General features: G+C 35.4%; 25 protein-coding genes, 1 long non-coding RNA gene and 3 other non-coding genes across 41 annotated transcripts; 16 read left to right on the top strand and 13 right to left on the bottom strand.

Moving 5' to 3' along the window:
- Nucleotides 1–1,128: 1,128 nt before the first annotated feature.
- On the bottom strand, nt 1,129–12,303 carry Rich (Guanine nucleotide exchange factor subunit Rich). 2 transcript variants are annotated; one of them, XM_066393491.1, is made up of 23 exons: nt 12,034–12,303; nt 11,251–11,358; nt 11,042–11,194; nt 10,802–10,985; nt 10,617–10,750; nt 10,469–10,560; nt 10,251–10,411; nt 10,087–10,199; nt 9,848–10,027; nt 9,378–9,587; nt 8,800–9,160; nt 8,405–8,688; nt 8,169–8,316; nt 7,986–8,095; nt 7,552–7,683; nt 7,259–7,498; nt 7,088–7,202; nt 6,661–6,934; nt 5,803–6,068; nt 5,425–5,745; nt 5,171–5,372; nt 4,896–5,084; nt 1,129–2,382 (listed from the first exon to the last, which is right to left on the bottom strand). In XM_066393491.1, the coding sequence occupies exons 1-23, from the start codon at nt 12,172–12,174 to the stop codon at nt 2,025–2,027; spliced, it is 4,476 nt and encodes a 1,491-aa protein (XP_066249588.1). In that variant the 5' UTR covers nt 12,175–12,303; the 3' UTR covers nt 1,129–2,024. The 2 variants fall into 2 exon arrangements, with proteins under 2 accessions (XP_066249588.1, XP_066249587.1); XM_066393490.1 differs by having other exon boundaries at nt 5,425–6,068.
- A 1,439-nt stretch (nt 12,304–13,742) lies between these two features.
- Dis3 (exosome complex exonuclease RRP44-like protein Dis3) lies at nt 13,743–16,831 on the top strand. Its single transcript, XM_066393018.1, has one exon. It carries the CDS (start codon nt 13,810–13,812, stop codon nt 16,696–16,698), a length of 2,889 nt encoding a protein of 962 aa, XP_066249115.1. The 5' UTR covers nt 13,743–13,809; the 3' UTR covers nt 16,699–16,831.
- On the bottom strand, nt 16,711–28,681 carry LOC136410725 (uncharacterized). Its single transcript, XM_066393019.1, has 2 exons — nt 28,324–28,681; nt 16,711–17,096 (listed from the first exon to the last, which is right to left on the bottom strand). The coding sequence occupies exons 1-2, from the start codon at nt 28,345–28,347 to the stop codon at nt 16,791–16,793; spliced, it is 330 nt and encodes a 109-aa protein (XP_066249116.1). The 5' UTR covers nt 28,348–28,681; the 3' UTR covers nt 16,711–16,790.
- Nucleotides 20,576–27,056, top strand: LOC136410847 (uncharacterized). Its single transcript, XM_066393202.1, has 2 exons — nt 20,576–20,615; nt 21,550–27,056. Exons 1-2 carry the CDS (start codon nt 20,613–20,615, stop codon nt 26,740–26,742), a joined length of 5,196 nt encoding a protein of 1,731 aa, XP_066249299.1. The 5' UTR covers nt 20,576–20,612; the 3' UTR covers nt 26,743–27,056.
- A 1,827-nt stretch (nt 28,682–30,508) lies between the features above and the next one.
- On the top strand, nt 30,509–31,631 carry LOC136411089 (uncharacterized). The gene is made up of 3 exons (XM_066393499.1): nt 30,509–30,717; nt 30,987–31,066; nt 31,363–31,631. Exons 1-3 carry the CDS (start codon nt 30,700–30,702, stop codon nt 31,478–31,480), a joined length of 216 nt encoding a protein of 71 aa, XP_066249596.1. The 5' UTR covers nt 30,509–30,699; the 3' UTR covers nt 31,481–31,631.
- A 636-nt stretch (nt 31,632–32,267) lies between these two features.
- Nucleotides 32,268–44,459, bottom strand: cert (ceramide transfer protein). Its single transcript, XM_066393006.1, has 10 exons — nt 44,258–44,459; nt 43,975–44,182; nt 42,603–42,719; nt 42,291–42,537; nt 41,992–42,224; nt 33,887–34,054; nt 33,382–33,613; nt 33,066–33,268; nt 32,652–32,784; nt 32,268–32,472 (listed from the first exon to the last, which is right to left on the bottom strand). The coding sequence occupies exons 2-10, from the start codon at nt 44,179–44,181 to the stop codon at nt 32,345–32,347; spliced, it is 1,668 nt and encodes a 555-aa protein (XP_066249103.1). The 5' UTR covers nt 44,182; nt 44,258–44,459; the 3' UTR covers nt 32,268–32,344.
- Nucleotides 34,295–36,456, bottom strand: LOC136410717 (myb/SANT-like DNA-binding domain-containing protein 4). 5 transcript variants are annotated; one of them, XM_066393010.1, is made up of 5 exons: nt 36,110–36,456; nt 36,013–36,055; nt 35,687–35,916; nt 34,713–35,011; nt 34,295–34,657 (listed from the first exon to the last, which is right to left on the bottom strand). In XM_066393010.1, exons 3-5 carry the CDS (start codon nt 35,893–35,895, stop codon nt 34,383–34,385), a joined length of 783 nt encoding a protein of 260 aa, XP_066249107.1. In that variant the 5' UTR covers nt 35,896–35,916; nt 36,013–36,055; nt 36,110–36,456; the 3' UTR covers nt 34,295–34,382. The 5 variants fall into 5 exon arrangements, with proteins under 5 accessions (XP_066249107.1, XP_066249108.1, XP_066249105.1 ...); XM_066393011.1 differs by having other exon boundaries at nt 36,013–36,456; XM_066393008.1 differs by having other exon boundaries at nt 35,687–36,055.
- A 12,698-nt stretch (nt 44,460–57,157) lies between the features above and the next one.
- LOC136411050 (carboxylesterase 4A-like) lies at nt 57,158–59,941 on the top strand. The gene is made up of 10 exons (XM_066393456.1): nt 57,158–57,268; nt 57,326–57,550; nt 57,603–57,728; nt 57,782–57,944; nt 57,993–58,375; nt 58,433–58,607; nt 59,144–59,316; nt 59,388–59,523; nt 59,579–59,705; nt 59,755–59,941. The coding sequence occupies exons 1-10, from the start codon at nt 57,158–57,160 to the stop codon at nt 59,939–59,941; spliced, it is 1,806 nt and encodes a 601-aa protein (XP_066249553.1).
- A 207-nt stretch (nt 59,942–60,148) lies between these two features.
- On the top strand, nt 60,149–113,071 carry lobo (lost boys). Its single transcript, XM_066393455.1, has 14 exons — nt 60,149–60,667; nt 60,732–60,857; nt 108,573–108,694; nt 108,897–109,128; nt 109,180–109,365; nt 109,420–109,639; nt 110,178–110,435; nt 110,493–110,634; nt 110,687–110,774; nt 110,825–111,012; nt 111,856–111,991; nt 112,044–112,349; nt 112,477–112,640; nt 112,907–113,071. Exons 1-14 carry the CDS (start codon nt 60,149–60,151, stop codon nt 112,989–112,991), a joined length of 2,772 nt encoding a protein of 923 aa, XP_066249552.1. The 3' UTR covers nt 112,992–113,071.
- LOC136410925 (protein distal antenna-like) lies at nt 73,738–76,451 on the top strand. The gene has a single exon (XM_066393295.1). It carries the CDS (start codon nt 73,880–73,882, stop codon nt 75,269–75,271), a length of 1,392 nt encoding a protein of 463 aa, XP_066249392.1. The 5' UTR covers nt 73,738–73,879; the 3' UTR covers nt 75,272–76,451.
- Bili (FERM domain-containing protein 8 Bili) lies at nt 113,051–123,318 on the bottom strand. Its single transcript, XM_066393568.1, has 10 exons — nt 122,864–123,318; nt 122,155–122,279; nt 121,817–121,987; nt 116,308–116,580; nt 116,095–116,260; nt 115,881–116,019; nt 114,490–114,701; nt 114,307–114,436; nt 113,908–114,175; nt 113,051–113,850 (listed from the first exon to the last, which is right to left on the bottom strand). Exons 1-10 carry the CDS (start codon nt 123,013–123,015, stop codon nt 113,705–113,707), a joined length of 1,782 nt encoding a protein of 593 aa, XP_066249665.1. The 5' UTR covers nt 123,016–123,318; the 3' UTR covers nt 113,051–113,704.
- On the top strand, nt 118,004–121,823 carry LOC136411127 (glucose-dependent insulinotropic receptor-like). Its single transcript, XM_066393577.1, has 4 exons — nt 118,004–118,317; nt 120,411–120,545; nt 120,708–120,857; nt 121,112–121,823. The coding sequence occupies exons 1-4, from the start codon at nt 118,122–118,124 to the stop codon at nt 121,720–121,722; spliced, it is 1,092 nt and encodes a 363-aa protein (XP_066249674.1). The 5' UTR covers nt 118,004–118,121; the 3' UTR covers nt 121,723–121,823.
- Nucleotides 123,319–123,420: 102 nt separating the features above from the next.
- Nucleotides 123,421–125,107, top strand: LOC136410904 (uncharacterized). Its single transcript, XR_010752292.1, has 2 exons — nt 123,421–123,770; nt 124,943–125,107. It is a non-coding gene; the product is annotated as an uncharacterized lncRNA (long non-coding RNA).
- Nucleotides 125,108–125,271: 164 nt separating this feature from the next.
- On the bottom strand, nt 125,272–129,220 carry LOC136411125 (cyclin-dependent kinase-like 1). 2 transcript variants are annotated; one of them, XM_066393575.1, is made up of 8 exons: nt 129,072–129,150; nt 127,853–127,869; nt 127,594–127,783; nt 127,248–127,533; nt 126,872–126,979; nt 126,361–126,590; nt 126,158–126,295; nt 125,272–126,098 (listed from the first exon to the last, which is right to left on the bottom strand). In XM_066393575.1, the coding sequence occupies exons 2-8, from the start codon at nt 127,864–127,866 to the stop codon at nt 125,973–125,975; spliced, it is 1,092 nt and encodes a 363-aa protein (XP_066249672.1). In that variant the 5' UTR covers nt 127,867–127,869; nt 129,072–129,150; the 3' UTR covers nt 125,272–125,972. The 2 variants fall into 2 exon arrangements, with proteins under 2 accessions (XP_066249672.1, XP_066249671.1); XM_066393574.1 differs by lacking the exon at nt 127,853–127,869 and having other exon boundaries at nt 129,072–129,220.
- yata (N-terminal kinase-like protein yata) lies at nt 128,154–189,351 on the top strand. Of its 2 annotated transcripts, XM_066393561.1 has the most exons (13): nt 128,154–128,161; nt 182,040–182,201; nt 182,270–182,533; nt 182,646–182,869; nt 182,928–183,018; nt 183,075–183,389; nt 183,594–183,815; nt 183,874–184,294; nt 185,861–186,025; nt 186,194–186,345; nt 186,572–186,718; nt 187,147–187,309; nt 187,705–189,351. In XM_066393561.1, exons 2-13 carry the CDS (start codon nt 182,088–182,090, stop codon nt 187,833–187,835), a joined length of 2,409 nt encoding a protein of 802 aa, XP_066249658.1. In that variant the 5' UTR covers nt 128,154–128,161; nt 182,040–182,087; the 3' UTR covers nt 187,836–189,351. The 2 variants fall into 2 exon arrangements, with proteins under 2 accessions (XP_066249658.1, XP_066249657.1); XM_066393560.1 differs by lacking the exon at nt 128,154–128,161 and having other exon boundaries at nt 181,976–182,201.
- On the top strand, nt 135,234–137,082 carry brn (beta-1,3-galactosyltransferase brn). The gene is made up of 2 exons (XM_066393354.1): nt 135,234–136,632; nt 136,688–137,082. The coding sequence occupies exons 1-2, from the start codon at nt 135,854–135,856 to the stop codon at nt 137,004–137,006; spliced, it is 1,098 nt and encodes a 365-aa protein (XP_066249451.1). The 5' UTR covers nt 135,234–135,853; the 3' UTR covers nt 137,007–137,082.
- On the bottom strand, nt 154,578–168,542 carry LOC136410940 (inversin). Of its 2 annotated transcripts, XM_066393315.1 has the most exons (12): nt 168,465–168,542; nt 163,564–163,798; nt 161,911–162,178; nt 160,546–160,658; nt 160,312–160,490; nt 159,945–160,084; nt 159,674–159,836; nt 159,467–159,623; nt 156,305–158,046; nt 155,940–156,254; nt 155,141–155,490; nt 154,578–155,004 (listed from the first exon to the last, which is right to left on the bottom strand). In XM_066393315.1, the coding sequence occupies exons 2-12, from the start codon at nt 163,708–163,710 to the stop codon at nt 154,715–154,717; spliced, it is 3,864 nt and encodes a 1,287-aa protein (XP_066249412.1). In that variant the 5' UTR covers nt 163,711–163,798; nt 168,465–168,542; the 3' UTR covers nt 154,578–154,714. The 2 variants fall into 2 exon arrangements, with proteins under 2 accessions (XP_066249412.1, XP_066249413.1); XM_066393316.1 differs by lacking the exon at nt 168,465–168,542 and having other exon boundaries at nt 163,448–163,685.
- LOC136411048 (peripherin-2-like) lies at nt 166,225–167,569 on the bottom strand. The gene is made up of 4 exons (XM_066393454.1): nt 167,006–167,569; nt 166,734–166,954; nt 166,449–166,674; nt 166,225–166,395 (listed from the first exon to the last, which is right to left on the bottom strand). Exons 1-4 carry the CDS (start codon nt 167,567–167,569, stop codon nt 166,225–166,227), a joined length of 1,182 nt encoding a protein of 393 aa, XP_066249551.1.
- Nucleotides 170,099–178,512, top strand: pic (DNA damage-binding protein pic). Its single transcript, XM_066393546.1, has 17 exons — nt 170,099–170,324; nt 171,573–171,721; nt 171,887–172,149; nt 172,207–172,495; nt 172,672–172,825; nt 172,921–173,253; nt 173,865–174,022; nt 174,259–174,437; nt 175,145–175,305; nt 175,359–175,674; nt 175,783–175,906; nt 176,115–176,220; nt 176,290–176,454; nt 176,595–176,936; nt 177,102–177,377; nt 177,811–178,037; nt 178,296–178,512. Exons 1-17 carry the CDS (start codon nt 170,264–170,266, stop codon nt 178,347–178,349), a joined length of 3,357 nt encoding a protein of 1,118 aa, XP_066249643.1. The 5' UTR covers nt 170,099–170,263; the 3' UTR covers nt 178,350–178,512.
- On the bottom strand, nt 178,824–181,339 carry CIA30 (complex I intermediate-associated protein 30). The gene is made up of 4 exons (XM_066393581.1): nt 180,950–181,339; nt 180,189–180,433; nt 179,865–180,050; nt 178,824–179,679 (listed from the first exon to the last, which is right to left on the bottom strand). The coding sequence occupies exons 1-4, from the start codon at nt 181,179–181,181 to the stop codon at nt 179,455–179,457; spliced, it is 888 nt and encodes a 295-aa protein (XP_066249678.1). The 5' UTR covers nt 181,182–181,339; the 3' UTR covers nt 178,824–179,454.
- A 41-nt stretch (nt 189,352–189,392) lies between the features above and the next one.
- On the bottom strand, nt 189,393–205,715 carry wrd (well-rounded). 5 transcript variants are annotated; one of them, XM_066393564.1, is made up of 11 exons: nt 200,837–200,963; nt 196,866–196,949; nt 196,071–196,257; nt 195,854–195,994; nt 195,476–195,675; nt 194,409–194,743; nt 193,979–194,315; nt 193,141–193,427; nt 192,763–192,955; nt 192,663–192,703; nt 192,472–192,609 (listed from the first exon to the last, which is right to left on the bottom strand). In XM_066393564.1, the coding sequence occupies exons 2-10, from the start codon at nt 196,890–196,892 to the stop codon at nt 192,695–192,697; spliced, it is 1,716 nt and encodes a 571-aa protein (XP_066249661.1). In that variant the 5' UTR covers nt 196,893–196,949; nt 200,837–200,963; the 3' UTR covers nt 192,472–192,609; nt 192,663–192,694. The 5 variants fall into 5 exon arrangements, with proteins under 5 accessions (XP_066249660.1, XP_066249662.1, XP_066249663.1 ...); XM_066393567.1 differs by having other exon boundaries at nt 192,772–192,955; XM_066393563.1 differs by lacking the exon at nt 192,663–192,703 and having other exon boundaries at nt 189,393–192,609; nt 192,772–192,955.
- A 363-nt stretch (nt 205,716–206,078) lies between these two features.
- On the top strand, nt 206,079–236,797 carry Nop10 (Nop10 ribonucleoprotein). Its single transcript, XM_066393594.1, has 4 exons — nt 206,079–206,209; nt 207,127–207,169; nt 207,393–207,496; nt 236,788–236,797. Exons 1-3 carry the CDS (start codon nt 206,156–206,158, stop codon nt 207,488–207,490), a joined length of 195 nt encoding a protein of 64 aa, XP_066249691.1. The 5' UTR covers nt 206,079–206,155; the 3' UTR covers nt 207,491–207,496; nt 236,788–236,797.
- Nucleotides 208,062–210,500, bottom strand: Zpr1 (zinc finger protein Zpr1). Its single transcript, XM_066393319.1, has 7 exons — nt 210,354–210,500; nt 210,041–210,293; nt 209,359–209,516; nt 208,994–209,279; nt 208,756–208,916; nt 208,430–208,699; nt 208,062–208,281 (listed from the first exon to the last, which is right to left on the bottom strand). Exons 1-7 carry the CDS (start codon nt 210,447–210,449, stop codon nt 208,141–208,143), a joined length of 1,365 nt encoding a protein of 454 aa, XP_066249416.1. The 5' UTR covers nt 210,450–210,500; the 3' UTR covers nt 208,062–208,140.
- On the bottom strand, nt 211,819–211,980 carry LOC136411219 (U1 spliceosomal RNA). Its single transcript, XR_010752315.1, has one exon. It is a non-coding gene; the product is annotated as a U1 spliceosomal RNA (small nuclear RNA).
- LOC136411211 (U2 spliceosomal RNA) lies at nt 213,115–213,305 on the top strand. The gene has a single exon (XR_010752308.1). It is a non-coding gene; the product is annotated as a U2 spliceosomal RNA (small nuclear RNA).
- Nucleotides 214,390–214,580, bottom strand: LOC136411208 (U2 spliceosomal RNA). Its single transcript, XR_010752305.1, has one exon. It is a non-coding gene; the product is annotated as a U2 spliceosomal RNA (small nuclear RNA).
- Nucleotides 220,720–224,924, top strand: LOC136410975 (P-granule-associated novel protein 1-like). Its single transcript, XM_066393367.1, has 3 exons — nt 220,720–220,866; nt 222,021–222,468; nt 223,742–224,924. The coding sequence occupies exons 1-3, from the start codon at nt 220,855–220,857 to the stop codon at nt 224,872–224,874; spliced, it is 1,593 nt and encodes a 530-aa protein (XP_066249464.1). The 5' UTR covers nt 220,720–220,854; the 3' UTR covers nt 224,875–224,924.
- Nucleotides 225,657–230,790, top strand: LOC136410712 (insulin-like growth factor-binding protein complex acid labile subunit). The gene is made up of 3 exons (XM_066393003.1): nt 225,657–225,867; nt 229,085–229,454; nt 229,505–230,790. Exons 1-3 carry the CDS (start codon nt 225,847–225,849, stop codon nt 230,632–230,634), a joined length of 1,521 nt encoding a protein of 506 aa, XP_066249100.1. The 5' UTR covers nt 225,657–225,846; the 3' UTR covers nt 230,635–230,790.
- LOC136411047 (insulin-like growth factor-binding protein complex acid labile subunit) lies at nt 231,571–233,556 on the top strand (the record flags this gene model as incomplete). Its single annotated transcript, XM_066393453.1, has 2 exons — nt 231,571–231,705; nt 232,083–233,556. Coding segments are annotated over 2 exons (1,548 nt in total), but the record flags the coding sequence as incomplete, so codon positions are not given.
- Nucleotides 236,798–237,086: the final 289 nt, after the last annotated feature.

Genomic DNA, 237,086 nt, shown 5'->3' with positions numbered 1-237,086 from the left:
TGTCAATATCGTAAGAGAAACTTGTGAGACGTAAACAAACGTGGATTTCTTGTGATAACATGTGGTATTGTATCGATATTCAGTTGTGCTCAAAATGGAAGAAACATGTTTGGTATGTAGAAATATATGTTACTAGCTATTTTGGGTAATTTTTAAAAACATTAAGAAGTTTAATAAAAATTACAAACACAATTCATACTATTAAAGACATACGACGGAAGTGGCCTCATTGAAATATAATTTTAATCTGTTGGCATACTATTGAATCTCCTTTTGAATTCTTCGCTGGCGGAGCTAGATGATGCCAATATTATACTTTTATTAACCATCAAACATGGAAGTAAAGGAAAAATGAGTTTTTTCTATATAAAAAAATAAAATAAAAAATAATTCTTCGACCGATGAATTTTCAGATATTTTCTGTAATGACTTTTTCCTACAAATCATTTTAATCTCGCTCAAATTTACCTTATTTTCAGATGGAAAACAAAGGTTTCAGGGAAACAGAAACCGGAACCGAACTCAACAAAGTCACCGTCACAGGAGAAATCAAATCCACCACCACTTGCACCCCTGAGGTATGCCGGAGGGCGCGACAAGAGTTCCAACCCCCCAATTTGGCTAACAACAGTCCTTGGAACCAAAAAAAGACTTATTTTTTTATTGGAATCATCTGTTTGCTAGTAATATGGATTATCGCGTACACTATAGTCAGTGAACTGAAACTTGTATGAGTTGACTATAGGGTGCAAAAAGACTTTTATGTGATTGATATGCTATTTTATATACGGGGAGAACAAAAATATACTTAAGTAAAACAGACAAAAAAGTGGGGGATATTTGTAATGCACGCGTGATATACATGTATCATATAAATGAGGTTGTGGTGTGTGTTAATAAAAATGGCTCGAACATTTTTGGATTTCATTATTTGTTGTTTAACTCACTTTCAATCAATTTAGAATAATTTAAATTGATTTAAACCTTGTTTGAATTTATTAATAAATATTGCCCCCCTTTTAGGCTAGTCTAGCTTGAAAAGAACGTCAAATAAGTTTACGAAGAGGTTTGTTTATACTCCATAATTTTAGTTTTTTGTGGAAATCCAATAACAGACTACTTTCTACTTTGTCAAATATTTTTTGTTTTCAATAGACTTAACATAATTTTATTTATATAAATTCTATACAAAATAACAAAACTATTGCACTTCTACAAAGAGTATTATGAAATAGTAATATTAACGTATTCTCGTCGGTATGTCTACATACTTCCAGTTCAATATAGTATAAAATTGCTTTACGACATAAGAAATAACAAAGGTTTGTTTTTTTTCCATTATTTTGTTTTAGGAATTACTTCTCACACATCAGTAGGAATTCTTGAAACGAAGAAATTGCTAAACTAAAGTTAAAATTAACTAAGAATAACATTCACTCTTCATTTTACTTTAAATATTTTGAACAAATCTAAATACAATAATACATTGATCACCAAAACGTCAAAAAGGGTTTTTCTTCCGAGACTTAAGAGGTACTATTAAACTGTCAACCCTTAGTAAAGGATTAATGTTATTCCTACTTAATTTTAACCCAAAATTATGTGCAATTCCACCTTTACTTGTGTGTTAGGAGTTATTCCCCCCAAAAAATAAAAGAAAAAATGACAATCCACCTCAAACGTAACGGTTTCCGTTACACTAACATATTTACCTCAAAGGGTTAGTAACTTATGGTATTTAGTATCACCTACACTATAACATTACCAGTGAGCGATTAAAGCATACAGATAATACCGCAAATTATAATCAAAACTAATGACAAATTAAGGGTAAAAAGTTGATTTGCTCTGACATTAGAAACTGTGAAATTGTGATAAAAATCAGGAGTTTTCGGGTTTTATTTTTAGATACAAGGATGGCTTCTACGTATATCATGAAAAACCCGTTTCGAAGACCGATAAAAGTCAACTTTTAACATTAAACAACATTAGTGCCCGGCTAAAATCAACACTTTATACACCAATTACGACACCACACACCCAGTACTTTCCGGTATAATTGAACTCTCGATATTTTGACCGCTCAACTGACCATCAGTCAATTTTAAAGTTCCCTCTTTGACACCTCCAGGGTCCGTTACACTCACACTGCTGCTATTAAGGTTCTTTTTGCTTTTAACATTAGTCACTGGTGGATTGTTGTCTTGGCTTTGACTAGATTTACGCGAGCGCGGTCTTTGCGAGGTTGACACCTTGTGGAGGGTAGCAGAAACCGCTTGCTGGTATTCAACAATTTGTTGGTGCTGAATTTTGGTTTCCAGGATCCTGGCAAGGACGGACATTTGGTTCTGGATGGCTAACATGAAGGCTTTGTAACCCAAGCTAGAAGAAATGTTTAAGACTAAAAATAGCTGAAGAAACATTGATAAAAGATGAGAACCTGGATCAGTTTGATTGTATTCAACCATTAGGGTTCGTTCGGGAATGTTTGTATATAATCGAGGGACTTAGCGCAAATTACAATCAAGGTTGAAGCAGTCTTATTTCACGAACCCTTGCAAACTCTTCCGGGTTTCTTCATTATTCAACCATACCTATCGTCCGATAACTTATTTATTAAGGATCATTTATTTACACTTGGCAACGCAGGGATTGTCTTTTATTTCCATACCAATCTATTACGTCCAATCTTCAAATGAAAGTGACGTTGCTGGACTTACCTAATTTCTTCAACGAAACTACAATCTTGGCCGAAAGTATTAGGCATCCTCGAAATTTATTTCAAACACTTACTCAAGTGAAATAAAAGTATGCCTGATTGTTTAGGGGGTAAATATATTTCAGAATAAAGATATAAAATTAATATTTAGCGAGTCTACTCTTTGCAGCTATAATCGCTCGAATTCTTCTCGACATAGACCCTACTAACTGTTCGCATATATCAACAGATATTATACTTCATTCTTCCTTGATATATTTTTGAAAATTTTTTTTTACGTAATTTGATGGCTTCGAACGGCATTCTTTTTTAAAATACCCCACAAATGCTCAATGAGGTTTAGGTCTGGGGACTGTGCAGGCCATTTTAGTAACTCAATCTGATTTTCTTGAAATCATTGCATTGAGCGTCTTGATTTGTGACATGGGGCATTGTTCTGTTGAAATGTCACACATTCCAAGTTAGTGTCGCCAAACAAAATAGAGAAGGACGAATGTGGTGATGATTCTAATACATTTATGTATTTTTCACTGTCTATTCACCCTTCGTAAACGACGATTTCTCCTAATCCACTGGCTGCCATACAACCCCAAACCATAATATTTCCATCCCCGTGTTTTACACTGGATACTATACACTCAGGGTTGTATGCCTTCCATATTCTCCGCCTCACAAATGTGACGCCGCTCGTTCCGTAGATCTTAAAAAATTAAAAACCAAACATTAAAAAGAGGGTTTCTATCAAAATAGCGTTAAAAAATTGCTTTCATTAAATGTTTGAAATTTTATCTACAGTATTAAAAAACAATGATTTAAACTTTACCTCAAAATTAGATTCGTCGGACCACATAACGTTAGACCAATCTTCTTCTGTAAACCTACGATGTTCTAAGGCCCATCTCAATCGGGCTTCTTTATTAGCTTAAGATAGCCAAGGCTTTTTTCTGACCTTAAAACCTTTCAAACCGGTTGTTGTCAGTCTTCTTCTCGCCGTTCGTGCCGAAATTTGTGTTCCAACTTCCTCTGAGAAGCTTGCCGCCTTTTTCTATTTTTTTAAAGAAGCGCATATCAACAAACGGTCTTCTCTAGTCGTGATCAAACGTTTCTGACCAGACCGTGGTAAATCCTGATTGCTATCACTTATTCGGTAACGATGGATTGCGTTTTGTACAGAGCATCTCGAACATTTAATAATTTTTGCAATTTCGGTTTGATTCCGACTCTGTTCTTATAAAAATATGATTTTTGAATGATTTTCGATGTTAAGTTGTCTTTTTTTCGCCACGTTTACTCACACGTAGTCTTCACTAAACTAACGCAAGAAGTCGGCATTCATTTAATGATTAAAAAAGACCGACTGTGAGATAAAAGGTACATGTGTCTTGGAAAAAATCAATTAAATTTTAACAGATATTTATGATGGGTCATAAAAAGATGATTTTAAAAGGGGTTTTGCCTAAAAAACATGGTAATGTTACAAATAATTAATAATTAGCAAAAAAATGGCTCCAGACAACACATATTTGTTTAAATGCAAAATAATAGGGATGCCTGATACTTTTGGCCAAAATTGTATAAAATATAAAAATTAACATAAGACAGCGTGAACAAACCAATTTACATTCTAACTAAGATTCATCCTAATCAAATTGGCATATTTTTTTATAATAGTTTAGAACAAAGTAATAATTGTAATGTAGTGGTTCTTTCTTGTTTCTATATAACCGTGACCTCTCAAGTGTCAAATTAAATGCGATGTTATGGAACTTACCAGTGATCTCTAAACAAAACCAAAAAAGAGATATCTAAGAGTTCAAACTATATAAAAAACCAAACAAAACGAGAACAAGCTTAAAAACTGCAATGGGACACTAGAAGAAGCTACGCGTTATGTGATTTTACACATAGATAATTTTTAGAAAAATATGTAACAATTGAAAAACTTCAATGGTACACATGACGTCAATTGCCACAATCCCCGAAAGGAAACAAATGAGATTGAAACGAGGATGAAATAAAACAATATTTGTTATTTGTTGTTACCACGGTTGTACAAACTCACAAGTAGCAATGCTGCGTTTTTCTTTGGATTTTGTATACTAGCGGCAAGTTCAATATCAAACTGAAGACACGCATAAGCTTGCACGAAATTTATCATTTATAATAGAGAACTTGCCATTCAGCGTTGGTCCAATAATTGAGAATAAGCAGCCCCTGGCGCAGTCTGGACACAGACTCGATAGACTGATCCTGCGATTTGGCAGCGTTAACCGTACGTAGCACCGCCATTGCATCACGAAGAAGCACCGAAATAAGTAGCGACCACTCTAAACAGCTTGCTTCCATGAACAACTGCAACAGGTACCTAGAAAAATAAGTTAAACCCTAAAAATTCTTTTCCTAAATATTTTGGGGGACTTGGGGAAGTATCAAATGAACTTCAGCTCATACCTCAACTGAATTTCAGACTTATGCGATCCTCTACTGTCCGTATTGGACAACTGCTCCAGAATCTGCGTGGACGGAACCTCCCAGTTCTCTGTAATGGGGCTGCCCAGTAAATCGCGATCGTCCCCCCACACCGAACTCACCGTGCTCATCATTGACTCATCAATGGCGTTGTTGTTGCTTTGCAGAGTTGTTGTTGGTAAACCTACAAAGTAAACCTCATTTTCTCTCCTATTAATATCAAGGACTGAGCGTACCTAAACTTAAATTTGTACTAAAAACATCCCCATTTTCCCCTGCAAAAAAAGACAATTTCTTCTCTCTAGGGCTAACGGGGTCTCTGATTGACTGGTCAGTCTTGACCTCTACTTCCAAGTCGATTTCATCGGCGATTTGACTGGACTGTTCCAGAGTATCAATAGGAGTAACGAGGCCGCGACAAGCCAATCCTTGTAAACTCATATACCCACTATCCCCTACCCTACTGGAGGTAATTGGTTGGAGAACTTCGACCTTAAGGGAACGTAACTGGTCTTCTAACACATTGGTGGGGAGAGAATCACCAGGAGATTGAGCCTCTATTAAAAACTCAGTCAAGTTTGAAAATACCACAAAAAAAATTGAGAAAATCATACTTGAAAAGCTTTCTCTAGGCGATAAAGTGGAGGGTGTGGGATAAGGCCAATGGAACTCTTCATGCAGCTGCTTCAAGGCGGTCACAAAGTCGTCAATTCTAGCAGCTCTATCCCTTTCCTTTCCCAACCACGCAACCAAATGGAAGTCTAGATGAGCGGCAAAGTATCCCAAATCAGTGAGGCGCTGGTTGGAGAGCAGCCGCCTTGCATGTTTTTGCAAGATCACGTCGATAAAAAACTCTTCAGCGGTGTTGCTTGGTGAATTCCTATAAGCAACATTATTTGGCTCAATTCAGGACTTTAAACTATTGGTTCTTGAATGAATGGCAGTGGGGTCAATCACATACAAAAACGGCGCGACACAAAGGCGACAAACACAAGAAGCACCTGAATAAAAAGTGTGTAGACACAAACAGTGTTTTGAACCGAAACCTCCCTTTTGTCTCCTGGCTGTCACCATAGGAAATTCGAAATTCTGGCTACTTACAACTTAAAAACGTTCCTCCATTGGGAAGAGAACGGCCTGAGACTACTAAAGCGCTTTCTAGATAAAATAATAGCCGTTAAAATAGCAATATGCGTGCCCTTATGCGAGTACTAACAAAAGCCAATAAAAAAGGCCGAAGCTTTATTTATTTATTTGAAATACTGAATATTCACTAATATTCACGAATAAGAAATAGCTGGATTTTAAGCTCAGCATGCCTCTGTCTAAACCAAAACTAACCAGGAATTAATACCAATAATTACCCGGTGAACATATGACAATTAAATTCTGCTTTTTAATACTATTGATACTCTGTATTTTTTAATCTGTAAGTTCGGAAAACCCATGAACTCTTGAATAAACAAACTCACCTAGAATCGCTTTTCAGCAATGAATTATTCGGCACAGACTTCTTCCGACTCGGATTAGGAGATTCTGGGAGAATGTTCATTTTTTCGACAGGACCGGACTTCTCCACCACTTTGGGGGATACAGTGGTACTGTATGATCTCACCCTGCTACCCTGCACATTACCCAAAATTAGAGATATTTCTTCTGCGTTCGGACTGACCGGGGGAGTTTGTTTACTGTTCAATTTACTGGGCAAGATGAAGGAATTGCGAGGAGATTCGACATCATTCGGATCTGAGGAGAATCAAGAAAAATAAAAATGATTATTTTAGAACAATAATCATTTAGTTTCTAGCAAATCGTGTTTATACCTCAATCAGATTTTTCAGAATTCGATTTTAACTTCTATTAATACGTTTTGCTTTTCAATATTGCTAAAATATTTACCAATTGCCCTAAGAAAGCGAACGAGATCCTTGGCCAATTCCCACTTAGATTGATCCAAGGCCGTATTTAAAAGCAGAGTGGCGTATTGGCGACTAACTGAAGAGGTTTCTAGATTCTGATAAAAACAAAAAAAATGAATATATCTTTTATTTGAAACAGGTCTTTTCTTGCCTGCAAAATAATGAGATACGAGGCGGCCGTATCCAGTTGACTTTTCGCCATGCATTCCTGAAATAAATCCTTGGGTTTCCCAGCTGCTGAAAATAGATAGGGCCAAAGGGCAATTTCTGTTTTGCGCGCGCACTGCACCACCGTTTGCAGATATACCGGAAACTCCATTATAAACTCAATTACGCTGGGCAACTGGGCGTCTGGAATTGGTTCTTTGCTAGTCGCTTCTTCTTCCAATACCTGTGGTCAAGAAACAGAATTTAAAAAAATTTTAAAAAGTACTAAATTTATACCTCATGGAGTAGTAGTTCCAAAGAGTGCGGAAAATATGGTAAACTCATACAACTCTTGGCAATTTCCCACGCATGATAGCCCAAGTTTCTCCTGATTAGTTGCCTTAATATTTGGTGTAGGTACACTTGGCTCTAAAATGAAGAAAATATTAATTTCAAGAACAAATAACTATAACAAAACACTTGTGTCCATATGGGTTTTGATTCTATAAAAACATGTAGGAGGAAATGAAATTTTTAGCAAAGTTGATTTCATTAAACAAGAGTTTAATTGTTACTGTCACAGGGCCATATAGCATTAGGACCATGGTCGATTATTCCATTAACAGTAACTGATAAGTGCAAAAAAGCTTGGCACCATTTTGAGACTAAAGCCTAAAGGGTCGCGAGTTACTATAGTCAAATTTTCCTTTCGAGGATTTTAGGACACTCACAGTTCTTTGTAGGACACTAAAAGGCAACGAAAAAGGCGAGTTTTGATCGGACGAGTATAAAACGGTGTCATTTTCTGCTCCCAGTATAATGGCGTCTTCAAATAGTATTGCTAAAACCAAAAAATTATGTAGTGAAAAGAATAAACACAATTTTATATAAAAATGAATTTAAGCCATTCTTACCTAAAGGGTATATTTTCAACTGGAAAGGTAACATGATCCTTTTGGACATGAAACTATGCTGCTTATCGCCGTCTCTGGGATACAGGGGCAGCCAGACTCTCATGCCGTGGGAACCGCAAAACAGCCACAAAGCCTCAGTTAAGTGGGCCTAAAATGTTAAATATTTTTAAGACCAATAGCATTTATGCATTACGAACGCTAGAACTAATGTCATTTAATAATGTCGAACGTCATACCTTATCCTGAGCTCTCCTAGCCGGCACCCACACATTCTCCACACAACTGGCCAACACTGTGGGCATCAAACATGTGAATTTGTGTCCATTCTTGGTCTCCCTTTGGATTAACAATAATCTGCCGCTCACGTTCAACACGATACTTTCGGCCGCCTTTTGAGGTGTATTCTTCGATGCCATTTCGGTTCTCAACGCTGTCAATGTGACAGATACAATGCAGGCAGGATGCACTGCGAGGGCTGATACGTCAATAGCTTGGATTTTGATGACATCAACATCACCGACTGAAAGATTTTATTTCATCAAATTATGTAGCATTTGCAATTAATAGTAGATACTTTCAAATGTCAAAACCAAATAAATCCTGGAGATTGATACCTTATGTAGAGACATACCAGAATCTTTTTGCTGCAAATGCCAAATGCTGATTTGCGCATCAGTACAGAACACAATCAGCTGATCTTCCAGGATGTTCATAAGCGAAATGGGCGCCCCCACCGGGACTATTTTGCAAAATTTATTATCCAGTCTAGACTCGCGGGAGTAGAACCTTATTTGGTCCGAATTGTCGACGATGCTGTAACAACCCAGAACGAGGTAGTCGCGCCACCACAACAGACCTCCGGCCACGAGAAAATCTTTTTCCTGACTTTCGTTGCCAAATAACTTCCACCTTCGGGTGTTTAAGGAGTAGTGGGCTATGCCAGTACGACCTGCTACTGCCACATTTTGACCATCAGTGTCTATTGCAGAATACTGAAAATATACACCAACAAATATACAATTAACCTTCCTCAAAAAATGATAAGTATTTAATTTAACCTAATAGCCACTTAGAATAATGTTACTATCTTTCTTAATTTTATTGTCATTACTGATGTTCAAAACTTGACATTGCTCTTTCCGGCGATCTTGAATATTTAACGTTATCTTGATAGCGCTATGAGCATCCAATTGAGATATAACTACTCACTCTAATAGGCCAGTTTGTAGCCGAATAAGTGGATGGCACTGGTATGACTAACCATTGTCGACCTTCAGCCAGGGTTGTGGTAGTGTTGGCGCTTTCACCGAAAACCATTTCCTCCCTGTTTGATCTTTCCGAAAAGGTTTTAATAAGATTTTCAGCCGAATTTACGTATAAGCGGTCTTCGCCTTGAAGATATAAATGACTCTGATGGCTCTAAAAATTGCAGTTTTATTTAATTCATAAGATCTCAATCGTGAGTAACAGAACTGACACCAAAGGAGGGTTAAAAAAAATACATAACAACTTCAAATTAAGTTACTAAACATGAGTAGCTTAGTAACTGTGCCCAATTGTTGCAATTTTGATAAGCAAACAGATTGCTGTTTAAATGCAATATTGCTGAAGTTCAACTTCAAGAACCTCACACTTTTAAAAAGCCTGGTTAGCACAAAATAAAATAAAAACAGATTTACCATACTGGGATTTATAGTCAGGGCACTTTTAACAAAATCGAGTTGAATCAAGTTGGTTCCACCCAGCGAGTGAAGGGCAACATTGCCATTCTCGCAAACGTCATTATCTAACTTCTCCAATGATTTGGAGCCACTGCCTTCCCTTATCATCCACAACTGATACCCTTCAGTAGAAAAATCCTAAGAAAAGTAAAGAAATTGGGAATCTAGCAATTATAACATGAACTGATAGTTTATACCATAGATAAAATCCTCAACGGATTACATTTCTGAATGTCAACATTCAATCCATAATCCCAACCTAGAGAACACATAAGGAGAGCTCCAAAAGTAGACCACATAGCTATACCCCCTAAAGGAAAATAAAACTCAAGTAAATTTTAAAATTAAAGACAGTTAATACCTTGAGACCATGAGGCTACCAAAGCTGACCCATCAGGTGTCCACAAAACATTACTCACAGCCCCTGGACAACCAGGGTAATCTTTGCTGCTTAAAAGGCAATTGTGAGACACCTCTAACCCCCCTGTTGAGTCGTCTACATAATAAACTACACACTCAGAACTGAAATAAGAGGTTACTTAGTATAATAAATGCAAGTCTTGGAACTTTAATTTCTACTTGGCACGTCCAACAGTAATCAGTCTGTACTTATGATTAATGGTAGTGCAAGTGGCGTCCTCAATGTTTTGAGCCCAAATCCCTTGTACTTGCTGCAAATAACAACTAACTCTTAAATATAAAGTCTAAAAGCATTGTTTTGACTTACATTAGGATCAAATTTCAGTGATGTGGCAGTTAGGAAAGCTGCTCTTCCGTCATTCAAAACAATGGAAAATCCCCCCACTAACGGGGAATATTCAATATCAGTTATATAAATATTGTCTTCCACTATAGGGATTGCTGTAATCACCAAGATAAATTAAAAAGAAGAATTAAATAAAACTCCTAAACCTTTAGAAACTTGCTGATTAATACAAAAAGGGATTCTCCTTAAATCTAAAGTATAATCTCTATTTTGACTTCCATCCCACTTATACCGTAACACATGGTTCTCTGTAGTAGAAAGCATGATTTCTGTCATAGTAATGCATACTATGCCAGTTATTTTCCCATCCCAAACTAATGCTTCATCACTCTTAAAAGGAAATTAGACTTAGCAAAAAATTAGTACAGATTTTATGAGCCTCTTACAATTTCTAAAGATAAGGGCGGAATTGTTTCCTTAATAAATAACTCAGCACTGTCTCTCCTTAAATTAGCATGAGGGGAATCAGTCTGGACGTAAAGTCCCTTTTGATTTGATATTACATTGAGCTTGTAGTAAAGTAAATGTCCTTCTGAGGTCTGAAATAAATCAGCTGAGTTGATTACTTTGCCCAGTTTGATGGTGTGGAGCTTACAGCTATGACAATTTTGCTGGAATCCGGTTTCCATTCTGCTGTAACATTCATTCCAAATTTTTCCAGCGATTTTGTATCTCTGCGGTGGAATACAATGGGGACACAAGGCTGTAAAAGTGGACAATTATTTAAAATACCTAACAGTTGAATAGATATTTGGAATTCAAAGGATTTTATTAGGAAGGATTTTTTTATTATACTGCAGGTAATTGTGAAGGAAATGTACATTCAATAATATATACAAAATATACACAAGAAATGTATATTCCTTTACAATTTAAGCAAAAAAAAAACAATAATTTTGAAATATTGGAGAAGTATGGCTCTAATACTATAATGGTCCATGTTGAGAGTAGGACCTCTGAGTCTTGGTCTAAATTTTGGATACCTTGTACTGACCCTGGTACACAAGTATTTTTATAGGTAAGTATTCAGGAAGGATCTCAATTATAGTTGATTTAGGTAAGTATGCTTAACCTCAGTCAAGACTTTATGATTTTATATAAGGTGTTCTTAAATAGAGTCTTAAATCTCTCCCTTTCATTTTGTTTTGCTGTCTGTTTATATTTAAAGTTTGTAAGCAAGCCCTACACCTTCCAGCATCAACATTAAAGTAATGTTATCAAAAACACAATTTTGCTGTTTATAATGGCCCTAGTCAGGGTTATATTACAAGAAGCCCTCAAATGATAAGTATAAGAAAAATCTTTTCTCAAATCTTTTCCTCTTAGAGGCCACTCAAAAGGACTTGAAGCACGAAACTAATTAAATAGTAGTAGGTACCTTGCAGAACCATATTGCCAGAGAATCATCGGTTAAAATAGCCACTAGTATTCTGTCCCTGTTGCATTTTATCTGTTTGAGGGAACCCTGACCCAAATCGGGCACTTGTACTACTTTGGGCCATCCAGTGGGAAAATACATCTTCTGTAACGCTTCAGCACTTCATTACCGGATCTTCAATGTTCCTAGACTACTTATGTTAATTGTTTATAATATTCTTTCAAAGGAAAAGCAACTTTCACGAACTTGTTTGAATTTTAACTAATTCCTAAAAAATGCATTAATACATAATTAAATTTAATTTTGACACTAGATTTGACAGACGCAGTAAGTTAGATGACGTCACTAATTTTGCGAATTAATTATTTAAAACAGCAAAATCTTTTTGCATCTGTTCTTCCTCATTTTCTGCCCGTCAAGTGACACGTTAACGCATTCTTTATGCACTATCTGCGCTAAATTAGGAGTGAGAAAACGAAAGCCTCTTTCAATGAAACTTAACCTCATTATTCCTACCTAACAAAAGTGGAAAGCAGGAGTTCTTTAACAACATTTTGTAGTTATTATTGAGTTAATTAAATACACAAGCAAGTCATAGTCATTATTAAAGAGCGTTAATTAATATGTTTAAATTTGAAGTTTACCGTTGCATTTAACTGAATCTCTTAATCTGCTAATTTGCAGTTATTGTTAGTGCTGATGGTAAGTTTCAATCTATTTACCGGTATATATTCGTTTCTAAACAGCTGTACCAGTGCTCAAGTTGTTCTGTATAATTCCCTACTTAGTTCTTCAGATTCCCAATGAGTTTTAATTCCATATTGGCAAGGACCAGGTTGCTGAGGAATTCAGTATACACTCAAGGAATTTCTAAAGTACATCTCTCAAGGGATTTTGAGGGGCTTTGATATATGTTTCAAAGATAATTTGAGGCATTTTCAAAGTATTTGCAAGATATTTTAATTCATAATAATTCGTCAGCAATCTAACACTTGAATATTCGTCACATATTTTCATTCTGATTATCCACAAAACTAGTACAATCCAGATAATTTATGCCATGAGTTCATCTCTCATATAGAGTTGAAGTATTTCACGTATTATGGTGTTGATGAGAGACATTGATACTAACCTAAGCCCATAGCTCTCATTCTTATAGATGTTAAAATATTGCCATTATTGAGCACTAATTGGCAGGTTTATCTTTTTTTACAATTATAACTCTCAAATCACCGTTTGTACTCATTGCTTTTCTTATTTTCTTTGATATTGTATATTTGTTCAAATTATGTTATTTAAGTATGTCACAATAAATTGGAAAAATATATATGTGCACTAATTGCAGACTGCTGTTGCATGTTTCTCCCTGATATAGTGACCAAGCCATCACTAATATTAATACAGGTATATGCATATAGTATATACAAGGTCTTTAAACAATGATTCTGGGGAAACTTGGGACTTTATTTTGATAGTGAAATGAAGTTTGTTATGTTATATGTTGAAAAAAGACAACTTTTGTGAGAAATATAATTCTAGTGCAATATAAGTAAAATTGGTTGGTTCATAATTACTGTAGTGTAGTGTGTCATTCATTATTATTACTTGACAGGTATAAAAAAATAAACTAACTTTTGTAAAGTAAAAACTTTCACTTTCCTTTATAGAACCTCTAAACATAGTTTAAATACAATTATTTCTACTTTCAGCTCTAAATCAACACATTAACTACCAATCAAACTTGTACTAAGTCCCAAATTTCTTTAAACTTCAACCATGTTCACCACCAGATCGTTTATAAAAAAGAACAAGATTGGCAACTTCCTTAAAAACGTTAGGGAACACTACATCAGAGATGACATTTCATGTGGAATTTCTAGCTGTACCAAATGCCAAACTGAATCATTCAGCCATTTATCAAAGAATCACTTTAACAAATGCTCCCTCTATGACTTCAACCATTTCATCATTTTGGACACAAACATAATCCTTCATCAGATTGATGTATTGGAAGAACCAATTCTTTGCAATGTAATTATTTTGCACACTGTGTATAAAGAGGTGAAGCATAGGAGTTTGCCCATATACAAGCGATTAAATACCATAATTGATAATCCTAATAGACATTTCTATGTATTTGTTAATGACCACCACAAAGATACTTATATCCCTGAGGAGCAAGGGGAGTTGATTAATGACCACAATGACAAATGCATTAGGAAGGCCGCAACGTGGTATATAAGTCACCTACCAAAAAAGCATTTTGTGCTTATTACGGACGATGCCAGGAACAGAGAATTGGCTCTCGCAGAAAACATTCCTGCATGTACTATTACTCAATATGTGAAAAATCTGGAAAACAATGCTTTGTTAGCGGATAAGTTATCAAGAAATGACAGTTTTTCAGAGGCGGAAGAAAAGGATATTTTCCCACCTCATCTTTCTACTTCAGAGCTGCTAAAAGGCGTCAAAGAGGGGATTTTGCATCAAGGCATCTTTAGGGCTTCAAAAGACAATTTCCTGGAAGGATTTGTCAACGTGGACAGTTTTAAGGATCCGATTTTGGTTCAAGGAAGGAGTGGTCTTAATAGAGCTGTAGACGGTGATATTGTAGCAGTTGAAGTTTTTAAAAAAGAAAACTGGATTAGTCCTAGTGAAATTATACTAGAAGACGAAGGAGCTTCAGATGAAACTATTGAAGATGTCGAGGAAAAGGAGCGAGTTTTGAAGAATATTAAAGTGCATAAATCAGAAATAAAACCTACGGGGAGAGTTGTGGGAATAGTGCGAAGAAAATGGAAACAGTACTGCGGCATTCTTCAAGGAAATTCCGAGGGTTTATACCAGATCTTCGTGCCTGCTAACAAATCTGTTCCCAAAGTGAGAATTGAGACTCGCCAGGCGGAATTTTTGAGAACTCAAAAGCTTATAGTCACGATAGACTCATGGCCCAGATATTCGCGATATCCTCATGGCCATTTCGTCAGAGCTTTAGGCCGAATTGGCAGCCAGGATACTGAAAACGAAGTAGTTTTACTTGAGCATGATGTACCTCACAGTCAATTCTCAGAGGAAGTCCTTAACTGCTTGCCAAAGTTGCCCTGGATTATCACTGAAGAGGACGAGAAGAGGAGGAAGGACCTTCGGGAGATAGATATATGCTCAGTAGATCCTCCAGGATGTACTGATATTGATGATGCTCTTCATTGCCGCCTTATTGAAGGAGGGAAGTTTGAGGTTGGAGTCCATATTGCAGATGTGTCTCATTTTATCCGACCTGGAACAGCCATAGATTTGGAAGCAGCCTCCAGGGCCACCACCGTGTATCTAGTGGGCAAACGCATTAATATGGTTCCTGAATTGTTGAGCTGCAACTTGTGCTCTCTTCGAGGAGGTGAAGAAAGATTTGCGTTTTCTTGCGTCTGGGAAATGGATATTGAGGCCAATATTCTGAACACTAAATTCTATAAGAGCATAATTAAATCTAAGAAAGCAATGACATATGAGGAGGCACAACTAACAATTGATGACAAGACGAAAACTGACTCTATAGCAGTGTCTCTGAGGAACCTTAATAAGTTGGCCAAAATTTTGAAGAAAAGAAGACTGGAGAATGGGGCTTTAGTTTTGGCCTCAACGGAAGTTAAAATTATGATGGATTCCGAAACGATGGAGCCTTTGGATGTTGAAGTGAAGAAATTGTATGAAACTAACTCTATGGTTGAAGAATTTATGCTTCTAGCTAATATTAGTGTGGCGCAGAAAATTTTGGAGGACTTCCCCGATTGTGCCATGCTGAGGAGACATCCAACGCCTCCAGCAATCAACTTTGACCCTCTGGTGAAGGCGGGCAAGCACCTTGGCTTTGATATTAAAATCGATTCAGGCAAGAACTTGGCAGAGTCTTTAGACAAAGCAACTAAGTCCGATAATCCCTATCTTAATACCATGCTTAGAATGTTAGCCACTCGCTGCATGCTTCAAGCTGTGTATTTCCCCAGTGGGACGTTGCCAAAAAACGATTTTTACCATTACGGCCTAGCTGTACCTCTCTACACTCACTTCACGTCTCCAATAAGAAGATACGCAGACGTTATTGTCCATCGTTTACTGGCAATATCTTGCGGAGTTGACAGCACCTATCCAGACCTTCTGGACAAGCAGAAATCAAGCGAGTTGTGTCAGAACTTAAATTACAGGAACCGCATGGCGCAGTACGCAGGTCGAGCTTCAGTGGCCTTCAACACCCACCTCTTCTTTAAAGGTAAACTCAACGATGAGGAAGGTTATATTTTGTACGTGCGCAAAAACGCTCTGCAAATCCTTATCCCTAGATACGGTTTAGAATGCACTTTATATTTGTCGAATAAAGGAGAAAGTACGATGTTTGAGTACGACGAAGAGCACCAAACACAGAGAGCTGCTGATGTGGTGTTCCACACTTTTGACCCGGTTACGATTCGATTGAAGTTGGACTCTAGTAATATTCAACATGAAAAATTTGCAGTGCAACTGGTGAAACCATCAGTGGCAGGATTTAGTGTTCCCTCGCTGGAAGAATTGGAGAAAGAGGGCTTAAAACCGAAGGCGGAGGAGACTGGTGGTGGGCGCAAGAGGAAGAGTGAGGGGACAAGGAAAGGCAAGAAGAGTAGGTTTTCCCATTAATTAAACGTCCTTCATTAAATTGTTATATGTATTTTTTTATCTCGTTGACTTATTAAAACTTATTTATAAATAATTGTATCTTTGGATGTAGTCTAAGGGGTTAAATAATCAAGCCCGTTCAAATGCCCTTGATCTCGAGCCACCTGCTTTGTCAACCTCTCTTGGTCATATCCGTCAATCCCTAATCCCAGTCTCTGGATGGCTTTCTCCCCTAATCGTCCATTCACTTCCTGGTATTGTCTGGATCTCCTAATCCCAACTTCAGGATCGAAGGGCCATTCCACCGATTTGTGCAAAACAGGATGTCCGACTAAGTTGAATTGGATCAACTCCTTTACTAGTCCTAAAGGGTCGGCTTTCAAGGTGCTAGGCGCTGTAGTGAGGACTAGAAGACATAACTGAGAAAATAATAAAAGATTATAAAAATATAGGTATATATAGGTTATCCTGTGTCGTTAAGGCGCTTGGAAATTGTTGAAGGAATTATTTCCATTGTTGGAATGGTATATTGCGCAACTAGTGCCGAATACGGTATTTTCCACATGAGTAAGATTCATTGATGCGCATATTTTAGCGATATGCAGCAGCCATCTAAACTGCATATGCTAAGGTCGTTTTGCTACGTGACGGAACTTTGCATTTACATGAAATCCCAATAGAATATTCGTTTTCCTATGTCCTCCACAACGTGGCTTGGGGCGACAAATCGCATATCCATATAGGATTTTCTATAGAGAGATATCCATAGCAAGTCTTTAACTGAATATATATACAGGGTGTTCCACTCCAGCTAGAACATTCGATGGCTCCCAAACCAATGGAGATATAAAAAAAATTATTTTATAAATTGTGTTTCGATTTAAGTGCTGCACATTCTAAAATTATTTTCAAATATGGCGGACTTCCGTTTATACCGGAAGTTGACACTTACTTATTTTAAATGGAACACCCTGTATATTATTACATTTTTGGATTCCTTATTCAAAATGAATATCAGTTCATTAAGCATATGGAAGCATTAATTCGTACCATTCACAAGTTATTAGACAATTTATAATAAAATTGACGTATGCATAACTGAAGAAAAAGTCCAAAATCAAGGAAAGTAAAAGAGATAAAATTTTGGGGTTTCTTTCATTTTAAAGAGCAGAAAATAGTCTACTACAGCAGCTACGATTTTTTTATTTATTGCCTAAAATATCAATTTTCTAATACTTGTCAAATGGAAATATTCTACCACCAACAACTTAAAAAAATTTAAATTAATTAAAATTAACAAACAGTTTAATGACAGGGTCCAGTTGTGCGTTGAAAATAACGGTCAACAATTTGAACATGTACTTTGAAATCCCATTGACATTCTTTAGATAACCGTTTATTTTTTGCATCATTTTTGCTGCCCCTTAAAAATATTCTTGTTGCGGATTGATTTAAGAATACTTATTGATAATAGTATATCAAATGAGAGATATTTTTTTTCTGCGTCGGATAGACAAAAAATAATTATATCATTCCATTTGAAAAACTGAAATTGTTGGTGGTTGAATATTTCCATTTGACAAGTATCAGAAAATTGATATTTTAGACAATAAATAAAAAAATCGTAGCCGCTGTAGTAGTCTATTTTCTGCTCTTTGAAATGAAAGAAACCCCAAAATTTTATCTCTTTTACTTTCCTTGATTTTGGACTTTTTCTTCAGTTATGCATACGTCAATTTTATTATAAATTGTCTAATAACTTGTGAATGGTACGAATTAATGCTTCCATATGCTTAATGAACTGATATTCATTTTGAATAAGGAATTCAAAAATGTAATAATATACAGGGTGTTCCATTTAAAATAAGTAAGTTAGTGTCAACTTCCGGTATAATCGGAAGTCCGCCATATTTGAAAATAATTCTAGAATATGCAGCAATTAAATCGAAACACATGTTATGAAATAATTTTTTTGGTATCTCCATTGGTTTGGGAGCTATCGAATGTTCTAGCTGGGGTGGAACACCCTGTATATATATGTACAGCGGTGGCCAATAAAATAAGAGTGGTAGCCAACAAATTCTAAGAACAAAATTTTCGTTTCTGATTTATTTAACGTAATAAATAATATAATACACAAATATCAATTAACTAAATATATACTATAGTATATATAGTACGAAACCTTGATTCTTAGAATTTGTTAGCTATAATTATTATTTTATTGGCCACCACTATACAGGGTATTTCAAATTCGACCCTCACCATTGGGATCTCGGAAACTAGAGGAGATACGAAAAAGTTTAAATGAGGGCAAAGTTGCGCAATCTAGTGCTTGATCGATTCAAAATTTTAACTTTTCGAGTACTTCCGAAGATATCCGAGAAAAACTAAAAATTGGAGAATCCATTTTTATTTTTTTTAGCGTTATTTGACAAGAAAGGTTAAATCCGTAAGCACATTTTCATTGCCACTTTTTCTCAGCTACACAATGACATATTCAAATTTGCGATCCGACGTTTCGTCTTTCGGCTACCATCATCAACTTTATTTTTTCTTATGGATCTTTTTAATATCTTCTTCCATTCTGCTTCCATACTTCATCCTAGGTTTTTCAAAAGCACCAAACTCAGTTAAATGTTCGTCCAAAGTTTTAAATAATGTTCTATGCGCCTGTTGTCTTTCCGGATATAACTCAAAATACATTTGAGCTGTTTTCGTACTGTTCCTATCAAATGTGTAATAAAGTCTTAACATATCTCGTTTTTCTTCACTTCGGAAACTCGTTTTCATTGGAAATCTTCACACGCTCCAAATTAGTTTGAGAAGTTCTGTCATATAGCGCGAACAAAAGAAAGTCTTTCGATGGCCAACTATGTAATATTTCTTTTTATTTAAATATTTCGGCTTTTAAAAAAGTAAATTATAAGAAGTTCTATATCAATGAATTCAGAATGAAACGCACTATTTTTTTGTCGAAAAATCCAATATGGCGCCCATAAGAAAAAATAAAGTTGATGATGGTAGCCGAAAGACGAAACGTCGGATCGCAAATTTGAATATGTCATTGTGTAGCTGAGAAAAAGTGGCAATGAAAATGTGCTTACGGATTTAACCTTTCTTGTCAAATAACGCTAAAAAAAATAAAAATGGATTCTCCAATTTTTAGTTTTTCTCGGATATCTTCGGAAGTACTCGGAAAGTTAAAATTTTGAATCGATCAAGCACTAGATTGCGCAACTTTGGCCCCATTTAAACTTTTTCGTATCTCCTCTAGTTTCGGAGATCCCAATGGAGAGGATCGAATTTGAAATACCCTGTATATTCTTTTAAGGATATCCCATGACCTACTGAATAAAAATGATTTTTGTACTTTAGCGAGTACTTATATGTTATGGAATAAATATGTTTTATCTAAACATATGGTGATCCAGGGAGCGAACTAGTGGGTATGTATATGGTGGGATAATTTCGATATTTATATGGTGTCCCAAAAACAATGGTACAAATAAGTTCTGCATACTAGAGGGTAAAAAATAGAGCGATTTATCTAAACTTGGCTTATACAAAAGTTGCTTGTTTTCATTCAACGAATACTCGGCAAATTTGAGAGAAAAATGAATAGAGCACTAGTTATTACTCAATTACGTACATTTTCAAAAAAGACAAAATCGGACAATATATTTTCTACTTTTAATTTTTGTTTATATTCCTACAACTGCCACTACTTTTGGATTATCAACCAAAATGTATTATTTCATGAAATCATTTTAACAAACCTCAACAAAATGAGAAGTGGAATAATATACGACTAAATACAGATTAGATATAATTTTTCTTTATCTCCTACAAGGAGCCTTATAATGCTAAACGCTAATTTACTCTACTACTTTCTACCTGTAACTTTGCACGTTGTCTAGTGAATTTTACAGAGAATGGTAAGCAAGCAAAAATGCTCTTTATCAAATATTCAAATCGTTTTACCTGAAGGAAAATGGAATTATAATTACACAAGTAGCCTCTCCTGAAATTAGTAATGTATTATCACTTGGCGTAATGTGATGTTGCATTAGAGTGAAATTTTTTGCTCATATTTGATTATTAATTGATTATAAATTCCCTTCAGATTTAATTATTTAATAATTACATTTCACAGCCCCGCCCTTGTTATTATTATAATATATAATATTAGTTATAGCGTGTGTAGAAAAATTAGTAGATGGTGTACACATAATCTTTAAATCCCTTTATGAGGATAATCAATTTCGTGGAAAAATTTTGTTTTCAAAATTATTTTTTTAATATCCCTATTGCATAGCAAAATTAGATAAGAAACATGTATGAAACTCATTAGGAAATGCAATTTTATATAACTCGTGTCATATTAAACTTTTGTTTGACGACAATGGCTACCGCAGTTCTACAATTACAGGAGGCAGTTTTACTAGATTCAAATTGACGCCATTGTCTTGTGATTTCTTCATCGTACTGCAAAGTTAAAAATCAACTCATTACGAAATTTTATTTAAGATAACTTGTGTTATGTTGTGGGGTTAACTTCCCTGGTCTCAATTGTTACATAAAATTATGCGTTTCCTAATTTTTACACCAATTTTATATTTTTTAAATGTCTTATATTTTTATTTTTTAAGTTTTTATGTTTTTTAAATGTCTACAAACAGTAGCAACTCTGTCAATGCTGCCGTAACGGCAGCATTACACTCGTTGGAACGTGTTACACTATGTTATCAGGGCACAATTTTTAGTTGAATTAGAGCGCGTATTCTGTGACTACAAGTAATAGTAATAACGAGGAGGAGGCTGGTATGAAATGCAATGTATTCTTTATCACTTCCAATACTTTGATTTTAGGATTCTAAAGAACTACCAACTTCCAGTCATCATGCTGCTCTTGATGAAATGTTGTATAATGCCATTAAATCTAATAATATCCAAGCCATTACAAACTCGTTTAATAATTTATCCTGTACTGCCGACGTTGCTGTAAATGTGATATCGCAGACGTATGAAAATGTTCAGTTGAAAAATATTCCTTTAAGCACAGACACTCAGTATCTAGTGGAATCAAAATTGCTGGACTTGCTATTCATTTCTCAATATAACAACAAAGTCAAGAATTCGTATTTGGATGTGAGAAACCACCTCAACTTCACCTGCGAACTAATAAGCTCCTTTGTCTCAAAATACTACCATCAGAATGATTTTGAGGTAGATATGGAGTTTATTTTTCACTCCAGACATATAGCTCAACATCTCTCAGTTTTGAAACGAAACATGAATTATTCTTATGAAATACTCCCATGGGAGGAAATGCAGTTCTATACGGTCATGTATTTAAAAACTCTTACCAGTAGCGACAAAGTGTATGTTACCTTCAAACTTTTGATACACAAACAAGGTTTTGTTCAATATTTATACCATTTTAAGAAGACTCTCCTGAAGGTACAGGAAAAATTCAAAGAAGGAGATTTGATGGTAGAGAGATCTAATAGAGGAAACTTTAAGAAATCGGTACTGAGGCGAACACCAGAATTTGAGGAGCTTTACAACGATTTCTTCATTCTAAGAGACATTTATTCCTTGGAAAAAATCGTCAGAAGCATTGATAATGCTCTGATCGTAGATATTGAAAAAGACATAATAGTGGCTCGTTTAACAATCGAGAGGTCGCTTCAAGTTATTGGTGAGTACATCAAAGACTCCCCAGATTCTCCAAATCTCTCAGAGGACCTCTACAAAAGCCTGTCTAGAGCAGCCCCAAGACACCTAAAGCCAATTCTCATAAGACTTAGAAATATGCTCTCTCATGCCTCAACACTCAATAGAAAACTAGCCCTGGAGGACAGCAAGAACTATAATTTTTTTAAGAATATTCAAGAAGATCTGCGCAAGATTAAATCCAATATTTTATACATGAGTTACAAGTTAAAAATTGAGGCAGTGAAAAAATTTCTTAAAAGACTCCTGGAAATGACCAGCATAGAAGCCATTAAGCGTACATATGTTGGAATTGACTTAGAAGTTGTTCGGCCAATTAAAGACAATCTGCAAGAGTTCGCCATACTCAAGAATTCGATCGTCCTACTTTGCCTGAGAATTTTAGATCAAACTGACCAAGACAAAGATTTAATTGCAGATATTTTAACGCTAATCAATAATTACGAGACAAAAATAAAGCTCATAGCACATCAATATGTAGAAGGTATAAACAGGGTCTTCAAAGTACTTAGAACTCATAATAATTTACACAGTATTAAAAATATAATACGGACATATTTGAAGACTTTAAGTGTATCAGAACCTAAAAGCTCGTTAATTGAATTAGGCCACAAACTGAGCAAGCTAATCCAGAAATTTGAGATGTGGACAAATCAGAACCGTCTAGAGTCTGCCATATTAAATCTCAGTCAGTATCAAACGCATCTAATTAGGGAGGAGAATTTGGGAGCAGACAGAATAGAATTGATATACATGGATATATTTATGTATATCAGTCTGAGAATTCCTAATATACAGTGGATAGGAGAAATGGATGAATTGCTAACGCCCATTGGAAAAGTTATGGAAACAGAAAAGGAAGTTAAAGAAATATTTCTGAGAATCGAAAGGAAGTTGAGTGATGAAGATGCCAGTTATCTAAGAAGCAAAATTGAAACAGCCCAACAGCAACATTTTATAAAAGAAGAATTAGTGGAAGCTTTGCAGGATCCTGAAGACTTTATGCTCAAGTTGAAAGCTTTAAATCTAAGCTCTGATAAACTAAAGCAAATTGTGAAGAATTACAAAGCTCCTAAATTTGATAAAGTAAAGATGATTGAGTTGATTAAGAACATACACAATGTTTACGGAGGGTTGCTCAAAAATCTTCCAGACATTCTTCCACCGGCACCATTCATCAACTATTTGAAAACATTCTACGAAAATCTAAAAGTTAAAAAATCAGTACTGAACCAGCTCCCCCACGCCATTGAAGAAAGCACCTATAACCATATAAAGCTGTGCTATTCCAAGAGATTGTTAACCCTAAAAGTGGTCCTGGACAGATTTGATCTTGAAACAAATTCTGAGTATTTAGTATCATCTCTGGAAATGATCGTCCTCGATTTACTAGAACTATTGGATGATGTTGATATGTTGGGCAACGACAGTACCTTGCTAGTGAGAAAGTGTCCAATTCTTAGGGGAAAACAGCTGCGCAATTACTTGGCCCATGGAGATGCTTTAATGGACATTCTACCCTGCAACCCTCTAATAGCTGTGCAGTTCTGCGCCAGAAAATTATGGGAGTGTGGAGAATCTATCCTGGACCAAAGAAGGGTAATTTTAATTGGCAGTAGAAGCCTCAAAGAAAACTTTAGTGAGAACTTCAATAAATGTGTTGAGATTATTGGCAAACAACAACAGCTCTTTCAGTGCGCCCGTAAAGGCAGCATTAGGCTCTTTGAAAACCTCGTAGAGGCAGGAAAAGATAGTTTGCGGTGCAGTAACTATACTGGTTGGAACGTGTTACACTATGCCTTATCAGGGCGCAATTTCTTGTTGTTTCAACATTTAAGCAAAAACTTGGAAGAACAGACGGGGTATGAATTGCTTCACATGGCGACAGCAATGGGAAATATTGAAATAATGGATTTCCTCATAAATAATAAACAATTAGATATAAACAAAAAACTTGAAGACACATTACTGAACGTGGCCCTGATACATAAATATCCAGATGCAGCTTTCTATCTCCTGAACCAGGGCATCTCCCTTGAGATTAAGGGCGCCCAAGGTAAAACTCCTTTACACTGGGCAGCAGAGAAGGGCTATAGCGAAATAGCGGAGCGCATTATTTATCTTCATCCAGATATCATCAATTTAAGAACTGATGAAGGGTTAACAGCCTTAAATCTAGCATGCAGATTTGGTCATATTCCAATCGTGAAACAACTCTTAAAAACTGATACAATAGGGGAATGTTTTCAAGAAGCTGCAGCATACGGTCACGATGCTTTATTAATCTACTTCCTCAAGGAACACATTATAAAGGAAGAGGACTTTGGGAAGGCTGTAAAGTTGGCCTCAGAAAACGGCTACTGGCCTGCTACTAAAGCTCTATTCCGAGAAGTTTTGGACGAGGATGTAAAGCATAGATACATAACAGAAGCATGTCTGGCAGCAGTCACATATGGCCATGCCATTATTCTCACAAATCTTCTTCAGTACGACATAGATCTTAGAGGGGAAAACTTCCTCCACGTAGCGTCGCAAAATGGTCATTTAGATGTCATTGACACATTGCTCCAAGCTGGATCCCCCCTAAACACTCCAATGGGCCATGAACAACGGGCACCCTTGCACTGGGCCTGCTGCAGCGATAATATTCTTGTGGTTGAACTATTGCTCTCTCATCCAGAGATTGAGATTAATATTCGGGATAAAGAGCAAAAAACTCCTCTCCAATTGGCGGTTCAAAATGGGCATCATAACATAGTCTCAACCCTCATCGACAACAGAGCTGACCCTCACTTGACCTCAAATAACGGGTTTACAGCCCTGCATTTGGCAACACTTGAAGGTAATCTCGAGACGGTTGATTTATTAGTCAATATTTGCTCGGTAGACATAAATTCAGTAGACAATATCAATAATGAGACAGCTCTGATTATTGCAGCCTTGAATGGTTTTAAAGACATTGTTGAATTACTGCTTAAAGCAGGCGCAGATCTTACTTGCAAGACTAAAAAAAATGGTCTGACTGCTTTTATAGCTGCTGTTTCTCGAGGACACGCAGATGTTGTGATTGCATTTTTGAAATACAAGGCCAACCTCATTGACGATTCTGATGATAATGGATTGACCGCCTTGCATTATGCTGCCCACAAAAATTATAATGACATCGCAGATATTCTGATTAAACATAAGGCCAACGTCAACCTGACAAATAAAACGGAAAGAATAGCTTTGCATTTGGCCGTTCAGTCAGGGAACATTACCATGGTCAAGAGGTTAATAAATGCGGGTTCTGACCTACACACAGCTGCTGAAGGAAAGTTTTCTCCATTATTTTTAGCAACCATTCATGGACATTTTGGTATTGTACAAGTTCTGCTTCAGAATGGAGTTGAGATAGAGGCGGAAAGTCTGAATTGTGTAGCAGCCATTCAAAAGATGGTGGAGTTATCAAGGAGCAAACCCTTTACTGGGATTATGCCTTATCTGAAAATCTTCCGTCTCTTCGAGGAGCGGGGTGCTCGTTGGGAAGAAAAAAAAACTGACGAAATGTGGCCAGCTATACATCTGGTGGCTAAAACGGGCAACATTCCGGCAATGCAAGTCTTTTTGAAAAATCCTGCTGACTTGTACGCTCAAAACGGCATTGGGGCTAACGTTTTTCATGTGGCATGTGAAGCCGGCCAGGAGAGTATAATAAAAATGCTAATTGAAGAGTGGCACATGCACGCGAACATCAAAAGCGGAGTTGGTGCTACTGGTTTGCACTTTGCAGCTGCACATGATCATTTAAAAGTAGTAGAAACACTGATTGATCATTATCGAGTCGACGTTAATACTAAAGCAGATGATGGATCCACAGCTCTTCATTGGGCTTCGCAGTCTGGGAATCTCTCAGTAATACGAATGTTGATTGAGAAAGGGGCTGACGTGAACGCAACTGATAAGAGACAAGTGACTCCCTTGCACTTAATATCTTTCAGAGGAGATAAAGAAATCGCAAAAGAGCTGGTGCTACAAGGGGCAAATGTCAATGCTGATGGGCATGTTTCAATGCCGTTACATGTTGCAGTGATAAATGGGCATCTGGATGTGGCGCAGATACTTTTGCAAGCTGGAGCAGATGTGAATAGAGTTACATTGCATAAAAAATCATGTCTTCATTTGGCTGTACAGAATAACCATAAGGATTTAGTAAGATTATTATTGGAAGGTAGAATAGATGCAAGTCTTACAGATGATCTTAATTTTACTGCGTTGAAGTTGGCTTCTACCAAAGGACTTCGTGAGATCATCCACATATTTAATGAATTCCATGTTTTAAATTGATTTTGTTTGAGCAATATGGAATGAAATATACTAGGAATATACATATATAATATATACCATATATATAGGAAGTATGAAATCCTGCATGCTATGGAGAAAAAATTTGCTGCCTCAGTGAAGAACTTACTGCTTTCATGTGGTTTCTCTGATGATGTTCATCCCTGAAAAATTTTGTAATTTACACTTCCTTTCCATTGAGACGTCGACTTCTGGAAGAGTCCAGGTGGTGGCTACCGAACTGTTTGAAAACCTTTTCCATTAAGCTGAGGAATTTGACACAGAAACAATTTTGATATTTAATATACATATGTGTTTCAGATAGTTCTAAGTTGTATTCCGATACTGTGTTATGTAAGGTAATATTGTATTTGGTTAAAATAAATTATTTCTTTATTCGTTTTTCACTAAGGGGAGGTGGGGTAAACCAAAAAAAAAAAAAACTACCAATTTTAATGAAATTCTTTGTTAAAGATCTTTCAAGGTTTGTAAAGTGTACCAATGACATAGAAGAATTAGATCTATTGCCGGCGTTCGACTAAAAGCAAGTTAATTTTTGACCTAAAAATCACTACGTATTACTGTTCCTCGATTATGATTTTTTACAGTTTTTCCCGAAATTTAGTATACATATAGAGAATAAATCATTAGTCAAAAATGAGTTACAATTTACTCTATGTTCCTCTGTATAACTAATGGTGTTGAGCATATACTCATCCTTGTCTGATAAATATAAATAATCATCAGTCGAATTTCTGGGGCATCGAAACTGAAAGTGAGAGTATGCCTGCTCCTGTTTAATTCAAACAAATGCATTTTAGCGTAAATTTATATCGGTTTATAGTTCAGGGGAAGATCGGGCAAGACCTATTTAAATTTAAGTTTTTTAGTTGTGATTCAAGGGAATGTGGGGCAAATAATTTTCTCTTTCCCTCTCCCAGGATAAACATTTCGTTCATTGAAAATGTTAGAAAGAAGAGACAAGAAAACATTTCCAAATGTAAACCAAAATGTTCGTTTTCTGAAGCAATTAACAGACCTAGGACGGAGAGTAACGAGCGATTTTGAAATTCCTAGCAGACTTAAAATTTTTCTCAACGGCTTTTATCGACGCGTTTATTTTAATTTGCAAAGAACTTGAAATTTGAAAGAAATTTCTGGAACCTTTTCTCTGAGCTCCTCTATGAGCATTTAATTATCACTTTCCATTGATATCGAATATGTATTTTTACTTTCAACATTTCTTTCGCCGGACCCGATTAAGATGAATTTAAGTAGGCATCTAAATTATTTAAAAAATTATGGTCATTTACAAGTAAAATAACTGGTCAAGCAACTAAAGCTGATTTCTCCAACCTCCCAAATTCAAGATCGATTACGTTAAAAGGTTAATGTCAAGGCCATTTTAAGTATAAGATGCGCAAGCTGGCACCTAACGAGTAATTAATCAAATGCCATTCAAAATTTTGAAAATCGATTTTACTCTATTTTAACTGGCACTACCACCGCATGATGTAGATCCATTCAAGTTACCATTTCTCATAATTTCAAATTAATTAAAAAAATAATGCACTTCAGACTTACCATTGGCGATACCAAATTCTTCATGGTTTCGATAAATGGGCAATAGAACAAAGAAGCTGAATTTATGGCAAAAACTTAATCTACTATTAATAGTACCGCACCGGCGTCTTTACAGAAAGCGAAAGTAGTTGTAAAGCGTATATAAAACGTGAGCGACCATGAATTTTACCGTTCTGAAATGGGTGACTTGACCAATTGAGAAATATATGGAAAATGGTGTTTCACAAAGGATAATCGGTTTTAAATGATGACGGGACGTGACAAAATTCATATGTCCATTCGAAACTAGTTTAGTAAGTAATAATTTTTAAGAATCGCAAATTTATTATGTAACGATTATTAATATGATGAATACATGTGCATGCGTACGTGCGAAATGTGTAGACATACTTAAAACTAAGTAATGATTGCATTAATATTTAAATGCATAGGACTAATGAGTAGGTATGGTTGTTGTTTCATAAGATTGTGGATTTTTTCAATTATCAAATCATTAAAAAAATTGTAGTAGTAGTTGCATAGTCTAACATACCGATTAAAAACATTACCTAGCAACGACCCTTTCATTTAAGCAAATATTCCAGTCAAGCTAGTTCAGGTTTGTCATTACAAAATTTGTTGGTCAATATCTGCTGACAGTGACTTGAGACCTCAACATTCAACATTTTCGTTAGATTGACAAATCTCAGAGCGATAAAGAGTTTTGTCCAATAACTACCGATTTCAATTAAATTTTTCGCTAGAAACCTTGAAGGATCCATAGTTTTTTACATCTTATAATCTACAAGAACTGGATGTAGCAAAATATTGCCATAATTCTACTGAAAATGAGCAAATTTTTGTTCCGAAAGCCGCCATGTATTAGTGTCTCCATGACATCATTTTGTCGTCAGAGATGCGTCACGCGTCGGTGCGATCGCCGCATACAAGTCTTGATGACGTGACTTCTTTCGATTTCGTCGCCATAGATTAGAGTCCATTTTGCAAAAAAGATAAAAAATGTAAAATTATATGCTGCCTTCAGTTCTTCTCGATCGTTGTTTAAATCGAAGGAATTCGCAACATCATGATTGGTATTTGTTGTGCCAAATGGAAAAAAAGTGCGCTTTGTGAATGTTGTAGTCTAGTAGTTTTTTTCTACGCCTGTGACATTTATTCGAATCTCGGTTCGGATAATTGAATTTTTCAGCATTTTAAGGCGATCATTACCTATAGATTTAGTGAAGTATCTGTTTCGGGAGTACCTATTTATTTTGTAACTGTTCTAGAGATACCCCTTTTTACTGGTCCTTTAACAATTCCATTTACATCTCTGATTATTGCTGGAGCCTTGGAAATGAAAAACTTTAAGATATTGAGAATTTTTAGAGAAATTTTAAGACAATCCAATGATGTACATTGTCAGTTTTGTAGGCAGACGCCTATTTAACAACCGGTCTAGGCGACAATCTCTTCATATTATGTCGTTATAACGTTTGTGCTACACCCCAGTTTTCTTAAATTAAAATCTCGGAAATGAAGAACCTCCACATTTTCAAAATTAAGGAAAATTTTCCTCCTACTTCTCCTTTTCACTAAATTCTCGGAAACTCAACTCTGACAGAAATCCAGTACTGTTAGATTAAGAAATCGTAAACTGAAGGTTATACTGATTTCAAAATTAGTGAATAAAAAATCTTCAATTTTCGCAGATTTGATATTAAATCAAGAATGCAACAGCGCCATTCTAAACAATGGTTTCCAAAGGCAGAAAATGCAGAATGGAATATAAAAATAATGTAACTAGAAGGAATAAAATTCCAAAACAGCTCAACAATCGTCGTCCACAAATGCCATAAGCAGGGTAGCTGCGCATGCGTCTAATTTGATTCATTGACGTCAGAAAATAAGCCATTTTTAAAATAAGATTTGATGCGCAGGATAAATGCGCTACAAGACTTTTTCGACCTTTTATGATATTTGCATTGCCAACTGCGACACTTCACTTTCAACCTATTGCGAGGGATTGACATCATTATGTATACATTGACGAAAGTAATGTTGCCAGATTGTCCCACAAATCTATGCAATGGAAGGGATTTTTTTAATTAAACACATCACAAAATCTTTAAAAATTTTCTATTTCCGAGCAAGGAAAATTAAATTTTATGCACTAATGCACATTCACTTGTTTATTAGGCACCTACTTAAATATTATTTCTTAAGTCGGTTAAAGGCTAAAAGGAACCAATCGAAATACACCTGTATCTAAAGGTTACTTTCACTTTTCTCTTGAAGCATGAAACTGCTTGTTTCATTACTTACTTGATAGCGATAGAACGGTTCTTGTTTCAAGGTTCGAGTTCTTGCATAGTTTGGCTGTGTACAGTTTAAAATATGAAGGCCCAAATTTTGGTGAGTACCAACATTTAATTCATTATACCTACTGGAAATATCTGCAGAACGTGTATAGTTTGATTCGCAATAAATTGTTGTAAAACAATGATTATTACATCATTAAGAACGCGTATAACTTTCCTTTTTTTGAAGATACGTGTAAAACTACAACGTTCTCGATTACCTCATGTAAAAAAGAATATTTTTTAGAAAAGAAGAGAAATGCTCTCTCAAAACCACCAAAATATCTTTTCCTTTCAAAAAATCTTAAATATTTACTATTTTAGGTTTGCGTTTTAATAATATTTTGTTTGGCCCTTACTACTGCTCTTCAGCCAAAAGCACCTAACTTCCAGTACTTTGAAAGGTATGTATATATGAGTATATGTTATGTAATTATGGGGATTTTTTATTACAAAACATTTTATTGTGGCCGTTTACACCATGTAATGTTTAAGTATACTTAAGGAGACACGTTACAAATATCACGAGATTTTTTCTTTTAAGAGTAAATGCCTTTATTGTATGCCTAAATGTTAATTTTTTTTTACCATCACTAAAATTTTTTTTGCTATGACTATAATTTTTTTTTACCATGACCGTGAATTGTTTATTAAACATATACTTTCTGAAAGGTCTTGGCATGTATATTCATTGTTTCAGACCGAAATATCGCTATCCCTACTACGATGAGAATGGGGTTGGTCGACTTCTCTATGGGTATGGAGACGACAAATTATATCAGTACAAAGTTTTTACCCCTCTGGAAGGGATCCATTAAGCGTTGATGGTCCAGCAAGTTTTGCTACTGTTTTATAAACTATCTTTTACTAGTCAATTGTTTGTACTCTATGTAGGAGGGAAACCTGATATTAGGTAACGATACTAAAGTTAATTTTGTTAATAAAGCTTTGACAACGTTCATTGTCTAAGTTTGTTTTCTTTCTTTCCTTAGACAATAAAAGACCATTTATTGTCTACTTCGTCATTGTGGCTACATGGCGATAGTACTTTGCTACTGAAAACTGTTTAACGGTATTATGACAGTAACAAAAGAATTTTCAGCGTTACCACTTCCGAACTTTGAACATTAAAAAGGAAGAACAACCCTGACAACTGAGTCATTATAGTTGTCACCTATTTGACACCTTGCGTTGGATGAAGCATGAAGCCGCCATTTATTTGATAACTTTGAACTTGTTTTTGGCAGCTCTATCAACGGAACAGAATAATTACGCAGTGATGCCATTTTCTCTAGTTTTATAACTTATTTGAAATTTCCTTTATAGATCCCTTAATTGAAAACTTTTTCATTGCTGTATACGCAAGATTTGTTTTAACATTATATTTCTCTATGTTTTTTAAAGAGAAACGATGATCATGTTGTCGTACGCTGGTGGTTGTCCTCTAAAGAAAACAGGTCGCTTTTTAAATGACCTTGGTCTCACACGGTCATTTCTTTGACAGATATATTAATCCAACAAAAGATCATCGCAGCGTTGCTGCTTCCACTGAGATTAACATAGTCACTTTAAGCGCCTTCTTAAAAGGAAAAAAAATAGTCAAAATAACATAAAATAACATTTAATAATCATCATTGTATAAATTATAAAGATAAAACAAAAATATTTCTAGACCTTTAGAGTTAAAACATAAGAGGTTTGTTTTTTGTTTGATTTGTGACGTACGCAGTGAACCGTTTCAGAAATTTCGGGTATTCCCGTTTGTAAACTGCCCTCAAGACAGAGGCAGGTGCCCAACCACCTGGATTCACTGAAAATTAAATTATTGTCATTATATGTGTCATGTCAAATGGTAATATTACGTGTCCATAATTTTTTGTTTCATCAGTTGTTTGACAATTACATGCAATTAGAGCGTAACACAAATGACAGTGACACTTTGCTACGTAAAAAATTTCGACTGAATTATCTATTCCACCGATTACTTACCTACTGAACAATAAGTTATTTTACAAGACACGTTGTCTCTGGTAATAGGGGCGCCATCTTTTGGCGGATTTACCCTCGTTTGACATAACAGGCAAACTTGTAAATATATCCTAACGGTCTTTCCTACGTTAGCCTGGAAATTAAAGAGAAACTTATAAAGTTAGAAGCAAATATAATATTAAAAGGTAAAACTGTCCATTCTAGTTGCTGTGACGCTCAAAACATCCAAGAAAGCTCTCCGAAGACTTTTAAAAGTAAGAAAAAAAATTGAAAACTTTTATTTGATTCAGCAACCAAAAAATATTTCGGTGTTTCGTTAAAGAAAAAATTTTGAAGAATTTTGTATGATTTTTCCGGCATTCTCACATGTATACAAATTTTTTTATAATTTTCGACGAAAATTGTCGGATTTACCGGATAATCCGGGCTTTCAGTCGAATAATTCACTACAGTCCAAACGTCAGGTCCGTCCCTATCCTGGTCATTGGGCAGATTACGCAGATGCGACCAAAACACCACGTCTCTTTGACTCGCCGGCCATATTCTTTTGTGGGTTTGGAAGAATATCAGCGTGTCGTCCGATATCGTTTCCAGGACATTCATGTGTTCAAGTGTAGCTGAAACAAAAACCAAAATTAAAATTGCTTTTAATCAGATTCTGTATTAGAATGAGGTTTATGATTTCTAAGCAACTCGAAATCACCATAAATGTGAGAATTAGGCCACTTACTTTCCCAGTCGTATCGGTATTTGGGATTAAAGAAATAATGGCAGACTTCACGTCCAGTAATTCCCTTCACCACATGAACCGCCTTAAGGGGATCCATCACCATTCCGTCCACTTCTTCTTCCCTTCTGTACATTTTCATTTCTCCATCTTCGGCAAAAAGTTGCCATCCAGTTCCGCACTCTCCAATGCCCATTTTTGCCATTGTTACTTGCTGCATCACCACTCGGTCAATCTAAGAGTCATATAATCATGAGTAATATGAACATAATAAAATTAGTAGAAATCAAGCCTAACAGCTGACTAAAAAATCAGTAATTTTTCAAATAGCACGTGGTACTCAGTAGATATATGCGCCACAAAACTCTTTAGAAGTTATCATCTCCAATCCAGGAGTTTCATTGTCGACCTATTGAGAAGGATTGATGTTTTATGGATATTTCTCGTCAATACAATCTAATAGGAGGATGGAAGAAAGGAAAAAGTTTTTGCTACGCTAGCAACTTACTTCCGGCCATAATCGGTGCTGTAGTGCAGGTGACGTTGGAGGAGGCGTAACCGGTATCTGGCCAGTTTTCAGTTTTTCCCTCAGTTCTTGTTCTTCCTCCATTTTGTCCAGGCCAGATTCCACGGCGTCGTAAAACTCATCGTCAGCGAGGACGCTATGTGGTCCCTCCTTTAGAAAAGAAGGATTAAATCACCGTCTGCTGTTGTCAAACTAAATATACAATATATTTTCTCCAAATATACAATTTTGTTAATGAAAATGGTGAGAGTTTTGCATGGATTCTCTCTTTTTTGGTTCGAAATAAAATTTACTTTCAACTCATTTCTCTTGTTTCATGAAAACTATACCCTATTAGGGTTATCAGTACTTCAATAATTTGACCCTTGGAAAAAAAGGCGAAAAAAAACACAAATTTATATGAACAAACTTATATTACACCAAAGAAAATCATCAGGAACTAAACAAAAACAACATATTAAAGAAACACATAAACACTTTAGATTTTGTTAATAATGCCAACGGTCTTTTCTAACTCCAAAAATTCCATTTTGCTCTCGTGCTCCTGCCTCATCATCCTCACAATTTCCTTGTGTTTTTGCTTTATCAAATCCATCTCCAAGGCATGTTTATCCTTCATTTGTTGCACTTTTAGCTTGTGTTCCTCTAAGAAACACTTCTTTTGCAAATCTTCCAAAGGATTAAAAGGACTACTTTGCCAGATGGTTGCGTCACCCTGTTCAATTTCGACTTTAGGCTGAGTTGGTAAATCCACTGAAATGAAAGAACAAAAATGCAAGAGGAAAAGAATAAAGGTATTAAAAATTACTAAGTCTCTCCTCGTCCATCCCGCTCCCATCATCTATATCCGCTTCATCCTCAGTCATCATTTTGATGCGGATATATTCTTTCAGATCTGTTCCATTACCCCTTTCACCATTTTCCTCGTTTTCGTCATAGCTGTTATGGCCTTCATTGTCCTCGTCATTGGTATGTGTGGTAATTTCTCCCATGCTTAAGTCGCCCACATTGCGACTACCATTCACGGAATTATTTTTTTTAAGCTTCAAAGTTCGACGGGCTTCTTTTTTAATATTTTCATAACGATGCTTGAGGACTGCTGCGCTTCTAAAAAGGAAGGGGTGGCTCTTAGGAGGGTGAAGAAGTAGACTTATTAGTTCATGCTATATTACCATATATATAGTATCAACTTAATTATAGTTGAATCTGACGAAAATGACTCGTGAAAGGATGAAAGGATTACAGGGAAGAAAGAAACATCAGGAGTATACAAAATAGATATAAGATAAAGAGGGAAAGAATAGCGAAACAAAAAGCTTAAAAGATAAAGATATGGAAAAATCTTTGTAGGAAAACTGCCATGCGACGTATCACGCTTTTTTTCTTTCTTAAACATTTTGAAGCTTCCAAAATGCCGAATAAAGTAAGGTAAAGGAGAGAGGACCCCTTAGCGAGTAACGGAATTATAATTTCGCAAGTTCATTACTCACTAAATCGTGCAATTTTTTGCTTAATTTGCGAGATCCTCCATGCTAGACATCTTTATTTCGGATACGCTTCATTTTAATAGCAACAATGTTGCAATTTTCACTTCGCAAATTGATCTAATTAACTAGCCAAACGCCGCCACTGTCACAAGCAACACCGTCCTTGGCTTTGATGACTCGCATTATTTACCAAATTAAATCTCAACTGAGGATTAAAATAATAAAGCGGGTTACTTTCGCTTTCCACCGTTACTTGGGCAAGCCCAACTTAAGTTTCACTGTTACTTTAACGTACCTGTGAGGACTTCCTCCTAACCGCGCATTAAAGTCCTTGGCCAGCTCTTGCCAGGCCCGGCTTTTCTTAACATTGGACGCATGATCGGTCTTTTTAATCTCGATCTGTAGCTCGTATTTCTGGATCAAGTCCACCAAGGTCTTGTTCTCTTTTTTCGTAAAATTCGGGGACCTTTTGCGGGTGCTTTCGAAGCTTTTGTCATCAGACATTTCCGCTTAAACCGTCACTACCTAAAAAAGTCAAATTTGATTGTTGCAAGTTTCCATAGCAACGTGTTTGTTTGCTCGTTAAACAACTTCGGGTGGAATCATTCTGGTCCGGTTTACCTGGAAGATAACCGGCCAAACTTCAATATCTATCGTGCTCTTCCTGGTAAACGCTAAACGCTGATAAAATGGCCCTTGAAGCAAATATTTCTCTTACCTAAAAACGTTCTAGTCTGCTGTTTAGTCACCGAAGCACTGAAAGCAGTAAAGCCGGATTATTTTTGACCGAGGCTCGGGCAAACTCCGTTTATTCTAACCAAGCGCTGTTTATCGATCCTTACGTTTAAGATACCGGTTTACTACGCCAGTGGCGTAGCCCGTAACGTTAATCCTATCCAAACACTCGTCCTAAACATCTGCAAACTTTGCCTACAATTCGCACGCTAGGAATGCGCGGTAAACGTAGCAAATATAAACACTGATTGAATTAACGAAACACCGACAATGAGATATACGAACTTTATCGAATCTTTAACTAATTCGCAGTTAAATTGATAAATGTAAAATTTACTTACTTCTGTTTGTTAAAGCAAAATTATGTTTCTTGACAAAATGGCAACTTGATACTGTGCAAATTTTCTAGCTAACAGCACCGGACTCGTAAAAATGAGCTGGAAAAATTCGTAATTACCTCTAAGGGCAATTGGCTTTTATGGGAATATTAGGTATGTGTTGACTTATGGTAAACCATTTAATACAACAAACAGAAAGCCCAAATATTTATGCAATATTGCCGTGGAAAATACCGGTGGAAATTTCATTGCCGAAATTTGCCTCGGCCTTGTTTTATAAAGGAGTGTTACCATGTTAATCTTTGGGATTAACTCGGAGCAATTAACTCGGAAAAACGATTAAAAATTTAAATTTATTTTTTAAAAATTAATTGGCTTATTAAAACATTTGGTGAGATTTGCGTTTTTTCACAACAAAAGCAGGTTCAGGGATACCCTTTATCTGGCGATAAAAAACTATTTCAACACTCGCGTATCTCCAGTTAACACATACGGGGCAAGGTTAACGTGTGTTTATAAACCTGGGCCTTAACAAAGCCTGGCCAGAAAGAAAATATTAGCATAAGACGGTAAATTAAATAAAAACTTTTTTCTTGAGTCTTTTCATAAATAGTAACAGCGCACAGTTTATTTGTTTCAAAACAAGCACAGGATTAAATGGCGTGGCGTAACTGGAAAAACGCACCGAGTTGCCAAGTCTTGAGCGTTATACTAAATAGTCACTGATATTAAATCGCTTTTAAAGTTAATGTGAACTGGAACTGGAACTGGAACATTTTTGTCGTTTTAAGCTTTCAAAATGTGGTTAGTACGACCCGGATTTATAACATGCGCAGTTTGAAGCCAGTAAAAGTTTCAAATTGCCAGTTGCCAGTTGCCAGTAGCAATTATTACGTTTTATATATTATTGAAGAAACAAAACCTTAATCTGCCTAAAAGCAATAATATTGATAAGGCGGTCCGCCAAATGTATATGCGAGGTCAGCGTTTTCAGTGTTCCTTTTCGTATGTGTTCTTTTTCCTTTTCAATACGTAGTCTGTAATATATCGTGTTGTAATCAGGTGCTCCCTTTTCTTGTACTCACCCACTGAAGTAACCCTCAACATATATTTTTAGTTCGTCCTGAACGATATCCGAAATTTTTCCCAAAACTTCCGACAGCTAAAAAGTTAGAAATTTCAAATATTCATAACTTGAGACGAATAAACAAAAGCTCGATAAGGTAACTTGATGCCAACATAGATAATCAAATAAAATAAAAATGACACCAACTGTCAGATGTCAGTTTCAGCGTAGTATACCTGGTGACCCAGATTAAATGTACAGGGTGACTAAAATTCCGTCCTTTTATCGGGTATCTCGGTTATGATTGAAATTAGAGACAGGCAGTTTTTTTTTAATACAAAATGTTGCCCGACACAGATTTTCCATGAATTGAAGTTTCGGGTTTTGGAGTTGAAAATTGGATTAAAATCAGTGGCGTGGTCAGATATTGTGAGGTTTCATCTATCCTCCCTGACTTTCAAGAAATTAACTTGGAAATATCGGAATTTTTGTTAAATCGAAATTGGTTTAAACTTAATAATTTGATACTAAGATGCAGTATATTAGGATTTTTCTAAATACTAAATGCAGCGATGCAACTCCTGAAAAAAACTCCTATGACACTGACTTTTGTGGAATTCATTTCAATAAATCCGATTTTTCAATTATATTTTAGAGTTGAGAACTAGATTAAACTTAGTGACGTAGTAATATGCTGCGAGATTTTAAGATTTTGCGAAATAGATACTAAATGTCTTAGTAACTCTCTTAATAAAGCACTCACAACCCTAAGTTTCAAGGAATTGTCCTAAAAATTCCAGTTTCTCTAATCAATCACATGTTGTAGCATAAAATTGTATTGAATGCAATGGCGCATGATACGCTGAAGTATCTTCTACTTAATGACGCCATTTAAACCCTTCAAAAAATCCCCTATGACGACGACTTTTAAGGAATGTTAACAAGTGGACTAAACTTAATGGTGTAACCGCAAGATCTTACGTTTTTTTTTTATCAGATACTGAACGTGACGTACTCACCCTTAAAAAATCCTCAATGACCATGACCCTCGCCAAATTGGCTTGAGAAATGCGGGTTTTCTAACAATAATAGTTTTGAGTTAAAAATTACAATGTCATGATTTGATTTTGTAAGGTTTAATACTTTTCCCAAACACTGAATGTTACTTAATCACCCATTTAAAAAATCCTCTGCGATCCTGACTTTTAAAATATTTAGCTGATAAATTCGGTATGCCTAATAAGCGTGAATTTTATCATTTTTTAAATACTGATATGTGACGTGGACCTTTAAAAATTACCCTTCAACTACTGAATTTGAAGGGATTGGCCGAGGGACTGGCTAGAAAATTAATTACATATATCTGGTAATTAAAATCAGAATAAAATTTAATGACATAATAAGATTCCCTCGGTATATTCCTTGTTTTTTAATTTTATGAATAGTCAATCGTCAATGACATTTCGATGTTTAAAACTGGGCTGAACTCAGTGACGTAGTAAGGTACAGTGCGGTTATATGATTTTTTAGAAAACCTACACAACGCATTGAAAGCAATTTTTAAAAAATCCCTTATTTAAGTTAATTTTCTAGTCTTAAATCTTTTCTAAATTCCAGTACCATGCATTTTTTTAATATCGTTTTTCCAATAATAGAAAAAATCGAACAGCAGTCAGTCATTTTTGTTTGGGGCGAGATTTTGAGAGAAGTTGAAATTTAAGATTTAATCTCAATTTTTTGTTTTTCCTTTTAGTTTTATAGTTAAATCGCCGTACATATTTTAAATGGTTTCTATCACATTTGGGTCCATTTTTACAGAATTTAACATTCATACCGATCCCAGTACTAGAAAATCATTAAAAACAGCAGCCAGCATCGACGATCCACCACCAGATTCGGACATATGCGGCTGATATAGAAAAATAAAATAACGCGTCCATTTAAAAATAGAAATGATTTATTAATCTCGACAACAACAAAGAATTCCATTAGGTCAAAAATTCTATTAGCAATTATTATCGTAAATTCATCGTAAAATGGGAGTGACTCACTTTACTACACAGAAAAGAATGTTATTAATAACATTTCTTCGATTTATAATTGAATGATAAATGTTAATTAGCTGAAGATACAGGTTAAGGACTAGAATGAATCCGAAAAGAGATACAAAAAAATCATGCAATTAGTCATAGAAATATAGCATTAGTTGCCAAAAATAAGCGCGCGTCTTTGCTGAAATATCTGTATGCAAATATTTCAGTAAAATTAAAGGAAAAACTAACAAATTATTATGCAAATCAACGACAGACATATCTTAGGACAGATTAGAATTAGAAGAAATAAACATTTATGAATTTTTAAAAGAAACTTCAGAGTTTTTTGTCGACTTGACGGCGAACAAACCCTAAAAACCCACCCCTATAGCTCGTTGAAACTTCATGACCAATTTACACCTCGCCCACACTAACAATTAAAATATCACAACAAACACCGAGGCAACACACCGTAAACCGCCACAAGTGAGGACTGTTCTATACCGCGTCCCACTAAGTACTAACTGAATCGAATTACTTATTCAAGTACATTGTCGGCGTTAATTTTTTATTCATGCCAGACATCAATCTATTATACGCCCATCTAACTACTAACTGATGCTCATGTCAACGGGCAAATTTGGCAAAATTATTGCCATAGGACTTAGTCCGGCACCGAGGGGCGAAATCCCACTTTCCGGGACAAAGCGTTGAGGATAACGACCGGGGAAGTCATTAAAGATTAGATAAAAAGAAATATGCGCTTCAATTGTAAAAGGTTATTAACTCATGGCGGGTGATGATCAATTAAAATGCGGGGTCTCACATGAACCCGGACTATTATAAAAAAAAATCCGGGTGCGTGTGGCTTAAACGAAACATAGAAGTAGTCAGTGACATTGAGCGTAGTTTGATATAATTGGCTCACTAAGGAAATTTAATTAGAAGTTGTGTAAGCTGTCAGTTAAATTAAAATATAAAACTCTTGATTGCCAAAAAATGTTGGATGTATCGGTGTTCTCTGCACGCAATACTTTTAATAGACATGTTTACATATTCACTCAAGGCACATGTACAGTTTATAACCAGTAAAAATTAAGAAATGGCTATAAAAATGATCAATTAATTCGTATTACGTTAACCGAAATTTATATTACATAAATTAAGAATTCATTTACAATATATTACAGAACTTTCTCTTTAAGGAAAGCAAGAAAAATCTTCCAGAGCCTCTTTAAAGATGTTAATCCTAAAGTGGCCTGGCAAAAATCATCAAAAATCAGGCTCCTTTGATCCTCTTAAGGAGGACTCGCTAAAAATGTTTTGTAACTTCTACATAAAAAAGGCCAGTGCCCCTGAAAATTCTCTCTAGTGGAGCCAGTCAAAAATTCACAAAACTTTCTGTCTAAGGAGGATCTAAAAAAAACTTCTCTTTTTCAGTACCATACGCAGTGTTACTATGAAAGTATCGTAAAGATCGAAATCCTAATATAATTAATTCCAATCCTCTGAAACTCCCTACAAATTCCGCTCTATTTCAACCTCTAAAATCATCTATCCAAATAGAGTCAAAACATTTAGTAAAGATTTAGTAACTGCTCCCGAATGTAGGTTCAAGACTTAGCCATAAAGCTCTCTCCTGCTAAATAAGGAGGAATATTTTCTATTCTCCTAAAGAGAGTAGAAAAAAAACAAGAAATATTAAAGACAACAATAGAAATTCTCCATGAATCACTCCTCAAAAAGGGACGAAAATGACCAGGACCTCCTCTCTGACGGAAACAATTAAAAATCCTAAAAAACTCCTCTCCGATCAAAAACAGGCTAAAGATGATCAAAATCTCTTTTTTAAGAGGATGAACGACGCTGGTTTTAAGAATTATAAGACTCAAATTATATTCTTCTATAGGAAAATCTTATGGTTAAATTATATGTCTAGTGGCGTCATTGAAGAAAATGCAAACCATTATTAAAGCAAATTTAGAGCAAGAGTTGTTTTAATTTTTATGCCTAGGGGTGAATTTCGTTTTTTCATAATTACTATCTCTGATAGTGTAAAGACACTATCAGTCAGTGCCGTATGCAGTTCACGGAGGATATAGCCAATAAAGAATTGATTTTTTTTAATTTCAACTTTATGACTTTGTTTTCACTATTTTCTATTGAATACCAAATGTAAATTAAACACGAAACTTACCCACTTACTTCCAATAATTTTAAATTGAGGACGTGAGACGTCCTTCCCAATTTCTGTTTCAAGCGTTCTATTTTACGTAGAACAAACATTCAACACAAAATTAAAAATGTTTTTTTCATTATTTTTGTTGGCAAAATTTGAGTTTCTGACCGAAAAAAAATACATAAAAAATGACAAAAAACGAGAAATTGACACTAAACCCAAACCACAAAACAAAAATACAAAACTTACCTCTAAATCCGGCCCCGGATGCACGTTCCTAGACTTCTGCAACTGCTCGAAGTACTTCTGCGCCAAAATCTCAATATGTTTCCTCCTCTCCTTCTCTCGTTCCAGTCTTTTCCTCCATGATTCTTCCCTCTGTACCACCAATTCTGCGCAATGCCCCAAAGTATCTATGACTGCAGCTGTGGTCGTTTTGAAGGTGATGGCTTCGCCTTTGAAGTCCACCACAGGCAAGTTTTCTGTTCAGAAATAAAGAAAATGTTATGCAAAAATCTTTAGGATATTGGAGCAAAATCTTCACTTGCCTTTGTTCGGAGATTCTTTCTTTGAATCGCCATCGACGCAAGAATCGAAATATTTCTGCAAAGTGTCAATTTGTTGGCTAAGAATGTCCTTGTAAGTGCCAATTTCGGCAAGTTTTTCGTGCAAAGCACGGGAACCGCGTTTAAAGCTGCTTCCAGATGCTGTGCTATAGTTGTTGGATTGTAGACTGACTGATGAATCGTGCCGTTTCAAGCTTGTTTCTGACCCAGTTGCGTAGCCAGATTCAACCTAATTTCAATATTTGTCATATTCAGAAAATAGTTTCAGGACCAACACATGAATGTGTAACTTACCTTGCATGATTCCAATGCTTCGGCCCAACTTTGCTTGATTTCCACTGTATCGGCTCGAAGGTACCAAACACAGTCATTTACAGCTACGTCAAATCGGCATTCATCAAAGTCGTGAGGCTGAAAAGAAATATAATTGCAAGAGTCGAAATAAATCACTATGTGCACCAATATGTATCTCTTTATTGGGATTTGCATTGGGATCGTGATTGTTATATATATGTGTCTTTGGTTAACATTCACTACATATTAATATTCATTGTGTTAAGATTTTTTCATATATTTTTCCTCAAGAAATAGATAAATAATAGATAAAAGAAATAGGATACAATTTCAGTGACGTAAGAATGATGCTTTTGATTATTTGCTAAAAATTGATACTGAATCAGACAGCTCATCTTAGTGCTATGATTAAATGAGAATAAAAAATAATACCAAAAATCCAAATACTCTACTTCCTTATAAATAAGTATAACCAAGTAATTTTGACACAGATTTATTCAAATACAAACATTATATGACGATTACACAATGACAGTAACAATTCCATTTGAATCTGTAAATTTCCCTGCTATAAATCTTAACAAGTCAATCAAGACACTTTAATACATTCTGTAAGAATCATTTATAGTTCTGTAAAACCCATGTAAACCTTGCAACTTAAAATTCTCATGAAACATGGATCTGTGCTATCTGCAGTATGGCCTTTAAAAATGATCTTACAGAAGATTACAAAACAGAATTAACTTGGCAATTGCTTAATCTAGATAAAGTGTCATCTGAAGAAAAGAAAATAGTTTATTATGCTATGTGTAAATTAAAGTAAGTCTCTTAATTCTATGATGAAGTTTGCTGAAGTAAATCACTAGAAAATTAAAACACACTTTCTTATTATTTTCATCTAAAATGATATAGAGTAATTAGTGCTACCCTGTATATTGCCATTCTGAAGTAGCTGCCAGGCATATTGTAAACTGCCTTACAACAGTAGGTATAAAAAGAAATATCAATAATAAATATCAAACAGACATCATTATTCTGATTAAATAAGTGCTGAATATTGTCCATAAATTTCACCATTATAAAGCTGTTACTTTAGTCTGAAGCACAAAAAGGTCTTTTATAGGTCTGTTGCAAAGCTGGTTGAAAGAGTAACACTAAGGGTACTACTGAGATTTAAGAGTTAAACTAAGAAAAAAAACAAGATACCTATTTACTTATTCACATTAAGAACAGAAATACTGGCAAAAACATAAATTTCTCCAAACAAAATCGACGTAATATTTCTAATTAGTCAACACTGATTGAGATAAGAAAATGGATATTTTTGAAAAATACAGCGTATGCAAAATAAATATTTGCAAACATTTATTACCTTGATGATGGCTTTAGCAAGTGACAAGGCTCCTCTGCAGCCATAGCCCCTTTCATGTTCACTTTTGTAGTAGGAAAGAGTCCCGCTCTTGAGAACAATATATCGGTCCTGCCACCCATGAATGTAGTTGGTCCATTTGCTCAGAACTCCAGCAAATTCCGTTTGGTTCTCAACGTCTGAATCTTCGCTACTATGATCGTCGGCCATTCTACAAGTTTAAAGACTAGAGTGCCCTTTAAAATTTATCATTTTTATGACTGGAAAGTTAGAAATTCCTGCTTACCTTGTTGTGGAAACTGAGGTTTTATTTCACAGGAAAAGTTGACATGGGGACATTTTATGTGGTTGACTAACGTGAGTAGTACCTCTGGCAAGCTAATTCGTTAGCACATTAAACAAAATAATCATTAGAATTTGCTAAATTACAACTAACACAAAACCAAAACAATTCCAGGTTTGGCTGTTCTGAAAAATGTCATACAATGACGTCACACGATTATCATCATCAACGTCATCAACGTCATCGGTGAACAGTTCTTGCACCGGTTTACATGATGCGATTATCTCTCTGTCTCCATCTAACTGAATAGTTTCATAATAGGCGACATAACTGAAATGTGAATCTGCCAATAATAAAGTGACTATAAAAAGAGCGTTCGAAAATATGTTCATTGGGATGCTCGAATAAAAGGGAAAGAGAGTAGAATAATCAAAAAGTTGCTTATTTGAACGAATTGGTTATTTATTTATATAAATCAACCAATTCATACATAAGGTTAGGAAGTTCTGTCATAACCAAATCCAATATTTGGAAAACTTCCACATTTGAAAATCAAACATAACCAATTTCTAGAAACGTTTTCAATTTTGAAGCAAAAAGAAGTTAAAATATCAATGGTAAAAGTGCAAACGTTAAACGTTGACGTCTGACAAATAAGCAGCCTCTATGTTTAATAGTTCACACATAAGAAATACACTCAATTCACAGAATACGACATCCAACATGAATCGCCACTAATAGAGGGCGCTCAAAGCATTGCTTCAACGTTACTGGATTGTTTCTTCAAATGAGCCCATTAATTTTAGCAGCGTTGTCTTTAAGGGAGTTATAATTGATAAAATGTGAAATTAACTCAAAAAACCATGCGATTTTTAAATCATAACGCGTTTTAATCTGAAATTACAAAATTTAATAAAACTACTCCTACCTATAAAACACATCTCTTAGACTCACCTGCTTTATCTCTTCGGAAGACCTGGTTCACTAATTACGAGAGGCTTTCCAATCCTTATTATGACTATAGTCTATAGGACTATATTCGAAAGGACACCTAGGAAAGTCAGAAACAACTTTTGAAGAGAATTTCTTCTGTAAGGTACATCAAAGCGCTATGGAGGAAACCAAGAAAGGCATCGTTCAGGTAATTATTAATTTTCAATGTTCTTTTGAGACCTCAGTAAAGAATGAATATTATGCTCAGTTGGTTTTAATTGAGAATAACCCTTGTCCTTTAGTTATTTTTAACTGAAAATAGTGTGTAATTTCACCCCTAATGGCGTCTGAGACCTTATACCCAAATATAAAAAAAGCAGATCGTTGTATGATAATGTTTAATATTAATAACATTTGTCCTACACCATCGTCTTAAAACTTAATTGTTGTCTGCATCAGTAACCTGGATTCGAGCTATTATAATTTCCATGTTCAGTACTGAAATTGCACTGGATCATTATTTTTAACTTGGTCCAGAGATGTTTGATGTGATTCCCAATTGTTTTACGGCGCTATCGGGTGCGTCATCATCCCGTTGAAGAGCCAACTTCGCCAAAAATTTAGAGACAATACACAAAACAGCATTTATAGATGTAATATGGTCGTTCAGGTATAACATCTTGATATACCTTTTTAAAGGAAATTAAAATGTCCTTCAGCCCATTTGCCAATATACAGAGCATGTTGTTAAAAAACCCATTTTGAAAACTTTTATTGCCTGATTGTAAAAACATTAATTTTGAGTCATCTTACACAATGATGTAGCTTCACTTTCTTTACAAAGAAAAGGAAATAGCGTTTGACTAAAATTACTGGTTGAAACCTTCTTTGATATTTACGTTGACGATGTGACTGTTTACTGAAAAAGGGCATTTTTCTATGGGCAAGGTAAAAACAAATTGAAGGTCACAGGCATTGTGTCTAATAAAGCAAAATCAGCTAATCTTAAAATGGTAGCCACTGCATCACGGTACATACAAACTTGTTTTTGACTTTAAAAACTATAAGAAAACACTTTAAAGATAATGTAATAAAATTAAGAAAATCGAACAATCGAAAAAAAATTGTTTATTTATTATTCAAATAAAAACTTATTTTGCTGACATTGTAGGACGTCGCTACGACATATATTGAGTGACATCATAACCAGTAAGTGGTCACCTCGCAAAAAATTCACCTGCTTGAAAAAGCCATTTTCTGGTTTATTTGCGAATTCGGTGTTCACGATTAGTTCTGTTGGTGGTTTCTTAGGAAATTTTAATGTATTATACTTACATATGTATCAATTATAATTTTTTTAAAAGTCAATATTTTCACAAAAAAAATGAAATTTTAGTTTACAGTTATATTAGAGGTTTTTATCAGGGCTTTACTTGAACAAAAAATAAGACTATTACTTAATATTCTGAAAACCGCTAAAGATAGATGAAGCTAACCTAAAAATGAAATAATATACACAGTGTTCCATTCAATTTATCGGAATTACTAGCCCTTTTTATATACATATGCATGTATTTATATATAATAATAAGCGTAAGCAGGTAGCGAGGTTAAATCGGCTCACTGGCAAATTCGCATATCCAAGGACTCCACCTAGTCCCCTCATCGTTATCCTTTGGTACATTTTTACCTGTTTCTTAAAGTGTTTGGTACAAAATTACTGCGTTTCCAAGTAAAAGAAAGTTTTGTGGAAGAAAACTTTGACATGTCTTTTCAAATGATTATAAATGCAAAAACAAATGTTATCTACTTATTGATTTATTTTGCTTTTTGGGTTATTATCTACTATCCTACGAGAAGAAAAGACTATTTAGATAATTTTCCTGTTAACTTTGAGGACAATATCACAATCCAAATATCGGAATCTGGTATATCTCATCATAAAGTCATATTTTTGAAAATAACTTTAACAGAAAAGATCAAAAAGTCATTAAATTTTGGATCTATACTGAGAGGGGAACATATAAGTTTCATTAAATTTAGACATTGATTTTGTTAACACTGAATCAATTGATTCAAGTGACAAGTAATGTCAATTAATAATTAAGCTAAGAAAAGGCATTAAAGTTGTTTTTCCTAGGAGAATCTCAGTTGGAACTAGTAATAAGTCTATTTTCTGATTAGGTGATGAACTGCATACGTAGGTCTGATAATCCGTTACTGAGGGATTATAGAAATAGAGTTAGAAGGTTCTATTAGGGTAAGCTTGTCCAAGTAAAACCATGGAAGTATGACGATTCTGCACAATGGAAGGAATCTTGAAGTTTACTGAGATATCGCGAACAGCGATTCTCCTAAAAAAACATCCTGCTACAGTTTCTACATCTTAACGATCCAAATAATTTTTTGCCAAAATTGCTAATAAAATTGTCAATAACCCTCGTTAGGTTAAAATTAATTTTGAACATTCCTCGATATACAGAAATTCGAGTTAATAACTCGAAAATTAATTTTGGGTTGATTGTTATCATGGGGTCGATCTATATCTATAGATCTATATATTTATTGTTGAATCTGATATCACTGATGTCACCAATAAAATTAAGAAACAAATTAATTGAAACGAGCGTTTTTCCGAATTTTCTAAAAATACTTTTAATTTAAAGGGTGCTGATAGGAATGATAGGAAGATTTATAGACTTACATACATACATATCAATAAGGAATTCGGAGCGTAAGTATTTGAAGGGAAGTAATGCTACTTCTATATGCAGTAAGATCATTGAAGGATTCGAAAAAGGGCCTGGAAGTCACCTTATGCGATTTAAAGGAAACTCTTGATTATGTGTCCTATGTGTGTTTTATTGTAATTTGCATTCGTATTTATGGATTAGTGGAATCGTTTCAACGATCAGAGTTATGTGACAGAAGAGGAGTTCTGTATATTCCGGTGCTCGGACCTCTTTTGTTTTTTTAATTAATGGTTTTTATTAATGGTATTGAAAAAGTTGGAGGTTTCCACACTGTGTTGATTACTGATGATATGGCTTTCACAGCATCTAAGGAACAGTTGGAGGACCCGCTTCTTCGGGTATCAAATAGTCTTAGTCAAACTGTGTCAGGCGTCTGGTTTGTATCAAACAATTGGTCTCTAGATGAAAAAAAAACAAGAATATATGTATTGTTTAGTAAGCGCAAAATCGCTGTTTTGTAAAAGTGACATGTTGAGGTTCTCATGTTTATACCCAGTGTTTTATGATGAGAAGATCATATTTTTAGCAGTTGATTATACTAGTCATTTCCAACCAAAAAAGTCATATGAATAAGGGGTCGATTTTCAACAGCTTAAGAAAAATTGATTTTTAATTCTTATTGATAATGTTACATGTTCACTGAAATTGCGAGTATCCAATTCTACATAGTAAAAATCTAGATATGTACATCAGGTAAAAGAGCGTAAAATTTACAATCAAACAGTACTTCCGCCATACCAAAGGGATAATGGGTTTACATAGCAGAAGATCCGGATGCTGATTTGAAAAATAATGATACGAATATACGAAAATATGTGTTAGGGCCGTAGGTCTTTCATACCGTTTCTGCCCTTTACTCTGTTTTTGCGTTTCAATGATTCATAAGCAGGTATCTCTCGCAACAAAGGTTCAACCGCCATAAAACTCAATAGATTTACGATTTGTTAATGATTTTTAAATGGTTTAAAAGATCAAAATCATAGAGGTTTCATGGAATGGATGATTTCACTTATTTGCAACAATACAGAAAAAACCGCAAAATCCAAGATCAATTGATAAGTACTATCAGTATTCAATTTTGCTATCACATAAACTGTTCAAAATGTTCCTCTTCTTCTCGATAACAGAGCCTACTTAGACGACATTCACACTTTACAGCAAGTGAAATTTATTGTACTTTTTTATGTGGATTGGCACGCTTGTTAAATTTTCATTATTAACTCCTCTCTAGAGTTGATAGATTGAAAATACACTCCAGCTTTTAGGAAACCCCACAAGTAAAATTCCAAAGGTGTTAGGTCTGAGCTGCACGGAGGCTATTTTATAAAACCATAGTGACCAATCCATTTTTCCGGAAAATTTTCGTTCAGTCACGTAGGAATTTGTCTAATGCTATGATCTGGATATTCATCAAATTGAAAACAAGCCTGCTGTCTTACTAATAGAGAAATATTTTTCAGCCGAGGGTTAGTCAGAATTTTAAGAACTATCTGCCCTTAATGTGTTTTGAACAAAGTAGATCTCAAATAAACAATTTTGTATTCATTCTACCCAAACACCAACTGAGAACTGATGTTAGTACATAAATATGCAAGAATGACTCCTCAAATTATTCTAGAAAGGATGAATTTTTATCCAAAATGTTTTGAAATTTTTGTCTTCTGATAATACTATGAGCGCATATGTGTTGTAACTTTATAGTCTTCAGTAAATTGAGTTAAATATTATCGTGTGGTAATATCTTTAGATGAACTCATGCGGTGAAAAGCTTACCTCACTCAATTTCGTTAAAAAAGGGTGAGCTTGTTTCTCGTTTCATGTCGGAATTGTAGGGGCGTTGATGTTTGTGCCTCTTTGTGAAGATGAGTTAAAGGTATAATAGTACAGGTAGAAGGTCTAAACTCACAGTGATTGGTCTTGTGTTCTGTCACTAGTTCAAAATCTATTGGTCTACCTGCGCCCCATACCTTCGATCTCGAAAGGGATGGTATAATAGGCACAATTAGTGGGACTTGTGGCGTAGGGCTCACTTATCTGTCGAAAGTGTTATTGAGAAGTTGCTACTGTTTTTTGCAACAAGTGTGATAAATTTTTGTTGTGTGTGAAATTGAATTTATTTAGTTCAGCCCACCTGTTTTCCCAGTGTTGCACGGTTGGTAACAAATTCAGTGTTGAAGTGATAGACATAAAATGCCTAAGCTACAAAAACCATTTTCACTAAAATACACGGAAAAGAAACGCCTTCAAAAACGCAGCCTTCAAGAAAAGCTTACTGCCGTTTTCAGAGTAACTCAAGGTGCCACTAAGGCGTCGGTGTCCAGGGATCTTGGGGTACCTGAATCGACTCTGCGCGGGTGGTGTAAGAACCAAAAAAAAATTGAAAACCAGCTGGAGGAACTGAAGAGGCAGTGTTCAATTCTTGAGGAACAGGTGAGAGGAGAGAGGGTGCCAGAAATAGAGGAAAACGAACATTTCGCGCCTAGCAGTACCAATGCTGCTATCTGTACATCATCGGTGACGCCATCAAACTATTTTATAAATCCGTATAATTTTTCGCCATATATCCACCCACTATATTTCTGGTACATGTACTATACAGCAGCGTTGCTCCAGTCGCATATAAATCAACAACAGCAACAGTTGACTGAAGAGGCGAACAACGAACTCAACAATAGTGAGTAACATCCTGATCGACTGCAACTCCACCTAATGACCACCCTCACCAACCTTACCGAGAAAGAGGATATGAATTCAAATTTTTTATACTTATTATGTAATACATATATTGCCGCCTTTATCGGTTTGTGACATATGTACATAGTAAAAAAATTAACTGGAGGACTTAACTTCTATTTGTTTTGTTCTGCAATCTAACAACATTTTTTATTTGAAATTTCCAAATAGTTCTTCCTATAACTTAAGAATGAGTCACTGTAGTACTTTTGTGTAAAAATAAATAGGTATTTAGAATGTATTGCATTTTATTTTATTATAAGCGAAAATTTTTTTTTTAATTAAAAAAATTTCAGTTACACTCACAGTCATTAAAATGAGCACTTAAGTATCTGTTAGTCAAGATTTCAATGTAACCCCCAAAAATGTAGGTAAATAACAGGCAAAGCGTAAATAAATATGAGGCAGAATATATGTTTAAATAAATGTGTTTAAAATTACTATTGTTTCAGTTGTCCACTAAATATCTTCATTATAAGTTTAAAACTTACTAAACGCCGCAAAATGTCTGTTACAACTCAATTTAATTTTATTTAAAAATTCAAGAGTGCTTCTATTAAGGGGTGATAATTTTCAAGGTTTTAAAATTATTAAGAAGGGACTATTTCTGGTTCTTTAAGTTAATGATATACTTCAAATTTCTTGGTACGTTACTGAAGACCTTCAATTTGAGACGAAAAATTCTAAGATTATTGAAAGTCTACATTAGAACCGAATCGAATTTATATATCAAAATTCAGAAGCGGTGCTAAAACGGTGTTTAAAATTTAAACATTGTTCTTTCCGAAATTGAATACTATTAACAAATTAACTTATTGATAGGTCCGTGAAAACTAAAATCTCTCTTTGAGCTGGAAATTTAGGAAACCCTTTAAAATTGCTTTTATTAAATTTTGTTTGAATTCAAAAACTAGAGGCGGCTCTTTTTAGCAGTAACAAAGTCAAATAGGTCACTTTATTTGTTATATTAAAAAAAATAGTTCTCGTCCTTTTAATACGCCACTGAAGACCTCCAATTAGAGTTGTAAAAACTACTAAACAGCTGAAATTTGCAGAATTCTTGAATATGTCTAAAATTAATTGCATTAAATATTTAAATCAACTCCGTCGACAGAGATGTCATAGTTTTTTAAAATAATTTGCAACTTGAAGTTCTTGGAAAAATTATTCCCTACCTCGGGAACCACTATATTCGTTTAAACAAATTGTTAATACGTCCGTCAGAATATTTAAAAGTGAATTTGATTTAGCTTATCAGCCGGCCGCTATTACCCACTACTTCGTTATGATGGGGGGTCACAAAAAGTACTTTGTATATACACATTGATCAAAACAATTAACGGATATTTAAAAATTGAACCCTAAAAGTTTTTCATACCATTTAATAAACATTTTAATGTATTTCATACATTAAATAGAGATATTTCTGCATAAGAGGCTTCAACTTCTTGCTTTAAACCTTATTTGTGCGAGTTTAAGCCTGTTTGTGCTTTGAAGATATATAGGGCATTCGGAAAGGTCATGTCATAAATTCTAGGGGTTATATAAAAGGCTAAAATAATATTAGTACTTTTAAGTAGTAAGTAATGTGCTCTCAGAGTAAGAAATGAAAAAAAAAATTACTGTAATTTTCAAAAAACTATTATGGTAACAATAAAAGTTAGGTGGTTTAAATAACTCATAGTCCTGCTTATTTTCAGATGTAAACAAATATTTCATATGTTTTCCTTATACAGGGGAAGTCAAAATTTCTCATTTAAATTCACTGATTTTTTTAGTGAGATGACGAAATCTGTATTTTTTTCATAGCTTGATTTTTTCATAATTTTCCTAAAATAAAGGTATACCTTACTTTAATCGAAATCTTGTACAGTTTTAGAAAAAATCACATTTTATTATCAACATGCACCATACATGCCAACGATTTGAAATCAGTTAAAATAGCAGATTATTATAAAAAAAATGGCATGTATTGCAACTAAAGTTATTAAGAATGTTCCATATATGTAAGTACTTTGGTTTACAACACAACAGCTTTGACAGTATTACCTTGTGCAAGTCTAAACATTAGATGCATATCTGCATACTACTCGTTGCTAAACTCCGTGATATTAAAATAACTAATATTTATGACATTAAATGTAGGCAAGAACATTTTTGATAACTTTAGTTTTTATACATACCATTTTTTTATAACAAACTGCTATTTTATTTGATTTCAAATTGTTGGCATGTTTGGTGCATATTGATAATAAAATGCAGTTTTTTAAAAACAGTACACAAGTATATATCGATTAAAGCAAGCTATACCTTTCTTGGAGGAAAATTATGAAAAAATCAACCTATGGAAAAAAATTCTAATTTCAACTCACTAAGAAAATGAATGAGTTTAAATGAGATATTTTGACTTCTCCTGTATAAGGGAGACATTTAAAACATCTGTTTACATATGAAAATAAGGACGATTATGAGTTATTTAAATGGTCCAACTTTCATTATTACCAAGAAAATTGTTTGAAATTTGCAGCAAAAATACGTTTTTTAACTTCTTACTTTGAAAACAATTAATTGGGTAACGAAGACTGCTAGAAATTTTTTTATATGAAATACTTGCATTATTTTATACTTTTCTATAACTCCAAGAAATTGTGACATAACCTTTCCGGACATTCTATAAACACGCACTGTAGGTCTTCGCTTTGCAGTTAAAATGTTATTTACGTTGTTAATGTCCTAATTGTATCTAACACAAAATCATCAAAAAATGGAACACCATCATTGATTTACTGGAATCTGAGGCTCGGCGCCAGCCAGCGTTCGGTGCACCCAGCAGGCAGTTGCCCAAGTGTTTGGGGTAAGTTAAAATGTCATTTCACGACTTTGGAATTGCTTCTTGTAAACTAGAAATATTTGTCGGAGGCAAGGTCAAAGCAGATCATAGTCGACACCGCTCAGAGATGACCGTTATCTTTCACAATTTATGTGAAGAAATAGATTGTTAAATTCAGAAAATCTGCGAAGCGAATTTGCTACTGCTTTTAGAAGTCTACCTTCAACACAAACAATAAGAAATCGTCCTTACAACGTCAGGTTATATATTAGGAACCCTTTGGGTTAGTTACATTTAGGTATTTGCGTATTATTGACCACAGCCCATAAAACAGTGAAACGAATGTGGGCAAATAAAAAAGGTTTTTATTTCGGCAGGTATATGATTGCTCTCGCTTTTCTATCAGTGCCTTTTCTCTAACTAAGCAATAAAATTTTGAAATTATGTTTAACTAACTCACCTTTCAGAGCTATAAAAGGCAGCACAGCAAAAAGGTTAGAAAAGATAATACAGAAAGGAACAGATATTATTTTCTGTCTTGTCTTTTATTACAATTAGTAGAATGACCTCAAAGCAGAGTGACTTGCGAATTTATATTTTATGACTTTTACCTATTTCGTGTTTCTGTCTCTGTCTCTTCCTCCTTTTCTGACCTTTCTTCTACGACGTCTTTTATAATCTCAAAAGTGAGAAAGTAGGGGCAAATACGCTTCACGGGAAGTACTCCAAAAATTAATATTTTTTTATCTACTTATTTCATATGTCTACTCTGGCATATTTAAAAATGTATTCAATTAACTGCTTTGTTTTATGGCCATTTATGCCTAGTTTCGATTACTTTTTTTCTGGAATAATAAATCATTGAATTAACCGCGATTTCATAATTACTGAATCTATTTCTAAACGGTAAAAATTCTAAACTTAAACTACTTCTGGCACAAAACAAATCTGCGATTTAACTAAAATTATGAAGAAAATCTCGATATAACTTTTCCAGAAGGTATTCCTTTAAAAATATTAGTACATCGGATGTACTTGAACATACATATTACTGATTATTAAATACACAGACAAAACTACATTTACAAGTAAGTTGACAAAAGTAATAGTATCTATTGCGCTTCCCGTAATTAATTGTTGATGATAAGCTGATATTAAGTCAAAGATGATATAAACACCCAAAAATGCAAATGAGAAAGTTCTGTAAGAGATCTAATAAGGGTTAAGGTGACTTTGGATAAATGTGTTTAGAAATGTAATATAAATACTGTAATTTTCCAGAAAGTTGCAGCTAAACCAAAAAACTTAAACAAGTCATTCAGATTTTCATTGACAATATAACTCCGACAGAATACAGCGTTTGTTTTCTTTGAAAACTTTCCACTCCTATTATCTCGAAATGGGATCAATTTTTAAAAAATAGCTGGAACACGTTGATTTTGTTAACGAGGGAAAACAATTTTTATGTAGAATTCACTGCGCTTTTTTCAACGTTCTGCCCCCCCAGAGTCACCCTCTCAAATATCTTAAGTTGTAAAGGGGGTTAAATGGTACATCATTTTAAAGAACTTTTCATTCTCTACATTTTGGTATCTCATTTGTTCCATTTGATTGTTACGTTGTCAAGGTAGGCGTTTTTGATCATTTTAAATTCATTTTTCTTATTAGTGGTTTGACAGCATCGAAACTAAAACTTTTTTATTACTCATAATAACACACGAATTATCGCAATAAATTTTAACTAATTTGAATACCTAGTAACATCGACCAATACCACAGGTAAGTAAATAGTATTTTTCATGCAAGATATAAAAATTTATCGAAACAGCATTCCATTGCAAAGAAAAATAAACAATAAAAAAATTCATATTTTACGTAGATGTTTCTTTTTGAGGACCGAGAAAATTTATTCAATTAATAAACATTGGTTTCAGTGATTAATGCATTTTTTATTTTGATGGTCGTCTCGACAAACAATAAGTCATTAGATTAGTAAATAGATTTATTGCAACAATTTCTTAATCGTAATACATATTTGAATAAAAAAAAGTCTTAGTTTCAATGCTATCGAAACACTAATAGGAAAAATTCATTTAGAATGATCAAAGACGCCTATCTTGATAACGCAGCAGTCAAATATAACAAATGAGGCACCAAAATTTAGAGAATGAAAAACCCTTTAAAATGATATACCATTTAACCCCCTTTACAATTTAAGATATTTGAGAGGGTGGCTCTGGAGGGTAGAAAGTTGAAAAAAGCTCAGTGAATTCTACGTTAAAATTATACTTCCTCAATAACAAAATCAACGTATTTTAGCGGTTTTTTAAAAACCTATCCCGTTTCGAAATAATAGGGGTGGAAAGTTTTCAAATTGACACCCTGTATACATAGACATATAATATATTATATCTATTTAATACCTATAATTACCTTATTATCCCTAATAAGGTAAAATGAGCTTTTTTGAATACTGATTAGACCTATCAACTTGAACTTGAACAACTTGAATTCTGTGTTTTTTCCTGTATTTTGCTGAGTTGCTGACTTGAAACTTATTAACGTACAGCCAAAAGAAGAATAAGCAACAAACTATAAAAAAGAACCATTTATGTTTTTAAACACTTCTAATTTAGCTGTTAGGCAATATCATGGCACAATGTAAATGATGTTTGATACTAAATTTTATGCTTTTTCGTATGGTGTATAAATCAACATGTGTATTTGTGCTATGCAGGAGTGGAGAGTTGCAATTTTACTGATTATGTAATACTATCATCAAAATAAAAAAATATTTCTGAACCTTTGAAAATTGCACTTTTATGCATACGACTTTTTTTGTCGGAAATGAGCCATATAAACATCTCTTAAATCATTTTCCTTCAGGTGGAAGACATCCCCTACAATTCAGTGTGGTAGGTATGTCCCAATAGATACCACACCTCAAAAGAAGTAGACCTGCCCATTAAAAAAATGGCTCCTGACTTTTCAAATGCAGAAGGTTGAAGATTAAATGTTCTCATATTAGTTTTACCTCTCAGAACCTTTATTGTATTCGAAATAGTCGTTTTATAACTGCCTTACAAACCAAGGAAGTTAAAAGAGGGTCCTTCCTCGAACACAAATGTTATGCCGACTAATGAATCGTTGAAAATAGGGGGCGGAGTAAATCTAAAAACCCAATAAAAACTACCTGAATATGTCCTAATTGAAAGATTAGGAGCAATAGGAATGAATCCTGCTAGGTGTTGAAAAACTCTTTTGGTGTTTGATAGGTGCCAAACTTGAATATGGTTACTTGAATATGTAGGGCATCTTTTAACCCTTCTAATAAAGCCTTAATAAAACCAACCCAAAAACAAACAGAATTTAGTGCGTTACGGGACTGGCTTCAATGTTACTAAAAACGAACCCTATCTTCGACCCTGCAGCACTTCACATCTTTAGATAATACTACAAATTACAGTTAAATTGTTTGTAATGTGAAATAGGAATTTTCATATAACTTAAATCACCGGTATCTCAGTCAATTAAGATTTAGTGTAATAATCTAAGCGCCAAAACGCATTAGAGAACGTGACCTTATTTGATAACTAATAACGAGAATTCTATAAGAATAAAAGAGGAGCCATCACAGTTGTTCTTAATGTGAAAATGAACTTCTCACTCTCATTATCAGTCGTAACTATATTAAGTTTATTGTCTCTATATGCTGTGCAAGTCACCTCAATTACGCTAACCAGTTCGCATGATTTGAAACCTACGGTAAGTGCTCTCTTGTGAATTAGAGAGTAATTCTTTGAAAAAATATCAAACTCTTAGGAGGATAACAATATTCAAAATTCTTCGATTTCCAATTCAACTACAACTGAGAGGCCTTTAGAAGAAAAGGATGAAGGCGGAAATGCCACAAATCATCTAATTCTACAAATTTCTTCAGGGCAAATAAAAGGAAGAGAATTGCTGCTCGGGGGCTCGAATCAGATTTATTATGCTTTTCAAGGAATTCCGTACGCAAAACCTCCAGTAAATGATCTGCGGTTTCGGGTAGGAAACAACAAATTCAGGTAAAAAAATGGTGATAAGAAACTTTTAATAGGAACCTCTTCCAATTGAGAAATGGAATGGTACTTTAAAAGCCGCTCAAGAAGCTCCTAGATGCGTCTATTCTTCTTCTGTAGCTGGATCTGAGGATTGCCTCTATTTGAACGTGTTTTCTCCTGAGGTACTCCTAAGGGAAATCAAAGAAATATTCTCCACATCTATTCTCTATTTCAGATAAGAAAAGAATGTAATCAAACCTTGCTCCCAGTAATGGTATGGATCCACGAGGATATATTCTCCACAGAAAATTCTCCAAAACTCGAGTCATTCTATCCAGACTATTTTATTTCTGAGGGCGTAGTAATAGTTACTCTAAGCTACAGAGTGGGCATTTTTGGTAAATCATTACCATTTCAACTTACTCTCTCAAACTCGATATTATTAGGATTTTTGAGCACCGAAGACTATTCAGCTCCCGGCAATTGGGGGTTGAAAGACCAAATTCTCGCCCTGAAATGGGTGCAAGAAAACATCCAGAACTTCGGAGGTGACCACAACAACGTCACTTTATTTGGTCAAGGGGCCGGTTCCTCTTACATTTCAATTCTGATCCAAAGCCCTTTGGCCAAAGGACTGTTCCATAGGGCGATACTCCAGAGTGGTACCAGTTTGAATCAATGGGCATACTCTCAAAATCCCAGAAAGGCAGCTTTCGGAGTTGCCAGGCTTTTGGACATTCACACCGACCAATCTAGGGAATTAGTCGATCATCTCAGGAAAGTGGATTATCGCACTTTGTATGTCGTGTCAGTATCTACGGATTTTAGGGTAAGTTTAAAGTATTTTTTTTTTAGTTGAAACTTGACTTCTTTGAGGGAATTTTAGGAGACGATTTTCCATAATCCTCTGGATGGCCTAGCTTTCGCGCCTAATACCGAAGTCCCCCATCCAGGGGCTGTAATTAGTAATCACAGTCACAGTATATTAAAAGATGGAGAGTTTAATGGAGTGCCTGTAATTGTGGGGTTTAATTCCCAGGAAGCTTTGGGCAGTATCAATGGTATGTGTCTTATAATTGATTTGTGGTATGAAAAAATCTGAACTTTTCCTTTTGAAATGGAATTTTTTTTTAAGTCTACTATTTTCCTTAGTGAGCCTAAGGAATATCCAGATTTCGCAACATACTGTGCAATACCTTCTTTCCAAGTTCTTTGATGGGAAGGCCTGAGAGAAACTTCTAAACTTTTTAAGAAAAAAAAAACTTTCCACCCCAAACTTTTTAAGACAACATGAATTAACCCTCAAAATTCTTTTAAAGACCTGAACTCGTCTTAATATTTCTTTAAAAAACCTACAAAAACCTAAGATGTAATATAAAATATCCTTCAGATTTCTAGAGGCCTGAAAAACTTTTAATAAACCTTGTACTTTTCTTCCTCTTAAAAAAATCTTCTCCTCCTCCTTCTCCTAAAAAACTTTTGAATTTTAAATTCCTCAAAGGTTTTAATTTTCTCAGGCTTTCAGATTGAACATAAGTTAGAGCTAGGCAAAAGATCATCCCAAGTTAACCTAATTAACCAGAATCTCTGCTTTTAGTGATAAACTACCTCATACCATACCTGGCAAAATATGACTTATTTTCCACCAAATTAGTACCAAAAAGCTTGAACATCAAAAGGTACCTGATCAAGATCATCGTTGCCCAATTGATCAGGATCAAGTATTTTGGATGGAAACCGATGATTCTATCAAATAATCAACTTGTGCAGGTAAAAAAACATCTAAGATTTTTTGTATAACATGGAAAAGAGAATAGAGGAGAATTATTTCCATATTATAGTTTGTGACAGATGACCAGTTTGCCAGACCAATATATGAATTTGCAAGGCAATATTCAAAATACTCTCCAATCTATTTCTACATCTTCTCTCACGAGGGCCCTCTGGGTGTTGACGGCAAACATCGTTTAAGTTCCGGTTAGTTTCAACCAGAAGTTAAATAAATTCATCCAAATAGAGGTTGAAATTTTAGGGGTAGCTCATGGGGAGGAAATCAATTATCTCTGGAAAAGGGAGAGCAACATTAACAATGCTCCTAATGAGGATATTTTAACCCGGAAAAGACTGCTACGTTTGTGGAGCAATTTTGCTAAAACTGGGTAAGTTTTTGGTTCTGAGTAACCAGATATCTAGAGTTGGCTGTTGCAGGAATCCTACACCAATCCAGGAGGAATTGTTGCAAAATATCACATGGCCTTTGGCGAATGTTAAGTCTATGACCTTTTTGAACATAAGCACGAAACTAGAAATTGATTCTAATGTGGAACGTTACAGCATCCAGTTTTGGGATGAAATTTTCTCCAGGAATGGAAATCCCCCTTACGACACTTATTGAGAATAATTTCCTACATTTCGTTCATGCTTAAAATAACAATAAACAATAAAATTGATAACCAAAATAATGAGGAAACGTATTTTTAACCCTCTTAAAAGATATTGATTAAACATTGAATAGTTGCAAGCAACGCTCAGTGTTACCAGCGATGTTCATGGCAACCTAAACGTTCAAAACAAAGATTGATCGATATCCAACATAAGAAAAATGACTGAAAAAACTATTCAAATTCCTCAATTCAGCGATGTAGTTAATTCTTCTCCTGGGTCAGAAAAAACTGCAGCTAAACTTGCAAAAGACCAAGAGGTGTCAAATATTAAAGAAGGAGAAGAACGTGCTGAAGGTCAAGAATGCGCCAAAGGTGAAAACCTTATCGAAAATAAAGAACATGCAGAAGGCAAGGCTGCAGTGGAACAAGAAGAAAAACCATTTTCTTACATTGAAATGCTGGATACTCCCATTAAGGAGTTTCAAGGGCCCATGGATATAACTCGACACCATTTGAAGATAATAGCAGAGGAATTGGGGCTTATCAAATTGTGTTGGCCTGATTTATCTGATGTCACCTTCGAAGATCGCTCAAATTTTCCTGAAACTTACTTAAGAAACTCGGATAAAGAAAAGTTATTGCTACTCTACACTGAAAACTTCCGAAGACAGATTTGTTTTAAGTATCCAGATAGAAAACCGTTATTTTTGGCTTGCGATAATGAGTGTGGAATACAGGTAAGTTCCATTGAGGAGTTTCGGCTTGAGAGTTTATTTTTATTTTGAATACTTTTTGGTTTAGAAAATGGTGTGTACGACAATTCGCCCTACAACTCTGCCGTATTCTCAAATTTCCTCTTGGGCGGAGAGCTCCAAGTTTGTAGCTGATCACGTGAAGTTTGAACCTCTGGAGGAGCCGGTTTTAATTGTAAGTACAAATGTTATTGATTTAAATTAGTGTCTTGAATATTTTTGAGCTCTGCAATGCCAAACAAAGTAGATATTTAAAATTAAATCGTAGAAAACTTTTCTCCGTTATAAAAAAATATAAGGTACGACGCTATACCTACCTAAAGTAGTTGTTCTGACTGAGAGTACACTGCTGAGAATTTAATAATAAAAATTTAAAGGCATAGAAACAGCGATTTTAAAGTAGCGGAACTTATAATGGATTCTTTATAGCCCTAAGATATCAAATTTTCTATTTTTGAAATCTGACAGGGTTAAAGTAACTAAGATATGCCACTATTTTTTGGATAACGCGACTATGCATATAAACGTTTATCTATAAAATATCAAGTTTACATGCTTACCAATAAACACTCAGAGGCGTAAGAGATGTTTCCAAATTTAATGTCAGTTTCCAAATTAAATATTCAGAGGTCAAAGTTTCATTTAGAGGTTCAGTGATTCAGGTCGAATATTCAAGGGATGTTGAAATCGACAGAATACATAAAACAACGTCTCGAACTTCGTCTTGAAACGAAAAAAGTTTTAAAATTTTTTGAGATGACAAATTGAATTGACATGTTTGACGATTAAATTACTCATGATGCGTCACTGTGCTTTATATAGTTCAAGGTTTTGAACATCTTACTTTAAAATCTGAATCAACATAATATGATGCGTCAAAGGGCTATTGGAGCGGTGGTATCATGAATATGTTCCTAAAAAATCTAAAACTTACTATTACTTACCTAGAAAAATGATAAAAAAGGTAGTGCTGTGGAAAATATTTTTATCAAATTTTAAACTACATATTTACCTGTGAAAATAATACAGTGGCGTGTGAATGGGGATTTCTAATAACAATAATCATCTGATAACAGAAAAAAAGTTAAACATTTTTAAAGATAATCCAAAAGCGTGTTAAGTCATAAAACTCTGATATTGACTGAAAAAATGAAAAATTTCGATGAACAAAGCAGACGATAGTTCTCACACCCTTCAAAACCATGCATTATCCTCGTGAGGCATAGGACCAATTTAATATTTTCAGATTCCTAGTAGTCGTCGGTATGGTACGAATAAATAATTTTGCCAAATTTTCCGCTCGAGATCTAACCTAAAGCTGCATAGAGAACGCGAGCGTCTGATAAAGCTCGACCCTCTTATAAGCTCTTTATTAAAAGCCAGCAGTGGGTATGAATGGGAGTATAAATTCATGAGAGTAGTATTTATGAATGAATGAAAGAGAAAAAGATATATGTTCCTTCACCATTTAATAGAGAGCCACTACAATTCTCATACGTAGAACCTTAAAGCTCTAACGTTGCGCCAACAAATACTTTACTTATTCCCTTCATTCTTAGTCCTAGCTTGAACTTCTTACTCCTAAGGAAAACCAGCGAGAAAATGAGAGAGTTCTGATTAAGTTAATATACTATGTGCAGATTTCCTCATTAAGCGCGGATATGTGAAAACTCTCTAATGTATGTAAAGTTACTCTATTACGATAAACCTCGGCAACTTTATTCCGTGTAAATAAAGTATTTCAACAGGTTGTGGGTGAGTTTATCATCATGTCTACAGTCTTTTATTGCGCTTATTACTGATCTGAGAGTTGAGACTCCGATATGATTAGAAAAGACTAAGAAACGTATCGATTTATATTTTTCGACGATCATTTGGGTGATTTACAGTGTCGTGAGAAGAATGAATTTGGCGGTAGTAATTGAACCGTAATTCGATAGAAGTAATCGACAACTAATTAATCTATTCACGCAAGAATTTATTGTTCCGCAAGGGAACATTGTTATTAAAGCGTGAATTGCTGACAAATATGTGATATACATACAGAGTGTCCCAACTAAAATTTTCAGCCTTTGAAATCTCCGATTTTGTCCAAATGTGAGAAAAATGCTAAAATATGTCAATTTTAATTTGACGGGGGACTAAAGTTTACCTTGATTTCGAAGTAATTTTTTCATCCCTCTGGCACTCAGAGCCACCCCTTCAAAAACTTTAAATGGCCGAGTCACACATCATTTTGAAGCTGCTTCCATTCCCTATGTAACCATGTTTTTTTTTCAAGTTTGAACAGTTGGTTTTTCAGAATCACGAAACTGTTGCAGGTGCATTGAAATTTTCAATATTGTTAATTCGGCACATTCTTGTTCGAATTATAAACATTTTTTTTGCTAGGAACGGACTATTAAATGTTATTTTATCTGTCCTAATGTTTAAAATTTTTAATCCCCCTAAAAATTTTTTTTTGGGGCCATTTAAAGTGTAGGGTTTATGCTACATCACTTGCAGCTCTACAAATGCTTCGAAAACGAATCGTCCTAAAGTGGCCGTTTGATCACGCCAGAAATGTTGCCAATTTTAGAGAAGTTTTCAAAATCGTTTGTACTATTATATAGAATTTGGTGGTGGACATTTTGAGCAATACCTTCGATAAATTGAATTGTTTTTCATAACCACTTTTGTTTGCTTTCACAGTCATCTAGGCAGCGTTCTGAAATTAGAGAATAAATAGAGAATGGAAGCAGCTTCAAAATAATGTGTCACTAGGTCATTTAAAGTGTTTGAAGGGGTGGTTCTGGCCGCTAGAGGGATGTAGAAATTACTTCGAAACAAAGAAAAAATTTGATCTCTCAAGTTGAAATTGATATATTTTAAAATTTTCTCCCATTTGGACGAAATCGGAGATTTCATGGGGTATAAACTTTAATTGAGACATCCTGTATATAAATTTCTTCATGTTATTTTAGACACGTTTCAAGTGCAATATATGCAAATGCAATATGGCAAATATTGTTACTTCTATTTCCTATAAACACCATAATTTCATTAAGTGTATTTTTGTCTTCTAATACTTCAAGCCCAGATTTATAATCTCTCGATTAGTGATATGTTCTTAAACTCAAAAAAAGCCAGTTTAGATTCTAAACGAAATCGTATTCCCGCTTAATCTCCAGGTCTTATTTGTTATTTTTACTTTGATAAATGACATACTTACATATCGATCTTTCAAGATCCTTCTTACATAATTTGGAGATTCCTCTAGCCATCACGATGAGTTTCACAGAGAAACCCTGCAGAAATCGTGTCATTTATAGCTTGGTGTTGTGCATTTCGTGTTCGATGTGTGCTTCCATCAACAATTAGCTACTTAATATTTAACACGATGCTCGAAGTTAAACCAACCGTAAATGGGACTATTCGACATTGAAGTATGAGAATAACAAATTAATTATATAAATGCGGTAAGCTGTAATCCTCTTGTCACATTGACACAGAGGTGAAAATTATAATTTCTACATTAACTAAGAGAAAAAATACAATATAATTCGAAATGTTAAAACTGCATTTCTTCAAGGAAATTTGAAGACAATGAAAAGTGGAACAAACAAACAGCAAACTTTGTTACTGGCGCATCTGCACAAATCGAACAAAAAAAGTTTCATGATGTATATATCATAATGTACAGGGTGTTTCATAATAATATGTCAAAAATTCAAGGAGTCAATCTGTAGATGATTTCAAGAAAAAAATTTATATGAATATGAGTCCATTTTCGCTTCCTGTCTGAAATAGAGGAAGATAAATTTTATTTTGCTCTTTCGTATATCTCAGCTATGAGAAAAAGGACCAAGGCATGCATTCTTCCAGGTGGGGGGCATTTTCAACACTTTATTTAATTGTTCTTTTATAAGTAACTCAATGTAACTAATTTCATCTTGTAGTTTTAATATTAGTTAGAAAATAATGTTTTTAAAAATTTTTCCCTATGAAAATGGTTAACGTTATGAAAAATATTCAAGAGACCTTTTTTCACAGAAATATCTAGCATTCAGAAAATTATTTTTATAAAAAAAGACAGGGGCGTATTATATTTTTTGTTTAAAATATTTCGTGTCACATCAATAGGGACACCACTGGTGAAATTAACCCCGTGAAAGATATGAGTCGAATTTGGAGCATAATTCATTTCTAGTGAAGTCAAATGATTTACAGATACAAAACCAGAAAACGAAAATACACATCACAATATCGGTGAAGATGGAAAGTTTTGAATTGGTAAGATTTCTAGAAACTTTAAAAAAGAAAATAAAAGAACGCAAAAACTACATTAAAAATTGAGACTTTAACGGCACAAATAACATGCCTTTGATAATGGTCATAGAAGTCAATTCAACGAAGTTTGTATCATTACCAAGGAAACATGCTCTTCATCTTAATCATTCCTCAGGAATGAAAGTGAAGAATTTCAAAGTGGCTCATACGTTTTTGATTTTCAAATTCTATGCATTCTATTTAACAGTTAATTTTGCGTTCCCTTACTTATTTTTATTAGGTTCTTCGTTTCGTCCGAGCCTTTAATAAAGATTGGTTTCTCAGTACTTTTTAACTGAGAATAGTGTAAACCTCTCCTCCTTCCTTTTCTGATATGTGCGGCGTAATTCTCAAATAGAATAAAAGAAAAAAATTAAAAATAGAAAAATAAAAATATTAAGATCCATGTCAATTAAACTTCTGTAATTAAGTTCTAATTATGTTTATTTATTAAATGGTTATACTGAAAGTTTAAGCATTGACGAAGCATTGATTTAAGAGTTGAGAGATGTTTATATTTGAATCATCTCACTAAGGCATCTTTTTTGGTACTTACTTTATCCGCCCAGAATCGTTATATTTTTAAAATCAAAATAGTGGTCTGTTAAGAAATGATAATTAGCGAGAGGTGTTTCCTGGTTTTTATGGCGATTACTCTCAGTTAGTTGTGATTGAGAATAGTGTGTGATTCTTCTATTACTTGTGTGTAATGAATTTTTTTCGAATATAATTAAAAAAAGTAACATAAGTAAAAAACAAAGTAAGTAAAGTTAAATTTGAATGTTTTTTAGAAGAACTGAGTGTGTATTGAGGCCTTTTTGTATTCAGTTCAGGCTGACCATCGTAGAGGGTTTCCTTCTCATATATCAACCTATGTCCATTTTAAGGCGTAGATCTTCCGCACCAAGAGAAAATCATAATCATTTTCCTAAGATAAAATATAATTTCGCAACAAAGTTTCAAATAACAACATTTTTTCACTTCATAGTAACAAGGAACCTTCATCTTTGTACTCCTTCCATAACGTTTCCAGATTACATTACGTTCCAATTTCCACCTCACTAAAGATTAATTCTAAGGTTAAAAAGCCACAAAACAATGGCTTTTGGTGTAAGCTACAAACACCCAGAGGCTCCAAATGCCGGACGGTTTACCCCCGAGGGGTCCCGGGCGGCGGCGAGGGGTGGCGTAGGTAGTTCGCGACCGTCTCCAACATTCATCCCCCGATCCCCCAACTGCTAGAGGGACCGCGGACCGCGAAGGGGCCTCCCACTAAATCCCCCGATTTGCCACCCCTGGATGGCCGTTTCGGAGACCCGGTTCACACTGCAGCATTGTGTTGGTGCAGGAGGAAGGGGGAAACAAAGGGGAGACTGTGGGGATTATTGCTCCCAGGTGACGTAATCGGGGTATCTCTATATTATCTGCCATTAAGCGATTAGGATCCATGTAATCTGTTTCTTGTTTACTTCTCCTTCGTGCTCTTTAGGTACTTAGTCAAAATTGGAGGAATCTGAGTATGTTTTATCAGTTGTAATTTATAAATCTTCGGTTTAAATATTAATTGAAGAGATCTCTTTTTCTCCTTTAATTCTTCTTTAGTTTCCGCTGTATTCTCGGTAGTGAGGGATAAAATAGTTGAAATGTTTATATAATTTCTTTTTGTGCTCTTAGTGTTTAAAATTGAAGCAGTCTGAGTTACGTATGTCTATTTTTTTCACATAATTTTTTTCTTTTCTTTGATTTTTGTTCTGAAACCTTAAAATCAATGCAAAATATAAATAAATTGACTAAATTGTTCAAATCAATTTTTAAAATACAGTAATGTTCGCTTATAACGAATCCGCTTATAACGAACTTTCGGTTATAACGAACTAATCTATGAAGTACGAACTCAAGTACATTTAAACGTATGTTATTTTTGTCATTTATAACGAACCCGCTTTCAACGAACTTTCGCTTATAACGAACCTTAAATTTTTAGAAGAATAGAAAAACTTTACGGTTATAACGAACTTAACGCGGGATTTTACCGAAATCCCAAAGAAGAAAAGTAAACAATTCTCGGGGAAAGTCCAAAATCGTTTGAAGCAAATTGCTGACACAAACGACACAGTTGTTCCAGTATATTGATAGCGTTCAAAGAATTCGTTCGTTAAAAAAATCATGAGTTATATCATTAAAAAAAAAAAACGTAAAGCTTTAACTTTAAATTGTAAATATGACATTGTTAAACGGTTGCAGAGACATGCCAAACAGAGTGAAATTTGTTCAGAAATGGGATTAAGTAAATCAACGGTAAGAACAATAAAATATGCAATGTTCACAGATATTTTTTTTTGTTATTCCAGTAATTTTCCGGCTTTGTAATAAATTATGTAATTTGAAATAGTATTAATACGAATTAAAATTTGACTATACATATGTAATTTTAGGTTGCAACAATTTGGAAAAATAAAGAAACAATCCTAAAAACCTTCGAAAGTGGACAACATTCAAATGTAAAAAAAATCAAAAAGCCCAATAATTATGAAGTTGACCAAAGACTCTTAAAATGGTTTTCTCAACAAAGAAATAATAACGCAATTGTTAGCGGTGCTATATTACAATCAAAAGCTGAAGATTTTGCAAGTAAGGTGTCCGGAAACCAGGAACCGAAATTTAATAGAAGCTGGATCGAAAGGTTCAAAAGAAGGCATAATATTACGAGTGGAAGAATTGCTGGAGAATCGACTTCAGTTGATATGAACATTGTAGATGACTGGCTGCAAAACAAATGGCCAATAATTAGGTCAAACTTTAAGGATGAGGACATCTTCAATGGAGATGAAACCGGTTTATTCTTCAAGCTTACACCTGATAGAACACTAAAGTTTAAAGAGCAAACCTGTGAAGGTGGAAAGCTTTCCAAAGAAAGAATCACTATATTTGTTGTAGCGAATTTGACAGGATCCGAAAAAAGAAAGTTATTGGTAATTGGAAAATCTAAAAACCCTAGATGTTTTAAGAATATTGTACAATTGCCAGTAACTTATAAGTCCAATAAAAGGGCATGGATGAATTCAGAGATTTTTATAAATGCATTACGTGAATGGGATGAAGAATTACGCCGTAAAAAAAGAAAAATCATATTGTTAGTGGATAATTGTCCGGCTCATCCCGATGTTAAAAATTTGATGTGGATTACGTTAGTGTTTATGCCATCAAACACTAGTTCTAAATTACAACCCATGGATCAGGGTGTTATCCATAGTCTAAAGAGTCATTATCGACGACTCCTCCTCTCGGAAATGATATCTTGTATGGATAGTGGTAAGGAAAAATTTATTATTACTCTTTTGGATGCAATACGCTTTATTCATATGGCATGGCAAAAGGTGTCAAAGCAAACGATTAGAAATTGTTTTCGACATGCCGGTTTTCTCGAAAATGAGAATTTTGATTCAGATGATGACTTACCATTAGTCGAATGGCTTAAAAAAAATCAATGCAAAAATAAATCCGATATTCAAGAGGATTTTCTTCAAACCAACAACGATTTTCATGAATTTGTTCATGTGGATGACAATCTTGTGAGCGTTGAGTTTTTAGACGATAATGCCATTATTGCGTCTGTGTCTTCTGCATCTGACACTTATGATGATGATGAGGAAGACGAAGATGCAGCATATGAGAATAATGAAATAATATCCGTTCCTACAACCACAGAAGCACTTCGATATGTTTCTAGTATTCGTCAATTTCTTCAATCGCGAAATACTCCACAAAATGTTCTCGATGGAATAGCCCATGTGGAATTACATATAAATGAAATTCATTTCACCACAATAAAACAAACCAAAATTAGCGATTTTTTTCTTTCTAATTCCTAAAAAGTGTTGTTAAATTTAACAAATATGTATTATTTAAATTGGTTACTAGTTGAAGAATGTTACTTGTTGACTTTTTTAAAATATATATGTATGTAAATAAAGTGAGTTATGTATTAATTAAAAAAACAATCATAACACCATTTATCGCTTATAGCGAACTTCGGTTATAACGAACTATTTACTACGGTCCCTTGGGGTTCGTTATAAGCGAACATTACTGTAGTTAAATAAAAATTTCAATAGCGGAAATTCTATTTAAGTGATCTAAAACTACTTGATGTCGAAGATTCGCCAAAAATCATGGAAAAAAATGCGAAATTCAACCAATTCCGTCAAATCTATTAAACTTTTTTGGAGGTACTTTCCTACAATCGATAGTTGAGCGCTTAGGTACGTGACAGCCTAGGAAAAAGTCGCAGCTGTGATCTCCTCCAAAAAAAAATCAGCGCCATCAGCACCTGACAGTTGTTAAAAATTTTTTGCGGAAAGCGGAGTTAGGAAATCTCGCTGAGATGAATTGCGCAACTGAACACTCAACTAATAGATGCGCAAGAACAAGTTACTTAAAAAAAACAAAAACAATTCTATTAAAAACAGCGCTAAGAACCAATCCATGTTAAACAATTTAGTTCTGAACAATAACCCGACAATCATCACCTATCGGGATACGTTGAGAACACTGAGCTTCTTTTGTGAAGTCAGCGACCGCAAGGGCTGACTATAGACTCTTCCTAGCAATCTAGACCTTCTACTTCCCGATAAACATACATCTATGTGAATGCATTGAGTTGTTACCAACACTTTACGTAGCTCTAGGAAAACCTGTAGATGACTGGTGATGAAATGTCCTTCGCATAGCAACCTGTCCAGGTCAAAAACTTTTAATCTACGGAAAAATTGGCCGAGCTTATTTCCAGAAGTAGCTACTTCACATACAAATTTCATAGCAAATAATTGAGGTGATATTTTATTTGTCGACCTGCAAGGGCAAGTGATTCTTGGGAAAAACCTCGATGATAAATGAATGCGAGACAGGGCTCTCGAAGAAACCTTACACAAACGATACCCAAATTGCCTTTGAAAATAATGTTCATTAAAAAAACTCTAAAAATACGTACATAAAAAAAGTGGTTAGAAACGATACAAACAACATAGTTTAAGTAACTAGAATTGGTAAAATTGAAAATAAAATAGGCATGGGCAAGGACGCTGTTTCGTTTCATCAACTTTTTCGGAGACGCTCCTGGTATTAAGTCACTCGTTTGAAGTAACTGAATTTAAGGAATCTGCATTCCTTTGGAAAGCGGACAATTTCATTATCCAAAAGTCAAGAATACACTATGCACGGGATTTTAGAGCATCTTTATGGTCTCACGATTATTTAATTCTCATTTAGCTTTTAGTCTTAGTAGTCTGTTAGAAAATGAACAATAATTCCTTTGCTCAAAAATAAAATTTTGAGGTGTTATTTACTCAACTCTTTTTTAGAAAATATTCGCCACTTATTTACTTGAAAACCAGTGGCGTAATGCTTCACTTCTGTAGTTTTAGGTTCCTCACGTCAAGTGCATTGCGTAATGAGACGTCATTACGAGCAGTAAGCCGTCCCATTACGTAAGTCGTGAGTCTATTATATTCATTATCTTTCTTTTGCGATTTTTTACTAAGCTTGCTGAATATTTATTGCTATAGACTTTTAATGTAAGAAAAATTTATGGAGCCAGCCCCAATAAAAAAAATTCCTAGCGGATTTAAGCAAGCCCTTTAGAAAATTATAGCGATGATATGAGTCTCATGGTAGATTGAAGCTGGCCGTAGCACGTAGCATCCCTCTGGCGACCATCAATTCAAGCTTAGTTGAAGTTCAGAATAGTTACCGCTAGGTCACAACACAGGCCTGGTAACATTCTCAGTTTCATAATTACTATGATGGATTTTTAATATAAACTAAATTTATGAGCTCAAAAGGCCCAGTATAAAAAATTTTCTAGTTGACTTGAACAAGTTCTCTAGAAAGTTATGAAAATGTCATAAGCAACGTGCAGACCCAGGCCAGGCCTTAGCAAGCTGCGTTCTTCTTCCGACATGAAGAAAAGCGTAGTTAGAGCTTGAATTGATTACCGCTAGGTGGCAACACTAATGAGATGACATGCTCAGTCCAATAATTGCAATGATGCATTTTCAAAATAAGCGAACCTTATGGAGTCAGAAGAACTTACGCATAAAATTTCTAGTTAACTTGGGCAAATACTCTAGAAGGGAATAGAGAAGATGATACAAACAACAAGGAAGATCGGGACTGGCTATAGCGCGCTGTACCCCACTTACTATTCCAAAGTCACGCTTAGTCAGCTAGAATCGGTTATCGCTAGATGGTAACACAGGTCTAATGAAGAGTTGAAAATAATCTGAAAAATTCGTTTTAACTTAATTTCTAATGAATTTAATTATTTTCTGAAATAATTTAAAATATGAATTACGAAATTCAAATAATTAAATTAAGGTTTATTTAAATATACAAAATCCTTTAAAATTGCTACCTCCAGTTAAGATGCATGAATCCAATCCCTACCTACATACCTGTCGAACTCTTTCGAAAATACCAGAATTATTTCTTATTGAATTACAGCCATCAATTATCTAGTTTTTCAAGATTTCTTGATTCTTTTCTGAAGTAGCATGAACTAATGGCTTTAGAAGGCTTGGAAAAAAATCTAATGGATTTAAGTCTGCAGATCTAGCAAGCCATAATTGAGGACCGCCTCGGCCAATTCAATGATTTTGATAAGTTTCTGTTAAATATTGATAAGCTAAAATACGCTGGTACCCCATATTGAGTAAACCATCTATAATTTTTTATTGCCAATGGGACATGCTTTTGAAAAATATTTTCAGCCACAACCAACAACCACAGGCGGATTATGACTTTTTTCCCCTGGGCAATCAAAAGCAACCTACTGGTTACTCTCATTGATTTTAATTTTAATTTCCATGTGGCGAATTTTAAAGATAACATAAGTCTCATATATATTCATAATTATTATTGTTTATTCTTTCTGAAAAGAAAAGTAATAGCTTTTTTCCTATTTCTAGGACATTTTCTGTTATTATTTTGCTCTCTTTAACTTTTCGCCCCTGGCGATCGTTCATTTCGACTGTACGCTAAGCCGTCCCTGGCAACAACAACTAGGAACGGAGAAATAGCACGCGTGTTGTAATATGGGCCAACCAGGGGCGTACTAAAGAGAGTTTTTAAATATTTACTCCATTTTTTAATAATTGAGAAAATTTGGTTTTCTTAAAAAATATTCTTTAAATACTTAAACTTTACACGACTTAGTTTGAAGAAGTATTTCAGTTTTAGAGTCTTACAAATTTTAAAAAATGGACTATTCCATTATCGAAAAATCAAGGACGTATGACAGGGAATCTAGCACTCCTTTTGTATCATTTTATCAGGGACGCCCTCTATTAATAAATAGTAGTAACTCCCATACATTAATTTGAACACCCTATCTATTCTTTCGATTTAAAGTTCGTTATTTCTTTTTGATAATTTCTGCTTAATAATTTCTGTATCTATCTTTAGTCGTTTTCCAGATATTCATTAAAGTTCATATTTTTTTGTTCAAAATACGACTCTAAAAAAAACTGTGTTTCAATGCGATATAAATTTACAATAAGTCGAAATTTTGGATGTTGTTTTTGAAAGATCCACGAATTTGCCCCATGTAAGAAAAATGGATTTACCTTGTACGGTTTAAAGAGTTTAACGTTCGATACTAAACTTGTTTAAAATGCACTTTATTTAATAGACCATCATGTATATTAAGAAATGCGCTGAAATATTTATGTTTTCGTTGAAACAATAAATCATGTTCCTATATGTAAACCATCATATTTCACAAATTAATACTGGTACAAGCTAAAAACCATGATTGAGCTGTAATTTGTGTACTGAATATGAAAAGTACAGAGGCGCAAATCCAGATTAATGATGCAGATAACAGATTAAAATATTGAATTTAAAGAAATCTTTAATAACGAATTAAAAAAAATCTTTCGACACCCTGTAGAGTGAAAAAAAACTAAGTTTTGTATAAAGCAAGTTTAGTTGAATCGCTCTATTTTTTAATATTTAGCGTTCAGTACTAATTTATACTCGTATTTGGGACACTAAAAATTTCTTAGGAATCGCAAATCCCCAAAAAGTGAATAATTACCAGATATCTCCTCCAAAATCGCCCCATTTTTTAAAGTAGTAGTTTTGATGGAAGCCCTTTTCTCAATTTTCAATATTCAAAATTCAATTCGACACAGACGTATCGTCAACAGCCAACTTCCTCAATTCACCCCCGGAAAGAAACTCATTTCGTCGAAAAAGAGACAACTTGTTGCTCGTTTATGAAACCGGAAAAAATACCTATTTATTTCCATTACGTATTGAGATTTGTGGGCATTAAAAGACGCCGCCACTGGCACCGGACTGAGTGACGTGGAATTTGCGGTGCTGGTGGGAGGTGCGAGGGGGCGCTCCATCAGCTGTTGCAGCACGTGGACGGTGGACCCACGGCGGTGTTTTCGGCTGCGTAAACGCGTCTTCCGCGCAAAGGGCCTTTTTCTCCCTTGGGTGGGGAGGGTGGTATCCGGGTGGTAGGGCGGTTGTCACGTCAAGCCGCGACACGCAAACCTATACCCTGGCCTTGTGTGTCCTGCGCTCAGTATAGCTCCAGTCGTGTCCGGTCTCGCGAGTATTGATCTGCCGGACAAAGGAAGTGACCAGCGAGTTTACTCTCAAGAAACTATTCGCCCTTACCGGTCGACACGCGGAATATCGGTTCAGTCATTCGCCGACTGTGTCGATGAGAAGTCGCGACTTCACCGAACAAGATACCGCGAAGTTTTCTGTGTACGAGAAGTTTTGGACAGTGCGCCGGGACGCGGACATTTCATTGGCCGTGGCCCACGTGTCTTCCCAGTGTTGTGTAAACTGTTGTTAACAACTTCATTCATAAAAATGTCCGCTGCGAAAGCAGGAAAGCGGCCGTTGCGGTCGCTGACTCCGCAAGAGAAATTGAGCGCTATCAAGCGCGTGAGCGTTGGGGGTGAGAGCAAGGCTTCAGTGGCCCGAGACATCGGTGTGCCCGAGTCCACGCTTCGTGGTTGGTGTAAAAACCAAGAAAAAATCAGCTATCAAGTACGTACCAGCCCCCAGTCAGCTCTTGAAGAATCTCCAGAAACTGCTAGTAATATTCTTCCTGTCAACAAACGTATTAAACTGGAAGAACCCCTGGAAGAACCGTTTAATCTAAGCTTAAAAGGTGAGATTAACAGTAGCTCTGATCCAGGGAGCAGCTCTGGTCAAGGAAGTAGCTCAGTGTCTCCTAATTCTGACGGCAGCTTCAACGGATATGCTCCGGTAAAAGCTGAGCCTGCTGAGCCCCCAAATTCGCGCTCCAAATGCGAGACAGTCTCTCCCGCTACAAGCACCAAAGCCACCAATCATGTTCCTACATCGGAGAATTTGGACAAAAACCGAGTTGAACTGGCTAAACTCAGAGTTGAGTTAGGGCTGAATCGCCCTGAAGTTCCCGATCTATTCGGAGCTGCTTTCGACCAGTACAGGCTCATTTGCCAAAACTTGGTATATGCGCAGCAAAGATCCGCAAACGCCAACGGCAAACTTCCCATGGAGAATGGCACCAATCGCCTCAACTCCAACGGACTGTTGACTACTGCGGATAAAAGAGAAACTTCCATGCATAATAACATTGATCAAGTTCCCTCACCTTACGACAGCGTGAGCTATTGGTTGAAGCAGCAATGTATGATGAATGCAAACTCGAAGCTGCATTCACCATATGTTGCTAACATGAGTTTACCGAGTACTTCATCCATGACCTCAGCCACCAACACCGCCACGGCGGCTCCTGCTAATGCCATGCTGGCCGATGCAGCAAATAATCAGCAGTTGCGCATCTGGAACTGGTACCACAACTCTAGTTTGCAGGCACAGCTGCAGGCTCAGATGGGATCTCAGCAGCAACAGCAGCAAATTCTCTACCAGCAGCTTACCAAGGATGGGGACAAGACCAATAGCGAAAATGCAAATACCAAAGAAGAGAAACCAAAAAGTAGCGCAAAGACCCGTTCAGTTCTGGATAATCTTTTACTGAACAACAACACCACTGTCACCACCGCCATCCCTGCCAAGAAAGATGATGCCGATTTGGATGCACATCAGGCTTTGAATCACGGAGAGAAATTCTTGCAGTGGTTGGAGCATTGCAGTGATCCCTCAGTAACCACCATGCAGTTGCATACCGTGCAGAGCCTCATTAAAAATCTAAAGCGAGGATCTGATAGACGCAACGATTCCCAGAACCGAAACAAACTCAGAAGGAAGTAAGACTTTGTTTCGGTGGAAGGCTTGTACAGGGTGGCCCGCTTTCAATAAGTCTAAAATGATTTTTTTAAATCGTATATTTGGATTAAAAATAACCATTTTTGCCTTTTTTATGGACTTTGAAGCCATTTGAGATAGAACAAAGTTATATTTACATTCGCATCTTAACGCCGCGGTCAATCTACATAAAATATTTCCTGCATTGAAAGTGAGCCATCCCGTATACTTAAACAAGTACACGAAATTACTTTGCAATAATTCCTGATTTTCTGAGTTGTTACGATCTAGAGCGGATTTTCTTTGTCCTTAATATTATATCAAGTCATTAACATTTTGTTTAAAAAAGGCTAGTTCCCCAAAAATTACTTTTTAATCACACCAAAGCGATAACGGCTGTTGCTACGTAAAGAAATTATTTAATTTTGGGTACAGCCTTTTCAACCTCCTGCTATTTGGTATGCATTTATTTTTTAAATGTATGAGTTCTAATTACGTAATGATCAAAGAGTGTTTAGCAAGTTTTTTGTTAATTTGGGGGGGTCTTCTCCCCGAAAGGGAAAATCCATTGTTATTGGGCGCATGCGGCAGGTTTCTTATACTCCAGAGAATGTAATTTATCCCATAAAAGCGCCTTCTTTCTGTATTTTTGTATATAGAAATGTGAGATGAGTCTATATCTTGTTATTGCGAATGAAGAGCTCGGAAAAGTATTATGATATGTACCTTAATATGCCAAATTAGTAGGATATCTAGTGTAAAAAGTTATATTTGTATATTTTGCTCAAATTTTGGTACCTATACTAGCAACTAAAGAAACGATCAACTAAACTTATTAGTTTGAACTCTACCATTAGATAAGACTTAAAACAGGCATTTTTCTGATTTTTTATGAAGTTTTCAATTTATTTTCATTTTTAAGCATCCGCTTGCTAAAGTTAATGGTACAGCAGTACATGTTGTAATATGTAAGTACCAGATGATCGTAATTCGAAATATGATCTCCACAAATACAGGGTTACCAATAAATAAAATTTTAAAAAAATCTAAAATCTTCAAAGAATATACTTTTTATTGCTTCTGACATTAATTAGTGTAATTTACATGTGGGTACCTTTTTTGTATTTTCTTTAAACATAATAATTTAGTTTGGTTCTGGTTGTGTGAGCAACTATAGTATTTTTGTACAAAATAAACATATGTTTCAAAGTTACTGCATTTTATTTTATTAATTATAAGCGAAAATGAATTAATCAATTAAAAGAAAAGAAAATTAAAAGTAGTCAATTAATATAAATCTAGTTCTACCCACTAGTGTTTACAAAAAAATTCAAACGAGGGTTTAAATACCTCCTAGGGAAGATTTTAATGGAACCCCTTGTAGGCTAAATAGAAGTCTGTATGAGTAATAAGAATAAGGCAAAATATAAGTAAATATGTGTAAAAATGATACAACGAATTATTCGACAAATAATTAATTTTCTTTCAAATTCTCCTTTTCTTAGTACGCTACTGAACACCTCCATTTTAAACTAAAAACTTAGTAAACACGTCACTGAAGACTTCCAGTTTGACAAGAAAAATTACAGACCTTTTGAAAGTCTATACAACTGAATTTAATTTAAATATGAAAATCCAAGGAAGGTGCCAAAGATGGGGTGAAAAATACGAACTTTGATGTTTCATCTTTTTCCGGTATTCTTCACAAATTGACATGTCAGTGATATGCCACTGGAAGCCTTCGTTTTCAACTCTATAGCCTGATAAAATTTCTGTAATTCAATTTGGTATGAAGTCAAAAAACAGGGGCGGCTCCATTAAAGGATAAGAAATTCAAGCAAGTCGCTTTGCTTTATCTCGAAAAACGTAATACTAAGTTCTCGTCATTTTGATAAGTCATTGAAGACTTCCAATTTGAGACGAAAAACTATTAAACTCTTGGAAATGCATATAACCGATTTAAATTTAAATATTATCAAAATTCGTAAAAGTCGCTAAAAGTGGGAGAACAATTCATATAATGCAGCAAATCTAAAAGAGAATTCGTCCTTACGTCGCTTAAAACATCGAATATGAGTTAGAGAAGTAAAAATCAATGTAAATATAATAATTAGTTAAAATAAAAAAAACTAGGAAGATCTCTTAGAAGGGGTGGAACATTTAAATACTGTATTTAACCTTTTGTCATGCTTGTGAATTGTTGAAAATAATTTTGGCTCCTTGTTACGCCACTGAAACCACAATTTTGAAATTGAAATATTATAAATTTCAACGTATCCAAATCAATATTCACCTAAATGTCATAAACCAGGGGCGTTTCCTGAAAGGATGAAAAAGTCCAATATTACATTTGAGTCTTTTCGGGGATTACTTCCTTTAAAGATAATATCTTCTTGATACACCAGCGAATGTTTTAACTACTGAATATCAATTTCTGTTTGAAAAACTACGGAACCTATAAAGCGTCTAAATCTCAAATTTATTTAAATACCAAAAATCATGGCCGTATCTGAAATGGGCTGAAAAGACAGAGGCGTATGTGGAAGGGATAAATGAATAAAATTATATTCTATCTCTAACCGTTTGCAGACTTACAATTAAGTATCTTCGAATATACTGATACATCACCAGGCATCTCAAAGGTGTTATGAATTTGATAATATATCAATATTTAAAACACTCAAAAGCAGAAGCGTTTCCAAAGAGCTCGATAATTCGCAGTATCGCAGTAGAGAATTTTTTTAGAATTTTGCGGTTACATATTTAAAAAACCCGTACTTCTTATGGAACATAACTGGAAATAACAAGTCAAGAGCTCATTATGATTTACATTTCTAAGCTCAGAGACGTCTCCAGAAACGCTGGTAAATAAATACCAAATTCAAACTTATTCAAAATTATTTTGCGGTATGTAAGCCGCTGAAGACTCTTTACTACTATCAAGAACGTTACTCGAAAAATCACTAAGCGCTTCAAGATATCGAGTACACGGTTACGTTTAATTATCTAACGTCTACAGCGTCTCCAAAGGGATTTATAAATTGACCTATAGTATTTGTTGGTGCGCCACTGCAATCCTCGATTTTCAGCTAAAACACTATTGAATAATTCAAAATGCCAAACATTCAGTTTGAGTTGAATGTCAGTGGCGGCTCCCAAGGGGATGATGAACCCAACCATTTAGATTATTCTTTCACGGTCTTAAATTAAAAAAAGGCTTGCTCTTTTAGTGAGCCATTAAAGATATCGACTTTGAGTGCGAAAGTATTGCTACGAATACGAATGCTTAACCAAAATGTGGAACAATGCGTCTCCCAAGGGGTTGAACCAACAAACTGCGATAGTATTCTTTCAGGAATTTAAAATAATTAAGACCATTTTTAACCTAATAATACGCCACTGCGGCCCTTAATTTTAAACTGAAAATTACTGAATATCTGAAGACATCGAAAACTTGACAACGTATAAGTTAGAAGGCAACGAAAGCATTTAATATCAGAGACGTCTCCAAGGGATTTTAATTAAAAAATTTAAAATCCTACTACATCACTGAAGATTTGATTTTGAACGGGAATTTTCAGGGCGTCTCAAGAAAAGCCTGGCAAATCGAAATAATGAATTGTAAGATTTTTTCTAAATTTATAAATTCTTTCAATGTAAATTACTACGCCACTGAAGTTCTTGATGGTAACTGGAGAAAATATTATATACATATATATGTATACCTAATTCTATAAGAAAAAACATTATGCGTACTAGGGGCATCCTCAAGTGTTTCGATTGATACATTAAACCAAGCCTTAAAAAACATGGTTATTAGCACACCGCGTCAAAATTCAATTTTGAGCTGAAATAGCTACGACACTTTTTCAAGATTTTAATTTGTCTAGAAGCATTTTTTTTGTTAATACGTTTACAATCCCTGAAAAGATGTAGGAAGAAATTTTTAGTGTTGCGGATTTTTTGTTCCATCTGACAATATTGCTTATTTAGATGGATGCGAGTGTGTCAATGCTCAAGTGTTATACATATCTATGGAAAACCATTTCTAAGCACCCTGTTGTTATGTCCATCACAATACAATTGATTGATTTCTAGCTATTTCAAGCGCGGATTTTTTCTTTAAATTAGATTAAAAAGGATAAAACCATTTTCGTTGTGAATTTCAACCACCACTCTAAATGAGACAAAATGACTCGTAAACGAAACACTCAAAATTCAAAGTTAAAGGTCGCGATAAAAGAGAGTTTCCCCTGGGGGCGGGGAAACTTTCACTTTCCCATTTTATAACGTAAATCTCGAGAGAAGTTTTCAAAAGTTTTCAGCCACTCGAGTTAATAAAAATTAATGGTATTTCCGATTCAACAGGTTGGCGAGGTAATTAAGGGATCCACTTAAAAATAATAAATCGGTCCCAGCGAAGAACGGGGGAGAGAGAGACATGAATAACGCAGTTAACTTATTTTAGTCCGGGGGCAAATTGATAATGATTGATGATAATAGTTCACTTGTGCAATTCATCGCGAAATTAGCCGATGACGAACGAATTCAGTTTCGAGTCTGTTCGTTTCAATTCGTTTGCGCTCGAAACATTTCCGATTATGATCGAAGTCGTTTAGATAAGTGGCCACTACTAACAAGCTCATTACGCTAATGGTGTAATTAAGCGTCAGTGCCAAATAATTCTGCATACTTCATGTTTATGGTGGTTAAAGTTTAAAGTATCTAAATTTGTTGTTGCTGAAGCAAAAAATGGCTTGAGGTGAAAAAACACATGATTTTATGGTACTGAAGGCAGGTTCGAATTTCGGAACAGACGGTTGTTTATCGCATTCGCGCTGAGTGGAATTTAGCCTTGAATGTATTAACGTTTTCGGTTGATAAAAATGTGCGATTCGTCTTTGGTTGTTGTTTGTTTGTTGTCCCCGTTTAGCTAAAAATTATCTATAATCGAAAATGGGTTTTCAAGAAATTAATGTATTTTTAAAAGTTGTTTTCAAAAATTTTTTAAAAACATACCAAAAATTGCACAAAAAAAATCTTTCTAGGTCACACATCTCTTCTCTCATTGTGCACCAGCAACTTCTGAGACTTATTGAACTACCTGAGAGCTCGGTCTAACCAGAGTTAAACTCAGCAATTTTATTTCCCATTATATAAAAGTTGGCTTCGGAACGAAGGGCATAGAAAGTTTGAATGCGGTAAAGCTTTTTATTTGTTTTGTAGTTTTACTACTACGTTTTACTATGGCCATTCATTCATATTTTACATTTTCTCATTCATGGGCACGAGCTCCGTGTTTTTGTTTGTTTTGCCGAGCTCGCACTTTAATACGAACTTGTTAAATGAACGTCCGTATTTGTATCCTTTTGTTTTTGAATAGCAGCGGCATAGCTGTAGCAAATCGATAATTTAGGGAATGTGGTCCTTGCAGCTATTAATAATGGTCCACCTCTACAAAATTTTCAAATAATCGCAGTTTATTGGGATGACTGAATCAAAAAAAATCCTGAGTGCCATCGAGATTATTTAGTTCATTACAGACGTTCAAAAAATAATATAATGGTTTTTTTACAACATGGTTAAGTAAGTGCTCCAAAATGTTTCCTTTTTCATTTCTATTCGGTGTAATAATAATGACTTGAATTTAATTAAATTTTCCCTAACCTGAAAGCCACCTGTCATAATTAAAATGCTTTTATTTCCTAGCAAATTTATTTATGCTTAAATGAGCACTAATTTCCGAGATACATAAAATTGTCTTAAAAACTCCAAAGAATACAGAGACTTAAATTGAATTAAATACAAGTTAAATTCCAAGGGCCCACTCTGTTATCTGTTATCTTCATTTTAGTTGGTTAATTTTAATTCAATTATCTGTTAGATCTGAGGCAAGATTTAACTGCAATTCGTTAATAAATTATCTACATCTTACTAAGATTCGATACTGTTTTATAAGTTTCCAGGATGTCATAAAAAATGCAATAAAGTATATAATTAAAATAAAAATAAATTATATTAAATTTGCAACTTGGAAACTCAGATTTAACATAAATTAAAAACAAAAGGGGCATTGTATAAGTTCATTTTGCTATTTTACTAAGAAGCTAGAGGCAAAAGTAGTAAATTATACTAGACTCAATGAGTGTCCTCAAAGATCCCTTAAATGAAATAAATTAACAAAATTAATATATTAAATAAATTAATAAATTTAATTTTAAAAAGAAGCTTCCGAAGATAGCTTTTTTACTTTTGAAATTCTGAGAATATATACTTATTCTCTTCCTTGGGTTAGGTTTTATAGGTAATAACAACAAGACAACACAGATATTTAAAAAATACACTCGAGGAATTAAATGGTTTTAAAGTTGGATGAACAATTTCAAAAATGTTTAACTCCGAAATGGAAAATTCCCGTAAGTTTCTTCAGGACACAAGTAAACATCTGGGTATATGTACTCTTAAAGAACTGAAAATATTAGTTTGTTTTGCAACGCTATTTGGAAGTTATAGGTGCAAACAGAAGATAAAAATAAGAGAAAATAATAATAATAAGGTAAAAATAAAAACTCAACTAAAAGAACCGGCTTTAACGAGAAATTCCAAATTTCTATGTGAACGCGAAATCAACATAATAAAAAATTTAAACTCTGATCAATTGTGAAACGGGGTTTCCTGCCTCCCTCATATCCGCCTGTGACAAAATACAAAAAATAATGGTTGATATCCTTAGTTCTCACTGCCCTTGAAAATTACAGGTATGAATAAATGAAAACGCCTAGAAGATATGTTTTGGATATAAATAAGCCTTTATAGTTATAAAACCCACAAGTGTAACCACAAATATTTTAATGACAGGGGGAATTCAGTGCTGTACAGATAAAATATAAGCGATTTTAATAAGAAACTTAAAATGAACAGAAGGATGAAAACCCCTAAATACCTATTGGCTGCGCTTATCATACAACATAGGAAATATTAGTCGACATGGCTAATTTCTTTGGCGAATGTAGTACAAAAAGTTCTAAAAAATTTCCATGTTTTCGAGATAATCACTTTTATGACCTTTTAAAATGATCTCTTAATTAAATTCGCAATAAGTCAATTCGAAGCTTCAACACAGCTTAGAATTTTTGGTAGTCTGATATAAGAAGCTTCTGGGAGGATAATTCAGATTAGTCGAGGTTCTTCTGAAACAATGCTAGTCTGGTTGTACCGTGGAGAAACAGGGGTGAAAAGAGGAAAGGCGTTTAAAGGGTAGCTGGTAATGCCACTCTGTTCGTGAATCCCACACTCGTAGACCGACTAAGATCTTACCATTAATGGTCTGGTGTGCATAAGAGAGCATTTCCCCAACTTTTATAAAAAAAATAGTCAGGTGCATTCAGATTAGGTTTTTTTAGTATAGATATTTTTGTTAAAAAAAAAGTTTTCTCAAAGCTTTAACCCAGATTACGAATTTGTACCTTCAAAAAGAAAAGCTCTAGACCTAGAAGATTTTTTTCATTGAAGGAGCGAGGTCTATTCCCTGATTTATCTCAGAGATGTAGAAAATAATAATAAGTTTGAGCAGGGCAGGAGTTTAAGAGTTTATTCGAGACATATGTATCTCCGAGACAAAACTTTCTAGAAGGTTAGGCCTAGGTATACCTCTACATCTATACATTAAATATTAAAAATATGAACGATGTTTTCTGTTTTCCCTAAATGGTATAGGCAAGAGTATTGAGTGGTCACGAAGTAAGCTTGATACATATGTTAGTTCCGAGGCTTATTAAATTATTAATTAATTCCTGTAAGTACTACATTTATATCTTGGGAACAAAAATTAATTAAATCCAACCATCAAGTCGGTTTTAATTAAATTAAAATTGAATTATAAATGCCCATTAATCTACATATCAAAATTTCGTTAGCCTCACAATTACATTAATGTAATGGATTGCATTCTTATAATTTAATAAATCTTTGGAAATAGCAAAGGTCATTGTGCAATAAGTTGGTCCAATAGTACATCTTGGCCCATAAAGCAGGAACAGTTGTGTAGTGAATAGTGAAGTATTATAATAGATTGTCAGCCGTTTCTAATTGTATTTTATTTCTGGACTTCAATATAGTATTTTTGTTTAAATCAAGCACCTATACTGAAATTTGTCGATCCTCGATGGCGCAACAATAGTGCAATTTAATTAAATTTCAAGAACACAATTCCGATATATTGCGATATGTTTAGATGACATAAGTCATTAAAATTTAATTAAATTTTGATTTCAATTTCGTTGAATTTAATATTTTTTTCCGTTAAATGAGCATTAATAAGTTCCTTTTAGTGTTTAACCAATCGTGTCGCGCTCTCGTTATTATTATAGCATCTGTCACTCATAGAGGTTGTAATTTTTGACATTACGACTTTTCAATCTCAAACGCAAGCGCACAAGTAGAGTAAGTAGAGTGACTTTCTGCGACAATACCTAAAAAGTCATTAATGCACTTGTCCATTAAATATTAATTTGTTTAATTTTTTCTGGGTTGCATTCAAACTGTGAATTTGCAGCATGAAAGTTAAAAACGAAATTTAAGCTCCTTATTCTCTACTTAGCACTGTTGAGTGGGAGAAGTGGGGTGGGTCGAGACAAAATAATGACTATTGTGGATGCCGAAGGTTAAAATGAGCCACAATTAATTTGCAGTGTATTTAAAACAAGAGGGCCCCCGGGAAGGGCACCCGGAGCGACCAACAAAAAGCCGCATCCTTTGTCCCATGGGTGGCTCTTAAACAAAATACCATCGTTTCGCAACCGGGGCTCGGCTTTTTGTTACGTTCTGTATCAAGTTTCCCGAAAACGGCTTTTGTTCCCGCGGCTGCTGCGATGACGGTCGGGCAGTCACGCCACGCTACCCGGTACGCGGGCAATTACGGACCCCGCGCGAGGGGAAGAGGAGGAGGAGGAGGGAGGTCGGTGGGGCCGTTTTCTCGTTAATTATAAAAGTGACGGGGCCCCGGGACCGAATAAAGTTCAGAGCGAAGGGGGCGCGGGCAGGGGGCTCGGCCGCGATCGACGGCGACGGCGGCATGTTTCGCAATTATTACATGCATCCTTGAGGGTGCAGATGGCTGTCCCGACTTCCAATAAGTGTGGGTCTTCGATGGCAGTCGCGAATGCAACCGCGGGCACAGGGGCGACTCGTGTTTAATCACGAAAATCCCCTCGACTGCGCCAAAATCGTCATCAACACCGTCACCCGCCTCAAGAAGCCGTGTGTTGTCAGATTCACCAAGCAACCTCGATTGCGCCAATATCGCTGCCAACCTAACAGGTGCATTGAAAAATACCACAAAAACTGTGAATTTTTAGACCCACGAAGTAATCACCTTTAAAAACCCGATAAAATTTCGATTAAAGAATATCTTAGCAACCATTAAACAAAATTAGTCATATGTGAAGTATTACTCGTACGCCTCTGCGGCTAAGGGAACAAATACGCGAACATCAGGTAGCCACACACCATACGGGTTCGCTTTTTCTTCCGCTCGCCGGTCGGCGGTCGCGCTCATCCCCATTGATTACGCAGCCGCGGCCTGGTCGCTAAATTGGTTGCGAACACCGAAGAATTTAGTACCAAAAAAGGTCGTTATTTTCAGGAAACGCTGTCACGTATGTGGGGAATTTAATAAGATGCGGGACGCTTTTGATTTATTCATGCGAGCAAGGAAGCGGTGCAATTTGGTCCAATAATGAAGTAGCAAGAAGTACAGTTTTTACTGATTTAATTAAAAATCCGGAGCAGTGTCCTCAGCTGCTCCACATCCAAAATAAGAACTGGCTCGTTTCTGAAACTCCGTTCGGAATAGAGTTGAAATTTTTCCGTAAATTTATCGTGAAGCACGGAGGAAATACTGTGTTACGAGTCTTTCAAAACCCCTGTGAAAATGCCTTTGAGTTCCAAAATTGAATTCCACAATTTTAAATTCTATTGAAATTGCTTATTTGAAAAATATTTAAATTTTGAAGCTACAAAAATCGCTTGAATCGTCCGTTAAGATCTCACGAAATCTAGGAAATCCCAGGTCAAAAAACTAAATTACAGTTTCCCAAATACCCATTGAACATTATTACGTAAATTTATCGCAAATTACGAGGAGATAGTTTATTTTCAAGTACTGCGCTTCGGGGTTTTAAAAACCCTTTAAAAACCTTAAATTTCTGAATTCATCAAATTTTGCATAAAACTCCAGTACATGTCTAATAAACTCTAATAAATATCTGAGTTCCAGCATTTTAGTTGTTCAAAATCGATTGAGCAGTCCATAAATTTCTTTTAAATAATTCTTAGGAGTTATTGAAAGTATGTTTTCTCTGTAATGTTTCCATCAATTTCTCATATATTCGGTAAAATATCTGAGTTCCAAAACTGATTATCTTTTGAATTCGTGGGAATATCTGAGACTTCAAAAATTTCCCTTGGGAACATTGAGAATAAATCTCTAAATTTTTAATCAATTCTGGAAGCTATGTAGGACCCAATATTGAGTTTCGTAGCTTTAAAAATTGGTAGAAGAATCCGTAAAACTTCCATAAACTCTGGGAAATGCTACATGAATATAGTGTTCATTTCTTCGTTTTGATACTGGACCTCTGTCGATAGCGTTTCGCTTTTAGGGTCCGTGAAATAGAGGAGCAGCAAGCTCATACAGCATTGTCAATATCCTTCCCTGAATATGTGCATGTCCTCTTAACATAACAGAAAAAGACATTTTAGAGCTTTAGAGACCTTAATCTCCTCCACACACGAACCGGAACCGCAATGAAACTCAACCGGCAAGGTGGGTAATTTGAATCATTAGGTATGTGTTTAGACAAAGGGCATTTGAGCCAGAACAGCAGCCTAATTTCAACTAATAGATTCCCGGGAGATGGAGGGAACAACAGGATAATTTACGGATAACAACGTATTTGGAGATATCGCGGGTTCAATAGCCCATCATTGACCCTCAGGACTCATGGGCCATACGCCTCAGATTGCTTCTTTTGATGGTCATGTGGCGCTGTTTAACCTTTATGAAAAAGCTATGGCGCAAACATAGTGGAATTTGAGGATGTTGAGGTATTATACGGAGGGTGTCTAAATAATAAACCCTCGTGTACTAAATCGAGAAATAATGTTAGAGAGAGGGAGAGAAATGGAGAGAGAGAAGGAGAAATAGAAGAAACATATTAGAATGAAAAAAGAAAGAAACAATGATAGGCAAGGAAACACAAGAAAGAGTAGTCTACCGTAATATCGAGGATCATGGCAGAAATAGAATGAGAGACACTTGGGTAAAGTGAAGCGATAGAGAGTAATATACGAGAATCAGAAAAAGAGAGAGTGTAAAGAGAAAAAAAAATGAATTTAAAATATGAATTAATGAGAAGGAAACGCGAGGACAAAGCAGAACAATCCGAAGTAATTTAAGAAAGATAATGAAAAAAGATACCAAGGGAACGAGAAGCATAGAAAGATAAGGAGAGTGGGAACAAAGGAAGAATAATCTAAACAAACAAAGAAGGTAAGAATGAAATTGGACAAGACACAGAAAGAGCAATTGCGATTTACGCTCATTATGTCTCCAAGCAATATTTACTGCATATCTCATGTTGCATGTCTTAAACAACGTGCATCCCTGGTGTGCGGACGGCCTAAGAACCATAAATCAACCGTCAGTAGCGTAGGACAAATAAGTTTAGGGTTTAAAGACGCATGAGAAATTAGAAAAATCCCGCCAAGTATAGTGCTGTTACATATGTTTTTGACATAAATGTGGCAATCTTAACACAAGGAGCATCCCAAAAGGTCTTTTCCCACCCAAGGTGTGTGACCCCGAATCGAGCTCCTCTTGCTTGACTAACCCCATTAGTGTCGCTCCCAATATAATGTGGTGTTTATAAATTTAAAATTCGATGACCTCTTTGACCCTCGGCAATACCTCGTAAGCCTTTGTGGATATTTTCCGGTTCACATTAGCGGTTCGCACTCGGTTGTGGGGGCGCGTTTCGTGCGGGGGCACACAAAAAGACCGCTTTGACATTTGTCCCCATCCCCATAACCGTGCACGGTGCTGTGCCCCGCATAAAAGGCGCTAATGACGGAAATTGGAAACGCAAGATGCGTTTCACGGAGTATGGGTTTGCTCACCCCCCTCCCCCTGCCAACCGTCCCTGATATCGGCCCCCGCTTCCACCGGACGCCGGCCCTTAACGGTTTCCGTGCTAATCGTGATTATGTTGGTAGCGTCCAGTTTGCGGACCTCCGATGGACATAAGAGGAGGATGTATTGATTGGGGCATTAACCAGGAGATTTAAGGGGTCTTGCTAGGTTTCACCTGATTTGGCCCTGAAAGTACGCCCCTGATTTTTCCCATATGCATTGATCAATTTTCATTTCGCTTCGACATGCCTCAATGGACAACATTATTTAGTCAATGTCCTACGCTCTCCTTCAAGATACTGAAATATAAAATAAAATCTGATAAGCTACAAGAAAAATCAGTGTCGTGGGTTTTGCTCCTTAAAGGCACTGAAATATTCAATAAAGAAAAATCGTAGGGTTGTTAGTTGCGGCTGGATTTTCACCCTTTCGCATTTATAAATTATCATTTATATTTATCAATAAACAAAATAAGCACGTCAATAGCGGCGGTTGGCTTCCGAGAAATACTTTAAAAATTAGGGAAAAAGAAAAATTGTATATTTCACGATTCTTAATGTATTTCAGAGGTATTAGCCCCTTCACGACGCCGCTTTTTATGGAAACGATAAGAAATTATGATTTTTGGGTCACTGTCTTTGCTCCCACCAGTACTCCCCCGATATTTTATTAAATTTGTGTCTATTTTCGCGGTGCCTCGGAATTCCTAAGTAACAAAATTCATATTTAATCGATAGTTCATTGGCGTAGGTTGTTTTTACAAGATTAAAGAAATTTTTGCTTCGAAACATAACTGTTTGCACTGTGGTAAAAATAAAAGCTTAAGCGAGATTTCAAAATAGTTGTAACTTATTCCAATACGGTCCTGTTTCTAATCGGTAATTTACAAATTTCATTTTTAGTATACCCACGCAATGAGCGCAATGGAAATTTTAACAATTTTTTGCGAGGAAATTTTTAAAATTATTTCTATAGAGTTTTCAGTCGTGAGTAAAATTCCTTAATTACCTACGTGAAAGAACGTTATCTATGTGGTAGGCATTTGCCACCAACCAACTAAATTACCACTTGAGGTATCACCTGTTTTTATATTAGTTTCAAAAGGCAAAAATTTGCATTTTCACTTGGAAACCCAAGAACCACACGAAATTCAAGTTAAAGGCATTTCAGAAATGCCGCTGATGATCTTTATAGTTGACGGCGATGCCAGCTTCGAATATCTCCTACAACGGAAGTGACTTGCCTCGCTGAAACCCCAACGGACATAAATCTGGTCGTTTGGCCGGTCGTCGCGTCGTTCGTATCAGCCTTTAACATTATGGGCTCCTCGTTTTACGACCGAGAACAGATCTACTTGATAAGTTAATTATGGTAAAATTGTACGACAGAATACTTGGGGAAGGATTTCGATTTTATTGGGAATATGCATGATGCAAGTCAGGATCAGTTTTTGCAAGAATAGGAACTAATTTATTGATGAAATTTTATAGTTAGTCATAGTTCCCCTCAGGCATCAACAAATATATGCCAACACAATACCAACTGTCCTTTTGTCGCGGCAAAAGGGTCCTAGAAGGGCGCGAATTCGATCTCTGAACGCGGATCAGCACCGGGTTTCCCATACGAAAGGCTTAATAAAGAGCTGCATCTCGCGTCTTTTATTCTTCTACAACCGTTAACCCTGATGGTCTAGGTTTTTTATCCTAGTTGAAATGGGAACCTGAAATGGGTCAAAAAGGGAAGACCCACGGGGATAGGATTGTCTTTCATATATAGATCGCGGTTATTGAATGTAGACAACCTCGGAAGAACATTGTAAATGTTCGAATTTTTAAAATATTTTTCTTTTAATAAATCATTAATGTGTAGAAAATTATTCATTAATGACTATTATTAATGCATGATTTTGCAAATTTGGCAAAAAGACCTCGTTTAGTCTTACTACATGTTCAGTAAAATTTTTATGTACAGCATTAGGAGCATTCATGCTCGGCCTGAAGCACCAATACAGAGTAGGTAGATCGACCTTTTTCTTCTGAAAGTTGGAGCCGTATATAATTTTATTGCTTTCCGGTGTTTTCGCAAAGTAATCCATGAAAAAGATTTGTAAACAGCATTTATATTAATGATTTCAACTACTATTAAAGAAATCCTATTGCAAAAATCTTAAAATATCTCGGTTATTAATTGTAGTCATTAACACACTTTTTCGTTACGTGGTTATTAAAATACTATCACTAAGGAAGTCACAAAATCGATTGTTACTCCTATTCCTTATTTAAACAGATCAATCTTAAAGAGTCCAAAATCATATAAAAAAAGTTAACATCTGAATACGAACTGACCTAAACTAATCTGAACTAAATTTGATAGTAGATCTCCTATAAACAACCTCGTTGATCCATCTGACCTCTAATACTTCTTTGCCTGGTAGATCATAAAAATTATGTCAAATTCTTTCAATCTTGATACTATTTTGATACTAAGCAGTCATGCAGTCAATTTTTGAACATCGGTTAATTTAATTAAGGTCGGATTATTGATTAATGTGGTCCATTAAAAGACAAATCGGTCAAAACATTATTTGGAACTAGAGGCTCCATATCATTAAAGGCAATACATATATGAGTTAGAGGTCGATACGTTAATATTTTCAGCTTCTGCAAACACAATGCGAAGTGCCGGGTGGTCCAAATTCGAGATTTACCATTGGGATCGCGGAAATCATAAGAGATACAATGTTAGTTAAATTGTGGAAAAATTGCGCAATTAGTCCCTAAACAAGTTCTTTTTTGAGAATAAGAAAATTTCGAGTGTTTCGGAAATATCCGACAAAAATCGAAAGTTTTTAACACTTTAAGGGTTTTTCATCATTTGAATATTAGCATTTTTCCACGCCTATAAAACGACATAATTAGTATTTTGACTCGACGATTCAGCTTTACATAATCATCATCAACTTTATTTTCTTTTAATATCAACATGATTTTTTTAAAGATTTTTGGCTTCTATTAATCCCTCTTGAGACAACAATGGAACACCCTAAGGGAAAAATCCCAAGTATCATCCTAATTATGTAAACTTCCAATTTACTTTTTATTGGTTTATTTTTTAATATCTTGATTTGTTTAAGTATCCTTTTCTTCTTGTTCACATTCTTGTTTAGTCAATGTTATTCTAATATTTTTCACTGTTCGCTTTTTACTTACTCAACTACATGTTTTGCTTTCAATTCTTTATATGGGTAAATTTGGCTCGCGTTTTCGCTTTGTTTTTTATTTGGAAATCAATCAAATCTCAGAATTCACTAAGTAATAATGAAGTTGTAAGACTCCCTGAGAATTCTCTAATCAAACATTCCAAAAGTTTTCTTATTCTTCACAAAGCACTTTCTTGGGTTCCTAAACCCACGGAGCATAAAAAGGTTCGTTATCGGTTTTAAGGTTTCTTCTCATGTTCTTTTTAACTCTTTTGGCTTTCCGAATCAGCTTTAAAACTCAGGATTTCTGACTGTCCAATTCTTGAGAGATTTCTATTGTACATAGTAAAAATTCAACTGTATATGCTCATTTCAGCTTTTCATATTTTTTCCGATTTCACTCTTAACTTTGATTTGGTCATTACAACTTTTTTGTATTTTCAACCACATCAAACAGTGAATTGAGGGTTAAAGTGTTGTGGTGTAAAGTCTCTAATACCATTATATTATTACTATATTAGTAAAAAAATATTCTAATATTATTATTTATATTAGTAAATCATTTGAAATTGGTGTTTAATTCAGGTTAGTTTCAACTTTTCACCTGTCGATCTCATTACAAAACTAAAATTGCAAGTTATTCAAAGTTGTAAAAAATATGTGATAGATGAGGATTTCAAGTGGCCCTAACACATTATAAAAACAGTCAACATAAACCAACATGGACCCTCACCTACAACATTAGAGCAACAAAACCAATTCAACTCGGAAAGAGCATTTTCCCTGATATTGACCTACCCCAATAAAGTTCGTTTGTGGGTCGATGGAATATAATACAGCTATATGTCTTCCTACGTCGCAGATTTATCGATTGACATGAGATTCAGTCATCATCTCACAGGACCGGACTATAGAACAGAAATTTAATCATCCTATGCTCATGATACCTACTTCGCAAATATGAGTGTTATAATACACAACGCTTTCAGAGTGGATTATTTGAAACATCGGAAAAAATAGTCGCTTGGAGTTAAATCCGGAGTGCGCGCAGGCCAAAGATCCGGTCAGTTCCGCTATGCAGGGAAAATAATTATTTTTCTTTGGCAAAATACACTTTGGATTGTGTTAAAGTCCATTCCTGTGCCCATACAAATCTCATATTTGGCCCAAAGAGGAAGTGCACGCACGGGCAACTTCCGGGGAGTTCGGAAACTCCCCTTCAACGTTAGACGTCTGATTAAGTTCTTTTGTTCTGTTCGGCTGGTGCGTAAGATAACTCTTCCTACTAGATCATACTGAATCTACGATTTTAGTGGATCAGAATTGCCAACAGAAAAGTGGTTTCAAAGTTAAAGTCTTTAAAAAGGACTTTTAATGGTAAGTTGGTCCGTAGAGAAAATATGGAGAACGCTAAGGGTTATGCACACATACATATGTAGGTAAGTGTTGTATGAATGTTTTTCAAGGGTATTCAGGTAATTAAAAAGCCTTCGGTTGCTGAGGAGCAGTCAGAGTAGAGTAGTGTGGATGAATCGAATATTTTAACAGAATTTGAGGAAGATTTGTATCATTACGGTGGAAAAATCGAGTAAAAGAGAAATACCGCACCGTCCGAAGATGAAACGGTGCTCTTAGCAAAGCGCTTCTCGTTTCGGCGAACAACCGCCGTCCCTCGTTACCTCGCCGGACCCGAAACGAATTGAAAAGATCGACCCTTCACGGTGGCAAAATAGCCCCGATTCTTCGAAAAATTCGCAGCGCTAGAAAATACCCCGGTCGGTGGGTCGACAAAGAAGCGCTTCCGCTTGCCCGCACCCCCTCAGCCACCCCTCGACCCCCCGCGGCAAATCCGCGTAGGTCGCCGCCGGCACGTCACTCATTCCGACGAAAAGGCAATAAAAGAGACACGCAAACCCGTAAAATCCCCAGCGACGGACCGGCGACGAGGGTTGCTTCTGCTAGGGATGGGCGGACGCAACGGCCCTTCGCCTGAAGAATTACCCTTACGGATCGCGGCGCTATCGATCTCCATCCGGTGAACAAGATGGATTTCGGATTAAGACTCGCCGGTACATTATTTGGGACTAACTGATGGCTGAAGGAGGAGATCGTTTCTTTCCCAATAGAGGAGCCCTGAAGGAAATGGTTTCGCTCAAAGAAGCAATGCTTTCAATTGGAAAGAATCGGAAAATGTATTTATAAAAATATTTGCAAAACCGCCTCATCACTCAACACTCGGAGGAGAATTTCTGAACTTGTTACTGTCACTTTGACAGTTTGTCTTATCCGAATGCATCGTTTAGTTAGTTACGCGATAAAGTGCAAGCATTGACATTTGCGAGAACTTTATTTTAAAAAAAAACACTAAGGAAAGAGATTTTTTCCTGTTCCTACTGAAAAGTCCAAGATGAAAGAATTTTATCTAAAAAAATAATGGTGCATCACCACCACTTGGATTAATATTTCTGAACTTTTTTCCAGTAGAAAAGCAAAAAAAAAATGGTCATAAAATAAATATTTGAAAATGTTCTAAAAACATCAGCCAATACTTAATAATGAAACACCAACACCCCGGGGTAGAATTTCCGAACACATCATTGTCACTTCAACAGCTCGTCTGAATCCGAATACACTATTCAACTACACGATATATTGTTAGCACTAACACTTCAAAGAATTTTTTCTCCTAAAACACTATATCAGGAAAGATTCAGATCAAAAAAAACATATTATATTTGTACAAGGTGCTACAAGCAAAAAAATCACCATACATTTTACAATACAAGGCAGCTGAAGACAACACACAGAAAACTCTACTCAGAAAATTATTGTCTGTCAAAAGTACCCTGGTACTACTAGAATGAGAATAAGAACAGGAACTCGAATCCAACAACTTTTATATGGCGTATTAATTAACAATATCGACAAACTTTGAGGGATTAATCTTTGAGGAACTTTAAAAAAAAGAGCAGGACCGATGCATGGTCTCCAAGATCTACCGATATGAAACCTTTACATTATTTCTTGTACGCTTCTTATTGATCTCGCAATGGGATACACTATCATTGCGACAATTATCAATAAAAAAGAAAATTTGGCCTAACACCACTTCATTATTTAATATAAATGACACATAATTAATAAAATATGTGTTTGCAATTTTGCATATCGACTATGCACCGCTTGCCGTTCGCCTTTCACGTTCGTTTCGCGTTCGCTTCGCGCTCATTTATTTGCGCTGACTTGCGAATGCTCGTGTTGTATTACAGCGTTCAGTTACAAGTGAATCGTAGGCTTAAGTTAAAGATGCACACCAAAAAATTAAAGAAATGTATCAAAATATACATATACATTTATAAAATATATAAAAATATAAATATACGTATTAACTAAAATATAAAAAGAACATATGTTATTTTCCATTTTGTCATTTTGCAAACATCCATTTGATGTTGTCAGTTGTTGACTATTTAGATTTTTAGTAACTATCAGCAATCACCTCTTTCTATTTGAACCACCCTGTATATGGATAACTTCCGAGCCACCGATCCATTAATGTCAGTAGCCGATAACATATCGATAACCTCCGAGTCATCCATGGATCGTTAAATTGATTCAGCAGCGGTAAGTAGTCACGTTGGTGCATCAGTTGTTTTTTGAAAATTTTCCACCATCTTTATGAAATTACTAGACAAATATCAAAATCATCAATAGCATGGTATTACCGAAGCATATTTTATAGGGGTTTCTGGGACGTTAGGTTCCATGGTTCTTAAAATCAATTGTCGATAACATATCGATAACTCTCGACCATCTAAAGCATGGCTGGTACAATACAAAGCCGATTTGCACCCGGCTTTAGGGCGCCCCGCAGGCCCCAATTGTGGGCCGCGGTAAAGGAGGAGTGCGGTGCCAATGTGTCAATGACGGCCCGCCATCAGGTACCCAAGTGGTGTCTCGAGGGTTCTTCGAGGCAATAAAGTGACGCCAATTCGCGGTACTTGGGTACCACAGCACCAAAATGCGTTTGTGCCAAAAATAAATTTGAAACTTATCTTTGACTGAAAACACCGCGAAATCTGCGAAACTTGTCTTCCTTTCCCAATTTTAAATAAATATTATAAGGAAGACGAGGATGGGACTATAAATCTGTGATATTAATGCTACTCGGATTTATTCATAAAATGATAATTGCGGATTATCTACTAGGTACTCCACGCCAGGGGAGCGCATCATAGAAAATGCAAATGTTAGATAACGATTTCTTCTCTAAACGAGTTTGCAATGATGAATGACTTAAACGTACTGAAATAAAAATGACGCAAAAGTCACGTTAATTTCGTTACTTTTACGTCATTCTTACTTGACAGATTATAGGAAAATTTCCACCTTTTTGCTGCTTTGGACCTCCTTAGCACAAGAACTTCTCCATTATACTTAACTTCTCCATTCGAATCGGACGTTGTCGGACCATGCCCCAGGGACGGTTTACGATACAAAATCGGTCAGACAGCGTCAACATCAGGAAGATATCGAACAGAGGTGTACCGTGCAGATTGTGTTTCAATTAGGCCCGAGGACAGGGGCTGCGGTGGTCAGTGTGCGGGGTACATCATGAAACAGACTGGTCAAAATAATGCTCCATTCGGAGCTTTAAATTTTGGCCATAAGTAATGAAAAATTTCATTACAACGGGAACTTGAACGAATATGATTAATGCTCCCCAAGGTTTTTTCTGTTTTTAGATAAATTTCGTGTTGGGGTGCATTGCCGCAATTCCTAAGAAAGTTATTTATTGTTTGTTCCTTGAGGGATACGTTCCATGTCAGCATCAACGCACGTTTAAAGTCTCTGTAAAATAGTTTTCACATAGAAACCATTAGAGAAGTCTCAATAAATTCATTATGCAGAAATGCATTAAATGCATTCATCATGCAGCACTTTATTAACGTACTTCAGTATTTTCTAGCAAAATTAGATGACATTGTTCCACAAGAAACATTCCCCCTACAAAAGCATAACAGCTCCTCCTACACCTTTGCTTTTTATTTTACCCTGAAATATGAATCGATACTTAAGACTTTTTTTGTGACTTTTTTTTGAGAAACTTCATATGGAACTCCATTGACGTTTTTTCAAAGTCCTAATATAATTATTCGTCTGGCGTTTCTTGAGAAACACTCTTCATACCGGTATAATAACTACTTAATCGCCTCTAATTTTTACTAGACATAATATATACTTGAGATGTATGGTAAGAGATTTTCAAGAGTTCCTTGAGAAGTTTCCAGCCATTCATCATGCAGAAATGCATTAATGTACTTCCCAATTTTCCAATAAAATTAGGTGACGTTTCAAAAGAAACATTCTCCCTACAAAAGCACAATAGCTCCTCCTACGCCTCTGATTTTCATTTTAGTATGAGATGTGAGCCCCATAGTTAGGACTTTCAGGATTGTTTAAGAAACTTTATGTAGAAATTCATTGACGTATTGTCCTAACTTCCAATATTCTGTTAGTATTCTGTTAGTGCTCCTTGAAAAACATTCTTCCTACCGATATAAGAACTTCCTACTATGCTTCTAATTCTTAATAAGCGATGAAAAGGGGAAACTCTTAAGATTTCCAAGAGTTTTTTTTTGAAAAATTTCATGTATTCACCATGCAGAAATGCATTACCGTATTGCGTGGATCTTTAGTGAAATTAGGTAACATTGTCCCAAAATAAACACTCGCCTTATAAAAGAATAATAGTTCATCCTGCGCCTCCGCTTTTCATTCAACTTTTTCATATGCTTAAAACTTTGACTTTTTTTTTTAAGAAACTTCATATAAAAATACTTTGATGCACTTCCCCAATTCCCGAAAGAATTATTTTTTTACTGGTCATGGAGAAATACTTTTTATACCGATCTAATAATTTCTCCTACGCCTCTGATTTTTATTAGTCAATGAAAAGTGAGAACCCTTAAGATTTTTACATTATTTATTTGCAAAGTTTCAATGCATTAATCATGCAGAAATTCATTAAGGTACTTCGCCAGTTCCTAGTAAAATTAGGTAACGATGTTCCATGAGAAACATTTTCCTTATAAAAGGATAACAGATCCTCCTACGTCTCTGACTTTTATTGGACGATAAGAAGTAAGCCCGATGCTTAAGACTTCAGGTTTTTTTTTTGAGAAGCTTGATGTAGAAACCTGTTTGACGCATTTCTTCAACATAATTATTTATTTAAAGTTCGTTGAAAAGCACTCTTCATGCTGGTATAAGATAAATAAGATTTTTCCTAGGCTATGTGAAATGACAACCTAACAACGGTGAAGGTTTTCACGATTTTTGAGAAATTGAAGATAATCGTCATGGAAAAATCCATTGACGCACATCGCGGATTTTCGTATAATTATTTAAGCTCTTCATGCACAACAGGTATTTCTATGCCTGGAAAATATCAGACCTACAGTACAAGATTTGAAGTTCAAGTTTTGCTCAGTTTTTAGAAAAACTTCCAGACAATCGTCATGCTGAAATCCATTGTTTGCTTATGGCAATTCCACTAACCTTCCTCCTCCTTCTCCCCCCCCCCCCCCCCCCCCTCCCCCCACACATTTTAAATATTTAGCATAAATACAACTTAACAAACTTATCATTGCACCTTATCAGATCTTTAAAAGCGACATTCTGAGAGCTCTAAACGTGACAGTTCGTGTCTCACTAGACCTTGAACATGGACAGAGTTGAAGTCTGACTGCCTCCGATTTGAGGTTTCTTTTACTTCTTTCACTGCTCTCTCTCTCTCTCTCTCTCTCTCGAACAAAAACGACAAACTTCTGGATTTTTTTTCACTTCAGTTTTTTATAATACTTTTACAACAATCTTTACGTTGGGACTCACTGGCGTACTTACACCACTTATCGGCAGGATTATTTATAAATTAATTATTTCTCAAGAGACTGCTGCTGAAGCAGGATCTGCAATTCCGTTAACGTAAGGTATGTTCTATGTAACGTGCTGAAAAAGTAGGTACTTTGACAAAGTTCAAGGGGTGATGGAACAGTTTCTTCTACGCTTCTGAGTTATCTTAGACTATAAGAAGTGAAATTCTTTAAGCGCTACTCATGTGTTAAAGGAACTTCAAAACATTCGGATTTTTTATGTCCGTTGAGGTATTTACGTCAATTTCCCTATTAGTGTTAATTAATTAATTAATTAACTGTTCCTCAAGATGTGGTTTTCTAATCTTTCTACCTGCATAAAGTTGGATTTAAAGGTTCAGTGCTCCACTGAAAGATAACCTAAGTAAAGTATATTCTAGGTATATTCTGTGTGTCTGATTTCTGCGTATCAGCGGTCTTGAGCCATTGTCATGCAGAATTCTATTGTCTCCATTGTCAGCCCATCAGGTATTATTGTGAGACTAGTGAATATTTTTATTTTACCTTAATTTCAAGTAATATAAAAAATATTATAATTTACTGAGGGTTGTAAAAATTAATGGGTTGTGCTAGCACTTAGGTCGGACAATGCATTGTAACTAGAGAAATGGGACTGACGGGAACCTTGGGCACGGAATGTGGATGGAGCCTGCGGCATCAAAGACCGCAATGAAGTAAACAGATCCGGTCGAGGTTGCTCGACCCTTAGCTAAGGCTGTGCACATCGAAAATCTTAATTTCCTATTATACCGGGTGTTTCAAGAAGATAGGGCCATAGGTTAAGGGTGGATAGACCATCTAAAATGTAATTAAATACAACTAGAATGAAAGCCCTAGCCTGATTTTTCTTCGAGATATACGATGATTAGTAAATTTCGTTGAAAACCCGACTTTTTTTATTTAAACCTGCTATTTCTCAACTTCCTACCACTCAAAACACAAATACGTCTACTTTTTTAAAATCCACATCAAATTTCTCATAAAATAGGATAATTTTTATTGGTAAATATGCTTTTTCGAACCCAACGACATCATCTAAAGGATAGAAAAATCTCAAATATAAAAAAATCAGAAAAAAGAGCTTTTTAAAATTCTTAATAAATTCACATAGTATTAATTGAATCGTTTGACAACTTGTCCAGTTAAAAGCAAGTGGTCACTCTACAAAAGTATATTTTTAATCTTCGAGAAATTTTATGCAGAGTATGAAAAAAAAAACTTTCGCATGTATTTAACTACATCTTGGGTGGTCATTCACCCTTAACCTATGGCCTTTCCTTCCTGAAATCCTCTGTATAGATTTTAAAAATTTCTTGAGGAGAAACTCAAATTAAGAGACGCCAACATCCACGCAGTCTTTGCATTCTAAATCGCAGCCATTATTCAAATTATAAATTAGTCATGAGACCATATTATAGACTTTATCAAGAGCTGTACCAGATAATAACCTTCTTATCGTAGTAGCACTTAAATTTCAGATAAACTTGGCAAACACGGCCATAATTGCCGAAGCTTTTTCACCAGTTTTGTGAAAAGAAAAAAGGATCACTTCTCCCTTTATTCTTTGTCCTTGCCTCTGGCCCCTCGGCCTGCCTAACGGTGACCATGGGCGCAAGAATGGACGTACATAATGGTCCGGTAGAATTTCGCCTTGGCTGCGAAACAACCCTTTAAAGAGAAGAGATAAAGCAACTTCTGACCATCATGAGTCACGTTGCGCTCATCCGAAATGCGTTTGCTTGGGTCAACACGGGCTAAATTCCGGTGAGTACCAAATAGGCAAAATGCGGGATTTTTTCAAAGCGTTGCAATTTTCCAAATAAATGTGCAAATAAAGATGTGCTTTAAAACTTAAGTTTGGTCCCTCTGCAAAAAAGAAATATAGCAATTTATAATCTGTATAAGTTGCACAGACATACATAAATCACCGAGTCCGAAATGGATTTATTTCACTACCCACAGGTCGAAAAGGCAAAACGCCACCATTGGATTCAATATTCCGTTATTTCTTTAAATAGGGGTACAATGCGACAGTCTTCGTCAAAACTCATTTGTTCGACTTTTCTGAATAAATGCATAAATCAAGATAGGCACGGTTATGTTTACAACCCTATACTTGAGAATTGAGGTACCTGTGAAGAGAGACGATGAGATACTTAATGGTCACGTAGCGTCATGCCACTGGGTCTGAAATGGGTTTATTTCGCTGAAAACGGGCTGGAGCGAAAAATGTGAAAGTTCTTTTCAAAACTAAATTGCCGGAACTTTTCAAACAAACAACAAAGAAAGATGTGCAGGGTTGTATTTACCACCTTGTATTTTAATCGCATTGCAGTACCGAAAAAGATTTTCACAAAAATGGAAATTTTAAGACTAATTTTTGTCAGAAAATATGAATGTTTGGACCCCTCCGTACGCTTCTGACTTGCATTGAATTTTATTTATATTATGAATAATATAATTTAATTTAATATTATATTATTTTTTTATTATTACATTTTTAAGTTTAAGCCTTTAACCACCTAGCACTTATAACAGAAACCCAGTAGTGTAGCGCGTATAGTTAAGTAGGAAGAAATGCTAGGAAACTATGAAATTTAAAACAAATTTTAAGCCCAATGGTCCTCTATTTTGTATCGAATTTTATTTGGATTTTTTTCAGTTAAATTAAATAATCATATGCCTCTTGTAATAGAACATCATTGGTGTAACATCCGTAATATAGTAATTTTTAAATTACTATATTATAATTAAAAAAATTTTTCAAAGAATTGGAAATCTTTAGAAATTTTATCTTAAATATGTGGATGTTTCGGATCCCTCCAACGATTTTTTTTTCAGTTCTGGTTATTAATCACTGGCCATTTATAATGGAAAATCAGTAGTGTAGCATCTTTAGTTTGGGAGTAAAAAATATTCATAAAATTGTAAATTTTAAGAGTTTTCAGGTCAGAAAATGTTGAGTGTTTGAGACATTCTCAGCACGTTTCTGTTTCTTATCGAATGATGTTTGGAATTTTTTCAGTTAAATTAATTAATCACTATTTATAAAAGAAAGTCAGTACCAGACTTTTTTCATAATATCTGATTACTTAGAAATTATGAAATTTTTACATTCGAGCCAGCAAAGATAACAAAAATTTCGAGAAAGTTTTCTCCTCATACAATGTTGGGTGATTTAAAAATCTCGTACCTAAGTCAGATGGAGTAAAGTTAGTTCAAATTATTAAATCCAGAAAATCTTCTAAGAGATCAGATTAACGTTCTTCGGCAAAATAAATGGAGATTATTAGAATCCTCCAATAAGGTCAATCTATTGTAGATCAGTAAACATTCTAGAAAATTCAGGCAAGTTCTTATTGGTCAGATATTTTGCGAGCTTTTCGGTAAATTCAATCCAGACTACTTCTTAAAAAATTGGGAATTTTTCTTGCTCATATAAACTCTGGTTATTCAAAAATCTAGCAAATGAGATCAGATCCGGTAGTCCAAAGTATTCATAAAATTTCTCAATAAGACCAAGTACACATTATTCCACATGTCCGAAAATGTTTTCTCAAAGTTAGTTCTTGAACTGATTAATCCTGGAAACTGTTCAATAAGTAATATCAAATCAGTAGGTTTGTGGGAAAATCTTCTTTAAGCCAGTTCTGGTTATTTAAATATCTAATAAGTAACATCAGATTGTTAAAAAATATATTAAAACAGTAAGTTAATTTCCTTCAGTAAAATCAATTCAATTAACTACTCTTGATTCAAATTCATGAAGGTCCATAAAATCCGTCAATAAGGTCAATTCGCTTTACTAAACATTTCAGAAAATGTTCTCTGTGGGGATCGGCTGGGATTAGATACTCAGAAGTTTCAGTTTAGCTCAGATTGGTGGAAAATCCAGAAGAGCTTTCGAAAGGTCCGATTAGGCTCTCAAAATAACAATCATTCAGATGACTAAATTTACATTAAAATCATCACTAAAGTCAAAAGTTTGTCCAGTAAAGTTAATCTCAAGTTATTACGAAATCCAGAAATTTTTAGAAATCTCAGTTTAGGTTATTCCTCATTAAGGTCAATTCAAGTTACTAAAATTCAAAATTTTCCACCGACGACAGTTTGAAATTGCAAAAAATTCAGCAAATTCACATATGAATTTAGATTAATAAAGTTTACTTTCTAATATATAAACATCCAGAACGTTACTTCTGAAGAATTTTAGTTCTTTTTCAAGACCTCGTTCTAACGTTTACTTAAAAATTCATCAGTTAGGAAGGTCATTGAGGATATTAAATCCATTTTCAGATCAATTTGGATTATTAAAAAATCAAAAAAACTTCGATTTAGGACGCTCAACTCACCTTAAGGTCATTTCTAATTATCTAAGAATCCACAACATATTTTTCCTAAATGTTGGTTTTTTTTCAGGTTATTTTTCAACTAAGGTCAGGTCCAGTTACTCAAAAATTCAGAAAAACCTTCAGCAAGATTATGTCCGGTATGATTTATCTTAAGCTCAGTTCCGGTAATTTAATTATCCAGAATATTTATTTGCGTTTAGTATTTTTTCCATAAGTACCGTCATTTCTCAGTATAACAAGTCAAATAGTATGATTATTAATGCTCAGTAAATAACCTTATTTTGGTTTACTTGGTTACTCAGAATTCCGGATAAACCTTCAGCCTGGCTATTTAGGGTATTAAGCGCTGTTTCGACCTCATTAGTGCTAGTCCCTTTATGAATTGTCTTTGAGTGAAATTAATGTTATTCCCAGTTTACAGAAGCTTGATGAATCTGTGAAAATAAATGTTAATTCATATAAAAAGTCGAATCGGGGTGTACAGTAGCAAAAAATTCATTGCCCAAGCAGGTATAGCCTACTTCCAAAATCCTTAAAATTTTAATGGGTACTCCCAAAGGTCCGCCAATCTTGGGCCGCGTTTTGGTCATGCTGCCCGAAATTTGATCCCGAATTTGGGCAAAAACAAGGGACGCCAAAATAGAGCCTTCATCCAAAGACAAAGGACCAAACATTCCAATTTAGTAAATGCATTCCAAATTCTAACGTTGCCAGGATCCGTCCCGGACGCCTAACACGAGCGCGACATCTCGATCGTGGGGTGGCAGAGGGGGCGGGTGCCACCCCCGAAGGCCATCGGTGAGGAGGGGGCAGCGGGGGGTTAACGGACGCTGTCCCTCGGGCTATACTGCCCGCGGAGATGAAAATGGGATCGGTAGGATCCCAGGGACCTGTGATGGCACAAAAGGCCGGAAATTGTGTCAAGGTGTCATCCATTTCTTTTTGGGTTAAAGCATAAATTTCATTTTTCTCTCAATTATTCTTTACTGAGTCGCTATTTTTCTTCATCTTTACTTCCATAATATGCAAAAGTGAGACCGTCTAAATTCCGCGGTGGTGCCATCTAGTGATGCTGGATTAAGACTCCAATTCCTCATAAAGAGTACAGATGGCGACATTATACAAAGTTTATAAACATTAAATCTTACCACTATAAGAAACTTAAATAGGTTTAGTTAGATTAATTCCTGTACCTTCCAGAAAATCTTTCAAAGCCCAATTCTTTTTTCCTAAGAATTCCCAAATATGTCTATAATCCAGGTAAAAAAAACAAATAAAATTCTGTCTTTTTAACGTCAAATTTTACTTCAAAAATAGAGAACTACTTTAATGACATTACCCAAATTAAAAAAAAAATACTTAAAAACTTTTAAATCCCTAATGGCATTTTCTGGTTCTTCATTGAAACCTGAATTTTCTATATATGGTGAGGTTGTCAAACATGTCCATAACAGTACCTCGAAGTTCTTGCGAATTAAATAAAAGAAACATTCTCTGTTCTTTATAAGGCCAATTTCCGTAATGACGGTCCAGAAAATTCTTGAGCAAGGACAACCACGTTTTGCACATTCCCTTAGGGTCATTTTGGTTGCTCAGGAATCTAAAATTTGTCCTTGCAGTCAGTGTCAGCTCTTAAGGATCTGCCAAATAAGTCTCACGATCCAGTTTAAAAAGCAAAACCAGCAAATGTTCTGTGTATAATCAATTCTTTTCATTCATAAATCCAGAAAACCTCTCAGTAACGGCAACCCACTTTGAAAAAACTTCTTAAAAGCACTCTGAGAAATTGTAGCCAAGATAACAAAATAACAAATAACAGAAGCAGTATAATAATTTAATTCTTAATTAAATCGATATCAATAGGATAAGGTACTCATTAACGTTCTGCATCAGGAAAATCCGGTTTTATGGCGTATAAATTTCAATATGCCATGGAGGCATCTCGTGGTTTTTCATTAAAAAATTGTACTTTTTTAGTACTTCAACTCGTTTTATTGAGACTTTGCTTCTCCATGAGTGAGTGTAGATGGAATTTTCGGCATTGTATTATTTATTAATGAACAATATCTCTTACTGCTTAGCCCAGTTATATAACTTAGTTTTAAACTCGATCTGAGGTTTAAATTTTACATTTGACATATATTGTTTATCTGTCAAAATCTCCAGTCTAACTGACTGAGGCTAATGACAAAAATGTCTAGATGCACCCACAAGTCCAATTTTGGAAGAGGCTTGCAAATTAATGCACTTGTGACCTCTTGTGTAGCTATTGGTTAAAGTTTTAGTTCGTGCTGACGAGTACAGATGGCGCGCACGTTACAATGTGCCGCCACATAAATAACAGTGTTTGGAACCGGTTTAAAGCCTGATGACGGCGAACTTCTGTGCGTTTTTCGGTATTTTTCTAACTCTTGAAGACAAAAGAAACTTGCGCCCTGAACACTGCGTAATATAGTAGGCCCACGAATTCTATTTACCGTCCGATTTCGCCCCCGTCCCTCGGCACCCCTGCAGTGGCCGCGGGCTGACCTCGCGCCTCGTGCGTGCGTGACGGCCACCACCGCTCCAAGGGGGTAGAAGGGGGAAACTTCGCGGGGTTCGACGGACCGCGACATCTGCACACCGCGTGAGGGTGACCCCCCATCCCCCCGTACCCCCCCACGCCCCGCCGTCGCCAATGACGACGATCGTCTTGCCAGGATGTGACGATTTATACTGGACGATCATTCCTTTGTCTATACATGTAATTAATCATTCATCATTGTCAATATTTCATTATATGGCCAAACTTGCTAAATTTACTAATGATAGATACCGTGAACAGTCTGGACTAGTAAATTCGCAATATCCTCCGTCACTGCCCAATGGCCATCCTCTGTCAAGCTGCCATCCCGTTTCCAAGAACAGGACGAACCCCCGCGTCCCCTGCGAAGCCCCACCGCCCACCACCCCCTCTGGAACGGTCCTCAGACCACCGTGCATGTTCCGTCGCTCCACTTATTTGATTATTGACCAATTGGGAGCTGAAGCGTTAAAGTGTGGGCCCAAACTCCTCTTCCTACAACATATAAGTGTTAAATTTACTTATTGATTCAGAATAAAATATGCCCTTGGCTAAAAGGGATTGTCTGCCCATTTACCTCGGAGGTGCTACATTATGTATTTTAAACGGGATTTTACTTTAACCCTGGAAAACGGGTTTAGGTAATTTTCTGCAAAGTAAGCTCCCCGAAATTCCCCAAACTATTTCGGTTCGTTCGGATCGGGAGCTTGGAGCCGACCCGACCGTCCTAAAATCGCGCCCCGCGGGTTGCCGACAAGGGACACCGTCCGCTTCATCCCCCGACGTCCCCCGCGAGGCCCGCGAGTGTCCACTATCCCCGACCGCCCATATCCCCAACCCCCAACCCCACGATTTACGGCCTCCGCGCTACACGGCGACGTAATTATTGACGGTCGAACCGCGTTGCCGGCGCCGACGGTCCTAAAAGGATCTTTCTAGATTCTAACCCCGCAAAAAAGTCCCTTTTTTGCCAGGGAGAGCGAACCCTCAGACAAAGAACGCGTTTTTTACAGAGAAAATGCTTTGGGACTAAATAACCTTAAATGAAACTGAAAATGGGCAAATGTGCTATTACCAAAAAAAACAAAGGCAAAGAGAACGATGAAATTGGGACAATATACGATATTAACCAAAACAACCTCATAAAATCTTCCATAAGTTAGTTCAGGTTAGTCCCTACATATAACATATATGTATAATCTATACATATAAATTCATTCTTATAATTCATATATAAATCTTCTATATATAATAAATGAAACCTCGGGACAACTGAGAAAAAATTCGACTTCAAGACTTTTTCCGACTACCTAAATCTCTTCTTAGTGTTGATAATTTTGTAATAAATGTTTAAGAAATAGCTTCAATTGAGTATTGTCGAGCTGTACTTGAACTATACTAAAAAAAAAGGACTGTTTGAAGTTTTTCTTCAATTTCTAAAACTTTCGCTTTAAAAATTCTTTGAACGCTCAGAAGCTAAAAGTATTTGAGCTTTTGATGAGCTGGGCGCTTAAAAACTAAAGCAGTTGAGCTTGTGATAAGCTGAGCGCTCAGAAGATAAAGTTATCGCACGTTTGAAGAGACAAACATAAATTATATTTACTATGTTACATATTTTTCTTAATCAAGCAGAAGATGGCACCACAGTTTACTGCAGGACGTAAGTACTGCAATAAAACTTAATTTCGCATGCGCATATCATCAGGCTATTCGCACGCCACCTATGAGTTTTCGTCAAGAGTTAAGATATTGACTAACATTATTAAAACTTATTGCTATTTATCTAAGTACGGCACTGAGGTGTGAATTAAAGTTTTACGTTGTACATAAAACCTCTAATGCAATATCGTTTTTCCTTACGCTTCTTCCAAGCCATTCTATCGCATCCTTCCTCAACAAATCCCGACGACACATTAAAACGTCGCTCGTGAATTATGACACAAAGCGGAAAACGCTTAGTTGGAAACAATTTAGGCAAAAACACCCTTCGTGTTGCGAGACTCCCTCCCCCATTTAAAGAATTATACACTTTAAAATTGTATTCACTCACCCCCGTAAAATGATCGTGCAACAAGTGTCAATAAAAATCGAATAATACAGGGATCGTGTAGGATAAACGGTATTTCATAAAGATAGGTCGTTAACTATTTAGCAGTGGCGTAGGTAACAAATGGCTCAACGTACGCTACTGCGAATAACTGAATAAAATTTGATAGTTTGATGGTTTTTATACCAACATTTTTGCTATAACGTTTTTAGCCTTAAAAATGAGTTCAGAGGCGTAGAGAGATTTAACAATGTGCACTAATCAACAATATAAACAGGGATTTTTTTTCTACTTTTGATAATTCTGTTACCATCACCAGAAGACCACAAAATACGGCACTGTGTTGTGAGTTATTTAACAAATCGAAGGTTTCAGTATAAGAATTTGGTTTACGATTTTAAATTTAAAAGCTCATAGTCAGAATATATTTCGAATGCGTACAGATGAACCAAGCATTTCCTCTTAGAATTCAAAATGTTCTAATTGCCAAAAGACCGAAAATACGCTACTGTGTCATCTGTATTCAGTGGCGTATCTCGGGCTGATTTCGCTTATAGGCATAGAGGACGATATTTAGGTGTATACAGGTCAATAAAATTATAATCCTCCGTAGTTTACGGAATTGTGTCACTGCGCAACTCCTAACAATTGAACTTTTTAATTGAACCTTTAAAAGTTCAGATACGTACGGAATATATTTTAAATATATGTATACAGATCAATTAAAGAAACCGGGGCATTTTTTTCTAATTTTCAGTATATCGTCATTAATAAAAATCCCAAGATACACCATTATGTAGTTGATGATTTGGCAGTTTTAGAGATTCTGTATAGGTTCGATCTTAATTTCAGATTTTTCCCTTAAAGTTTCAGAGACGTACAGAGACTTGTGTAAAGACCGATCGAAGCACCTTTGGGCGATCAATGATTTAGCGGAAGTTCAGGGGAGTACAGACAGCGTTTCAAAAATAATCACTTTAATAGTAATAATGAACATGTCGAAGAATTTAGAAAACGTTGCTGGGAAAAGACTCCAGATACGCCACTGTGCTAGAGATAATTTAGCTTGCCTGGGCATTTAATTTAATCTTGTTTCACCACTGCATTATCCGCTCCGACTTCACTTTTATTATTTTATATGGCCGAATAAATATGAATAACTCACTAGCGGGAATAAAGGGCGCATATGCAAAATATAGCGCCCTCTCTTGATAGAAATTTGCTAAATGACCGAGCTGCGGCTAAGTGGCGCCACAAAGGACGCATTGAATGTGGAACTGGAATATCTAACCGACCCTCCAAATAGTCATTTCAGTGCCAGTTGCTTTGTTCAATTGTTCTTATTCATCATATCTTCTTCTCGATAAATGTTGAACGTGATAAGTGAGTCGACATAGCTTTGCGAAATAGTGCCACATGAGATGAAACCAACCTTATAGGATAACATAATGGATAACCGACTTTATACGTAATGAAGGCTTTTGGAGTAATAACAGACTAACTGACCATCTCTCTTTGTACGCACTTTAACTTAAATTAACATAATTAAGTTATTTGTAATCAAATTCGAATTTTTTGATGCAATAAGCAAAGATTATCATCCCATAAAACCGGAAAATTAGTTACAAATTCCGCACAGAAAGCCACTGTAACCGGATTATCTCGCTTTCATTTTAAAGACAATTACACCCCCGAATGGGGTGTATTAATTTAAACTCGGATTCCCAGCTTGTTGATTATCATTGTTTGGCTTAATTGGCCTCTAATATCGGCAAATTTCGATTATGACTCGGGCAACGTAATCTGGTTTTACCGAGACTGATAACCACTTCGCTTAATAGCGAATAGAAATGCGATACTTTGCGGTTGAAGTAGTTGCAAGCTGAAATATGCTAACGCGCATGCGTAAATTCAACCAAAAAATAAAACAAATAATTTTTCTTCAGACTGACTTCGTCAAAATGTCAAGAAACCTTGCCAGATATTAATCATTGTCATTATTATGACGTGTTTTCTTTCAGCCGCGACATCTTTATTCGCCGCACACCACTATTTTACGTCAATCTGGACATTCATTCGAAATTGCCACCGTTCTATGTTCGATTCTTGTCGGTGCTGGATACGATGCTTACGTTGTTTCCGGGTAAGTAAGTCCAGGAAGTTTTATCTAAAAAATTTAATAAGATCCCGCAGTGAATCTAAAATTTTTCGATCAGTATAACCAAGTCCAGGTTCACTTTAAAACTATTTTACGAGGTTCTCCACAGATAGCGCTATAAGCAATTCTTTCCAGACGAATCTCGAGTACTTCCCGGATTTTTTTGGAGTCTTTTTTCGACTTTCAGGTACGCCATTAAAGATGTAACAGAAAAGATCATGTGCCGCGTCGATTGTCCCATTCCATTGGTTAAGGACGCGAAAAAGGAGGAAGAGGTGGTGGAGGAGGACGAGAAATACAAAATAACTCCTCCTAAGGATATGCAGAGCAAATTTCTGGCCATGATGAAGCAGCGGGAATTGGACAAGATTCAGGCGGGGAAGGAGAAAGAGGCTGAAATTAAAAGACTGAGATTCTTGGTAAGATACGCACACTCGCAATATTTCCCGAACTGTAATCTTGTTATCTAGGAAGAGGAGAAGAGACCTCCGGATGATCTGAAAGGGCGAAGAGTACACGCCTGGATATTCTTGGCAGCAGGCACTAAGGAGGTCACTGAAAGCATCTTCATAGAACCTGGAACTGGGATGCCTCATGAGCTGACCAGTGATCTTTACTATGGAATTGAGAGTATATGGAATAATGAAAATTACTGGGTATACATTCAACCTCCCTGTATTTTCGAACCTAAACAGCTTTCAAACTTAAAGGTAAATTTACAAAATTGTACCCATGATCTTGGAGCTTTGAGTTATGATTTGACCGATACGGAGAAGTGGGAGCATCTGCTGATTGGGGAGCCTCTGGGTTCTAAGGGCAAACTGAAAGCTGTGGAAATTGGAGAAGAGGAGGAAATCGATTATTTTTGGGATGAAAAGCACTTGGATATGCCTTATCCATGGTCTTCCAGGATCAGCATACCACACGATGGTAAGGCAATTTTAGTTATGAATCATCTATTATCTTATGACTCACAAGAATATCTTGTTATTGGAAGAAAATTACCGTGTGACTGATAAGACGTCTGTGAGTTGATTACAAATGCAGAGAAAATGGACTCTCATTTTTGTATGACCAATAACGTGTAATTAGGTAACTATATTCATATTGTGCAAAATGAAGCGAACATACATTTACAGAGACTTTTCTTTCTTATTTTGATAAAAGGGAAATTCTCTTAATGTTTCGTCGTATGTTTAAGAATTACCCTGTATACTTGTTCAATCGTATTGTAAGTTAACCCAGTTAACGTGGCGCTATCTAGCGACACAAGCCTTTACTTTTGTTTTACATCAATATTTAAGTTCACTGTATTTTTACAACGTAACATTTTAACAGAATTTTTCGTTAGATGATGCTGATCAGGGATTTCTTGTCTTAGCGCCATCTTTTGATATTTTTCACACCTTCAACTTCTTTCTCAACCCTCTCCACCCCTCGCTACCGATTCTCACTTTGTTTTTCTTAGTACTCAAACGCCGTTTTCCAAACGGTACCATGGTGACTCAATACAAAAGAACCCTGATGGAGGAATACGCCCCATATGTTTGTCACGACGGTTTGGTTCAAAAAATCACGCGTTATTCGGACTTCGCTTGCACTTCTGTTGAATGCGTGGAAGAGAAATTCAAAAACCGGCATGATAAGTTATCCAGGAGCGTTTTGGACGCTAAAACCAACCTAAAAACTGAGTATTTTGCTGCGGGCAGAGAAGACAGCATATTAAGTAAAGAAATATCATTGAAATCATTCAATAGCTACCCTACAACATAGCCCGTTTTAGAGCACATTTATTACAACAATAAAGATGGTCCTGATGCGAAAAGAACCATTTTCTTGGACAACAAGACTCGTTTTGACGGTCTCTCGAAAATTGAAATCCTGGACAATATTTGCACTGAGTATTATAGCGACAGAGACGATAAGTTATTACTATTTTTGAGAGTGTTTTCCGTTTTTCAATAAGGTGCTTTTAAGGCTCTATTTCCGGCAAGTTGTGTATGAACAAACCAGACCCTCAACTGAAAACACCAAGATGGCCTCTACCAGCTGTAAACCAATTTTTGTATGTTGCTTCGGTTTTTTTATGAAAGATTTTAAGTAATTCCCTTAAAGAAAATTGTCCAAAAATTCCTGAGAAACGAGGAAAAATCGCCCCATGAAGATATCAGCATCAGAGAGTTTAATATTCGGGAGCGGGAAATTGCCCTTCAGTATCAGTATGGGAAGGATAATGTAACAGCCTCAACGAGGACATTTATTAAGCCTCCTTTGGCGGAAATGGGGGAAGGTATGATTTTCAGGTAAGATTTTGTTTGTGACTCTTTCAGTACGGGTTAGAGATCAGAACGTGAAGATGTTAAGGAATGAGAAGAACATGTTTCATTTTCTTTTAAGTAAATTGCACCGAGTGATACCTGTGGACGAACAAAGTGTGTACTCAGTTTAGGTTAGCTTAAGTTCGTTCTTTTTCTTTCTTGCTTCGGATACCTTCAGTTTCTCTTTCCATTTATTTCTCCACCTTCCCTTTGGAGCTCTTCGGATTTCTTTCCTGATTTGCAGCTTATCGAATCGACAACTTTTCTTTCCCTCTTTTTTCTGGCGTTCCTCGGATCCCTCTTCTTTCTAGCGTTAACGCCCTCCGATCAATTCCTCTCCTATTCCACTTTTATCTGGCGATTTTTAATCACCGCTTCTCATATTCTTCTTTCTGGCGTTTTTCGATTTTCTTTGACTTTGACGAGTTCAGACTTGATGGTTATCGTTCTTGTTTCTTTGGTCTTTATCAAGTTTGTTCCTTCATTCATCTTTTTGTGGGCCCTTCAGATCTCCCTTGTTTCCATTTTTGTTGCTTACGAATATTTTCTTTTATTCTTTCTTCTCTTTGGTGCTACTAGAATTTATTCTTTCCCAATTTAATGCCTATCAAGGATAATTTAATTCCTTTTACATGTATTTCTTTTCCTGATTTGACGATTCTCAAATCACTCTACTAATTTTCCGGATTTAACCCCATGTGATTTGAATTTTCCTGCACAAGTTTTAACTTCTAATAAATCTTTTTAATTCCTGCTATGTATGTTTTTTAAATAAGTTTTCATTCAATTTAGTCACTTTTAACCCCCTATCTTATCGTAAAATCCCAGACCTGAGTTAACATATGGTTACCAAGCGGAAATAGGAGCTAAACCACCAAGACAACTTCAACTCTATCTCCTGCTACAACAACAGTTAAAAGACGAAGAAGAAGTTATAGTGTCCATAAGAGACTTCGAAAACCAGGTAAGATTACTCCTATTGACAATTTATAAAAGGACAATTTTTTACTTTCTAGATATCAGACTTCCTGCTTCTTCGAGCACATGAAATGGCATTTTCCAGGCTGGACGTGAACGTTTACAATCGAGAACACAATCAAGAATTCCGAGCTGGAATGCTGGATCAAGAGGAAAAACAGAGGATATGCAAAGAGAAAGAGATGGAAGAGAAGATAGACTATTTGTCTCCTTATCTAGCTCGCACAGGTAACCCTAGCAGCTTGACATTTCAGGAGGCATTGGATGTAAGACAGGCGTGTTTGGAAGAATTTAAAGAGATGTTGGTGAATAGGGCCCTTGACACTCAGCAGCAGTTTGAAAGGGTTAGTAAGAGACAGGAATGTGACCATAAAGTTATGTGACAAAAATGGCATTGATAACCACTTTAACTTCCTAGTAATGTACAGCGCTTAAGAATCTAGTTTGACATTTCTTTTTGCGTTTTGGCAGATGTCAAGTAAAATTGAAGATCTGCAAGCTTGGTATATGCAACGTCATGAAAACCTCACTGTGGACGAAGAGACCAAATATTTTGAAGAAATCAATGAAATGATTTTCTGTCTTCGAACGATGGAGATTCGTCTCGTTAGACACAAGGAATTATCTTATTCCAGGTAGGTAAAATTTTGGAACAATTCATGTTATTGTTATTGTCAATATTTGGTTCTTCCATTAACAATGACAGACTTAACATCAACCACAGTTAGCACTGTCAGAACGACAATTTAAGCCCGTGACATAATACTTAAGGTTTTACAAAAACCACTAAATAAGTTTTGCTGACTTTAAATTTGAGGATCCCTTCGCATTTATATTATTTCTTGTTCTTTTTCTTTGATTCTCTTATAAATGGTATCGATCGATTGTAAGTATATTTCAGGTATGAAGCGATGCTACAGTATGTCAACAATCACCCCATGCTGGACATCCTACGTAATTATAATACTAAATCAAACAACTCCTAATTTCCAACTTTTTTTTGAGTAAACTTTATTGACAGATTTATTCATATTTAATCACATGGCGGAATGTAAGGATGCAGGAGTTACATCTACTCTTAATCTCAGAGATGATTGAGCATTATTAAATATAATATTAGATGACAATCGAGATAGAACTACCTAAAACAGATATATAGCTAATTATCTTAAAACATCCAAAAAACGAAATTTATATGCAACTAAATATTCACCAAGACATTTAGAAACTGTCAGATTGTCAAAGCAGTGGGACGAAAGTCCAAATCCTCCGCTCAGATTTAGACGCCCGGAAACGAAAAATCTCTCGATACAATGTTTGGCTAAAGGTTCTTCAAATTATAGTTTAGTTGTAAATGAATACAGAAACTTAAAGAAAACTAACAATTTTAAATAATCAGATAATATTGCCCTAAGAGAATAAATATTTCCTCTCACTGTTTTCACTGGCTTTCTTAGAAACCCTTAAATTAATTTTTGAAGACAGACAGTTGATGCTGTCCCGCACAATAGATATTTCCTCTCACTGTGTGACATTTAAATATTTAAACACCTTCTAAAGGCAAATTTCTACTAAAAACCAATCTCCACATCTTCTAAAACAATCCATAGAGCGAAGTTCACAATTCAAATTAAATACACAGCCAGAAGTTTCAAGAAATGGAATGTTAACTGCAAAAGGAAGCTATAGAATGCCAGGTTTAATAGCTGAATGACCATGAACCCATCTGACCAATGCAGTGGCCCTCATCGTCGAAGGTGGCCAAAGTCAATTTACTCAATTTATTGGCTAAGGCTCCATAATTTGAGGAAAAGGTGCTGTTTGGGACTGAAGAATTGTGATTGTCTAAATGAAAATATTTCATTCATAGTATTATAATTTATTAGAAAAAGAAAATCTTACCATTATCACTATTATTTTGGCTGTCGTAAGCCTTATTATCAACTTCATCGCTCGGTTTTAACGTTAACTGGGACACGTAAGAGTTAATCAAAGTGTCCATTAAAGTGGCTTGTTTCGAGAAAACCTGCAACATCTTGGAAACCCTCGCGCCGTTTTCGACTACCCCGAACTGAACGAAAAGACAAGGGAGACAGTCGGGGTTGTCTTCCCTTGAGGGTTTGCTGCAATCCCAGTTGAATTCTTCGTAACGCAATCCTAACACCACTTGCTAAAAAAATGTAATAAAAGACATGATGCTCCACTGTACGACGTTTTGTTTAATGCGACTCTCTTCAGAGACAAAGAGGTGTCTCATGAAAAACGTCGACTAAGAAATATGATATTATGCAAAATTCTCACGCAATTTAAGTCATCGATAATGTATAATCCTCTCGCATTTATAGCCACCAAAACAGGAATGTCCTGGTGGGTTAGAAGTGAAATCAACCCCCTTACTGGTTCCTCTATTTGCCCCTCAAAGAAAGCAGCTCTGAAAATGTAGAATTTAGCTTTCTTGCCATTTTTCAATCTTCATATGGTTACCCATAAAACGGCAGAGACCAACAATACTCCAGGTATTTCTTAATCAATTTTCTATTGGTAGCAGTGCTCGGAATTCGTTTAAATTGCTCCAAAAGTCGCACTTCTGCTGAATTTTTACTGCTTATTGGTAGCCAGGTCCAAGTGGGACTCTTCCTCACGTGAGCTGGTAAGAACTTGGATTGTTCCTCTCTGAAGTAGTGTGTGGTGTGTGCCTAAAGACCAGAAATAGTTCTTAGGGTTTAAGCTTTTTTTTTAACTTCTTAATTACTTTTGACTAGAAAAAGACATATTAATAAAAAGGAGAACTAGTATTAATTAAACTAATACTAAGCATGCAAACAGCTAAGTTATTGACAGGTTTTAGCAAATAAAATTGGTGAAAACTGAAAGAGCTATCGTAGAAACTGGCCGATCTAGTCCCTCGAACGAGCTGAATTCCAGCTAACAACCTGGGTTAAAAACAATCTGTTTTCTGTTAATAACAAATATTGAATTCTAAGTAATGCAATGATTAATTACTTTAAATAGTGAAAAACTAATAGTCAATTACTTGTTGTATCATATGTATATTTGAAACCTACAGTGTTCTCTACGAAATCTAAAACTTTCAACTTTTAGTTCAAACCAGGGACATTCTCATAGAATTTCTAAAGGTCTAAGGACACTTTCTCATGCGACCATATCTTAAATTTTTGACTTCACTGTGGTTATAGCCAGTGTTGGAATTCCTCAAGAGGTTTCCAGGGATTTTCTCAAGAATCTTATCACATTTTTCTTATTTTGGAGCTGAAAAAATTAAAATGATGTAGATTTTGTTACTGGAAAGCACGTCATTTCGGCTGTAATCTTGCGTGAAAAAATCCTATTAAATGAATAAATAATAAAATAATTAAACTGTTAATTAAGCTTACGCTTTACGGTAAAAAAAGAGTTACTTCAGGCTTGGATTTAGCTGCTCAGAAGAGAAGGATTTATGCTCCTATCTTAACTAGATTATAATAAAATCAAACACTAGATAACGAAGTAATAAATTAGGCACTCAAAATAGATATTTACTCCAGATGCATGAACATAACTTTGACCTCCCAGTTATTGAATAACTCAATAATCTACAGATATGAAGGGTTTCACACACAGTTTTATTGGGGCTTTTACACTTTAAGCGTATATGAATTAACAAAGTTCTCGAAGTTGTCCATCATCAAAAGCATCAGCTGCATGCCTTTTTTACCCTTATAGTGGAAAACTAACAGGTAAATTATGCAAACGACAGACAGTTAAACGCACTACTAAAATTCTAAGCAGAAAAACCAAAAGGAAATTAAAAGAAAACATTGCTAGCCTCTAAAAATCCTATAACATTCACATGGCTCTCTGGCATGCGAGTTTACCTGAGAATTATAAGGGCCCAGCTCTTCTCTAGCCTGGATCCCCCCCAACATAATCAAATGGGGGATCTCGGAAGGATACCTCCCATTCAAAATGTTATATTTACATTCCTCGTACAGAAGTTCTAAGATCTTTTGATCTCTTTCGCCAAGATGAAAAAATACGTTTTAAACCGAGTTCATGTACCAGAAATTGAATAGTAAAATAGGAACTTACTTAATTTTCTCTTCCAGTTGTTTGGGGAAGAACATGTTCCTTTGAAAGACCAATTTTGGCTCATCTCGTTCTTTTCGGTTCACAGAAGCGTGCCCGTATTTCTCGATAAGATTTCTCCAGTTTTCCCGAATTTCGTATGGTTTCGAGTATGATTTCAGCTGGATCTCTAAGACAATATCAGTTTTTGGCTCTCAAAAACCCTCGAAAATTTACCTAAAATAGGACTAATCATCCATAAAGTGAACACCTGCAAGGCTGTGCTCTTGTTCAATCCCAATTCTTCGCAGTTGACTAAAGCCTGGCAGATAAGCTCGCAGGAAGCTGCAGGAGTGTCCTCAATTTCCATCATAATAACCGTCTTATTGTGCAAATACACACACATTGGAATAACCACGCCCTCAAAGGGCTCGTTTATTGTTGGAGGGCTTTGGTGCGTGGAAGTTTCACTTATTGGGTTACCATTGATCGCGCTTTTCATTATTTGACCTTAAAAAAGAAACATGACCCTGAATAATAGATTTATGGTAGAGTGAGAGAAACAATTAGAGCTTGTAAAGATAACAATCTTCGTAAATGTAGAGCAGATTTTGTATCAAAACATTGATCGTGAAAACATAATGGAAAGTAATCATCAGCTAAGCATAACGTGATATTAAAGCACTTAGTGATCACAGAGGCTTAATGAAGCGATATAGATATATCCAGAATTTAGCGGTAACTGAGTTGTTTGGCAACTAAATGGAAGGTCATGAAAGTATTGTAAACACATTTCATCTGCGAATAAAATAACTATGAAACACTAAAAGAGGAAATTAGGATAATTTGAAGTACACTGGAAAGAAAAGCAGAAGTGAAAGTTCGCTAAAGAGGATTTTATGAGGAGCGTAAGTTTGAGGTTTTATCTGCAAAAGAATTAGAAGTTACTTTTGTTTGGTAGGATTCTTCAAATTTTTCTGATCCTGGAAACTCAGCACTCCCTAATAATTGAGTCTGGAAAAGTACCAGACGGCACTTGCATCCAGATTTCCAAAAATGGCAAATGTTTTCTCAAGATTCTGGGAAATAGGCCTTTGCTAGATTTGCCTGGAAGAATTGCAAGTATTTTTTATTGATTTTTCGAAGTCATTCACATTTTAGGTTTTTCTGGAAAAGTAGGCACTCAAACTCACTTCAGTAAATCAGACGCCACTTTTTGGTGATCTCACATCATACACTCGATGATGGTGCAATCCTGAACTTTATAACGTAAGTTATGTAAGTATGCGTTTCATCCTAGGACGATCTATGTTGTCTTATAATCGTCAGGTTTTCATCTCATCTTTTGTCTCATCACATATATTATTATGTGCAAATTCACCTGGCGCGATGGACAAGTGGAACCCATATGAATACAGTGAGAAAGGGCAATATAAAAACCGACCTTAAGCATGGGAACGTCGTCATCCTTCCTCATAATTTTCTATGAGCAATTATGCTGTAAGTATGATCTTTGTAAATTAGTTCTTTGGTGCAATAGTTTTTTTTAACTTATTATACAAAACAAAGTAACTTAAATCATGTCTGGTTCAGTTATGCTAATATCCTTTCTACTGCAATCTTCTTTGCTCCTGCCTTAGTTCCGTTGATTCCTATGAGACTTCGATTCCAATCGTAATAATTCGTATTAATACTATCAATCAATAGCGTGCAAAGGGAGCAATGTAACTTCTTATCAGCCACCCAACATAGGGGCACCTGTAATTAAATAATACCTTATCGATTCCCAGGACAGGATGGTAATAACCTAAAGACAATCGGGGCGTAAAAAAATACGACACTAAATTGATCGGCAAACAAAACAGACAGAAGGCTACACGTTATCAACGGGTGCCATATTAGCCCTTTTAGGCTATTTACTATCACCCGGCGCTTTATCTCTTGACACACAGTTATTTCGGTTTGAGTGATGGCCGTTATCGCCACCTTTATTAAGTGAGCTATTATCCGTTTTTGGACGCAAAAAGATATTGATATAACATGGTATTATAATGTTCGTTGAGTCAGATAACACTACGAATCATGTGTCGAACATGGGCAACAGCTTCCTCACCGCAGCGGAACTCGAAGACCCGGAGGCCAATACGTATTTGAGCGTATACGATTACGTGATTCCGGTGGTGGCCACATTCATTATTCTCATTAATTTAAGTGTGGTGGTTTCCAGTGGGTTGTTAATTCAAAAAAGTGAGTAAAACTTGGCTTTCTTTTAGAAGAATTTGCCTTGAGAATGTTTGAAGTTGTCCTTCAGAGTAGGTTCGCTCAATATCCAAAGACGCCTGAAATTTTTCAGGGATTTTAAAAAAATTTTCCTCACTAACATTCATATAAAGTTCTCAATTGGGCCAATGCCGGGAAGTCATCAATATCCCGTTTTGTGTATAAATTCTAAGATATTGCATTGAGACACCCTGTATATTTTTTATTTTGGGATCTACTCAGGCGTAGTTCAGCATTTCTGCACAGAACTCATATAGTTTGTGATCTAATTTCGACATTTACAAAGGTCTAGAAACATTTTTCTTACAGATGTTACAGTAGCTACGTCACCGGTTTCCGATTTTTAATATGGGCACATTTTCACATTGCCTATCTCCTAGAGTTTCATGTGTAAAATTTCCGGTCCTTTAACAAATGGCATTGACCTAATTGATAAATTAAAGTGCAGTGAGGACCTCGAATTTTACTTGTGTTCGGTTTCATGGCTGTATCTCTAAGCGGACAGGATTCAACATGCGGTTAAAAATTTAACACGTAAAACCCTATGTTCCGGGTTAAAAAACGCACTTCATACGTATAAGCTGTAAAAATTTTAGTAAGATAAACAAGGAGGTAGCCAATTTGAATATCTTATGCTGACATGAAGTTTAATTAAAAATTAATATTTGATAGCGCTCGATACAGCACTGCACTGCCCGGTCACACGTCCGCCACTGACTTTTTGTTGCATTATAACCAGAACGTTTACTTAAATTCAACTTGGGCTCTATCCCAGATTGCTATCCGGACATCCTGTGGCTTCAGAGCCAAACCAATTCGAATTTAAAAGTGCCATTTTTCTTGTTTTCAACCGGGCACAATCTCGTATGAACATCATTAGGTTTTTAATAAATCAAGCTTTAACTCCATACATATTTTATTGATTTTTTTCTATTTTCACATGGACAATTTGAAAAATGATCGTCTCTTTAAATAGGGCACCCGGTGTATTTTAATGTTTTTACAACTACCGGAAAGTAGAAACATATTCCCGATAGATGTCGCTACAACCAGAAGCTATCATAGGAATAAGTTTACTGTGTTTCCCCGATTGTTTTTAAGACACCCGATATATCTCTATATTGTTAACACGAAGATTTCTTTAGCCTTCAGTTCCCTATATCCATTCTGATCACTCTCGAATCAGAGAAGAAGGGGCCACAACAATTACAGACATTTTTAGATTTTCAATCAGTAGAAAAATGATTGATTAAATAGTGCACCTGGTCTTTCCAGATTGCAAATGCAATTTGGCATTAAAGCCAGTTTTACGCAGTGCAAGAAAAGTTTGGGGCAGCAATGGATGGAGAACCAGTGGCGTCTCATGTTAAGTTCAATGTAATCTATTAAAGTATATGAGAAAACATTAAAATATTTTTTTACTCTTTTTACTGACTGCAAACTCTTATGCAGGAAAAAAATTCAGTGACATGGGTGCTCCATTTAAAAAAAATCCAATTGATTTAAACTAATTAAAGATGCAGCAAACCTGGGATTTCCACGCCCCTGAGTTGGTTTAAGCGAATCCTCATGAGAGACAATATGAGACATTAAATATGTATCGTTACTTTAAAAATTTCAAGGGTGTTTAAATTTCCAAGAGCTTCCCTGATTTTTTATTAGAAGAAATGGGCATATTGTATATGGAAATTTTGTTTAGATTTAAAACATGTGTATTGAAACTTTTAGACCCAATAAGCAAAATTTTCGATTGTCTAGAGATGTGAAAATATCAACTTTATTAAAATCAAGAATATTTTCATATTTATTTCCAGGTATACGCCGCGTAACCCTCAATTTTTTCCAGAATGGATGACTCCCTCGTAAATACCATACGTACATTTTCATTTACTTTTAATAATAATTTTTTTCACCCGTGAGTAATATATCATAAATGCAAATTAATACTCCAATCTACCAAAAAGTAAATGATTTCTAAAATGACTACCTATAACGTTAGCCTTTAAACCAGAATTAATGAGATATTATCTAACTCCATGCTAATAAAATTGTTTTTCCAGGAGTCGAACCAAGATTCACGTATCTCTTCCTGGGAAATGTGGCAATGACAGACATGATAACCGGATTATCCGTTTTATTTGGACAGTATTACCCCAAGAACCGCAGAAATCATAGCATTTGTGCTATTCAAATGGGTTAGTATATCTGTGTAAAGTAATTTCCAAAAAGAAATATAGGTAGTTGAAGCTAAAACGTATAACTATAAAGATGTGTGGTATTTGTTACGTTCCCAATTCTTACAATATCACAAACTATCACAAAACATTGGCAATTTAATTTATAAATATGGTTTCTAGGCATGATAGTATCAAGCACCATCTCCTCGATATACTCTGTGGGTCTACTCGGAGTAGATAGATTCCTCTATATAGTCTATGGCATTAAATACTGCAAATTAATAAGCACGTATCGGGTACGAGGTGTCATCGGCATGACTTGGTTCATGGGTAAGCCACAAGCCATAAATATTTCTCGATATATTGAGTGTTTAAGGTTGTCGCATTTAAATTATATGGCTACTTCATTATAATAAATCAATTATGTGACAGAACTACATACAAGAAAATCACATGGAATTAATTTTTGAGAGCATGCAAGCTAAGAAACTATCCAGTATACATACATATATCCTTAGAATAAATACCGCAATTTCAAAAACACTTTACTACAATAACAAATCTTATAATATATTTTCTTGCAGCCCTAATCATCGGATTTTTGCCTCTAATGGGCTGGGCCGGAGACACCAAGAATGGCGAAATGTGCTGGTTCATAATGATAGCTCCTGATCCGTTAATAATCCTGACAGTCTCAATAGGCCTAATACCCATAATCTTAGTAATGATCCTCTACTCTATAATCCTCTACCACGCAATAGCCAACATCAAAAAAATCAAATACTCAGTCTCCACCGTAAACAACATCTCCGAGCAAGTGGAGTGCAAAGAGTGCATGAGAGTCTTTAGAGGCAACACCGAGCTTTCAATAATAAGAAAGAAGGCTTCTGCTCGAGGAAAAGTACAGCAGAACCAATTCCCAAATAAATGGAAAGCTGTAAAAATTGTGCTTTTTACTACAATGAGCTTTTTGTTCACTTGGTCGCCCTACTTCATCGCTTGCGTCATTTACGTGGCGGATAATTGCAACTATGATGAACTTACTGGAACATGCAAGCAATTGAGATTGCTCATTGCGAGCCCTTTGAGCATTTTAGGATTTAGCAACAGCCTCATCAATCCACTGATTTATGCCTGGTGGCACAATGGTTTCAGGAGCTACATCAGGAAAAGGCTTAAAATGTGTTGCAGGTAAAATACGTTCTTCGAACTGCGTAAAGTGAAATTTAATAGGGATTGTGATGATGATTGTGCAATGAAGAGATATACATAATAAAAAAATGACTTACTATTATGATTGTCATTTATCTCTTCATAAATGAGCTCTGTTTTCCCATCTGGCCCTGTGAATGAGTTGTCATTGTTCCATTGAGACTGCATTGCATTGTAGTTCTTGATGTCATGGCAGTAAGATGCATCATTGGGATAGGATGACACCACTGAAGAACCTCTGGTTGACACTAGTTTGACAAAGATATAACTTAACTGCCATATTTTCATCAATAAAACTTAACTATAAATGCTGAATGACGTACAATTCCTTCAATTTTTGAAGGAGTTGAAGGTAAAGAATTCTGAATTCACTTAGTCTAATAATACTAAGGCAGAACAAACAATTGTTACTTACTCTGGTTATTGTCATTGAAATCATCTCCAAATCTTTCCTTGTTATTTTCTTGTCCACCTAAGGGTTTCTCAGTATTCCATTGACTTTGCAGAGTGGCATATTTTTTAATTGGATCTTGACAGTAACTGCAAAAAAATAAAAACAAACTTTAATAAACTATTTAATGGGTATGCCTAAGATAATATTTATTGTAAGGGCCTAATAAGACAATTTTTAAAGCATAAGAATATAAGCAATTTTTAACAATTTGGAAAAGTTCAACAGTGTAATTAATTCAATGAGATTTTGCCATAAAATTGAATGAATTTTCCTCTATGCAATTTTCTTGACTTTCGTTCCCTTGTAAAATATAACCTTTTGGACATGATTCTGACATTCACAAAATTGAATGAAACTCACAGATTTTTAAGAAGTTTTAGAAGACCAAAATATAATGTCACTTAGAAAGATGGCGAGGTTCATGAATAACCTGAACACACTAGGAGCTGCTCAGTAAGACACAATGAACCTCTTACATTGAGTGGGTCATAATATACTTCAGGTAGCAGTAAAGGACTGTTACCAGTCAACTAAATTTAATACAATACAATACAATCTATCCATATTAAAATTCAATCATTTACGATGCTAGGTATTACATTAAAATAAGCATCTATTACAAGCAAAGAAACTGCTCCAGATTTTGTAATCAAAGAAGATAAACTCTTACCTATATTGATCATTAATATACTCATTATCTTGGCAATTATATAGCCTGTTCCTTACTGGAAATTCAACAGGGATTACAGTTACATTATAATTATTTGACTGGATGATTATTTGCTGAGTGTCTTTATTATCTTTATTATTTCTGTTATCCATTTTAAAGCAATAATTTTATGATTGTAACATTGGTTTAGGACGCTGGAATACTGAAAGCGAAGCGTGTATTTTGGTTCTAAATCAATAAGGAGATGTATCCAGAAATATTTTAATCAATAGTGGGAAGGGATGTGTGAAATTGACTTATTTTTGCTTGCAGATATGGATGGATTGGGTGGCAACATCCATAAGAGTGAGAATAAGAAGGGTACAGCACTTTTAATAATTATTGAATTTTGTTACGTTTATTATTGGATTTATTAGTGGTTTTATTTAATATTTTCCCTTCGATATTCAAAAATTTGAAAAGTTTTATTTATAAACATATAAAACTGACACATTACAGCTGTTGCGATGCGCTTTCGTTAACAAACGAGATAATAATACCTTGAATCTGGGAATATTTCTACCTCTGTTGTTTGCAGGCGAGGGAGAAAGACAAACAACTCTACTAATAATGACATTTGAAAACATCCCTATATTGAAAACACCAGTAACACTGCTTAACCTATTTAATCTCTAACCTAAATTCTAATTGTTTTTTATATTTTTTAAAATAACTTTAGTTTAAATACTACATAACTTTTTAAAGATTTCCAGTGATGTCAGCCAACTCTGCTTTGAGAAAATTCGTTAAAGACAATATAGTCTTTCTTTTCGGAATACCTCTTATAATAGGAATTCACTGGGAATGGTGGAAATTGCAGCAAAACCCGAAGCTTGTGGATTCCAAAAACCGTAAAGATTTTAACAAGGTAAATTAGTTTTGAACTTTTACAAAACACTTTAAACTCGTTTGAATAATTTCCATAAATTACTTCCATGCTAAATGCCAGATAAAAAATCGTAATAAAAATAATGAGATTGAGAGATGCTATATCTGTGACAAACTCTCCTTTCATATTTGAATAAGGGTGCTTATTTTGCGAAGTAAAATTTATAAATCTATTGTGACCTAACTACTGCCAATTTGGATGTTATGAAGCGTTGCCGCTTTTCCATTGACTGCTTTTAATTATTGCCAATATTGTTATATTTATATTTAATAAATATTATATTGAAGCATTTTTGTGATTTTATTATCTACCAACTGTTGTTGAGTTGATTTACTTACTTTAACCAACATACTTTTACTCATGTTTTTATTAGAGGACACTACGGATATGATAATGAAATTTGTACAATTTATTTGTACAAGACCTTCCAAATTTTTTGTGTACTCTTAAAATCTCTGTTATCTTTAGAAGAACTGAGAAGTGTTAAATACAAAAATGTTAAGGATTTTTATTAATTTTCTAAATATTTTCTCAAATTCTGGTCAAAAAGTGTCTTTACTTCACTCAATTTCTGACCAAACAATGTGAAGTGATTCAGATCAGATCTGCACATATTGGTATGACATGTAAAACATGAATTACTATATATATTTTCGTTTGTGCAAATGGTTAACGAAAGTTTTTATTGTTGTTCAGTTTTTGAAGTGAACAAACGGCGTTTCTACAAATATATTATATTGGAGTGTGTGTTGAAAATTCCTATTGGCGATGTAGGTGAAAAATGTTGTGCTCTTTTTTAGCTACTTTTAATCAATTGAATAACAACTGAAAGCAGTTTCAAGTATTTTAAGTATTCTTCGTCCATTTTTAAATAATTGTGCAAATCTCTTGGAACCGATGTTATTTTCCCGATAAAATTCAAGTGATAATGACCATGCAAAGGCCGTGGCGATCATGATATCTTATATGCAACATTGTGAGATATTAACAAAGGACTTTGAAGAAGAAAAATTCCTTTTTGTCCCTCTGAACGCAGAAGACCAACGAAAATAAGTTTAAAGTAAAAATATAAAATAATGTATTAAAATATTGGAATTTTGCGTTTAACATTACGTATAAAAAGTATTTTCTTATTTTTTATTTATTTTCAGATTTTCGAGGCCTGGAAAAACAAATTCACGGATAGTCATCCCGCAAAATTCCCGGGTTCCAAAGACTAGAAATGTGTGATTTTCAAAGACTTTGTTACTAGTTTTTAGTTAATCGTTGTGTGAATAGAATTGTACATATATTTGTTATAAAGCATGAATGAGTTTTATTGCTTGTTTTTGATGTAGGGAAAATCGATGGGAGTAAATTATTACGAAATGCAGGACTTACGTAAAACACGTAAAATTGTGAATATTTTCTGATTACAAAGCTCACTGGGTAAAGCGGAGTTTAGGGTTGAAATCTTTACAGATTTGTCAGAAATCACTGGTTGTATATTAAAAAACGTTTATTACGTGGATATTCCAGTACTATGATACAATATTAATCATTATTGTTTATACAATTTTGGTCATATTTATCCATTACAACTACAGTGTATTTTACAAAAAATATTAGTGTTTATTATGCAACACATTTTTTGCAACAATAATTACATTGTTTATCACATCGAGCCTAAAATTCAAATTCCAGACAACTTTAATCAAGTGATAATTCCCCTCAAGGATTAACAGGACGTAAAACCATTGTCCAATCCCTTGGTTTTCATGCCTTCCAGGTAAAGTTAAGTTAAAGATTTGGTTGACTGATCCTAAGTTAAAACAAATTAATATATCGAAAATAACCTATTTAACAAATAGTCGCAGATACATAAAGTGGTGGTACTTGATTGCGTGAAAATATTACTTAAATTTAATGAGGTACTTACATTTATAGTACAAATGACTCAGATTACTAAACTATTGAATACTCGTGAAATCTTGCTATTTACACACCTCAAACCACCGAACATATATTTATATATATTATCACAGAAGTCATTTGCCTAAATGTTCGACTACATTTTTAACAGCTTGCTACCACCACCTCTTGATGACTAGATCAAGATGCCGCAGCTTATTGAACTTTCTATGATAAATATACTATGTTGCCTTGAACGCTACTGAATTATTTGAAAAAACTGAATTTTTGTCAAATAGTTGGTAAATGATCCAGTTTTGACTTGGAATTTGATTGGTTTTGCTGCTGAGTTCCAGGACTGACCGATTTGTTGCTTAGTGTTAGCTGAGGCAACGATGTGGATCCGTTATTGGAATTCTACAATTATTTGAAACAAATATTCATCCACCATTCTTTTCTCCAAAGAAAATACTTGCCCTTGACCTATTCCGCGAAGATTTATCTTCCTTGGAGTCCTCACTGTCTTCAACTTTAAATATAAAATCTTCAAAGTAAGCATGATTCATAAGTTCAGTACAGGTCCACCTCTTTGCAGGATCTTTATCTAGACATTTCTGTAATAGATAATCCAGTAAAGTCCTTTGAGGTATAAGTAATAATTAAGCTTCAGTAATTGTACCTTAAGGAAATCAATCACAGTAGTTCCGCACATGGGTAACTTGACCTCCAAGGGGATTAATTGCTGGGGCTGCGGGAGAATAACTCCTTGGAAGAAGTCGTTGCTTTTGAACGCTTGCATGTGCCTAGCCAATAGGTCACCTACAGTGCATCTTATAAGGTAAAGCTGGTCCACGTCGGATTTGCCTGGCCATAGAGCTTCGCCTTTGATTAATTCCGCCATTACACAACCTGAAATTAAGATATATCAATAGAAACAATGTAAGAGCTGTGAGAAGTCCATGAAGTTGTTTCCTGCGTACTACGACTTTGTGCAGCCTAGGATCAATTTTAAATCCCTAACCAGTACTCCACTGATTTTACAACGATTTTTAAGTAATGTTTCGAAAGTCAGTTGCGTACCTGAACCTTGATTTAGAAGACATATTTTTCATACAGAAGAGTTCATGTAGATGTAGATACATGAAGAGATCGGTACAACGTGTTTTTGTGACAAATATTAAATTCCTCACCTATCGCCCATATATCCACTGGCGTCCCATATTGCGTGTCCCCTACCAGCAGTTCTGGAGAACGGTACCACCTGGTCGCAACGTAGTCTGTGTAGTTTTCTCCTGGATCTGTAATAGTTATTTACACAACAAGCATGCTAAAAGTGATCATATATAGCAAGCCAATTTCAGTTAATCGAAGAAGCACAGTAAAACAAAATATAGCGAGTTGAAAGTGGCACTTTACCGCACGGGTACTTGTAATTTTTTCTCAACGTGCAGTAAAGTGCTATTTTCAGTTCGCAAATACATGCAATATGTTGAGCTTACCACGTAAGAAAACTATTTTAATCGTTAGAATATATCTTCTACGACCAATAATAATTTTGGTACTTACTCAGCATTCTTGCAAAGCCAAAATCGCAGAGCTTAACCACCCCGGCTGCGGTCAGAAGAATATTTTCGGGCTTAATGTCTCTATGAATGCATCCATGCTGATGGCAGTACGACACCCCTTGAATGGTTTGCCAGATTATCTGTTTCGTCTGCAATTCTGGTACCCCTCTGGGATACTTTTCAAGCTCATTAAGTACTGTGCGTTCACAATACTCTAGCACTAAATGTAGGCGCCTTTTTCTTCTAAACACTTCTAACAAATTGACTAAGTTTGGATGCTTTAGATTCTAGAATATGGGGAATGTGTTAGTAGAATGAAGGGATGTTTTTTTTTGTAAGAAAGAGACCTTTAATAGCCTAATTTCCCTAAGGGCGATTTTTCTTATTAAAGGATCATCTTCGCTTTCAGTAAACTTTTTGATGGCCACTATCTCCCCAGTATCTCTGTTTTTGCATTTGTACACCACCCCATAGCTGCCCTCTCCAATTTTACTGATTTTCTCATATCTCTCCATTACTTTCGAAGAAGTTCTATTCCTGAGATAAATCAACATAAAAATGTATCAATGTAATATATCAATGTGACTTTTTCCATCTAAAACCAACCTGAACAACCACATTCTCTTCCAGAAAGCAAGAGAAAATTAACCATATTACTAAGGAATGTTAGATTTAAACTGTTTTGGGACATGCAATATGTGTGTATGTAGGGTTACTGGGTATATGTGTTGGGTATTTGTACAAAAATGGCTCTCCAATAAGAATAAATCAATATAATTGTTGTTAGTGTAAGGTCAAAAACGTACGTGTTTTAGGAAATCAAATATTAAATGAATTCTGGTATTTACCAGGCGGCTTTAGCGTAAGACAGCCTTGAACTTGCGTTGAGTGGGGAATTATTGAATTTTAAATTATCGGTTTGTTTGTTACCGGGTTCATTGTGACGACATTGGAAAGGTGTTTTTGTAGGTTTCCATAATTCCATTTTTTTAATGTAGATTATAGCCTTAAATAAAATAAAATGCCCTCAAAAGATGACTTCGATTTTTTGGTTTTTAGTAATATCACATTCCTCAATAGCAACAAGTTGGAAGTGCTAAAAACAGTATTGTAGGTACATCAAAACTGATTATGGCATTCTCTTTTCTGGAAAAGGTCAGTTGAAAGTGACTACCATGGCGAGATGTCTATATTTCAAAATAACGAAGTTTGATTTTTCTCGAACCGGGTTACAGATACGCCAAAACTGACTATGGCACTCTCTTTTTTGGAAAAAGTTAGCTGAAAATGAGTACCATGACGATGGAAATATTTTTCAATGTAAATAATAATAAAAACTAAATTAGGTTTTAGGGAGGCTTGGCATTAAGTATCCCCTAAAAGATTTGTTTTGTTCGCACTATTAACGTTCGTTAAAGCTTACTGGACTAAAGTGACCAAAATTCAGTACTTTTTCTACTTAACAAAGGATTTCGATTGGATTTAAAGCGAACTTGAACATCAACGATAACAAGAGAGCTGCATAAATAAAATTCACGCAGTAAAGCCTACAATACGGTTCATTTATGCGTTGCTGAAGAAATTTTTGCAAGACACAAATAGACTATAATTTCATCATTATCTACATTATTATTGATTTTATTTAGCAAGTGCCTGAAGAGCAATTAAAAAATAAAGAAATAAAGAGCGAATGGGAAATTTCCCAACCGGCACTTGCTTCATTTTAGATGTTATTAATAGCTCCAAATTGAGTATTATGGAATGAATATTTGATTATGTACATCTAATTAATATTTTGAAAATTAATAATGTAATTAGCAAGTACCTTTTTGAGAGTAAGTGCACTTGATTGCCAAATAACCACAATTTACTTTCAGTCAGCCATTTCTCCATTAGACTCTCTGCACTATACTGACATACCTATGACTAGGTTTAGGTTTGTATTTAATACTGGAGTCATGGAAACACCATACTCAATAATGAATTCAAACGGGTGATTCTCTATAAAGCAGAAATGTATATAAATTGCTGCATAACGTTAAATGCGTCTAAGATAATGAGCATGGGAATCTCATAATCTGTAGGAGGTGCCGGATTGATAAAATGAGGAAAAGCTTGTGTAATTTGAGATGCTCCCCTGTAACTGCTGTAACTGCGATCCTTTTCGCAGATATCCGAAAAAGGAGGAATATTTTGCGTTCATTCAAAAACTACTCATTGCTGAAATATGAAAAAACGATATTTTTTTCGAAAGAATCAAAATCTATTTGCCAGATTTTCTAAGTTATTCAAAATTCGACAAACAGTAAGATACATTAGAATTTTTTTTCTTATGAGTATCACATAAGTTTTACACATTTTTTTCTTGTAATTTTTGTTTTTAACTACTCTTAATTCCATTTAATTTAAAAACGATGTATGGATTGCTTTAGTCATCGTTACCTGTGAGCCCCTTATTTAAATTGATTCATATTCCGGATAAGGCCCCATCCATGTTTATTTTTTATCGATGTAAAACTCTAAGAACATGTTTCAATATCCTGTTTTGATGAAAATTACTGCCTATGCCGTGACATTGAGCTTGTTACTAGATAGTTAATATCATTGTATACATTATATTCTACAGGGCGAATTTTTAAAACTGTTAGAAAGCAATTACTCTAAACAGGTTTACGGTGGATTGATAAAATTTAACAGCTAACAGATATATTTAAATCTAATGGGTAAATAGATTGATACTTTTCAGAATTATACAGGGTGAACGAAAAAAATTATGATCAGAATGTCATTTTTCTAAATGGAAACTATTTATTTTCGTATTATTTTGTATTGCTACTGAATATTTCAAGCATTTCTTATGTTGTATGGCACCTATCGACCTTCAGCTATTAGCTTTTTATACCTATCTTCAATTAGTCTCAAGAAAATCGTATCTAAATGTATACATTATTTATGTTTTAGCTTTTAATCAGTTTTCCACAAGGTTTTTTAAGTCACAAATTGCACATTAATGTGAACACTTCAATAAAGGTCGCTTTTTAGTGTAGTGAGGTAGTCTTAACATACGAGGTGTCAATTTGAAAACTTTTCACCCTTATTATCTCAAAATAGGATAGATTTTTAAAAAATCGCCGGAACACGTCGATTTTGTTATCGAGGAGGAACAATTTTTATGTAAAATTCACTGTGCCTCTTTCAACCCTCTATCCCACAGGGCCGCTTTTTCGAATATCTTAAATAGTAAAAGGGGTTAAGCGATATATCATTTTGAATGGCTATTAATTCTCTACATTTTGGTACCTCATTTGTTACATTTGGTCACTCTGAAATGATTTTACTTATTAGTGCGTTAATATCGTTGAAAGTAAGATTTTTTAAATTCAAACATGTTTTATGATTACGAAATTATTGTAATAAATGTGTTTACCATTAAAAGAAAAAATGCATTGATCACTGAAGCAAATATTTATCAATAAAAATATCTACATATATAGAATATGAATTTTTTATTGTTTATTTTTGTTTGCAATGGAATACCGTTTCTCGATTGAAAATGGGTAAAAATTGCACTTTTAAGATTCGATTTTATTTGCCATTTCCAGAAATACCATCTCGTTTGTGATTGGGTCTTTGAAGCTGCACGATTATTGAGTCAAGAAGTTAAAATTGAATCAAAGTAAAAATTTCGCCGATTGAAAAAAAGACATAAGCCGACATGAACCCAGTCAGTGCAATGCATGCTGCGTCGAAAAAAATCAAAACTGAAATCCCTCTTCTCAATAACCAAGGAAAGACAGTTTTTGTCGGCAGGGTTCCAAACGGGTCATAATTCCAGAAAGTTTATTTGCGGTAAGTGTTTGATCATTGTACCTAATTTAACCTCGCTGTATTCTATTTGTTGTGTTAATGACCACTCAAGTAGTTTTCACACCAGTGGTTTTTTATCACTATTTATATATCATTCCTCAAAAAATGTATACGCTGCATATTATTTCCTTTCGCGTATCGTTTCCATATTTAGACCGATAAGTTGTACGCTCGCAAAAAAAGGGTGTAAAGTTATTTGAATGTTTGGAGGCTGCCCCATCGTTGTTGCCATTCGTTCTATTACTCCTACCTTTTCAAAAGGCAGATTGAAAAATTTTTTATACATTTTCATTTCGATATCGATTCTTAGATGATTCCAGAAGAGTGGTAGCATGTCTAACCAGATATGCGAAATATGGAATAAACTAATTATCAAGTTAACTTCAAATGAAAATTAGTTAGCAATATGTCTGTTACTTTCCCAAATTCAGCATTACCTTGGTCCCTAATTTTTGTAATTTTTTGGTGCCGAAAATGAAGGTCCGATAAATGCCTTTCCAAGATTCCACGAATTTCAATTTTGGTATCCATTGTCTACACTGGTCCAAGATTTTTAATTGTAATTTAAGAAATTAAATTAAATTTTCTTATGTTTCAAGTGTCAACTGTGTGCGTTTCTGGTTTGAACCGAAATTATTTGTCAATTCTAGCCCTTTTAGCGGCAACTCTAGCGGTTTTCAAAATTTTTTAAGCGTCGAATACAATATCCATAAACATATTATTAATTTAAATTACGAATTCTGGATAATATGGTGGAGACGATGTCGTCTTTACAGCATCGCGACACGATGCTCATGAAAATTGTTCATAAGAGAATTAAATTTGGTAAATCACATAAGTTATGAGGTCACTTATTCCAAGAAAATTACACCTGGTTGAGGCCAATTCTGCTGACACGGTCTGGGAACTCGTAATATTCGTTTTCCCCGAGATTTCTTAAAAACCTTTTTCTTAGTATAAAGCCAATCAGAGTTTCGTGCTGAAGTAATAACATATATGGTTTTTTTTAATTTTTCTGGTATTAAAATTTGCAGTTTTTAAAAGGGAGTTTTCCTACTCGTTGTTATTAAGCCATATATCATTCACCACTCCAAGTCGTTAAGTTTTAACAGATGACACAAAATGTTAAGGTTGATAGTGGATTTATCTTTATTATACAGGGTGTTTCCTAACTATGTGTAAAAAATTTAAGTTCGTGATCTTCGATTGATTTTAAGTAAGAAATATCTAATAAACATATGTCCTCAAATGCTTCGTTTCCGAGATACAGGGTGTTGAAATGTATCAAGAAAAAACGGTTTTATTCAATATTTCCAAAATAAGTCAATTTGGGTATTTCAATTTTAGCACACAATTATCTAGTAAAAAATATTTACAGTTGTTTTACTTCCCTTGTTCTTTTTTGATAGGGGCACTCCTTTTCAAAGAAAACACAATTTTTTGAGGGAATGCTTTAATGATTATTTATAAGAATTGCTGAAAATAATCATAGCGATTTTAATATGTATTACTATTTACTAACTTATTTATTGTTTTTTTTTGCTACTGCCACAGCCATAACCCTGTATTTTGGAAACAAAGCATTTGTGGACATGTGTTTATTAGACATTCTTTACTTAAAATCAATCGAGGATTACGCCCTTATATTTTTTACATGTAATTAAGAAACAACTTGTATGTGTGTATCAATTATAAGCATGACGTAAATTAATCTATATTAGTATTGTTCTTGAAAAACCTCTGATTTCTTTATCGATCAAGTACTTTTTGCAGCAGGAAATGTATTTTTATTCAGTAGGGGTATGTTTACATAATGAAACTGTTGTCTTGAATTCGCAATCTTTCACCCATTTTACTAAATCTGGAAACATCGCATGTTGCTTCATATCGCGTATCGTTTCCAAGACCGATGAGCTGTACCTTTACAAAAGGCAGGTAGTATATTTTTTGTATGTTTTCGTATCGATATCAGTTCGTAGATGATTCAATCGAATGTTAGCGCGCCGACGAGTAAGACGTGCGTAATGCGAGCTGCACTAATAATCGAGAAAATAGGGTTTTCTTTTGTTCTAAAGATTTATGCAGTACCCCCTAAGTGTATCACTAACTTAGTGAGTGACAGTGGGGTGCATTTAACTGTCATTTTCTACGCGAAAAGGGATGTTGCTGACGTAATTCCTGTTCACGCTTTTGGTGCTCGAGGGTGAGTTCTGATTTTTGTTTCTTGTGGTTCATAATTAAGTTTTATCAAGTAAATAACGACGTAACTGAAATTTTAGTTGAAAGTCGAAACTGTTTGTAATTTTGGTTTTTCTGAAAGATACTTATTACCATTTATGAACGTGGTCAAACAATGATAACGCAACTTGAGCTATTTCGAAGTTTAAATTTCTATTTTCGACATTTAAACCTTCAGGGTGTATACCTTTGCCTTAAGTGGAAATTCATTCGAACCTGTTTTGAAAAATTTTTCTCGGGAAATAGTATTGAATTGTTCTCAGGAATTAACACTAATTTTTTTTGTTTCAGGCTTCCACTGCGTGCGTCTCTGCTTCGAACGGAAATTCATTCGAAACTGAAACTGCTTCGAAGAATTTCCCTCGGGAATTATCATTTAAACCTTCTCAGGAATTAACACTGATTTTTTTGTTTCAGGTTCCCACTGCGTGCGCCTCTGCTTCGAACGGAAATTCATTCGAAACTGAAACTGCTTCGAAGAATTTCCCTCGGGAATTATCATTTAAACCTTCTCAGGAATTAACACTGATTTTTTTGTTTCAGGTTCCCACTGCGTGCGCCTCTGCTTCGAATGGAAATTCATTCGAAACTGAAACTGTTTCGAAGAATTTCCCTCGGGAATTATCATTTAAACCTTCTCAGGAATTAACACTGATTTTTTTGTTTCAGGTTCCCACTGCGTGCGCCTCTGCTTCGAATGGAAATTCATTCGAAACTGAAACTGCTTCGAAGAATTTCCCTCGGGAATTATCATTTAAACCTTCTCAGGAATTAACACTGATTTTTTTGTTTCAGGTTCCCACTGCGTGCGCCTCTGCTTCGAATGGAAATTCATTCGAAACTGAAACTGTTTCGAAGAATTTCCCTCGGGAATTATCATTTAAACCTTCTCAGGAATTAACACTGATTTTTTTGTTTCAGGTTCCCACTGCGTGCGCCTCTGCTTCGAATGGAAATTCATTCGAAACTGAAACTGCTTCGAAGAATTTCCCTCGGGAATTATCATTTAAACCTTCTCAGGAATTAACACTGATTTTTTTGTTTCAGGTTCCCACTGCGTGCGCCTCTGCTTCGAATGGAAATTCATTCGAAACTGAAACTGTTTCGAAGAATTTCCCTCGGGAATTATCATTTAAACCTTCTCAGGAATTAACACTGATTTTTTTGTTTCAGGTTCCCACTGCGTGCGCCTCTGCTTCGAATGGAAATTCATTCGAAACTGAAACTGCTTCGAAGAATTTCCCTCGGGAATTATCATTTAAACCTTCTCAGGAATTAACACTGATTTTTTTGTTTCAGGTTCCCACTGCGTGCGCCTCTGCTTCGAATGGAAATTCATTCGAAACTGAAACTGTTTCGAAGAATTAATATTAAATTCTTCTCTTGTATAAATCTTGAATTTTTTGTGTTTCAGGTATTCATTCTTTACGTCTCTGCCTCAAACTGAAATTTATTCATAACTCTATATTGCTGCTATAAAATGATAAATTGGGTCATCACGGCAGGTTCAGGTTAGAAAAACGCTACAGAAAACGTTTTGATGCCTGATAAACCGCCAGTGATCCCTAATATGTTGAAAATGTTAATATTTCTTATTAATTCTAAATTTCAATGTGCGTTTCATATACATTTTCTATAATGGAGAGCGCTGATAAATTTCTTTTAATTTTTATTAACGGCATATTTTCGTCTATTGCGTTTTTTGTGGGACCTTTCGTGTTGTCTCACTTCTTGATTTTTGTGACGCAATATAGGAACATTGAATGAAGAGTAGGCTTCAACAATGATATCTTGACATACGACAGTTAAACTGACATATGTCTGAAGTTATATTAAGTCATATTGATATTGTTTATTGTCTAAACTAACTACACGTAATTTAATAATTTTCTGCCGCGACTGTTGAATAATTATTATGAGTTTTCCACGTACATATTTCTATTATTAAGGTTGGAATTTTATATACAAGTGGTATGAAAACGGAATTGTGACTTCGACAGTCGGGAAAAGCAGTCGAACATTGGGGAACGGATCAATAAGTATCTTAATGAGATTGGGGTGATTCTTAAGGGTATCCTGATCTGGATATGCTCTCTGAGGAGCTGTGGAGGATTACAGACCTGCAGAGACGATTAAAATTTAAGCAACCACCGGTTCTATATCCAACCTGTGGAAAAGCCTCTGATCATTTTGTCTCCAGAGTGCCCAAAAAGTACTGGAGTAGTTTTTCCAAATCTCCATGATTAAATACTTAAAGGACCTCGCCCAGACTGGTAGTTTGCCATAATTAATACGAAATATCAATTTGGCTGAGGTTAGTAATAAGAGCCCATTGAAACGAAACAGTCATATGTTTTTACTTCAAAGAAGTTCCTGGCACTTAGAACTTGAGTTAACAAATTGAAATTTGAAAGCAGTAATTCAATTACATAAATGAGATTAGATTAGATAATTAACCAGAACTGAACCCTTACAAATGTCTTTTATACTTTGTGCAGTAAAATGTATATCTTACGTTCTTGCTCAAAGAAAGGTCTTAAAGTTGTTGCCCTCCTTATCAGTGGATTTGTGTTTCTCTTGATCTTTGGAGTATTTCACCACCCCTTAGAAAAGGATTTCTATTCTAACTTCCACTATCCTTATGATGGAGACATTGAACCTCTAATTTTAGAGCTTAAAAACAATAGAACCCCTTCTATTCCTCGTCTAAATGATTATAACTTTTACTACTATAAGAGTTGTGATGGAAAGTGCCGAGATACCAGTGATTTAAGATTAGTATATATTATTAAGTCTGCACCACAAAATTTTGAACACAGATTGGCTATTAGAAGTTCTTGGGGTTTTCAAAGGAGATTTTCTGATGTGGAAATTAGAACTGTATTCTTGATAGGACTGCAAAAAGTACCAGATGTGCAGGTATCGCTTAATGAAGAGTCTCAAAGATACCATGATATTGTTCAGGCGAATTATACAGATTCCTACTTCAATAACACCTTCAAAACAATGTGTGGGTTTGAGTGGGTGATGAGGTACTGCCCAAACGCGAAATTTTACATGTTTATTGATGACGATTATTATATATCCACAAAGAATGTTTTGAGATTTTTGCGATTCCCAATAAACTATCCTCAGTACTTGAAAGAGCCTATTGCAAGTCTAAATAACCTTATTGAACTAAGAAAGATTCAAAATGTTGAGATTGATTTAGAGGATGATGTAAGACTTTATACAGGATTTGGGTTCCAATCTGCCCCTCATAGGCATTATATGAGTAAATGGTACATTATAGTTAGACTATTGAATTTATATTTTTATATACATTTTTTGTTTTAGGTATGTTTCTCTTGAAGAGTACCCCTACCACCTATGGCCCCCATACATTTCAGGAGGTGCTTATATATTATCCAAAGCGGCTCTTCAGGATATGTATTATGCTAGTTTCTACATGAAACATTTCAGATTTGATGATATTTATGTAGCAATTTTAGCATATAAAACGAATATTGAGCCTTTTCATTCCAAATATTTTTATTTTAATAAAAAACCTTACAGTAAATTTGATTACAAATATGTGATTGCATCACATGGTTATGGAGATCCTAAAACAATGGTTAAAGTTTGGAATGAACAAAAAAGTTTGGGTAATGCATGATAATGTTTTATTATTTATAAACATTTTGTGATATTTAGTTAACAATAAATAGGCACATTATGATTCACCATTTCATTAAAACAAAAATAGAAATCAATGAAACTCTTCATGAATTTTTTACAATTATACAGCTCTTTCCAGGATTATTTTCTATTTCACTCAATTCTATTCCTAGTTTTTTTACAGTTTTTCTATATTCTTTTTCTGATTCAAAATCATTTTTCCATTCACATATCTCCTCTAACTTTATTTTCATAAATGCTTTTACATATCTCTTAAACGCATAACTCATTTTTTTTCAAAATGCTAAACTTCACGAATAGTTATAAATTTATAACTCTTAATTCCAAAATTAGCGAAATTGATAAAAGCTTTTAGCAATTATTTCGAAAAAACAATATTAATTTTTAAAGTTTCACACTCTGTTGCGGCAGAACGAAACAACATTGAATATAGGAAAATTTACCTAGAATGCGTTATTTTTGGTCTAGCGTTTTACAGTCACATCAGGGACAACTTGTAAAATTTGCTGCTTATGTACTGCAAACGTTTTTTAATGTTAATAATTTTGTAATTTTACCTTGTGCTACCACCTCGCTTTGACGCAATGGTGGAAGTCAAACGCAGTATACAGGGTGTCTGTAAAAGGTCTGTACAAAATCCTATCACATATTCCTGGGGTGATAATATGATGATTTAAACTAAGCTATACACCCTCACACTTTTGCGGCCATTGCCTTGGCAAAATCCATAAACTAATAGCATATCAGTTATTTCAGCATATGTGTAAGCTTCGGCCATTTTAAAACACGAAATTGCACAAAATTTGAAAATTTATTAACAACCTTGACATGTTTGATTATCGTAGATATCAACACACCGTACGTACCTGCTTTATACGAGCAAGTACGATTTTATCAACAAAAAAATACTTCAAATAATTCAAGAAGGCTGATTTTAATTTTTTTACGTTGAATTAATCTTTGTGGGGGTGTTAACGCACTTCGAACATTTAATAAGTGAACAATTTTTAAAAAAATAGTTACTTATTGTGCACGATTTTTAAGTTAAAATTGCATTTTCAAATACTTTACGAGGTATTCAACTGTACGAATAGTTACTGCACTAGAGATGCGACAAACTTTAAAAATAAAATATCTCAAGGAGTGCTTGTAGAGACCTCTACCAAGAGACCTTTTTTTCTCTAAAACATGTAGGAAAACACAAATTTAGTCATAAATAAATTTTATACCGGAGGATAAAATAGTTATGCTCATTTAGAGAGTTCATCTAGCGCTGACAGCGCCATCTACAATGTGCATCGAAAACGTTAATAGATTATAATTTCTAACACCCCAATACAAAATTTCGTTCAGATAGTAGCATTACAAAGGAAGTAATTTTTTTCGATTTTTTAATCTTAACTTTGACAACCTATATTTCTTACAAATTAGGTTAAATCATCATGTTTTTACCCCACGAATATGTGGTAGGATTTTGTAGACTGGCGGAGCCAATAACGCGGTGCATTGTCACCCGTCTATAATGACAGTGACAATGCACTGCCCGGACCAGAGCAACATCCCGGTTCTGTAGAGAATTCAAACAATGGCGGGAAAACATTTCCCATAACGGTTTCCGGCAATGCATTCCGGATTGTTCGACCGAAACGCCATAAAACCGTTGATCACACCAACAATTTCCTCTTTCCTGTTTTGGGCTCTGTCTCCTCTACATGTACTCCAACAACTGATAACAGTAATACTCTATACCAGAGATGGACATTATTCGAATGAATTTTCAATCATGACTAAAATGTTATTCAAATCCATGAATAATGACTAAAAAAAATTATTCATCATTTATTACAGTGAATGAGGAATAATTATTCGTAAGTTTTATCCAAGAATGATCTATTCATAAATAACGTATTAATCATGATTAATTTTTTTGAATTATTTCATGAATAATATTTGAAAACTTAAGTTTAACCGAAAGTTTGAAATAGGTCTAAAGAATAATTAAACAAGATGTAGAACTAAGTAGGTATTATGTTTATGAATAACTATTTTTTTAACAACTTCAAGGAATGAAATTAATATTTGCTTTCAAAACTACTTTTCTTTCAAATGCTAAATCCGATAAACGATTTGACTTTGGCGTGTTGACGATTGTAGCATACGAAAATAGACGTTCTACTGCTGCAGATGATGGTAGCGGTGTGTTATATCGAATAAAAACTGATTTAATGGCTGGGTAATAATCCAACATCAATAAATTTGTAGATGGATTTTTAAAAAAGTTTAAAATTTGAAGTTCGGCATCAAAATTGAAGTTGCTAACTTCTTTCGATGACGGAGTTCTGGAATCAAAAATTTTAAATAAATTTTCATCTTCAACTTCAGTGGCCATTTCGTGCGTAGGTGATAACCGTGAGGCCTGGGCAACAATTGCTTTGAAAGCATTTAAAACAGTGTTTTGACTAGTTTCATTAATACAACTAAACCATTTTTGTTTAAATTTTGGATGACTTATAGCCGCTATGCCTGCATCGATTGCCTCCGTGGTGGTGAAAAGAAAACAGTTTTCAAATCTCTTTAAAATGCTCTTCAATAGACCCTTCGCTATTGGTTTGCAATAGTCATATTCTCGGCTATACAAATCCTTTATTGTTTCTTTAAGAGCAATCAACATAGGTACTTTTATACCGTAATGGAAAAAAGTTTTTCACCTTGCAGTATATCTAAAGCCTCAGCCAAAGGTTTAGTTATCAAGATGAATTCTTTTAAATATTTGAACTCTGTGTCAATAAGCTTGTGAGTTATATTTAAAACATCGAATGCCTCATCACTTTGGCTTTTTAACTTTAAAATATCTCCTAAAGCATCAAATAGGGAATTCCAACGGGTTTCTACTGGACGAGATGGCACAAAGTTCAAAATCGGTTTCAGCAATTTTGACGATTTTGGGCGCATTAATGCTTTCCATATGATATTGCATTTAGTTAAAACTCTACCATGAATGTTTTTTAGAATTGCGTCATGTTTGATTGTTGTGTTGATATCAGTGGCACACAAGTTTAGCGTATGAGCGCTATATCTGTGATGTTTTGGTAAACGTTGGAAATCTTCAATTATTTCGGGAAAACTCAATATCGGACATTCATCCTCTTCTTCCTCGCATGCATTAACTATTTCATTTTCCCCACCATGCCTCATAATGTTGCGAGCCTCAACTCCAAAGTCTCTAAAAGCTTTGCAAAAGTTACTTGCATTATCCGTAACAGTAGCGACTATCGTTTCAGGCCTCAATTTGTAATCATTATGAATATATGCAAACATTTCTTTAATATTATGTATTAGTATGACTGCCTTTGATGCGTCTACAAGCTAATGCCACCGATATCCTTTCTAGAGATGTTGGATCAATCCAATGTAAAGTTTCTCCAAAAAAACTGCGCCGTCTGCCGGACCAAATGTCTGCCGTAGTGCACACGAAGTCGATATTCTGCAATGTATTTTTTATTTTAGATTTTGTGTGTATGTATAATTCCTCCAGCTTTCTGCTTAAACTTCTGCGGCTTATAATATGAAGTCCTAATGATGAAATTTTCAAATAATTGAAAATTTTTCGGAAATAAATATCATCTACAACGCATAATGGAGCTATAGTATGGATAACATATTTCATCAAAACTTGCTCGAATTGTGTCTGATTGAAATTACTTGTAACATTAATGGCCTCAGAATGTTTTACAACATTTCTTGTCAATTTAGATTGTTTTACATACTGTTTGTAAGCATTCAAAACCTCATTGCCATGAACTCTTTTTAGATGTGAAATAAAATTTGAAGATTTTGTTTCTGAAATTAAAGTTTTTTTTGGTAAACATTTTACACATCCGGCTACTACTTTTGTGAAAGTGGATTTCTCGTTAACAATTTGGAAAAAAGTTCCATCCAGAACTGAAATAGCTGCAGTGCCCTTAGATGTCGACGGTTGACTTTGTAGTTCTTCATCAGACAAATTGATACTATCATCGTCGACATGGGATTCTAGAGATGCGTTACTTAGTGGAGCAGACATAGTCGTACTTTCATCTAAATCCATTTTTTATCTACGATACAAAATACATATACTATATATTATGTATACCATATATAAATGTAAATACCTATATTTTGCCAACAAGTTGAAACACAAAATAAATACATATATAAGTGGATTGGGTACTTACCAAAATAATTGTAATATTTTATGACAGCGTCAACGGGTGTATTTATCAATATATGTACATACAGTTGATTCGCAGAATGATTACCCAATCTTCGTCTTGAATCTACATATGTACATACGTCTCAACTTGCAGAAAAGCAAAATTCAAATAATATTTCTAGTTCTGCATTGTACGTTTGGTGTTGAAGCGACGAGCAGAGTAAAAGTGGCACACATGGATACTTTGAATCAATCAATGTTATATTTGAAGGATTAAATATTTCCACGATTGTAAATAGGAGTGTTTTAACATTGCGCTATTTTTACAATTTGACATACACATGTATGTGCATACTATAATAGGCCGTATTAATATTCGGACACCATGGTACCTAAGCATTCGTTTCTTTTAGCTAATTTTTCCGGGTATTAATCATGAAATAATTCGTAAAAATTAATCATGATTAATACGTTATTTATGAATAGATCATTCACAAATAAAAAGTACGAATAATAATTCTTCATTGATAGGAGTGAATAAGGAATAATTATTCGTACTTTTTATTTATGAATAATCTCTATGGATGACTGACAATTCATGATTATTATTCGAATAAATTTTGCCCATCTCTGCTCTATACACAGCAGATATAAGTTTATTCTAAGTGTTGCAATAAACGATACAAAAAGTTCCCGTTGGCGTAGACAACTAACGAAACCGCCTAGCGATCCGATTTTACGTGCCAGCCTACGGGATTATCCCTCCCCAAAAATACCCCATTTGGCACCTATTCCCAACCCATATTCCCTTTACCCTCAGGTACCTATCTAGTAAATAATTGAAGTTGCCTCTTCAGTTGTTCTCAATATTTAAATTTAAAATTTTTATTATTTCAATTAGTATTATACATTGATCATCTTAAAATTAAAACTTATAGCTTACCCTACATTTCTAATTTTATGTGCTTAAGTATATCCGACAAATTTACCATTTCAGTTTCGTCACATTTATAAGAATTTAATTTTGGGCAGGTACATGCGATGCCATATGTAACTAAATAATTGTACTCATCCTCTGCTTTCAAACTGCGAATGAGTGTATTTCTTGGTTTCCATTCATCTAAAATTTGGAGAATTCTAGAACGAACTCCAGATTGTATACGTTCAGAATGATGAAATTGAACAATCCATCCACATCGGGGTCTTCTGACTCTATTCAATGGAATAATGTTAATAATTTCAAAACCTGGTAAATATTGTTCGAAGTGTCTTTTTCGATTCTGCGGCAGGGTTTCTTGCGGAAGTGGTTGTACCGGTTCCAACCAATTACGGGGGCACGCAATTCTATGGTCGTTCATACTTCTAAAAAAATCAAGGTAATATAAAGTAGATTGCCAGAATCAACCTTCGTAAGACACCATGGTGTCATATGTACCCCGGACTTGATACAACTATAAAAGTATTTTATATAAAGTGCCAAAATGTGCTGCAATCTCGTGTAAATTAAAGTTAACATGTTATCCAGATACCGCCCGCAGTGTTCGTTAATATTTCAATTAGTAGGCTTTCAACGTTGGGACAAAGTGTGTGTGTGGGGTCCGCCTGACCCCTAGATGTCTTTGACGTTATTTATTTGTAATTACATTAGTTGGTTAAATTTTGGATTATTTTCATTCGGTGAGTAGTTTATTATAGTTATTAACTCGATTATATTTTAGTTCAAAAATAACATTACGGAGAAAGATCGGCCATTAACGGAAAAAGAGCTTGAGGAAGAAACGAATAGATTACTTTTAGAAGAAGGTAACGAGGAGGAAAATATTTTTGGCGACGACACGGACGAGGATTCCGACTATTTGGAAGAACAGGAGGGGTCAGGAAGTGAGCAGAATGATGACAATATCCAAGAACAGTTTTCTGCAAGCCAGTCTATAGGGCAGGTTGAAGGTGACATTGAAGAAGAACAGTCTTCTAGAAGTCGGACTGCAGCATTTAAAGGAAGAAACGGTTACAAACGGAGTATTAAACTACCTGAAAGAAGAGGAAGATGTGCAATACAAAACATTGTGCCTATTATGCCAGGTCTTAAAGGAGATGCCTGCAGCATGAAAACTCCGTTTGAAACTCGATCACTCCTATTTGACCAAGAATTCTGGATAAGGTTGTTCTCCACACTAATGAGGAAATTGTAAGAAAAAAAAGTGTATTGAATAATTTACAGTCCTACCACAGTGATACAGATTTGTCCGAAACTCAAGCTTTGATTGGACTTTTGTATTTATCTGGAATTAGAAAGTCCACAAATTCAAGCACCAAAGAATTTATTTATTTATTATTAATTATGGTTAATCAATTTAATTTATTAATAAGGTCAAATAAATATGGAATGACTCTCTTTAGAGTAACAGTGTCAAAAAACAGGTTTAAATTTTTGTCACCTTGTCTACGATTCCACGACAAAGAAACCAGAACAGAGAGGCGCGCCAACGACAAACTGGCTCCAGTTAGACAGATATGGGACAAATTTATATCTAACCGTCGCAAGTACTATACCCCCCATTCTTATTGCACAATAAATGAGCAACTGATGGGGTTTAGAGGTAGGTTTTTAATATTCCTATAAAAAGTTCTTAAAAACAATTGATATTTCATTAAAGATAAAAAGAATTTACTGTTTTCTGTTAGTTTAAGATTTTATTTAATACATACTTTTTTCTTAAATATTTTTTTAAACTCTAAACGCTCTAAAAACTTATGGGGTCTGTCTAACCCCATGGTGTCTTTCATGTTGGTAAAATTAACGGTGTCAAATGAAGGTTAAATGAATAGTGCAAAAATTACCTGCTGCTGTCTGTACACACAGAACGCACGTGTAAAAGGTTCTCCCATATAATGATTACATCGTTTAAAGAGCCCAAATCGAAACGAGGATTGTTTCGTAATATTTTCAAAACAAGAAAAAACCAAATGAACCAAACGTTCATTTCACACGTGCAAACGTTGTGTAGTATGTGGTGGAGTGCGGACCAGCAGCGCGGCGCATTGTCACCCGTCTATAATGACAGTGACAGTGCACTGCCCGGACCAGAGCAACATCCCGGTTCTGTAGAGAATTCAAACAATGGCGGGAAAGCATTATCCGTAACGGTTTCCGGCAATGCATTCCGGATTGTTCGACCGAAACGCCATAAAACCGTTGATCACACCAAGAATTTCCCCTTTCCTCTTTTGGGCTCTGTCTCCTCTACATGTACTCCAACAACTGGTAACAATAATACTCTATACACAGTAGATATAAGTTTATCTAAGTGTCGCTGCAGGCCTATTATTTATTTTTTACACCATAGCATTCTTAATTTACTTTCAAGTAATGCAAGTTCCCTCTTCAGTTGTTCTCAATATTTAATTTGTAAATTTTTATTATTTTAATTAGTGTTATACATTGATCATCTTAAAATTAAAATTTATAGTTTACCCTACATATCTAATTTTATGTGCTTAGGTACATCCGACAAATTCACCATTTCAGTTTCGTCAAATTTATAAGAATTTAATTTGGGGCAGCTACATGACATGCTATATGTAACTAAATAATTATACTCATCATCTGCTTTCAAACTGCGAATACGTGTATTTCTTGGTTTCCATTCTTTTAAAATTTGGAGGATTCTAGAACGAACTCCGGATTGTATAAGTTCAAAATGATTAAAATGAATTGTCTGAATTTTATTCAGACTTTTGGGAAAATTCCCAATTCCTTTAATAAAAAGTGCCGAAAGCCGAATACCTATCATAAACACGGGTAAAATTCCCGACTTGGCTCAAGGGTCCGGGCTGAACGGTTTATTGCACGCAATTAAGGAACCTAGGAATCTTCCCAGATACTCGACTCCAATGGACTATAGGTGAGGGCCAACATCTGGTGGTTGCAAAAATTAAAGTAAAGAACCAAAGACCGACAAGGGCACGGACAACTAACAAACAAAGGTTGTGTTATCCTTTTGTTGCGCCCGACTTTACGACTGGGAAATCCAACCCCCACCTGAGGGTGGAGCGGGAGAAAGAACTTAAAGTAAAAATTAAGAAGAGTTCAACAAGAAACAGACGAAATTTTTTAAGACTGCTCAAACAATCAACAATTTGGGTAAATTTATTGCTGCAACCCCCAGAAGTGAAGTACTCACAACCCATAACCAAATCGTGTACATACTTGCACCATTTGCAATAATCATTTAAATTAAGGGTCGCGGAAGCAGAAACCGCTAATTTGCATCAACGTCTAAGAGATTTTCATGATCAATTGAGACAGAACAATCCATCCACATCGGGTTTTCTGATGTCATTCAATGGAATAATGTTATTTACTTCAAAACCTGGTAAATATTGTTCAAAGTGTTCTTCGATTCTGTGGCAGGGTTTCATGCGGAAGTGGTTGTAGCGGTTGCAACCAATTATGGGGGCACCCAATTCTGTGGTCGCTCATACTGTTGGAGTCTTAAGGGAAAAGCCTTCTGACACCAGGTATTCTTTTGTACGTGGGTACCGCCACGTCAAATCAGGACGATGGTCGAGACAAAACACTACCGTAACGTCAACAAGTCTATATTTCAGAATCTGTGATAACTATTACTGAACTAGGTGCGTTAGAATCTCAAGTATCAATTTTGAGGAAGGTCGGATCTTTGTTTATGCGTAGAGTTCCACTCTCAATCTGTCCGAAAAAAGGACGCAGGGAAAACGAGCAGAATTTGGTTTCGGCCCATTTTGTTCTAGTTGACCAATCAGAACACAAATTTGGTAGGTTCCCACAAACTTAGGATTTTTAGATTGAATGAGAAAAAACAGACCTTAAAAGGTTTTTGCAATTAACGTCTTAACACATGTGATTCTGCGAAGGGCCAAATTACTGATAAGGACTGGTGAGTGGCGACAGAGTCACGGTGTGTTAAGTGTACTCGAGAATATTTTTACCTAATGGTTCTCACGGTCAAACCAGAACATCCCTCAAGTTGAGCGATTTATGTATTGGTTATCGCTTCGTTTGAGATGAGGCATAACAGATGATTTGGACGGGTATCCAACAATACTTCTAAAAAAAATCAAGGTAATATAAAGTAGGTTGCCAGAATTAAGCAATCTCCTAGAGGCCCACTCCCAACTCACACAATTGTCTAGAGACTGCACATATAAAACTACACAAATGGAGTTCCAACTCAACTGAATTCCTAAAAATTTTAGCAGAAGAAAATTCTAACCCCAATTATGTATTAATGCCTGAGGGCTCACCAAACAAGGTATTGGGTTTAAGCTGGAACCCAAACATAGACAACTTCAGCATAGTAATACCAGAAATAAAGATAAAGGAAACATACACGAAAAGAGGAGTTTTGGCAACTATTGCTTCCATTTACGACCCAATCGAAATCACAAACCCTGTGGTAGTTGCCGCCAAGCTCATTATGCAGGAAATTAGGAAGGATAATTGCGGTTGGGATGACATCCTGTCTCAAACCATTCTTGCGAAATGGAAAGTCTTTTTGAGCACAATATCATCACTTTCAAAACTATCCATTCCTCGGCATGCATTTCATAATGATCAAATGCGAAGAGTCGAAATACACGGATTTTCAGATGCAAGTATGAAGGCCTATGGGACATGCGTGTATTTACGAGCTTTCTATCGGAAAGGGATAGTATCTTGTAAATTATTGAGTGCTAAAAGTCGAGTCGCACCCCTACTGGTGATCACCCTTCCCAAATTAGAACTCATGGGTGCTGTGTTATTATCAGATTTAACGGAAAAAATTGTGTCGATTACAAAGAATCAAATATCAAGGATTGATTCCATTAATTTATGGATCGATTCTAAGATCGTGCTTGCTTCAAAACCTGGTAAATATTGTTCAAAGTTTCATGCGAAAGTGGTTGTAGCGGTTACAACCAATAACGGGGGCACGCAACCGAACTGGGTGTGCGATAGAGGAGGGGGGGATGGGGAGAGTAATAGGAGGCCGACAGCTTTCTAGGTTTTCGGCCTCGATGAGGTAACCACGGGGGTGGAGGTGGTGGGTGCGGTGGGGGCCGCGGCCGGAGTGGGGGGGCAGCGGCTCCGTCCTAGCTACGGCAGTTGTCAAACCGCTACCCTCCTCGTGGAGGGGGATGCGGCTGCGGCAATCAGGAGGGTATCGGACCTCCGAGTAGAGATCTCCAAGTGCCGACTCCAGGAGAAAGGAGACTGGCCGTTGCTACAAGTATTGGGGGCATGGCCATAAGGCAGGGGAGTGTAGGGGGAAGGACCGCTCCCAGCTGTGTGCGCGATGCGCCAAGGGTGGCCACAAAGCGGTACAGTGTCGGGGAGAACGATTCTGTCCCCTATGTAACATGGACGGGCACAGTACAGGGGGACCTGGATGTAAACTGCCTTTGCCCCAACAGGCCGATAGAGGCGGAGGAGGATCGCCACCACCGCCCCCTAAGAGGGGTAGTAAACGGAGGAAGGGGTCCAAGGCGACGGTTACTGTCGGGATGCCAAAGGCCCAAACCTCGATCCCCATAACACCAGGGGAGCCGAAGACGCAGGGGGAAGCGGGGAAATTCGCAGCTTCCTGAAGTCGCTGGTCGCCGAGAAAATGATGGAGGACTAGGTGGAGGACACGGGTGAATCTGAATGAGTGTGTGTGTGAATGTATTATTAAAAATTTTTACTCGTAAACCTACTTGTAAATAAGAAGTCCAGTAAAATGTTTAAAATTCCATTTCACGGCGACGCGTAGCTCAAATGTAAAAAACGAAACGCCATTTGAAAGACAATTTAATGCCCTTTCAAAAGATGTATCACAACATACCCCTTTCTATTTGAAAAAATAAGGGTGAATGCCCCCCCGCTAAGGGGTTGAAGTTACAGTGATAGAATCAATGTGGAAATTTGTCCCCCTGAAAACAAAAGTATACGGGTCAGAGGCTTTTTTTTTATTTTCACATATAAAGCAGTAAACTTTGCTGGACTGTTTTCGATGGGCCACCCTGTATAAAATACTTTTATAGTTGTATCGAGTCCGGGAATCACATGACCCCATGGTGTCTGTTGAGTTATGGACACTAAAGCTATTAAAGTCGACAAAAACTCAATCAATATTATAACTAAGATAAAGCTTTTATTATAACTAGTTTCCATAATTAACCCTCCATTAGTCGCTATGGGTCTGACAGACCCATAGTGTTTTTATTTGCTAATTGTTGGAAAACTATTGGAGCCACATTATTGTCGCTTCGTCACATCTCAAAGGGATATTTTAAGAATAGTTTACATTAGTTTTATACCCTGGTAAGTGTTTTATTGCGCTATAAATTCTTGAGATGTGTTGATCGGCGCCGTCTTGGGGGTGCCATACCCATTTCTACTAGCCGCGTTACAGTTGTACGAAGTCCTTTGGTCGAGAGTTCTTTGTTTTGTTCGCTTATTTTAGTTAAATTTGTGTTAGTGTTTACACAGATGGACAAAAAACGTTTCAATTTGAATAGCACTGATGATATTGAAGAACTAAATCATCTGGTGTTTGAAGAAATGGAGAAAAGCGTAACCATTGCCGACGAAAATTTTGACGAATCAGATGATTCAGAAATGGAAGATTATGTTGAAGAGAGGCTTGTAGATTCTGATACTGATCACGAAATTGATAGTCAAGAAGAAGGTGATGAAGAGGATTCTGACTGCGACGCTGATTATTATTCTGGTAAGTCAATATTTTATTGTAACAAGTTCGGTAACTCATCAAAAGACATTTAGCTAGAGACGGTACAAAGTGGAGAAAAAGAGCTTGGAAACAGACTCAAACACGACTCCATAACGTTTTGGTAAAATTGCCTGGCGTCGTCGGAACATAAGCAAAATGTGCCAACACTGAACTGGATTGTTGGAAGCTATTTTTTGACAATAACATACTTGCTATTATTGTCGAAAACACCAATATATATATCGACAGTATACGGAAAAAATTTGTAAGGGAACGAAATTGTAAACCAACCGATGTAATAGAAATGCAAGCCTTTTTTGCACTATTATATCTAGCAGGAGTATTCCGTGGAAATCATCAAAACATTTTGGATTTTTGGGCAAGTGATGGGCTAGGAATTGACCTTTTTAGAATGACTATGTCAGAAAGACGATTTCGTTTTCTTATAAGGAGCATTCGATTCGATGATAGATCTACACGAAGACAAAGGAAAGAAACTGACAAACTGGCAGCCATACGACAAATATTCACCCTATTCAACGAAAATTGCAAATCGCATTATGTTCTTGGTCAAAATGTAACTGTAGATGAAATGCTTCCTGCTTTTCGTGGACGTTGCGGCTTTCGACAGTATATACCGTCAAAACCTTCAAAATGTGGTATAAAAATTTTTAGTTTATGCGATGCAAAACTATTTTATATCGCATTTATGGAGATATATTGCGGTCTACAACCAGAAGGACCGTTCAGAACAGATAATTCTTCCGAAAAAGTTGTCTTAAGACTTGCTGAATCAATTTATGGTAGTGGAAGAAACATTACGGCAGACAATTGGTTCACGAGTCTGAAGTTAGTGAAAGCACTTGAAGAAAAAAAGTTATCGTACGTGGGAACTGTACGAAAAAACAGAAGAGAATTACCGCCGAATTTTATTACACCAAAAAGTCGCCTACAATATAGTAGTGTGTTTGGTTTTTCCAAAAACGAAACTCTTGTTTCTTATTGTCCAAAGAGAGGTAGAATAGTTGTGTTGCTATCAAGTCTACATGTTTCCTGTGAAGAAGTGGCCGATGATACTACGAAAAAACCCGAAATAATAGATTTTTACAATAGTACTAACTCGGGTGTGGATATTGCAGATAAACTCTGCGCCACATATAATGTGGCCAGATCTACCAAAAGGTGGCCAATGGTAATTTTCTATCACATGTTGAATGTGGCAGCGATTAACTCACGACTCATTTTTTTGGGGAATGGAAATGAGTATATTTTTCGGCGGGAATATATAAAAAAATTAGTTTTTAGTTTGTTGAAAGAACAACTAGAAAGAAGGTCACAAATTCCAAATTTGCCACCCGAATTAAAAATGTCAGCAAAATATAGGCCCGAAACGTCAGCTAGAGAGGAACAACCTCAAGCTGCCACACTAACAAGAAAAAGAAAACGATGTGAACCGTGCTATAAAGAAACACAAAAAGATGCAAAGCCAAAGTATGTGTGCGAAAAATGTAATGTCTATTTGTGTTTGAGTCGACACGTAAGAACAATTTGTTAAAATTGTTTAGAAGAAGAAATCAACACAAACAGAAGATAGTGAGTAATTTTCGTTTTTTTAAGCAATATAATTTTAAAAAAGTACCTAAATAAATTTTAACTAGTTAAAACTGTTTTTTATTTTTCTTAATTTGTTTAAATATAGTTGTAAATTATGCTTTTTAAAGCATTGTGTATATCACAAACACGGAAGTTATCGTTGATCATTTGATTGTATTTTAAACGCATTACAATTACAAAAAATAAGATATTTATTAACACGGGTCTCTCAGACCCATAGCGACTAAGGACGTCTCATCAGCTGACGCGCCTAACGGAGGGCTAAATACATATGTATGTATATACCCTCTATTAAATTAGAATAAACCATTAGTCGTAAATATGGAGAGTCTGTTTATCATCTTGGCTAAAACATAAGATGCAGAAAACGGCTCAAATATCAGTTTTGTCCTAATATAAGTGTGAATAGAATGATTGAGGGTTGCGAGCGTAGGAAGAAGGTGGAATGGTATGTGCTAATTCTTTTGAAGATAAACAGATGCACTCGGGGGTGACCCTGATGCATCTTTGGTATGTGGGGCATTCGATTCCCAAAAAGGCGAGAATAAAGTTGTTTGAGGACACGTGCGTGTATTTCATTAAAAATAAAACCTACCCGCTCTTTAACACTTTAGATTTATTATATTTAGGTTTAAAGTGGAGAATAGACGCTATTTATGAGATTTAAGGTGATGTTGACGGGTTTAATGTCCCCTTAGTAGGGTCGTATGGTTTACATATAGGGATGATAGAAAATGGTATACTAGTGCGTCTTGAGCTTGCTTTCCGAGTGGTCTTAGCAGATAATAGATCATATAAAACTATATAATCATGTTATTTTCTAAAGTCGATATCCTACAGTGTCTTACGAAGGTTGATTCTGGCAACCTACTTTATATTACCTTGATTTTTTTAGAATTATGAATGACTGCAGAAATGCGTGCCCCCGTAATTGGTTGGAACCGGTACAACCACTTCCGCATGAAACCCTGCCGCAGAATCGAAACAGACACTTCGAACAATATTTACCAGGTTTTGAAATTATTAACATTATTCCATTGAATAGAGTCAGAAGACCCCGATGTGGATGGATTGTTCAATTTCATCATTCTGAACGTATACAATCCGGAGTTCGTTCTAGAATTCTCCAAATTTTAGATGAATGGAAACCAAGAAATACACTCATTCGCAGTTTGAAAGCAGAGGATGAGTACAATTATTTAGTTACATATGGCATCGCATGTACCTGCCCAAAATTAAATTCTTATAAATGTGACGAAACTGAAATGGTAAATTTGTCGGATATACTTAAGCACATAAAATTAGAAATGTAGGGTAAGCTATAAGTTTTAATTTTAAGATGATCAATGTATAATACTAATTGAAATAATAAAAATTTTAAATTTAAATATTGAGAACAACTGAAGAGGCAACTTCAATTATTTACTAGATAGGTACCTGAGGGTAAAGGGAATATGGGTTGGGAATAGGTGCCAAATGGGGTATTTTTGGGGAGGGATAATCCCGTAGGCTGGCACGTAAAATCGGATCGCTAGGCGGTTTCGTTAGTTGTCTACGCCAACGGGAACTTTTTGTATCGTTTATTGCAACACTTAGAATAAACTTATATCTGTTGTGTATAGAGTATTATTGTTACCAGTTGTTGGAGTACACGTAGAGGAGACAGAGCCCAAAAGAGGAAATTGTTGGTGCGATCAACGGTTTTATGGCGTTTTGGTCGAATAATCCGTGATGCATTACCAGAAACCGTTACGGGAAATATTTTCCCGCCATTGTTTGAATTCTCTACAGAACCGGGATGTTGCTGCTGGATTTCCAGCGGCAATCTCTGAAAAGTCGTGACTGTCGAATGAAACTGAGCTTATCCGTTTTCGTAGATTTGTGTCCGTTGTTGGTGGCGTTTTGGGCAAATTGAAACTAATTTCTTTGTCCGTGTCCGTCCGATAGAGCGTCCGTTAATAAGAACATTACTTACATGCGAACTGATACTCAATAATTTGGTTCTAGAAAAATTGTCCGATAATGAGAGATGTCCGTTATTGGGAGCTGTCCGCTAAGAGAGATTTCACTGTATATAAAGTTTTGGTGCTATTTTTGGATGTAATTTACGCTGTTTAAGTATGGTGTCTTAATTTCGGGGCACCCTGTATAAAATACTTTTATAGTTGTATCAAGTCCGAGGTACATATGACCCCATGGTGTCTTACAAAGGTTAATATTTTTTCTACAACATCTTCCTATAGATTTCGATGTCTATGTTGTCGATGAACCGCTCTGTCTTATTGATTGAGACACTACTCCAAAAAGCAAGATATTAAAACATAATTACGTCTAAAACATTTATTAAAATTTATATGCATTCTAACAAATATTCCATAAATATAACAATTTTGATTATATATTATTTCCTTATGTATAAAATGTAAGTATTGCACGTCATTTACGTTAACAAATACGTTTTCTCTTTTAATTTGTGTATTTACTGCCTGAAGTATTTATAGTATTAATTGTAATAAAATTTTTTTAGAAACACAACGAATATTCTAATGAGAAAATTAGGTTTTATAAATAAAATTTCTACCTGTTTCAATTGAAACACACCCGGTCTTGCAATTTGAAGACGTAGAATCAATATACGAGAATAGGAATTATGCCAACAATATTATCTTATAATGTTACATTGCCCTGTATAAACCTTCTGGAATAGTGAATGTCATAGAATCTGAAAGTGTACTGGAAGCGTGAAGCAGGAGATGTTTTACTATCTGATCGGAGAAGACCCTCCTTTTGCTTGTATATAAAACTAGTCATTAATGCAACTCTGGCAGACTAAAGAACATTAAAAACTGGCAAATAATCGTCTGTCTCCTGTACTCTGAAGGCACTTAATACAATATTATCTGGTGCACACGGTGTCCCAAATTTTCTTGTCAAAGAAATCAAGAAATATAAATCTTTAAAACAAAGAATATATAATCAAGAAGAAAACGCTTCAGAAGCAGGTGGTGGAGCGTAACTTGAGCATCTATTTTATGTCATGTTGTCCTTAGTTATTTTCCTTTTTATATGTAAAAATTTTTTTTCAATGTTTTATTTATCAAAGTTTCGAAACATCCTGTATACTCTGAAACTCTTCCTACGAGACGATGTACTGTTTTATTCAACATTTTAGCAACGCCATTAAGACTGAAGATATATCTCACTTCAATAAAAGACTCTAAAATTCTAACAGCAAACTGACGTAAAATTCACGTTGTTCATAGACCATTTTCATACCAGAGCGCCATTCAACGTTAAAGTGACGTCTTTGCGCGTCTATTTCGAAATTCATTTAAATATATTATATCTTAGCTGTGTGGTACGCCACTAAAAACTGCTTTCCAGAGCAGAAGAGGACAAAGCAATCGTTAACTTAAATTTGAGTAGTTAAAAGCTCTTAGAAAAATTAATATTTTTTTAAAAAGGTAAAAAAACAGATGCGTGTACCAGAGTGATTTGCACTATTTTTATCGCAGAATATTTAATAATAATTAGTTTTAAAAGCGGTGTGTTTTGACACTGATTATCGTGTGAAACCATTGATGTGCTAAATTTGTGAAATCTGACAGTTTTTTGCGTCAAAACCAGAGACGTGGCAGCTGAGGTTAGCTGATTATTTCAAACCGAAAATTGGTTTTTGATTTAAAACAATTTGTTTCCCTTAAAAACAGTGGCTTACCAGGTCAGAGTAGCGGACTATTTCAGGCTGAAATTCATTTTTGTTTTCATATTTTATTTCAACACGGAACATTGAAAAAATTATTACTCTTAAAAATATGTTGCTCCGACAATGATTTTGTATAGCTTATAACCAGAGGAGTACCATGATTATTTGGTATCAGCTTTACGTAAACACCAAAAATTATGCAAAAAAATACGTGAAAACTACGATGCCGTTTCATGCGAAATCAAAGTTTTAGAATTTTAATTTGAGGAAAAATTTTGTTGTTCAAAATATTAATCTGTAATTTAATTACATGCGAAATGTGATTTCCAAACACAGTCATATCCACGTCAGTTGTAATATTCAAACGTCACATATTCGTCGCTGGGACGTCACTTGACCTCAATATAACGTTACTTTTAACAGGAGCTCATATTACTAATTCAGTCGCTTTTTGAATGTATGTGTCCGTTATTCCCATTTCCGCCTGTCCCGTTGTCCTCACTCGACCCACCCTCCTGACCTTTAACTGTAAACGTGACGTAGTACCGCTTGTTTTGGTCCAGCTTGTCCGTTGGCAGTGAAATGACTTGTTTATCAGTTCCATGACTTAATTCTAGAGTAACCGCTTTCTTGGGATTAATCCTGGGCAAAAATCTTGCGGTTCCAGGTTTGCATTGCGCAGAACCCTCAAAGCCTATTTTGGGAATAGTGTGATGGTCCATTTTTGGCACTAAAGCAATAGAAAATTTACCATTATTAAAGAGACAAATAATAGGTTTTGAACTGTGATTTTGGGTCTTTTTTTAGACCACTGCATAGACATGGGCGTATACGAACTACTGAAGGTACAAAATTATCTTACTTACAATATGCAGCGCATGGAATCCCAGTATACGCATGCGTAGCATGCATACACCTGTGCGTACTTTGAGTGCATAACAGAGGGTTGAGATGTTCAGAAGCGTCGGGCAACCCCCTCAGATAGGCGACATCGATTTTCTGCAATTTTCTCAAGGAATCATAGAGAAACTTTTCGAAACTCTTGAAAGTGAAGTCCTCTGCGATATATCGACCCGCACCCACTGTCGACGAACACGATTGATTATACTGGTCAATTGCCCGCTTGACCAAGATGGCTTCGTTGTGTTGACCGGCGCGAATTTGGCTGCGTTTCAATTCCAGGAGGTGTTGGAATATTTTTCTTTCTAGGTGATATCTGGAAAGAAATATTTATTGCTTAGAAAGTAAGAAATACAAGAAATTTGTCAATTATTTTGACAGTGGTGACTTCAGCATGAAACAGTAAATTAGAACGCAGAAATGTATCTGTTAAAACTGCATTGAAATTTGAAAACTAAAAGAAAATGGCAAAATTGCTCTTAGCTTTTGTTTTTTTACGTTAAACGTTAATCTTTCAACGTAAGAAAAAGCACTCTAAAAATTATACCTATTTAGATTGACAGAATGGGTATGCAGCGTTACCGGTGTCTCAGGTCGCTGTCGACGATAATCATTTAATTTTCATTTTAATGAATGTTTGGGTATTTTCAGATGCAATGTTGCCATATGAACCAAAAATACAAAATTTCAGGAATATGAGAAAAACATTTTTTCTCAAATCTGTTGGGATTCTCGCAATATATTTGTTGTTTTTCCTACACTTACCTCCGAATATTAGTCTGTATACTCCTAGTAACCGAGGCCATATTGACCCCCCGATCCGACATATTCTTCCACTTCGGAATCCTACTGCTCCTGGGACTTGGTTCGAATCCCGAATCGATCAAATTACTGCTCTCGTAGTCGCTCCCAGCACTTCTCGACTCTCTGCGCCTGGTCTTGGGTCTCTTCTTCACTTTCTTCTTCTTGGTGGGGCTTAACCTTGCATCATCTTCAAAATCAGAAGCACTGTCTCGTTCATTGTCACTATACATCGATGGCAAGACTGGGGCTGACAAGTTGGAATCCTCTCTGAAGAACCTTTAAAAAAATAGTTAAAGTTTATAATTCAATAATCAAAGCAGTTTCACCTGTCTCTAGTGGTTTCATGTATATTTGGAAGAGAAGGAATTCTAGTTTCAATATCAGGCAGTCTCCTTCTCTCCTTCTCCAACAAACGATCCAATTGGCGATCGCTCTTCGAGAGGGGAGTTTGGAATATTGGTGCAGGAATTTTACACTCTTTAGTCCTTTTCTGGCCCTTGAACTTCGTATCGTCAGACTTAGAGCGAGGTTTCTCAAGGCTTTTTTGCTGCTTCTTCTCCAGATCTTTGGCTTGCTTCTCACTCAATACTTTAAAGCTTTTATGCGTCTTTCGAGCCTGCTCCATAGAGTCACTCACCATCTCTGACATGCTGGTCTCGGTGTCTTCTTCAGATTTCTTCCTTTGGCTGTCGCTCACTTTCTCTCCAGGCTTAAAAACTTTTATTATAGCCGGTTGATCAGTTTTCTTAGAGCGAGTTTTAAGTTTGGGTTTTTGAGTGGATTTCTTGGGTTTTCCTTTAGAAGACTCTTCTAATTCCTTTGGCGACTCTTTTGTATCTTTAGAATCAGCTGCTGGTTCCTTTATCTCTTCCACTATTGTCTCTTTTTCAATAACAACCTCATCAACTAGTTCTGAAATCACAGCTCCAATTTTATCTTCACCACCCACAGTAGCCTCTTCGTTAATTTTTTCAACAACATCAGTAACAGCTTCTTTAACATCCTCAACAACAACTTCTGCTACATTACTAGCAATCTCAACAACTCTCTCCTCTTTAACTATCATAGCAGTTTCTGTAGCTTGAACTTTAATCTCTTCGCTGATGGTGGCACTTTTAGGCGCTTCAGCTTTCTCCACATTTTGTTGCTGCTCCTCAGCTAAAAACTTAGCAGTATCAGCCCCTAGGGAGGCCTTCAATATTCCCTTTATCTGCCCTTCTTCTTCTCCTGCCTTCTTAGGCTCTACATGAACACTAGCTTCAACTAAGACTTCTTGAGGACCCTCCACTTCCTCACTGGTGTTGGAAATGTCGGGTAAATCATTCGAGCTTTGCTTCAATTCAGTTTTTTGCACATAAGTGTCTATTACTGTCTCCATGGTAGTATCATCTGAGGTTCCAGTGCTGTGAGCAGTTCCGTGAGGTTCTGCAGTTGTCTCTTTGTCGCTCCCGGACTTTTCCTTGCTAAGCTTGGTAAACTTGGCACTTTTAGGTCTTTTCCCGCTGGAGGGCACTGTGATCTTCTCGCTGGAGCCTATCTCCACTTTCCTAGGAGAATTCTCCCCTTGGGCGTCCACAGTAATCTCTTTGGTGTGGTGAATATTAATCTCCGTTTTCCCGTTGATGATAATCTCATTGCTATAATCAATTCTACTCGAGGAAACGTTCCTTGGAGACCCTCCTCCTATCACCTCACTAATAACCGTCCTCTCCTTGGATTTCCCACTACTTCCCGGTATCAACGTCTTCTTTTTCCTATTTCTCATGCTCATTTTTCTCTTCTGCACTTTTTTGGTGCTTCTTCCTTCCCGCAGCTTCGCTTCTTCGCTCTCGGAACTGCTGTCCCCCCAAAAAGTAACGTCGTCCCTAATTTGGAGGCTTAAAGAGCTGTTCACCTGGGGATCAGAGTTGGGGGCTCCCAGGCGGCTTGCTGGAATTCCACCGTGCATTTGAAGGTATTTAGCGGTGGAGCGAAACCCCCGCTGGAGCGCGCAGTCTAATGGGGTCATAAAGACGTTTTTGGAGGTCCGGAGGACTGGGTTGACGGAAGCACCGGAGTCCAGCAAAATCTAGAAAAATGTGTAATGATGAGTTTTTGTTTATGAAATGTAAGTTTTTTGAAACAATGTTTTTTTACTAATTTGTGAGTTCTTTTCAGTACGGCCCTGTTATTGCTTTGAGAGTCAGTTTTATATTCAGTAATATCAGAATTTAGCGTTCTTACATGTAGAGAATATTTTGGGACATAAATTTTAGAAAAATAATAAATAATGCCAAGATAAGAAAATCATCTGAATAAAGGAACTCGCAGAAGAAAAAAGAAGGAATGAAAAATGGTATGTAACGGTCTCGATGAAGATATTTCAGCGAATCCATATTAAATTAGGTTAAAAAAAACTCAGAAGAACGGGACACTAATAGAAATAATTGATTACCAAATGGAAACCAAGGGAAAACCAGACCGATGATGTCATACTGTAGAAATACTGAAAATAGCCACAGCTTTAGGTATTAAGAAACTAAAGAGCCTCAGGGATAGTTATTATCCCACCTTATGATGTGGAAATATGTGCAAAAAGTTTCAAATGAGCTCAATTAAGTTTTCAGAGAAATCTGGGCGATTTGGAAAAAAAGGGGATTTCTAGAAAGAGTATAAGCCCATAAGACTAGGCCGGGTGTCTTAGAAAGGTTCACTTCGTGAGAAAGAGTGTGGGCTACGTTGCCAAACTTCGATAATTATCTCATTTATTAGTAAAATTTCTCTTGAGTTTGATAGTTTTGTTTGTAGTTGCTCTCGCATAATAATCCAAAATTACCACGCAGTTATCTGTTGAGACTTGCGTAAATCGCATCTAATTTCAAGTAAATAAATCTAGAGTGTAATTAGACAAAAAACTTTCAAGAAAAGATTAGTCAAATTTTAATTTAAAAAAATAACACTTTACTTACGCTGAACCCCATTTGGATTTTATGGCTGGGACTGGAAGGAGACTCCATACACCCCGTGCGAACACTCTTTCGCCCCCGCTGTTATTTTATTACTAAACTTAAGAGGCCATGAGTACGCATTTCACGGGAAATTTCTTTATCTTGACCATCTACGTTTGCGTGAAAGGTTAAGTAGGTCAATTTGCCACAGCCAGAAAATTGATATTTCTGGACAGTTTACTCTACCACCCCCTCCTCCCCCAAACCGAGCAACCTACGAAGTAATTCTTTATGATTTGATTACGACTTTTAAACTTTGTGTGAGTTTAATTATACAAATCACGGCAACTCCAACCTTGAGGGCTGGCGATAGACATCTTATTAATATTGAGGGCTGAATTAATGAAGGTCAAGGCGGAGTAATTTGGTCGGTCATTCAGCGAAAATAGCTGAAGGTTAATGTAATTTATGTTAAATAGGCGGCAGTGAGCAAATTTACATCAAAAGTGCATTTGTCAAGAGATAATATTGCGCCTGAAAGGCAAATTCAGTATCGCCTACCTTGCACATGTCCACGTTATCATTCAATGCAGCCATATGCAGGGGAGTTCTACCATCGTTGTTTCTGGAATTTACTTGACTGGGCCGCATGGCAAGAAGCCAAGAGACCAATTCTCTCCTTCCTGAGGCTGCCGCCTCATGCAAAGGCAAATCGCCCCTATAAATCTTTCTTTAATTTCAGAAATCATTAAAAAAATACCATCTAACCGGGCATTTCTCATCCATAAATTAGCCCCGCGGCCACCAATAAGCTTCACAGTTTCAAATTGGCCCTTTGCGCACCCGCAATGCGCGGGACTCCGCCCTTTACGATCTTGTCTATTCGGGTCTGCGCCATGTGCCAATAAAAGTGCCGTTGCGTCGGCGTGACCTGGTGGAATTAAAAAAATATGCATAGCGTCATCAAATCATTGTTAGTAACAACGACTTCAGACATAGGGCTTCTCACAATATTATTGTTTGATAACGTAATTTTTACCTAAGGTCACAGCATAATGCAAAGCGGTACAACCATTACTATCGATGACATCTGGGGAAGCCCCGCATAAAGTTAGTAGCGTATCCAGGCAGTCGGTGTGACCTCTCGAGGCTGCGCAATGCAGCCCTGTTAGGCCGTCCCTAAAATCACACACTGGCGTAAAGTTACAATTGATATTAACACAAAAAACACAAATGTAATAATCAGAATTATTAGGGAAAGCATTTGGCAACAATGTAAGCGAGAGCCGTCAAACATTAGTACTGTAGCACCTGTCACAAAATTATAATACGAACGAGATACAAAAGTATCAATTAGAATTTTAATAAATTTTCTATCTTAAAGTACAAAGTACGTCATTTTCTACCTGTCAGAAGACTCGATTATCGCGCCTGCTCTTGCCAGGGCCAAAATGGCCTTAGCAGACCCGGCACTGGCCGCCCACAATAAGGGTTGTCTTTTATCCCCGTCCTCTACAGAGACGTTTACGTCTTTGTGACCGAGTAGGGTATGCAGGACTTGTAGGCCAAGATCAGCATCCTTGTCCTATTTTTAGAAAGATTTGGTTGCTTTTGCAATGATATGCGCGGCATGAGCTTACCCCTCCACACATCTGAACAGCATAGTGGAGTGGGTATCCACCGTGGACGTCCGGGGTGGACACAGGGGCGCCTGCAGCTAGTACCGAGCGAAGGGCAGTAGTTTCCCCACATACTGAAAAAAAAAAGATTTCCATTTGTAAGTTTACCACCACGAATACGCAAAATTGTGATGTCATTCCCGACGCTTATAATACTGCTTCATCTTTTTTTTTAATTCTCAGCTAGCCATGGAATGTATTTCCCTTTTTTATATGGAATTGTCACATACATGAAATCAGGTGATTTCGGAGGTCAAGTAGGGAAAATTCTAATTCTAACCACGGCATGACTATCACTAATATTAGCACAAGTACGGTAGTGATGCGTAGACCCAGGAATGTCATTTCAAATTTTTCTAGCATTTTTTATTTTAGTATTGACAAAGATTTATTACCGAAGAATCGAACCATTCTAGAGATTATTATTTGCTGGTTTTCCTAGACCAAGCCTGAACTCCTTAATTCAGGCCTGGTCTAAAAACTGGGTATGGTCCGTGTAATGTCCATTCCAAAGGATATTTCTTGAATGGACATTATGCAGTAAAACCCAATTTTGATTCGACCTTTTTCCTAAAAAATCCTTTTTTTCCTTTAATTTTGTTAAATAAACGCTGTTAAATGTACATAAAGATAGATTTACCTGGTAAACCATTTATCTTTTACCTGGTAGTAAAAAAAACTATGTTCACCATGGCTAATAAAATATGTATTGTACATATGTCTATATGATTCCTACAAGAATCGATTACACATTAAATACTGAACGATTATCATGTTGCTAGAAAATTGTTCCCCAATGATTCAAATCAAATCCAAAATCAAAACCTGCAATTACTAATCCACTAATTGCCGTCGTCCTGCAGCACGAATCCTAATTATTCAACTTTCAGTTATTAAGGGACAAGACCATGGATTTGGATTTATATTTCTTGCAATTTGGGGCTATTACACGACGTTTGTCCAAGCAAATTGGTTTTTTAGGGCTAGAGATACGATCTTTTTGGGTCATTCCTCACCTGTTGGGGGTAAATCCTTTGCAGTATAGCGTTATCGCGTATTATTTGGGTCACTCAACGAAATTACTTACCTAAATGTGTATTACAAATGAGGACTAAGCTAATAGAGAATTGGAACGAATACGTGATTGAATTCATTGATGAGCACTTGCCATATGAATGTGATCAATGGCAGATTAAGGAATTTTCACTGATGTTGAAGGAAAACTGAGGAGAACATTTTTTAATCAATCAAAATTAATGTCTAGTATAAAACATTTCTACAGGGACGGTCCAGTAGCTTACTACCCACAAGACCTAACGAACTCACCGGTAGCCCAATGAACCACTGTGTGCTTCTCATTGTCTACTGCACATACATCAGCCCCATTGGCCAGTAGAAAAGTAACCAATTGGGTGTTACCAGCAATAACAGCCAAATGGAGGGGGGTAAAGCCATCTTCGTCTCGGCTCTCCACCAGGTCAGGAGCAGCCATCGTAAGCAAATCGGCCACTTGGGCCGCTCTCTTACTATCGCTAGTGCAGCAATAGTGCAGCCCTGTTTTCCCGGTACGGTCTTGATCGAAGAGGGCGTATGGCTGAAAGTGAAATCAAAATGTGGTTTGTATTTAAAATGAATATAAAGGTTTTTGATATAATGGTGAATGTATGTTAATAAATCTTTTTTGATATGTTGGTGGACAGATGAACATATTTGAAAAGTGTAAACCGGGTTCTGTGTCTGCAAACGAAGCTTCTTTCAATGAAAATACATTTTGAAATTTTACTTCTCACATTATTCAACTCTATTCTAGTTCTTGGTGTGTATTTATCAATTCCAGGTAGTTAGTTCAGATTAGGGTGATGAGAGAATCAAGGGTTTAATCAACAAACAATTTTTCAAATATTTTATTCATCTGTAAGTGGAAGGATGAAATACAAATTCCAATCTATAAACGTTCTCTCATCACAGAAAAAAAAATTATAGGTCGATATCATTGGTCAATCCACTATTGTCACCTGTCACACTTCTAAAAGCTGTCAGCCTGAACATACACAAGCTTTTTTTTGCTTCTAGATGGCGCCTTTAAAGTAATTTGCCATATCAAAAACTGATACTCACTTCTAATAAAGCTAGCTATGCCTTCGCATAGTATTTAAAAATCTCGCGGTGCGCCATACTGCTTCTTGTACTAAATCTATCCCGAAACTAAAGGAAAATTTGCTATGAATCATACTAATGAATGGGGAAAGTTGCTATGACAATCCAAATAAATAATAAGGGGAAACCGAGACCATTCACCTTATCGGAACAACGCTAAGCAATTCTCCAGACATGTCATGCACTGTTCCTTATTAATTTATTAATCTTCGTCTGGTAAATAGTGGAAGAAAATTAATGAATTTTTGCTGCTAATAGTAAGGGTTACATTGAAGTTGCAAGTATTGTTTAGAGTTCCTTTGAGTTTGTAGGAACGTTAAAGATCAATAGAAAACTTGTAGAATTCCCCCTTGCAGTAGCTTTACTCTAATTAATATTTTGAGTATTTTTTTAGAGATCGTTAAACTCTCGACCCTCATCGGTTTGTAATTGTATATGTATTGTAATCGTGTGCTGATAGATATTAAAGCAACATCCAGTTGAATATTAAAGATGGATACAACGATTTAACTTGAAAGTGGGAGAAAAAGCCACACACATAATGTTTACTTCCCTTTACATCTTCATAAGTTCACCATTCCATCAAAAGTACTTTCACCAAATTATCAAGAAAAATCAACATTAGGTATTATTAACCATTTTTTCTTTCACTTAAGCAGTTTCTTCGATAATTTACGTATTTCCATTTAATAAAAATCAAACTCACCCCACTCATAATTATCTACTTTCCAACTCTCTCGAACTATCCGTTATTCACCCTTATAGTTCACGTTTTCCATGCCCAATCACGCTCTAACACCAACCACGTGTCCATGCACTAACCTGCGATCTTAAGAGATGTCGAACGCGTTCGACATCGCCCTGCTGAGCAGCGTACATTAAAGAAGTGACGCCGTGGGAAAGACGCCGCCGACGCCGTCGCCCCTGCGGGCTAGGGACGGCTCCGTGAGACGCCGCGGCGCTGCACATGCCGAAGGGCCCCACCGGCGTCTTCGTCACGCGGCCCTCTCGTGGTAGCTTCTGGAAGCGTATTCTTTGCTTGACTTCATCGTGGCATCTGGAAAGACGGTGCAGGTGTCACTAGGGGCTTTAAAACGTGCAGGGCTATGGGGTATTTGATTTCTTTTAAATTGCGCAGACTAATGCTAATGCTAAGTGCATGGTCTAAAACTACCGGACTAATGATTAACGGCGTCGTTAATGAGTTTTATGAAAGCTCAATTATTCCTGTTAATGAACGTTCAGGCTTAATAAAGTTTAAATTCATCACAATTAAGTTTATTTCAATGTCAATAGAAATTGAGCTGTTTATCAAGAAAGAAATGTAGCTAATGTCATAATATAAAAGTTATCTAATGTGGAAAGACATTAAGAATAAAAAAGAACCGACAACTATAAGAGAAATGTATGAGTTGATGCAAATTGAGTCTATTTATAAATGTGTTGGAAATGAGGAAAAAACATGATTTATCAACATAATGATATTTCGACTTTGCCCATATTCTAATCAAACTGATATATGTATACCTTAAAGTCATTGTAAATATTAGAAGCACTTAATAGGTAGCCATTATTATTCTCTTAATATTATACTATTACCAGGATGTTATTACGAGTAAGGAAAGATACGGAATATGTGTCGTGTCTCTTTATAGACACAGTTTCTGTGATACCTAACACATGACATACCTAAGCAATAATGGCTTCTAAAGGCAAAAGTGCCCCTATAATTCCTGATCTTGTTTACATGTGAGTTGAGCAAAACTACCTACTAACTGTTCCAGTATAATAAATCTGAAGAGTAGAGAAATTCGCGCCCCTGACCAGCAAGTCTGACCCAGATTCTGACCGGTGGACATTACACGCGAAGTTGTTGTTCAGTCCTGCTCCTTTTACCTATAAACCTGGACAATATACTTGGAAGGTTATTAGGTTTTCATGCTGAAATATCTAAAAATAAGTCTGCTGAGTGTTGGGGCGCGAATTCACGATATCTGCCTAATTTGTCATAAAAAACAAATATAAATTTTTTGCTTGAAGTAATAAATTTTGATAGGTACTTCTTCAAATATTTCACCTAAAACTAGTAAAGGCAATTATTGCAGTAAATACTGAAAGTTGTTTCGATATTTTACAAATATATTAAGTAATTATCCTCTCCATAGTAATCTCTTTATTAGGCAAATGAGGTAATCTAAAGGAAGCCTGAGAAATAAGCAAAAAGCTGCTGTTGCGTGTCCTAAACCTATTTCAGATTCAAGAATTTGGCCTTCACCTTAGCAATGACAAATTAAAAAATATATATTAAAATTACAAATTGTAATTTACATAAGGTATACATAACATACATTTTGTTTTAAGGAACTCATATATAGAAAAATTTTAATTTATCATTAAAATAACAAAAAAGAAATTTTCTTGATACTATGGTGAATGCACGCTATTACTGGAGAAAAAAGTATAGAAGCTGAAGAGATCTGGCGTCATCCACTAAAGAATGTATAATCTTCATAAAAATTATTTCATTTTTCTTGATATGATGGTGCAGTAAAAGTTACCACGGAAATGCGAAATTAGGTACTCTACTACACAAAAATTACAATTTTATATTGATAAATTAATAAAAGTAGTGAAAAAAAAATACGATAAGCACATTCCAGTGTCGTCTTCAGTGAAATTCCTCGCTGTAATTGGCGCCCTATACCCATCTAGAATTAATCATATTTGCGTGCAATCGGTTTAAAATCCGCGAAACTTAGGTTCGCGTGAGCTGTCTTTTCATTTTCAGATATCAGCGCCTATTAAAAACCATGGCATGTTGTACCAACTTCTTGATATTCTTTACGTTTCTTGTCACGAGAGACACTTTAATATTAAATCGGTATTTTCATGTTTCTAGAGTGTCTGCTGACACTGGCTTGTCTCAAATTTTATTAGGTATTTATAGTGCAATAACAACTAATAAAATTTAAAAAAACATTTGAATAACATTAAAGAAACTTAATTTAGTATTAATATGTAGGTATCATATTTTCTTGTAAACTCAGTTTTTCTAACATATTGGTGAATTGGAGATATCTGAGACATTACTTTAATTCCATAACTAGAGTTGTACTTAGATATCTACCGCTATCCATCTAAGTACAGATGAATTCTTATGGGAAATCGCAGCTTCTTGTCCTGACGTGGGTATATGTATGTGCATGTGTGTGTAATAGTGGGTTACTAATGTATGTATGTTCAATACAAGTAGGGTTTGTATATAGAAATCTCGAAAATGATAAGAGATGCAGATTTAGTAAAATAGGGGAAAATACTTCCACAAACATGGATGAAGATTTTTTTATTTAACCGACAATCTAATAAGGATTTAGGAAATATCAAAAAGTCATGGCAATTGAACCACCCTATATATTTTCTCCTAAAGTACATCAAAATGACAAATTTTTCTTTGTTCTGTTGAAGACATAAATTTGCACCAATCTAATTCATCAACTCAGGTGGAACAGGGGGTGGTTCAGGCGGCCCAGTGGACTGGCTTTTCTCGGTATAAGACCCCAATAACCAGACCACATAGTTCTTTTTACAGCTATCAAACTTTGATTCCGCCGAATGCCCAGTTTGCAAAAACCTCACAAGCACCAATATCAAACACTAGAAATGTTAAATTAAACAATTTCATTGCAATTCCGCAATGTAATTTAAACCTCTAGAAATACATAAAAACCCAAGTTTCCCACAATCGCTGTCTCAACTTGCTGCTTTTTCTCCATAGTCTTAGCAAAACACCCCGTTTCTAATATGCTCAGATTAAATTCAGGAGAGTAGATATAATTCACTCCAACGCTGTTTATATCAAAATGTATACAGGGGAACCTAGATTTGATGGCGCAGCAACTGAAGGGGATTCTGCCTGTTTGAGGGGTGCTAGAGCTGGGACCATTCATGGTTAATTTTTGACAAAACGTATTTTTTTATTTAGTGTTAGTTACTTAGTCGAGACTGCTTTCTCAAGCCAGGAAATATTGTACCAATCGTGATATTTCTTACTGCCACAGCACTGAAAATCTATTTGCAATCTGTCTATTTGTTTCTTATAGAAAGAGTTAACTGCGTATTTTTCCATGGCCTTAATTATGCCGTCTTCATTGCATTTGTTTGTATCATAAAGTTGCTTCAAAGTGGCGAAGATGATCACCAATGTTATAGCCACCTCCATATCAAGTTTCAAACCCTCCATATCAAGAAGTTAATAGACACTTACCATACCTAAAGCTATTAGTATTAAGATGAACAAAATCCTATTCGACCCCGGGCTCTTCTTTTTGGAGAAGATTTTGTACACATAAAAGACGATGACCATATTGACACACAAGAAAAGAAACACCGGTAAAGCCAAAAAGAATGGTAATACCTCTCCATCTCCATTTGAAATTATGTTTATGAATGCGCCTAAATGGCTTCGAATTGCTATGGACGTATAAAGTAAATTCATTGAAAAAATGACCGTGATCACCATTAAAACTACAAATAACATCACAAAAGTTTTGATGCGTTTGAATGTGACTTGAATTAAAGGTCTGCAGAATTTTACTGTGACATCGCTTCTTGCATGAACAGTGGTATGAATAGTGGCATTTTGACGAGTTTGAGGCTTCGTCCTCTTTTTTGGGGGGGAATTTTGTAACTGTTTGTTACCGTTTTCTTTACGTTTTAAAGGAGCCATCAATTCTGACAAAATGTGAAGGAAAGGAGACAGGGCTTGCCATTTTGGAGTTTTTGCTAATGTTCCCGTTATTTTTATTCGAATTATCACGCCTTTAGGCATTTTTGTCCAGAATCATAGTTGCAAAAACGTTATTTCTTTCTAGTTGAGTTGTGTTGTCAGTTTAATTGTTTTTACTTCATTTTTCTTGACCAGTTTTTCAGATTTTCACCTCCTCAAATCATTCTAAAATTCCAAATCCCATCTAAAAAAATAATTCCTTTCATGGTTTTCTAGTCAAAAAGTATTGTTGCCGAACATGTTTTCACTCGTTTCACTTAAATGATCCCCATTTTTAAAATTTCTATCCCTTCAACAATCACCCCCTAATAATCCAGAAACCACCTATATTTAAACCTTTATCTACTACATGCACAATGGGTTTCCCGCACTAAAATTATTCGGACCACTTAATGGATTGTGTTCTCTTGTCTTTTGACCAAATCGTAATGGCATTTTCAACGATAAATTTTATTAAATCGAATTGAAATTTTTGGTTAAAATGATGGTATAGGGAATAATCCACAAGTCTTCGAAATGCCTCTGTCAAAAGAGACCACAACCTCCCATAATAATTCCCCAACTTGTTGATACCGCTTATGATTACCGTATTATACAATAATACCCAAACCAGCAGTACAATTGGTTTTTTTTTCGGTTATTTTTTCACATAAAGCCGAGCTCACCGGATCATTATATTATTATATGGCATCAACTGGGGCCATCGATACCGGTTCAACTGCAAAACCATGCACATTTCGAACACAACTAAAAATCGAACAGCATTAATCAACCAGAAAATAAATATGACCTAGTTCAGTTCATAGTTATAAATATATGGCCCATATGGTAAGCAAATTTGATTGCAACGTGTGTCCACCAAAAGGACTCTTGTGACTTAAAGTTATGAATCAGATGATGATTTTTAATAATTACAGAGGGAGAACAATGCACTTACCAGTTAATATCAATGAAAATTTTGTTAGTGGCATGTATATATTTTCCGGGTAGTTGGGCCATGTAGGGGTATGAATCGCACACACGTGAATTGCTGCACTAAGCCACCCCATATCGGGAAAAAGCTTTTGTTTTGCAATCGCTTTTATTTCGGTCGTCATAGATACGCGTAAATAGAGGTCAACCACATTTCGTTTTGTATATTTTCGGGAAGTAATAAATTCCGATGCGTATTTAAGGAATAGGTAACAAGTTATATTACGTGCATGAAAGGTCCGTTTAAAAGCACTGTCATGTCCATTGGGAACTTCCTTCAATCTAGTTTCGACTAATATACGTGCACACGTTAATGAGAAACTAATAGTTGCCTTTGCCACGGTTTTTAAAACATCTGATAAAAAGATGAGGATATATTCAGAGCTAATAAACGGTCCAGTGATTTTAATTCTGACAATTTGGTGAATGATATTCTTGGCAAATAACGAAATGTTCATCTTGACAATATGGTGCTCTACTACTTGTAACATACATTTATATTCCCGACATATAAGTTACGATTTTATAGTTATTAAACGCTATGCTGGAACAAAATGTTTTAAGCACTAATTTGTGTAAATGCGGATTTTCAGTGAAACAGTACATTATATGTCTCAAAATAATCACCTGGCGAAATGGTAATCTGTCCGTGTCGTGAGGGGAGGTAGCGATTGCTTCTCAAATGCTGTGTACATAAGAGATAGGTTACAAGTTATATGACATGCATAGATAGTTCGTTTAACAGCCTTGTTATGTCATTTAAGAACTTCCGTCAAACTAGTTCCAACTAATATATATATCGACATCTGATTGAAAAGCTAATAGATGTTTATCAATGTTTTTAAAATATTTGATAAGAAGATTAGAATGTATTTAGAACAGAGTTCAGTGGTTTAAATTCTGACAATTTGGTGAATGATAATTTTTGCAAATAACAAACTGTTCATCTTGACAGTACGGTGGAATGGATGTGAGGTCTAACAGGACCATAACTCCGTACCTTTCCATGCCTATAGATGGTAACAAAAAAAATTCTAATAAGTTGACATCTCTATCCCTCCTGGTTTACTGCAGCTCATAATATAATGTTCTCGGACTATACACCATCCATACTGGTGGCTGGAAGAGATAAAGCCTGTCTGTAGGCCAGCCAATGGTCGACTTAGAAGAGAAATTACGTATTATCCATTGATTTGTACGAGACAAGTTGAAATTCAACAGTGACCAGTAACTATTCTAGATAATTTGAGTATTATTTATTGTCGTATTCCTGAATATAATTCCTGATAATGTTTGTTGAGTTTCACAAAGATTGGGAAGTAATCTCATCAATCTAATTCAAACGAAATTTAAACTAGAGCAACATAAACTTTCATTATAAGGAATATGTAACTAATTGTTGATATTTTTAAGGAAAGCATATACGAACGAAAAATCGGCTCATATGAATAGGTGAGAACCACTCTGCATAGAATAATATATGCAGGGAGGAAATTCCTTCGATAATAATATATGTTTACATTGTTTACCCCCTTAACTGACCATACATAACCATATTCTACTGACATATGTCGCTTTTGACTTTGATCATTTTCGAGCATGGCTTGGAAGTTATGTCTGTTCATTTATTTAAGGAGACGGTCTTGCTGAAAAACTAGGAAATCATAAAAAAACTTCCATTAATGCCTTTTTCATGTTAAGAAGTGCTCGATTTATGCCTTAAATAGAACGTGTTGAGATCATATTAGATAAATCGAAATCAATATGTCGCATCACTATATTGTTACGGCTCATAAGCCCACGGCGGTAACGGCCTGCATTACAGGTATGTCCCCCAATCCACAGAGTTGTTTAACTTTATTATCACTTAATTTTTGGCTTCTTTTACTATTTAAGTACTTGTCACATTAGGATGCTGAAGAGAGCAATGACTATATTCTAAGGACAAAAAAACAGCAGTTACAACTGAAATTTCAAACCTTCATCCCTAACTGAAGTTAAAACTTTCTTTGCCCTTTGAGTATTGTCAAGGGAGAGGACAATTATTTTGTGTGGAATTTTATTTCATATATTACCATCTCCTTCCCTTTCACTGTCATCCCTTTTGTCCACAACAATTTCATTATTTCTATTTAGTAAATCTTAAGCAAGGCATAACAAATACATACTACTATTCTTAAGAAGAAAACACTTGTTCAGTTAAATCAACTTTTGAACTATCATTGTATAACTTAACAATACTTTTACAAATACTACACAAAATTGGCAGATTCAAGACACTATTTTCAGTCATAAAAATATTTTTTGCACCCATTCTAAAAATTTAAATCCTTAACACTTATATCAGTTTATTTCCATCTACTCAGGAGATAAGAATTTCTGGTAAAAACAGTTTAAATCTGATCTAATAAGTATAGAATCATTCAAAAGGGGACAAAACACCACATTTTTGTGTTTCTCTGTATTTAATAAGAAAACAAAAATATACATTTTGTATATTCATAGATGTAGAATTAAAAAATACTGTGATAGGGTGATTTGAAGATCTAGAAAACTGAAGTTATTAACAAACTTAAAATAATAATTTCTTTTTTCTTTCAACATGTTGATTAGTTAGCTGCTGCATTGCATGATTTTATTTGGGGTGGCACTTCTAATTTTTCTGGTAACTTCCTCATGGACATTATGTAGAGAATGAATTTAATTATTATCCTCTGTTGAATATAGCCATTGCTACTGTTCAAAATATCATTTGTATAAACATTAGCATCAGTATTGTTTATCCTTCCAGAAAGGAATTAAAAAATTCCCTGCATATGCTGTTCCAGCTTTCAAACAAATCAATTATTTTGCCCCTGTATTAGTAAAGGACAGTAACAGCAGCCGAATTGGAAATATATTGTCAGATTTTAAACCTCAATCATATATCAAATATGGCTATTGTTACTATCAGTCATTTACATAGAAACAAAGCAATCAATTTCAAATGCAGCACCTGATATTTAATATTTTGGAATAGCATATGCATTGTGTTAATTGTTCTTACTAGTTCTTCATATTCTATGGTTTTTAGGAAATTTCACTTCTCCAACGGATCTAAACTTAATAGTTGCAAAGAGTAACAGGCTAGACATTTACTTAGTTACTCCTGAAGGTTTACGACCTATTAAAGAAATTGGGTTATATGGCAAAGTTGCTGTTATGAAATTATTTAGACCACAGGTTGGTAATATACCAGGGGTGGCTCTTTTAAATTATAGTTGCCTTTAAATGTGATAACTATTTATAGCTTCTTCTGAGAGATGTAGAGTTATCCCTGGCACAGATCTTTATCTAATTTTACTAATATACTACTCAGGAAAACTTGTAAAATATTTGCTGTTTTAGCATGAGAAAAAGGATTTGCTATTTATCATAACATACAGATACAATGCAATGATATTAGAATGTCAGAATGGGGATGAAAATTTAGAAATCATTACAAAAGCACATGGCAATGTTGCCGACAGAATTGGAAAACCATCAGAAACAGGAATCTTAGCTGTAATTGATCCTAAGGCTCGAGTAATAGGTTTAAGGCTTTATGATGGCCTGTTTAAAGTTATCCCCCTAGAAAAAGACAATTTTGAGCTTAAAGCCACCAATTTTAGGTAATTTAACTTTATGATTATCAGAAAGTGTTCTTCATGAGTTACCTATGTATTTAGGATGGATGAATTGCATGTGACAGACGTAGAATTCCTCCATGGGTGCGCGAACCCTACCTTAGTCTTGATCCATCAGGACATTAACGGTCGCCATGTGAAAACTCACGAAATCTCCTTAAGGGAAAAGGAATTTGTTAAAGTGCCCTGGAGGCAGGATAACGTAGAGCAGGAGGCTTCAATTATTATTCCTGTACCTTCTCCTTTAGCAGGCGCTCTTATAATTGGCCAGGAGAGTATTTTGTATCATGATGGGATTTCATCTCTTGTGGTGGCACCTGCAGTTATCAAGGTAAGAGTGTGTAATGGCTGGAAGTAAAATAATTGGTTAAAATAAAGAAAACAGTCAATTTAGATTCCAGAGATATTAATTAGTTGATTTTTGAAAATCTTGTCGATTTTGAAAATTCGTTCGATTGTTTAATCAATAATGATTTTCTAAAATATATACGATTTTTCCTTATCTAGCAAAGCACCATTACATGCTACGCCAGAGTGGACCCAAGTGGGTTGCGTTATCTCCTTGGGGATATGGCAGGCCACTTGTTTATGCTTTTCTTGGAAACGGAAAGTCGAGGAGAAACTCACGAGATAGTAAAAGATCTTAAAGTGGATATGTTAGGTGAGGATCCACGGACTAACCATCCATCTTGAACTTTTTAAGTCTTTAAATATAGCCCCAAATGTAGACAAAGAAATACTATTTGGAACTTTCAGGTGAAATTGCGATCCCTGAATGTATTACTTACCTAGACAACGGCGTTCTGTTCATTGGCTCGCGTTTTGGCGACTCTCAGCTGGTGAAATTAAACACAAAACCTGATCCCAATGGTTCATACGTTACTGTAATGGAAACCTTCACCAACTTGGCGCCAATTTTGGACATGTGCGTGGTGGATCTTGAGAGACAAAGTCAAGGGCAACTGGTTACCTGCTCAGGTGCTTTCAAAGAAGGCTCATTGAGGATTATTAGAAATGGAATTGGTATTCAGGAACATGCATCTATCGATTTGATGGGCATCAAGGGAATGTGGTCGTTGCAAGCGAATGGTATGGTATTGGATGTTAATTTGTATAGTCCGTTTTAGAATAATGCTCATCTATATGTCGGAGATTTATTAGTCTTTAAGATTTGTAAAAGTAGCATTAGGATAGACAATAAGATGAAGGGCAGGCTGACAGGGCCATCTGAAGACAAAGCACTGTCGAACGAGGTCACTATTGCCACGGCGCGCTTAAGTGGCCATGTGTGCTAATTATTTGGGTGACACTAAACTTGGTTCCTTTGTAATAGGAACTAGTAGGTACTTTTCCCACAGTTCTGAAGGACTCACCAGAACTGTGAAAGTTAAGACAACAGGGACAAAGAACTGACAGTTAATAGATTGATGGGAAGAAGAGCGGTCGTGGAATAGTGAACTGGTTTGTCTGTCTCTTCTATCTTTCTTTTCTCTGTTAATAAAAAAAGCGATATACCAAATACAAAAAAAAGAATGGAGAATACTTCACAAGTTACTCTGATGTAATATATATATATATATAATATAGATATGTAATGGAAAAAATACGTGTACTTAATAGATCGATATTATTGTGCAATTGAGTATAACAGTATTGAAGACTCAGCATACGTTATTAACAATACCATTTCATTATTTAAGGTGAAAAAATGGATGACACCCTAGTATTGGCATTCGTTGGCCAAACTCGTATATTAACTCTGAATGGCGAGGAGGTAGAGGAAACTGATATTCCAGGTTTCACATCTGAGCAACAGACTTTCTTTTGCGGGAATGTCGCTCACGAACAATTGCTTCAGGTTTGTTTACACTTTGTACATGAGTTTGGAATTAACTAAAACAAATCTTTAAATTTTGCGTATACGAAACAGTAATATAATATATTTTATTAATTGAATATGTCAAATGAACTTGTTCCAAGTCACTGTCAGAGTAGTAATAGTTTAATATAGCTGCTTGGAATAATATAGTGGATTGTCAGTTAGAAATTTTTATTTCTTCAAATTACAAATGTGTAATAAAATCTTCTTTTCAGGTTACACCGGATTCGGCACGTCTAGTATCTGTGCAGTCTAAAACTTTAGTGTGTGAATGGAAACCTCCCACAGAAAAACATATTATAGTAGTAGCCTGCAATAAGTCACAGTTAGCGGTTGCTACCGGCAACCAGCTTTATTACTTGGAAATATTCCCTAATGAGTTAATCTTAAAAGGGTAATTAGTTTATTGATATTTAAAAAATTATTTTGCATCGATATACTTGGTAATCAAGAATAACCTATTAAAATCCTCTAAGTTATTCTGAATCTTATAACGAACTTGTCATAAAATAATTTTGTGGACGCTGGATATAACTGAGATATGTTGTTCTAAGCTATAAAAACCACTTCTATCGGCTATAAAATCTAACGTGTATTCCTGTACATTTATACCTTGTCGAATTTTTCACTAAAAACGTGTCTCATTTGTCAAATTCCACCACTACTATCACTGTTTCATTACAAATACAGGAATTAAATGTTGAAGTTTCATGGCCTAGTGAGATTATTTTATAATTTAGAACATAAAAGACGAGATTTTTTTATTATTAGGGACAGGATCTCGAAACCTGTCAGTTACAAAGTCCCTTAAATGGGAAAATAATTTCAGTTTTATAAGAATAATCTAAGATTTCTTTAGCCGTATAATTGGTTTTAGATCATTTTTTCCTTACAACATATATCACTCACAATATAGACTAATCAGATTGATTTTGTCAATTGTCGTTTTTGATACTTAGTTTCAATGTATACATATTTTTCTAATGCAATTCCTACATATTTTTGAGTTTTTGTATAAATGCTTTAAAATAAATTGTGTATTTTTCGAGATAGTTTATTGTTGCTAAATTTTACTCACGGTATATTATTAATCTCTTTCAGAGAAACCACATTAGATGTCGAAGTCTCGTGCCTCGATATCAGCCCTTTGGGAGACAGTCTCACAACAGACATCGTGGCTGTAGGACTATGGACCGACATTTCAGCCCGTATCCTGCGATTACCCAACTTAACAGAGGCACATAAAGAACTTTTAGGAGGAGGTATTTCGTTTACCATTCACCTATCTTTTTTATCAACATCTTTGCATTTATAGACATAATGCCACGTTCAATTCTCATGGCCACGTTCGAAGGCTGCAACTACCTTCTATGCGCGTTGGGCGATGGTACCATGTACTATTTCACCCTGCACAATGAATTGGGCGCGTTGAATGATAAAAAGAAAGTCACCTTAGGTACTCAGCCGACCATATTAAAAGCATTCAGGTCGCTGAATTCAACCAATGTATTTGCGTGCTCTGATAGGCCCACCGTTATTTATTCCTCTAATCATAAATTAGTATTTTCAAACGTCAATTTGAAGGAAGTGAGTCAGATGTGTTCGTTGAATGCAGAGGCTTATCCTGACAGGTGAGTGAAATGTATGTATTAAATTTAGTGTCACTCTCTGAAGGTTTTACATCAGGTAAAGAAAAATCTCTAACCGGGCTTAAACATGTCCATTTCGTTCCCTTACAGCCTAGCTTTGGCCACAGCTACGTCTGTGACGATAGGAACCATAGACGAAATACAGAAATTACATATAAGAACTATTCCTCTGCAAGAGTCGCCCAGGAGAATAGCCTATCAGGAATGTAGTCAGGTAAATATAATTGTTAAGATTTATTAAATACATTTAGTTGTAGTTTTGTACAGCGTGCGTCAAAATGGACCTTCAGTAGAGAAAGTAGAAATATAAATCGCTAACTTTTAACTTTACTCTTACTATTACTTTATTCTTTTAAAAGAAACAAACATAATACATAGTGAGAAAATACTACAGTCTCAACTTACGTGAGAATTTGCTTTAGGTGTTTGGGGTTTCTACATCTAGAACAGATATTCTGGATTCAAATGGCTTGAATTCAGTGAGACAAAGTGCATCCACAATGACGCAGACGGTAACCATTGTAACAGGTTAGTTATTGTTTTAACAGGGTCATTAATAATTAAATGGTTTTCTACAAATTGACTATATTTTTGCAGGAAACACCGCAGAATACTGCCAAGAAGTGGAAATTCATAATCTCCTTATTATCGATCAGAACACCTTCGAAGTATTAGCCGCCCATCAATTTTTAAATCAGGAATACGTTTTATCGTTGATATCTTGTCAATTAAGCAACGATCCACATACCTATTTTATCGTCGGTAAGCAGACATTTTTAATTTTTATTTTCCGTATTTTCATGAATACTGGGTATCTCAAAATTATTTATAAGATTTTAAACAGGGCGATCTAAAAATATCCCGCTCTCTCTTTTGGATAATAACTAACTATTCCCTTTAAGGAACCGCCACCGTGAACCCCGAAGAATCCGAACCAAAACAAGGTCGTATTGTCATTTTCCACTGGACCGACAACAAACTAGTCCAGGTCTCCGAAAAGGAGATCAAAGGTGCATGTTATTCACTCGCTTCTTTTAATGGAAAACTGCTGGCCAGTATTAACAGTACCGTAAGGCTCTTCGAGTGGACTACGGAGAAAGAACTCCGGCTGGAATGTTCGCATTTCAATAATATCGTATCCCTGTGCCTCAAGACCAAAGGAGATTTTATACTGGTCGGCGATCTCATGCGCAGCATTACGTTGCTACAGTACAAAACGATGGAGGGCAGTTTTGAAGAAATAGGTAATTTTTACGATGTGTATGTAGTGGATGTATTGTATATTTCTCAATTTCTATAAGAATATTTAAAAAAGTCGTTTCGGACTGCACACTCTGACCTTCATGAATATTTTTTTTAACAATATCTTTCAAGTTTTTAGGAAATTTTAAAACATTTTTCCCCTTTAGCGAGAGATTACAACCCGAACTGGATGACAGCGCTCGAATTCCTGGACGACGAAATATTCCTAGGCGCGGAGAATTGTTATAACATTTTCGTTTGCCAGAAAGATGAGACGGCCAATACTGACGAAGGACGATCTCAAATGTTACAAGTGGGGCTCTTCCACGTTGGTGACATGATTAACGTTTTCCGACACGGTTCACTGGTGATGCAGAACCTGGCTGAAACGTCCACTCCCACCAAAGGTTGCGTCTTATTCGGCACCGTTGCCGGTGCCATAGGTAAAGTCCAATTTATAGTTAGCTAATTTTCTATTTTCTTTACATTTCCGAAAATTTAAAGCAGAAACAGAACACGCTCTAAAGCAAATTTCTGATTTGAAAAACGTCATAACTGTGTTTCGAAATTAGCTTTGCCCTTGAGTTTGTGGGAATGTGAGGTCTCCAAGTTTTCTATATTGATTAAAAATCATAAAAATTTGTCGATGTGTGGATGACAAGTGCAGGAAACTTGACCACGTCGATAAGGTATATAATTTTTATTATGGATTCTTCAAAATATGTAGTGTGGAAGTCATGCGAATGTGGAATCGCTCAAAATGCACCTCAAGAATAGACCGTCGGATACGTGACTGGGAAGTTTCTAGTCGATTTGCCAAGAAATTTACGACTGTAAAATGGCCTTTACGAAAATCCCTTTAATCCGTGTTTACAGGATTGGTTACGCAAATATCACAAGAGTTTTACGAACAATTGAGGGAGCTGCAGAACAAACTAGCCACCACTATTAAGTCGGTTGGAAGGATTAGTCATCAGTTTTGGAGGGCTTTTAATACAGACATAAAGACTGAAAATAGCGAAGGTTTCATTGACGGAGATTTGATTGAGAGTTTCTTGGATTTATCTCCCAATACCATGAAAGAAGTGGCTGATGGCTTAGGGGTAAGTCGAATTGTTTAGTCAGTGCCGAATGAAGTTGTTTATTTTTCCTCTCCGATCAGATAAAACTAAGGTTTATAGGGTGCCATTGTAATAGTATGTTTTTCCTGTATTTGAAGTAGACAGTGACAAATAGTTCAGGTTAGAAATTTATCATTATAAGTTATTATGACTTGTCTAATTCACATACCCAGGAAGATTAGATTTGATTTCTATAGACCGTCTATTTCGTTTTAATATCATGTAATACATATTTTTTAGGTGACCGTAGAGCATTTGATTAAGACAGTAGAAGACCTCACTAGGATACACTAATTTTCAGGAAAAAGTCTTTGAACATTTAGTTCAGTCGGTTTGGTTTAAGTTGCGACTTCTGCTAATTCTTAGGAAGTCTTAGCGTTTTTTCCATTGCTTTTTTAATTTTTGAATTAACCTTGTACAAAATGATTTTGATGAAAATAAAGAAGAGATAGAATTTCGGTTTACTAGTAGTTACTCTCATGTGGACTACCAATCATTCCAACGTTTTTTAAACGTGACAAGAGAATTTTTAATTTTATTTATTGCATTTTGCTGGTTTTTTAACAAACATCAAGCAAAAATCAATTTTTCTTTTATTCCTTCCCTGTGATTTATTATAATAAAGACAATGATATCCAGTAATGCAATTTTAGCCCCAAATTTTTGTTCATCTCATACTTTCCTCACTAATATTAAAAAGTCCATGCATATAGAACCGTTTTGTAGTTTTGCAGCTGAAAATGACAACGCCTAAGAATAATAAAAAAAGATTGAGCACTTATGTTTTAATAGAATCCATCACTAATAAGATATGCCGGCGTAACGTTATCCAGTAAAAGAAGATTCAGACATTTATTAACATGGAAGTTTAACAGTTGTAAGTACATTTATCGATGGAAAAAAATAGTGCAACTATGAAATTTGTTACCATTAATGAATAAAACAAAGTGCCTATTATTTATAACCCATACAAAAGAAACACATTGCACAGATATGCTCTGATAGGAAAAAATATTGTACCTTGCTGTGACTAAACGATGTGAAGCAGAACCTGAATTAACATAAACTGCAATCAGTAAATTATTACTTTGCACAACTTTCAGTCTTCCAGGTAAATTCCAGTTTTCCAGAGAATTTATTCTCATAGTTCTATAAAATGCTATAGCTTGCAAATATCTCTATAAAGCAACTTTTACCATCACACCTTGAAAGTAACCAGCACTCGCGTGTTAAGAATACCTTTTTTTCACAAAATGCTTATACTATGTTATGTTGTGTCAGTCTATAAATTGGGTTTAATATTGTTACAAGATTTTCCAACATTTAGTACTCAATACTTAACAACAAGTAACTTATATTTTCGCGCAGAAATAACTTATTTACATTCATCAAGTGTTTTCTAAACATTAGCAATGCCTTTGTCTACTGCATACATTTCGTACGCAAACTCTTCCACATGCCTGGGATCATATTCCAAAGCAATATAATCTATCTCCAGGCAAAACTCTCCTCCATGCCTGTCTTGGGCAGATATCCCAAAACTAGAAACTTTATTTAATGGTATTGGGTGTTGATCGTCTTGTATTCTACCTTTGGAGGCCATAAAGAATTTTGAAAAGGGTATCTGAAATGTATAATTTGTTGGAAGAATTAAAGAAGTATTTAGTTAAAGTCCCTATTATTTGGCAATTTGTCTTGTAGGCAGGTAAAGTTACTATTAGTTTTAATATTCAGAAGATTAGAATCAAAATACAAGGTTTTTGCATTAGTTTTTCCAATGTCGGGTAAAGCGATTTTAAGAGAACTTACTTTGGCGATTTGCCAATAAGGTCCACCTCTTGTATAGAGTTGATAATGGTACATGTCATTCCAGGCAACATCAAAATAACCTCTAGTGCCTAAGTTCAAAAGATAAGTCCTGCCATCCCCTCTAACTTTCATTACTAAAGTGTTGTATCCAATCCAGTTCAAATAGTCCTCTCTTTTAAATGATTTCTGTAACAGGAGAGCTGCGCGAATTTAAAAGTAATCTATTTTGTTATAGAAAATATTATACATGGTGTCAATTTGGCATACCAAACCCTGAAGAATTTTAACCAGAATCAACTCGATTAATTATTTAATTGAACTCACCCTGAAGCGCTTAGTTTGCATGTTACAATATCCAGCTCTTTTCACTCGACCATCTTTGGGAACTCTCAAATTTATATTTCCGCTGAAAACAACGTTGCCCTGATTATTTTTAATTAGACTGCAGTGACTGTAACCTTCGTTGTTATCAGCGTCGCAGCTGACTATCCAATTATCCAAAGAATTTAGATTCTTAAATCTCCAAGCTACGTCTGTTTCGTATGGACGATATATAAGTATTGGATCAGCTAGATGGAGGAATATTCAAAATTTAGAATTTGTGAAGGTAAATTGGAGAATATAAAGTAGTACTTTTTTTACGTGAATTTGATAATGTTTGGTATTATAACTTGCCAAAGGTGCGCCTTATTATGTTGCCTTAACTTTACTTACACATTAAGTTTATGTTAAATTATGTACAATGTATCTATGATTTGATGATTTATGGGGTATCTTAGTTACTACTGAACTTAGAATAATGTGGATTTTGCAATTCTATACTTGATTTTTATGGGACAAAAGTTGACAGTGACAAAAAGACCTCATATCTATAAAACCAAGATGTGTGTATGTGTGAATTTTTTGACATTGTCAACTTTCATTTAATAAAAATTGGGCACAGGATTGCAACAATTGTATGTTCCTAACTTCAATGATAACTTAGACACCCTGTAAAGTTGTTGAATTTGAGGCACCCAACTGGAACTAACTTTGTTACATTTTGTCATTTATAAATTAGACTTCAATCATATGTAAATACTTACATTCAAACTTGTCCTTCACTTCTCCACACCACAGTTTAACTTCATTTTTCAGTTCAGCAAGGCCAGTTCTCATCCTTTCAATAAAATTTGGATAGGGCTCTTTGGTCTTGTAACCTCCCTTATCATCTTCCTCCCAAAATGTAAATAATTTATTGGAGGTACTCAACGTCCTTTTTGCCAGTTGTTCTACCATAGAAGGTTTCGTTAGTAAGCATCGGACTAGAGTATTCATTTCGCTTCAAAAGTACTTTGCCCCCTTTTCACATTGGAGTCGATAAGTCAATATAAGCTCGATTTTGGTGAATTTTTATGCAAGTTTGAAGTTACTGTTGACGCATATCATTTTCTTGTTATTACAAAGCGCAAGAAAATGAGTATAATTGGGACAATAAATAATTATTCAAGTTATAAATTTAAAGGAAAATTGATATATTTATTGTGGCTTTTTTATAGGTTAGAAATTGATGATTGACGTTATTCAACCCACTTCTAAAAGGCGATTGTGATATAAGAGCTGGCAACAAAATCACTTGTTCAGAAGTGGAGTTTTTTTATATATAATATTATAGGTGCATCGCAAGTTATTGATTATTGCAGGGAAATATGTATGAATGCAATCTGGGAGGAAAAATGCACGAGCGCATCTTTGTTTTTCCTCTCTATTTTTTCCTGTTTATTTTTCTGTTTCTAATACAAAAGTATTGAAAACTCATGCCCATAAAATTTTACTTAGCATATATTTATCATGCGAATAATTATTGAAAAAAGATGTGCAATAATAATTAAAGTTGATATGATGTAAAGTAATCTTGAGAATACTTGGGAACATATTCAGTTTCTAATTTTATTAATTTTAATCCAGAAACGAATTTGTTGTAATACAAAGAAAACCTACTGAGAAATGTTTTTTTTTGTTGGCAACGTTGCCACAGTACCAATATTCCTACTTATTGGCAGCAGTGGTTTTGAAGTTTACAATGACATGACATGTAACAATAACGAAAATTAGGGTTAGAAAAACTGACTTATAAAAACGAATGTAAAAATAAAGGAATATATTTCTCATCATTCTCCTAGGAACTTTAAATTATTAAAAACCACCCATGGGAAACCACATCAACTAAGTGTTTTTAAGAAAATGTGGTCATTTTTCTCCAGGGATCCCGCCAAAGACTTCAATTATGAGATTGGTGAAGTGGTTTCAGGCTTCGAAAACAGAAGTGTTTGGTCCTTACACAAGGGAAAGAAGAAGGTATGATTTCCCGATTTCACCCAGTTTTAATCGCTGACAATCATTTTGAGCCTATGATTTAAACACAGGGCAGTGGGGAGGAAGTTTCAATATTTGTCTATGAACTGAAAAGTGGTTCGGATACGCAATTGGAAGTGGCCAAAGGGGCAGTCAAAAGGCTCAAGACATTGAGACATCCCAGTGTACTCACTTTTTTAGACAGTTTAGAGTCTGAGAAAGTACTGTATTTAGTTACAGAATATGTTGAACCATTGGGGATTCATTTGGAAAAACTTCCACTTGAGGAAGCACAGAAGGATTTATATGTAGCATGGGGCATCTTCCAAATCACTGTAAGCATTCTACTCTTCATGGTAAAATATACAGATTCTAATGTATAGTTTTATAAAACAAAAAGATAATTACAATTCCTCATTTATTACAAATTTTCATGACCTATTGTAGAGAGCTTTATCCTTTCTGAATAATGACGGGAGTCTCAGACACAACAATGTCAATATTTGGTCAGTATTTGTAAATAATTCTGGTGAATGGAAGCTTGGAGGTGTTGAATATGTGTCCAACACTCAAGACTCAAATGTATCAATTTACAAAGTAACTCCTTCTTTAGAAGTCTATGATCCTCCTGAGAAAAATGATCCAAATAAACAGCGTTCTGTAACCAAGTGGTGAGTTATTAATATTTGACCTTTGAAGAGTTTAAAACTAATCCTGACTATGTATTAGTTCCCAGGATATGTGGGGTTTGGGATGCTTAATATGGGAGGTATTTCATGGTGCTTTATACCAGCAGAGCTCCTTAAGGATATCTGAGAAAGTTTGTTCTAATTTATCTATATCTAGACATTTTTTTAATACAAAATGTTTCTTTAGATTCCAAGACAACTCTCAAATCTCTATTTGGAGCTTATAGGGTCAAATCCACAATCGAGGCCCAATCCAGCTGATATTATAACAAGATGTAGAAAATTGGGGGGCTATTTTAAGAACGACTTAGTAGACACCTTACTTTTTTTAGAGGAAATTCAGATTAAGGACAAGAATGAAAAAAATCGGTTCTTTTCGAATTTAACTCCACATTTAGATAATTTTCCTGATAATATTTGTAAGCACAAAATATTGCCGCAGCTTATAACGGCATTTGAATATGGAGACGCAGGGTCTGCAGTATTAGCGCCAATGTTTAAGGTAAGTTCTTTGGAAGAGTTAATCTTTTTATCAAAATTGTAAGAAAATTACATTGCCGCATATGCCCCTATTTAGTTAATAAAACTGAACTCTAATAAATAACAACTTGAGGCTGTAAAATGGTACCCTAGTCAATGGCGTGTTATGTGTTTACTTTATTATCATTTCTATTTTGATTCATCACATTCGTTTTCACCTTTTCAGCTAGGTAGACTGTTAGATGAACTGGAGTACCAAAAGAAAATAGTGCCATGTGTAGTGAAGCTTTTTGGGAGCAACGACAGAGCCACTCGGTCTCGTCTTCTTCAACAATTAGAACATTTTATTAACCACTTACAGGCCAGCACAGTTAACGAGCAGATATTCCCGCAAATTGCTCATGGTTTCATGGATACAAACCCAACTATTCGTGAACAGACTGTTAAAGTGAGCTTTCAGCAATGTACTTCCAACTGTATCTTCATTCTCAAACTTATTTTTCCAGTCTGTGATACACCTTGCTCCTAAACTGAGCTACAATAATTTAAACGTGGAGGTTTTACGGCATTTCGCTCGTCTCCAAGCCAAGGACGACCAAGGCGGCATCAGGACCAATACTACTGTGTGTTTAGGAAAAATTGCGCATCATCTCCATCCGCAGATTAGGCAGAAGGTGTTGATATCTGCCTTCATTAGAGCGATGAGGGACCCGTTTCCTCCCGCACGAAATGCCGGTGTTTTAGCGTTGGCCGCGACACAACAATATTATTTATTAGCTGAAGTGTCGCAAAGGATTTTACCAGCGTTGTGTCAGCTAACTCTGGACCCTGAAAAGTCGGTGCGGGATTCGGCTTTTAGGACCATTAAAGGGTTTCTGGGAAAGCTTGAAAAAGTGTCAGAAGATCCCAGTTTAAGGGAGAGCATGGGTGAGTAATTAGTAGCTGTTAGGTTTTTTGACAGATCATGGGCTGATGTCAAGGCAATTCTATTATATGTACATTTCTCTGACACAGCTTGCTGATAGGTCCTCACGTATTACAAATTAGCAGATGTAAGATCGTAATAAAATACAATACGTGTTTTATTGGTTTTGAAAATATTAGGTGTACAACTTTGCTTCCGCCGTTTTTTTTCCGAATTTCGCGATTTTATTGTAAAAAACTAATTATACCTTTAGGATCCAAAGTATTGTCCATCGCTGGCCACTACTTTCTCCCATCTTTCGGGCAGCATACGAATCCCGTGTTGAAAAAATTGGACATCTTTTGAAGCGATCCACGATTCTATCCAATTTCTTACTTCTTCATAAGACCGGAAGTGTTGGTCAGCTAGCCCATGTGCCATGGATCGAAACAAGTGATAATCAGAAGGAGCTAGGTCAGGAGAATATGGCGGGTGGGGTAGGACTTCCCATTTCAATGTTTCCAAGTATTTCTTGACCACTTGCGCAACATGGGGTCGAGCATTATCGTGCTGCAAAATCACTTTATCATGTCTCTCGTTGTATTGCAGCCGTTTCTTTTTCAATGCTCGGCTCAAACGCATTAATTGGGTTCGATAAAGAGCACCTGTGATTGTTTCAGTTGGTTGTAACAGCTCATAATATATTACGCCGAGTTGATCCCACCAAATACAGAGCATGATTTTGGAACCATGAATAGACGGTTTGGCCGTCGACGTGGAAGCATGGCCGGGATATCCCCAAGTCTTTTTGCGTTTGGGATTATCGTAATGAACCCATTTCTCGTCCCCAGTCACAATACGATGCAGAAATCCCTTCCGTCTTTGCCTTGCAAGCAACTGTTCACAAGCGAACAGACGCCTGTCAATATCTCTTGGTTTCAACTCGTACGGCACCCAATATCCTTGCTTCTGAATCATTCCCATGTCTTTGAGGCGTTTTGAGATTGTTTGTTGAGTCACTCCCAATGATTGTGCCAATTCTTGTTGACTTTGACACGAGTCTTCGTCAAGTAATGCTTCCAAGTTCGCATCTTGGAAAACCTTCTTTCTTCCACCGCTATGTTGGTCTTCGACGTGAAAATCACCGTTCTTGAAGCGCTGAAACCACTCACGACATGTCCTTTCACTAATAGTGGCTTCCCCATAAGTATCTGAGAGCATTCGATGAGCCTCAGCAGCAGATTTCTTCATATTGAAGCAGAAAAGTAAAACCTCCCGCAAATGACGAGAATTTGGCTCGTACACTGACATTTTCAATTGCGAATAACTTTATGATGAAGACACAAATAGACTAATATTTTTATGAGGTTATGTTAACAGGTGCCCAAGGCTCCTGCATGCCCACATGGGGTTATTTATTTCGATCATTACTTACCGCTACATACATCTATTCAAAAACGGCGGAAGCAAAGTTGTACACCTAATATAACAATTCTCAAATAAGTAAATGAAATTCCTTTATCAAAATAGCAGTTGTGTCATTGATTCTATGACTGGAATTACTATTTTTTACAATATTGTGTTTCCAGAGGCAGATGTAAACACAGCCACCCCCAGCTTAAGCAACGCAGCCGCCACGTGGGCGGGTTGGGCAGTGACTGCAGTTACAGCCAAGTTCTATCGAAGTCAATCGGACACAGTGAAGTCCATGAATACCTTTGCCAATAAAATATTGAATAAGCCCGGCTCTTTAGGTACGTACTATGGATTTATCTAAAAAAAACTTCGAATACTGTGATAGCTACATCGGAAAATCGAAATTAGCTGAAAATGAGGAAATAATGTTTTTTTTTCGTTACGAAATATTTCGTAATACATCACAGCCGCTTCAAAACTGACATTGACATTGCCCCTTCTCCCAGAGCAACCCTCAAGCAGCAGCATTTCGACTACTACTTCCAGTGTCACATCCATGACTTCCTTGGAACATGAAGAGGGTAGCAGGGGAAACGAATCAGTCTCCGATTACGATTACGACCAATGGGGCGACAATGACAATTGGGGTGATATGGAAGTAAGTCGTATCTGTCGTCATCTCGTTTTAAATATGTCGTGCTCTTGTTCGTAATTCATAATTTTAATGCGAAATTTAGACATCCAAAATATGTGGATCAAGTGCGATGAAATAGCCTACGTTTTTTACCGTTTTAAGGTAGATACGTTTAGGTGGCTATTTTGTCGCAGCTTGATGCCCAAATTCGCAATATAACTCCATATGGATTGTTTTTACATAAATTTAGACTGGAGGTCAGATGGCAAGTAGCAGTGGGAGTGGGGGAATTACTGGGACTCAGAGCGATCCCACGAGTCCACCTTCGGGATCAGGGGGAGCTAAAGTCACCGATGGGTGGGATAATGAGGAATGGGGCAGTTTAGAGGAGGAAGCGGTAAGAAATGTCACTAAAATCACTACAAAAAAAATTTTTAAACAATTTTTTAATATGATTTTTTTGTAATGAGGTAAAAGTATTTTCGAATTACTAATGAATCTATCTTTCGGTCACTATTATGCAGAATGTTGGAATATTACTAGAGCGTGAAAATACTTTTAAAGTGGGGAATCACTTAATAGTCATTCTCGTTCAAAGAAGAAAATTCAGAATGTCGTCAACCTGTAACGCTTTAAGTTTTGAAGCAATTGTTGATGTCAAGAAGTTTACATTTCCTCTTCATACGTCTGTGGTGAATTGCAGAGTAATAGGTACTAGACAGGACTTTAAATTATCAAACGAGGGTTTCATTAAAAAAATTGTATTTACTTTATTCAATTACTTTTTTTAATATATTTTAGGAATATTAGTAATTGTTCTCTTAGGAAGTAGAAGCAGAATTAACGTCACCATCAGACGCGTGGAGTCCGGACACTACCCCTATTATTCCACCGAAGTCGGATAGTGGCAAAAATATAGTTAATCGGAAGCCACTGGATGGCTGGGATGATACTGAATTTGAGCCAATAGACGAAAACTCCAGCATAGGTAAAAGCAGATATTTCAAATAATTTATTTACCAATTTTTTAATTTTGACGAGCAACATGAAAAATGGCGCTATATTGTATTCATAGATGAATGCATTTGGCAACAGAGAGTGTATTGTTTAAGCTCTTTTTTTCCGTCGATAAATATTCGTTAGATAGTCAAGAGGATGGCCACCCTTGTTAAGCATCTCTATCAAACGTTCAGCTTGATGCATAACATAATAGATAACAATTGTACAGGAAGTTCAACAGATATAACAACTTTCTGTCTATATAACTGTAGTGAGTATATTACTCATAACGACAATTTTCTATATTACGCGCTGTATGAACTCGGCTTTATTATTAAATGGATTTAATCTCTTTTTACATCTGGTTTTCTAACTTCTTTTAAGGTAACCAAAAATTAGACGAAGCCCGAAGAAAACGCGAAGAAAAGAAAATGATACGCCATAAGGAGTTGGAGGCCCGAAGAGCTAACCGAAGCACTGGTGGTCCCATGAAGCTGGGAACCAAAAAGATTTAAAATAATTAATATGGGGACGGGAAAAATTAAATTTTTGACAGAGATGGTGGTAATTGGTTCCCAATCGACGGTTTATTGTGGAATTTGACGACTATATCTGATATGGTTCCAAGCACAAGGCATACATTAACTATGACGTGCGTTTACGGTTATTAAACCCCGCTATAGGAGCGCTAAGTCTTAACCAAACTCCCCAGTTTTCTGCAAAGTGTCAATCGTTATAATTCAGCCTTTTTTATATTTTCTACATTGCTCGGTATGCAAATTCAATTCATCAAACCAGATACGTGATATTTCACGTTTGCCACTGAATTGCCAAGTGGTAGGCCCTGGAATCTTGAGTTTTGAATCTACCTCGCTTTTTCGGATAGACAAAGCAAGTAAGATAGACAAAAATATCAATGTAACATTTCTATGAACTACCGCTTTGCAGTTAAATGAAAAACCGGACCATTTCTACAAAGCTAATCCCATAAACAGCGAAAAAAAGTTTATTTGCCTTCAATAATATATATCTACAGAGTGTTCCACACTCGAAGATAACTTCTGAAATCTCCGAAACTATAGGAAGTAAATTATAGACAACTTAAATAGCAAAAATTGAACAATATCGTTTATTACATTACACGTTTTATTATCGAAATACCTTAATGCTGACGTAAACAAATTATCCAGAGATTGAGCTTAAATTATGCTTATTGTGCGTCACTGTATTAAAAAATCGCGCGTACTATCCAAACAAGGTGCAACGACAGAAATAAATGTCATAATGAAATCATTACAATTTCTCAATAAGGTCATGTTGAGTTAGTCCAACGTTCTGAAAATTTTTTCCAAGGTGAGTTTTCAGGTTAATGAAGAAATTTTTAAATATGTCTCCTTCCTGAGGATACTACAGGATGATTTCCTGACTATATTTACGCTGATACGGAAAAGAAATAAAATCTGGGTCAATTCATTAACTTGCTGAAGTGGCGTTCGGAGAAGCAGCTCTTGAACCAAGCTTAATGAGATATTTTGCGAACTTATGACTAAACTGAATTGATCTAGCAAATTTTATTACTGGTACAGGATACCGTGCGTCAGATATCTTTTATTTAATTCAATAGTTTGTGTTGTCAAAGTTTTCAATATCATATTTATAAGGTTTTTCTCATAAGTTCTTATAGTTCCCGGAGGCTACAATGGTTCACTTTTGTCTTGGACTTTATTGAATGAAAACAGCTGTTGCAGTGTTTGCAATAAATCATCCAATTTACGGGATACTTAACGGACACCTATCCTTGCGAACCAAAGATTTTTATATATGCATTAAAAGTGTTAATAATCAAAACAGAAAATGCAGCCATCCTTATGTTATCTATTTTTTCATGTCTTGCCATATTAACTATTATGTAACTGTATGATTTCTTAGTAATATTTTGTTTATACTCTACATATTATTAATTATGCTTAAAGATTTATTATATACGTTTTATAAACATCAATATTTCCTGGAAGTTTTGTAAATAAACCTCCTTTTGACCGCAAGACCTGAAATGATTACATGCCCTCACGTACTTCTGAAACAGTATATTCAATAGATCATAAAAGCAAAGCTGTACATTAAAAAAATACTGTGTAATACAAAATCAACTGCTTAACAATACTTTATACAAACCCCCGTCTCTCACTCTCTCCCCCACTTACCGAGTAATAACATAATTGTATATTCCCTAAGAACTAATTATTGAATGTATTCCAATGCTAAAAGTTCAGTTTGTCACATTGAAAGCGAATCTACTGCTCGTATTTTTTACTCTAATTTTTAAATGAAGGTTTACCTGAAGAAGATAAATAAATATACCATTCTTTATCCCCTTTTATGTGATTCTATGTTAGGAAGAAGTTCTGCGGCGTTATAGAAACCAAATTTGGACGGTGACAGTAGCCGAATTTGATAGTTGAGTGAGGTTAGAGATTGTATGTAATTGATTTTGTCACGTGTCAAATTAAAACGTTTGATTTCCATGACACCACAGATTTTTTAATTGTGAACATAGTACATTACTACGCTAACGGATACAAAAATAATGTTCAAAACGCTGTTTTGGCTCACTTTGGTGCTTATACACATTTTGCTCCAGCTACACGAATTTGATTTGCTTTTTAACACAAAAACAAAATAGCACTAAATAGGGTTTGGTATTTTGCAACTGTTTGATTCATCTGCGAGCGTTTAAATCAAATAACGAAAGTGGCACTTTTGAAGTTCAATACTTATTGCGATGCCAAAATCTGCCAAATTATCAGCCAGGCGTTCGTCTCAATTAATGTCATTATTAACAATGACGTAAGGATATGTGATGCGGTCCCCAATATCAGAGCGTGCCCTTGCGCAGTTGCAGTTGGCCGAGCAATGAGGACATGACGTTTAAATTAACAATAAAGTAAGTAATAGTCTCAAAATGCCTCAATACTGAAGAATGCAACCAAAAATACACTAGTCACGTTTTGGTTACCAAGAATCGCTCGTCAAAGTGTTTGAACCCATACTTCTACAAGCAATCCTTCGACACTGGAACCTGTAAGCACCGCAAAACCATCGGCGGACTTTTGATTGAGCGAAATAGTTCATGGGTCCTTTAAAGTTCCTCATATTTTCCTTCCATGTTTCAGGTTAAGTGCTAACGCTTAGAAGAAATTCAGTTCGTAGATCGAAGAACTAGAGGAATGTATTTAGGGATTGTAGCTCGCAATGCAGGCGAGGGACGGATAAAAAAAATCCATAATTTTTGCAGTAAAATATTCTATAAAATGCTCTTTAGCATGAGTACCTGTAGATGCGGATAGATGATGCGTTAACAATCATTCCACTATAGTTTTAGATTTAAAATGATTGTAATATTCCCGGATGACCCCACCAGTGAGCGCCAGTTGGGATAGCCAAGGAAAAACGTCTATCACAATGGATATTGATGAATGACCAATTGTGGTTTCCTTAATACAAAAAGATATAAAGTTAATCAAATAACAAAATACGCATTTTGAGCTTATTACAGATCCACCTTACAAATCGGCCTATACGTAATGCATAGTTGCTGGAATTGTAAATTTGAACTACCGAAGAGGGTGCTGCCAAACGTAAACACATCAAAGACAGACTAACTTCTCTAGCTTCAAATGTGATTTTCGTCAAAATTACCCGGTTTCTTTATGTTTGAAATATGACCATCAGGTCCACCATGATGTAAATCGTTGCATTATTAGGTAGGACACTTTTTTGGGTTAATTGTGATGAAGTTAAGGAAATTTTTATAATTCAGTCAGTTTTTTTATTTAAGACATAATATTGTATTTTTTTAAATACAAGTCCTACTTGATTTAGGTTTCGTTAGAAAAGGATTTTCTTTCCTTTCAATTAAACTATGGCATGTTGGGACTAATATGAATCAAAGTCACTGTTTCCACAAAAACAACTTTTTACAATAGGTACAGCTGTTTACCTATCCATAACACGCTTTTTTGATTATTTATTTTACAAACAAATTGCCAAAATGGTTGTCATTATATTTTTATGTCCGTCACTCAGCAAGTGCCTTACGCTGATTAGAGTTTGAAAATTTTAAAGTCGCTGAACTAATTCAGCAATGTGAAGAAAGTCTACGATTTATGATCATAAAATAACTGGCTCATATTTTAAATTTAATAGGGTAAATGGTTTTCTTCAGTTAGCAGTTGTCAAACGTCAATTAAAATGGCAACTGACAATACATCTATTTCTCTCTCAAACGACTTTAGAGTTCGCTGAAGTCACATTTGACAACACCTTCAAATGAACTAAGTCGCCTTAGCTTTTGGAATTAGGAAATATTTTAGTGAAATGTCATATTCCAGCAGATTCTAAGTTGCATCACACAATTATCTTAATTTACTCTTAAAAAACCGTTTCAAATGTTTATTGAGTATGCATTAGTTACCCGATATATAGAAAAGCTAAAATTTATAAGTGACCTTTCTGTGTAGCACCAAGCCGAAATTACCGGTTTTACACACACTAAAGAGACATTTATTTGATTGTGGACATCTAATGGGGTCACTTAGATCACTTATGGCAGTTTGACATGATGGCAGGTAACAGAACTAACTATCGTCTGATGACAGAAAATCAAAAGTCTCAAACCCTATAATTTCGAAATTCACCACAATTTAGAAACAGATTTCCCACCTTCAACCGGAGAAAATTTTATTGATTTAGTTTTTTTTATTGACAAATGTCAATTCAAATGACTGATAGTCCTAACCTAAAATTTTTTAAAGTAGTTTCTCATACATGGCCGAAAGCTGGTTCGATGTCTGTCAAACCAACTAAGCTGCCATCTTGAATCAAGTCCTTATAACCAAAACCTCAAAAACGTGTGCACAGATTTTTTACAACAAAAACCCATAATGTGAGCCATCCAGGAACCTCACTGAATAAAGTCCGTTGATAATCTCATAAAGTCACATTAAACACTGACGTGGCCGTACTGATTTGGATACTTCTTAGGCACAATTCGACCGGCCGAAAATTTGCAGGCACAAACATGACGCCAATACTACAAGACCGTATATAATTGGCACTAAACTTACTAAAGTACACGTTCGACTAGCACTTGTTGACGTCCGGGGGGGTGGGGAGGTACTCGTCGGCCCTCTTGTGGTCGCTCAACGCCTTCACCGTGTACTGGTCCTGCGGCAATTCGGATTTGCGGCGCACGAGCGGCTTGTTGGCGTTGCGAGTCGATTTCTTGGCCTGAAACGAGTAGATGGCAAAATACTAAAAAGGGGGTCTCACGGGAAAACTACCGAAGGCTACATGGACGGAATTCCAGCTAGCATTAGAAGGCCTAAGTAAAGATATGAGAGTTAATGGCAAGCCGTTTGGGCGTGACATGCAATTACATACGCAAATTACCTCTAGCGCTTCCTGTTCTAAATTGTCTAAATTAACGTCGTCGTCACCTTCGGGGCTGGCTATCACATTGTTAAAATCGGACGCGCTCATTTGCTTGATTATGTTGTCGTATTCGGAGCTGCTTCTCGCTAGGATGCGGACACGTTCCCATAGTTCCAGACGCTGGCTTTCTCGCTCCTTCTCTCTGCAACAATTCTCTTTATGACAAACAACTCTAACTCATGTCTTTATTATTTTCATGGTGGCAAGCCATGAAAATGTTACTTCGCCAAAATCTGCCTATCTTACTGACATGCACAAAAGAGAGATGTAGGGAAAAAATTCAACTGAAAATTACAACTTAAAATCGTCGTGACCAAACCAACTCACCTTTGCCGTTCTTGTCGGTACTGCTGAGTGCACTCGTCAAATAACTTCTGATTCATCTCCATAAAGAGCTTCAGGGCGTTATAAATGAGCCCGTGAATGGTCTTGTTCCAGTGACTTTTAGAGTTCTTGTACAAACTGGGGAACATTAGGGGCAACAGCTCGGTCGCATTCTCCGCCACCAAAGACATGACGTACTCGTTGTTCCAATAGTACAGTGCCCGTTCAGCCACTTGAAAATGCGGGGAGCTAACGCACTTTGCGAGTTGACGGAAAAGGGGCACCATAATCTAGGAATCAATAACCTCATTAATGCTATGTTGATGAAAATATCCGTCATGATATACAGTCTGTATAATTGCACATGGTAGTTACGTTATTATTTGTGTTTCCGCATTGAAAGTCACTTATATTGGTGGCTGTCAGCTTGAGCATTAAATCTTATAGATAACATGAATTTCAAATAAACTAAGTGAATTTCACTTTTAATAATGCCCTAGATCAGCGTAAGCATTTGATTCAATTTTCTGAAATACCAACTTATTTTTAGTTAAACTAAACATTTCCCTCCGTCACTGTTGTCACAAATTATCACAACACAAAGCCCCCCTCCTGCACCTCTTTAAGAATTTGACAAATAGCTAAACGCATAGATTTATGAGGTGATTTAAAACCGGTAAATGTGCCCACATATGTATGTTTTTATGCCAATGTAGCAACCAACTACTGTCTTGATAACCGTTAGCCGATAAGTCTGTCTGTTGCGCTAGCCTTTAGTGCAAAATCTTGAAGTCCCCACTGTTCTTATTACCACGAAAACCCACAACTGAGTGACACGTACCTTCTGGAATTCTGCAGGCTCAATAACGTCCAAAATCTCTTCTAACTCGTTGAGAAACATGACTTCTTTGGGGCTGTGCGTCTTCGGCCAGTACTTCAGCAAGCTACGGATCACGGGTTGCGTCAACGACGGGTCTTTCTCCAGAAACTGGACCACGCAATAGGCCAACTGAGGATGGTATACTGATAAAGACTTCACTTTATGCAAAGGCATCAGCACTCGTAAAAGGAAAACTTTGTGCTCCTCTTTCAGCGGCAGAGCAAAGCCGTTTATGATCGATCCCAGGATCTCCAGTAATTCAGCTATTCCATTATGGTGTTCTGTTTCGTATATAAATCTAAATCAAGAAAAAAACGCAATTGAAATCTCCTGTAGAGCACAAAAACTTATGAAAATATCAGAATATTGCTGGATGAAAACTGAAACTTACCTATAAAATACGTTATTAATTTGTTTCCTAATAAATGCCCTTAAGCCTAAAAATTTTCCGTATATTCTATGCAACGTCGTTTTCAGCAAGTCCCTCTCTCGAGGATCCTCCGAGTCGAACAGGTCTAATAGCAGCAAAACGAACTTCTGATCAATGTACCGTTTAGCTACGTTGGGTTGAAAGTCTGGAGCTTCAAGGATTCTTAAGAACAATTCATATACAAGCTGGAGATGAGGCCAGGCCGCCTCCAGCGTGGGTTCATCTTCTTCAGGGTCGAATTCCGCTCCGTTCGGATTTGAGGAAGGCGGGAGCGTTCTAAAAAGATTCACAGCGAACTGAAAAAGAAACATTTTGTCAAGAATTAAAAAAAACTGTTTAGCGAATTTGTAAAAATCTAACAGCAATTAAGGACGAAAATGATATAGTTCTGAAAAATAACAATAAATTAACCGAAAATTCATCTATTGTATTATAGTAAAAATTTGTTATTCAGGATATCTCAGCGCCTCTGCTCCATGTTATAAATAAATGTTTTAGTGATTTTCCAGACACATTAAAGCGCCCCAAGGTTGTCCTGATCCATAAAAAGAGTGATAAGAAAGACATTAATAATTATAGGCTCAGATCTTGCCCTTCCGCAAGGTCGAAGATGTTTGAGAGGGTCATATACAGGTAAGCTTGTGTATAAATAATAAGCATAAAAAATTATAAATAATAGCTGAACACCAATATGGCCTCATGCCAAATAAATCTACGCAATTATTGTTATTTAATGCTAGCTTATACTTAATAAACAATACAGATAGAAAGTATAGAGTGGCAGGTCTATTTTTGTTTATCCCTCAAGAGTGTTAGAAACTTGAATCATGCTCTGCTGATACCCAAACTAGCCGCCTATTGAATACAAGGGGTCTTCCGCTCGATCATAGAATCTATTTCGTTAAATACACAATATATGATCTCAAGTTCCTATAGGAAGGCCTATGTTCTGTCTGGCTTGTGACGGTACGGAGGAAAGTGCCGCAGAAAAACCGCCGCTATTTTCACAATACTTTTGACCAACTTACCATATTAACAGCCTCTGGATAAATATTGTCAGTGACAACACCCTTATGTTGAGTGACAAATTCCACCATCTCGATCAACGCAGTCCTCTTCACTTCCTTCCACTTCAAATCGGAGAGCGGATCCGAGGCAAAATCGAACAAGACGCAGCACTGTCTTAATTTCTGTATAAAGACTCCCTCACGGTCAGCAGGCGTAGCTTCTACACAAATCAAGAAAAAAATCATCACAAAACCAGTATGGAATTCATAAGTTTGTAATAAAATGCCACAACATTCGAATAATTCAATAAAGGAAAAGCTTCTTCCAGAATAAGTTTTATCAGTTTCGCTATAACATTTTGAGTATTTTAATTGACAAAATTACTACTAATAAATTACCTTTCAGAAGCGCTAACTGACAAATTGGCGAAGGGCGCTCCAGGATTACTCCCTTGAACCCACTTACTCCAAGCGTAATACTCCTGTCAATACCATTCTGCACTCCCTCCTTGGCGCTACTATCGATATTCCCAGTGACACCTTCCAGAGTATCCAGGCAAGATTTTTAGGGAAAAAAATTAGTCTCAACTGATTAAAAGCAGCAAAAAGCACCAACCGTAGTAACTTTTGCCGTTCTGGCCGAACCCAGGCGACTCAGCCATATCCTCCTGGCTTTCCAGGGCGTAGGCCTTCAACGAATCCACACTGGCTGAGGCCACCAGAAGGTCGAGACCGCTGTGGAATGAGGGTGACTTGGGGATACCTCCGGGAGATTGGGTGGCGGTTTGAAAAGTTTGCCAGCTCTTACAATATTAAAATTTATATAACTATTGGATTTTTCTGGCGACTTGTCGATAATAAATATAATTGTATAATTGTAATAAATAACTATTATCTTTTATTGAAGATGAAATTAGGCTAACGCTTGACATCGCAGAAATACGATTAATTTACTGTCCTCAATATACCCAAAGATAAGCACGTTATGTCAAACGTGAAGTGCGAAAATTTGCAGGAAAACAATGTTAACCAATATTAGAAAATCTGGAAACCAGATCTTTATGTGGCGAATAAACAGTTATCATTGGATTAAAAATGTTTTGCTTTTGAGCTATTTTTAAACTGAGATCGAAATGTCAATTAAAAATCTAGGAGTGTGCAGTAGTTCAAACTAAACCTTTAGTCGTTTTATAAGCAAATGAAGACCATTTTCGTCCTACATTACCACTTTTATTCTACAATAAATTGCTTTTGATAGTGAAACTGATCATAAAAAATCCGACAATTTTTGCAAGCGTTTTACGTTATTTCTAAAAATAGCCGTTTATGGTCCGCTCATTTATTTGAACACCTCCACAGCGACTACATAACGTGTTATTATAAACGGTTAGAGTATAAACAATATTTATACCTGCTGGTATGCAGAAGAATGCACCATTTTTCATTCAGCAACAACAGCGCATAGCAGCGGCGCTGTAGTCCGGCTGTAGGCTTACTAAACATAAAGAAATTTCATTCATTTCTGTTAACTGTTGAAGGGGGAAAATTGGGTCAAATTGTAAATTAATTTTGCGGAAGTTTTAATTATTAAGACTTGGTTCTGGTAAAGCTCTCAGTGGGTTCATAATTTGGCCTTAGGAATGCACACAGAAACAGTATCCAACTAAAAATTACTTATCAACTTAACAAAAAAAAAGGTATAGTATCCTTCTGTTTTTAAGCAAAGTATTTATATGCCGTTATTTCTATTTGGAATTCTTAGTGAATAAAATTGTAAAAGTTAATAGTCCCACGTGATCTAAATAAAATGATAAAAAAATCACTGTTGTATGTGGTCTCTAATGGTATCAACGAATTAAAAACAAAAAGAAATGGGACGCCTATAATTAAACGATTTCGAGAATTTTTAGTACGCCTCTGACCTTTACCGAAAGTTCTAATTTTCCACTGGGAACGCTTACTAAACCTCTGATTTTCAGCATACACGTTAATAAATTTAGATTTTCCGTAATTTAAAATTCAAAATTCATTGTCGTACTAAAGACATTAGCGGAGTTTACAAATCTAAGAAAAATTTTAAATGAGAATTAATGCCTTATTCATTATTAAACGTATTTATTCATTATTCATAAATAATGAATGGTGAAAAAATTGTGGAACTCCGAATTCGTTCTAAATAAACATCACGGCTTTTGGTCCATTCCATACCCTTGATATTTAGCAGATACGTCAATAAATGGTAATTTTGAAAAATCCATTTCCAGAGAATATGGATCCATTTGCCTTAAAGAGATTGAAAAATTATAAAACAATTATGAGAATCGCAGAAGAAAATCTAGATGCATTTTTATGTTGAGACCCTCCAGTGGTATTACGCCCTTGAGTAATTCATGGGCAGATGTTGTCTCTCAACATTGAGAAGTTCTTTCTAGCCAGAGCACACACACACACACACACAACAGACGCAACAAAATAAATTTTTGTTGAGCAATTTTGAATATTCAAATATAATTGGCGCACGTTGTTTTTCAGGATACTGAGGAATTTTCTAAAATTAAAAAGTAGTACAGAATCGATTTTATCTGCCTTCTGCTATCTCGGTCTTTTGGTGCGTAAATAAATCATGAATTTGAATTTTTGGTCATTATGAATTAAGAAAAGCTATGGAACTGAAAATTTGTGAGTGACTTCATAGCTGTCCCAACCGTCCCATCCCAGCAATCCCCGAGGCAAATCCTTAATCAACGGCAATGAAGGTATAAATGGGAATCTATATTTATGCAATTTTCCAGTGATTCTAGAGAAAATACAAAAACATGTACATAGCATATGTACGTGCGCATGTAAAATTAAAAGAAAAATAGCCTGAGAAATAACGATTTTCCTCGCGATTTCCACTTAATGGTAAAACCGATGTAACCCAATACTCATCCCGCTAATACATCCTTGATTTATTCGACGTAATAGGATGTTTTCACAATTTTCAATTATCTTCACTTCCTGAGCACTAGAACTCGGATTATTCATTAAGTGATAATGAAACGTTAAAATTATTGTTAATAAAAATGTTCAATGTTTGCCATGGAAACGACAGGAAAACGAAGCATCTTATTGGTCATCGAAGGTAATCGTGAAATTTTCGAAGAAATTCACAATTCTCTAACGTACAACGCGAATTCTCGAAACGATCAAAAGCCATTGGTGGACATAACTGATTTCGTAGTTGCGACATTTAAAGAAAAATTGTCGTTAATGGGGTTTCGATTCATTAAATATCAGAGGCGTACCAAGTGGGAATTCCAAACTACTAAGGGAGCTGAAGTATATTCACTATTAGTAGGTCGGAAAGAGACGTGTTGCGTCACTGATTGTTACGGACGGTAAAAGTTTTCAATTTGTGTTAATTTCCTATTAAGTACTTGATATTTAAAGCACGATCAGCCAAACTTATTTGAAAACCAAGCGAGGACAGAAATGGCAAGGAAAATAGGTGAAAACGGTTAGTAGTAGGAGGATTGCTTGAAATGTTAAGATAAGAACCACAACGTTAAATTAAACAAATAATTCATACATAATTTGAGAGAATTTCGCAGAGAATTACAGGACTAACATTAAGCTATTCCAAAGGATCTTTGATCCCTTGAAGTGAAAATATCCCCAAACTGACCTCTGGCCTGGCAAAAGAAACCATTTAAATCTATTAAAAACGCAATTTTAATGTCTTAACAAAAAACGAGTATCGTGCATGTCGCTGCCTCGAATCAACGAATTCCAATTGCTAAACAAGTAAGCTCAATTAACGGAACCTATAAATACGTCGGCTGGACAAATGGCTGCGCTATTAGCGATGTTACTAATAATTAGAATTACCATTGCATGATTTTTATCTATTTGTTCGTCAAATATTAATCGCGGACTAGTTTGTATTTGGCGCAGCAAAAAGAAAACCATAGTGAATGTAAACATGCATTAGAAACGTTTAGGATTCAATTTATGCGAGCGGTAAAAAGTAACAGGAAAAAGACCCCCAATAAGGGGATAGTTACCAAGTTCTTGCATCAACCACTGGAGGTCTGCACGAGAAACAAAAACGAAGCTAAATCCATATTGACAACTCTGAGGCTCCTATCACACCTACCTAAACTTAGGCAACACTTCGAAGACTTTAATAGAAAAATATAAGGGAAAAGTCGAAGCAATCATGAAAAACTAAAGGGAGGATATATGGATTATTGCCGGCAATGTTGCCAAGCCAAATTCTCCCCAAATGCCCAGCATCCATTCTGCGGCTCTCCTAAATCCGTACAACGTCCAAAATTCAAAAAGCTTCACAGAAAACGTTCGAGACGAAAGCTGCAATCAAAACTTACTTCTTCAATTCTGACTCCAGAGGCACTCAAAAGGTACTCAAAGGGGCGGTTATAGCTTCATCCCCTGGTTTCGCGCCCTACGTGGCAACCCCGTAATTCCCCAACGACTACAAAGGGGCATGCGTCACCTGTTTGCCTTTAGACAAGGCCGCACCTCCCCGACGCTTTAAAGGTCAATAAATAGACGTTTGATGGATTAAAAGTTACCAGGGGTGGACGTAAAGATGCCCTGGAAATTCTATTTATAGACACCCAATGTTCCTATAAAGGAAAACTCTTGTAATCACTTTAAATTATTGATTTTGATTGGCAGAGCTGGGCAAAATATTTAAAACCCCGTAATTAGTTGTTTTGTACCAATTTTTTTTTCAGAGAAAGGCCTCAAAAGAGATTGATTAGGCCTTTCATCATTCTTTCTACAAACCGAATGTTTCACATTATGTTCCATTTCCTTATTCCCTTTATTATTTTACATTATTTTTTGTACAATTTAGGGACGTAGTCGGAAATAAAATCAATGCTTAAATTTCGGTTTCCTATCTCCTATTTTAGTCACGCCCTTTATGGTACTGCATCTTGCGTGATGATTTTAATAATTATATATTTCCATGGTTGAGTTTCTATGGAATAAACTGAAACTAAATACCTACCACACCATGACAGTCACAAATAACTGTGACTTTGACATGTGACAGTCATAAAAATCAGTTACGTAGGTCACACAATGTAAAAATTCTGACTTATCATTACTAAATATTAATTATTTATTATTAAAATTCAGAAAAAGCTCAAACTTGTTCATCAAACGAATTTATATAATAAATTCCATAAACATCGATGACGACGAGTGAGCCCAATGAATTATATAAATAATTTGGATTAATTCGTGCTAATTCTGCTTTAAAGAGATTAATTAGAGCTTCAAATATACTCACTCTTTAAATTCATTATGGTGTTGTGGCATTTTATTGCTAAGTGCATAATTCTTGAATGAATACATGAGAAAACATACCTTTTAAAAGCGGAAGTGGTTCCAATTCCCTATTCTTGGTGATGTTAAATCTGGAGCTGGAGTGCCGCTTATCCTTCTTGATAAGAGGCCCCTGAATGGCGCCAGCTGTCAATTTGGTTTTGTTCAGTGGTGTCGGTGGTGGGGGTCCTTGGTGCAAATTGTTTTTGGGCTAAGAAAAGGGCGTTTTAATTCTTGGGAAACTGCAAGCGCCGGCGTAATGTTTACCAAAGGCATGCAACACTGCTTACAAGCAAAAATGCTTTTACTAATTCGGAACGGTTATAGCCACATATTGCATTACAGTTCGATTATGAGTTATATTGCCGCACTGCCATGGTCATTGTTTCTCTGGCGTGTTGGCGACGATTGATGTATATAGTTTAAATGGCAAATTGAACTATCTATAGAGATTGATTGCAGCGAACGATTGCCGGCATTCCAATAAAATATTTCCCACTTTTTGAACTGAAAGCCGCCATGTATAGTACATTTACGACGTCACCTAGTCGCCAGATATTTGTCACGCGCCGCCACAATTATCGCATATACGTACAAGATATGGAGGTCACAGTGTTGTCACTTCATCCGATTTGACCACCATGGACTAGTGCCTAACTTGACCGTCGCCAATTCGCCACTTCGTTTCTCGTGTTGCAACTTGTTCATGAGTCGAGGGAAAAAATCGCTCACACGAGCTCTCTCTTAACACACGAGCGTGAAATGTTGCGCACAAGCTGCTTGCGTAGGCGCCAATCCTGATATCACGCATTTTTATTGTCTAGCGACCAAGGACAATCTAGCATTTTCATTGACAATTTTATTAATAGTAAGCAGGTTAGTAAAAATCAATTTTGAAATGTCAAACTATTTCATTCTCGGCATCGGAAAACTTTGTCTTCGACTAGCATGGTCACCCTTGGAATCCACCCTTGTTATACAATATACAGTATGATTCAAGAGAAGAGAGGATTTTATTTGATTACATTGATTTAAATCACAGTGTATCAGATAAAGGCATTTACTGTCATTCTGTCTAAGAGATTACTATCCCTCAAATTCCCCACAACTACACATCACAAGCGCAGCTTAAATTGACAGTTTTATACGCAGAAGTGTCAATTCAAGCCGTATTTGGCATTAGCTCGCCTTGGAGACCTACGAACAGGTGAACGATGAATGTATTTAACAAAAGCTGATAAGAAATAACATCATCTTCAATTGAGGTACACGGAAGTACCTTGTTGAACGGAAACGTAAACCATTGCGGTTTCGTGAACGGATACGGATTTCATCTCCAGATGTCATTGAAGGATTCTACCTGTGAGACGTGACACCGACCAATGATACTTGGCATTACGATTTGAAACCGACCAATTCCAAGTCAAAACGAGGTTAAAAATAATCTACTTTGAACACCAATAGAGTGAACTACTTTTACCCATGAGTTGCTATGGTAGTATGCTTGGTGGAGTGTTAAAATGTCTCTTTGTCTAACGAAGTGGAAAAAACTTTGTATAGCTACGCAAAATAAGGAGTTGCTGATGTTCAACATACAGCGTGTCTTAGAAACATTAGTACAAATTAGTATTGGATGTTGGGGATGAAAAAATAGAGTGAGGACACCAAATACGTCTTGGACAAAAAAATGCTTGTTTTCACTACACAGCGTGTTTAATAAATTGATTTTGTTTGAACATTCTTGAAAAAACCAAACTTAATTTCTGAACATTTCAGAACGACCCAGAGATACGAATTTTATGTAGTAAACCCTGGTGCATACAGTTTTTGACGTACTTACGTACCTAATAAAAGTTTGAGATTCGAATTGATGGCAAAACTGACGTTGACCTTTTAAATCCAACTAAAATACTGAGGACACCACCTACCAGTTAGCCTAAAACAGACAGAACTAAAATTGAATCATTCAATGAATGAGTCTGAACTGCCCTTAAGATTTTTTTTAATCAATTTAGGTTAATTCAGGTTAGTTAAACTTGACGAAGTCAAATTTTTAATATTTAGCAGTTGCATACATAAACGAAATAGGGCTGGAGAGGTAGGGATGATGTGATATGAACTAAAGTCTCTGAAAATCGTTTTCTAGCAGACCTACGTGTTCAAATACGCTTTTCTTTCTTCTTCTAAAAATGCTGCTTATATCCATTTTGAGGTGTATTTGAAGAGAGATTCTAATAGCCCCACGTTCATATGATTCTGCAAAATTCACTTTAGTACGTTGAGAAATTGTCACAGATCACAGTGGCGAAAATTGTGTAGGCAGTGTCAAAATCCCCATATTAACATTACTAATGCTTTTTGTTCCATTTCCACAAACTTTCCACCCACAAAACCAACACAATAGAGTAATTTTTTCTCGTTTCAGCACCACAAACACTAAAAAATACTGAGATTTAATTCACAATCTTTGATGGTGACTGCTGTGATGTGATGTGGACAAAATACGTGTTAATAACAGCGGTAGCTATAAACTGCACTGGAAATGGCACAATCCACAACAAAAACACCTCCGGCTGCCAAAAATGTATTATCGCCCACTCAACAAAAAAAAAAAAAAACGGTGGTACAAAAACGTAAACAGAGGCGCCTCGTAAGACCTGTTGTTAGGAAATTTATATAACTGTAAAAAACAATGTTGGGCTAAAATTAGTGTCAACTTGCTATATTTGTAATCAAGGCTAAGATTTGGACTTTAAAGGTCAAGAAAATTAAGAATTTGATAGAGAGATGTGTGATAAATGGTACATAGTTCCGCTTATAGCTTCTTTCAACGATCAATCTTCTCCTATGGCCGCTTACTTTTCCTATAATAAATCGACTGAAAAAAATGAGCATAAAAATAGGTCCCAGGCCAATATACTTTGTAACGTAAACTTCAGGGAATTCACCTACTCAGACTAGAGTAGGTATTGTGCAGTCAGTCACTAATACTTTCACTGGAAAATAAAATTGCACTATTTCCAAAACAGCTACTTGGCGTTTTTGGCAGCAAGTTCAACGAGATTTTAAAAGAATTTTTTTTTTTTAATTGAAGCGTGAGGCAAGTGATATATGTGTTTTGTACCGTCAATCTAATATGACTGATGTGTTGGAATTGTTTTGAAATAACAATCATTTTTGGATAATTTATTATCCATTATTTTAATGTAGGTAGTTGGTTGCCTTAATTTAGGATTATTATTGGGGAGGTTACTATAACGCACTCATAAAATCCACTTTAATCTTGCATCTGTCCTGTTATGTTTTGGGAAATTTTGAGTTTGCGAGGTGTCTCTAAAAGTATCTTCACAGTAGTATGGACATAAAACTGGCATTAAATTTTACTGTTCTCATGAAAAATGCATAGAACACAAAGTTGCTTTTATTGGAAAAAAAACAATGAAAATAACCATAACCCAACCACAAATAAATAAAAATTATTCAATTACAACCATAAACCTTTTTTAGTGGAAGTTCCAGTCTGAAATAACCCAAAGCATTTCTAGCAGTCCATTCTAGCAGTCTTAACAAAAGTATGACCAAAGGTACAGTGCTTTCACATAGTCTGAATATATTGAGGAAGATAATTAAGCACATATTTCACAAACCAGTGATTGCCAGAAATAATTAGGGAGTAAAAGTAATTGGTTAAATCTGATATCACTGCTTTAAGTAGATAATTAGTTATTGGATTTAGTTCCATATTGAACCCTTTTTAATTATAAATTCTGATGTGGTACTAATCCCTTTTAATATACACTTTGGATGAGAAATTTAGAAAGAAATTTATGAATAGGTAAGGAGTACTTTGTAACTATGTTGCAATTAGTGTGACTAATAACAATTCATAGCAATATCTAACAGCATCTTTCTATGATTTATATGCATGTTTTAAGTCAAAATTTAAGCTGTACCTAGATAGCTTCACACTATCATAATGGCAAATTGTGTGAAAGTCCAACAGAGCTATCCACCCAGATATTTATCCACAATTGTCAAAGTCAAAGGGTAAACTTTACAACATCAAAATATCAGAGCAATTATCAATTTCCCTGCCTAAATAACACATTAGTTTAGGACTAAAATAGTTTTTGTTTCAATTTCTGAAGCCCCCCAATTTTCTTACTTAATTGCTTATGCAAACTAACAAACTGTGGTCCTACAACCTCAATTGACAGCATTAATTGGATACACAATTATTTACATGCTACAAGTGTATCAAGGTCGAAGATTAGTGCAGCCTGGAAAATTTTGAGGCAATTGATTGGTACTCTTAAATCTGTCAATTGGCAGTGTCGCAGTGTTCTTAGATTAAGATTTCTTCACATAAAAAAATCTAACACTCACCTCAGAGTCACCATCTCCCTTATGTCCCTTGTCAGCATTAGCTTTGTTATCCTATAAGTGAAGACATCAAATTTGAAAAGAACTTTTTTATATACTTAGAAACTAGATCAAAGAGGAATTTGAAATAAACAGTTCTCACCATTGCCCTGGATGTTCCTTAGGAAGGTCCAGTGGAGAATTTTCAACAATAATAAACAAACAATAAAAACTCCCGGCGGTAATTAACTTTTCGAACTGAACAGGATGTGAAACATGGAACTCCGCTAAAACCCAAACTATCCAGTCCTGTTGAGCAAACACTGTCTAGTCCGCGTCAAAGCGTCTCGCAGTCTTGCCTGGCAAAGAAGCAGCTATACGGTGAAATACGCACAGAATCGGAAAGATTTACATCAGCAGTTTCATAAATAACAACAACCGAGTGATAAAAAGTTCAAGTTCACCGCAAACTACGAAACAGATTACAAAAACCGACGAAATCTCATCTTTTGGTTTCCAGCAAGGCAAAAATATTTCGGAAAATGTAAACTCAATTGAATGACGGTTGACATTGAGATATTCAGTTGACACTATTGAGTTTTGAAAGTTATAATTGAGAATGTGAGTGTATCGCGAGTGTTCCTTGGACTCCAATTACACTCGACGTTCTCATTCAAAAGTAGTCATCGAAATTCTTTTCTTGCCCTTTTAATTTTCTTTTTCAATTTTAAATGTACTTGACCTCGCAATTATGAGAAACTTATCTTGGAGATGCTGTCGCAATAATAGATGAGATCAATCGAGTTATGTGGTATGCGATATCAGTATAGATGTGTGGTGTAGATAAACATTAGTAAACAATGTAGACAAGTGTACAAGTATTGTCGACCTTCTTAACAAAGTCTTTTAACCTCGCTTTTTTCTGAACCTGTGTGCCCGACGGTTTACGCGAACGCAAGAATCTCTTTCCCCGTAAAATTAAATAAAAATTAAGCCACAATGTATTTAATGTATTACTTAGATCAAAGCGGCAAACGAATATACACTCTAAAGGTAAGTGAGTAAAGTGGCTTTATCCATAAGACTACAAATACACAACAAACCAAAGTCTTTACAACGTGTCTATTGTTTTTTTATTTCTAATTTTCGTTTACTTTAACATGTCTTACAGCACACCGGTGATGAAACATGTGATAAAATTCCTCATATCTTCTAGTTTTGATAATACTGAATAGGAACACATGCTGCATATTCAAATTCATACATTTGACTATACAGTACCTTCCAAAAAGTTGAGGCATCTCTCACCTTTCCTGTTGTAAACAGAATACCCTGTGCCATATTTCAATTTTCTAATTAACTTTCAATATAATTAGGGGTTCTAGACTTTTAGGTCAGAGGAAGAATTAGAATTCAAGTGATAAAATCACTGATATGATAAAAAACATAAGAATATGGGTTTGGAAATCCTTAGTTTTAAAATTCCTAATTGGTAAAATTGAACTTTTTGAAATTTGTTTATAAGGCTCCTATAGTTTTTGAGATATTTGGGCCAAATTTTAAATGCATGGTAACCTCTTAGTAGCTCTTAAGGATTACATAAAACTACATTCTTAGGTTCCTGAAATTGATAGTGATGTAGTGTGGCAGTATATGTTGATGATTTTCAAAATTATTTAGGGTATTTAACTATGTAGACCTTCAAGGTAAGTAAGTAAATATCTCAAAAACTATAAGTTATGGAAAAAATGTGGTTAAAAATGTGAAACTTTAATACTCTGCAACTGAAAATTTTTTTTACGCCCATATTCATATAAGTTACATCATTTAAACTTTCTGGTGACATTACTGTGGAGCAAAAATCCTACCATGCTTTTATGTTAGTGGTGGTCTCTTTAAACAGTTTCTTTTCTTTTACAAAGCAATTAGAGATATATCAAAAATCTCCAATATAATCTTTTATTTTCCAGAAAATAGATCCATATGGAAATCCAACTCAGTCAGCACATCCTGGTAAGTTATCCAAGTTATACACTGTTTCAATATCAGTTCTTGTGAGTTAAAAATTTGTTTTGCATTTGCTTATTCATATAGCCAATTTACTTACTGTCAACATTTGTTTTTTATACAGGAGCAAAATAGTTCCAATGCACTGCTTGATTTTTAATAATTTAAAATAGTATATAATGTTGTTTATTTACTTTCCATAAACACTGAGTTTTATTTCAATTTTTAGCAAGATTTTCTCCTGAAGACCAGTATTCTAAGCAAAGAATTATAATTAAAACCCGATATGGAATTTTGATGACGCAGACCCCAGATCCTGTGTATTAGAAAATATTAGATATTACACATGAGGTTTTTTATAGGGTTGTAAGTTGTAAAAAAGGGATTTTATTCCTTTAATAATATGAAGTGATTAAAGAGAATTTTATAACAATGATCATTTCCATTCTTACACATTGTCCCCAACAATGAGCAAATAGAATGTATCTAAGTGAGTCATTATTAAAGAACTTTTAATAGTCACATGATATGTATTGTCACTGGAAAAGTCTGCAAACTGACGGTGACCGAGAATGAGTAACTATAATGGCGATCCAGGCATTCACATAGTGTTTTATAAGTACAAGTGCAAATGCTACTGCTCAACATTACAACTAATTAACATTAAAAAATGTTTTTTTTATCAAAGTGTTTAGATATATTAGAAATGAGGCTTTTATATAATATACATATAACTATATATATTATATAACTTTATTATATGTTACATATTTATTCATCTGAATATTTAATGGCTCACATAAAAGCAAAACATGCGCAATGTTAGCGACTTGACGTTTAAAATCGAGAAATGACGATAATAAAAAAAGGAAAAAATCAAAAAAATATTTCAAACAATCGTTTATTCGAAAATAAGGTTATTATTTCAAACCTTAAGGACCCTGAAAAATATAAAATGGCAGACAATATCCATGTTTTTAACTGGAATTTGCAGTTTCTTCCTCTTTATAGTTCTCAGTTTTCATATCATTGAGTCCTAGATCTTCATTCTGCTCAAAAGTTCTTTCATAATGAGTTATTCTCAGTTGTTCATCTGGCTCATCTTCATCTTTCATACTCTGAAAATAACTTATTTTCTCACTCCCAATTATATCAACAAATTAAAAACTCATAATTTGAATTTGAAATTTTTTGCGTTGACGCAAAACTACATACAATGAATGATTTGGCTACTGCAATAAATACTTACCACCCCACAAAGCTCACCTGAATATAGCTATTCCCACAAGGATCATCTAGAACAATTGTGATATTAATTTTATTCTCAAGAACTTCATCTAGTTTAGTTAGAAAATGTTCGAATTGCTCGACCGCCGTTCGGTCTTTAGAATCTCCAAAAATATGCGAAGTAGTTGGATCGTTTAACTGGTTCTTTATTGCCAAAATAAGACCCTCCACTGTGGTAAAACGCCCGCCCAAAGCATGAGGACCTACTGTTAGCTCTAATTGCGGTATTTCCAAATCGCAAGTTTCAGACTAAAAACAATATTAGTTTAAACAATCAACCCTTATACAAGTATTCATTAATAAACCTTCAAAACATCCCTAGTAAGGTCCGCTTTGTTCTGAACATCAACCTCAATGTGAACCCCTTGGGGCTCAATACCAGCCCCAGACTTCACTTCATTGGTTTTATTCCCGCAGGCATCGCATGTTGTCGCCATTATTATCACTTCTTTAAAATGCGGAATGTCTAGGTATTAATAAGGAAATGATGTATTTGTTCAATAAAAATTCTAGTTATCAGGAAAAAAGGTTACCAAAGGATACTAGTCATTTTCATATTGGTCTGACAAGGTGTGCCACAGCCTGGACAATTCGTGTTAAATTGAAGAACTTCTCCTTCAATATCCTCAAGTGTAAACTCGCCTTCTTTGATTAGATGAAGCAGGGCTGGTTCTTCTTCCTTTTCATCTGTAACTTCTTCATGTGTAAACAAACCCAGTTCGTGATCCTGCTCTTTGGTGCGTTTGAAATACTCATAAGAGCAGTCTGGATCTGTTTTTGGAGCGTTGGGATTTTCAATGAAACTATTGCCGGATATATCTTCTAATATCTAATGCAAATTAATAGTATAGTTCAGAATTTAAAGTTAAATTTAGCAAAAAAACATGCAGCACATCTTGAACACTTACTAGGTTAAATGGTTTTTCCACATTTTTAAGCTCTTTTAATGAGCCTATAAATGTATCAATTTGTTTGGCAACTTCCAAGTGCTGCTCTCTTCTAGCAGGTTGATCTTGCTCCAATCCAGAAATGGATCGATTAATGATACCTTCCACTGTGGTAACTTCTGAAATATGCATTTCCACTTAATTAAAAAAGAGATTTTATTTTCTGTGAGAAAAAATAAGTGTTGAAAAATTTAGTTTTTATGCTGAGCAGATACAATGAATATGAAGTAAGTAATAAAATTACAAAATAGAAATTTGAAGCCAAATATACTTTCCTGCAAATTTACTAGTTATAGTTGATAACTATCAAGAGTCCTAAAATTAAGAATAAAAATGCTCATATGCTTTGGGACAGTATAATTTGCTTATACTTAAAATTTGAATAGACTCTAAAGTGAGCAGAGAAAAAATGTTATTTTCAAAGTGTATGTTTAATAAATATGGTTAAAATAAAATCTTAAAAATAGAAATGTTTCAAGGAAATATTTCAAGCATTTGTATAATTTATTATGTAACTAAATGCAAATAAAATTTATCTAAAGGCATGTAACATGTAATTTGCAAAAATAGACATGAGAAGTTAACTTAGAAAAAATGTTTGCCTCAGTTTTGCTTCTATTGATCTCAATAAGTAGGCACTAACCTCCTTTCTGACTTTGAGAGGGAATTTCAAAACTAACTTCAGGAATTTCTATCCTAGTATGATCACTCTTTACAAGCTGACGATTTAAGGTTTGCTTATCCTTAACAACTAACTTTATCCTTATCCCTCGATCAGGAATAACACTGCTGGGCTGAATTTCATTATTCTGATAACCACAATGATCACAAGAGAAAGACATTACTACTACATCTTTGAAATATGGAATTCTAGTGAGTAGAAGTCTGGTAGAGCCCTGAAAAGAAAAAAGAGGTAATTTTGTGAAGGAAATTTGTGACTAGATTGATTTACGAACATTTTGTTGGCAATTCATGCACAGAGATTCCACAACAGTGACTTCAGGATCTGGATCTTCTCCAGTTAAGTCACGAAAAAGAGGTTTAGTGGTCATAGTTAAGTAAAAAGGGCTTTAAACGTTTTAAATTAACTTGTCTCATAAAAAAAAAACATGCAGAAAGCATGTAACCTCACTCTTTCACAACTATTCCTTTCTTTTTTCACTAATGCATCATCCATTGATTCTCAGATTCTGTCCTTGTCTTACTAATATGCCATTATACGAATAGAAAAATTCATAAAAGCCGTGTAGATTATGTAGACAACTGAATATTTGGGGTGTTTAACAATAGTAAAGAAAGTTTGTGAATGTTTCGTTACCTACAGCTACAGGGTATTTAAGTTTCAAAGTTTTTGTATGAAAAGGGGAAAATTTGCATGAAAAAATAACACGCCTCAATTTTCACAACCACTTTCACAGGCATGGCTGAGGACGTAGGGCTTACTAAATGGATAATCTTTCGTTACCTCAAATTTAGGCAAAATTTTAAAAAATCAGGAGCAAGAAGGCAAATATTTCAGAATTTAACATCTTGTAACTGAGTAACGAAACATTTACGGACAGTTTTTTACTTAGAATTATCACCTTGAATAATAATATACTGTTATGAAACACCCTTTATGAATATTTTATTTAAAGAAATATCTTTTTGCGAAAAGGCGAGTCTTATTTGGGTATAATTATAATAAATTATATTACCGAAAAAGTGTCCGTTGTATACGGATTTAAAGGCGAAGGCTCAAGCAACTAAACAACTATCATTAAATTAAAAAAATGAATTTAATCTTTGTTTTTAAATGAATCACGGTTTCAAATTGTAAAACTTCTATAAAATTCTCATTTACTTGGAAGCATCACAATAAACTTATTCCGGCGCCCCTTTGCAAATCTCATACATATAAACATGATATCTAATCAACTGTTAAGCTAAGAGAAAACGCTTTTTTAGGAGAAACCTTTTAGGCGAATTGCGCTCGTCAATTCAACAAATTCAGGGATTTAAAGGCACTCATTGATATCAAAAGAGAACACTTCGTTTAGCGATAGAATTCCTTTTAGTTCGTTAACTGTTAAATGCTAAATCTTAACTGCTAATTGATAAATAACTGATAAAATATTCGAGGTCATCGCACGTGTACGGGAAAAGTACAAGTTTACGAGCGAGTTTTCAGTGAACAGAATCAAAATTTCGAATTAATGATCAGTGGCTCCCGACGAAACTGTTTTGAAAATAATATCGCTCTAAATTCTCCAAACATTAAATGTAGCCATGATGCAATGTAGGCAATAAAAAAATATCCTGTATCGGAACAATGACGGGCGTACGTACTCGACTTCTGGTTAAAAGCAAGTACCCATGAGAACAAGGTTGATAAACACGTTCGGAAATCCCTGCAATAAACTTTCTTTAAATTTCGTTAATCCGGGACAGCGCGTACGCAGTCCCGACTACCAAAAATTACGCGCCCGAGTTATCCGCATTAGGGATAATCGCAGGGGTCAGCCCAACCGTGGTGCAATGGGAGGGCCTCACCCTGGGGGAACCGCCTTCTTGATCACGGTAACCCCTACGCCAGGTAAGTATGATTTCGCTCATTTTCTTTGTCAACTTCAATGCAAGCATCACTCTCCGTTTAGTAGTTTGTAAATGTGGCGCCATCTATCTGGGAATATGTAATTGCTTCGTTTGCAGTCAGCTTGCTATCGAGTTCTCCACGCCGAAACGTTTCTGGCTAATACGGCGAATGGAGCATAATGGGAAGATTAAGAACAGGAAATAAATGTATAAGAATTTCGAAAGAAATTGTGCTCAATAATTTAAAGAGGGGATTTTGTTTTTTGGCAACTTTCTTGTTCATTCTATGGTATATAAGTTTTTTTCTCTTAACTTTTGCAATTTGAAGTAGAGATATCTGATATTTGTGAAAATTGGGAATACTCGCTTAAAATGTACTGCTGGAAGGATTTTTAATTATCCCGTTTCACTGTTTGCAATTTTGTTATACATTCACTATGGTGGAAAAGTTGTAAAATGGTAAAAAGTTCAATATGGAATATTCAGATAATATTTTTTTTTAATTTTCTGATGTCAATTTTGTAATTTATTTTATAAATAATGTAAAGAAAAATTTTGGGAACAAAAGTCTGAAAATAAGAAAATTAGGACTGAAAAAGAAATTGTCGAGATATACCAGATATTCTGACAATTACAGTACTTGTAGTAACCGCTCCATACAAAGCTGTCCGAGTACTATTCTGTAACTCCTATTGCAAAAAAAAACTATTTCTGGGCCTCACCAAAGGCAAGTACAACGAATATGAGCTTCATAATATTATTTGGGTGATTGTCATAGAAGTGATATTGAGAATGTTGCTGTCGTGAATGGCCGACCAACTATTATTAAGAGCTTTTCCTAAATTGTATTCACAATTTCTAGTTTTTTTTTTAATGTTTTTATAAGGTGGTGTTATTGATTTCATGCAAATTAATAAGTGTTAGGATATGAAGTTTTAAACGAAATGCATGTATACGCCTACCGACACCGGTTGCTGATGGCTTACATGTCATTGCCATGTTATATTAATTTCATTTTTGGCTTTACTTTTCTGTGCTGCCAATTTAGTTCAGAGTCTTCACATAAGATGGCGGTACGTAATAGAGTCAACGGTGTTCAAAAAAGTGTTAGGGTTTAATTGATTTCAAAAACCTGAAGCCTGTATCGCTTCTCGGCCTTTTGGCTAAGATCAAAGTGTAGTATCTGTTCTTATCAGCTTAATATCTGATACGCCCCGCATGCGGGGCCAGTATATTAAACTGATTTTTGGAAATTGACAAAGGTTAGGGGCTTGCTCCACCTCTGTCGCGGGTTGGCCCAGTATTGCAGTACCGCTGGGATCGGCCTATTTAAAGTAATTAGAAAAATAATTGTTCACCCAAAACCACATTTTCACAAAATATTGCTATTTCCTTCTAAAAATAAGAAATTGCTCCACGTGGAGATGTACTGATCTACAATATGTTAATTCCTTAAAGCTGAGCTTACTGAAATTGTATATTTAATGGTGACAATTGGATCTCCAAGAGATCAAATCTGACTCAGACATACCTTGATAAGAATCGGCTCAGGTAGGTATAATTGTGATTCGACTGGTGTAGCTGGTTCAGATATCCCTGCCATTAGAACATGTTACGAAAAAACTTATTATAATACAAATTATCTATATTATAACAAGGCATACCTGCGTCAATACGATTCAATCAAATTTTGGGGTGTCTTCAATGCTTTAAACGTGGGTATTTTTCTTTGTTTTTTTCACACCATTAAGACTTAAATTTTAGAATTATAAATTTGTAAGAAAACTATAGTGCTTAATAGTACATCGTTCCTGGTCGTGAGGATAGCCTTGTCCAAATGGAAGTATTGTGAATATTATGATCTTGGACAAGTTTCACTGAAAGCTTATGATTTTATTTATTAAAAGACGAGGTATTAGGGGATGAAGCATTTAAATAAATCCCCTAGGAGCAAAATCTGATAAGTTCATTGCATGAATGGCATTAAAGGATTCATCGTCTAGTTTTCAAGGATTTAATTTTATATTTAATATTAATAAATTTGAAATCCATATGAAGAACAGGAGATTATTAATGCAATCCCAAGGATTAATAATCTGTTTAATTCCTTAAAGGTGCCCTCATAACTTCTCATTGATTCATTTTCTCGGTACTTGACTGTTTTTGAAGGTTTTGATATTAGCAGGAAATTAATTATAAAAAACAGGTAGGGATCTACGTGTCAGGTTAGTTGAGGAAATTACATCTTAAATTTTTTCTAAAGTTGAGCGCTGTTGGGTGTTTAAAAAATACTCTAATGTGATTTTAAAAGCAAACATTTAGGCTTTGGACTTTTCAGAATAACTTTTGAAGGAATATAGACGATCAGGTAAGTGGGCTTCGGATTGAAAGACGTAAGTACATTTTTTTTCAAATTACTTTAAATGGGCCGATCCCAGCGGTACTGCAATACTGGGCCAACCCGAGACAAAGGTGGAGCAAGCCCCTAACCTTTGTCAATTTCCAAAAATCAGTTTAATATACTGGCCCCGCATGCGGGGCGTATCAGATATTAAGCTGATAAGAACAGATACTACACTTTGATCTTAGCCAAAAGGCCGAGAAGCGATACCGGTTTAAGTTTTCGACGTCAATTCAACCCTAATACTTTTTTGAACACCGTTGACTCTATTACGTACCCCCATCTCATGTGAAGTAACTGAAATAAGTTGACAGAACCAGAAAGGCTATAACCGTAAGTCAATATAATAAACATATGACTATGACATAACCCATAGAAGCCATCCACAGGCGTAGTTGGTAGGCAGATGCTCCTTATTCCCTATATTATAACATAAACACTTCTAATTTAATTGAAATTAATAATGCCAACAACCTCATGAAAAATATAAGGAAATTTGAAATTGTGAAAATAGTTTGGACAACTTAATAATATGGGTAATAGTTTTGGTCAATTCTATAGTGTCTCCCCAATGATACCTCTAGCTACCTATTGGGTATTATAAATGATAACCTTGATACCACCCCTTGATTTACTTAAAAAAACTCCTTGATATTACCAACCTCACATTAATTTCATCAGCTATAATAAGTAAATGCCTAGGTAAGTATGTATCATGCATTTGGTAGGATATATGCATAGCAACTTATATATTATGACATAAGGAATTTCTAAATGGTGCTTGAGCTTTTGCTCAAGCTCTGTTATGTGATGTGTTTCATGCAAGGCCAAAAACATGTCTCATTTTATTTACAAAATACTTACAATCCACTCATAGTACTTACCTATATTTTTATTACTTTGCAATAAAACTACAATTTCAGAAATACCTAAGTATTAATCATATAGTTCATTTGCTGCATGCAACAGCGAATGAAAATTTTATATATTATTCTTGAATTATTCACATCCAACTCTACTCGACAGTCAAATAAAGCTCATATGAAACATTTTTGCGCAATTTATAAAATGTTCAATCTGTACTGGCTCTAACTTTGCTAGTTTATTAATGGAATTGTATTGTTAAATAAGTACCACTCAAGCTCAGATTTTGAGACTGACACTCTTGTGCTACATTCTTTTTTGTAGGTGTTTTAACTCAACCCTCAATTCAACTTGTTCTAAAATGGCTTAAGCTACATTCTGGTGATTTTAATTATATGAGAAAGATAGAACTATGTATTGTATTTGGGAAATTCACCATGCAATGGCTATTTCAAACCCCTTCATGATGGTGAATTTGAAAACAAGCAAAAAAAGGTCTGACCAAACCTAAGCTGTTGAGGTACTGCTTTTGGCAATTTTGGAACTGCATGGAAGATAGAAAGTTTACTATTTTGTATGTCTTGAAAAAGTATGGGAATTATTCTTAGAATTAAAATTAAATAAAAATTCTTACCCAATTCAGCTAAATGATTTTCTGTCTTGAGGCACATATCATCTTCTCAAGAATCACTTTGTTTAAGGTATGGTTCCAGTAAATACCAGTTCAACTAGCTTCAGTTATAATTTTCTTACTTCACGTGGTACTGATAGGTATTCGTCTCGGCACCTGCCTTCCTTTTCTGTACTAGAAAGTTTCACTTTTTTTTAATAATAAAAGGATGCTTATACCTTACACTATCAAATTTACTAAGCATAGATTGGCCAACTACTATTATACACAGATAGAGCACTTAACACTAACGACTAGCAAGTCTACATCGCTCTTCAGGGCTTCGATTCCTGAGCCTTAAAACGCAGTATGTACTTTAAAAAGTTTCTTCTTCTTAAATGAAGACATCACGTCTTATGAAGCGATTTAGGTATTTTTTGAAGAAAACCATGTAAATAAATAATTAAAATTGTTCAGAAGAGCATTTTATTTCATATTTTTAAAGCTAATAAAAATCTGAACCGATTTCATTAACACGATTACGCATTTAGTTGTGACTTTTTGATCTTTGACAATGTCATTAAAACAAGTGCTAAGGCCCGAAGTATGGGGCGCGACCACGATCTTAGAGGTGTGTTGAGTGGATAGCGTCAAGCGACAAATTATTCATGGTTTCGCACTCAACACTCTCAATTTCCTACAACTTCAAATCTGAGATAAAACGTGTCTAACAACTTCCTGTTCATCGCTTAAACGGCAAATTTTACCAGGGACGATTTGAGTTTAATTCATCTTGACCAGGCAAAACCAAGAACGCGTCCCTTACGGTCTAAACCGGAAACGAAAAGCGGTATTTTCCCCATTTTTCGCGGCGTATACTTTCTGCACCACCTGCACCCTTTCTTGTTCTCATTACTCCATGGGTATTACTATTCTTCTCATTCTTAGGATACGGTTTTAAATAATAATTGTAAATTTATGGTTTTATAGACTCATTGTTAAACATAGTTTGTAAAATAGCGTCTTAACTTCAAGGATGAGTCGAAATTCATAATTAAATACCTGCAATTGATAAACGATATCTAAAATGTGTTAACTGGTGCGTAGCTACTAACTTTCCAATTGAAAGAGAAAACTCAGATCACATCACGATATAAATGAATAAATCAATGTTTTAATTAAAAAAAGTGCTCGTCACACCAAGAATTTCAATCCTTGGTAATTTGATGATATATATGTATACAGGGTGTCTTTGAGCATAAAGAAATCGAAGGGCTGCACACTGGATTTCTATTTTTAGAAGTTGTAAAATGTACAGAGTGTTAAATGTTTATCACACACATTATCACTGTTCACGATTGCATATTAGCATTAATTAAAGCTTTAAAGAGTCGAGTGAGGAGAGAGTGGAGTTGTGCAAATTACAACCGGGTTGCGTCTTTTTTGCATTTATTGATTAAATTTGTGTAGATGATGCCTTCAGTCGTTTAGGTTTTGTTGACTGAATTATTGTTGGCAACAATTTCCACCTTCTGCAAGAACGTTCTTTTATAATAATTTCCCGATTGCTTAAGCTTGTCACCTTTGCCTTTTGCTCTAATGTTGAGGTGACGAAATTGTTGCATTTCTCAAGAATTACGATCAATCCATTTAATTCTCTGTAAAAAATCGAATAACAGCGTTTCATTTCATGACATTTTGGTGGTGGTAACACCTGCACAAAAAATTATTCTTCATTGGTATACTAATTTTATCATTTTTGAAAGGGTACTGAATTATCACTTTAACCACTGCCAATGTACTAAAATATAATACCGTTAACCTCTAAAATTAGAGGAGTTGTTATAGCGCGAGGTTTTGATATTCGAAATCCTTGACGATCTAAAAAAACATCTCCATTGTGGTGATGTGAACATTATGAACTTATATCTTTCTAAAATTCTAAACAAATTAATTGTGAACAAGCCAAGTAAATGAGTTGCATCCTAATAACAGCTCTGATGCTTCTCTAAAAGATAATATCAACATTTCAGAAACCTCTTTTGACATGACTAATATGGATCTTACTGTTCAGTGATCTTTTCGAAATACTGGAAAAAACATACAATTTACATATTTTTCTTTCCGTTAATCACGAAAATATCGAACAAAGTGGTGAAATTATTTAAAATACACCATCGATTAAATTGGTTTAAAAAAATTCAACGTGTAGTGGATGGAATCACACTGTTTTTTTTTTTGCAATGGTTGTAATAGTGTATTTTGGTAATGTTGTTAGTATTGTATTTCCATCTAACATACAAAGAGAAGGTAATTGAAACTTCTGAATAAGTTAGTGCAAAGTAGATCGGATAAAAACAAACAAGTTCATTTATCTAAGCTTCAGTCCGTCTGGAGAATTTACGTTTTTTTCAGTGTCTCAGTAAAGAGAATGTAATTTCAATGATAATTAAAAAAATTTTTTTCTTTTACATTTTTAATTGTAGTTAATAATGTGACATATTTCTATTGCCTTTCGGGGATCTACTCTCAGGCTAAAACATTAGCAGTAAGTTAAATTGTTCTCCCACAGCTCAAAATTTTAAGAAACCAGTAACTGTATGTACTTATAAGTGACGGAATTGCGAATATAGATCTCTGCAGGTCCTATCATCGTTGTCTTTTGATCTAACTAGATCAAAGCTCTGAGGCCAACTGACCTTTTTATGATAATTAATGTTCAATGTATTTTAATTGGTCGCCATATTGTTCAGAAATCATCAAAACGAGCATGTAACTGATGAGACGTATTATAGAGCTTTGCTTATCTGTTCAGAGCGTCTCAGAAAATATGGGCAAATATATACAGGGTGCTTCGGAACTATGGTATTAAACTTCTAGGGATTGTTCAGTGCAACAATAGAAAGCATCTGAGTATAAGAAACCGCTCGCAAGTTTCATTAATGCGCTACGGCTTTGGGATGCTCTAAGAGTTGTATGTAAAAATGTGTTTTATCGAGTTTTCGTACGTTTAATTTAAATTTATTTGTACAAAATAACACTACTTGTAAACTTTTTAAAATTTGCAAAATTAACGAGGGAATGTGTCGAGCTAACGATCAAGAATTTTTGTTATCAGTCTTGACTAAGAAAAACATTTAACAAAAAGTACTCAACAGGTGCATTCAAGTCCAAAGACATAATTTTGAACAATTTCTGTAATGTTATTTTGTACAAATTAAAATAAAACATACTAAAACTCGATAAAACACATTTTTACACACAACCCTTTGAGCATCCTAAGGCCGTAGCGCCTTAACGATACTTGCGAATACGGGTTCTTATACTTAAATGTCTTCTAGTGTTGCACTGAATAATATCTAGAAGTTTGATCCCATAGTTCTGAACCACCCTGTATAGTTTTGAATTCGACGGATTTTAAGTATTATTAGGATTCCTTTAAAGATGCTTTTGAAATGAATTTGTCTGGTTTAGTTCGCCAGAGACCTACTAGAATGTTCATTTTTTACATCCTGTAAAGGCCCATCAGTATTTTTTACAGATTCTAAGCATTATTAAGCTAAAGAAGGTACTCTTGGTAGAAGTCGATAGAAGGTATCGTTTTCCAGTAAAATGAAAAACGTATTTTTTATTACGGTTTTATGCATATTTAAATACTTACCGACGTCAAAAATACGTGTATCATTTAGCAAATTATATTAATTCACAATAATGAGGCCCACAATTTCTATGGGCCAAAAACTCGAATTTAAAGTTGATAGGCACCAACTTTTATAAAAGTACGAACGAGGGCAGAAACAATATTGAATGATGCTCGACTAAACTCGCAGTTCACTAATAACTGATAATTGAAATATTATGCTTTGAATGAATTTACATGAGTTATGAAAAAATTATTCATTGAAAATGTATTCTTAAAAATGGTGAGGAGAATTAGGTACCTTACTCGCCTCACTGGGAGCCGTAAGTTGTGCACCTACGAAAGGCACTTATGAAAATTTAAGGGAAGGCTCAAAAAAACTAATTAAAACTTGGTGTTAAGTTGTGGAATTAGTTACCCAGTACCCTTTATAGCCTCTCCCTCCGAAATATACAAATTAAGGTAGGTAATTTGCAGCATTCGCCGGGATATAATGACTGCAGTTAAAGGGGATGGGGAGCGGGCGGTATATCAAGGGTATACACATAGGAGGGAATGTTATAATTAGCACCAGATTAAAGTAATGTCTGGGGATGCATTAAACGATTTAGCTCTGTTAATTAAAAGTGTAGTACGGAGTGGGAGAAATAGATAAATGGCCGCTGGGGACGAGCGTTATTTCTCTCCAACCAGAAATGGCGAATTTCCCGCTGTTCTCAACTTTTCCACTTAATTAGATTTGATGGCGATAATTGAACGGACGTTGCGAAATAGGCGGCTCGTTTATAAATGAAAAAGGAGGAGTTTTAACAATAAGGGGGAGAGAAGTTTCTCAAATTCAACTCCAATAAATTCCCCCAAATACACTCAATGATAATGCATTCTTGGAAATGGCTATCTCTTGAAGCCTATTTACCAACCACCAAAGCTCCCAAGGCAAAATAAAAACCAGGAAAAGTTGTTATTTTGTGCACTTATCTCGTCCCACGTCAGATTAAAAATTTTCATAATAATAACATCAGCATGGGAAAATCCCTTCAAGGAGGTTCTCCAGGTTTCCGGAGATTCTCCAGAAAGTCTCCTTTTCACCTTCAAGGGCGTTGCTTCGCTCTCTAGAGACCCCACCCAGGCCAAAACACTTCTCAATATTTAGTCCACAATTCCAGATAAGACTTCTCAATTCCGTGATATCACCCAACAGCACCCAGTTCCGATAATGTTGTACATAACAATACTTACTATTAGCGATAAGAATATTAGTTTATTTAAATTATTTCTTAATACGAGTTGAAATAGTTGGACAGTGTCGTGGGAAATCGAGTGTTGGTTACTGATTTTTGGGGCATCACCACGAAGAATCCATTGACAATGCCTTTTTGGGTGAGTATTGAAAAGCGTCTTTGCCCGAATTGCCTTACGAAGTGTTCAATAATGTACCGCGATCGCCACCATTATCGCGCGCGACCTTAAAGCTGAATATGTGATGAAATTAAAATATTATGGATTTCAAGTAGAGTTTAGGTCTATCAATGAGTTCATAAGATTTCACTGTGAAAATAAAACGTGCGTAATTTACTCTTAGACTGGTTCGACTACCTTTCAAGATTTAAAGAAAACGATCCCTTGTTTATCCACGTTAGTTCTTATACTTAAAAAAAATATTTTTGTTTATCTCCAGTTCCACTTCTTTCTGCTTGTTAAGCGTGATTCTCAAGACTTCAGGCTAAAGCTGAATTTCTGCATAGAATTGTAACATCGATAACTCTGTCTATTTTCTCAAATCTCTCTCAAGGGCTCATAATTCTCAATTTTTTAGGAGATTTTATTAGGTACTCTGCATTCCAAGTTCAGTACACTCAGATGTTAATTTTCAATAAATTGATAATTTCAGGAGATTTGATACGTTTTGAAGTTTAATGGCAAAATTTAATTTTTGAAACATGCAAGCGTTCGATGCGGGATTAATAACCTGATTCTCAAAGCTTCAAGTTTGGTCAGTTTAGTTCTCAGGTTTATTCTCAGGTTAATGAACTAGCTTGAGCTTTTTCTCAATTTCCATGAAAAGTTGCAAGTTTGGGTATTTGTTTTAAATAATTTTCCTATACACTCTGAACATCTCCGACAAAATAAGCGACACGTTTGAGGAACGTGATCAATTGACCGTAATGACGTCTTTGAATAACGTGCATATCACTTCTAACGCCACATGAATGAGTTCTGCGACAATGACGTCATGGTCATTACGTTAAGGAGATGTCAGTAAAGGCCCTAGTTTCGACGTTGAATTAACATCTCACTATTTTAAATTTCGGTGATATCTGTGAAAAAATTGCAGCATTTTGTAAAAAGATCTTGTGAGGAATTTATGTTGATTTTGTTAAATTTTGTGAAATTTTCATTTCACCCAATTTCAATGAATTTTGTTCTGAAAATCGGCAGATTTTGTTGAGTTTCATCACATTCTAACTCACTCTTTATCACTAAAATATGGAATTTGAGGAGATCCTCCCCAACTCAATAACAATACTTTTTAGGTTTCTCTATTGCTGATTGCCCTGGTGGAGTTAAGGAACAGTCAAGCTGACATTCAAAAGAGATCCTTGTACGTGTCCGGATCGCGACCCATTTTTAACTATAGGTTTACTCCGTCCAAAGCATCCGCCTTCACCTTAGTAAATTTCGACTTCATGAAATGTTCCTATGGAGAAAGAGGCTCGCTGACCGCCACTTGTTACAATGCAACGCCCAACTACTTCAGGAACACCTTGTATAAATTTGACCATCTGGACGAAACGCTGAAGTGTGCTAACTGCACTTTGACGACTATAGAATCCAACACATTTGACTTGTCCGGGAACCAGATAAGACATTTGGAGTTAAGAAACAGTCACATTGAAACATTGAAGTTCAAGGCATTTATGGGGCTTATTTTCATGGAAGTACTGGATATGGCGGAAAATAAGATAAAGGCAATTCCGAATGGTGGGTATTCAAAATTAGTATAAATGTGTCCCTTCATCATAAGAGGAACAGTCAACACTAATAACTCTCGCCGTCATTCACACTTTGAATGATAAATGACTAAATGTTTCGATCATTAAGTAAAAACATCAAGAAAATTTTCGTAAGAATGTCTGAGAACCATTTAACTTCTTTTGGAAATAACGGAAACCATGAAATTGCTCTCATTAAAATTTGACCTTTCATACCAAGATTAAGATCATGGTCGTGGAAGCGGAGCTCTGCAGTAACGTTAAGGTATTCAAGACATTTTTCATAAGAATTCTTGAGAACTATTTAACTCCCTTAACTTGCTCCAGTTTATTAAGATTTACAGTGAAAACTGCGCGTTTGTATGCTTAAATGCGCCAAGTTCAATGGAGTAGTTCAGGTCAATCATTCTCAAAATTCCTGGTTTTCGAATTCGTTATAGATTCAATATCGCATTAATTCTCAAGTGTACACTAAGAATGTGGATTCGCCTTCCACGTTTGTGGACGTCCAGTTCAAGTCAATGTTCAAACTTTAATAGTTACAGCATTTAAATTGCCAATTTGGAAAGATCCATGTGTTAATGAGAATATATACAGTGCGTGGCAAAAGTTTGGAGCAATTGGTTCCTGTCTTTTCAAGTTTGCATCTTTAAAGAAGTCGGTACGGAATGATCCAACAATTAGATACCTTAAGGCATACGATATAATTTCAAATGAAAAACCTAATTATTCATATAGCACTTGAGAAATTTTCAGATCACCCTGTATATCGAATTTCTTCTAAAAAATACGAATTAAAAAGGTCACATACGAAGAGTAAATTTCGCTATTTCGATTAAAATTTTTGACACTTTTTCACATTCTCAATGTAGTGGGAGCAAATCTGCATTGTGGTATAAGCAGTACCGGCTGCAGGGGTGGAGAACGTTAGGCGGCAGACTAGAAAACGTAGCGGACTTTCCTAGTTTTTTTTAGAGGGTAGGGAAGCGGTGATAAAAAATTTCACCCTGTGCACTAAACCTGCTAAGATCAGGTCTGGGTATAATTGCGAATTCGTTGCATTTTGCGTTTATTTACATATTTTAATCCATAGCGCAGTGAACCCTATTAGTAGCAACTGCATTAATAAAAGATCGTTTTTTCATTTAAAAAAATGAAAAACTTACAGTTTCTTTAGATTTTCAGTTATCTTCAATCAAATCAGAAAAATTCACATAAAATACAAAATTACTTAGTTTTAATAGAGTTTCATTTCCTTTCAGGCACCTTCAATGGCACCAAGAAGATCCGTGTGCTGAACCTCGCAAAAAACCAAATAAGTGTGTTACTCAATTCCGGATTTGCCGAACTCTTACATTTAAATGACTTAATTTTATCTATGAACTCGATCGGGACAATCGAAGAAAAAGCCTTTGATGGTCTTAAAAGTCTAAAGAAGCTTGACTTGAGCTATAACTACATCATCTCTATAAACAGCAGCTTAGAGAACTTGACTAGTCTGGAGTATTTGAACTTGAGGCATAACAATATCCACAAAATTATGAATCAGGAGTTTCAATCTCTGGTGAAGCTCACAGAGTTGGTGCTTTCGGACAACACTCTGAACGACGAATTCTCTATTAATTTGAAACCAGGAAACGTGCTGCGCCTGCTGGATTTGTCTTACACCAACATCAGCACTTTGTGGTTCTCTCATGAGAACCTCGATAGTTTGGAAATACTGGATTTGAGCCACAATAATATATCTTTAATCAGAAGAATGCCGTTTAGCACTATGCACAACTTAAGAACCTTGTTTCTGGAGTACAATAATTTAAAGGAGTTCAGCATTGGTCAGTGGGTCGGCCTCTCGCAACTTCAACTTCTAAATTTCTCAAGGAACAGCATAGAGCAAGTATCAATAACCGGGGTTTATTCCCTGCAAAATCTACACACTCTAGTTTTGTCACACAATAATTTAACAAACTTGGACTACATGTCGCTTATTGCCAGATTGCCAAGCTTGACCCATTTAAGCCTGGAGGGCAACATGTTGCCTTGCTCTTTGGAAGAAGAGATGAACAGAGACTTTGCCGAGGACAACTTTAAGTTTGTTTTGACAGAAAATAACTTTGCTGGGTTTAAGTGTTCAAATGCTTCGGTGATAAAGTCGCCTTATAAGTTCTTGAACGACCCACATGTACTCTACGATTCTATGAAGGTTTCTGATATTGTCTTGTTTGTTATACTGTGTCCAGTGATAATTTCAATTGGAGTTTTGTTCTACGTGCAATTTCTGTATTACAAGGGAATTCGGATCAGTTTCCCTACTCGTTTAGAATCCAATATGAATCTTATCCCTTCGGATAATGAGCATGAGCAGAGGGAGGAGGAATTTGAAAATGTACTATCCTAGATGAGTACCTGCGACTCAGGAAGGAAATAAAAAGTTTTTATTTGAAAAAAGTAGTTTGACTTTCCTGGATAAAAACAAAGAGAAATATATACGGGGTTGTTAAAGAAATTAACACTTCCCGCACATCTTTCCAGGTTAGAACTACCCTATGTGTATATTTCACATAAATTTGCCTAAAGAATGGATGTTTAACTATAGACAGAGTATAGTATTGTACTTACACATAATGAGTATCATCCCCTCAAAAGAATTCTCTGTCCATAACTTCTCCATCGGGCATAATAGCTGCCATTATATGTTCATCCTAACAATACATACTGTTTTTCGTAAATAATAAGAAAATAAAATTGAAATTTTAATCATGAAGATCCAAAGAAAACCTGCTGAGAGACTGAGACTGCTTCATTCTTAGCGCCAAAAGTGCATTTTCCTTCTTTTCAAAATGGCGGATGTAAATACAATGAGTAAGTTTTTTGCCATGAACGCACTTTTTCCTCAATATTCAAAAAGAGTTGATTTTTATGGTACTTGCCCCTGGTGTCCTCTTGAATTCGCCACTGTCGCAGCTCTTATTATCAGTGAGGTATGAAATCAACTAATGAGAGTTCGTATAGCGATCTAAGATCGATCAATGCGAGGTCTCATTTTTGTTGACTTGAAATATTCAAAATCAAATTAATCGATATACAGAATTCGATAATCCACCCTGTATATTTTGTATCTTCATGTACCTCATGGAGAACCGAACTAACTGGTACCTACTGATAAGGCTGGTTTATTCCATGTGATGACATCGGACAGCGGCCGCTCTCTTCCAGATAAAATTGTAAATAATATATTGCGATAGCGTTAATTAGTTTATTTTAATTTATTTCTTCGTAATCAGTTCGTTCAATCACTTGAGGAGTGTGTGTGGAAGGACGGTAGTGCATTCTGCGACAATAGTGCAAGGTTTGAAGATTGGCCGGAAAAATGGCTTTTAAGTGCTTTTGGGTGAGTTATGGCAGATTTTTCATATCGCATATATCCCGCAATAAATGGAAGAAAGGATGGAACTTAGACACTTTCAGCATTATTCCTAACACAATGACGAAATGATTGAAAACAGGACTTGAACGCAATTTTCTCTCGTACCTGGATTAAGGGCCAGGAAAAAACCTTAAGAGACCGGGATTAAAATTTAATCATTAGATTTCGTATACTGTAACAGTGCATGAATCTACTTTGCTAAAGGTTATTGTCAGTGACAGTAAAACCTGATGAACCGTCTATCTTTAATGTTGCATAACGTTAAATCTATCTTGTAGGTAAAGTTTTACAAATGGTTCATAATTCAGCCCTTAGGATACTTGAAAATTAGTCCGAAGAGAGAATAGTTCCGTGAGTTAACAACAAAGGCGAGAAACTTGGCAAAATATTTCCCCTCAATTCTAGTCATTTTCTATTGTTACGGCCCTTGTTTAACCATGAGGGTTTGTTTGTTATGGACTGAATTTAGTTTTTTTGTGAATTTATTTCATTATGAAATTTATCACAACAATGTGCCGAGGAAGATCTCGCAATTGAGCAGCTAAACTTAGGGGCGATAGAAGAGGTTCTTAAGTCTAAGCACCTAGTGCTAAGGCTTTTTTAATACATGTCTATTAGTTTAAGCTATTGATTGAGAAACTGGCCATCATCCTAGTGTTTAATTTTAGGTCCGGTTTTTCAAACTCCTGGTAACTTTGCCGGCCAGATGATTTCTATAGGAATGGTAAAATTGACCAGTGCTCTGCTCTGATTTTGTGGTTTCCATGGATGTTTTCTTGCTGGTAAAATTAGTATGAATTTGAAAGGCTGGGCCTAAAGAAACAAGACAATTTTCTGTTGGCTAAGAGATCTTAGGTGTAGGTGACTGGTAAAATATTCAGCCTCAGTCCTTTTTCTGGTGTTAGGGCTAACTTTTCCGATGAAGACGCAATCAAAGCAGATAAGCTTCAGTTTCTCCATATCCATGGAGATTATGTTCTCGGTAAAGTTTACCAGTTAAGTTTTAAGAGATAATGAAATATTGATTGAGCATTTAGAACTCGCAACACAAATCCTTGTGCAGCGGTGAGGCAAAACTCGATTGAGGCTCGTAGAACTGAAAATGGAAAACCTTGAGCAAATGAGCAAAAAAAATGAGCCAAACATTCAATCCACTATTTAGGATTCGCAGCAGAAATCTAATTTGTTAATTAAAAAAAAGATAATTTTTAGTATACAAAACCGCCTAATGCCCATCTTAATTTTCATTACTTATAGCAATCTAAAATTCAATTCTACATACAGAATCCATGAAATTATCTAAATAATGACTCAGTATGTTACATTGGATACATTTTATTAATACGTATATTCTTTGTATTGCGTAAAATAGAATGGTGTAAGATAAGTAGATTATCAATTCCAGCTTACAGTACAAATAATAACAATTGTTATTTATTGTGGTTTGACCTCTGACCTGCGGTTTATTTGTACCAAATATCATTTAATGGAAATGTTCTCTTAAACCTATAAGAATCGAAAGTTTCGCTGGTTGCAAGGTTAAAGGAGCATTCGAAGAAAAATTTTCTGACGATTTTAACTATTGGCTAAGACCTGACCATTGGAGGGTTAAAATAGCTTTAGACCGAAATAAGATCTCCCACGCATTAAAAATCCACGTACCCTACTTTATAATTCCGCTTTAATATAGGTAGAATCATTATCGTTGCACCCACGAAGCCTACTGACCTGGTTCTGTTAGTCTTCATAGTTTGCCCTCATAAACACAATATGATCCACTAAAGCAAAAGATATTTCCACTTATTTGGGATCAAGGCGCAACTGAAACTACTTAACATTTCTATCAAGTTAAATTTAGCTAAGGTCTCTCTCTAGAAAATAGAGGAACCGAACCAGAAAACTGTTCATTTGGTTCAGAATCCTATTGAACTTTCTCTAAGAACTTCAACAGCAGAGAACCCAAAAAATCTACTTAAAAGTGTAAAATTAGGAATTTTACTGATATGCATCAGGATTGGAATCAATCAGTATTCTTATTTGGTTGTGAATTCTACTGAAATTTAAATATCACTTAAAAATTTGTTTAAGAATCTCTGTATATACAGTAACTGAGATGCACCTGAGGAAATTTACTTATTTAGTTGAACTTGCTATTGAAATTATTGGTGAGGCGTATTAATATCAAAACTAAAAATTAATCTCTCGTTAATTCTACTGGAATTTTAGGAGATGAAAACCTGAAAATCTAAAAAACCTGAAAAACGTATCTGCTGATTTCGTTTTAGAATTTATATATATTTCCATTACGTTAGATACGAATTGAAAATTTAATGAAAATCTATCAGCATAAAAGAAAAAATAATTTTAAAAAATCTACTATTTATTTCATTTATTTTCATGAAAGTTTAAGTGAAATTGCAAAAAAGATTCGTTAACCAAATTAGCAATTGAAATCTTGTTAAGACTCATTGATTATCAGAGATAAGAACCTGGAAAAATCTACTTATACAGTTTGGAATTCTACTGTTAACCAGAGTTTGGACGGTGCATATCTACCGATTCAATTCAAAATTTTACTGAAATTATTATGATTATACTGAAATCTCCTATATCTTAATTCTACTTAATTTGTTAAAAGAATTAATTGGGTCAAATAAGTAAAGAACAATTCTCACGGACCTACGTGTATATTTTCATAGATATTTTCGACTGTCCAAAAATAATTCAGCTTAATAAATGGTTTCCTTTGATCACTCAATATATATTTTAAATACTTGAACCTATGACTTCCACACCGTGCATTCCTCCCAGAAAACAAATGATTTAAATGTGATAACTTGTGTTAACTGTGTTAACTTACTCCCATGAATAATGCAGGGCCTTGTCCACGGAGCATATAACCATAGATGTTAAATTAAAAGACAGTTATTGTTTATGTGACGATATGAAGAGGCTTTTTTTTATGCTACTTCAAGTTCAAGTTAAGGCGAAAAATAAACATGTGACAAAGGAGAAACTGTGGGTGACTTTCTGATTCAGTAGAACTATTAAATCCAGTGAAATTATTTTTCCCCTTTTGTTGTGGCAGTCCAGAGACGGTAAGTTGAATGAGTCTATGATGATACGCTCCATGGACGGAGGCCTCCGCAAATTCCTCCAACTTATTATGGTCACTTTCTAGGTCCCAATATGGCTGCTAATAATTTCTCACCACTCCCGAGCGGATAATTTGTCATTACTGGCATCTGCTGACTTAACGAAATGCACCTATGGAGAAAGAGGCTCCTTGACCGCCACTTGTTACAATGCCACGCCCAGCTACTTTAAAACCACCCTGTATAAGTTTGACCATCTGGACGAAACGCTGAAGTGTGTCAACTGCGTCTTGACCATTATCGATAGCAACACATTTGATTTGTCCGGGAATCAAATCAATTATCTGGATCTGAAGGGCAGTCAAATTGAGATTCTGAGACCTAAGGCCTTCATGGGCCTTATTTTTTTGACGGAACTGAATTTGTCTGGTAATAAGATCAAAGCTGTATATCCAGGTAGCAGTTTTTTTTTGAGTAGTTTCGATTCACTGACTTGAATTTCCCAGGTACCTTCATCGGCACCAAGAAGATCCGCACGATTGATTTATCGTATAATGAAATAACTACCTTAGTGGGCTCTGAATTCAAAGAATTGGAGAGTCTATCAGAGCTGAGCTTGAACAGAAATCAGATTAAAGTTATAGATGAACAGGCTTTCAGCGGGCTTCAGAACTTGAACTACATGGACTTGAGCTATAACTTGATCGAGTTTGTCAATATCAGCTTGTACAACTTGACCAACTTAAACATCCTCAGCTTGAAGCATAACAAGATCCAGAAAGTTACCGGTTTCGAGTTTCACAATGTGTCCAAACTCGAGCAGTTAGATTTATCAGAAAACTTACTAGATGATAACTTTTCCATCCACCTCAACCCGGAAAACGTGCTTAGGCAACTTGATTTGTCTTACAATCAGATCAGAACCCTCTGGTTCTCCCATGGGTACCTCAACCGCTTAGAATTGCTCGACTTGAGTCATAACAATATATCTCAGATTAGGAAATCTTCCCTTGAGGGGCTGCACTCTTTGAGGTTTCTCCATTTGCAGAACAACAAGTTGAAGATATTGACCACTGGCCAGTTGAGCGGATTTTCGCAACTGCAGTTCCTTAACTGCTCTTATAATTTAATTGAGCAGGTCGCCATAACTGGAGTTTTCTCTGTGCAAAATTTGAACACTCTGGATTTGTCCCATAACTTCTTGAGTAACTTAGACTACACGGCACTAACTGCCCGATTGCCAAGTCTCTCCTATTTGAAACTGGAGGACAATGTGTTGCCATGTTCTCTTGAGGAGGAGATGAACAGAGACTTTGCTGAGGACAACTTCAAGTACGTCCTCGTAGACAATGTGGTTGGGTCGTTTAAATGTGTGAACATCTCTGTTGCGAAGTCACATCATCGGTTTCTAACTGACTCCTATATACAAGATGACTCATTGACAGCCTCGGATATTGTAATGTTCGTTATAATGTCTCTGGTGTTAGCAGCAATAGGAGTTTTGTTCTACGTGCAGTTCCTATTCTACAAAGGCATGCAAATCAGCTTTCCAGCGCGCGTAGAGTCCACTATGAACCTCATCGAGGCTGACAATGAGCAAAGAGATGACGGGTTTGAGCGTATCATAGAGCCATAGAGGTGGGTGTAGGATTTAGTGTCTACCATCGAAGTTTACCATGATGGAGGAATAATTTATTTTGATCTTTAGAAATTGTGTAAATATGCGTTTTGTAGTTTGCAAGTTTTCAGTGGTGATTTATAAGGCTTAACTCTTTTTAGAATGTAATTTTGATTTAAGGTAATTAAAAGCTTTTTTTAAGTAGTTAGATTTGATCAAAAAGTGAAATTAAATTTCTCATACAACATGCTGTGTAATTTTAAAATACAGTGCCCCATTATGCAGGTTTAATATGGAAAATTTCCTTTAATTTGAACCTTCACAAGACCGAGTTGTGGGCGGAGGATCTAAAGATATTGAGATATTGATAGCCGTCAAAGATTTTCAAAAAATCGAAATTGAAATTGAACTTGAAAAAATATAGAAGAAGAAAAATCCTTCCGCGGTTCTCAAAAGTATCGGGTTTAATGGAGTGATATGGATCTCATGGTGATCCTGGATACCTCAATTAAGGCCTTGAAGCCTTGGAAAAGCATTTTAGAGGCCTTTATTTTACAGCAGTTTAAAAATGCGTTTGAATATCTGAGGAACAAAAACACACCTGGTACCTCTATTTGTGTACTTTTTAAAAGCAATTCTTCCAGGCGTTCCCAAGGTATTGCAGTTTAAAATTTGAAAATTGGCGAAAAGTACGTACTTTTCCCATTTAGAATGGAATGAAATGGACTATATTTTTAGGTGTTGTTACTTTACAATATTTTCAAAATTGCAAAAATAGGTACTAACTTAATCCTATATCTCTTGAATCAAAATAGATCGTTATCAATTTCCATAGAAATGAACTTGAGCAATTGATAACATTTCCTCTTGTTGGGATAACAAATTCGTCGTCAAAGTTAGAAACCAATGTTTCTTCCTTTTCTACAGGTTGACGAAGATTTTTGGGGCAAGTGAAAGGCAAAGGGAGGACTGGGGATATGCAGACCTCCAAAGCTGCCTCTCTTGCCTCTCGGTATCCCAAGCTCTAGATTGTCCCTCCAGAGGAAAAGCAGTCCCGGAGGGACAGTAGGGGCGGCGGGCACTGCGAGGGTAGGGGTGAGAATAAAAAGACAAAGGCATTCGAAATTTTCTAAGGATAATCGAGATTATCCTTAAGAAATTAGGAAAGAACATTCGGTCAGGATAATTCGCTGACGAATTTCTATTTGTGTCAAATTGTATTGAGGAGTATGTAGCAACTTCCTGAAAGTTGGAGAGTTTCACAAATTTCTCAGATTTGCATTAATCCAAGAAATGTCCAAAATTTCTAGAAATAAGTATCGAGATTCTTTGAGCAATATTAAAAATTATTTGAAACTTCTTTCCAAATTTCTCGAAGAACATCCATTAAGATCCAAGAGAAACTCATCTCATAGTTGCATCTCTCAAAGTTCTCAATTAACTAAATGTACCTCTTTCCGTTTCAGAGAAACATTCTTACTCGGACCATCCAATTCTTCTTCCTCCTTCAAATATTTACTCACAACGGGGCTACTTTAGACTCAGTGTGCAAGTACGGGTATCGAGGTTCCCTTACTGCAGTCTGTATCAATGCCACTGTGAACTTATTCAGAGAAACTCCATATCGCTTTGATCATTTGGATGAAACTTTAGTCTGCCTCACCTGCAACCTTTCCAATCTGGTCAGAGGCACTTTCGACATAAGCGGGAACAGGATCGAGAACCTCATTCTGGATAATAGCAACATCAAGACCATAGCTGCGAGGACATTTACTGGATTGGTGTTTATGGAGGAGTTACATCTCACCAATAACTCAATTTCCTATATAGACCCTGGAGCATTCCATGGAACTAGAAAGGTTAAACAAATATTTCTCGATAGAGCTTTGGCGGGGCCTTTGCCAGATATGGTGTTTCAAGACTTGGTGCTACTTAGAGAGTTATATTTGAATAACAATGATTTAAAAATGCTGAATAGGGATACTTTTCATGGGTTGGCTAACTTAGAGAACCTGGATTTGAGCAATAACATGCTCAGTGAATTAAACGGGTCTGTGGCCAATTTAGGACAGCTGAAGTTCCTAATGTTATCTAATAATTCATTAACCATAATCAAACGCACGGAATTAATTGGGCTGAAGAAGCTGGTGACATTGGACCTATCCATGAACAGCATCCATCTATTGAACCTCAACATCGGACAGCCCAACTCTTTGAGGATGCTCAATCTGTCGAGGAACATGTTGGGCTACTCCTTTCAGAAAGAGGGCCAGTTCTACGACCTAAACAACCTGGAAAATCTGGACTTGTCTCGAAACTCATTGACAACCATCTTCCCAAAGCTATTTGTAGGCCTTTTTAATCTGCGAGAATTGCAATTGGCTAAAAATAATATAATTAGATTCCCCTTAGGGGTCTTCTCAGGCATGCCTTCATTGAAACTTATCAACGTGTCCAGTAACCACATAGAAAGCGCAATTATAAGTGGAAGACAAGTCTTACCCCAAGTACACACCATCGATTTCTCTTTTAATGTCTTGCAAGAGTTCGACTTTCTTGGGTTCCTTAGGAGGTTGCCCAGCATAAGCAAAGTATGGCTCAATGGCAACAATTTAGGTTGTAAGGAGGGTAGGAGGATTGAGCGATATTTTAACCAGGAAAATATCCACTACAAATTAGATTTCAACAGCAGCTGTCCCGTACTCTCGCAGAGCGAGCTTAAACACGTTGATGGGGATCTTGCGGGGGAGTTCAGGGAGTATGGCAAAAGTTCCTCAGCTTTGACTGCATTGAAAGTCACCCTGGTGATCTTGATTCTTGTGTTTGTGGGAGTTTTGTTTTATGTGCAGTTCTTCATATTGAATCGAAAGCAAAACTAAGGTTGTGTGAACTGCAGAACTACTGAAATTGTTTGTGAGCAAATAAAGAAAGTTGCAAGTATGAAGTATAATTATTCATAATAAATGCCAAAAGTATCACGCACAATACAACTTTCTTAGCTTAAATATCTCAAAAGTCATTAAAGGGCTCCATACTAGCCCTGTTTCGGATCTGCGGAAGTGTGAAGTAAGTAAATTTACTTATTGCCTTTTCTTGAGCCCCAAACTGATAATAAAAATTCAACTTCCATATCAAGCGATTTATTTAATTTTCACAGCAAATTTATATCAGAGGTGATTAAGGCCTATTATGTCTCATTATAACAATTAAATTCAGAGTTGGAGTAAGCTATTATATTTTCCCTATATATAATAATAATAAGCTATAGATCTTCCCTTAGATTGTTCCTATTGTACAACTATTACACTTATCTTCAAATCGCTTTAACAGCATAAAATCGCATATTTTAGAAACTTTAGCTCTTCTCAAAATATGATTTCAATTTAAGGTAATAATAGCTATTTATGTAATTAGTTCGGATATGCAATGTTATGCAACGAGTGGGATTCTGCAGGGTGAGCAAGGTCCTGCAATATGACACGAGTTACGCAAAAGGAAATTTTCTAATGACTTTAAAATATGATCCTTCCTGCAATCTCATGAAGAGGTCACAAAAAAATCGCATAAATTTGTAAATAGTTGAGCTGCGCTCTGAATTTGTAGAACCTTAGCAACAATTTTTTCACTACTTAAGAAGGTTCTCAACAAAAATATCATTCAGAAACTTTTCGAGAATTTCAAAATTCCGACAAATGTTGAATAGTTTCTAAGAATTAAAAATTTTTAAACACTCGAGATTTTTAGAAAAATGTCGAACCGCATATTTTGAAGTTCCCAAAAATTCCTTCGGAAATTTCAAAATTACTTATTAATCTTTAAACACAATTGAAAACTTGGAAAAAATGTCACAGAGCTTTATGTATTTATAGTCAGTGCCAGAATTTCCTAAAGTCTATCCAATTTCAAAAATCCAAAATTATTTCCAGAGTTCCAGTTTCAAAGCTTTTTAAAATACGTAGTAATCTTTGAAATTATTGGAAAAAAAGTGTTCTCGTTAACGAAATTAAAATGCTTTAAAACGATTGATCAGGGGCAAACACAATTGAAAAAAAATTGACTTCTCTGGCCAATTCCAAAAATTCAACTTTTTTCGTATTGTTACGATGAGCGGTCGACGCAGACAGAAAAAAGTAGAAAATTCTTTCTTTCTGCTTTTTATATATGTTGTATAATCCGGCATGTTTGTTTATGTTAATGTTTGCATGTTTTTAAGAAAATTATGCAATCTTCTAGTCATAGGATTTTCACCTACTATAAGGACCTACATAAGAAGACCGTTCTTAAGTATTGACTTAGTTTAACATTAGTTCACCTATGAGAACGAAACCAATGTAATAAGCAATATTAAAATGTTTAATATATTAGTGGACTGCTAGTTTAGGACAATTAGTTTATCGTGTATAGAGCGAATTGTAGTTGTGTACATTTGTCGAGTTAATAAATAGTGTTTACGTTGGAAACAAATATGTTGGAATCATTCAGACCTCGAGATCTCAACAATTGGTGTCAGAAGTGCTGAGAAGTTTTTTATGTTGAATTGTAAGTGAGTGCTTTCTTACCAGACATTGAGTATTTTATGCCAGTGACTAGAAGCCACCAACAAATGAATCACCAGGAACAGAAGGAAGAAGTGAAGCTGCTTCGAAAAGAGCAAGAGAGACATGTATCAGCATCCATCATTACTTATATATAAAATTCGACCACTATTGCTATACATTTCTTAGAGAAAAAACGGCTCCTTTCCATTTCGATTCGACATTTTTTAATAATTTGGAATAATTAACTTATCGTTAGAAGCGTTACTTACGTCATATTGACGTACATTTTAGTTTTAATTTGGATAAGCCGATAAAGAATATTATTCCAGGAATGTCCAGATTGCAAATTTTAATTCTATTACACTCGTCTTGTGGTATGGCCTCCACGACCCCCCGATTTATTGCTCTCAAATATCGCATTACTAGTGTTGGGGTGAAAATTGCCGGCACTTAAATGGATAGGTACATATTGAAATAAGCAGTCCAAAGAGGACTTCAAATGGTTTCTCTGCTGTGTTGAGCGTATGGTAAGTCCATATAACGCAAATATGTGGCTGTAACGTTGAGATCCACATTCGTTCAGGGGCTTATTATGAAGCCATTGGGTGAATTATGCATTATCTAGATATCTTTGTGACGAATTGACAAAAAATATTATTTATAAGGGAGCATTGCCCACGTTGGAAATGAAATCTGTACAAACAAAATTTCAACCAGATTTTTCAAATCTATACACCGATTAGCCTTGTGTACAGAGGGATATAATTATATCAACTAAATCCCCATATCCCTTTAGATTTTTGATTACGTAAGCGTATATTTACTTAAAAAATTATTAATTTCTATTTACGCGATTAGATTGAATTTTAAAATAAACCATCAATCAAATACTGGTAATCCTTAAATCATTATTAATAACTTAATACTGATAAGGGGAAAACATAATTTTATCTCAGCAAATATCTTGTAATTGATTGTAATTACATCGAAGAAAATATTTAGACATTAACGGTAATCTTTTAACAATAACTGTCAATTTGTCGAGGATTAAACTCGCCTTATTTATTTTCCAATTCTGGTAAATCTGTCACAAATGAATAAAATATTTTCGTATCGTTATCAAATCAGAATTTATTCGATTCAGTTTTATTTCTACACTTCGGCTCTAATATATCAGTTTAAGCTCGATTGAAGTTTTACCAGTGGCTAAAGGCCAATAGATCGAAATCCTGGGAGGTAATTTCCATGAAAACCACGAATCTATGGGTTTATGGAAATTTATACCTCGGCAATAGTATCTAGAAATCCCGTTATCCTCAAGTTCTACTCTATACCAAAACTCTTGGAATAGGAAACTACGTATTTCGTAACTTTACACGATGATTAGAAGATAAACACCACTCGCAACAGTATTTTATCACTGATTGATAAATTATTAAGTAGTCTAAACAAGTACTCAATCACTTTGCAATGTGTCCTTGTCTAATATTTTGTTTGGAGCCCTCCTTGTTTGCAGTGGCATATGATGTTTTGTTGACAATTGCACCCCTCCATCTGTCACATTAAAATAATTTTGATGGACTAATTAACTCTGTGTATAGAGTACGGGTTTCCTCTAATTTATTGTTTATTGATAATATTACTGATTGCGCAGAAATATAGCATTGAGAAGAGTGGCAGCAGAAGGGAAATCGAATTGAAATTTGTATTTGAATATATCGAAAACAATCAATTTGGGTTTGCAAGATGATATGAATTATGACATGTAACAACAAAACCGTATACAAAATTATTTTGTCTATGTCATCTATGTCAACTATATTTGACAGGTCCGTCAATATGTTATCTATGTCATCTCTGTCATTTATATCACCTATGTGACAATTTTGACAGGTCTATCAAACTTTCTTTTATCGAATATGCAATGAAAGT

Source organism: Euwallacea similis, chromosome 9 (assembly GCF_039881205.1).
Source record: "Euwallacea similis isolate ESF13 chromosome 9, ESF131.1, whole genome shotgun sequence".
NCBI classification, from domain to species: Eukaryota; Metazoa; Arthropoda; class Insecta; order Coleoptera; family Curculionidae; genus Euwallacea; species Euwallacea similis.
The sequence above is the reverse complement of the archived record's forward strand: the minus strand, read 5'-3'. Positions and strand labels throughout refer to the sequence as shown.

What these genes read in the sequence shown, in the direction of transcription:
- Bili (XM_066393568.1), bottom strand. Translation starts at nt 123,015, where the DNA reads ATGGATAACAGAAATAATAAAGATAATAAAGACACTCAGCAAATAATC. An exon ending in TTTCAATGACAATAACCAGA is followed by an intron (nt 121,988 to 122,154) that starts GTAAGTAACAAT and finishes TTGTCAAACTAG; the next exon opens with TGTCAACCAGAGGTTCTTCA. An exon ending in TTATCGATGACTTAAATTGC is followed by an intron (nt 114,176 to 114,306) that starts GTGAGAATTTTG and finishes ACATTTTTTTAG; the next exon opens with CAAGTGGTGTTAGGATTGCG.
- cert (XM_066393006.1), bottom strand. Translation starts at nt 44,181, where the DNA reads ATGGCCGACGATCATAGTAGCGAAGATTCAGACGTTGAGAACCAAACG. An exon ending in GAAAGAATCTCCGAACAAAG is followed by an intron (nt 42,225 to 42,290) that starts GCAAGTGAAGAT and finishes ATTTCTGAACAG; the next exon opens with AAAACTTGCCTGTGGTGGAC. An exon ending in AATAACTTATTGTTCAGTAG is followed by an intron (nt 32,473 to 32,651) that starts GTAAGTAATCGG and finishes TTTAATTTTCAG; the next exon opens with TGAATCCAGGTGGTTGGGCA.
- LOC136411050 (XM_066393456.1), top strand. Translation starts at nt 57,158, where the DNA reads ATGAACTTCTCACTCTCATTATCAGTCGTAACTATATTAAGTTTATTG. An exon ending in TAAATGATCTGCGGTTTCGG is followed by an intron (nt 57,551 to 57,602) that starts GTAGGAAACAAC and finishes AACTTTTAATAG; the next exon opens with GAACCTCTTCCAATTGAGAA. An exon ending in AGCAATTTTGCTAAAACTGG is followed by an intron (nt 59,706 to 59,754) that starts GTAAGTTTTTGG and finishes TGGCTGTTGCAG; the next exon opens with GAATCCTACACCAATCCAGG.
- brn (XM_066393354.1), top strand. Translation starts at nt 135,854, where the DNA reads ATGTATATCTTACGTTCTTGCTCAAAGAAAGGTCTTAAAGTTGTTGCC. An exon ending in AGGCATTATATGAGTAAATG is followed by an intron (nt 136,633 to 136,687) that starts GTACATTATAGT and finishes TTTTTGTTTTAG; the next exon opens with GTATGTTTCTCTTGAAGAGT.
- LOC136411048 (XM_066393454.1), bottom strand. Translation starts at nt 167,569, where the DNA reads ATGCCTAAAGGCGTGATAATTCGAATAAAAATAACGGGAACATTAGCA. An exon ending in TACTAATAGCTTTAGGTATG is followed by an intron (nt 166,955 to 167,005) that starts GTAAGTGTCTAT and finishes CTTGATATGGAG; the next exon opens with GTGGCTATAACATTGGTGAT. An exon ending in GTTTTTATGTATTTCTAGAG is followed by an intron (nt 166,396 to 166,448) that starts GTTTAAATTACA and finishes TAACATTTCTAG; the next exon opens with TGTTTGATATTGGTGCTTGT.
- Dis3 (XM_066393018.1), top strand. Translation starts at nt 13,810, where the DNA reads ATGTTCACCACCAGATCGTTTATAAAAAAGAACAAGATTGGCAACTTC.
- LOC136410975 (XM_066393367.1), top strand. An exon ending in GATAAAGGCAATTCCGAATG is followed by an intron (nt 222,469 to 223,741) that starts GTGGGTATTCAA and finishes ATTTCCTTTCAG; the next exon opens with GCACCTTCAATGGCACCAAG.
- LOC136410925 (XM_066393295.1), top strand. Translation starts at nt 73,880, where the DNA reads ATGTCCGCTGCGAAAGCAGGAAAGCGGCCGTTGCGGTCGCTGACTCCG.
- LOC136410712 (XM_066393003.1), top strand. Translation starts at nt 225,847, where the DNA reads ATGGCTTTTAAGTGCTTTTGG. An exon ending in TGGCTTTTAAGTGCTTTTGG is followed by an intron (nt 225,868 to 229,084) that starts GTGAGTTATGGC and finishes GTCACTTTCTAG; the next exon opens with GTCCCAATATGGCTGCTAAT. An exon ending in GATCAAAGCTGTATATCCAG is followed by an intron (nt 229,455 to 229,504) that starts GTAGCAGTTTTT and finishes TGAATTTCCCAG; the next exon opens with GTACCTTCATCGGCACCAAG.
- wrd (XM_066393563.1), bottom strand. Translation starts at nt 196,892, where the DNA reads ATGGTGCATTCTTCTGCATACCAGCAG. An exon ending in ATCCAGAGGCTGTTAATATG is followed by an intron (nt 194,744 to 195,475) that starts GTAAGTTGGTCA and finishes TTTCTTTTTCAG; the next exon opens with TTCGCTGTGAATCTTTTTAG. An exon ending in AGCCTGCAGAATTCCAGAAG is followed by an intron (nt 193,428 to 193,978) that starts GTACGTGTCACT and finishes ATTGATTCCTAG; the next exon opens with ATTATGGTGCCCCTTTTCCG.
- LOC136410940 (XM_066393315.1), bottom strand. Translation starts at nt 163,710, where the DNA reads ATGTGCAGCGCCGCGGCGTCTCACGGAGCCGTCCCTAGCCCGCAGGGG. An exon ending in ATAACGTGGACATGTGCAAG is followed by an intron (nt 158,047 to 159,466) that starts GTAGGCGATACT and finishes ACATTTTTCTAG; the next exon opens with ATTTTGCTGGACTCCGGTGC. An exon ending in CATGAAACCACTAGAGACAG is followed by an intron (nt 156,255 to 156,304) that starts GTGAAACTGCTT and finishes ATTTTTTTAAAG; the next exon opens with GTTCTTCAGAGAGGATTCCA.
- yata (XM_066393561.1), top strand. Translation starts at nt 182,088, where the DNA reads ATGTGGTCATTTTTCTCCAGGGATCCCGCCAAAGACTTCAATTATGAG. An exon ending in CAGCGTTCTGTAACCAAGTG is followed by an intron (nt 182,870 to 182,927) that starts GTGAGTTATTAA and finishes ACTATGTATTAG; the next exon opens with TTCCCAGGATATGTGGGGTT. An exon ending in ACAATTGGGGTGATATGGAA is followed by an intron (nt 186,346 to 186,571) that starts GTAAGTCGTATC and finishes ACATAAATTTAG; the next exon opens with ACTGGAGGTCAGATGGCAAG.
- LOC136410717 (XM_066393007.1), bottom strand. Translation starts at nt 35,895, where the DNA reads ATGTCTGATGACAAAAGCTTCGAAAGCACCCGCAAAAGGTCCCCGAAT. An exon ending in TTAGGAGGAAGTCCTCACAG is followed by an intron (nt 35,012 to 35,686) that starts GTACGTTAAAGT and finishes CTTCCTTTTTAG; the next exon opens with AAGCGCAGCAGTCCTCAAGC. An exon ending in GATGGACGAGGAGAGACTTA is followed by an intron (nt 34,658 to 34,712) that starts GTAATTTTTAAT and finishes CTTTCATTTCAG; the next exon opens with TGGATTTACCAACTCAGCCT.
- pic (XM_066393546.1), top strand. Translation starts at nt 170,264, where the DNA reads ATGTCGCATCACTATATTGTTACGGCTCATAAGCCCACGGCGGTAACG. An exon ending in CTTAAAGCCACCAATTTTAG is followed by an intron (nt 172,150 to 172,206) that starts GTAATTTAACTT and finishes CTATGTATTTAG; the next exon opens with GATGGATGAATTGCATGTGA. An exon ending in GACGGTAACCATTGTAACAG is followed by an intron (nt 176,221 to 176,289) that starts GTTAGTTATTGT and finishes ATATTTTTGCAG; the next exon opens with GAAACACCGCAGAATACTGC.
- LOC136411127 (XM_066393577.1), top strand. Translation starts at nt 118,122, where the DNA reads ATGTTCGTTGAGTCAGATAACACTACGAATCATGTGTCGAACATGGGC. An exon ending in CATTTGTGCTATTCAAATGG is followed by an intron (nt 120,546 to 120,707) that starts GTTAGTATATCT and finishes TATGGTTTCTAG; the next exon opens with GCATGATAGTATCAAGCACC. An exon ending in CGGCATGACTTGGTTCATGG is followed by an intron (nt 120,858 to 121,111) that starts GTAAGCCACAAG and finishes ATTTTCTTGCAG; the next exon opens with CCCTAATCATCGGATTTTTG.
- CIA30 (XM_066393581.1), bottom strand. Translation starts at nt 181,181, where the DNA reads ATGAATACTCTAGTCCGATGCTTACTAACGAAACCTTCTATGGTAGAA. An exon ending in AGTGAAGGACAAGTTTGAAT is followed by an intron (nt 180,434 to 180,949) that starts GTAAGTATTTAC and finishes TCCTCCATCTAG; the next exon opens with CTGATCCAATACTTATATAT. An exon ending in CTTATTGGCAAATCGCCAAA is followed by an intron (nt 179,680 to 179,864) that starts GTAAGTTCTCTT and finishes TATACATTTCAG; the next exon opens with ATACCCTTTTCAAAATTCTT.
- Zpr1 (XM_066393319.1), bottom strand. Translation starts at nt 210,449, where the DNA reads ATGACCACTAAACCTCTTTTTCGTGACTTAACTGGAGAAGATCCAGAT. An exon ending in TGGAAAAACCATTTAACCTA is followed by an intron (nt 209,280 to 209,358) that starts GTAAGTGTTCAA and finishes AATTTGCATTAG; the next exon opens with ATATTAGAAGATATATCCGG. An exon ending in GACCAATATGAAAATGACTA is followed by an intron (nt 208,917 to 208,993) that starts GTATCCTTTGGT and finishes ATTAATACCTAG; the next exon opens with ACATTCCGCATTTTAAAGAA.
- LOC136411125 (XM_066393574.1), bottom strand. Translation starts at nt 129,139, where the DNA reads ATGGAGAAATGGCTGACTGAAAGTAAATTGTGGTTATTTGGCAATCAA. An exon ending in GGGAAATTAGGCTATTAAAG is followed by an intron (nt 127,534 to 127,593) that starts GTCTCTTTCTTA and finishes CCCATATTCTAG; the next exon opens with AATCTAAAGCATCCAAACTT. An exon ending in TGGCTTTGCAAGAATGCTGA is followed by an intron (nt 126,980 to 127,247) that starts GTAAGTACCAAA and finishes TAACTATTACAG; the next exon opens with ATCCAGGAGAAAACTACACA.
- Rich (XM_066393490.1), bottom strand. Translation starts at nt 12,174, where the DNA reads ATGTATTTTCCCACTGGATGGCCCAAAGTAGTACAAGTGCCCGATTTG. An exon ending in CGCCCTTATCTTTAGAAATT is followed by an intron (nt 10,986 to 11,041) that starts GTAAGAGGCTCA and finishes TTTCCTTTTAAG; the next exon opens with AGTGATGAAGCATTAGTTTG. An exon ending in TGGAACTACTACTCCATGAG is followed by an intron (nt 7,499 to 7,551) that starts GTATAAATTTAG and finishes TCTTGACCACAG; the next exon opens with GTATTGGAAGAAGAAGCGAC.
- lobo (XM_066393455.1), top strand. Translation starts at nt 60,149, where the DNA reads ATGACTGAAAAAACTATTCAAATTCCTCAATTCAGCGATGTAGTTAAT. An exon ending in TGGAGGAGCCGGTTTTAATT is followed by an intron (nt 60,858 to 108,572) that starts GTAAGTACAAAT and finishes GTTTTCTTTCAG; the next exon opens with CCGCGACATCTTTATTCGCC. An exon ending in GATCAGCATACCACACGATG is followed by an intron (nt 109,640 to 110,177) that starts GTAAGGCAATTT and finishes TGTTTTTCTTAG; the next exon opens with TACTCAAACGCCGTTTTCCA.
- Nop10 (XM_066393594.1), top strand. Translation starts at nt 206,156, where the DNA reads ATGTATTTAATGTATTACTTAGATCAAAGCGGCAAACGAATATACACT. An exon ending in AACGAATATACACTCTAAAG is followed by an intron (nt 206,210 to 207,126) that starts GTAAGTGAGTAA and finishes TTTATTTTCCAG; the next exon opens with AAAATAGATCCATATGGAAA. An exon ending in AACTCAGTCAGCACATCCTG is followed by an intron (nt 207,170 to 207,392) that starts GTAAGTTATCCA and finishes TTCAATTTTTAG; the next exon opens with CAAGATTTTCTCCTGAAGAC.
- LOC136410725 (XM_066393019.1), bottom strand. Translation starts at nt 28,347, where the DNA reads ATGAAGAATTTGGTATCGCCAATG. An exon ending in AGAATTTGGTATCGCCAATG is followed by an intron (nt 17,097 to 28,323) that starts GTAAGTCTGAAG and finishes TTATTTTCTCAG; the next exon opens with TTATGTCTTCTAGTCCTCAC.
- LOC136411089 (XM_066393499.1), top strand. An exon ending in AACTTCCAGTACTTTGAAAG is followed by an intron (nt 31,067 to 31,362) that starts GTATGTATATAT and finishes TCATTGTTTCAG; the next exon opens with ACCGAAATATCGCTATCCCT.